This window comes from Siphateles boraxobius, unplaced genomic scaffold (assembly GCF_051911475.1).
Source record: "Siphateles boraxobius isolate OS27281-9 unplaced genomic scaffold, OSU_SipBor_1 26, whole genome shotgun sequence".
NCBI classification, from domain to species: Eukaryota; Metazoa; Chordata; class Actinopteri; order Cypriniformes; family Leuciscidae; genus Siphateles; species Siphateles boraxobius.
In genome coordinates this window covers 24,267,041-24,534,354 of record NW_027508876.1, presented here as the reverse complement: position 1 = coordinate 24,534,354, position 267,314 = coordinate 24,267,041, and the positions used below count along the sequence as shown (strand labels likewise).

General features: G+C 37.9%; 8 protein-coding genes across 13 annotated transcripts; 4 read left to right on the top strand and 4 right to left on the bottom strand.

Annotated features, from left to right (window-relative positions):
- Positions 1–42,341: 42,341 nt before the first annotated feature.
- Positions 42,342–53,890, bottom strand: LOC143752082 (uncharacterized). Its single transcript, XM_077245069.1, has 2 exons — positions 53,774–53,890; positions 42,342–45,533 (listed from the first exon to the last, which is right to left on the bottom strand). Exon 2 carries the CDS (start codon positions 43,715–43,717, stop codon positions 42,782–42,784), a length of 936 nt encoding a protein of 311 aa, XP_077101184.1. The 5' UTR covers positions 43,718–45,533; positions 53,774–53,890; the 3' UTR covers positions 42,342–42,781.
- Positions 53,802–80,182, top strand: snx7 (sorting nexin 7). Of its 2 annotated transcripts, XM_077245067.1 has the most exons (10): positions 53,802–54,117; positions 58,380–58,571; positions 58,657–58,767; positions 58,991–59,155; positions 60,287–60,485; positions 60,631–60,830; positions 61,762–61,848; positions 63,533–63,634; positions 68,845–68,997; positions 79,098–80,182. In XM_077245067.1, exons 1-10 carry the CDS (start codon positions 53,995–53,997, stop codon positions 79,173–79,175), a joined length of 1,410 nt encoding a protein of 469 aa, XP_077101182.1. In that variant the 5' UTR covers positions 53,802–53,994; the 3' UTR covers positions 79,176–80,182. The 2 variants fall into 2 exon arrangements, with proteins under 2 accessions (XP_077101182.1, XP_077101183.1); XM_077245068.1 differs by lacking the exon at positions 63,533–63,634 and having other exon boundaries at positions 53,885–54,117.
- Positions 80,183–82,920: 2,738 nt separating this feature from the next.
- LOC143752079 (uncharacterized) lies at positions 82,921–93,210 on the top strand. Its single transcript, XM_077245062.1, has 4 exons — positions 82,921–82,999; positions 85,749–85,813; positions 90,069–90,910; positions 92,525–93,210. The coding sequence occupies exons 1-4, from the start codon at positions 82,965–82,967 to the stop codon at positions 92,672–92,674; spliced, it is 1,092 nt and encodes a 363-aa protein (XP_077101177.1). The 5' UTR covers positions 82,921–82,964; the 3' UTR covers positions 92,675–93,210.
- plppr5b (phospholipid phosphatase related 5b) lies at positions 92,718–156,678 on the bottom strand. Of its 4 annotated transcripts, XM_077245064.1 has the most exons (10): positions 156,616–156,678; positions 154,342–154,413; positions 140,959–141,147; positions 131,360–131,492; positions 120,651–120,901; positions 113,823–113,999; positions 106,660–106,794; positions 95,929–95,988; positions 93,431–93,459; positions 92,720–93,071 (listed from the first exon to the last, which is right to left on the bottom strand). In XM_077245064.1, the coding sequence occupies exons 2-8, from the start codon at positions 154,390–154,392 to the stop codon at positions 95,935–95,937; spliced, it is 990 nt and encodes a 329-aa protein (XP_077101179.1). In that variant the 5' UTR covers positions 154,393–154,413; positions 156,616–156,678; the 3' UTR covers positions 92,720–93,071; positions 93,431–93,459; positions 95,929–95,934. The 4 variants fall into 4 exon arrangements, with proteins under 4 accessions (XP_077101178.1, XP_077101179.1, XP_077101181.1 ...); XM_077245063.1 differs by having other exon boundaries at positions 92,718–93,459; XM_077245066.1 differs by lacking the exons at positions 92,720–93,071; positions 93,431–93,459; positions 95,929–95,988 and adding exons at positions 96,069–96,472; positions 106,382–106,497.
- Positions 156,679–158,442: 1,764 nt separating this feature from the next.
- On the top strand, positions 158,443–179,049 carry plppr4b (phospholipid phosphatase related 4b). Its single transcript, XM_077245061.1, has 7 exons — positions 158,443–158,861; positions 163,170–163,355; positions 167,339–167,468; positions 168,658–168,853; positions 173,789–173,846; positions 175,173–175,346; positions 175,735–179,049. The coding sequence occupies exons 1-7, from the start codon at positions 158,784–158,786 to the stop codon at positions 177,166–177,168; spliced, it is 2,256 nt and encodes a 751-aa protein (XP_077101176.1). The 5' UTR covers positions 158,443–158,783; the 3' UTR covers positions 177,169–179,049.
- Positions 179,050–199,638: 20,589 nt separating this feature from the next.
- On the bottom strand, positions 199,639–224,823 carry LOC143752093 (asparagine synthetase [glutamine-hydrolyzing]-like). Of its 2 annotated transcripts, XM_077245087.1 has the most exons (12): positions 224,684–224,823; positions 215,901–216,156; positions 209,776–210,013; positions 207,508–207,693; positions 206,955–207,056; positions 206,729–206,856; positions 206,009–206,135; positions 201,285–201,391; positions 200,929–201,029; positions 200,765–200,846; positions 200,397–200,552; positions 199,639–200,310 (listed from the first exon to the last, which is right to left on the bottom strand). In XM_077245087.1, the coding sequence occupies exons 2-12, from the start codon at positions 216,147–216,149 to the stop codon at positions 200,101–200,103; spliced, it is 1,686 nt and encodes a 561-aa protein (XP_077101202.1). In that variant the 5' UTR covers positions 216,150–216,156; positions 224,684–224,823; the 3' UTR covers positions 199,639–200,100. The 2 variants fall into 2 exon arrangements, with proteins under 2 accessions (XP_077101202.1, XP_077101201.1); XM_077245086.1 differs by lacking the exon at positions 224,684–224,823 and having other exon boundaries at positions 215,901–216,183.
- Positions 224,824–235,352: 10,529 nt separating this feature from the next.
- Positions 235,353–247,285, top strand: LOC143752076 (asparagine synthetase [glutamine-hydrolyzing]-like). Its single transcript, XM_077245060.1, has 12 exons — positions 235,353–235,461; positions 238,178–238,427; positions 241,066–241,303; positions 242,046–242,231; positions 243,295–243,396; positions 243,494–243,621; positions 244,140–244,266; positions 244,799–244,905; positions 245,235–245,335; positions 245,418–245,499; positions 245,732–245,887; positions 245,974–247,285. The coding sequence occupies exons 2-12, from the start codon at positions 238,179–238,181 to the stop codon at positions 246,181–246,183; spliced, it is 1,686 nt and encodes a 561-aa protein (XP_077101175.1). The 5' UTR covers positions 235,353–235,461; position 238,178; the 3' UTR covers positions 246,184–247,285.
- A 426-nt stretch (positions 247,286–247,711) lies between these two features.
- LOC143752075 (60 kDa lysophospholipase-like) lies at positions 247,712–266,600 on the bottom strand. The gene is made up of 17 exons (XM_077245059.1): positions 266,518–266,600; positions 266,089–266,239; positions 258,375–258,504; positions 256,717–256,828; positions 256,514–256,639; positions 256,366–256,449; positions 255,697–255,823; positions 255,351–255,463; positions 254,191–254,376; positions 254,001–254,114; positions 253,757–253,876; positions 253,525–253,620; positions 251,866–252,029; positions 250,764–250,850; positions 249,802–249,901; positions 249,482–249,544; positions 247,712–248,939 (listed from the first exon to the last, which is right to left on the bottom strand). The coding sequence occupies exons 1-16, from the start codon at positions 266,542–266,544 to the stop codon at positions 249,494–249,496; spliced, it is 1,788 nt and encodes a 595-aa protein (XP_077101174.1). The 5' UTR covers positions 266,545–266,600; the 3' UTR covers positions 247,712–248,939; positions 249,482–249,493.
- Between the last annotated feature and the right edge of the window lie 714 nt (positions 266,601–267,314).

Sequence of the window (267,314 nt, the reverse complement as noted above, 5' to 3'; positions counted from 1 at the left end):
AAAAAATTCAGGATGAGTAGGTGTTCAGAAAAATATTAAATCCAAATGTGATTTTCACATTAGTGGAGTGTTTTTTCATTCATTTATTTCCTATTTATTGAAACATTCTTTAATTATTTGAGAACTGTGGTAACAAAAAGGCGACAGAATAACAAATATAGCACTGATAAAAGGGACGAGTGCAGATGGAGTGAGATCTCGCAGGGTCAGATGGAGGACAGACGTTCAGAATAACACCTCTGAGTCCAGTGAAGATCATTCCGACAGACAGCCGGATATCACAGTCAGTTGCTTATCGCAGGACCTTGAAAATACCAGGGAAAAAAACAGCCCCTCTTTCTCGTTCACCTTCAAAGTGGGTCTAATACGGCCTTAAAGAATACTTGATATTCTCCTATTGGTATTTGTAGACGGAGGTGCTGCTCACACATTCAGCCGGCGTGGAGGAAAGGTTGTGTCTTGGGACTCAATAGATTAGTAAGTCTGGGGACAAGTGCCTGCATGCCCCTGTTTAGCATATGAATGACACACCAGTGTGTGTTATTGGCTTTGGTCGTAGGAGCTAAGAAGCAGTGAGAGGGACACTGGAAAGACCATTCCAAAGCAATTGTATTTGCATTAAATATGTATCAATGAAATATCATGTTACATGAGGTAGCTGTAAACTCTATTCGGAAGGGTGATGTTCTGCTGACCCTGGACAAAAAAACAAAAATCCTCGGAGAAATAAACAGATCCAGGATGTAGAAACATGCAGGAATGAATAAGAAACATTTAGGATTCTGAACTATTTATCGTTGTTGCGGTTATATCACAATCTGTTGAATAATCTCATCTCAATATAGCGAATCTTAAAACCCCCAAGATTGGTCTTTGTATTCTAGCCTTTGAATCTACAGCTCAACAGAAAAAAGATCCATATTTTACCAGAGTGTGCACTCCGAATTCAATATGAAAAGATTAAATGGTTGCATATCGTGAAATAATGGCACATCTTGCAAGCTGATTCGTAAAAAAAAAAAAAAAAACATTCTTTACCGTGAATCAAATACATACAGTTTCCCGAATGACTTTAAACTAGTTCATTTTAGTAAATCAAAATCATAGAGCTCAAACAGTGCAGTCTGATTCATGAACACTCTCTTCAACCAATTGTTTTAGTGAATCAACAACATGTACTGTAATGAAACCAATGTAATCCATTCATGAAGAAATTACTCATTTCAACCGGTTCTTTTTAGTGAACCGTTAACGATGCTAGACAAGTGTAGTCCCATTCATGAATAAACGACTCGTATGAGTCAATTCTTTTTAGTGATTAAAAAGATACAGCACAATCTATCTAGCTATCTATCTATCTATCTATCTATCTATCTATCTATCTATCTATCTATCTCTCTCTCCTTTAGACAATTTCAATAACAGTTAGTATACCATTTTTTTTAAATGTACAGTAGGAACGTTTTTTTTTTCATTCTGTGCTTTTACATGCCACAAATAAGAATGGCAAATGCATTTGACTTCTAAATATAAACCTTCAAATCTGTTTTCAAAGACACTCCTTTAAGACTGGACAGAATTAAACAAACAACCAAGCATAAACACAATGAAATGAAACACAAGACAAAACACGAGCACTAGCGCTGCTAATGCTGATCGACAGAGAGCACACTGAGTGCTCTGTGAATTTGTACCGAGGCAAGCAGACAGTAGATGCTTTCCTGCGCTCTGCTTGAACCTAAAATGAAAGTGTTTTTTTTTTTTCCTCTCTCTTTGCTTTCGACAATGAAGCTCTCCGTGAAGATTGAACGCCCTGCGTTTACAGGAGGTGGGGACCTGAGAGCTTCACTCTGAAGGGGCCTCTCCTGGGGGTATCCAGCATTTAGAAGATCTGATTAATCATAGTGTCTCTCTCTCTCTCTCTCTCTCTCTCTCTCTCTCTCTCTCTCTCTCTCTCTTTGAGGTGATAGCTCAGGGAAAGCAGGAGGCCTGGCCCTCGTTACGTGTGCGTCCGGGGAGAGACAGCAGTTTACAGAGCTGCATGTGAGCAGGAGAGATGAATGAACGGCACGGTGAAATAATCAATTATCACTCTCTTCACCACTGGAAACAGACCACACACACTCGCTGCAAAAATTATTACTGTTTTTTTGTCTTTGTCTTTTTAGTAATATATTATATCTAATATTTAACTTGTTTTAAGGATGTTATTTCAATAAAGTAAATCCCCCAAAACAGGATAAATCAAGACTAAAATAAATTAATGAAAAATTTGTTTTCAGAAAGGATGCATTCAATTTATCAAAAGTGACAGTAAAGACATTTATAATGTTTAAAAGGATTTCTGTTTCAAATAAATGCTGTTTTCAAATAAATTTCAGTATTGATAATAGTAAGAATTTTGAGCATTAAATCAGCCTATTAGAATGCATATTAGCATATTTCTGAAGTATCATGTGACACTGAAGACTGGAGTAATGATACTGAAATATTACACTTTAAAATTGGGAAAAAAATGAATAACATTGCACAATATTACTAATTTTACTGTATTTTTGATCAAATAAATGCAGCCTTTGTGAGCATAAGATTTTAAGAGATGTTCAAAAAATCTTACCGACAAACTTTTGGGAGGAAGTAAATTTACATTACAAATTGTTTAGAATATTAGGAATTTTTTTGTTGCTTACCCACATTTTCTTGTGATAGTAATTTATTTTGATATTACCTTTAAAACAAATTTAAAAGACAAAACTATTTATTAAAGTGTAAATATCATAAACAATGTTGCATCAAGTAAATTTTTCTGGTTTTAACGATGTTTCCTAGTGAGAAAAAAAACCTATACCAAAGTGTATTTAAAATACATGTATTTCATTCTAAGTATTGGCTACTTCAAACCATTAACATATTTACTGACATAAATCACTTGTGACTTACTGATATAATTAAACTTTATTGAGAATACTTCTTTATTGCACAATGCACATTTCTTAATATTTTGCCTAAAATGTGTTTTCTCTGTCTAAATAGTGTGATCTTTAAATGCAAGATATTTAAAGTGTACCTAAATTATACTTGCAATAGTTTCACTTTAGCACAATCAAATATACTTAAGTATATCTATAGTTGCACCTCAGCACTATTTCGGGATAACTGAAGTGCATTAAGTACAAAATTAGCTGTTCCAATTTAGCAGACTTAAAGTATATCAATTAAGCATAACAAAAGTATTGCAGCTTATATTAAGCACTCAAATGTGACCCTGGACCACAAAACCAGTCAAATGGGTCCATTTTTTGAAGTTGATATTTATACGTCACCTGAAAGATGAATAAATAAGTTTTCGATTGATGTATGTTTTGTAAGGATAGGACAATATTTGGCCGAGATACAACTATTTGAAAATCTGGAATCTGAGGATGCAGAAAATTCGAAACATTCAGAAAATCGCCTTTTAAGTTTCCATTTATGTTCGCGATTGTGCTCCATTCACTCACACAAATAAATGTTTTATATATTTATGAAATGTACAAAATATCTTCATGGAACATGATCTTTACTTAATATCCCAAAAAATCAATCATTTAGACCCATACAATGTATTGTTGGCTATTGCCACAAATATACTATACCTGTGCGACTTGTGACTGGTTTTGTGGTCCAAGGTCACAATTTTTAAATGTATTTGTAACATACTAAGCATTAAATAAATGTATTTCAAATACATTTTATTATATTTATTTTTCACTAGGGTTAAGATATTTCTTTACTATAAAACAGGACAAAGTGCATACACTTCAAAAACAGACAAACGGACACCTTTGTGTCTAGTATTTAATTTCCTACTGTCAGTGAAAGCCCTTAACTGTGTTTTCTAGTATAGTCTGTGATCTTGACATCGTTTGGGATTTTACTGAACACTCTTGGAGGAATATAAGTCACCAGAGTTTGTGAAGAGAAGAGCGATAAAGGCGAGGAGATGAGAGAGAGAGAGAGAGAGAGAGAGAGAGAGAGAGAGAGAGAGAGCGATTGCACCAGAATGGGATGAGAGGTGTCCACTGAGAATTTGGAAGTGGAGGATCTCACTCTGGCGTTCAATCTGCACCAGCTCCAATACTGTGGAAATAAATTGGTTTTTAAATAGATTGCTAAGCCTCTATCAGCGAGCCACTGATGTGGGTACATTTCATAGGCGGCTATTTAAACCAACCCAAAGCCCATCCATAGTGTAACCTTATTAAAGATATCTGCAGGTTCGACTTCACTAGCTTAGCGTGCTTCACCTCCCGCCTGAAATTAAACTCTGCAACGATACACGTGATAACCGATCTCACACCTATGGAAGAATACAAAGCAGGACTGTAATTAAAGTAACAAGGCTTAGTGGCTTGTATCAGGCCTCCGGAAGAAATGGACATGCTGTGAGTCTCAACAGGCCTGAGATTATGAGGTTTAGAGCTAAAGTTGACCGTTTGAAGTGTTGTGAGGATTTTGATGGTGCGGTTGAAAGTTGCAATGTTTTGAGATTGTATAGGAACACCACCAGTCGAAAGTTTGGACACACCTACTCTTTTCGTTTGATTCGTTTCCATATTTTCGAACCACAGTAATCAAAATACTGCGATAAAAATATGTTGAGAAAAATCATTTGCTCAACCAGCTTCACAATCCTGGGACGGTTTTCATACAATATTGAAGTTCATTGGTTCATTTTTGGCTGCATTTCCTTCACTATATGGCTCACTTTATCCATTAATAGTTCATTAAAAAATAATGGTTTTGCACAGAAAGCCATGTAAAATATAAAGAGTAAAAATATAAAAATAAAATGATATATATATGATTTCTAACCAAGAAAAATTGACATCTTTGACACCCTTCAATATTTTGAAAAATGTGTTCCTGATTTTGTAAGCATATTGCATAGTAGTGCTTGAAGTAAATTGTTTTATTTTTGACAAATCAATGAAACATGGCAAATTGTGCGGAAATAATTTTTGACCAGGCTGTCATACACTGATATTATGAACACATGCACAAACAAGAGAACCAACGAAATTTTAATAGCTGATTATGTTGTAGGCTTTCTCCTTTTTTCATTTTTTTTTTCATAGTAAAATAAACCAGTAGCTGTAATTTGGCTTTTTTTTTTTTGCCAAATAATTTTATCAGATAAATACCTTGACCAACTTTAAAGTTTTGTTCTTCCCTCATATTTAAAATATATTTGATGGTTTAAGAGAACTTGTAGGGTCATTGAAAACAAATATCCCCTCCGGTCACTACTTTTGGCAACTATAAGCTAATTTCAAGCATTTAAGCATAAACCTGTAAACAAAAGGTTTTTAAAACCACAAGAATCATCAATTCAGTTAAGTGTGTCCAAAGTTTTGATTGCTGATAGCTTCCATTTCCTGTACTGAGTGCAACATATGCTAATGCAGCACATTTTCAATTGATTAATGCCACTGATCTTATTTGTGGAGAAGAGCATTATAGTCCTGAAGGAAGTCGGGGATGATAGGGCATCATGACATCATCCACAAGAAAATGAGGAACATCGCATAAAAGAGCTCACTTAAAAATGCTGAGCCTATAAAAGAAAAACATCCCTGTTGGTCAGGCCTTTGTGCTGGGTGTGAATACCAACCAACACAGCCAGGAAGGGTTAACTAATCAGTTGAATGACTATCCATTAGTCAAAGAACTATCAATTGCAAAAAGAAGGGGAAAAACACTATTTAATAATACTCCAGCATACATCATACAGTAATGTGAATAAATTCATAATTCATACCTTAAATGTTTGCAAAGCTTATATAATTTGGTTTCGATTTGAATGGACAAAGTGGAAAATATCTAGAAGACATGCTTCACTTCTTGTCAATATCTCATATCCTCTGAAATTCATTAAAGCCCCATGTAGAGATAAATTTGGTCTGTAATTTAAGGCTTTTTGCAACTAAGTGAATTCAAATGTGAATTCAGCTGATTGTACAGTTGAATAATCAGTTGGACATTGTCCTGTCACAAAAAGCAAATTAGTCGTTTTCTATTGAATGTGATGATAACCGGAAACACACTGTCTGTTTTTTGTTGTTGTTTGGAGCTACATTGTGTCTTGAAAAATAAATGTAAAGCTGTCCAATGCTACAAGCTCAGACAACAACAAATAAAGATGTTTCAATGGTGTCAATAGACCAAGCAAAAGATTCCAAGGCAATTATATATAAATAAATTTCAACATTATGACAAATGCTTTTTTAAGCATACTAAAACCATCAGTATACAGAATAAAACTAATATATTATGTATTAATATATTTATTAAGCCCAGTTTTCTGTTCATGGTTTGTTTGTTTGTTTATGCATATATATTTTTTTATAGATTTTATTTTTGTCTTGCATATTTGTTCATGACCTACATTCAAACTGATTCTTCACCTATAAGGGACAAAATATACAAAATGCATCATGATTTTACTTAAATCAAGCTTTATTTATAATATGAGGGGGAGGAACAAAGATGATGTGCAAATAAAAATAATTTCAATAAAGAGCAAATTAAGGAGCTGCAGAGGCTTAAATAGTTTCATCACGTCATAAACTCTAGACAGATGGGAGTTAAACAGCGAAATATTTACTCAACAGCATCAAATAAAATGATATAAGTACGAAATTCTGTTAATATACTCAGAACTACGAGACTGTAGGACATTTTAGTAAAAAACATATTTGAATCTTAAATACAGATAAATATTCTAATATAACAGAGTTAATCAAATGGGTTTCATGTGACCTTTTTCACAATTAACACTCCTAAGGCACTGTTTAGCATAAATTAATAAAGGTATAAATGAAATTCCATTCATTTTGAGTGTACATGCTAAAAGTAAAAACACATTCTTTTTAAGCTGCCAAAACCTGTTACGTCTAAAACTATTTTCATCTAAACGTATATTTGTATGCACCCCAAACACCTTGTGAATGATTTCAATAATGAATTGAAAAGTTGAGAAACCGACTAAAAACTGATCTGAACTACTCAGTTGTGTGGGTCCCCTAGTGGTAAACCGTTACAATATTCTTCCTCCGCACCTCTTTTCTCTCTATTCATTTAAACACATACCCGAAAGAACGATAATTACAGAGTGATCAAGGATAGAGCGGGCTGATTGTTGCCTTTAGTCTATCTGAAATGCTAATACATCACTTAAATGTGCTGAATGATAATGGAGAACAAATTAAAATGTTTGCAGATTTACAAATCGTCCACGTCAATACATCAACAGCCGGTCCAAATGCAATCTATTTGTTTTTTTGCAAAATAGATATAAGTATAAAAAGCAAAAGAATACTTTTTTATAAAGCAATCTCATGTATATTTATCAGATCTGATCGTATAAGCTTTCATAAGTCGAGTAGATCCTATTAGGTTCCCTAAATGGATTTCATGGACGTTAGAATGCAGCATCATACGCTCGCCTGATACATATTCATGATATACGCGTGCCTACATGGCAAGCCACGCCGCAGTCAATCTAAAGCCGTGGTAACTGTTTATCTGCAGTGTGTTCCTTTACAATCCGCATAAATTTAGCTGTCAGTGGCATCGTGGACATTTCATTCCATTTTTTTCTCTCTCCAGCCCTCCATATGGAAACCCTGCACGATAAATGTCATTTCAAAATCAATTTGCATTAAAAAAGGTGGAGTGAGTGCAGGCCTGAGAAAAGAATATATGGCACAAACCGAACACATTTGCAATGCATCTACAACCCCGCCCGGCACGTTACAGTATACAGCTTTCCCTTTCGGTGAAGACGCCGTAGAACTCAAATCACAACAACAACAAAAAACCCAGTTTTTCCTTTTCCGGTAGCTGAAAAGATGTTTAGTAGGAGCAGGCGGATAAATCAACAGCACAAGCATCACACACAACAGGAAATGCAGCTTCGCTGACTCAATAAATGGATGTGGGCGTGAACCTCGGCGTTAGCAAACGCATATGTGTGTGTGTGCAGGCAGGTGGGCCTTCTGGATTCAACGCTCTCTCTAGTCCATTGCAGGCGCCGCCGGTATGACTCTCCTCGACTACGCGTATTCTTAAGCAATAACAACGAGAGCCGTATTATCCACCCAAGAATACCCGTCACCGAAGAGAGTCTTTTACAGAGAGAAACAACAGAACCGCCGGCATCGTCCGCGGCCGTTCGGAAAACGCCGTTTCAAAACAATTGATTGAAGACGCTTTGTAGCGCAAGGCAAGGGCCCCTCAACGGCTCGTCTGCAAACAGAAATTAACAGTGCATTTTTGTTCAGTAAACGCCTCAGAGGAAATATGTGGTATGTGTTGTTTTTTTTGTTGTGCTATTTCCTCCCAGCAATCTGTGCTCTCACAGGGCCACTCGGGGGAAAGGTGCATTTAATGAAGGAGCGGGGGATGGGAGGTGGTGGAAGGGGGTTATGGGTAATCCACCCCCCACCCCCACCCCCCAACAGCATAAACTCACCTGGGATGCAAGGACCCAGCGGAGGTCCTCCGGGAAGCGTCCATGTCTTGACTCCCATTGCCACGGCGGGGATTCTGATGATGACGATAGTCCACTGTAGAGGGTTCACCTAAAAACACAGACCAACGGGGTTAGGATAGAGCAGGACGCTCCGGATATAAATCCTACTATGGTCCACTTCATCACATGCTGCACATCTCATCTGTCTAAATGATATAGAAACGGGGGGAAGAAATAGCCAAACAGTCCATTAGCACCGTGAGGAGAATTCTATATGGAGACACGGACTCAAATGAAGCATGGCGGCCCCCCTCGACACCCCACTTGAGGATGACGGGGGGAGGGAAAAAAGGAGGTGGGGGCTAAACTGTTTGATTAGTCTATGAGAGAAGGCTTCTTTTGAAGAAGAAAAAAAATAATTGCAACTTGTACAAATGCATCATGTTACATACAGAATTGTGCATCTTATGGCAAAAAAGGTCTGAATTAGATTATCTTTCAAATGCATTACCAATTAATGTAATTTAGTGCATTTAGCCATTTTAGCTTTTTTATTCTAATTTTAAGATATAAAGGATGTTATTTCAGCTGACAAACATACCTGTGAAATATGCCTATTTTGTTTAAAAGAATTCAATTTTCACTTTTTAACTAATTCTATTAGGATCATTAACATTTTTTTAAACAAACAGGCCAATTTATGGTATTTTTTTAATTCACTTGCAATAACATTAGTTGCCATTATTTTATATAATTAGCTCTTTTCTTAATTTCCAGAATAATATTTTGATCAATAAAACACAGTCTATCAAAATGACTCATAATTTAAAAACAAATTAACAAAATAAAACAGATTTTTCTATATAAAAAAATAATAATAATTTGTTAGATTATAAATGTTATCATATTATTATCATATTTTCCTGAATTTCCTGCAATTTTTTTTTTAAAAATTACAAAACGAAACCACTTAAAATAATAACCTACTAAATTATAGTCTGCATACCTACCCAAATATATATTTCTATTTTACACCGATCATTCACAAAACGAGAAACACACAATCAGCTCTCGTGCTGAAATCCACACGACACAGAGAGAGAAGGCAGCTCAAGAAACTGGAGGAGACGCTAACGGAGGCAGATGGAGAGGGAGAAGCTGGACTCGAGCACAAACGCAACAAAAGCCACCGTACGGACACACACCGGCAGTGTATCAGCCGGCTGCTCGCTCGCTCTCCAGACCCCCAGTCTGCAAAACCATGAGACGCACCTCACACACACACACACACACAGCCACCCTGACGCAGGGCACACTCCCCCAGTGCTATAGCCCCAGGGCTCTCGCTTTCTCTGTCCATCTCTGAAGCTACACACACACACACACACACACACACTCAGAGCAACCAGGGACTCGACCCCCGTCCAAACCCCCTCAGAACTCCAGGAGTTAATCAATGGTCTCCATGCATAGATTTTGTGCTTTTTCTTTGGTTTGTTTGTCTTTGCCAAAGTTCCTCTGGGAGCATCTTTTTTTTTCTTCTCCCTTGAATTATATATATATATATATATATATACATTGGTCCTACAGTTTTTTAATTCTACTCTCTTCATGCAAGAGCTCACTCAGTCTTTTTTATTTTAAAACAGTTATATATATTTTTAAGTTTAGCAGCAAAAAATATGACCAAATCTGTATTCTCTACCTCTCTCCACTCCTCCCTTTCTAAACAAGCGATCTGCGCTATTCCACCCTGCACTAAAAAAAAAGAAAAAAAACACTTCGAAGCTGGACCCTTCACTGATTGCAATTTAATTGAATGGAGCCCATGAATATGGTAATTTCACAAGACACTTGACACAAGCATCAGAGGGTGTAGACCACACCGGCAAAAATGTTACAAAATAAGAAAGAAAAAGACGTCACCCAATCACACTGACATAAAACAATCAATATGTTTGGAAAAAAAGAAGGAGAAGCGATGGAGTCCACATGTGGATGCGACTTACCCCGTCAAACATTGAGCATCTCGTCGTGCCGCCCGCCTAAGCGAGGTGGGATGTCTGATGGTGATAAACCCAGGACGGTACGCCGATGTTGGAGCGAGCCAGGCGGCCAGTCCTGTGGTGTGCAGGTGGACGCGGTACACGTTCACAGAGGGGACGCTTGACAAAAGGATCAAAACCCACTGCCCACTCCCGAGCCAGTTGTTGCTTTACACAGCAAATGAACTTACAGCACAAGAGCGAGTGAAGCTGAGGGAGGGAGAGACAGACGGGGAGAGAGAGAGGCAGAGGAGGAGAGAGAGTGTGTTTGGCGCGTGTGTGTGTGAGAGAGAGATGGAGAATGAGTGAGAGAGAGGAGGAGGTGGGGGAAGAAGGGGGTACGGAGTGAGCGGGCGAGCGAGGGAGAGAGAGAAATCACAGCATAACAAAACCTATAGCTACGTGGATGGCCACTCTCTCTCTTTCTCTCTCTACATGTCTCTCCACCCTCTCCGGCTCAAAGGAAGGGAGAGAATAATTAGATTTGAGCCACACATGCTTTCCAAAAGCACTGACTCGTGGATCCCAGGCACCTAATGTTGGATTAATTGAGGGAGATCTGATGTGCTACATGCACCGTGAGCCCTCGGCTCTGACTCCCCCCCGCCCCCCACCACAACACCAAAAAACTACCATCGTGATACGACTCCCTGCTCCTCTCTTCCGGCATATGGTGACTGACACGGCACTGTAGGCACAGAGAAAAGAAATAATATATTGTTTATTTAATTGTGAATACATACAGACGTTTATTAGGCTAGATTTGTGCTTCTGTCAGAGTGGAAAACAGTCAGTATCCATCTTAAAGTGTAGAAAATGCCAGTTGGAAATGAATATTTGGATTTTTGGAGGGGTTTAATGCACACTTTGAGCATGACATTTCCAATTAAAAAGGCCTACAATTGTTTGAAAGATGCTTTCTTCATATCTGAGATTATTTCCAACGGATAGATGGGAATAATCAATCCATACGACATGACTTTGATCCTACACAGATTTCTATGTAAACACTCCTTATAAATATACCTACTAATATTGCTTAAAAATAAGATTTTTTAAGATTTCCTACACATTTTTGACTAATAATATAATAAATAATCCAATTTTTTTAACTTAATATTAAGGTTGTATTGAATGAAACATGATTCATCTACTTCCATTCAACTCTATAGAAAAAGGCAACTGTGTACACACACACACACACACATACATATATATACACATACATGCATACATACACATATAGATATTTATAGAAGACCCGCAACTAGTCGCCATCACTTCCACCTCGTCCCCTTTGATAAAAAAAAATCGCTTCAATAATATCAATATGATATTCAATATTCAAGGTAAATAGCAAAAGAAAGCAGCTCTGGTAACTGGCTTTTAACAGACCAGCAGACAAAGGAATCAGACATGTTGAATTTCACGCTATTGAAAGCGGTCTACTGCCCCCTGTTGACCATTTCGTCACGGTCCAAACAGGAAGGCCTAGACAGGTGGACCATATTGCGACGACACACAGCGCAATTATTGCAGGAATAACAAATAATTCTTTATCAAGCTATAGTCGTCTAGTCAACATTAGGCATGAAACAAAGCAAATCAGTGATAAGGGAGAAATGGAGGGATGAGGGGAGGAGAGGAGCTCTTACTCAAAGAGAGGTGAGAATTCCTTACAAAAGCCCGGCTGATTCGGTTTTCAGTCCTTCAAGGCCAGATGAGCTCGGCACAAAGACGTACAGCAGATGAAGAAATCCATCCGTTGTTCTCTTACTTTTTAGCTTCCCCTCGTTCACAAAGTAGCAATTAAGATGAGAGTGTTATGAGAGGGAAGGAAGAGTCCATGTCTGCTAACACCCTTTGTTTGCCCATGCTGAAGTAATTGAAATCGACTTTCAGAAGAGAACGAGATACATTAATTGACATCTACAATAAAGAGCCGCTCTGGGCCCTGGCACTCTCTGCATGATAAACTCAGCCCCGTTTCAGGCCATAAACTAATAAACGGAAGGTAAAGACAGAGTGATCGGACGTTTCCCGTGGATTGTTTTAGAAAACGTATGTAATGACCGGCTATTAGCGTACTATTTTTCCCCCCGAGTCGCCCAGCGTGGTGGACACATTAGTTCATTAGCAGCTGTTTCACTGCTGTAAATATCCTCGGCCGGAATGTACGGGTGAAAAAAATGATTTATTTAAATTTGATGTGCTGAGTTTATTTGCCTGGTGGCTCGTGCGAGCTGAAGAGAGAGATATTCACATATCCCTGCAATAAACAACACCCCTCCCCACCTCGCCTGGCTGTATTTCAATTCAACAATTTTATAAACACACATACGCGAGCGCACGCTCTCGCGCACACGAGCACGCGGGCATCCAGCAAATAGAATTCCTTCAAACGTACGTGGGTTGAAACATACTAAAGGGATAGAGAGAGGAGAGGTGCAGGGAGCAAAGGCCAGGCGCGGAGCTCCCTGTATCCAAATGGCATTACTCACTCTGAGATGTATTATTGAAGAAAGAAGTACCGCAGGCCACGGCTGACAGACCGTGCAAAAGTAAACAAGAAAAAAAAACAGCAACATTTGACAGCTAAAACACCGTGCTTTCATTCTCACAATACCAACAACACAGAAATGTGTTCGAATAATTCGCCATATGTTTATACGTAGCCTACCTATGTGTGCATTTGGGGTGGGTGGGGGCAGTGGTATACGTAGTCTAGTTTTTTGTAGTAAGTAGCCTATACTGTGATATACCATGCAGCCCCCGCACGCCCGCCACCACCATCAATTTTCTACTGTTTAGTGTTAATCGCCATCTAACTCAGCCAGTAAAGAGCTACATTTAGCCTTAGATGTTACATGAATATGGTCCCTGAAGCACAGGTTTTATCAGCTGACAATTAAAAGACTTAAACATTATAAGCACAAATAAAAAATTACTTTTTAAAAACTTGTGTGTGATGTTCCTTTAAAATTATGTTTTAATAGATTTGATTATTATTATTTTAAAAAGTACATCTTACTGTGCAATTTCCTTCATAATTCCCTCGAGTTACTTTATTTATCTCTACAAAGTTTTATTTTGGTGGGTTGTAAATTAAAGACATTTGAGCTTCTGTGTGTTTTAATAAACTATTATTATTATTATTAGGCTTACTTGAAGTATACTCTACTGTGCAATAGTAATAGTTTTCTGTTATATTTTCTTCAAGTTATACAAAACTTTGATTTTGACAGGTTTTCATGAAGAATTTAAAGTTTGTGAGTGTGTACATGATAGGAATGAATAACGATAGTTTTTCTATCCCCCCCCCCCCCCCTCAATCACAAACCCCCCTTAAATCACTGAATATTAGGCCCCAATAATTTCATCCTCAGAGGAGATCTCAAAAAATGTCTCTATCTGTGCTCTGATTTGCCAAGACACCAAAGTCTGCAATAAAAAAAACTCTCAATATGAACTCAAACATTTCTCATCAAATCAAACCAGACTAAACTATCTGAGCTATGCTTTCCATGTTCATTTTACAACTGTAACTAGTCAACAATTATTTAACTAGTCAACTCATGTGTGCCTAAATGGAATTTTAGGAGAATCATCTGAGACAAAGTTGATACTCAAACGAAACAACTTATAAACTAGGTAGTACATTTCTTTGTTGTTATGGTGTTATCAGTGTTTCCTGTGTGGTTTGATCAGCTCTTTCTTTGGGTAACTGAACTGACAGGCCACTACTGCCATCCCTAGGAAGAAGATCTCTCTCACACACACACACACACACACACACACACACACACACACACACACACACACACACACACACACACACACACACACACACACACACACACACACACAGTGTCTAAACCTAGAATATTTCCTACCAGGGACACAGCAAGGCAGAAAGCATACATGTGAGCATTATGATGATGAGAGGGTGTGCAATATCTAAACCTGTCTAAAATTACCACTGCAAGATCATGTGACTCAATTCACATGCCAGTTACAATTATATAGAGGATGGAACATAAAATATGAGATAAGATGTGAAAGACAGAGAGCGTCTAACCTGCTGCGTTTTTTGTGGCACTATTATTTGTCATTCTAATAAAACCCAGTGAAAACTGAAACTTGAGAGAGAGAAAATGAAGTCTACAATCTTAGCTCCTCCAACAAAATCGGTTTTTAAACACTCTCTCTCCCACACACACACACACACACACACACACACACACACACACACACACACACACACACACACACACACACACACACACACACACACACACACACACACACACACACACACACACACACACACACACACACACACACACACACACAGACACACACAAAGGCAACTAGATATGTAAATTGGATGCTCTCTCATGCAAATTATTTTCTGGTTATTAAAAACCAGCAAAGGTTGTTTGGAAAATCTGCCACTCTAGTGGGTTTCACTGTTTCAGAGCCCGTTAGAGAACATTTAAAGGGATAGTTCACACAAAATAAAAAGTCTCTCATTACATTTTTTCTCTCATTATCATATATCTTGTAATATTAAACCCTTTCAATACTCTTCATTCCATGGAACAGAAAAGAAGATTTTTGGCAGGATGTTCACCAGTGAAATGTGACCAGAGGCTGTCAAGTTTCAAAAAATGACCTAAACTGTGACAGTTTTCATATGGCTTGTTTGCTACAGTATATTCCAAGTCATCTATAGTTATATGATAACTTTTATGGTGCAGTTTGTCATTTTTTAGAGCTTGACTGCAGCCACCACTCACTTTATTGTATGCAAAGGACAGTCCATTCTGCTAAACATCACCTTTTGTGATTCACAAAATAAAGTAACATTGGTTTGGTCCTCCATGATGGTGTTCCATTTTTGGGTGAACTATCCCTTTAAAGTCAATAACTCAACATCTGATTGAAACATGGGTTTTCTTGCTCTTAGAATTACACAAAGCATGGCATACAGCAGAGCATAAAATGCTTTGAAACATCCCCTTCTCTCTGTTGCTGTCACATATCAATTGTGAACAGCTCGATGTCAAGGGACTCCACCAATCTCATCATGGTCTCGGTCTGTCAATGAGGACAAAGCAAAATTATTGCTTGTCACTGGATATTTACAGAGGTTGGACAATGAAACTGAAACACCTAGTGTTAGACCACAATAATTTATTAGTCTGATGTAGGGCCTCCTTTTGCAGACTAATACAGCATCAATTCGTCTTGGGAATGACAGATACAAGTCCTTCACAGTGGCCAGAAGGATTTTGAGCCATTCCTCTTCCAGAACATTTGCCAGTTCTCTATGTGATGCTGGTGGAGGAAAACGTTTTCTGACTTGCTCCTCCACAATACCCCAAAGTGGCTCAAAAATATTTAGATCTGGTGACTGTGCTGGCCATGGAGATGTTCAATTTCACTTTCATGTTTATTAAACCAGTCTGTCACAAGTCTTGCTGTGTGTATTAGAGAATTATCACGTGGATACACATTACACAGCACTCCCTTCAGAGTACAATGTTTGGACCATTAGGTGCACATGGTCCTCCACAATGGTTTGGAAGTCCTTGGCAGTGACATGCCCATCAAGCACAGTAGGGAATGCCATGATATTGCAGCCCAAACCATCACAGATACACCCTTGTTTCACTATGGGCAGCAACAGTCTGGATGTTCAGCCTCTTTGGGGCTTCTCCACACCGTAACCAGCCCGATCTCACGGCAATTCGTGCGAATTTTACGAGGTGGCTAATTCGTACGAATTCATACGACCTCACTCGTACGAATTAGTACGATTTTTGCTAAATCGAACATATTTTACGAGTTGCCCAATTTGTTTGAATTTGTACTAATGACCTACCCTGACCCTGCCCGTAAACCTACCCATCACGTGGGTTCAGACAAATCGTACAAATTCGTACAAGTGACGTCGTACGAATTCATACAAATTAGCCACTTTTTAATCACTCGTACAAATTCGTACGAATTGGTCGTGAGATAGCGTTGCCGTAACTCTCCCGGATATGGGAAAGACATTGAAGATGGACCCATCAGAGATCAATACCTGCTTCACATGTATGGCTTCGGAGCTCCCGACCAACAGTTTTGGTGGAAACAGGAGGGTCAAGTTGTGCATTTTATTCTGTAGTGAGTTGGGCAGCTGTGGTTTTTGGATACAATCCGGGTTAGTACCTGGATATCCCTTTTAGACAGCTTCCTCTTGCGTTGACAGTTACTCCTGTTAAAAGTGGTTCATCCTATGTGGTGGTATACCGACATTACCCTCATAGGTGGAGTGTGTGTAAGGCTGGCCAAGGACTTGAGAATAGAGTTACATTTTCTCATTCAAACCACTGACTTCTGATAGAGGGAAAAGCTGTTTAAAACTGCTTGTCTAGGAACAGTTTTCTCCGTAATAATAGCATATTGGTGAAACAGATTTGGTTATTGCACTCTTGGGAGCATCAAAGGTTTCTATTTACTATATGTTTAGAAGCGTTGAGCAACAACAACAACAACTTTTATTTATAAAGCACATTTAACACAATACAAATTGATCCAAAATTCTGTACACACAGTAGTGAATAGCAGGACTACATCATGACACATTTAAAAGCAAGTGATTTGAAGATCTGAGTGCCCTAGCAGGACAGTATGGCACAATAAGATCACAAATATACCTTGGTGCACAGCCAGACAACGCCTTATAAACAAACATAAGGATCTTAAAATCAACTCTAAACTTAATGGGAAGCCAGTGAAGGGATGCAAGTTCTTGAACGCAATGGCCAATCAGACGTGTTTAAGTTAGAATCCCCTCACCATTCAAAACCCCAGCGTTTTTGCATGTAGGATGAATAAGAGATCCCCTGTGCAGTCAGCTTAATTGGTTACCGGAACTTTGTGAGATTGCAATGAATTGAGATGAGTGACAGCTTTTTAGTAGTGATTATAAAGGGAGTGCTCTTTGCACCCTTTCTAGGCGATATACAGTATAATTCATTCAGAATTTGAAGAAAACTTATGCTTTGCTGTATTATGTAAGGCAATGGTTATTTATTATTTGAACAAAAGGAGAACTAAAACGAGGATCAATATCAGCATGGCGTTTTCGAGATGCCGAGAGCTCCACGTCTGTGACAAACTTCGACTTGACAGAGACGCAGCTCTTGCATGTACTTTATTAGACAGGTGCGCAAATGTACATAAAATTAATCAATGTTGTAGTTCAACATGATGAAATGTTAGAATATGATCTTTATGTTATTATAATGTTGATCTAGGTTACTTTTAGTCTCATACAGCCAACAAACTAACGCATAGAATAACATTATAACTTTCAACACACTCTAATGCAGTTTAGTGTGATAGTGTAGACCAAGTGAAACAGCGCTGCGTTACCTCCTCACAAGTTTAATTCGTCTAATAAACTGACCTGTGTGAGTATTAATACAGCACATGCGTGTAGTTCGGTAGAATAAAATGTCCTTATTCCTTTATATCCGCGGGACTCGCGTGTGACGCTGATATTTGTCTCTCATTAGCAATCGCGTCCTGCTTCATACCACAGTCATGTTAAAAACATCAATGTATTCACTCATCCATAAACATTATTAGATCCATCAGCATGACGACAAGTTCCATAATTCCGCCGGAATTATGCATCATCAACCTACGCCTTTGTTATTGTAAGAGGTTAGCGACCCCTAGCGGCGAAAAAGTTTCATATTGTAGCTATAAGATCTAAATCCAAATTGAACAGTTTTTGTATCTAAAATGTATAGTGTTTTTGAGACACATGTATGACAATGTGTGGCCATCAGTAGTCAGTGTATTTCTGATTGAATACAGTTTTGTTTATTTGTGTTTATATAAACTTTAGACAAAATCTCCAGAATGTCTTATGAGCCGGAGTGCCTTTGAAACTACATTAACAGAACATCATACATTACAGCAGATGTGTCGAATTTTCACATTCAGCTTTTCTCATGTGGAAAGGCTTGCAGATGAGTGGGACATTTCTATGCAGCCTTCGCTCCATTACAGGATCATATCATTGGACATGTCACCCATCTAAGTGTGTGAAACCACAGCGGCACTGTGACATTTTCACAAGATGAACAGAATCGAGGCCCTGAGGTTCTCCTCAAAGGCTCTGACTGAAAACCCCTTCCTACATTTTAGCATGTGTTTACCGCAGGAAGCTGTCCCAGAAACGAAAGCCTAGTAATGCATGTACTGGCTTTGATTCATCCCAAAAAGAAGTTAATTAAATGTCGACATCCTCGTCGCTCTTTATTTTTCTGTTTTCTTTAAATTTGCCTCGTTCTTTCTGCTTGGTTTGCTGGTGGATCATTATATCTGGCACTCATTGAATGTTTACCCCTGAGTGATCCGATATTTACGTAGTTGTGAAGACTGAACGTTGCCGCGTTGCCAAATCGATGACACATTTTCAAAATGTTCTGGCGGTTTCTGCAGCAAATGACACTGAGGGAGTGGGCTGAGTGTGAGTGGAATCACACACACACACACACACACGCACACACGCGCACACACACACACACACACACACACACACAGCTCTTTTGAACACTGCCATCTGCTTTCAGCACTACAGTGGCATCAAACTCATATACATGATCAGTGTTGCAATGTTTGTACGGTGGAAACATGTCAACAATGCACCACAAATTCATAAACAGAAATAGTACTGGGGATGATTTGCATAAATCACTTCACAGTCAAATTTTGCACAAAATCAAGGACCTATAAACATCTAATGGACCAATAAATGTAGTCAGCAGATCAGCAACCAGGAGCAAATGGAGTCTAGGCAGTACAGTGTGACATTAAATGTTTGCATAGTAATAATGCATATAATGTTTGTGTGTATATATATATATATATATATATATATATATATATATATATATATGTTTATTTATTTATATAGCAACATAGGCCTACTGTATGTGCTAGCCTAGAATAAAGGAATTTGACAAAAATACTTTTGGAAAGTCAATATGTTCTGTGGTTGATGTGCAATGTTCCATCTAAAAATATTTAATATATATGTATGCTTAATACGCATGCACATGACATCACATTATGTAAATTTTTTAAGTAAATTCAATTGAAACAATTCTTACATATAAATTATATATATATATATATATATATATATATATATATATATATATATATATATATATATAATTTATATGTAAGAATTGTTTCAAGCCTATATATATATAGGCTTGTTCAAAGCTGTACTTTGGATTATTGGATTATTTTACAAATATTTTGGATAGTTATACCAACTATGGAAAATTATGTGGAATATTTGTACTTCTAAAATTGATTATTATGGTTAAAAAAGGGAAATAAGACAAGAAAAAAAAGGTCCAGGGACATGTGTGTTGATCTAATTTATCCTTAGGTTGCCTGCAACTGTAAATTCAAGGCCTCCCAGAAGAAATGTTCTTTTATTGAGTTTATGACACCAATGTAAAATAGTGTTGCCTTTTTGAAATGCACTTACTTTTGTTTTGTCTTCAGTCAGGGAGATTCTATCATCCTGATATTGGATTTTGAGGTGAATTGAGTTGGTTTTTGGGGCGGATGTGAGTGAGTTCTTAATGGAAGCTGTGAGGAAGTGCGGTGACGGTCCTTACCAGAATCCAGTCGTGACTCACTCAGACAGGGGGTGACAGAAACATGGCACCCAGGAGACTAACACACACATCACCCTCCCTTACTGGAGCACCACTGACGCATCGCCATCGCTGCCTGCCCAGACCTGCTCTCTTTCAGCTTCTCTCCAGCTTCCTCCGCTGCCTTGGAGTCGAGAGTGTTCCATCGTCTCCATATGCCGGTTGTATCTCTGTTGCTTTACTCCTGTCATTAAGGATCTGGCCTAGAAATGAGCAGCAATTAAGTTTACTCTGAAGTCACTTTCAGAGTATGTTTGTGATTGTACTGGAGACAAACTCAAAGGAAAGTTTTATTGATCAGAGACCTACTGACTATCAACTACTTCAGATGTTCCTCCTAAAGTTAGTTAAGCAAAAGGGAGTATAGAGCTAAAAATAATGAAGACATAACTCATGTTTGATGAGAAAATATTTCATAATCATTTTGAAATCTGATAACTAATAATTTCAGACTTCATTCTAAAATAAGAGCTTTTTTTGACGTTGTGATGTCTACTAAAACTAAACTAAAACAATTTAATCTCATTGTTTGAGGTGTTTAGAGATCATGAGATATTAGAGATCTTATTTTATGAGGTCTGAGATCATATAAAGATATCTAACAATAGATATTTCTTTACTATGGGTTGAAAAATGTGAGTGCATTTTAAGGCATTGTTTTTTCTGAAAGTCTAAAAAAGTAACGTAAAATTATTAGGACCTTTTTCTCAGAATCAAAAGCGGAGTAGAATTTAGCAAAAAAATGTTTTTTCAATTTACTTGTTGTCCAAGAGTAACTGAAAAAATTCTCCGGAATAAAAATCTGACAGTCATTAGAATTTCTTTCAATTAATTATAGTTGTTTAAGAGCAACAATTGAGATGTTCGAGAGATATCATTTTCTAAGGTCTTAGATCTCATATTGAAGATATCCATCAATAGATTCTTCCTTGGTGTAGGTTGGCAATTTTGAGCACATTGTTGAGATCTCTTATGAAAGTCTAAAAGGAAAGTTGTGGAATTATTAGGTTCATTTTCTCAGGGTCGCAAAATAAACAGCAGTATTAGCAAATTAATCTAATCTATTTGCTCTCATTAACCTCATTGAGAATATTAAATAAATTTCAATTGCAAAAAAAGATGATCACATTATCAGTTATATACGATTCAACAAATTTTTTAAGTAAGTTTAATGTAATTTAAATTGAAATTATTCAAGTTTATTAGACTTATAAATTTTAAGCCAGCAACCTGTTTTTAACAGTGTACACTCATCCTTTCATCACCAGTAGGGTGGATTATTGTAATGGACTCATCACTGGCCTTCCCAAAAAGACCATAAGACAGTTGCAGCTCATACAGAACGCTTCTACTATGATTCTGAGCAGAACCAGAAAATATGAACATATCACACCAGTCCTCAGGCTTAACACTAGCTCCCAGTTACATTTAGGATTGATTTTAAAGTATTATTACAGGTTTATAAATCACTCAATGGCCTAGGACCTCAATACATTGCAGATATGCTCACTGAAAATAAACCCAACAGATCACTCAGATCATTAAGATCAGAAATACCAAGGGTTCACCCTAAGCATGGTGAGTCTGCTTTTAGCTACTATGCTAGCCGCAGCTGGAACCAGCTTCCAGAAGAGATCAGATGTGCTCCTACAGTATCACACTCAAATCCAGACTCAAAACACATGTGTTTAGCTGTGCATTTACTTAATGAGCACTGTACGTCCGACTTATTACACTGTATTTTATTTTGCATCCTCCTTTTTATTTTAAACTGAACTCAAATGGCACTGAGAATTGGGTAAGAGTGAAACCTGTCCAATTTTAGGGGAAAATCGGGTCCATCGGAGACGTCCAACAGAATGCTTAGGCGCGCAAAATAACACCAAAGACACAGTTTGATCACCAGGGGAAAATCTCAGAGTAAAAATGTTTACTCAAAATCGTAAAACTGGGAGTTGTGAAAAATATAATACATCGGTGTTTTGCCAGATGAGAAGTTATCATCGTTTTACACTTTGAATTCATTTTATAACTGTATCATATATCTCTTTTAATTTCCTTTATAACTGTTTTAATTTTATTTGCTTTTATTTTGTGATTATTTTAATTCCTTTCTTTAAAGCACTTTGAATTGCCATAGTGTATGAAATGTGCTTTATAAATAAACTTGCCTTGCCTACACTCCTGTTTGCCTTAATTTTAAATTAATTGAAATTCATAAAAAAAGTAGTTTCTACAATGAAGGAGATTGGTTTAATCCACAGAAACTCAAAGTATTATGTTATCCGAACCACATAAATTTTACAGTGTAGAGTCTTTTCCCCCTCACATTGATGTCGAGAAAAAAACAACTGAAACATTGAGGAGATCTCACTTGTGATATCGCATTCCTGAGATTTGTAGGAGAATATCTGTTCATCTCAACCTGTCTTGTCTTTAATGCCGTATATCTCCTGCTTCATTCCTGTGGACTCAACACAACCAAATGGCAGATGCCTCGCAGGGCCCTCGTTGCTGTCAGTGATTGATCCCCTTGTTTTTATCCGCCGTAATTAAACATTTAGAGCCATGCACTCCCTGTTGCTCAATGTAATTTCCTCTGAATTCAGAAGTCTCGCAGCCCAAGAAATCTTTATTATTGGCAATGAACCCAGCGCGATAATGAGCCAATGGATGAAACACCCAGTTTAGCACACTCTAGTTACCATTTCTAAGGAGAGGAGGGGACCGCTCGATTTGTTCGCAGCACTACGGAGTCATTCCCGAAAGAAACAGACGTGTTTACATTAACGCAAACACTGCATGGGGAAAATAAGTGTTTGTCTGTGTATGCTTTGCTTTAAATGGACAGCTGGTTTTGTAGTAGAAAACTGCACAATAATGACCTGAGTGAAATAAAGAAGTGCAGAAAAAAATAAAGGTAACGAATAACAAATTGAGGGCCAGCTGTGTCTCAGAATGTGTATTGTTTAGGACAGTGCACGTATTGCCTCAATACGCATGTAAAGATTCAATACCTTTCCTAATATGCGTGAAAAGCACACTAATTATTTCCCAGTTTCCCCGGCTGTGCTTTGTGAGAAAGCAGGTCACGGTTTTTAGACCTATTTAGAACCCAGTCAAAACAAAAAGATAGTTTACGTCTAGTATTTACATGTTTGGTCTATCGATTTTTGTTTAAAAAGGATAATCTACCCAAAAATTTAAATTCTATCATTATTTTCTCACCCCCACACCTGTATGAGTTTCTTACTTCTGTGTAAAATTAACGTTCATAGTTACATCCATGGACCAAAGCTACAATAGGAGTCAACTGGAACCGAACCGGATCAAGACATGGAGCGAGTAAATTATGACAGAATTTTCATTTTTGGCTGTACTGTTCCTTTAAGAAAAACTTTTATGTTCACATCTGATCTTGTCAGAGAAGTAAAAATCAAGTAATTTGTTACACTGACTGAGTAACTGACTATTATACATGTTTACATGAGGCTACTGTGATAGAATTGATTACTTACCCTATTTAAAATATCTATTCTTTCAAGGACACCGATTTATTGTACTCCTAGTCAGACAAAACTTATTTCATAAATGATTTACTCAATGAACATTTGAGTTGTTCATTGTGCTTGAGCTGAGTGGATCATTACAGTACATCCACTCTACAGCTTCTAGAGTCATCAATGGCTTATAAAAACATATGTCTGCTGTAATTCCAAATGTCCACAGTTCTGTGTCGCACCCAACACTGCCCTCCCCCCATTGCTTATGCATTAATAATATTAGGGCAAATTTGATGCTTCAGTTCAGGGGAAGCATTACTCATTTAAGGAGTGCATGGCACTATCTGTCTCTATCTTTCTCAGTGTGGGGCCTAATGGCTCTGATTGAACTCCAAATTCAATTTAGACAGGATATTACTGTTACATGAGCTCTCCTCAACAATGCCATTTCCCTTGCTTACAGAGTACATTACCCAGTAAAGCTCTGCCTTTTCCTGCTAAAACAAAAACAGAAAAATGTGAGAACAAAAAGAAAACGACTCCATCTCGCAATGGCTATGATTGTCGGTTTCCAACTGTCTTTAACGCTAACGTCTTGAAATCTCATGGCAGAGTGAGCTGATTCTATTTTCATTACAGTGTCCATCTCTCAGAAAAACTGTATAACCGCACCTGTCACAAACGTGAATCGTGATTTTGTTTCTCAAATTTTTGCTCTTACATAAAACTCCTGATCGCTTCCATCAAGGTCTGACTGTCATTCTTGCAAACCACGCAGTATTGAGGTTCTTAAAAACGCAATGGCCAACTGGTGAGTTGAGCTGCACAATATAGCCAATTCATGAGTTCACATGTCCAGCTGATCCTTGAAAGTGGTAAAGGTAAACAGATTAGCAAGGGTAAAAAGATCTGGCTTGCTGTGTGTAAAGGAGGGGGTCATGCATGAGAAGTGACTCAAGCTCTGTGATGCCCCTTCTGGATTCATTCATTAAAGATAGTTCATGTAAAGTAGACGTATTAAAATAAAGGTGGAGCAAATTAAAAATTAATTAAAATAAAAGTGCTGTGATTGATGAACAAGTGCATTCTAAACATTTGTTTATTTCTTATGAAATGGCAAAAAATGTGAAATGCCTTGCATTTCTGAGGAAAGATGCAAATGAATCAATTCACTGATTCAAAAGATTTGAAGTGTCAAAATTGTAATAATATTTCAGTTACCGACTATTGGCAATAGAAATATTCAATTAAACGTACAGTAAATTAATAATAAATTTAATTGAAATAAAGGTGTTGTGAATAATATGATCAGATAAACAAGTGCCTTCCAAACTTTTATTTAATCGGAAATGGCATAAAATGTAAACAGCAGCTATTGTCAAATAGATTAAAAATATTTAAAGAACTACACAGACATGTTTTAATATAATTAATTTAGTGGAATTAATGCCTTTATTTTTTTTAATTAATTTTAATAATATTATATATATATATATATATATTTAAAATATTGAATTATTTCCACACACTACTATAGCAAAACACAGCAATAAACAGCAATAATTATCTACATATTTTTACTTTTTTGTACATTACAAATGCCTTGCATTTCTGAGGGAAGATGCAAATGAATCATTCTTTTGATTTGATTCAAAAGATTTGAATCCATGAATAATCAAATCCAATTTCTTTAATCAGTACATTGAAATGAACAGTTTGAATGAATTCCTTTGGAAAGAATCAAACATACCAACTGTAACACCATTTTACCCGTGAAGTTTAAATCAGAGAGGCTGTTAATATAGCTCAACACTCATATTAATGAGTCAAATGATGAGGAATCGCAAACAAATCTAATTACAGAAAACTCACCTAAAACGCGCATTAAAATCATCTAGATACTTGCAATGTTACAAAATTTTAGCAAAAACCATAATGAATATATTGTGAATCTTCATTTGAAGAAAGAATCTGACCTGAGTGAAAAGCTTTTGAAGTAGATTTCCAATTTCCCAAACTGTATTTGAAATCACGTGCCAACATGTACTGAATCTATTTTCATGATCCTCCTTCATCACAGATGTGAAACCTATGAGGTGAGGACAGGAATCCTAGAAATTCCATGATCATCACCTTCACAGAGAGATCAGACACCTCTGATGATCACACCACCCCGTCCTCTCTGGACATCACAGATGTGAATCCATAGGTAAATGTGTGTTTCATCGCTCCCCACAGTCGAGAATAACGGGTAATGAGGGAAGGTGATATCTTTAAGCACCGTGGGTCCCTGCGGTGCCGTGTGAATGAGGCTCTCTGAGATCGTCACGGCCCATTGTGCTGGCCGAGCCCGGCGAGTTGCTTATAGGCCAGTCCGCCACTGATTATTTTAACAAATAGCATTCCTATTCAAGTCAACAGAAAGGTTTCCAATGACAGCTCGCATGACAAAAGGTCAGGGGCAGGCTGCTTGCCGTTAATTAAGTAAAATTGGTGAATGTCAGAACTACAAAGGTCAACGTTAATCCACGGCATTGTCTCATCTCCTCAGGTTTCATCTAATGGGGGGGGGGCTCCTTGCCAGATATTAAGCAAGCTTAATTCATTCAGGACTATTTAAAGATTAATGCAGCTATGCAGGTCCAACCACACAGTCAGCACATACTCATTGAAACAGTCACATCTTACGGGCGTACCCGTTGCTGGCCAGAGACTTTAAGGTGAAGCTGCCAACCTGATCATTTAATTATCTGCACTGTTTGCATTGGTTTTGTTGAGTGTGCAATTTGACTGCAGCATAGGAATGCATTTATTGTATAGCTATTAATTATTATGGCTCATAATATATTGGCTGACATAAAAAAATTATTAATTTCAAAATCATTTAAAAATATCCTAAACTGTAATTTAGAATTTTTTTAAATTACGCTATAAGTGAAATAGGGCATTAAAGCACTGTATTTCGCCATAAAACAGATATGTTTGATATAGCATTCAAATGTTTGGGGTCAGAAAGAAGGCCACGATAAATAGATCAAAAGTTACAGTAAAGACATTTATAATGCCACAAAAGATTTCCATTTCAAATAAATGCTTTTGAATTTTCCACAAAAATATTCAAGGGATATTCACCCAAAATTTAAATTCACTCAGTATTTACTCACCCTCATGTTGTTCCAACCCCGTAAGACCTTCGTTCATCTTCGGAACACGAATTAAGATATTTTTGATCAAATCTGAGAGCTGGATCACTCCTCCATTGGCTTCCTAAGGGATTGACACTTGTTCCCTGAAAAGTTAATAAAGACGTTGTAAAAATAGTCCAAGTGACTACAGTTGGTTCAATCCTAAATTTATTAAACGACGAGAATACTTTTTGTGCGCAAACCCCCCCCGAAATGAATACGGTCATTTTAGACCCGTGTATGTAAAATTGATGTAGAAATACAAAAACTGTGTTTGTTTATAAAGTAAGAAAGGAAACATAAACATAATGATTTGTGGAAATCAAAAAACAAAGATATTTAATGAATACCTGGAATAACAAATGATAAAATACATATATTTTAAAGATTCAGCAAAGAAACACTCAGCCATGATTGAAATAACATAGGAAATGAATACGGGTCATTTAAGACCCGTGTATGTAAAATTGATGTAGAAATACAAAAACTGTGTTTGTTTATAAAGTAAGAAAGGAAACATAAACATAATGATTTGTGGAAATCAAAAACAAGATATTTAATCAATACCTGGAATAACAAATGATAAAATACATACATTTTAAAGATTCAGCAAAGAAACATTCAGCCATGACTGAAATAATAAAGGAAGTGAATACGGGTCTTTTTAGACCTATGTTGCGCATTAGAAGGGGTATCCATAGCTTGCGCATCAAAGGGTTAAAGGGATAGTTCTACTCACCCTCATGTTGTTCCAACCCCGTAAGACCTTCGTTCATCTTCGGAACACGAATTAAGATATGTTTGATGAAATCTGAGAGCTGGATCACTCCTCCATAGGCTTCTTCAGGGATTGAAACTTGCCAGCCCTGAAAAGTTATTAAAGACATCGTTAAAATAGTCCAAGTAACTACAGTGGCTCAATCTTAAGTTTATCAAGCGATGAGAATACTTTTTGTGCACAAAGAAAAACAAAAATAACAACTTTATTTCAACTATTCATTTCCTCATGTTTTTATTAAACGACGAGAATACTTTTTGTGCGCAAACCCCCCCCCCCCCCCCCCCCCCCCCAAATAACAACTTTATTACAACTATTCATTTCCTTCTCTGTGGGCCTCGAGTCAGTTCACTAGTGTAATAGTGTAAGCTTCTGTTGTTGTACGTCACACGCATCACACACATGACCAGCGTCGGCCAATAGTGAGCCTACGTGTGACGTAGCACTACGCAATCACACTACGTTAACTGACTCGAGGCCCACAGAGAAGGAAATGAATAGTTGAAATAAAGTTGTTATTTTTTTTTTTCTTTGTGCACAAAAAGTATTCTCATCGCTTGATAAACTTAAGATTGAGCCACTGTAGTTACTTGGACTATTTTAACGATGTCTTTAATAACTTTTCAGGGCTGGCAAGTTTCAATCCCTGAAGAAGCCTATGGAGGAGTGATCCAGCTCTCAGATTTCATCAAACATATCTTAATTCGTGTTCCGAAGATGAACGAAGGTCTTACGGGGTTAGAACAACATGAGGGTGAGTAGAACTATCCCTTTAACCCTTTGATGCGCAAGCTATGGATACCCCTTCTAATGCGCAACATAGGTCTAAAAAGACCCGTATTCACTTCCTTTATTATTTCAGTCATGGCTGAATGTTTCTTTGCTGAATCTTTAAAATTTATGTATTTTATCATTTGTTATTCCAGGTATTGATTAAATATCTTGTTTTTGATTTCCACAAATCATTATGTTTATGTTTCCTTTCTTACTTTATAAACAAACACAGTTTTTGTATTTCTACATCAATTTTACATACACGGGTCTTAAATGACCGTATTCATTTCCTATGTTATTTCAGGTGGCTTTGACAGTTACAGATTTTAAAATAAAAAAAGGCGGGAAAAAAAGGACCCTAAACTCTTAACACATCAAACCATTTCAGCATAATGGCTTATTCAAGACCATACGGTTCTTAATAGAAATTTTAGGCCTATTACATGTAAATTAGCTAGCATTATTCATCTTTATATATATTTATCTAGCATTATTTATCTATTATCTGTAAGGGGCATTCGGCAACTATTTCAACTTAATAAAACCCTTTAGAAATCATTTGGATGGTTTAATAACCTGTTCTGGTGAGAATGGTGACTTTCCCTGCTCCCCCCAACGTTCCTAGGTGGAAAATCAACCTTGCAACATGGGGACTAACGTCCCAGTAAGTTGGAAACAGGAAGTCTTGTGAGAAGCGAGAACGAGCGAGAAACACAAACTGCTTTATGGCAATTTCGACATAAAAACACACGCCGCCCTCAATGTGTATGATGTATTACCCACCTCGGTAGATATAGCTCCACACGATAAAGTTGGTCGGCTCCGATAATAACAAATGCACATGAGCATCGGTAGAAAGGGGGAGGAGGGTGCTGCAAGTGAGTTTTTTTACAACACTGTTGTGAAATATACGTCCCACAGCTGTAGGGGGAGCTCGTTGAGAAAACATGCGACAACAAAAGGGAAAATCAGGGAAAAAATAGCTAGAGTTGCGGAGTTCCCCTTTAAAAACCCATCTTTTTTAGTGTAGCTAACATTAGCTAGCTAGAATAGAATATGTCAACAGCTAGCTAGCTAATAGTATTGGATATGTTTATCTTTCTCACAAGTAGTTCCTCACTAGGATTTCATGGTCAAGGTAACCATAGCCTAATATTCAAATATTATGTCCAGTTATCTTTTACAAAATATCAAATATTTTCTGTGGTTAAAATAAAATAAGACTTGCATCAAATATACAAAAGCAGCTGTGTTGAGTTGTCAAATGTGTGGCTGGTGAATAGTATTATGTAATACTATAGTAATAGTATTTATGCAGTAAATATGTTCCTACTTGCAAATATGTGCAAATATTCAAAGGTTTCTATATGGGTCATTTTTGACCCATGTATGTAAAATTGATGTAGAAATATAAAAACTGTGTTTGTATATAAAGTAAGAAAGGAAACATAAATATAAATATTTAATGAATATCTGGAATAACAAATGATAAAATACATATATTTTAAAGATTCAGTAAAGAAACACTCAGCCATGTCTGAAATAACATAGGAAATGAATACGGGTCATTTTAGACCCATGTTGCGCATTAGAAGGGTTGCGATACAAAAACTATTTTTATTCAAAATAAAATAAGAAAATCAGCATATTGGAATGATTTCTGAAGGATCATGTGACACTGAAGACTGGAGTAATGATGCTGAAAATTCAGATTTACCAAATAAATTACATTTTATTGACAAAACTTTTTTACTATATATATATATATATATATATATATATGCGTGTGTGTGGTTAGTGACAATCTATACATTTAAGATAATACAATCTGACTACTTTATGATTATTTTTAAATTACATTTATCCTCTAACGTTCCCCTAACGTTAAATTACTGAAAGACATAACATAACGTAATATTTGTGCATGTTAAGTAATCATGTAATCAATAAAAATGTAACTGATTAAAGTATTTAAAAAAATAATATAATCTAATTACAAGTATATAATTTTTGGAATCTGATTACCTAATCCAGATTATATATAATCATATACCTAGCTGACTACAAACAGAAGTTAACCAACAGTTCGCTTGCCACTCTGGACACACACAAATCTCCAGCTGTGATTTTACAGTACAGTAATGATATCAAAACAGTACCTCCGGCTTCAACAGATCTAGATGTGAAACTATACGATATGTTGTTAATTAAGAGAGAGAGGTTTATTGCAGGTCGGGTCAAAAGCAGCAGTTACTGATAGTGCGCATAGCCGTGCTGTTCCAAAGACACTGTTGTGCAGCTGGAAGCAGCGCTTGCCTTTGAGGAGACCGTGCATTAACTTGTCAGGAAATCTGACAATCGTACAATGGCATCGTACCAGCTGCCAGCGAGCACTCCGCCGCTCCAAATCTAATTTCCATTACAATTAAACCCTCGCCGATGGATTGAGGATGATGTTTGCGCTGCAGGGGTCTAATACGGCCTCTCTCACAGTTTGATAATGTGGCGATCCAGGTGGCTTCATACAGGCCCCCGCCTCTCCACCAAACTGAACACACCAAAAATACAAGCGCACCGTAGGGCTTTTGGTGGTTCTACAGCCAAATGCTTTCACTTTCCCAGAAGGTGTGTCTGTGTTTGTGTTCTCCCAGAGGTTATGTGTTCATTGCGTTCATTAAAAAGCTTGAAGGAGCGACATGGCTCAGTTATCTCACCGTTGTGTATCACATAGATCCTGCTCTGGATATTACTCCTGTCCATCATATTCAGTCAAAGCATTCAGCCTGGGATTCTGTGAAGGCTGCACCGCCACACTTTTTAATGATTTAACCAAGTTGGATGCATCAATCTACTTTGTTGGTCCTAGAACAATGTTTCTTTAAACTAATCAGACTTTAGCTGTATATGTTTAGGGGCTGGAAGAACATTCCTATCAACCAATCAGATTTTAGGGATGCACAGATATAAAAATTGTTTTCAGATATTCAAACTGAATTCAAATTCAAATAAAACCAATTTTTAAAAAAATCAATCGTTTGAAATGCTACAAGTGAATAGGCACTACAACATTATAATGTTAAGTATGAGAATTTGCTAAAGTTTAACAGTGTTATTAAATTATTAGTGTTTTAAAGACAAACTAGTGACCAAAATATGATGGCAAGGGTAATCCAAATGTAAAAACAGAGGCAATCAGCATGCACAATTAAATAGCCAAAATAAATCAATAAAATAAAATAAAAATCATCCAATAACTAATAAGGTACATATTGTGCATCACTAGTTAGTTCAAAAAAGGAAAGAACTCTTTAAAAGGTTCTATAAGGGACAAATGTCTCAAATGATTGCATTTTTTCTACAGATAAAGTATGTTTACAAGCTATTTAATAAAATAAAAAGAAATTAAAACTAAATACATAAAACGTTCCCATGATGGGAACCCCAAAAGGTTCTAGGCTATGAAGCCCCTGACAGAAGGTTATAGAGGGCCTGAAGAACATTTCTATGAACCAATCAGATTTTAGCAGTAAGTTTAATGCTATAGTTTCCAACAGCATTCCTATCAACCAATTATTCCACTCCGCATCTATGACTGGATGATAGCCTGCTAATATTGTTGCAGGGCCAAAGAACCACCTCACGTCCTCCAAGCTTTTTCTGACCTCTCTGAACCTTCAAGTGGGTTTCGAAGGGCGATTTGCTCCTGATGTCTCACTAAGACAGACTGACACCACAACGTTATTTACAATCCCAGCAGGGACTCTCGGGAGAGCTGCGAAATCACTGCGCACGCCACCCTTTATGACGGAGGTTTTCGCAGTAATACGGAAAAGCATTTCTGCGCTCGCGTACTCGGCATTAAGCATGCATTATTTATGCAGGTGCCTCGATGTATTTTTAATCATTAGACAAATTGAACACAGAACAGGGTTGCTTTCATTAATATCTGTCTGCTATGTGAGTGTTTCCAGTGCTCCTGTGTGCATTTTTACCCAAACTGTAATTGCTCATTTTCAGGAAATGATTAGAGTAAAAAGGGGCCGCATTACAGCGGGAATGTGAAAAGAAAATAATTAGCAGCGCCGCACAAATCTCATTTGGAGGCATACAGGAGCCTTTTAGAGGGAGGTCACCCCATGCATTACATTGTTGATCAGCCCTGATGCTCTGCCAGGGTGACGCTGGCCAATGATCAGAAGGGCGAGGGCTTTTCCCCCTCACGGCCGCTCGTATCCCAAGCGTGGCAGCAAGATTAAGTGCAAGCCTCTTTTGGATGTGAGGAATCATCACTGCGCCCTGAATGCTCCAGCGCCCGGGCCGGCTCACCGAACACACTGGCCCGGAACAGAGAACCTGGAGGAGAGCTGATAAAACTAACAGAGCAGAAGAGGAAGAGGGTGAGGGAGACAGCGAGCGTATCGAAAAGTCCAACTTCCTGGGTCAGCTTCAATTTGTATTCATGCATTCATTTCTTTTTTTGATTTATTTCACCCGAGGCTGAGGAATCAGACTTGGTGTTAGTGGACCAAGTCCAGTATTCACTGATAGAGGGACAGAAAAAGGGGGGCAAAAAAGAGAGAGAGGGGATGATCACTGGGGCGGAATGAAATGAGTGATAGCACCTGTGATGAGTCTCAAAATATATACAGCTAAATAAGACAGACTGTAAATCTTCTGAAGAGTTTGGGGTCTCTACTATACTTAGCACTGTCTGACTGATTCACAGTAATGTGGTCTTATATTCATAAATGAACCAGTGTGATTTAAGGGTCACACTTTAGATTACGGTCCAATTCTCACTATTAAATAACTATTAACTATGACTTTTGCCTCAGTAAAATCCTAATTGCTGCTTATTAGTTGTGAGGTATTTAAGTGTAGGTAGGCCTATTGGCTAGGATAAAGGGATGTAGAATATGGTCATGCAGAATAAGGCATTAATATGTGCTTTATAAGTACTAATAAACAGCAAATATCCTAGAAATATGCATGCTAATAAGCAACTAGTTAATGCTGGGAATTGGGCCCTGAACTAAATGACCTATTTAAGCATCATTGATATACTACTAAATATGTTAATATGTTGAATTAAAAAAAAAAAAAAATTTATTTAATTTGATTGCATATTTTAATTTTAGTAACTTTTTTAGTAATTTTGTTGTTTTGCCATTTTGCTTTTTAAATATGCCTATACTTATTCATTTCAGTGTATCAGTTTTAGTTTATTTACTTACAATAATAACCCTGAAATGGACATTTACATATTATGTGGAGTGATATGGTTTACCATGTGAGAAATATGCTGTATGAATATGAAATATGCTGTTCTTTTCATATTGGTAGATATCTGCTAAACTGATCATAAACTTGATGAGTTTATGATGGAAACCAAACAATATGACATTGATACACCCATGTGAAAGAAAATCCATATATTTTCAATATCACAGTTGGTTTTACCTGACATCAATAAAGTACATCTTCTGCTTCTATGATTTTTCCCTGGGAAAAAAAGAGATCGTCCTGGTTGCGTATGCAACCCACCGTTCCCTGAAGGAGGGAACGGAGGACGTAGTCGACGCGACTGAAATGGGATCACGCTAGGGAGCCTGTCTTCTTCGAGTACTATTGAACGAGCCAATGTAAATGGCGTGCGTGATTCGCATCACACACTCCGCCCCCGCGGCGCGGGTATAAATACGGAAGTGGATGCACGCACTAGTTGCTTTTCGCTGAGGAGCCGAGAGTAACCCGGGGTCAGCGGTGGTCCAGCGGTAGTGGCAAGGGGACTACGTCCTCCGTTCCCTCCTTCAGGGAACGGTGGGTTGCATACGCAACCAGGACGTTCCCTTTCAGTCGATAACGTCGGACGTAGTCGACGCGACTGAAATGGGATCAACCATTGATCACGCCACTAACGCTGCCACCTTCCAGTGCCTAAACCAAAGCCTCCTGATGCCCCCGCAAACTTAAGGCGGGGAAGGACAGGGCTTAGGCCAGGGAAGTCACTGCTGTTCCTACAGGACCACTGGGAAAGCGTTCCCCGTACGTTGGAAGGAAGGGACGCTGCGGAAGCCACATCCAACCCAGAGGGAGGTAATGTTGAGAATACACATATGAACTGGGCGGAAACCGGGCAGTCTAACATATGGAATGTCACTGGGGTGGCTCCAGCCTAAGACGGGGGGAGACACACCGGACAGTGACGGCAGAGAGACTCTGCCGAGGGAAGACACGGGCTCACCGCAGGGAGCCGTATCGTGGAAGAATACACATATGGGGTCACCGAAGGGACCGCAACATATGGACCCAGCGTAACACAGGTTCCACACTGCTTACGAGTGGTAGGCCTAACACCAGACGTACCGCACGTCCGACGTCGGAGGGGTGTGGAGGAACTCAACAGGGTTCAATTTTAAGGGAACTCAACTGGAGTAGAAAGGCGCACGTATCCAGTCCATAGGAGGGGAATAGCGCAGCAAGCCGACACTTGAACCGGGCTCACGGTGAAACTGGCTTCATGAGAAGGGAGCCCACGGGAAGCAGCGGTTCAACCAGGTGTCGTCCAGCCCCCAACTCTAGAATCTGTTTAGCAAAGTATATCGTCAACGCCCAGGCGGAGCACTTTACACTCATCATAGAGGAGCTCAACACCTAAGTGGACATGTTGCATCTCGGATCTTTGCCGAAATGAAGGCAAGCACTAAGTGCAACTTTGCATGGAAACAGCCTTCCCTCTCTGCTGAATTCCAACAGATATTTGAAGAGCTGGTCTGAGGTCTATGACTTGCATTCTGTACACGTCCAAGCGAACGGACAGAGAAGCCAGGGCTGGATCTGCCTCCTCCAGGGCAGCGCTTGCAGGCTCACCACCTGCTCCTATTACGGGAGAGGTAGGAACCTTGGGCACAATCCGAGCCGGGGTCTCAGCTTGTGAGAGTTAGCCGGCCCAGACTCCAGGCACAATACGTTGACCGAAAGCGAGCAAGTCCCTACCCTCTAGTAGAGACCACGCGAGCAGGAGAACTGATATAACAGAATTTTTAACTCACTACCTGCAGTGGCTCAGGGGCGGTCTCTGCAGTGCAGTCGCACCAGGGACAAGGCCCAAGAGGATAAAGAGGGACACAAGGATTTACAAGACCTTGCTCCTCAGGAACCTGACGACCAGAACGTGCTTCTGCATACTTCTGCAACACGATGAGCGTCGTTTAAACACCGAGGCAACATCATTTTGAGGGTGATTTAGGAAAACAGCCTACTGCAACCCATTTTGCAGGAAAGAGAGCACTGAAGTGATCGAAAGCTTTCAGGATCTCCTCAGGAGAGAAGACGCACTCAACGACTAGGTTCCACTTCTAAAGGCGTAAGCACGCTACCCAATTCTAGGGGGTGCTCGCAGAAGTGATGGTAACTATCACATGTTCTTGTGATAGCCACCTGAACCTCCGCGTTCAGATGCAAGACCGCCCGGAATCTCCGGGGGAAGAACGCGTGTGCCATCGTGCCCCGTCCCCGAAAGAGTTTCCAGGGGAAGTCAGGAAGGCTGTTGAAGGGAACCAGGTCTAGTTGGGCCAATAAGGGGCAACTATGAAGACCTGTTCCTCTCCTGACATGGCACGTAGGTGCAAGTGACGGGCGCAAAAGACAGGAGCATTGCTCAACACAACATGTGAAGATCACTGGGCTTCAGGAGCATTTTCTGCTCAGCACTTGGGTGTGACAAGTTCACTGAGCTTCAGGAGCATTCCTGCTCAACACCTGAGTGTGATAAACTCACCGAGCTTCAGGAGCATTTCTGCTCAACACTTAAGTACGAAGAACCTCACTGAGCGACAGGAGCATTTCTGCTCAGCACTTGAGTGTGACAAGTTCACTGAACTTCAGGAGCATTCCTGCTCAACACCTGAGTGTGATAAACTCACTGAGTTTCAGGAGCATTTCTGCTCAACACTTGAGTGCGAAGAATTTCACTGAACGACAGGAGCATTTCTGCTCAGCACTTGAGTGTGACAAGTTCACTGAGCTTCAGGAGCATTACTGCTCAACACCTGAGTGTGATAAACTCACTGAGCTTCAGGAGCATTTCTGCTCAACACTTGAGTGCGAGGAACTTCACTGAGCACCAGGAGCATTTCTGCTCAGCACTGCGTGTGATGAATTCACTGAGCTACCTGTGATGGATTCACTGAGCTACAGGAGCATTGCTGCTCAACACCTGAGTGCGATGAACTTCACTGAGTTTCAGGAGCAATTCTGCTCAACATGAAGAGTGATGATTTCACTGACTTGCAGGCGCAAGGCGACCATGAGTCGCAGTCACTTTTAGAAGGCTCACTGGGGTTAAACGCATTTCTGCGGGCCCCTGGGGCAGCTGAGTCCCAGTGTTTGTCCAAGGGTAGTCCACTCGGTTTACCCAAACACTGGTGGAAAAATAAAACCGTGGGGGCAACTGAGCGGCCCCGGAATGGTCATGACCCAGCCGGACCCAGGGGATGGAGTCTCCACTTGCCCTGGCTATAACTGTCGTGAGGCTCGATGGCGGCACGATTGAGTAAGCGGGAGGAGTGGAACAAGGCGCCCTCAGAAGCGTCTGACTCCAAGGAGGAGGTGACGGGTGAGTTTGTGACATGCAGGGGAAGCTTGCGCAACGGTCGCAATGTCTAACAACTCGAGGCACGAATGCCCGTGTAGTCGGGGGTCGCCCAGGCCCCCGTTAAAACACGCCCTTTGTACATGGCCCCTCTGTTGAAGAGGGTTTGGCAGCAGACCGGGATGAACTATAGTCACACAGGGTGAGCTGCTCTGCCACGGTCACCTCGGGACTCGATCGTGAAGCTAGCGCTGAAGCGGTCACATATGGAGGGAGCCAAAGGCTGCGACTACCATATACCCCAGGAGCCTCTGAAAGTTCTTTCAGTGGGACCCTTTCTCACTTCAACACCAGCTGAACACATTCTCATTGGAGAGACATGTTGGACCGAGTACCTCTCCAAAACTAGAAAAGAGATACTCAGCCCGTGGGCGAGATTACTCTCTTCCAGTTGACCTGAAGACCCAACGGGCTCTGGAGCACTCGAGGGGAAGGACACTGTACTGATACTCCACCCTTAGACGCAACACACAGGATGGCCTGCGGTGCGGGAGGTAGAGATCTGAAGCACCTGTCTTTCAGGTCAAAGCTGCAGACCAATCTTGGGCCAAGATGGTCACGACCCACCCCCTAGTAGCACGAAGAACGAGTTTACACTGGCATTCGTACCGGCTGGAGGAGCGGCTATATCAAATCCTTCGCCAGCAGGATAAGATAAGCACGCACAAGTCAGGAGCACTGCTCAACACTCGGTGTGATGAATATCACTGAATTTTCAGGAGCACGTCTGCTCAACACCTAATGTGATGACTATCACTGACTTGAGCGGGGTAGCCGAGCCTGAGGTGGGGCAGCAAAGTAGAGAGAGTGGTGTTAGTGTGCTGTGCAACACTTACCTGTCTCCACAAGCGGCAGGGGGCGCGTGAGAAGGCGGATGACCGGGTCCTCGAACGCACCAAGCTGCCTGCTGGCGACCAAGGGGGAGCTGAGGGGTGTAAGGCTATACAGGGTCACACCCGCCAGACTGGCCCTCTTGGGACCCAGGAACAGATGAAATTGCTCTCTCTTTGAAGTGTGGGTACCGCTTGCTCCGCTTTTTTTTTTTTTTTTTTTTTTAGGGAGCCAGCGGCGGAACAGACACACACACAAACAAAGGCTCCACCCGGCCCTCACCCGGGGGGAGGGAGTGATCGTGCCACTCCAAGAGCATCTCATCCATTCCTGGGCGGCCCGCTCCGGAATGCTTTCGCTGTCGCTTGCCACCTGGCTTGGCAGCGCCTGGAGCGGGCTAGGCGTCTCAACTGCGGCCGGCTCCATGCTGAGGCCTGGGTGGAGGCTGCTGCGGAGGGCCAGCAGGAGCGGCGGCCGGAGAACGCCCACGCGACGAGCAGGCGGAAGAGCTGCCACCGGCGGCGGTTGGAAGCAGCAGCTGGCCACCGGGGCAGGATGTGCCGGATGACCTCCGTCTGCGCTTGAGCGGCAGAGAACTGTTTGATGCAGTTCTCCACCGCGTCGCCGACCAGCCCAACCTGGGAAATTGGGGAGACCAGGAACCGAACCTTGTCCGCATCCGCCATACCAACCAGGCTGAGCCAACGAAGGCGCTACTGGACCACCAAGGTGGACATCGCCAGACCGATCACGCACGCTACGACACCCGTACCCCGGAGGGTGAGGTCGGATGCAGTGCGGTGCTCACCTATGAGCGCACGGTCTGGATTACCCTCGTGCATGCCATGGGTGCCCTAGCCTGCAGCAACGCCATGGCACGCAAGAGGAAGGGGCTTGCCCATAGGCTTTGTAAGCTCTGCCCGTCGGAGCAGACGAAACTCACAGGCCTTAGGGGGGAGACGAGGATCCCCCCAAAAGGCAGCGGCCGCCGGACACAGGTGCACCTGTGTCGACAGACCGCTCCAATGGAGGGACACCTTGCAACCCTTCACCGTTCCTCCATCAAGGGTAATGAGGGGGAAAAGCTAGTCAGGCAGTTTCTGGCAGAGAAAGATGCTGTTCACCACCTGACAAGCTCTCCATGCATTTCGGGAAAGAAAGGCACTGGGGCGGCGAGCTGAGAACCAGCGCGGCCCGCCCCAAGATACCAAACTCCAGATTCCAACCGAGACTGAACGGGACACGGTGGAGGTTCCACTCGAGCCCGGCAGCCTCGGCGGCCCGTTTCAGCATAGCTGATAATTCTGGATCCGGCTCGGGCAACATTGAACTCCCGGAGGGAGACAATGCAGCCGAGTCATCATCTCTAGAAGTCAGCTCACCCTCCGATGCTGCAATCGGCGTCCTGTCCTCCAGGGGAGCCCCGAGTGAAACCGCTGGCCCACCCATTACAGATGGACCAGCAGACAACACAGGAGGCTCCAGTGGTTGCAGTGGAAGGGAGGAGTGAGGAGCCCACAGGGAATGGTTACCGGGCGGGACATCCAACACTATCCTCCGGTCACCCATCCCACACAGCACCCGAGGGTGGGGCATGGTAATGGGGACTCGCTCTCCGCGAACGAAGGCGAGTCTCGCCCTCAACACTGCGACAGTCATGTTCCCACAGTGAAAACATGAGCTGTCCACAAAAGCTGTCTCAGCGTGCTGTAAGCCAAACACGTGACACAACAGTTGTGACCATCAGAGAGAGACAGGGAACGACCGCACCCAGAAACGCACGGGCGGAATGACATCTTGAAAAAGACGCAAACGCACCCGTGTTGCTCTTTCAGAAAATAGGACCGTCACCAGTGCTGGAGCACACAGGGGAATGACCGCGGCAACACTGAACAGAGAACTGAAACAGTGAAGCACTCACTTTTCCGCCCTCTAACCAGCCATCAACACACACAAACATTTAGAAATTTGTTGCTGTTAAAACAGCAGTTGAGAGCTCAAAGCTCGCGATCACCGCTGCACTCGCGCTGTAGAACACCAGCACTGGGAGAGTCTTCCTGAAGAACACCGACACACTCGCTCGTTGTAGACAACAGCACTCTCAGAGACATCAAACGATCGGCTCCGAAGCGAAAGGCAACTAGTGCGTGCATCCACTTCCGTATTTATACCCGCGCCGCGGGGGCGGAGTGTGTGATGCGAATCACGCACGCCAATTACATTGGCTCGTTCAATAGTACTCGAAGAAGACAGGCTCCCTAGCGTGATCCCATTTCAGTCGCGTCGACTACGTCCGACGTTATCGACTGAAAGGGAACCCCATTAATATCACATCTCTTCAAGAATTTCTGAAAATTCTGAAAAGTCAAATGTGCTCAAAGTTACCAAATCAAAAGTAATTTTATTATGAACATAGAATCACAAGAATCCTCTGGACTATACATCCACATTAATGTATAATCATAGTAAACTATCAAATGATGCACCATGTACTACAAACTTGTCCATCTAATGTATGTTTTGCCTCAAAACATGTTTTAACTACATGGAAGTTGTCATATTTGTCATTCTTTTGTCCAGCTACTGCTTTACTCTCCTGAGCTGTGAAAGAGTAACCTCTGAGAAACACAACTTCTCTTAGGGTATAATTTCAAATGAGAAATCAAAAGCAGTGTCTGTTCTCCATTTAGTTATCATCACATGGTATTTGTATTTATATAGATTTACCATATTTTCAATACTAGTTGTTTATCTGCCTGTCATCTCTCTCTCTCACACACACACAGAAATTTGGAACATTACCATTTCCCTTGTCTTGCTATAAGGATAATTTCACAGTTAGCATGTTATACAACTGTTCACTGAAGTTTGGGGTCAGCGTAATATTTTTGAAAAAAGTCTCTTTATGTTCACCAAGGCTGCATTTATTTGATCAAATACAGTAATATTGGGTATTAATATTTAAAATAACTGCTTGAATGCTGAAAAGCAGGAACAAATTATATACATTTTTTCTCTCTTTATTCCTGTATGCAAAGCTGAATTTTCAGCATGTTTCAGATGGTTGCTGGTATTCATTGACTTCCATAGTAGGAAAAAAATACTCTGGAAGTCAAAGGGGCCCATCTGGTTACCAACATTCTCCAAAACATCTCATACAGAAACTCATTAAGGTTTGTAACAACTTAACGGGGAGTAAATGATGACAGAATTTTCATTTCTGGGTGAACTATCCCTTTAAAAACACACAGTTAAATAATATTTTCACACTTTTTGCATAATTTCACAAAATTAAATCTTAATTGGAAATGATGAACAGTATAAACATTGTTCGCAAATCATATATATCTTGATTTCTCTTTGTTTTCTTTACACATCCACCAATCACATGTCTAATATTTCATGTTCAGCTTGTTTTTGACTGACAAGTACAATAACCCTTAAAAAAACTTTAGGGTCAAAATAATTGTTGGTTATAATGGAAATGACACCACAACTGAGGAAGTAATTTGTGTACAAATAAATAAATAATTTTCAAACACACAAACATAAATTGGTTTCATTCTTTTTTTTTAAATCAACAGTAAATAATTAACAGTTAACAAACATAATAATAATCGAGGACAAGAGTAAAACAATGAAATCTATACGCCATTTGAAAAGCAATCCATTCCACAATCTGTTCTACAGGCATCAAGAGACTTAAATGTAAATATCATAGCCCCCGTTAGTGAAAAGTAAATGACATCATGAACAAGACTCATCATGTGGAGATTTCAGCTGCCCCACTGACCTGTGGGTAATTCACTTCGTAGAGAGGGACATTGAGTATTACTTGAGACTAAACCCAGTAGACCTGTACACGTCTCACGGGGACAGTTATTGTGGATTGAGACATGGGATGGACATAACCCCATACACACACAGGCATGATTGCATGATCTCATGTTCCATTGTACAGGCAATTAGCAGCCATTGTCTAGCTCGATTGCAAGCCGAGCCGGGGTCTGTTGCCAGGCAGATGCATTCAATGCACACAGGAATAAATAAAGACCTAAGACATTTGTTAAAGTTAAAGGGATAGTTCACACAAAAACAAAATAAATTCTGACATTATTTACTCACCCTCATGTCATTCTAAACCTGTAGAACTTTCTTCTGCAAGACACAAAAGAAGAATGTTTGAAGAATTCTTGTGTCCAACCAACATTGGACCTTATGGACTTTCATTGGAAAAAAAGGTTTACTGGAGAAATGTCCAGTCAGTGGGATTAAAAGTGAGTTTAGGTTATCCAAAACAGTTCAACGAGGATCTGGTAATGTATGGTTACATTTTATTTTACAGTTCATGTACTTACAGTATACTTGCAGTGTAGTTACCCAAGAAAGTACTGGTAAAATAAGGTAACTGGGTAAAGGTTAGGTTTAGCGATAGTTTGAGGGTTAGCACCTATAAACCCAGTTAATTTAATTGCTATAATAAGTAGTATATACATGAGGAACAGGACCGTAAAATAAAGTGCTACCCAATGTATTATCACATTGGTTGTTGTACGTATCAAGGCAGTTCAGACATGAAATGTCCAGTGAGCGGCGCTTAAAGGTTAATGCCCTATTGTCTATAAAAATAGCGTAACACATACCCTAAACCTAACCAATAGTGGCAAACATGACATAAAAACACATTTGTTGAACCAACCATCACTGCATTTCTCAAAAGCATCATTAGCTAAGGTGATTGTATATGGGCTTCTTTAATAAAAAACAAGAACAAAACAAACAAAAACTACAACGAGGGGGAAAACAAGAAGCTTTGACTTGGCTTTGACTTGGCTTTGACTTGGCTTTGACTTGGCTTTGACTTGGCTTTGACTTGGCTTTGACTTGGCTTTGACTTGGCTTTGACTTGGCTTTGACTTGGCTTTGACTTGGCTTTGGCTTGGCTTTGGCTTGGCTTTGGCTTGGGTTTGGCTTGGCTTTGACTTGGCTTTGGCTTTGACTTGGCTTTGACTTGGCTTTGGCTTTGGCTTTGGCTTTGGCTTTGACTTGGCTTTGGCTTTGACTTGGCTTTGGCTTTGACTTGGCTTTGGCTTTGACTTGGCTTTGGCTTTGACTTGGCTTTGGCTTTGGCTTTGACTTGGCTTTGGCTTTGACTTGGCTTTGGCTTTGGCTTTGACTTGGCTTTGGCTTTGACTTGGCTTTGGCTTTGGCTTGGCTTTGGCTTTGGCTTTGGCTTTGGCTTTGGCTTTGACTTGGCTTTGGCTTTGGCTTTGGCTTTGACTTGGTTTTGGCTTTGACTTGGCTTTGACTTGGCTTTGGCTTTGGCTTTGGCTTTGACTTGGCTTTGGCTTTGACTTGGCTTTGGCTTGGACTTGGCTTTGGCTTTGACTTGGCTTTGGCTTTGACTTGGCTTTGACTTGGCTTTGGCTTTGACTTGGCTTTGACTTGGCTTTGGCATTGACGTGGCTTTGGCTTTGACTTGGCTTTGGCTTTGACTTGGCTTTGGCTTTGACTTGGCTTTGGCTTTGACTTGGCTTTGGCTTTGGCTTTGGCTTTGGCTTTGGCTTTGACTTGGCTTTGGCTTTGGCTTTGGCTTTGACTTGGCTTTGGCTTTGACTTTGACTTGGCTTTGACTTGGCTTTGACTTGGCTTTGACTTGGCTTTGACTTGGCTTGACACATTAGGTACATTCAACAACTATCCAGCACAGGATTGCAAACACAGGGAGAATAAATAGGGAACGCAAATAAATCAGGTAACGAGGGAGGTCAGGTGGGGCAAATGAATCAATAATCAGGTAACAAGATGTGCGGGGCTAGACAATGACAGGAGAGCACATGGCACAAGGAAACACACATGACAAGCCATGTACTCACACAAAACCAGACATGAACACGCAGCTAATGAGAACTCATAAGCCATGTGTTCACACAAAACATGACAACATGAAAGCACACAGCTAAAGAAAAACACAAGCTGTGTGTTACACAGCACAAGACAAAACGTGACATGAAAGCACGCGGCCGATGTAAACACGAACCGCGTGCTACACAGGACCCAACAACACATGCAGACAGAAGAGCGTATGGCCCGAGCGAACTGGAAACCGCACACTCACGTGACAATCCAAACACAGGGATCCAAACACCACGTCCCTCACATGTAACATGCCATACAGACAAGAGAGCGCATGGCTCAAGCACGCTCGAAACTGCGCGCTCAGACAAGCACAAGACAACACAGGAGTGTCAGGGCTCTGTCACAAAACCAAGAAATAAACTAGACAGAAGTGACAGAACCCTGACTGATCTGCTTAGGCTTACGATGCTTTTGAGAAACGCAGCCATATTAGCTTGCTTCTAAGTCTTAAAGCTCACGGCATTGCAAGTGCAATACTGTATCAGGTGAGCTACCGAACAAGTTTACATCTGAAAAGTGCTGGTTATGTGATGCAAACCTCAAAATGTATTAGCTTACAAATCATTTTTATTTTAACAGTGTTTTGAGGTCTTAACATGGTTTTGCGCAAAACAAAAAGTCTTTACTCAATCAACAATCTGCCCATGTAGATCATATTTTGTGTGAAAAAGAATAAAAGTCATTGGTGTTTGGTTGCCCCTAGTCGTCATTTTAGTTGAAAACTGCAGTGAATTATGCATAGGTATGTTTTTTGAGTAGAGGCATGTTTTTCCAATGAGAATTGGTTGCATTATTTTTCATGCAAACAGTGTTCTGCAGAAAAAAGAAAGTCATACAGGTTTGGAACGACATGTGACTGAGTAAATGATGACCGTTATGTTAACTTCAGAATATAACTGAGGTTTTTAAAGGAACACTCTACCACACTCATTTCCATCCGAGAGCTCTGGCGTTATCAAGTGTGGTGTTATCAAGTTAATGACTTAACTAATTGCAATAAAAAGCAGTGGTGTTTAGCAGGCGAGAGGAAAACGGGTCTAATTAGAGAGCGGTGGTGGCAAAGTTCTCGGATAGTCAGTCTGGGGGAAAAGAGAGGGTCAGGCGAGACCTCTGATCATCGGTCGACTCTCAAAGAGAACGATTCCTTCATTGATCTAGTGCACTCTCTGCTACCAGCTGATATATGGAGCCTGTTCCTGTTCACTGCAAACAGCTAGTCACCACAACACACACATCAATATGAGCGCATAAGCACACACACGCTCTTCTGTACCTTGATCCACTCATACGCTCACTCCCGTCAACATGGACACACTCGCTCAGACAGGACACCCTCATGCACAAACAAATGCTCAATAATGATGTTGAATCCACTCTCATTGCTTTTTGATGAGAGTGTGTTGAAAGAGCAGGCTGCTATGATGTGGTCTAACAATCCCGTTCCCTTATTTGCATTAAGAGCAAGCAGGTAGCCCCAGTAATGGCTTTGTGGCTCTCCAGAAGATGTCTTTGAAGCCAGAGAATCGATGTGCCTCTTCAAAACTTCATATCCTTCCAGATACGACTCCTCGACCCACTCAGGCGCTACTGTGAGACCAAAGCAAAACACTCTTTTAGAAAAAAAAACGAGCGAAAGGAAAGAGGCTAGTGACACTTTTTTTTATTAAAAAAAAAACGCAGACATTTGGTCTTTCCGTTCCCTCAATGTGACTGTAGCAAACATTACTGCGGAGGGCTATTTGTGTATAACTTGCTAAATGGAAATAGAGAGGAATCATGATGCCTATTTGCATCATTCAAGCGTAAAGCCCGGCTGGCATAACAAAGATAATAAAAAAAGTAGCACAACTCAATTTTAAACACCCGAAATGAGCCTCATTTTGACAAAAACCCCAGATTTCCAAGGCTATGACAATAACGTGCCATTTTCAGAGACATGTACTGGGTTTTCCACAGTCCACTGAGGCTGAAAGGCCATTTTGAAACTTCTGCTATTAAATGTGACTGCAATGATAATTTGAAGAATGGGAGGTGATGGTTAGTCATTACGGCCGTCACTGAAGGTTCTTGAAAATGACTCCTGGCAGGTCCGGCTCCTTCCCAGATGCAGCCTGTCAAGACGCACCAAAGCAGAGGCTAAGCTGATTAAATAGGACCTTTTCCAGGGTGTTTGTTTATTTAGCGCTCGTACGGGTAAAAAAAACAACTCTTGCCGTGATGAAACCGGGCTAACGCTTAATTAGGATGTGGGTCGCATCTTTTAGCAGGCGGTGACCTGCGGGGAACGTCCTGGCAGACGTGTTGGGGTCACGCGATCGGGCCGGATTAACATAATGGAAACTACATGCCAACTTTGGGCCGTTCCAAAGGATGCTAATTATGGAGCAAAAGTTGAAATCAATACCTCGGAGAGAAAATGGCGATGCACGTATAAAAACACAGGAAAAATGCAGCCAAATTACAGTTGGCCTTTCTCAAACCCCCCCTCCCCCTCCTCATTAGGGAGCAGGCAACATTATCGCCTCAGTTTCTGCAGTTAATGCCACCCAATTCCTTCTGTTTACTGAAAAGCCTCTGCTGTGGCCTCATACCTAATGTGCTGCTTTAAATTTTAATGCTCCGAGTTCACATCGGAGGCTTCTAGGGGCCCATCAAGGCGCGAGCGAGGGAGCCAGATGCCCATCTCACCCCCAGAGGGATGTGGAAGTATTACATTAGACAGTAAATCCACACAGGCCTTGTTAATTATTTAGGAAAACAAAGTGCTGCAGTCATAGACACTCCACTGTACAGCTGAGCAATGTTTAATCTACATAATGTATCTGGAGGTGGATGAAGCCGGGAGAGCGGGGGATAAAGCGGCAGGGAGAGAGAAACATGCATCTGATAAGGAAGTGGAGAGCGTGCTAGGCTACAGTAATGGCAAGGAAAGGGAGAAATGAAGATGTGAAGCGCTAATGAGACAGCGAGGACAGCGGCTGTGAAACTGCACGCAGGAAGGTCACGAAAGACAAACACGGCGAGGACGGAACAAGCAAATGATCTTAAGCTTTGATATACTGTAGGGGAGACCGGGGCTAGTTGTCACACAGGGAAGGGTTATATCTCAGTAGCCATAAGTCAAAAGTCCTATTATACAAATGTGAATTTTCTCTAGTTTTGTCGATGTCAAACAGCTAGTTCAAAAACTTTGTAAATTAGGCACTTTTCCATACTTTAAAAAAAAATAGCTTTCGGGTAAAGACAACAAAATATAATTGTACAAATAGGTAAAATTGTACCTAATTCAAATTTTAAAAGATTTTTGTTTTTTATATAATATCATTCTAAAGTTTGGGGTATAAGTACGCTTTATTTAAAAGACATTATTACTTTTATTCATCAAGAATGCATTAAAGTATCAGTAAAGACATTTACATTTCCAATAAATGCTGTTCTTTTGAATCAAAAAAAAAAAAAAGTCCAAAATGGGCTTATGTTGAGTTTCCTCAACAGCACAACTGTTTTCAACATTGATAATAATAAGAAATTTTTCCAGAGCAGCAATTCAGCATATTAGAATGATTTCTGATGGATCATGTGACTAGATTAATGATGCTGAAAATTCAGTTTTGATCAGGAATAAACTACATTTTAAAATATATTCAAATAGTAAACAGTAATTTTTATTTTATTTTAAATTGTAATACTATTTCATAATTTTACTGTTTTTACTGTATTTTTGATCACATAAATGCAGCCTTTGTGAGCATCAGTCTTTGAAAATCATTTTAAAAACCCTACAGACTTGAACGGTGTGTATATTTTTGTACAGTTATATTTTATTGTACAAAAGCTATTACAAACAAAATGCTAAGAATTATTATTTTCTATTACAATAAATATGAAATATTATTCATATTATACATAATATATATTTAATATAGTATAATCCCAAAATTATATAATATATAAACACTCATTTAAATATAATGAAGGTTGATGTTAACCAAACATTAGGACATGGGTATTTTTCATAAATATCAGGTCTGGGCAAGTTGGCACATATGATTTAATTGTTGTCATTTTATAAGAAAGTAAAACACAGAGAAACTGGGAAAGTGGAGTTGACAAAACTTAGTTTCGCCAGAATATGACACTATCCTCAAATCCTCTACATTTTTAATCCCATTATTGTTCAAAAGCTCTGACTCCTCGCTACACTGAACAAAGACATGCAATTTCCCAAGTATTTAATGTTAACTTTTATATGATTGCAACAGAAGGACATAATAGAAAAGCAATAATTCTTACCGTTACACACTTTTTAAGTTCACAAGTGAAAGTCTTTACAGGTCTTAAGAAACATTCCCTGCATAAATTTGTGTTTGTAAATGTGATCGATTATGCATTCAGAGGGAGCAAATAGGAACAGACCGGGTACATTCTATCATTTATCATTAACTATATTGGAACCACGATGCTTATACTGGCAATGCATTTGAAGACATGATAAAGCATCTCAAAGAGATCCTGATCATCATTATGGCAGAGACACTGAAGTAATGTGGTCGTTATTGATGAAACATATTGAGCTGGGCTGGAATAGAGTGAGAGGGATAGGATGTGGAGGTGTTGGCAGTGGGATGATGATGTTGCAGCTATAACCCTAATCATTGAAATCAGATGAATGCTGTGTCTGGCTATATTTATATGCAGACTATCCTCCATCTGTTTAGAACACTTCTGTATCTCTTGACCCGAGATTCCTGTTAAATGCTAAAACAAGAGTTGATGGCAAACTGTGTGTGTGTGTGTGTGGGGGGGGGGGGTTGACCCTGCATATGTCTAAGATATTACTACAGATTTCAGTATTTAAAAAATAAATGTAGCTTAAATACCCCATTAAATAGCAAGGTTTTGTGACTTTTACTCGACATTTATAAGCATTGAGGTCATCAACATGATAGTGTTTACTAATGTTTAAATGGATACAAGCATTTTTTATGAGTCATAAAATGTATAAATTCTTTTCAAGCACTAAAACTAAAAGATGGATATACATGCATTTATGTGTGTGTGTGTTAGATAGATAGATAGATAGATAGATAGATAGATAGATAGATAGATAGATAGATAGATAGATAGATAGATAGATAGATAGATAGATAGATAGATAGATAGATAGATAGATAGATGTGTAAGGATGGATGGATGGATAGATAGATGTGTAAGAATGGATAGATAGATAGATAGATAGATAGATAGATAGATAGATAGATAGATAGATAGATAGATAGATAGATAGATAGATAGATGTGTAAGGATGGATGGATGGATAAATAGATGTGTAAGAATGATAGATAGATAGATAGATAGATAGATAGATAGATAGATAGATAGATAGATAGATAGATAGATAGATAGATAGATAGATAGATAGATAGATAGATAGATGTGAAAAATGGATGGATGGATAGATAGATAGATAGATAGATAGATAGATAGATAGATAGATAGATAGATTTCAACTTGCATGATCAGTACGGCTAACAACTAGAAAACGCATCAACATAAAATGTATGAATATACTCATAACAAAATTTCATTAGCAAACGCAAAGAACTTACTCAAAGAACAAATTACTATCACCCATGAGACTCTTTTCCAATGAGTATTGAAATAAAACGTTTTTTTTATTGTTTGAATACTCTCTTTTGAGAAGTTTGGTGCCCTTACATTAGGGGTCTCTTAAAATACTAGACTTTACATTATTAAAAATGTACATGAACAATGAATGCATTGAGAAGCGGCCACACCTTTTGCTCAGCTGTGATTTAGAATTGTGCGGGATGCATTTGCGCTGGTTTTCACCTCTGCTTATCTCCCCCTCTCAGCCCTGTATCTCGCGTGCCCCTCCTCTAATTTATCTTCTTTCTGGCTGATTGATTAGTAATGCCTTTTTTTGTTTTGTTTGTGACTGAGACTTAATTAGATTTCACAGGTTAGAGGTCTACATACTGAAAGTTCAAGATTATTGTTATTATTTTAATTAGATTGTGCCATTAAAGCGGGTTATTGTGGGACATTTCGGAGAAGGGAAGGGCAGCGCTGTGGCTCCAGCGGCAGTCATTAAGTCTGTGATGGAGTTCCGCACATGTTCGAGAGCCCTGGATATGTGTGGTTACAGCCTAACAACGTCAGAAATGAAAAGAGCTTCTGGGAGACAAAAAAAAGTGCTGTGTACATGGACATTTTTAGTGTGCTATCTATGGATCCACCTGTTGACTCAAAGAGAATTCTTGTCAATAAAATAATACTAAAAATCTCAGAAGGCTACACATTCGCAGATGACATGCACTTAAGCGCAGTGAGCTTTTTGTTGAGTGCAATTAGAAACGGCCTTCTGTCTAAAGGCCTGTCCACATCAAGGACGATAACTATGAAGATATAGTTCTGATAAATCGTTCTAAATATAAAGGAAGACAGAGGCCAAGAAGAGTCCACACCACAACTGTAACGATAATGACACAATGAAACGATATCGTTGGAATCACTTTTTCAGATGATGAATGATAAAAACATTGAGAGCCAATCATAATCCATCCTGCTTTATAGAGCTCAAGCTTTTAAAGCATCTGACAACAAAATTCAGTGTGCGCCATATGTGAATAAGCCTCAATTAAATCTGTTGATCATAAAAAGCGATCGTGTCTCTTCAGAAAATTTGGACTAAACATAAATTCATATTAATTTTATGATCTCTTTATGAACTTTTCGAAGCGTCAAACTGTCAGTTGCGTAGCTGTCAATGGAGGGACAGAAAGCTCTCAGATTTCATCAAAAAGATCTTCATTTGTGTTCCGAAGATGAACAAAAGTCTTACGATTTCGAACAACATAAGGGTGAGTAATTAATGACCGCATTGTAATTTTTTGGGTGAACTATCCCTTTAACATCACATCCTCACCAAAGAGGTCTAGAATACCTGTTGAAATGACACTGCCATTCATATCAATGCCAGTTTCACGGCACATCATGAGTTTTGAGCCATAAATGTCAAGAAAAGTGCATCATGACAACTTTGAATGCCTGATGGCACCGCAAGAACGCACACAGTTCCAAACCCTTCACTAGCAAAAATCCAGAGCGGTGACGTCAACAGCGGCATATAGGGAAAAATATAAATCCATTTAACTCTATTCCATTTATTTGCCTTCCTCAAAGACCCATTAAAAGCCTTCTTGAAATCATGCAGGTCTTTCTAATGGAGACCCAGAGAGGAAGTTGAACCTTCTAAAGGCATTTTAATAGATGAATTAAAAGACAAAGTAGTGTCCAGCTGCTTGGCCCCTAAAAAAGAAGTGCCTTATAATGAATAGCCATTATTACGACATGTACAAGTGGCTAATGAGAGCGATCATGGCGGCGCAGTTGTTGGATTGGACACCTGGTAGTTATTGAACAGCAGTCACATTTAAAATGCATTTAGAAGCCCGATTACAACCATATGAAATAAGGTATAATAGTCCTCGTCAGAATTCACGGCGTCTCAAACAGTATGTCGGGGAAAAAAAGAGAGCGAATATTGTAAAAGCGATAATAACTATTGCACCCATCTGGGGGGTAATAAATAAATAAATGTGTGCTTTGCAACTGCATCAGCCAGCAACAAGAGAGACTCTGCTGTGTGCGGATTTAATTAGAAAGCAAAGCTTTTTGACAGTAAATTGATTTTTAATTGTCTTCTTCTGCATTCACTCCAGGTGGCTCAAGTCTTCTCTATTTGATGTTTTGTGTGCTTTATGTGAAGGTTTTTTTCCTCCTGCCAAAACACAGTTTATTATGGCACACTGCAGATTAGCAAGCGGTTCTCCCAAATCAAGCCTATTCTACATCTGAGAGACATCCAGAGGGGTTTTAACAGAACTGTCGAAATTCTCTGTGGCACGGTCCCGCGAATGCACTCAGAAACAACAGCAGTAGTTTTTTTTTTTTTTTTTTTAACATGCTCTGGTCCACATCGCTAATGGGCCCAACAGGAAGGAAATGTAATTTGAAAGGAGCTGATCTATGTATGCCATTGTTGTGGGGTAATGCTGATGTAATTATTGTCTGCCGTTGATGGAGGTCGGTAGAGGAAGGATTTGGGACCATGATGCCACAAATCAGCGGAGGATTGCCAGGATGTCATTCATTCACACACAGTAACACAAAACACCATCAATATATATGGTTATGATCATTCTGCTAGGTAAACATCTCTGTGCTGTATATCTGAATCATACAGCTATATTCATAAAAGCCATGAGTAAGTCCGAATGGGTGTGGTCTGCACTGAATCTGATCTAATGGGCTTATATCTGTAGTTTTGAATCATGTTATGTAACATATTCCCTATATTCTGCCTTACAAATGACTTTCCAACGGGCTATTTATCATTTACATGAAAAACTGTTTTAATTAACAGCTTGCATTGAATATGCTCGCTGCAGCGGCTAAATAAAGATTGTTTCACAGCAACTCATGCATCATACGGTGTGATAGTGTGACACAGTTATGAAAGCCTTTGATCGTCACACATCAAAATGATAAAAAAGGGTCCTAGCTTCAGCTTTAAATCAGTTATGAAAGCAAATGATATAAAATGACAGAACGCTAATGTGATCGGGGTGGGGTTGACCTTTTCTGTGCTTAGCTTTACAGCTGTCTGGTCCAGTCATGAGTATGGCCTGCCCTTTCTACAGATATTCTAATACTTTATATGCTTTATAATGCAATCTATTCAACTTCAGGGATTCTTATGCGGAAGGGCATCAGATTCGAAAAACAGTTTTATTTTTTCCTGATGCGTGGTATAGGACAGCTCTTGATTTAGTTTCATACCAAATTAATGTAATGTAATACGTAAAGGGAGTTAAAATAATATAAAAAGCAATATCTAGTACCATTTTCACTAATAAACTCAATTCAGGAACGTAAAGCATTATAATTTATGATAATATAATGGATAAAGTCCAAAATTAAAGAAATATGATCAAGTCCTACATTCATTATATAGCATTTTATTTGATTAAATAAATTAAATAACTGACAACTAATGAGAAATTCTGTGGCAGAATATTTTTTATTAATGACAAGAGCGGTCTCATGATAAGTACTTAAATTCGATATAGCCTGACTGGCATGTTCCTAATTAGCTATTTCCTAATAAGTCTCTTATTAGACATGCCCGATTTTGTCCTATAATACAATCTCACACTGCAAAATACTTGAGTGTTTGCATAGCTACATAGATTTGTAATTGCCACTGTCATCTGAAGTCTCAATTATGAGCTTTGCCACATTGTAAAGGCCTTTAAATTGAGCAACAGTGGCATCTGTTGGTTGTAAAAGGACACAGCAGGAATTCAGTGCCAGTTTTACATCAAGTTTTCAGTTTTTTTAAGTGTTAGTTAGGCAAACCCCAAACTGACACAAAAGAATGAATAATGAATGAATATTTAAAGAAACATTCTGTCTCAATGTCTAATATATAGACATGAGAATATATATATTAAATCAATATTACTAATTTTGAATATATATTTAAATATTTACTATAGACTACACGCATTGTATATTTTGTATTTAAAGTGAAAAAAGTATTTACTGTAAATGAGTAAATGTCAGTTTACACATATTAGTAACTTTAGGTTACGAACTGTCCTCTTAAACCCATGATAATAGTTTCATACCTAAAGTGCATTTTGAATTATGCAGACGACATGTATAAACCTGCATTTTAAACTTTAAAAACAACCATCTCATGTAAATCACTATTATTTCACGGTTTACCACTGACTAACCTTTAAAGGCAGGAGTTGTTGGCTAAAAGACAACCAAAACATCACATCAAATACATACTCCTTCACGTGGGCGTCTCGCGGCGCTCAACTCTTCCTCGTCTCGCGGTTTCCGATTCTGCGCAGTGGAGCCCGATCTACTTTTGCTGAGCGTTTTGAGAGCTGTGCGGAAAAAAACTGATGAAGTCCAGAAAACTTGTAGCAAAGTAGCGATTTGAGCAACGATGAGTGATCCTGTCGTCGACAACGCCGTGCCATCGGGCAATTCTTTGGTTGCGATTCCGACAGACATCAGCGGGCAAATATTAGATCTAGATGAAGACGATGACTTGGAAGTTTTCAGTAAGGTAATTTACAATCAACTGGTTTAAACGGAGGACGATCGCACACTGTTGGATCAATCCTTTAAAACAGACTCATAACTAGAGTTAAAATCTTTTATTCTACATCATAAAGCTCGTAGAAATCTCTCTGAGGATTTCTCACTGAAATCTGGGTGTTTTTGCTGTGATCTGAAGTTTCAAAGGTCAGCGATCAGGCGCTGTCATGTCTTTTTTTTTCCACATCTGAGTTATTACTGTTGTATTTTCTGTAGATTTCGTCTCAAACTTAATTTGATTCCAGATAATTCGTTTTAAATAGCCACAACTTAACGCACAGCTCAGTACAGATACAACCTGTGTGTGTTTGACTATCGCTAAGATAACTTACTTCACTGTTTATCTATCAGTGAGTGTGTTTCTCTATCGAGTCAATGCCCGCCTAGCAGGCACTACTAACTAGAAAGAACTTCATAACAATTCCCAGCTAACAGTTAGAACATAGTAACAACAAGGCAGAACACTTAAATTAATAGTTAAACTAATATATATATATATATATATATATATATATATATATATATATATATATATATATATATCATCATCAATTACTCACCCTTATGTCTTTCCAAACCCGTAAGTCTGTCATCTTTGGGACACAAATGAAGATCTTTTTTGATGAAATCTGAGAGCTTTCTGTCCCTACCACTTTGACGCCTCAAAAGTTCATTAAGAGATCTAAAACTAATAACTTACATATTAGGTAACTGAGCGGTTTGGTCTAAATTTTTTGAATTGATGCAATCGCGATGAACAGATTGAATTTAGACCTTTATTCACATAAACATTCATCAACCCACACATCAGTTGTGGTAAACATGTTTACTTGACATGCTTCTTGTGTTATGCAGCACGTTTGAGCTTCTGCAAGCAGGTTCTGTTGAGCTTTTGTTTATGTTTGCTAATCAATGTTTATGAATAAAAGCCTATACAGTCTGTTGATCATATAAAGCGACCAAGTCTCTTCAGATTTGAACTAAACCGCTGGAAGTAAACCATACTAAAACTATGGATTAGTTTTAAGATATCTTTATGAAATTTTCGAAGGGTCAAAGTGGTAGTTGCGTATATGTCAATGGAGGGACAGAAGCTCTCCGATTTAATCAAAAAGATCTTCATTTGTATTCTGAAGATGAACGAAAGTCTTACTGGTTTGGAACTACATGAGGGTGATTAATTAATGATAGCATTTTTACATTTGGGTGAGCTATCCCTTTAACAATGCCCAGTAAGCAGTTTGAACACTTTAGCATTGTGCACTTTACCTAACAATGGCTCAGACAGCTTTAGCAAACATTTGCTTGGACTCTGTCTGTTGTCAAGGTCTGTATAACCTTAAAACTGTTTTAAATTATCCGACACAGCTTTGTCAGTCCAATATCAAAGTTAGTTTTGACAAACTTTCATTTGGACGGTACTTCCCTCAAAAGTTGTGGGTGGTGTTGTAGTTAGTATAAGCAGTGAATGGTTATGAATGGAAGTGAGGTGTTTGTAGTGTAAAGCAGAAGTGCCGTTTGTGCTGACTATGGGCCAGTTTGTTATGACATGAAACACACAGGCTTCTTTCCCAGCAGCTGTGGCTAAACGAAAGGGATTTGCATGCGTCAGTGTTTGGACCAGGAAAACATAGCAAAACAGTAGGAAAATCAGATGTTTGTCTCTCACTGTGATAAAAACCCAAACACAGCCCTCAAAGCAGGTTTAAACCAATATTATGTTCAGTTTTAATTATACACACTTAAAATGGCATCCCATTTGGGTTCTTTGTAGAACCATTAAATATTGTGCCTTTTAATGTTGTTCACTAAATACATTATATATTTTTTGGAAACTTGAATTTAAGCACAAGAGCTTTTTAAAGTTTTTAGGTAGATACATTAGTGTAAAGGATCATGTGACTGAAGACTGGAGTAATGATACTAAAAATTCAGCACAGGATTAAATTACATTTAGTAGGGGCCAAAAGTGATGTCCACCCTTGGAAAATTGAAATCTTGAAATATTATTAAAAATTGGTTAAAGATTTTGTAAGTATATTGAGTAGTTGTGCTGGGAGTCAATTATTTTCTTTGTAATAACGCAGTGAAAAGTCCACCAAATTGTGCGGACATAATTTTTGGCCAGGCTGTCAATTCAAAAACATTATGAACGCAAAAACAAAAGAGAACTTAAAAACTGAATAAGTTGAAGTCATCGTATGCTTTTTCCTGTGAGCTCTTTGTTTCTCTGTGCATTTTTTTGTTTGCTTAGTGCCGTATGGGTCACACAAGTTTGACCCATGCTTTTCTGCTTAAAGGTGAATACCCAACTTTATGTATGTTTTGTAAAATTCCCTTATCTGTCAAACATATTTTATTAGATTGTCCTGGACTTAACACAAGCAGAATGCTCTTTTATGAAGTTACTTCATTGAAGGAGATATTTAATGAGATTATGCCTGAAAAGGTTTTGAATTTTTTAACATATGTTAATTTTAAAAATTATATTGTATAATACGACTTGCTGTTTATATTTGTTTTGTTTTTTTGTATTTATATGATATTTGTATTTTTGTAATTGAATTTTTGCCATGAAAATAGCTTAGAATGCTGACATAGCATTAAATAAAATAATCTGAATCTGAATCTGTTTGCTTAGTAAAATAAAACCGTAGCTGTGGTTTGCCAAATAATTTTGTCAGATAAATACCTTAACCAAGTTAAGTGTTTTGTTGTTCCCTCATATTTAAAAAAAAACAAATATATATATATATATATATATATGTGTGTGTGTGTGTGTGTGTGTGTGTGTGTGTGTGTGTGTGTGCGTGTGTGTGTGTGTGTGTGTGTGTGTGTGTGTGTGTGTGTGTATATATATATATTATAATTTCCTCATATCTTGATGGTTTAATTGAACTTGTAGGCATTTATTGTATCCGTTTGTGTCCACAAACGGATACTTCTTCTTCCACTCGAGTCTATGGCAACCCATAGAACTGTGTTAAAAAGTTGTGGAATTTGGCACACTGATAGAGGGCAGTCTGAACATTAATCACAGCAATTTTGAAGTCTCTAACTCAATCCCTCTAACTCCTCCAATTTGCCCTCACACTTTTGAACCGTTAGGGCTAGAAACCCTTTGATTCCTTGGCTCAAAACGATTCTATTGTGAATGATGTAATTTTCCGTCATACATTTTTACCGCCATTTTTAATTTTCTGAAAAATCTACTTTTTCGAATTCCTCCTAGACCGTTGCTCTGACCGTTTTTTGTCCTTGACAAAAAAAAAATAATTCAAGTAAATTCATCAAACCGGTGTCGTTTAGCAAGATAACAAATTATGCAAACAACATGACAAAATGGACACAAGGCTTTATCTCTGCAGCACTTTAGCGAATTCTGACCAAACTTGGTGTGTGTTATGACTAGGGTTGCAAAGGGGCTAAAAAATTCGGGTACATTTCTAGAAACTTTCAAAGTTTCTGAAAAATTGCAAAAAACTTCTGGAAACTTTGCTACCTTAGTTATGACTTTGACAACCATGAACTGAGGGTACCTATATTTTATGCACAGTGTCACCTAGTGGTCACGAAATATGAAAAAAATGCTATAACTTCCGAACAGTTTTCCCAAAAATCTCTTCCAAAAAATCTTTAAAAAACTGTCACCTACAGTGACCACACCAGATCAATTTGGTGTCAGTGCCACCTAATTGGTCAAAAGTAATAAGCAATTATGTCACATTACAAGTGATTGTATTAATAGCATTTCAACCATTTTTTGCTTAAAATCATCTCCAAATGTCTTTACTTATTTTTTCAGTTGGTCTGATGCTCGCTTCATTGATTTTTAGCTCTTCGTTCTGCCTCTATGGTGCTTGGCCCCTGATTGCTGCTTCCAGCTATATTTGTAAATTGCAATCATATTTCACAATATTTCAGTTTTCACTGATCAAATAAATGCGGCCTTGGTGAACATTAAAGACATTAAAGAAAATATTACCAACCCCAAACTTTTAAACGGTGGTGTATATGTATAGTTTTTGTTTTAAATAGCTCTCAAAGGTAATTTGAAGAATACACGGGTGGACATGGTACCATAGTAATTCAGTGTTACATTTATTGCTGTAAACTACGATTTTATTTTTTTAGGACGCCAATCCACATCCAATTGGTTGAAAGCACTTGTTGTTTGCTTGATAAACACTTGTGCTGTTGATCCCTCACGTGTCCTGATGTTTTGTGTAGGGTACGACTCTCACAGAGGGCAGCTCTTTCAACGCCTCCATGCAGACCTCCCCTGCATCAATGATCAACCAGTACAAGTTTGAGGAAGAAGAGGGAGACGCTGACACCAAAGATATTTTTGTCACAGTCGATAACCCAGACAGTATCGTGACGGCTATTGAGACATACGTAACCTACCGGGTCATGACCAAGGTACGGCGGATCTGAGCACAAATTCACCTAGTCAGGTTCTGTGAATAATTCTCTCACCTTTTTCCTTCATTCTCCTTCACATCAGACCACACGGAGCGAGTTTGACGCGAGTGAGTTTGAGGTGCGAAGACGATACCAAGACTTCCTGTGGTTAAAGGGACGTCTGGAAGAGGCTCATCCCACGCTCATTGTTCATGTAGGTTAAACATTCAGGAAGAATGAACACAGTTAGAATGGAAGTCTGTGGGGAAAGGCATTTTATATTTAAATTTTTCCATCCAAATATTTTTTTTTTATGAGTGGAGGAACTTCTAATGCCTTTAAAACATAATTTCACATCCCTTTCCCATTCACCCACCCAAAAAAATATATAATGGTCCTCTATCTCATAATACAACGAATTGATTGTGTCCCATCAGCCACTGCCTGAGAAGTTTGTGATGAAAGGAATGGTGGAGAGGTTTAATGAAGATTTCATTGAGACGAGGAGGAAGGCGCTGCACAGATTTCTGAACAGAATAGCAGAACATCCAATTTTCTCCAGCACTGAGGATTTTAAGATCTTTCTCACAGCAGAATCTGGGGTAAGACTCTTTATACAGTATATATATATATATATATATATATATATATGTTTATTTCTGCACTTATTTATTGATTTTTAGGTAGTTATTTATTTACATTTTTGTTTATTCATTCATTTATATTTAGTTATTTATCTGCTTATATTTCTAAGCATTTTTTACAATTTATGCATTTTTATTTGTATTTATTAATTGATTTTATTATTGTGTAGTTTATTTTTTATCAACTTATTTATTGTTTTATACAACTACTTATACATTATTATTTTTTTGTTTATGAATTAATTATCTTTTTTTTATTTGCATATTTATCTGTTACATTTTAAATAAACATTTACTTATGCATTTATTTTCATATTTATACATTTAGGTTAATGCATTTCTTTATAAAATGTATTTTTTAATTATTATTATTATTGTAAATGTGTAATAAGTTTAATCTAGTTATAGGTTTTTTTTTTTGTAATACTTAAAGGTACAAAAGGGGTATTAAAGTTTAAGTATTAAAGAATTTCATATTTAAAGTATTAAACTTTGGTGCATAACTCATTCCAAATCATATCCAGGGACCAAAAGTAGAAACTTGGGGATTTTTTGACCCGTAAGTGATTCACCAGTAAGTGATCACCTAGCAACAACCCAGAATATCCTGGCAACCACATAGCAGTTATGTTATAATCACAATTTTTTTTTTTTTGTGTTGATATTCCACTGGAGGATTTTGCTCTTTTGCTAACGACATTGTTTTCTTCCTAATACGGACATTAAAACCTGTGTGTACACAAACACACACACACAGTCCCACACTCTACCTTACCCTGATAATCACTGACCTTCTGTGTGTTCATTATGTAATCTCAGTTTTGCATTTTAAGAGGATTATGTTGAATTCACAGAGATAATGTGACCGTGTCTGTTTAGATCTGTGAGTGACCTCTAAGATAAGTACTTTATATAGACCTCCTTTCAGTCATAATAGAGGAAGTTTTTCTGTGATGGATGTTTGATGCTTCGTAGGTTGTCGACCACATTTTCTGTCATTAGAGGCTTTTGCTGAATGAACATAGTGAAAATGGTGGTTATTTTACTGTTAACCTGCATCATACACTGTTCCACTGATCCTCTATGCAGGAGTTGACCTCTCATAAGAAACAGGGTCCAGGTTTTCTGAGCCGGATGGGGGAGACGGTGAAAGCTGTCGCTGCTTCAGTCAGAGGGGTCAGAAACCGGCCTGCGGAGTTCACTGACATGCAGGAGTACGTGGAGGCCTTCACTCAGAAGATCGGCTCGCTCGATAAAGTTAGTCAAAGAATCATCAGAGAGAAGAAAGGTTGGACTTTTGTCACATTGACACTCTTCATCTAGTCTCATCTCACATGTCCGTCTCATCTTCTTCTTACTTAATTGACTGGTAAATGTATTGAAATGGCCTTAGCTGCTATAGCTGCATGAATCGGCTGCCGCTGTTGTCACAGAGCACCTGGAGGAGCTGAAGGAGTGTGGGCCGATATACACGCTGTGGTCCCAGTCAGAGGAGGAGCTGGCCGAGCCCCTGAAGAGCATGGCAGGCTGTCTGGACCATTGCTGTAAGGAGACAGAGGAACAGGTCAAAGAGCTCAATGATCACCTGATTCCAGCTCTTCATGAGTACGTCCTCTGCACTGAGACGCTCAAGGTAGACCAGCTGACAAGATAATCCTGTTTTCTCTTTCTTGAAGGGATAGGTCTCCCCTAAATGAAAAGTCAGTCATCATTTACTCACCCTCATGTCGTTCCAAACTTATATGACATTCTTTCTTCTGCAAAACACAAACAGTTGAAAAAAATGTTGTTTTTTGTGTGTGAAATAATTTTTTTTATTTAGTTAGGATGCATTGAATTGATCAAAAGTGACAGTAAAGACATTAATAATTTTTTTTACAAAAGATTTCTATTTCTGAACATTCTATTCATCACAGTCTTGGAAAAATGTATAATTTTCCACAAAAATATTAAGCAGCTCAAAGGTTACAGCATTGATAATGATCATTTCTAGAGCAGCAAATCAGCACATTATAATGATTCTGAAGGATCATGTGACACTGAAGACTGGAGTAATGATGTTGAAAATTGAGCTTTGCATCATCACAGGGAGAAATGACATTTTTTAATGTATTAAAATGGAAAATTTGTGTTTTTACTGTATTGTTGATCAAATAAATCCATCCCCGGTGAGCATAAGAGACTTCTTTCAAAAACATTTGAAACTTTTTTTTTACTTTTTATTTTTATTTTTTATATTTGACATGAGGGTAAGTAAATGCGACAGAATTAACATTTTAGGTGAACTGTGCCTTTAAGGTTAGAATGTTATATTCATTTGTTTTGGTTAAATAAAATGTTCTGTTCCAGTTTGTTTGAGGCAAATGACCTGCTTGTTTTCCTAGTATAAAAATCATGTTTGAATTTATATGATATTGACATACACCTTGATGCAAAGCTAAGATCAATACAGCCAACAATATGTTTTTCTGATGCTTATTTCATATTTCATCCAGCCTTAAATTTTATTAAAATATATTGATCACAATTTTCATACTTCATGAGTATCGATCATGGGTTTTCAGGCGGTACTAAGGAGGCGAGACAACATCCAGGCGGATTTTGAAGCAAAGGCTGAAGCTCTTGCCATGAAGAAGGCCGACAAGGATGCGGTAAGTCTATTATTGACTCTTTCCATTCTCCACCTAATCCATTCAGCGTTCTTTGAAAATTCACGGGGATTATTTTTAATAAAACCGAGCTCTAGTCATTCAGTAGACACCACTCCTTTTTAAGCTGTAAAAGGAATTTAGAGAGATCATATAAATATCTCCGGATAGCTGTAGATGTCCCTTAAAGCCAGACTACTCTTGAAATGGGATGCTTTTAAATATTACTTATATTGCCCAAGCTAATATTGCCATATTTAAGTCTCTTTGGCTTTTTGAGTTTATTTTTGTCAATTCCATCAAATATCAGGTGCGGGACGCTTGAACGCTCTGAAAGGGCATTACTGGACAAAGAACCGATGGTGTCTAGAGAAGCTTAGCAGCATCTCGGCACTCTGGTCAATTTAATTACGTGATTTGATTGAGCGCTGTCTCTGATGACTTCTGCTGCTTACTACAAAAGGTCATTTCCAAAATAAGAAGGTATCCCCAATGCTCTGAATTTTTTTTTTATACCAAAATAACTATAAGAATATATTTGATTCACTCACTCACAGCAGGTAGAAAATGATAAACCATAAGACATATTTGAATGTCCACATTCAGCTGTGAATCATTATGTAAAATTGTATCCCAATTTAACTACGAAACAACATATAGTAGTGAGCAGTGTTGGGAAACATACTCTAAAATTGTACTTTGGTCAAGCTGCAAGCTACTAAAAAAAAGAAAAAACAAGGTTCCTAAAATATAGATGGTTACATATTTAAATGTATAAATAACTATTTTATTCTGTGACAAAATATTACATGGACAATATATACTATTTTATTTACATATTTCACTATTTTTTCGGCTAATCATTAGAGGAATTTTAAATGTGTAAACCTGAAGGGAAAAATAATATTACGACTGTTCAATAAAATAAAATAATTGTTTACTCTCATGAGTACCAATCAGCCTTAAGAAAGCTGGATGAAACAATCATTTTTTAATTAATTTATTTATTTTATCATTACATAATTGCATGCACTTTTAAGCCGTTTAAGAGGATACTATCTTTTTAAAATGTATAACGTATTATTAAATATATAATTTATTATTGCAGTAAAATTAGGTAAATTTAAAACTAAAAAGTGATGATCAGCAGCATTTAAAAGGGTCATATGTGTAATGTTTCTGGGCTGTAGAAAGCGCACTACGAAGGATATGCTGAAAAACAAGGTATTTAATAGTAAACTCAGGAGTAACATAGACGTTCACACAAACAATAACCGACCAGGGATAGAACAGAACAGGGAGTATAAATACACAATGTAAAATCAGGCTTTTTAATGTTTTTCTTTTCCTTCAGTGTGTACATTACTGTTTGTGCATGTCTGCGATCTGCAAAGTTACTAAGATTTATTATATCTAACAGAGAACTCTAATCTAGATCTGCCTAAAACGCCTCGATCGAAGTCCAGATATTGTCTACGTCACAATGTGAAATCATGTCATTGTAATGTGACAAAAATGGCGATGTAACATGGTTGTTGATGGCTCGTTGCTTGCAGAGATCTAACCAGTATTCCATTACAAATCCAATATAGCATTTCTGAATTTCCATAGTGTGATGTCATTAACAGCGTTTTGTGAATTCAAGTCCAGACTTGTTCATATTCACGTGTTCATGTGTCCAATGAAGGAATCTAAGGTGCTGAGTTTAGCATGGGACAGCTTGGTGGGACGGTCCCCAGAGGAGGTCAAACAGCAGAAACAGCAGAAACTTAAGGGCGAGATTAAGGAGGTAATATTCCCCATCAGTGCTTGGGCTTGGCCTGACTAGCTTCTTCTGGCTTTATCTGCTCGAGCATTCGTTTGACATATAGATGTGCTTCCCGAGGTGACTCACCCTGTTATGAGGGTGTGTTGTCGCCTTGTCTTTGTTTCACACATTTTTGTTAACAAGGGTAGTTTAGGTCAGCTTTACCTTTGAATGCTGTGGTGTGTGTGATGTCAACATATGCGCTGACTAACATGCTGTGGCTACTTTTAGCATAGTAGGTTTTAAGGTGTGGTGCATGTGACCTTATTTCAGTCTCGTCTAACTACTTTGTGCTAGAGATATGAATGAAACCTCAAATCACGTCTTGTTGAAGAAGAGGTGTCTTATTACTTTTCTTGGAGATCAGGACTGTTTGCTATAGACCCATGAGGCTGAGAAAACCCTCGGTTATAAATCTTGACCTAACGGGTTTGTGTTGCAGGATTATTATGGTTTTTAATAAAAAAAATGTTTTAATAAAAATGTAAAAAAAAAAAAATATATATATATATATATATATATATATATATATGCCGTCAAAGTTAATGTGTTATCTTGTATCCTTTTAAAATTTTTGACAGCATTAAATTTCTCAGGAGTCTAGCGTTATTGCAATCTTGTGGCATTTTCATATTTAATCTATCCAGTTGTGAAAGTTTTAAAGGAACACTCCACCGTTTTTTGTAATATAGCTTATTCACCGTCTCCCCTACATTAAGATAGGTGGGCAAAAGCATTTTTGTCTTAGTTTGGCAGCGCCGACGCTAGCTTAGCTTAGCATAATGAATGGAAACCTATGTTGTCAGATAGCATATTGTGAGTAAAAGTGATAAAAACAAAAAACAAAAAAAAAACTTATTTACTTCTTGTGGCCTGCGTATTCACAACGAGTACAAATAGCAATTCAGATTAAGTCTAGGCGATTTCCTAGGCAGATTTTGACTTGGGACTATATTAGGGTGAATCACAGGCGAAGCACTGCTACTTGGGTGCAGTCATATCACGCAACACCTGAAATCCCCAACTTCCATCAACATACCGGTGTGACCTGACCTGCACCGAGTATCTTCACTTTTGGATTGTTTTTAGTTTGAGAAGTTACAGCAAACATGGTAATCACCTGCATAGCAAAAGGTTGCGAGTTACGAGCAAAGGACACACACCAATGTAATGTTTCACAGAATTCCACAGAATGTGGAACTGAGAAATCGATGGCTAGCTGCTCTGGATATCTGTACTTCAGCACCTCACTACAAAATTAGCCAGTATCGTGTTTGCCAAGAGCATTTTGCACCGGAGGACTATGTTGAAAAAATGCTATATAGGACCAGAAAGACTACATAGTCTGAAGGATACGGCCGTCCCATCCATTTTAAAAGTACAGGCAGAAAAAACTAAGTTGCACATGTAAGTTGTCTTTTATTACTCTTCCTTAGGTGAATCTGTGTATTTATTCAGTTATAAGATAGATGCTGAGAAGCTGTATATAGAGTATGGTTCAAATTGCCTCATCTATTATAACCTCATGTTGAGTTCAACCTGTTTAACATGAACAACATGATTGAAAAAAAAATCTGTTGATGATAAAATCTGCTGATAACGCTGTTATCGTTACCTGTGAAAAAATTGTCTCTCATCCTCACATCCTCAGGCTGTTGAGCAATCGCAACCTCCTCCTTCTGTCTGTCTATTTCCATTGCACGCAGCTCCTCTTCTGAACACTCTGGTTCGTAGAGGTATGGTTCTGGATCTTGTCTGTCTGAGAAGTCACCCACTTCATCTTGCACAAAATTCCCCATGTCCATCGCCATTCACTATGTCTACTGTCGGAAAAATAGCCAGCTAATATTCACGCCGGTATGTTGATGGAAGTTGGGGATTTCAGGTGTTGCGTGATGTAACTGCGCCTAAGTAGCAGTGCTTCGCCTGTGATTCACCTTAAAATATAGTCCCAAGTCAATATCTGCCTAGGAAATCGCCTAGTCTTAATCAGAATTGCTATTTGTACTCATTGTGAATACGCAGGCCACAAGAAGTAAATTTTTTTTTTTGGTTGTTTTTTTTTTTAATCACTTTTACACACAACATGCTACCTGACAACATAGGATTCCATTCATTATGCTAAGCTAAGCTAGCATCGGCGCTGCCAAACTAAGACAATGTATGCACTGAGACAAAAATGCTTTTGCCCACCTATCTTAATGTAGGGGAGACGGTGAATAAGCACTATTTCAAAAAACGGTGGAGTGTTCCTTTTAAGTTTTATATTAGTTTAGTTTTATTAAAAATTAACATTTTTATCTACAAAAAAAAAAGTTAACAGTAGCTAGTGATGTGGTTTGTTAATATGGAAACTTGATTTGGTTCAGAAAGTATCCATCCAGAACACCCTAGCAGCCACATAGCAACCGCCTGGTAACCACCCAAAACTTTAGTGGCGAGTTTTGCATGGGCAAACAATGTACAAATCTCATTTTTACTGCTTCTTTCATAGTGTTTCCTAGCAGACTGCATGATGTTTTAACGGTTAGCACAAATGCTGCAGACACATTGAGCTAGGGTTCACATATCGAAGTTATGGGTTCGAATCTGTCTTGCATCACTTCCTGATCCTGTGCCCCTTACTTTCCCCATAATTTTCTGTCATCTCTTTACTTTCACTATGAATGAGTGAAAAAGGATGCGGTGATGTGCTTTCAGTCCAGTAGAGGGCACTAAAGGTCACTATAAACAGGTGGAAGTACATCATCCCATCGGAATCTCTCTTCAAAAGGTCTAAATAAATAATGCCCTTATGTAATGCAATGACATTCAGACATTTTTAAGTGTCCAAAAAATTGCATATGTAAATCAACCAAGTTTGACCAAGATGATTCATTCATTTATTTAGGAGTGGATATTAGAGAGTGTGTGTGTGTGTGTGTGTGTGTGTGTGTGTGTGTGTGTGTGTGTGTGTGTGTGTGTGTGTGTGTGTGTGTGTGTGTGTGTGTGTGTGTGTGTGTGTGTGTGTGTTTTAGTGACAGCAACATCAGATCAGCGGAACTAATGATCTGGCCTGCTTGTCAGAACGTAGACGTGGCTGTAGACAACGTCTCATCCCTAGAGAACTGCATCCATTCACCAAACACAACTGCTGTTCCACAAGACAGCCTCACATCTGATTCACACGCTACAATGGAAATGAGATGGAGCTCGAACAGATAGCCACCTCTGACCTTCATTAGCTTACCTGTCAATAAACATCTCGCTCTCTATTTCAATCTCTTTTAAATGTTCCTCTCAGTCTTGGCCCACTGATCTGACGTGCTGCCGTTCCCACAGGCCTGTCATTCCTGACATCACTAGGCATGTTTACTCTTCATCTCTCGCTCAGTTTAGACACTGGTACTGTTGAATGTCATCTGGAGGTGCTTTCACCCCTAGAGAGCTGTCGTACTAAATAGAGTACATAGAGTTGTTAATGGCCACACTGTGAGCCAATCACAAGCTGCGCAGTGACACGAAAGCAATCGTGCATTGTGCGAAGACCCTAAAAATACACAAGGTGGCTGAAAGTTTGTCAACACCATTGTCTAATTAGGGGGTTTTACTATTTAAGTTACAAAATCTACTTTTGCTGAGTTTAATTGCATTTATTGGACAATAAATCTATTAAAATTAGTGTTTTCTGTTAGAATATATTTTAAAATGCAGTTTATTCCTGTTATGGCTAAGCTGAATTTTCAGCATCATTACTCCAGGCTTCAGTGTCACATGATCCTTCATAAATCATTCTGATATGCTGATTTGATACTCAAGAAACATTTCTTTTTATTATCAATATTTTAAAAAGTTGTGCTTAATTTTAGTGGAAACCGTGATACGTTATGAAGCAGAGTAATATAAAATGGATAACTATGATAGTCTGGTTTGAAAACAAGTTAAAAGCTGTCAGATATGCTTAGCGTCATTGTTTGAACAACTCTTTTAGACTTTCGAGACAACTTGCAGTGAGCCAAGAAACATTAACTTAATTACAGTGAACGATGTAGTTGATATCAGCATGACAATATTATTCCTGCATGCTCAGCAAGTTTCTACAGTAGTTATACTCCTCAGTAATGAAAGCCTTTACAACACTGTAAAACGTCAGCAGTCTGATGGTGGAAGAGCTGCTGTAATAATATTGGTGTTGTTGACATGTTGGTTTTTACTTGTCCGTTCAGAGCTACATGACTTATCTCTAGAGTCATGGGTCAGGATTAGGTATGCGCAAAACGACATATTTTCAAAATTGGTAAGTCGGTAGGTCATCTGAGGGATTAGTTGAATAGTCTGTGCAAAGGAAATCCTTTACAAGTTTAGGGTTGTGACCACCAGACTCAATTAAATCGGTTTCTTGGCAATAAATGGTAAATGCAGCCCTTTCAATAGATTCAATACATTTTTTTTTTTTTTTTTTAATTAGAGGCTTTTATTGCAAAGAAACTATGATAGTGCTTTCAATAAAAGACAGCTGTATCTTAATATGCATATACAGGTGATTTTAAAGTGTAAAACACTGATTCTAACACACACACACATACAGTATATATGAAGACCTCCGAAGCAAAAGCCTGTAAAAGCCACCTCTGTCAAAAATTAGATAATAATATTGAGTGAATGCTCTCCGCACATAGTATACGTTCATCAAATACTTTCACTTTCAAACTCACTAAATCCCTCCCTCAGCCCTTTTAGAATTGCCTGTAGAAACCTATACATAGGAGCCTTATAAAAATGTTAATATTAAACAAAAACTTTAGACAGACTTAGAGGGTTTTGCAACTGAAGTCTTCATATATATATATATATATATATATATATATATATATATATATATATATATATATATATATATATATATATACACATATACATATACATATAATACTGTTATATTATATGTATTAAAACACACATGTATTATAATACATTTGTTATATGTGTGTGTGTGTGTGTGTGTGTGTGTGTGTGTGTGTGTGTGTGTGTGTGTGTGTGTGTGTGTGTGTGTGTGTGTGTGTGTGTGTGTGTGTGTGTGTGTGTGTGTGTGTGCGCTTCTTGTGAATGGCCTTCAATGCAGTTAAAGATGTTAGACGTAAGACGGACTAGTTAAGACACTGATACTTTAGAGGATAAGTGGACCATGCTAACCAACCAATCCTTGTGTTTAGATGAGAGATGAGCTGGATAAGATGGAGGACCGGCTGGAGTGGGCCAATAATGCACTCAAGAGCGACTGGACCCGCTGGCAGAAGGTCATGAGAACTGACCTACGATCAGCCTTCGTCGACACAGCAGAGACGAACGTCAACTACTATGAAAAGGTGAGATGTTTGATTAGTGTGTGTGTGTGTGTGTGTGTGTGTGTGTGTGTGTGTGTGTGTGTGTGTGTGTGTGTGTGGCAAGAAAAAAAAAGATAAATTATATATTAATTTATTCTCATTAATATTATTAGTACATGTCTTTTTATCAAATTTCTGTGGCCACCATTTTATAAAAGCAATAAGCCACTTGAGGTTGGTTGTTACTATTTTAAATTTGATCACACATTAAAATAGTGATTGAGAAGATTGATTGACATTATTTGAGAAGATTTTAGAACTGAGAAATAAACATTCAAAGGTGGTAAAAATACTTTGGACAAGACTTGGACAGACCACTGACAGATTTGAGAGGGTTGTATGTGGCCGTCTGCCTGTATTCATTTGCACATGATCCCTGGATCTGTGCCAGCAGAGGGTGGTAGTATCTCATTTTATCCCTGCTGACAAGTAATTGCACTCCAAGTCTATAAATGTTGACATTGCTCGCTATATTGGACGTGTGTTAGCCGGTTCACTGCTTAATTTATCTTTTTTTAAAGGTCTCTTCCTTTGCTTTTCAGTCGTAAACAAAAAATTATGACCTCAAAGTTGAAGGTATTTTGCAACATCACAACATAAGCAAAGGAAGAAAGTTGAACTGTCAAAGTTTTAGAGATGTTGTGATCTCTGGTTACCTGCTGTGACCTTAGAAGCTCTAGAGACCAACCTGTTGTTGGACAGAAACAGATGAATGCGTCTATAGCGAGAACGAATATAAAAGGGTCTCTGTTATGTCTCCAGAGAGGTTGAGGAGACATCCACCGGGATTTTTAAGATGGAAACAGATTTGAAAAAAAGCCATGTTGAAAGAACTGTCATTCTTTCCAGTGTTGAGGGAAGCTACTTTGAAAACGTAGCTTGCCAAACTATTCATTTAAAGTAGTTTTGAGTACAGACAAAAACTAGCAGGGAAACTTAAATCAAAATGGCAGTTTGCAAAAGAACAAAACCTAGACTGAAACTAATAACATGCACTACAATAGGAACAAAAACTAAACCCAATTACAGGAGAAAATCATAGAAGGTTTTGTAATTGCAGGTCTGATTTTATTGAATGAATTTCCCCAGGCCTGACCTCAATTTTTTTTTCGTTTTGTACATGACCATTAGGCTATGGAAGCTTGTTTCCACCATGGAAAAAATACTTTTTATTTCACAATTCTGACTTTTTTCTTCTCAGAATTGTGAGATATACTCAAAATTCTGAGAAGAAAAAAGTCAAACAGAATTACGAGATATAAACTCGCAATTCTAACTTTTATATCTCACAAGTCTTTATATCTTGCATTTCTGAGTTTGTCTCTCACAGTTCTGAGAATAAAAAGTCAGAATTGTGAGAAAAAGTTAGAATTCTCACATATTCTGAAAAAAAAGTTAATAAGCCATTTGTTGGGTCTCTAAAAAATAGCACCTAACAATACCATTATACCATCATATATATGTTCAAGAGTAAACATTGATATTTACAGGTAATATAGCCTACATAATATATTGTTTGCATTAAGGTAATTTTAAACTTTAAAAATTTAACTTTTACTTTACACAATAAACTTATGTAATTTTGCTTCATCATCTATTATATTGCATGAAATAAATAAATAATCAGTCAATCTCTACTGATAAGTAAAATATTTTTTAGTGAGTTTCGTATAGTACGATCCAAAAATCGTAGAAAATCTGGGATTTTTTTTCATGAATTTGAACCTGGAAATTGAATTTTAGGGCGTTTAAACACCTGAAAGTCCGCACCAAGGTCCTAACCAAAGTTCACGTTTTGATAAATTTTATACTTTCAGAAAGTTTTGGTTTGGTTTCACACTGCAATTATGCAAGCGCACTAAAGAACTTTACGTGACATACTTGCGTCCTGTCATCATCATCTACTATGTGGGCTGCATCTTGACATTGATTGGTTTGCGAATGGACGTGCGTCTGACGTCAGCGTGTTGTTAATTCGGCGGGTAACTTTGATAACATTCCATTAAAGTTTTGCTTTCTCCTGAAGCTAGTAGTAATAGGGGCTCTTCATATTGGAAGATGAACAGCTCTTTACTTAACCATAATGAGGTTAAATTAGAGCTGGGAAGACTGATTGATTTTTACTGGAATAAGGCTAAACATGAAAATTAATTTGGCACCAATTGGGAAATGTTAAAATTTGAAATTGGGAAATTTTTAAGAAAATATAGTTCTAATTTGGCCATTTCAAAACGGCTTGAAAAATTGAAAGGGGTCAGTGAAATCTCATCTATTTCCAGGATTTTACTTGAAAATTTGTCAGATAGTCAAAGAGCATATTTAAGTGAATTGCAATTTAAGTTAGATGACTTGTATAAATTAAGAGCAGAAGGTGCTTTCATTAGGTCAAGGCAAAGGTGGCTAGAATTTGGGGAAAAGATGTCATCTTATTTTTTCAAACTTGAGAAAAATAGGGCTAAAAACAATTCTATCTATCAGTTAAATATTGAGGGGTCCGTCTCAGAAAATCCAAAAGGAATTTCCCAATTTTGTTATAAATTTTATTCAAATTTGTATAGTTCTAAATTTAATGTAGCTGATTTAGACTGTAAGCACATTGATAATGTTAATTCTATTAATCAGGATGATAAGTTTCTCTGTGATTTACCAATTACTGTTGATGAGGTTAAGGTCGCAATTTCGCATCTAAAATGTAACAAGTCGCCTGGTAACGATGGGATAGCGGCTGAATTTTATAAGTCTTACTCTGAGGTTATATCCCCTTTTCTCCTTGAAGTGTATATAGAGAGCTTAAATTGTTCTGAGCTTACAACAAGTATGAAGCAAGGTGTCATTTGCTTAATACCTAAACCTAAAAAGGACACACTTTTATTAGATAACTGGAGACCCATCAGTCTCCTTAGTAATGATTATAATTGTTTGCCCTTATTTTCTCAAGTCGTTTCAAGTCGATTTTAAACTCCATCATTGATGAAAATCAGTCAGGTTTTATGGAAGGCCATCATATTTTCAATAATATTACGCTTGTCTTCGACCTTATTGATTACTCAGATCTGATTGAGGATGACAGTTTAATTCTTTTTTTGGACTTTTTCAAGGCCTTTGACACTATTGAGCATCCTTTCATTTTTTTTTTTTTTTTGGTTTCGGGCCCTATTTGTGTAATGCCATGAAAACATTGTATGCGGGAGGAAACAGCTCTGTGAAATTGGGCCATGGCACAACCCAGAGATTTCTTCTGGAAAGAGGAATTCGGCAGGGCTGTCCAGTGTCTGTATATCTTTTTCTTATAGTAGCGCAGACTTTCTGTCATCTTATTAAGGATAGTAAGCTTGAAGGAATTCTTATTGCCGGTAGAACTATCTTAATTAGTCAACTAGCTGATGACAGCCTTATTTTAAAAAAACTCCAGTCAGGTTCATCAGGCGATTAAAAGTATTCAGTTGTTTTCTAATGCCTCAGGTCTGCACCTTAATATTATAAAATGTGAAATTTTAGCCTTGAAAAGCTCCCCTCTTGTACCTATGGATGGTATCCCTGTTAAAGAAGCTGTTAAGTATTTGGGTGTTGTTGTCTCTAGGAGTGAGCAAGATAGAGTTTCTCTTAATTTTAATCCTGCTCTTGAAAAGATTAAAAGCAAATTTAATCTCTGGTTATTAAGGGACTTGTCCCTCAGAGGTAGAGTCCTTCTGTCAAAAGCGGAAGGGATTTCCAGATTAACCTACTGTATATTGCTTCATCTATACATTTAGACAATAAGACTATCAAAACTATTGATCAGATTTTGTTTAATTTGCTTTGGAAGAATCGTGTGCACTACATCCGTAAATCTGTTATTTTAAATTCACTTAAAAGTGGCGGCTTGGATTTTTTAGATTTCGATACCTTTAAATAATACCTTCAGAATTAATTGGTTAAAATTTGGTTTGAATAAACCTTCTCTGTGGGATTTTATTCCTAATTTTATTTTTGACCAACTTGGGGGCCTTTCTTTTTTACTGATGTGTGATTATAAAATTGACAAATTGCCGGTGAAACTCTCTGCCTTTCATGCTCAAGCTTTATTGGCCTGGAAGCTGATCTACAAGCACAACTTCTCTCCGCAGCGTTGTTTTATCTGGAATAACCGTTGTATTTTGTATAAACACAAAAGTATTTTTCTAAAATGTTGGTTTGGAAAGGGTATTGTTTTAGTTTGTCATTTGTTTAACTCTCAAGGATACCTTATGACGTATGATGAGTTTCTTTTGCACTTTAATTTTCCTGTGACTCCCAAGGAGTTTGCTCTTGTATTTTCTGCAATCAGTTCTGGTTTAATGTCTTTATGTAGAGGTGTCTTGTCTTTAGTTGATGTACCAGTAATTAACCCAACTGACACAGTATGTGGTAAAATTTGTTTTGTACAGTCCAAAAGCAGCAACAAGTCTATTCGTAATTTATTTTTGAAGGAGGTTGTTACCAAATGTTGCTCTATTACTTATTGGGCTAAATTTGTTAATGACGTTGATTGGGAACGTGTTTGGTTGTTACCTCATAAATTATTTGTTACAAATAAGGTCAAAGAAATCTCCTCCAGAATATTGCACAAATTCTACCATGTCAAACATTTCCTTAGTAGGTTTAGGAAAGACATTGATGTGAGTTGCTCTTTCTGCTCTCTGCACTTGGAAACAGTACCCCATATTTTCTGGCATTGTAGTCATGTGAAAAGATTATGGTATGAGGTGTCTATGTTTATTAAGGATAAAGTGCTTTTTAATTTTGTTTTGCTTTTGAAAATGTAATTTTTGGTAATTTAAAGTATGATAGCAGTGTGATTAAGGAGGCTTTTGTAATTAATTTGATAATTGTATTAGTCAAATTTTACATCCATAAGTGTAAGTTTTCTAACAAAAAGCCCCTTTTCTCTGTATTTCTTATAGAATTCAAAAATTATTTTTCTACTATTCAATCTAGTACTAATGCAAAAGCTAATAAGACTGTGCATTTGTGTACTGTCTTCAAAATCTTTGATTGATACGAGGTCTTGTCCCTTTTTTTTTTACCTTTTTTTTTTACTTTTTTTTTTTTTTACCTTTATTGTATTTTTGTATCTCCCCTGGCTTTAAAGTGTATCATGTATTGTATTGTCTTGTTTAAGCAATAAAAAAAAATAATAATAACTTTGACAACATGAATGAACAGACGTATATCGTTGCAACTGTATTGTTATTTTTATGGTATAATTACCTGCAGCAACAACTATAAACAAGGCTAGTTCATATTCGCCAAATGAACGTCCTCGTTGTGCGAACATTTTATCGTCGCCGGAAGGAAAGGAGGAGAAGACTGCAAGCAATCATGCGAGCTCTGGCACCATTAAAAACCTCGTCTCCTCCTCTCCCCATGTGCTACCACGGTTAATTTTTCCTGCCACCTTCTGTTTTTTCGGCTATGCGGGAACCACCCGAACTTCCTGTAAAAGGTCTGAAAGTCCGAACCATACAGAAATGCGTTCACACTAGAAACGAACCAAACCGTTGTTCAGTTTGATCCAGACCGAGAGACTACCTCTTTTCTTCAGACCAAATTTCATCTGTTTGGTCCGGACCGTGGTCCGGGGGAGGTTTCACACCTGTAACGTTAATTTTGATTTGGACCAAACTGAAAAGTCCGAAAGTCCGGACCAAACAAGGTAGGTGTGAAAGGGCCCTTAAATAACTTTTGCACAGACTTGAGTACTAGAGTTCCTAAAGTCATATCAAAATATCTTTTTGAATTATTATTCTGCTAATATAACTTCTTGTGTAAATGTTTAGTGATGTTTGTGTTTGTGTGTGTGTGTGTGTGTGTGTGTGTGTGTGTGTGTGTGTGTGTGTGTGTGTGTGTGTGTGTGTGTGTGTGTGTGTGTGTGTGTGTGTGTGTGTGTGTGTGTGTGTGTGTGTGTGTGTGTGTGTGTGTGTGTGTGTGTGTGTGTGTGTGTGTGTGTGTGTGTTTGATTGGAATTACTCTGTGAAGAACGAAACCGTTAATTGGGAAATAATCGCATAGTTTCTGAATCAATTTTCCAGGTCTAATCAGCGTAGTGCAGTATTGTGTATAAATATGAATTATACTTCATAAACTTTTTCTTAGTTCTCTGTTCTTTTGGGCGCTTCTGCCTTTGCCGTTCTCCCCGCTGAAGTCATTTTCTTACGACGAATGGGAACACTTCAGTCTCCGCTGAGAATAGAAAAATGCATTTTCCACCTCAGTTTGTGATCGCCTCATTTTCATTTTTCTTGTCCTCATTTGATCGAATTGTGCTGGAGGGGTCAACCAATGTTCTTTTAAAAATTACTTCACCCAGTAATGAAAATTCTGTCATCGTCCTTTTTCTTCTGTGGAACATTATATATATATACATTTTTTTATATATATATTTTTATTAATTGATTTAATAATTATAATTTTTTAATAATTTGTATATTATAATTATAATAATTAATATTAGCTTCCAGGTCTAAACAACATGACAACTGTGCATTTTTATTTATTATTTAGTTTCACATCTTGGTTTCAACCTATCATGAAGACATTTGCATTCAACCTCAGCTCTCTCTATACATTATGCTGACAATGCAAACTGATATAAGAAACACTGTAGCCCTGCACACTGATGTGGGTGGATGTTCAACATTTGCAATGCCGTACATTACAAACACAGCAGCCATGCACTGCAACATAGCATCTTCAGAGAATTGCCATGGAGACGCCATAGCAACAAGGCTGTAGCTGAAACGATGGCAAAGATGAGAGAGCTGTCATTACATGTTACATATAATTCAACCGGCACAGAGCCTTTGAAGGATTTTCAAAATGCAAAATATATTTTGTAACCAGGGTTAAAGCAACAGCTGATACAAATGACGTTTCAAAATTCACATCTCGAGCTCTTCGGCCGTGTAGCTTCTGTTGTTTGCTGTCTGATCTGCACAGTTACGTCTCATTTGTATCTGTGTTGAGGCACGTTGTAATTTAAACCATCAGTAACCGTGTTTCAGACAGAGACGTATTGCAAAGCAAACCCTTTGACTGTCTAAACTACTCGAATAGATATTGACATGCTCAATCTTTGTCAATAAACTCTTCTCTTCTCGTTCTGCTCACCTAATCAGTCTTCTGGAATGGTCATATGTATTGTGCCTTTATTATAGTTTTTACTAGTATGTGCTTATATGCAGTGCATTGACCTTTTGTCATTGATTCTGAGGCTTGTAGAACATTTTCTCAAAAGTTAGTTGTGCTTTTCTTGGTTCCGTTCTTTTTTTTTTCTCTTGCTTTTCCACAATTACTATTGAAAGCTGAAGTAATTTTTCATGACAAATGGGAAAATTGCTGGAAAATATGCATTTTCCACCTCTGAATGTAATCGCTTCATTTTTATTTTTATTCTGCTCATTTGGTTGTGCAGGAATGGTCAACTAATTTAAAGGGATAGTTCAGCCAAAAATGAAAATTCTGTCATAATTACTCAACTTCGTGTCATTCCAAACCTGGATGAATTTTTCTTCAGTGGAACACAAAATAAAAATTATATATATATATATATATATATATGTAAATTATTTATTGAACATTGGAGTATGTGTCTGTTGTTGCTGCCATTTTAAAAGCAAAAAAATCACTATTATTTGCATTCAGCGTTGTTTTATTCTTTGTTGGTCAAGGCTGGCCCACACTAAAAGATTTTTAAAATCTTATCTGATTTTTTAAAAAAGTGAGCGACCACAAATATGAAAAATCATAGATTTAACAGTTTTGTTCCTATAGTGTGTGGAAAGCCACGATGTGACCAAGCGAGAACAACACACACAATCTATAGAACCATCAAGTTAGTCGGGACTTTACTTAGGATTTTCGGGAGGGGAGAATTGGGCCAAAAATTGTCCCGATTATCTTGCAGTGTGTGGGTGCCTTCAGTTCTCTTTTCGTATATGAATGCACAGTGCAGAGTTCTCAACTTTAGCAAGCGAAGTACGACAATTCCTAGAACATGCTTTCATATCAATCTCCTGCAAGTGAATGGCACATTAAAGTCTTGAGTGATCACCCTTTTACCCAGCTGCTGAGATTCAGTGGTGCCAAGCCCGATCGCATCTGTCCCATTCAGCTTTGGCATACAGTTTTATTTTCTGTGATTTAATCAGTATCTCGAAACCAGAGTTATACAGGTGTCTGCTTCCTTAAACTAGGCCGTTTGATACTAAGACGAATATAGTGTGATAGTGTGCGTGTCCTAGTGTGATTCGGAGGGTGACTGTGGTCCAGCGCCCTCACGCATGGCCTGTCTAAAGTCATTTACCAAGGTCACGTCACGTCTGAATCCTGTGGTGATGGAGTACATTGATTAACTGCTTTTGACAGTCAGTGGGCCGCAGCCAATGCGCCTCCAGAGATTCTGCTATGAAACACGCTTGCGAGTGGCATCCGAGCGGTTTGGGTCGAGGTGTTTCGGGGCTTGGGCGACGGTTGACGAGTTCCTTTGAAGACATTTATCAAGGGCTTAGAAAGTGGCACCTAAATGGCACTCGGTATGAGTTGCGACCAAAGCTTCTGAATGAAATTGGAAACCAAATAGAAGCCACTTGTCAGGCCTCACGGTTTTCGTTGTTTTAACATCCATCTATTTCACTGCAGTTAGAGAGTTTTTACTGATATATTTACTGAGAACGTACATTGATGCATTAAGGGAAGCTCACTCACATTTCCTTTGGAAATTTTATTTCGAGTTTTTTATATATTTTTGTTATAGGGATAATCCACGGCTAGCTATGCATTAAATGATTTTAATGCACAACGTGGAGGCGAAGTGCATTAAAATTGTTTAATGCACAGCTAGCCGTGAATTATCCTGCTTATACCATGGTCATTTGCCAACATTGACAAGTTAAATCTATTATTGATGTTTGCAGCGCAATATTTGCCCGGAAGAGTAAAATTGACAGTTATTTTCATTAGTTGTCGCATTCAGCCTGCTTTAAATCAGACACAGAGATAAAGTAGTGCGTAAGATTAGTTGTTTGAATGCATTATATCATTTATTTGAATTAATTATTGAGAGATGAGAGATGCGTACCTGCATCTGTTCAGAGTATCTCTTTCTATTAACAAAGAAGCTGTGAGTTTAATTCCTTCAGAATAGCATTATAACCCCCTCATGCTGAGAAATATAATGTAGCGATTCAGTAACAAAGCTATTTTATTACTAAAAGTCGCAGAACAGCGTTAAGTTCCTGTGCTGCTGAATGTTTCTGTGTGTGCTTTCCCCAATCTGTGTGTGTGTGTGTGTGTGTGTGTGTGTGTGTGTGTGTGTGTGTGTGTGTGTGTGTGTGTGTGTGTGTGTGTGTGTGTGTGTGTGTGTGTGTGTGTGTGTGTGTGTGTGTGTGTGTGTGTGTGTGTGTGTGTGTGTACTTATATAAATTAATATAAATATTCAGTGGATATATATATAATTCTTAAATCTAATATAGATTAATATAATTTATATTAATTTGTATAATTATAGTTAATTATTAATCGTTTTATTTACATAATTTATTGAACATTGTTTCTAAAAGCAGTAAAGTCAAAGGAAAGTCTGTTCACTTGATGGCCATATTTGCAACGCCTCCGGGCAGCTTTTCGGGCATCCAAGATAGGAATTGGGAGAATCCTGAAATCTCAAAAAATGCTTGCCGAACTCACAATTACATAACATATTTCAAATCCACAGCAAAATCGGACATGTCCCATAACCCATGTTTCTTCAAAAAAAACTGTTTTAAAGCTAGATCCATCAATGCACATGTGCAGTCCTAAGTGCGAGTATCAGAACACTGACTGTTTCTATTGCAAATGCAGTGACATGATGACTATACTAATCAGTGATTGGCTCTTTTATTTAAAAGGCGGGACTTATTCCGCCATATTGCGCTTTGCACTTTCTACCATTCATAAGTAATATGAGTGCACGTCTATGGTAAAGTTTGTTGTTGTGTCTGACTTGTCTAAATCTATTTATTACACTGCTTCACATGGCTTATTGCTTTAATATAAATGTGTGTGTGTGTGTTTTCTTGCAGTGTTTGGCTGTATGGGAGTCGTTCTTGCATTCTCAAAGGAAAGAGGCCGAAGGAAATGGAAAGGTTGACTGTTCCTAATCTCCCATGGTGCTTTTAGGTATACGGGACCACACATGATGCTTTTATTTCTGCAGACACCAATAAGATTCATATTTAGAGACTGAAACACCAAACACCAAAGAAAATGACAGTCACCCTAAAAGAACATCTAACAGCTTTAGCAACTGACCCAGAGAGAACTATAATGGAAGTATGGTTTCCTCTGTCATCAGTACATTTGCTCCAAATTGATAACAGGGAAAAATCATATTGCCAAATCTTTTGTACTGAGATATATTTTTCTTTTTTGTTTATACGAGTACAACATGAGATGAGAAAAATAATGCAATTCCTGGAAAATGAAGATGCTCACATTATGTCTTTATTGCACCATCTGACCTTTCTAGTGAGAATTCTATCCTTATGATGTTTGAGATTCATATGTCTTGCCCTTTTGCAGATCAATGCAAATGCAGTTTACCTCTTATAAGAGCTGCCTTGCTGCAAAAACCATTCGATTAGTGTATGAATAAATATAAATGCACTCTGAATGGATGCATTTCTTGCATTGGACTGAATTCATCATTGTGCTATTCAGGTTTCTGAAGCTAAATCTTTATGCAAACATCATATATTGAAGATGATGCTACATTCCAGAATTGTTTACATGATATTAAAATCATAAATCAAAAGAGTTTAACTGTTGCCTTTGAATATGAAAAGAGTGTATTGTTTTAGATACTATTATTTGAATGTGGTGCACTAATATCTTTAAGTGTAATAAATTGCAGACTGGTTTAAAACTGCTTTTATAGTTCATTAGTGAAATTAATGTCTTGGAATTATATATGTATTCTTTGAACAAGTAAATTTGTTATTGAAAAGATGATTGAACAATGTTTTGTGGTGTGTGTTTTTGTTCTCTCTCAAGAGAAAGTGAGCACACAGAGCGTCATGTTGGATCCTAAACTAGGTTACAATCACAGCTTGATCACATGAAACATTAAAAAGCTCTTTATATAATAAACCCAAGATTGATCTACCTATGTCAGTTTCCTTTACTGTTTTTACAGTCCTGTGGCAAAATCCGATAAATCTCACCCATGTTTGCAGCCCGAATTCAATGTGATAGGATAAAAGGGCAGATTACTGGGAAATAATGGTAAGAAAACATGCATTTCAAAAACAAAAGACTCATACGAATAGGTTCTTTTTAATGAATCAAAATCAGCGCAACCAATTTAACCAGATTTACAAACAAATGACTCTTATGAACTGGTTCTTTTTAGTGAAAGAAATACATTATAGTGTAATTTGATTTCCAAACAAATGACTCCTATGAACTGGTTCTTTTTATGGAACAAATACATTATAGTGGAATTTGATTCACAAACAAATGACTCTTATGAACTGTATCTTTTTACTGAAACAAATACATTATAGTGGAATTTGATTCACAAACAAATTACTCTTATTAACTGGTTCTTTTTACTGAAACAAATACATTATAGTGAAATTAGTGTAATTTGATTCACTGACAAATGACACTTACCAGTTCTTTTAGTGAAACAAATACTTCATAGTGGAATTTGATTCATGAACAAATGAATCTTGTAAACCAGTAAACAATTTTTACATTGGTTGCTCTATACATTTTAAAACGAACCAGTCCATAAGAGTAGTTTGTTCTTGAATTGTGTTGTATGTTTGATTCACACAAAAAAATAAACAGTTCATAAGAGTGATTTCTTTGTGAAAAATAATTTTTGTTTCACTAAAAAGAACCATTTCTAAAGAGTCATTTGTTTGTGAATCAAATTCCTCTAATTCCACTATAATGTATTTGTTTCTCTAAAAATAACTGGTTAATAAGAGTCATTTGTTCGTGAATCAAATTCCACTATAGTGTATATATATATAATGTATAGAGCAACCAATGTAGTAGCCTATAGGCTACAATTCACAAAGAAATTACTTTTTTCAACAGGTTCTTTTTAGTAAATCAATACAGCACTACCAATGTACTATGATTCATAAACAAATTAATCATGTGAACAGATTTGATTTAATGAATCAAAAGCAGACAGCGCAACTAATTGAAGCTGCTGACCTGATGAATTTGGCCACTTTAGCTTGGCTTTACTTAAAAGTCATTAGCACCCGTGAAAGACCATTTTGAAAGATAAATAACTTATATTTTTGAAGTCCAGTCTTTGCTGTAAAGCCAGTTCTTTCATCAGATCCCTCTCCTTGGACCACTGAAGTCTGGCCATGTGGACATAAATACTCCAGAAACCTGGAATGGGAAGAGGAAAACCAAGCCCAGACTTTTCACAATCCAAGAATATTCAAACACTCTTACCAAAAGTGTTCTAAACGGATGTGCCCACTGAGTTAATCACTATATTGTCTTTGGCAGAGTCAAATACAGTATGTTAGTGTCTCCATAGCAATATTAATTTGCAATTTGGTTTGAAAGTAAGTGCACTACAAATGCAAAAGCAAATGGCGTTTATGCTGCGGCGCTTATATTTTCCCTGCCATCATCATCATCATCAGCAGCAGCTGTTCTCTGACTCCAGCAGCTGAGCCTGGCTGGCTGTAAGCAGGCCTGCTCTGGGCTTTCCTCATGGAGACTTGGAGAAGGGAAGGACATGAATGCCTGAGTGACCAGATGGATCAGACAGCCTCAGGGAAGCCCTCAGTCACCACGCTTCTCTGTTCCTTTCAGTATCCTCCAGCACAAGACTTCATTCAGTATGACCAAAGAGAAACTGCCAGAGAAAGATTTCAAATATTGCCATTTTTAAAGTTAGAAAGATTTTGGAGTTCTCATGTGCCTCAGATTGTTTCTCCTCAAATTCTTTAGAAGAAATAAAATGCATTAAATTATATCTAAGAGTAGCTATATACTTTAAAAAAAAAATCTATGATCAATAAGTTATGACAACATATGTTTTTACATTGCTTTAACTCATCAAAATACGTTAAGCAATTTCTTTTTTTGTTACAGAAGATTCAACTCATTTTTTAAGTCAGTTTATTGTAATTTAAGTTGAAATGACTTAAACATCCAAGTTGATTGATTTTTTTTTTTTTTTTGCGGTGTACTAGTTTTAGTCTGGTAAGCCTGATTTGTGAACAAATGATTCTTATGAACCGTTTCTTTTTAGTGAAACAAAAACAGTGCAATTAGTGTAGTGCAATTTACTGTATGAACAAATGACTGAACTGGTTCTTTTTAGAGAGAAAAAATGTAGTATAATTCACTAACAAACGACTCTTGTGAACAGGTTCTTTTTAGTGAATCAAAAGCATACAGCACATCCAATGTAGCCTGATTGAAGAAATGAAATGCATAACATACATTATGAGTAGCCGTATAGTATTTTTGTTAAAGCTGCAGTCCGTAACCTTTTTGGTCTTCAAAATTTACAAAATGTAATTAGCGAGTCCATCATGAATCCATTTTCCAAACCGTGTTTTTGTCTTAACCTGAATCACGGTACCTGCAATAATTAAATGTTAAATTACACAAATATACTTTATGTATTTAATCTCACTTTATTAACCAATGTCTTTGCTGCTGACCTTCGATGGTCCAATTCAACCATACTAATAACAAGCAAAAATGACTAAATAAAAATGTAGTTTGTGTTTCTCTGGAAGATCTGCTCAGCCTCATACAGTATGTCAGCTTGACCAGTTACTGAAGTGTGTCCAAGTTCCTGGTTACTGTTGCGTCTCTTGTGTGTAATTATGGCATTGGGTGTGAACATGAGCATGTCAAAGCATTCAGAAGAGACCACCAAACAAATTTGTGCCAATATGCAGCTCAAGGAAAATAAACAGAAGAAAGAAAGGTACAGTTATAGTTTGATTTGACTATAATTTTTCCAGCATTTTAAACTTCTTAATCACATAATTTGGTCTGTTTTTGATAAATACCTTTGAAGTTTGATAGATGTAGATAGATAGATAGATAGATAGATCAACATAACATACGTTGATCTATCTATCTTGATCTATCTATCTACAGTATCTATCAAATTTTGAACTTTTTTCCACAATTACCAGTTTTTATTTTTTATTCTGAAGTGGAAACAGGCTTCATTAGATGTAAACAGATAAATCTTAAAGTTTAGTTTTCCGTTCTCTCTGTTATGGAAGCCCAATAATACTTGTGACTTTATATCCTCCAGTTTTGACTTAATCTCACAATGTGAATGTATTTCTTAATTTAAACTTTATCTAATGCAGATCGACCTCTTTTAGTCTTTTACTCGGGGTTGGAAGCAGTTGAATTGGCTCTCTCAGTATCGCTGCACAATACAATCTACTAGAGAAAAAGAGTTTCCACACCATAAAAACAAGCCATTTCAGTATTGTATGCTGCACTGAGCAGGGCTGTAACGGAGAAAATTACTCTACTTTATCTCGCTTGTGCATTACGCTTTCCCAAAAAGTGTGCTTTAGAGGTGTTAGAGGTGGCTTGTGTTGTGCATCGGGCTGATATGAGGTGTCGGTAATGGAAAACAATAGCCGGGAATAATTATGGACTTCCATGACTCATTGGTCCTGGGCTATTGAGTCATTCTCCATAAGATGAGAGATTTGATGAGCTGCATTCACAGCGAATCTTTTAGCATTGTACGCTCGATTCTTTTGACTACTGACGTTGTTTGCTATAGTAAAGAGCTTCTATTGTTTTGCCTGTTTCCATCACATCAGAAGCAATTCAACACCAGCTATTATGATTAATACATCACACTAGCTGTTGTCTCTTAAAAAGTGTCCGGACAGTCCTTTCTGTGGATCAAGTTTCATTTGAGATATATCCAGCTGCAGACCCGCAGCACCACCAGTTTCAGAACCCCAGTGCCAGAACCCCAGCGCCAGAACCGGAAGTGAGGGAGGGGCGGAATTATTTACAATGACACAAGCATGGTTATTTTTGCAAGTATTTAAAAATATTAAAAATTGTTGCACCTTTTAAATAATATTTAGGGTATGTTTTTATTACACAGTGAGTCACTGCTCGTTGTATGAACTATAACTGGTATGTGACAAATAAAGAGCAAGACAGTGCTCGTGTTGTTTGAAGACGTAAGAGTGCGCGCGCGCGGCCGGGGCTCTCTCTCTCTCTGCTCGTTAAGCGCCCTGTCATGCGCAGCAGTCATTCTATTCCGCCAAAAAGCGGACGATCTGACGGGTTTTAGAAGATTTAATACAACCTGAAACTAAAAAATAGACCCGACCTCTATTTGAGACCGGACTTATATTTACCCAGACCTGCAGCCACACCAGGCTTGTAAAGAGACAATCGTCTATTTGGGACTCGGCTATTATTTGAAGTACGGTACATTTTTATGGTTTCTTTTAAAACAATGCCGGATTTTCTCTCTCTTTTTAGATTTTTGACATTATTTTACATAAAGAAAAATGCATGCTGCACATGTTCTTGTGAAATAAAGTATATTTTATATAAAATGACCATAAGTTTCAAGCTTTATTTTCACGATCAGGAAGTAACTCTCATAATACAATAAAACGGATAACTATATAGAATTATATTACACAAAATCAATGTTTTAAATGCTTATTGTACTATACCTTAATGTATCATTATAATAAGTATAAAGTATGACATTTCGTGTGTAATAATGACGTTTCGTGTCTAAGCAAATTACGCTCCAAAACGTTAGGTGGCGTTACTCGGTTTAGAACGTAAGCTCCGCCCCTCACTTCGGGTCCTGGCGCTGGTGTTAGAACGTAAGCTCCGCCCCTTACTTCCGGTTCTGGCGCTGGGGTTCTGAAACTGGTGGTGCTGCGGGTCTGCAGCTGGATACTATTGATTTTTGACTCGACTACGGTCCGGTTAGCAAATCTCTGAAATCACATTCAATTGCTAAAAGGTAACGTTTAGGAGCTTTCGTCAAGTAATAACTTTGTCTCCAATAAAAGCAGACATTAAAGGTGGGGTATGTGATTCTCTTTTTTGTCCATTTTTTCAAAATAACTGAAATGAAAATTAAGCAATTTAATCATCTGTGGAACGGGCTAGGACTCGAAAAACTCCAATCTGAGTTTTCGCTCGTGCATGATTGCGCGTCACTGTTCTTCGAATGGGTGGAGTCAGGGTCAGCGTTGGAGGAAAGAAGGTAGGACCATTTGAATTGTGTATTTTCAAAATTTGCATTTTCAAAATCACATACCCCACCTTTAATGAGATATAAACGAATGAGAATAGTATTTCTGTGATGGGTCGGTGTTAGATGAATTTGATATTATCATATAACAATAATTATAAATGTGTGAATATATATATATATATATATATACTTTGTGTGTGTGTGTGTGTGTGAGAGAGAGAGAGAGAGAGAGAGAGAGAGAGAGAGAGTGATATATATACATGAAATTTTAATTATATTTAAATAATACAAAAATATAATTTAATAATTAAATATAATAAAAATTGTCAAATGTTTATTGGTCGAATGTGATTTTTAGAAAAATTGTTCTTCAATCTTTCAAAGAACATAAAAACAATTTTAAAAGGTGTATTTGGAAAATTCAGGTCTTTTATGCATTTAATCCACAATGTTTCCACAGTAAAGGTGAGAAGAGGAATCTGTGCTGTGCTTGGGAATGTTCTGATACGGATAGCGGAATCAACGGTAAGCAATCAAACCATGTACTAAAAACAGAAACGTTTTTTTCCTTTGCCTTTTTCACAACAATTCCTGTTCACACGGCTCTGCGAAAATGACTAAAAACACTGTATTATGCATGCCAGGCCAGTAGTTGGCGATGTCACTTTTTAAAGAAACACTACTCGACACATAATACACATGTGGATGAAGTCACTCACTGTTTTCACAATTATGCCTTGTCGTTTAGACGGAGGCTGTAACGGTATCGTTTTCAAAAACTAGCACTTTGAAACCCGTTTTCAAAAGTTTGCGTTTTGAGGCCCCCAAACGCCGTTGTTGTTTAATTGAACTGCCAAAACCCATAAAAAGTTTTCAGTTTTTAGTAGAAAACGGTGTCATGTAAAAGCCCCCTTAGTCAGGGGACCTACTAAATAATGGCTTGCATCTAATTGAATCTGGTTGATAGGAGTAAAATGCTGCCAAAGAAAAATCAATACACTCTCTGAAATGGCTAATCAGAGTCTTGAATGACAGTCCCACAGAGTTCCCTTAAACATGGTTTAGTTCAAGCAGCAGGAGAGGAGATAATAGGCGATGTAGCCGTTTTTTTTCTCTGAATGTTTGCGGCCCTGTGAACCTGTGTCTAATTACACTGTTGCTTTCACCTGCTGCTATGGGAAATTCTCTGTAGGGATCTGGAGGCATCCATTATGTGCGGCGCAAACATTTGTCTGCCACAGAGTCTAGCTTTCTACCCAGCATGCCTCAAAATCACCTCGCAGTGTGTACCGAGACTGAAAAGAGCGACTTCCTGCCAATCACTCAGCGTGTAGAGGTTTCTCTACACATACAGACATGAGCCCATGCTTCATTTGGAATTTTTTTTTTTTCTGTTTAGACTGGTTATTCGTGTTTGTTTGAGCTTTTTACAATTGTTTTGAGTGGAAGGTGAGAATTGACTTGCTAAGCAGGCATGGGATTTTACAATCAGATACAAAATTAATGTAACTTCATCTGGTAACATTAAAGATGTAATCACATTCGCAATAAAAAGAGAATACTAGCAGGATTCCAATATTTTACCTATAACAAAACAACAGAACAGCTCCAACAAGAAGTAGGCGGGACTTAATTTTGTCCAATTGGGAATTGATTGGATGGCTGTGATTTGCCATTGGTCGATATCATGTGAGTGACAGGTTGTCCCGCGCTCGTGCCAGTAAACACGTCATAAAAGAAGAGAAGAGATGTCGCTGCAAGAGTTTTTTGATTAAAGATTATGAGAGCAGAATAATAATACTAATAATAAAAGTGCAAGGATGAATCATTTGTAATAAATAGTGCAATATTCCATGAAAAACAAGAATTGTACATTTTGATTTCATGGTGACTTTAGGACCATAGTATCTTACCCACAAAATTTTACGGGATTAAATCTGCTCTCTGTTCCACCTGTCGCTTATTATTTTAAATTACACAGCATTTAAATTTTTTTCTGAGCAACTTCAAGCAGCCTCGTGGCGAATGTCAACAAGAGCACCGTAAGAGTCAGGACCGCCACTGACTATTACTGTAGATGCACAAAGGACACTTCACTCACAACACCACTCTGGTATTGAGTCATATGTGCTCAAATCATATACCATTATGGTAACTGATACCATTACCAACCCAACTCACTGCAATGAACTCTTGAGGAAAAAAAGAAGCTTTTCTAGTGTTGAACTTTTTTCTTTCAAAGATAAAGAATGCCACTTTAATGGTAGCATTGGGCCTTATTTACTGATCATTTTGCACATATTGCTTATTTAAGCATGCAGAAAAGTTCCAACGCAACAGGTGCGTATGCACAGAAACCTCTTACTGTCATTGTTCATCATTGTTGGTGAATCCAGGTTATTTTAAATGAGGCCGAGTGTGTCTGCAACTAGTAATTTGCATAAAATACAGCCAGGGCATGTCCATATAAGGGCTTTCCATACAAACTCAGTTCAATTCATGATTGTGTTTTGGAGCTTATCAGTTGCAAGCTGTGTACAGGATGCAATTAATTTTTTTTGTTAATTGTTACTCAGAAATAATGAATCATTCTGTTTCACTTACCTGTAGACAAGTTATTAAAATTCTAATAATATTTCTCCAAATAAATAAATCGGCTTAAATTACTAGGCTGTGCTGGTGATTTTTGCATATGTGTGGTTTTAGTTAAAATGTTGTTTTTTCCGCAAATTAACTTATTAATAAATCATGTTTTGTGCGTGAAAACATTCTAGCTCACAAGGAAAATCAAAGCTTAGAATAGTGCAAATCTTTGATATTTTTCCAAACTCCAGAATTTGGCATCTTCTAAAAATGTTGTGAAGAACATTCATATTGCGTATTATGTGAAGGTCTCACAGGAGGAAAATATCAGCCAGATGTTGTTTACTCCAGTCTCATTAGACATACAAGTCTACGACCATAGTAGAGATTTGATTTCTTTTTATTTAAAAAAGCTATGGCATAAAACAAAGACGAAATATATAAGATTCTGCCTTATATCTTTCTTTCAAACTGAGGTTTTTGCAGTGAATGACACAGAAGCAGCATTTTTGGTTCCCCAAAAAAAACCTTTCAGTGAAAGATGTCAATAAAGATGTCCAAATGTCAATAAAGAACCTTTATTTTTAAGCACGTTAACAAGCAGCAGAACCTGATTTCACCAAGTAAAACACATTCTTGGATCAACATCTTTGTTGATCCTGAAACAACATTCCAATCAACCAATCAGATTTGAGGGACAAGTTTACAGTTTGTGTCAAGTTTAGGCTTACAACTAGGTTATAGGTGCTTCTGCATCAGTGTTATTCACTTTTTTCCCTCTTATTTTAGGGATAAGTTATGGGTAGGGTTAGATTTAGGAGTAGGTATATGGTTAAGATTACATTTGTTCTCAGATTATGGACCTCAGTAAATCTCTCCCTGCTCACCAGAAGTTAGAAGTTGAACACATTTGCATTTAAACCCTTCACCACTCACCTTCTCTGAAGCAAACGGTGAGTCATGCCGAGTCCCACAGCGTCGGAGCAGCTTTCTGAAAGATGGCCGTCGAGTGGGACATCGATCAGAGCCGGGCCACGCTGGGCTCAGACCTGACATTTAAAAACCGGACCTGTGATTAATCATCGACCTAACAGGGCTCAGACTTCACAGCATTTGTAATGTAGCCCAAGGCAGTGCGAGTGTTTAACACTGATGTTAGACATAACCATGTTAAACAATAATGTTTATATTTACCCAAATGCCTGTGAGGGTGACATTTTCTCAAGGCAGGTATGGAATTAATATGACGCAGTATAGATTCGGCCTTAAATCAGCTAATCAGGGTTTATAAGATTACTTTAAAATTACCGGCAGGAATGTTGCAGTTGGATCATCGAAATAGCCTTTCCAGTTATCCTTTTGTAGGAGCGTTTTCAACATTAGTTCAAAAAGTGGTAGTGTGTTAATTTACACCTAAATACAATTGAAGTAGCAATGAATAATAGTGATAAAGCTTTCCAGAAAAACTTATTTGGCTCTTTCATGAAGACAGAATTTTGTGACCAAACTACATTTCCCATCATTGTCTGTGGCAGCACAAGATCAAAAATAGTGCATTCAAATCCATCTGGGAAGTTCGTATTCATGAGTTGAGAAGTTGTATTCATGATGTCAGATACAATCAAATTTTTGGATTATATAATATGGTTATAGGTGACCATTTAAAATGCATTAAAACACGACATATGCCAAACGGATGGTTTGTTCAGCTGATGCAACATTGAATACATTGTTCCAAAAAAACAAACAGATTGCACACCGTCTCAGGTTGGGATGAGTAAGATTTATTTAAATTATTTTCTGTTTCAAATAATAGCTGATATTTTCTCAGGGTTTCCACAAAATATTAAGCAGCACAACTGATTTAAACATTGATAATAATAAGAAATGTTTCTTGATCAGCAAATCAGCATATTAGAATGATTTCTGAAGGATCATGTGACACTGAAGACTGGAGTAATGATGCTGGAAATTCAGCTTTGCATCACAATAATGAATTACACTATCAAAATAGAAAGTTCACTTCAAATTTTAGTAATATTTTACATTATTGCAGTTTTTACTGTATTTTTTCATTAGATTATTGGTGAGCGTAAGAGACTTCTTTCCAAAACATTTAAAGATCTGATCAACCCCAAACTTTTGAATATTTGTATATTTTTTAAACAATTTTTTTCCCCCACTTTCTTTTTAACAGATAAAAATGCATTTCATCGATACCGGGAGACTAAACAGAAGGTTAGGCACAAATGCAGTTACTTGGATGAGAAAAACTTCATTTTGTCCCCTCATTTATTTGCTCAGCCCAGGTCGTGTGTATCTGGAGCAAATGATGCATCAGATGGAGCAAACTCAAGATGGCAAGCATCACAAATCACTCGTGTCCCTGCTAAATCTGCCAACCTGAATGTGAACATTACCAGTGAGAGATCAAGTGCACCAGACCCGAGATGTGTACCCATAAATCCCAGTGTATCTAGTGATTCAAAGACCCAGAGACAGAATATTGCCAGTGAGAACTCAATGCAAGTACATATCGTAGAGTTAAGCAGGATTCTGCCAATGATAGAGTGGATTCCGGAAACGTCTCACGAGCAAATAACGGTGGAAACCAAAGCCTGGCGGTGCGACGGATTTGTCACGGCAAACCATGAGACAAGGAGTCCTGAAGCTTTTCGGAAAGAGGCATCTGGACAAAAACTTGAATGGAGCCATCGGCGCCTGGCTAAGGTGGCACACCTCGGGTCATCATTGCCCGCCGATGGCCTGCCAACCGCAGCCAGACACAGGGTGGTGATCCGGAGAGTGGCACGAGTAAGAGGTTACAGAGGGACTCAGATACAGGGCAGCCATGAGGAACGGAAGCTCGAACCGTTACCGAATCACAAAGACCTGTACAATATCTACAGTCTGTCAGCACTACAAAATCAGTATGAATGTCTCTGTAGTCCTTTCCAACCACGGTTCAGACACAGTCCAGTGGGAGACGCCGCACAGAAACAGGAAGGACAGCGGAGAGAGTTTTCTGATGCAATTGGGGTAAGATTGATGGAAGCTTGTTTCCACCATGGAATAAAAACATTTTCTTCACCAACTCTTGAGTTTATATCTCATAATTCAGACTTTTTCTCACAATTCTGAGGAAAAAAAGTCAGAATTGCAAGATGTAAATGTGCGTTCATGCCATGTTGTAATTATTGCAATTATAAGATTGCGATGTTTACTTTCTCATAGAACTCATTACAGCTTAACTGGGAATTTCCGGAGAGCTCCCACTTGTATCACGTGACCTCTTTACCACCTGACCACTGCAAATTCATTTTGTCATTGATTTGCAACTTGAAATTGCAAGGTATAAACTAAAAAAAAATTCAAAAAAAAATTCAGAACTGTGAGATATGTTATTTTTTATTCCGTGACAGAAACAAGCTTCCATACGTTGATGTTCTTAAACAATAGGATTGTTTTGGTCTAAAGGGCAAGACCATTTTGCTGCTTTTGAGATTCCCGAATTTGTTTTCCATCCACTTCTTTCTCAGACACGTCAGTTGATCAATGTCCCGACTCGAACACCTCGTCTTTAAAACACAAAGGCCAAATTTTCCAATGGTGCGAACTGAATGAAAACCAAAACAATGTGACACAATGAGACTGCTTGTTCACACTGGGAAACCTGCAGTGCAGATTGATTGTTTGAAAGATATCGACCTGTTTTGTTGTCGAAACAGAAATGAATGATTTTTTTACACAATCAGCCTCTATTTGATTCCAGGTGAATGTTGGGACATGGACTTGTAGCTATTGTTAGCTGCAAAGTATTACAGGAGCAATTTAGACTCTAAAAATGAAGCGCCTGTGTTGTGGTATTGGTTTTTGGAGGGCATGCTTAATATGAAGTAATATGGTTAAAAAAGCATCAGTACATTGCAATGCATCGGCCTGACAATGAAAACTCAATGCCTCCATTATAGAATTGAATTATGAAAAGCAATTACTATAAAAAAACTTAATTATACCCATACAGAATTGAATACTACCAACATTAGCTTAAACAGTACAGCCTAAATAGCTATTTGGAAATTGTTCATTATTTTCCATGCCTAAAAGGAAATTTAAGCAGCAGAGCTTTTTAGCATGTTTTTCTTTCTTTAGAATAACTTGCACTAACAAAACAAGTACAAAACAAATAGACGAGGATCACATATCAAGGAAGCAAATAGGATCAATTTTGATTTCATGTTGAGTTTAAATGACCTGATGAACTTCAAATAAGAACTACTGAACCATAAAGTGACCGGAGCATGCCAAATGATCCTTTATTAGTGTGATTTTCATGCCCTGCTTTTTTGTAATCGCATTAGATTTACCTTTAAAATAAGCTCTCAAAAGATAAAAAGACTTTCCTATGCCCATGTGGCGTGTTTCACGGCAGTTCGGCAATGGTTTCAGGAGAGCACTCAGATTGGAGATATAAAAAACGGGGGAATCTCAGTGCAGGAGAATGTGTTTCCCTTTGGAAATGAATCAATCCTTGTGATGTGGCGAGAGAAAGAGATGTTCCCTTTAACCCTGTTGAGTGACAGTAATAAATGGTGGCTGGTGAAAACGCTCCATCTTTTCTGAATGCTTGTTTGTCTGTTTGTTGCTCCTCAGGACATTCGGTATCAGTCAGGATGGCCGAAGAACCCCGAATCCCCTCCACCTCAACACCAAGTCACTTTCTCTCATATTTTACAGGTTCTCCAGAGCAAACCAGGCAACTTCTCAGAGGTCAGGGGCCAGAGAACCCACAAGGCTCTTTAAACGCTTCTTTGAGCGTTTAATATAAGACGCCCTTTGCTTTATTTTCCGTCCACATCACCGAAGTGCTGGCCAAAGAAAAACACCACAGGCTTTAGAATATATTTTTTTTTAGTCAAACTTTAATTTTCATCGTCTCTACAGTGTAAAAGGTCATGAATTCATGGATTCACGTTGATTTTGTGGTAAATCCATTCAAGAGTATCCAAATAAATCATTTAGGAATGATTGTCGAGGTGGGATGGGAGAAGAAAATATAGGAATCAGAAGTTAAAAAAAAAGTTTTTGAGGTTGACATTAACAACCAAAACGTCTGCATAACATATAGAACATAAAATAAATACAAACACTTAAAAAAAGATCCATTTGTATTGTACAGTAAACCAGTGTGATACTACAGCTAAAATCAAAGAATGTCAATGATAAATACAGTACAATATGTACTTACAGTATGCCATCGTACACCCACAAACCCCCAGCCACACATACATGTACAGCACAAACACAAGAAAATAAACATCTATAATCTCTAACAAAAATTACAGTCATGTGCATTTACACTGTACACACCATGTTTCTTTTTAACACTGCTGCAGGCGCTGATCGTTTTCATTTAGAATTTATGCTTTTTGTTTCTTTCTGCATTTTAAAGTGCAGCTATCCCAGACTTCTGTGTTTAGTGCTTTAAGAATAATATACCATTTATCACACCAATATATTATATATGTATATATAATAATAAAAATAAAAAATACATACCATTTGAGGGGAAGCCAAATAGGAATTTTCTAATGAGATAAGGAGAAACACATTATTGCTCTTTTAAGGATCGGTCACATCAGCAGGACAAGGGGAACCATATATTTAATCAAGAACCAAAGGAATCTTCTGGGTTACTTTATGGGCTTGTGAGATCATAATCCGGACCTGTGGATAACATATACCGCCGTTGAAAAGTTTGGGGTCTGTACGTTTTTTTTTCTTTCTTTAAAAAAAAAAAAGTATTTCATGCACACCAAGGCTGCATTTATTTGTTCAAAAAATACAGTAAAACAGTGATATTGTGATCACTTTTTATTATTATTTTTTATACATTTATATTAACTGTTATTATTTAATATTTTATTAGATATAATTTATTCCTGTGATGCAAAGCTGAATTTTCAGTATCATTACTCCAGTCTTCAGTGTCACATGATCCTTCAGAAATCATTCTAATACGCTGATTTGCTCCTCAAGAAATTATTATTACTAATGTTGAAAACAGCCACTTAATGGCTTTGTGGAAACCGTGATAAAAAAAAATCTGAAATTTTTGATGAACTGAAAGTAAAAAAAAAAAGCATTTATTTGTAACAGAAATCTTTTGTAACATTATAAATGTTTTTATTGTCACTTTTAAACAATTTAATTCATCCTTGCTGAATAAAAGTGTAAATTGTGGAGCAAGAGTCTACAAACTACACAGTAATTACTTCAGAAACACAACCAGTTCCTCAACCTAAAAAAAGTACATCCCACCTCAAAAAAGCTTCTTAGACAACTTTACTGAAAAATTTGTAGGCGTAACCAATAATGAGCTAAACATTTCTGCTTCAGCCCACATACACTAGGCCTCCATTTTAAGTGTATTACTCTAAACACATTTTCAAAAAATGAAGGACAACTTGAATTAGTGGTCATTAATGTCTACATCTAGCCTCGGTTTAATGGCGTTAATCTAAAGATAACCCAGAATATTCCTTTAAACGGCACCACGACATGACTGAAACGCAGTGCCAGAGATATGAAATATAAATTAGCACAGAACTGCATCTTTTCAAAATAAATTTACGCAAGTGACTAATTTATATCCACAACTTTACACGTGAGGTATCATGGTTTGTTTTTAAAGATCACAGGAGAAAAGGTGGCGTCTGAATCATTATTTCCTTAACATTTACAATATCGTTCATCTATGAAAGGTTTGGTGGCCATTAAAACAGTGTGAAACAAATGTCTATGCGAGTATCATTATGTCAAGCACTGGTAAATGGACCGACTCATTTTCCTAGTGAGATGGCTGATGATTGTCTTAGCAGATGATCTGTCTTTCACAGCTGGGTGATTACGGTTTGCACACAGCTTCACTGTGAATGTCCATTGGCCACTGGGTAAAGTTGAGTCTTGGCTCTAACCAATGGATCTGGAGCTGCTTTTTTAGCTGCTAGTACAGTAGGTGAGTACTTGAGTTTATCTGAGCTTTGGTATTCTTTTAATGTGAGCTTTCAACGGGTATTTGTAGCTTATTTTCTGCCTTATTTTTGTGGACACAGTGTATTTACGCATGTATGAAAGCAAAATTCTGCCTCAAGAGTAAAAAATAAAATAGGTAATTATCAGGAATAAAGTCACATTCTGAGATATAAAATCACAATTAAGAGAAATAAAGATGCAATTAGTTAAGTTGCAATTAAGAGAAATAAACTCATATTGATATATATAAAATCACAATTATGAGTAAAAGTTGCAATTGTGATGTTCAGTAGTCACAATTTGAGAAAAATGTTGTGAGATATTAAGTCGCAATTACGAGAAATAGTCACAATTGTGAAATATAATGTCGCAATTAAAAGAAATAGTCAGATATTGAAATCACAATTATGAGAAAGCTGTAGTTGTGAGATAAAGTCACAATTTGAGAAAAGTCGCAATTACGTGAAATAAAGTCACAATTATGAGATATAAAATCACAATTATAACAAATAAAGTTGCAATTGTGAGATTTAGTAATTTTTGGTAAAAAAGAGTCTAGAAATAAATTCGCAATTGTGAGATATTAAGTTGCAATTAAGAGAAATAAATTCATATAGTGAGACATAAAATAAAAATTATTAGTAAAAGTTGCAATTGTGATAATTGACACAATTTGATTTTTTTTTTTTTGAGATATAAAGTCGCAATTAAGAGAAATAGTCAACTGTGAGATATTAAAATCAGAATTATGAGATAATTAATTATTTGCCGGGCACACTCGTGCCAGTATATGGCCAGTATAAACCAGGCTTTATGGCTACTTTTATAGTCAGTAGAATGTCTGTTGAGGGACCATCAAAATAAAGTGTTAGCAGATATTAAGCAGACAGTCTACTATTACTCTGACTTTGATCTACATGTCAAGTAACTTTCATTAGAGTCAGTCAAAATAGAGTGTTACCAAAAGTTGTCACAATTCCAATAAATAGTGTCACAATTCCAAGAAATAAAGTCACAATTACCTTTTTTTACTCTGAGGCAGAAACAGGCTTCCATATGTTTTCACGCATCCAATGCAAGCTCTAAAAAGAAACAAATTCATATAGGAATAAACACTTTCTGAAATATATGCAGACAAAGAAATCACACATATCCACAAATACAAGTTAAGTCCATTTTTAATTCCACAGGTAGGTATTTGCATCAACCTGCCATAAATCCCATAAACACAGACACACACGCTCTCCATATACGTGAGCAACTGAGATATTCTGAGCTCTAGAGCTTGGTCTGCAATAAAGCCAATGGAGCCAGTCTGGGAAATGTGAAGTGTGAAGCTTCAGTCATTAGTTGCGTGATGGTAACAGTTATTAGTAGACAGGACCAAGATTTCCACACACACAAAGCAAGGGCAGAGCGATCCAAAACGACACCATAGAGAATATGACCACTGTGTTAGCGTTGAGCCGTGACTATCGGGACTGGACGGTAAACAGCGTGGATGTCCAGTGTGTCTGCCACACTGCCGACTCAAGGTCACGTGATCTCAGCGAAGGCGATGTGATTCTGTTGACAGAGTTAGACAGAAGGAAGGACGTCAGCAAAAACTTGAGGACATCAAACACATCAAATCTGCTTTGCAAGAGGACAGACTCTTTAAGATGCAAACCGTTTCCACACAAGGTTTGAGGAGACAGACATCTACACTTTTCACACAAGTGTGACTAGTAGTAGCAGCAGCAGCTGTTTGGTGCTAAGTACACTGCAAAAACAAGTCTTGTTTTCCAATAAGAATTGTTACATTTATGCTTACAAAAAGAAATTAATATTTGCCAAATGGGGTAAGAAAAATAAACTAAAATAAAAATGTTTATGTATATTAATAAACTAATTGTATAAGTTCTAAAAACTTTGGAGAAGCAATTTCACTTTTTGAAGGATGGATCATCGTAAGGATGTTCAGCCATTTTTAGTGGAAAACAAGAAAAAAATATTGAAAGAGAAGAAAAATAGAAAGTGTTCACGTTACTTAAAAAAAAAATTACACTACCGTTCAAATGTTTGGGGTCGGTAAAATATTTAAATGTTTTTGAAAGACGTTTCTTATGCTTACACAGGGCAACTTTTTGAGAAATGAGCGATTGTTGCTTGGGCACTTTCCCCTTGAAAATGGGCAATACATTTCTATCTGGATAATTTAGATCGGTCGTGGGCCGTGTGTCTCATCTGGTTGCCCATTGATGGCAACACAGCAACATTGCTCAAAAAGTTGCTCTGTGTATCATCACCTTAAGGCTGCATTTATCTGATCAAAAATAAACTTTATTTCCAGCATCATTACTCCAGCCTTCAGTGTCAAGTCATCCTTCAAAAATATTTCTAATATGCTGATTTGCTGCTCAAGATATATTTCTTGTTATTATCAATGTTGAAAAACAGTTGTGGAAACCGTGATTCGTTTTTTTCACGATTCTTTGATGAACATAACGTTCAAAAGAACAGCTACTATTTGAAATAGAAATCTTTTGTAACATTATATAATGTTTACTCTCACTTTTGATCTATTTAATTCATTCTTGCTGATTAACAATATAATGTAATGTTATATAATAATGTATAATATAATATATGTATAATAATGTTACCAGATAATAGCAGACAGTCTACTAATAGCCTACTCTAATGACTGCTAGATAACATGAAGTTGCAAAGTTTCTTATAGTTAGTAGAAATTCTAAAGTGGACCATCAAAATAAAGTGTTACCAAAAATTTTACGGACACCAAACTTTTGAATGGTAGTGTATTTTTCTTTGGCTTTATCACGCACAGAAATTTTTACTGAAGGCAAATTATGTTGATACGGCAATCGCACAAAAAATATAAACCTGGTTTTCAAGCAGACCCGTGTACGGTTCCTAGTTGTGCATCAAAATTCAGTAATCAGGTTTCACACAAACAAAAACAAACCAAAATTAAGTCCAAACCAAATGTAGTCAACCAAGTAAAAAATGTCTGATATCAGCACCTGTGTATTCCAGGTTGTAATGATAATATATACAGGCAGCTTTGCTTGGGCCAAAATATCTCTATTTATAAATATCTCTATCAGAATAGATAAATATCTCTATTCTGAATTCTTTTTTTGTTTTTACACGCCGCTGAAGTTCCTGCATGAGGCTGACCACAGGGACCAGGTAACAACAAATACTAATGTTTTAACCTTATGCTACCAGTTTGTGGGCCCAATCTGAAAGAAAATGAGTCCTGAGAACCAGAAGACAGATCGCTTCAGTCAAAACTGATGGGGCATATGACTCCAGTTTAAACTCTATTCTGAAACGCAATGTTCTGTTTCTTACATGAGTCACGCAGGTATACATATAAATAGGTGTTGAAAGGGATTCTGCTGTAGTTGTAGCTGAATTTCAGAGTGCTAACAGTGCTGAAAAACTACACATTTGTAATTTAAATAAAAAATGTATAAATAATAGAGCTGGAAATGAAGCGAGTTCATCAGAGATTCAGGAAACATGAAGAACAATCACAGAAAAGCGCTCCGCGGGTCATATCCCTGATATATACACTGTGACCACGGCAGAAAAAGCGGGGCGTATTTTCCCAAGCAAATTATTTCTAGCTTCCAGTCATATTTGCCGTGATCCCGAAGTCTCTGTGATTCGAAGAGACAAAACAGAGATGTGGATTTTCCTCGCCTTGTCCTCCCACTTTCAAAAGCATTATGGTTTCTGACAGCAATCTGTCTGGGGGATATTTCAGCAGAAAGCAAAGTGGAATTGTCTGTTTTCCATCCATCCAAGAAACCTCACGGGGCATTATTGCATCCAAACCTTATCTACATGGATCGACTGATATCACAAATAATTATTTTCAAGTGGCACCCTTGACTAAAGAAGAAGCAGAAGATTAGCATTTTTATTGGCGGAAAGTGCCCTCAATATCCTACACATTCATTCTCTGCATTTCAATAAACCATCTGTGAACCGACATTGTTCCCAAATGGTTCGTTGCAACTGAATAAGCAAACAAGAACACCATTTAATCCCTCATATTCTGCCGAGAGAAATCAAAACAGCAATCTGGGATTAAATTATTCTCTCATTTGATTATGTGCAAGATGCATCAAGAAACTTTTAAAGGCCATAGTTGCAGTTTAATTGCAGTCTCTCGGATCTCAGTGGTGGCCTGTGGCTTAATTAAAAGCTGAACACGAAGTCTGACTCTCTGCCATGGGGGATAACGGCTGCTAGGGTGCTAAATGCAGACTCAGGAATGGAGGTTTTTGAGTCTCTGAGGGCTTAGTAGTGTGTTTCCATTTCTATTCGAGGTGCGGAATTGCTAAGAGTTTTTAGGTCACAACTCAAACACCAGGTTTCCGATCAGGTTTTTAAAGGGATTTTGGAGCACCAGCTATGAAAGAAAATAAACTAGAAGCAAATATGCGTGCGAGGAATCCTTAGTAGATTAGAAAAAGCTTCAAATGACATGACTGTCAGGTATATTGCAAAAAATGTAAGTCTCGCGGTGAGTATCAATTGAATTTTCCCAGTGTACCAAAAAAAATATGTAATAAAGGCCCTTATCCTTATCCTAAAAAAATTATCTATTAAAATGATATATTTCGGATAATCAATGTGTTTTTCTTACATTTCTGAACCAAACACATTGAACACACATTCAGAATAACTTTGAGGGCTGAAAAAAAGAACCATAATTTAACTGGGAAACTGTTGAAAAGGACGTGCAAAGAGAAAATTTGGGGTTATCAAAATTGATAAATTTGGAGTTCCCTTTCAGTCGATAACGTCGGACGTAGTCGACGCGACTGAAATGGGATCACGCTAGGGAGCCTATCATCTTCGAGTACTATTGAACGAGCCAATGTAATTGGCGTGCGTGATTCGCATCACACACTCCGCCCCCGCGGCGCGGGTATAAATACGGAAGTGGATGCACGCACTAGTTGCCTTTCGCTTCGGAGCCGATCGTTTGATGTCTCTGAGAGTGCTGTTGTCTACAACGAGCGAGTGTGTCGGTGTTCTTCAGGAAGACTCTCCCAGTGCTGGTGTTCTACAGCGCGAGTGCAGCGGTGATCGCGAGCTTTGAGCTCTCAACTGCTGTTTTAACAGCAACAAATTTCTAAATGTTTGTGTGTGTTGATGGCTGGTTAGAGGGCGGAAAAGTGAGTGCTTCACTGTTTCAGTTCTCTGTTCAGTGTTGCCGCGGTCATTCCCCTGTGTGCTCCGGCACTGGTGACGGTCCTATTTTCTGAAAGAGCAACACGGGTGCGTTTGCGTCTTTTTCAAGATGTCATTCCGCCCGTGCGTTTCTGGGTGCGGTCGTTCCCTGTCTCTCTCTGATGGTCACAACTGTTGTGTCACGTGTTTGGCTTACAGCACGCTGAGACAGCTTTTGTGGACAGCTCATGTTTTCACTGTGGGAACATGACTGTCGCAGTGTTGAGGGCGAGACTCGCCTTCGTTCGCGGAGAGCGAGTCCCCATTACCATGCCCCACCCTCGGGTGCTGTGTGGGATGGGTGACCGGAGGATAGTGTTGGATGTCCCGCCCGGAAACCATTCCCTGTGGGCTCCTCACTCCTCCCTTCCACTGCAACCACTGGAGCCTCCTGTGTTGTCTGCTGGTCCATCTGTAATGGGTGGGCCAGCGGTTTCACTCGGGGCTCCCCTGGAGGACAGGACGCCGATTGCAGCATCGGAGGGTGAGCTGACTTCTAGAGATGATGACTCGGCTGCATTGTCTCCCTCCGGGAGTTCAATGTTGCCCGAGCCGGATCCAGAATTATCAGCTATGCTGAAACGGGCCGCCGAGGCTGCCGGGCTCGAGTGGAACCTCCACCGTGTCCCGTTCAGTCTCGGTTGGAATCTGGAGTTTGGTATCTTGGGGCGGGCCGCGCTGGTTCTCAGCTCGCCGCCCCAGTGCCTTTCTTTCCCGAAATGCATGGAGAGCTTGTCAGGTGGTGAACAGCATCTTTCTCTGCCAGAAACTGCCTGACTAGCTTTTCCCCCTCATTACCCTTGATGGAGGAACGGTGAAGGGTTGCGAGGTGTCCCTCCATTGGAGCGGTCTGTCGACACAGGTGCACCTGTGTCCGGCGGCCGCTGCCTTTTGGGGGGATCCTCGTCTCCCCCCTAAGGCCTGTGAGTTTCGTCTGCTCCGACGGGCAGAGCTTACAAAGCCTATGGGCAAGCCCCTTCCTCTTGCGTGCCATGGCGTTGCTGCAGGCTAGGGCACCCATGGCATGCACGAGGGTAATCCAGACCGTGCGCTCATAGGTGAGCACCGCACTGCATCCGACCTCACCCTCCGGGGTACGGGTGTCGTAGCGTGCGTGATCGGTCTGGCGATGTCCACCTTGGTGGTCCAGTAGCGCCTTCGTTGGCTCAGCCTGGTTGGTATGGCGGATGCGTACAAGGTTCGGTTCCTGGTCTCCCCAATTTCCCAGGTTGGGCTGGTCGGCGACGCGGTGGAGAACTGCATCAAACAGTTCTCTGCCGCTCAAGCGCAGACGGAGGTCATCCGGCACATCCTGCCCCGGTGGCCAGCTGCTGCTTCCAAACGCCGCCGGTGGCAGCTCCTCCGCCTGCTCGTCGCCGTGGGCGTTCTCCGGCCGCCGCTCCTGCTGGCCCTCCGCAGCAGCCTCCACCCAGGCCTCAGCATGGAGCCGGCCGCAGTTGAGACGCCCAGCCCGCTCCAGGCGCTGCCAAGCCAGGTGGCAAGCGACAGCGAAAGCATTCCGGAGCGGGCCGCCCAGGAATGGATGAGATGCTCTTGGAGTGGCACGATCACTCCCTCCCCCCGGGTGAGGGCCGGGTGGAGCCTTTGTTTGTGTGTGTGTCTGTTCCGCCGCTGGCTCCCTAAAAAAAAAAAAAAAAAAAAAGCGGAGCAAGCGGTACCCACACTTCAAAGAGAGAGCAATTTCATCTGTTCCTGGGTCCCAAGAGGGCCAGTCTGGCGGGTGTGACCCTGTATAGCCTTACACCCCTCAGCTCCCCCTTGGTCGCCAGCAGGCAGCTTGGTGCGTTCGAGGACCCGGTCATCCGCCTTCTCACGCGCCCTCTGCCGCTTGTGGAGACAGGTAAGTGTTGCACAGCACACTAACACCACTCTCTCTACTTTGCTGCCCCACCTCAGGCTCGGCTACCCCGCTCAAGTCAGTGATAGTCATCACATTAGGTGTTGAGCAGACGTGCTCCTGAAAATTCAGTGATATTCTTCACACCAAGTGTTGAGCAGTGCTCCTGACTTGTGCGTGCTTATCTTATCCTGCTGGCGAAGGATTTGATATAGCCGCTCCTCCAGCCGGTACGAAGGCCAGTTGTAAACTCGTTCTTCGTGCTACTAGGTGGTGGGTCGTGACCATCTTGGCCCAAGATTGGTCTGCAGCTTTGACCTGAAGGACACGTGGTGTCCTTCCCCTCGAGTGCTCCAGAGCCCGTTGGGTCTTCAGGTCAACTGGAAGAGAGTAATCTCGCCCACGGGCTGAGTATCTCTTTTTCAGTTTTGGAGAGGTACTCGGTCCAACACGTCTCTCCAGTGAGAATGTGTTCAGCTGGTGTTGAAGTGAGAAAGGGTCCCACTGAAAAGGTTCAGAGGCTCCTGGGGTATACGATAGCGCAGCCTAAGTTGGCTTCCTCCGTATGTGACCGCTTCAGCGCTAGCTTTACGATCGAGTCCCGAGGTGACCGTGGCAGAGCAGCTCACCCTGTGTGACTATAGTTCATCCCGGTCTGCTGCCAAACCCTCCTCAGCAGAGGGGCCATGTACAAAGGGCGTGTTTTAACGGGGGCCTGGGCGACCCCCGACTACACGGGCATTCGTGCCTCGAGTTGTTAGACATTGCGGGTGTCACAAACTCTCCCGTCACCTCCTCCTTGGAGTCAGACGCTTCTGAGGGCGCCTTGTTCCACCCTTCCCGCTTACTCAATCGTGCCGCCATCGAGCCTCACGACAGTTATAGCCAGGGCAAGTGGAGACTCCATCCCCTGGGTCCGCTGGGTCTTGACCATTCCGGGGCCGCTCAATTGCCCCCCCGGTTTTATTTTTCCGCCAGTGTTTGGCTAAACCGAGCGGACTACCCTTGGACAAACACTGGGTCCCAGCTGTCCCAGGGGCCCGCAGAATACGTTTAACCCCAGTGAGCCTTCTAAGAAGTGACGGCGACTCAGGGTCGCCTTGCGCTGCTCAAGTCAGTGAGATCATCACACTTCATGTTGAGCAGAGTTGCTCCTGAAACTCAGTGAAGTTCATCGCACTCAGGTGTTGAGCAGCAATGCTCCTGTAGCTCAGTGAGTCCATCACAGGTAGCGCAGTGAATTCATCACACGCAGTGCTGAGCAGAAATGCTCCTGGTGCTCAGTGAAGTTCCTCGCACTCAAGTGTTGAGCAGTAATGCTCCTGAAGCTCAGTGAGTTTATCACACTCAGGTGTTGAGCAGTAATGCTCCTGAAGCTCAGTGAACTTGTCACACTCAAGTGCTGAGCAGAAATGCTCCTGTCGTTCAGTGAAATTCTTCGCACTCAAGTGTTGAGCAGAAATGCTCCTGAAGCTCAGTGAGGGAATGCTCCTGAAGTTCAGTGAACTTGTCACACTCAAGTGCTGAGCAGAAATGCTCCTGTCGCTCAGTGAGGTTCTTCGTACTCAGGTGTTGAGCAGAAATGCTCCTGAAGCTCGGTGAGTTTATCACACTCAGGTGTTGAGCAGGAATGCTCCTGAAGCTCAGTGAACTTGTCACACCCAAGTGCTGAGCAGAAAATGCTCCTGAAGCCCAGTGATCTTCACATGTTGTGTTGAGCAATGCTCCTGTCTTTTGCGCCCGTCACTTGCACCTACGTGCCATGTCAGGAGAGGAACAGGTCTTCATAGTTGCCCCTTATTGGCCCAACTAGACCTGGTTCCCTTCAACAGCCTTCCTGACTTCCCCTGGAAACTCTTTCGGGGACGAGGCACGATGGCACACGCGTTCTTCCCCCGGAGATTCCGGGCGGTCTTACATCTGAACGCGGAGGTTCAGGTGGCTATCACAAGAACATGTGATAGTTACCATCACTTCTGCGAGCACCCCCTAGAATTGGGTAGCGTGCTTACGCCTTTAGAAGTGGAACCTAGTCGTTGAGTGCGTCTTCTCCCCTGAGGAGATCCTGAAAGCTTTCGATCACTTCAGTGCTCTCTTTCCTGCAAAATGGGTTGCAGTAGGCTGTTTTCCTAAATCACCCTCAATATGATGTTGCCTCGGTGTTTAAACGACGCTCATCGTGTTGCAGAAGTATGCAGAAGCACGTTCTGATCGTCAGGTTCCTGAGGAGCAAGGTCTTGTAAATCCTTGTGTCCCTCTTTATCCTCTTGGGCCTTGTCCCTGGTGCGACTGCACTGCAGAGACCGCCCCTGAGCCACTGCAGGCAGTGAGTTAAAAATTCTGTTATATCAGTTCTCCTGCTCGCATGGTCTCTACTAGAGGGTAGGGACTTGCTCGCTTTCGGTCAACGTATTGTGCCTGGCCGGCTAACTCTCACAAGCTGAGACCCCGGCTCGGATTGTGCCCAAGGTTCCTACCTCTCCCGTAATAGGAGCAGGTGGTGAGCCCGCAAGCGCTGCCCTGGAGGAGGCAGATCCAGCCCTGGCTTCTCTGTCCGTCGCTTGGACGTGTACAGAATGCAAGTCATAGACCTCAGACCAGCTCTTCAAGTATCTGTTGGAATTCAGCAGAGAGGGAAGGCTGTTTCCATGCGAAGTTGCACTTAGTGCTTGCCTTCATTTCGGTAAAGATCCGAGATGCAACATGTCTACTTAGGTGTTGAGCTCCTCTATGATGAGTGTAAAGTGCTCCGCCTGGGCGTTGACGATATACTTTGCTAAACAGATTCTAGAGTTGGGGGCTGGACGACACCTAGTTGAACCGCTGCTTCCCGTGGGCTCCCTTCTCATGAAGCCAGTTTCACCGTGAGCCCGGTTCAAGTGTCGGCTTGCTGCGCCATTCCCCTCCTATGGACTGGATACGTGCGCCTTTCTACTCCAGTTGAGTTCCCTTAAAATTGAACCCTGTTGAGTTCCTCCACACCCCTCCGACGTCGGACGTGCGGAACGTCTGGTGTTAGGCCTACCACTCGTAAGCAGTGTGGAACCTGTGTTAGGCTGGGTCCATATGTTGCGGTCCCTTCGGTGACCCCATATGTGTATTCTTCCACGATACGGCTCCCTGCGGTGAGCCCGTGTCTTCCCTCGGCAGAGTCTCTCTGCCGTCACTGTCCGGTGTGTCTCCCCCCGTCTTAGGCTGGAGCCACCCCAGTGACATTCCATATGTTAGACTGCCCGGTTTCCGCCCAGTTCATATGTGTATTCTCCACATTTCCTCCCTCGGGTTGGATGTGGCTTCCGCAGTGTCCCTTCCTTCCAACGTACGGGGAACGCTTTCCCAGTGGTCCTGTAGGAACAGCAGTGACTTCCCTGGCCTAAGCCCTGTCCTTCCCCGCCTTAAGTTTGCGGGGGCATCAGGAGGCTTTGGTTTAGGCACTGGAAGGTGGCAGCGTTAGTGGCGTGTTCAATGGTTGATCCCATTTCAGTCGCGTCGACTACGTCCGACGTTATCGACTGAAAGGGAACGTCCTGGTTGCGTATGCAACCCACCGTTCCCTGAAGGAGGGAACGGAGGACGTAGTCCCCTTGCCACTACCGCTGGACCACCGCTGACCCCGGGTTACTCTCGGCTCCTCAGCGAAAAGCAACTAGTGCGTGCATCCACTTCCGTATTTATACCCGCGTTGCGGGGGCGGAGTGTGTGATGCGAATCACGCACGCCAATTACATTGGCTCGTTCAATAGTACTCGAAGATGATAGGCTCCCTAGCGTGATCCCATTTCAGTCGCGTCGACTACGTCCTCCGTTCCCTCCTTCAGGGAACGGTGGGTTGCATACGCAACCAGGACGTTGTTTGGGGGGGGGGGGGGGGGGGGACTTAATTGTAAAAAAAAGGTTATTCATTATTTTTAAGTAATATAATTAATGAATATTTAAAAAAATATTACAATAATTAAAAATATATAATTATGGCATCATACCTTTAATATTTTATTAATATTAAAAATAAGGGTAACAGTTTAGTTTGGGGGCCAATTCTGACTATTAACTAGTTGCTTATTAGCTTGCAAATTACTAGCATATTGGCTGTTTATTAGTACTTTTTAAGCACACTTTTTATATATACACATTTAAGTTCAGAACAAGATCAGATGCAACCACAAAGATTGAACTTCAAAGGACTTGAAAACATGCAGCCGGAGATGCCAACGCTCTGGGTACACTGTAATTAGGTACAGGTAATTGTTTTGTTCATTTGAAATGAACATGATTGGGTTTTAACTGGGATTTAATGACGTGTCGTTGTACTCCAGAGGTTTGGCAGCCTGAGCTCCTCACACAGGTGCGCATACGTTTATTGCCTTGTGTTCTGCAGGTGTCTGAAGCGGCTGCTTTTGCCTGTGATCCAGCTAAAGAAACTCAGGAAACGGTCTTTCAGAGTGTGGGACTCCTCATCATCCATTCTCAGTTCTGTCACCTGAGGGACAGGAGCGCATGGATACACATCTTGTTGATACGAGTGCTCAAACTGACACAATTGGGACCCTTGAGAGCTGATTCAACACTGCACACAGGCCATGTACTGTGTGTCAGTTCATTTGACAGCATCCACAGATTTCAGCTGTGCTTTTGTCAGTACCTGTGAGGCGATGTACTTCTCCAATGGACTCTCAACCCTGGGCGAGCTGACCATTGGATTGTCACTTAGGTTGTCCTGTGGGGGATCATCATTCAGCAGATGTTTGCCTTTGAAGTTATGGACCACACACACCACCTGAAAACATAAAAAATGCAACTAAATTAACTAGGATTTTAAGTTGACTTGACTTTATTTAAAAAAAAAATATATATATATACTGTATATATATGACAGTGTAAAATAAACTTTGACTCTGGCAGGAAGTAATATAAAACACCCATAGAAGAGAGAAGCTGTGCACAGTGCCATTGTACAATGAAAGAAAGATGGAATTCTAAAATGTTATTGTAACAAGCAAAATATAAATTAGGTGAAAGTAGGGGTGAATGTTAGGAACCGTGCCGTAGTTGATTGTGATGAAGCTCTGGAATACAGCGTCAACACAATACAGCTGCACTGTCAATGGAGCAGACAGCATAAAGCACACACTTAATACAAAGCCACTGTGTAGCGCACAGCAGGGACAATCTAGTGTCACAGTGAGAAGAGAGAAGAAAGAAATAATAGTAATTTTGTTGGCAGTCATGTGAGAATCCTCGACCCATAAAGAGGAACATAGCAACTTCTCTTCCGACTCATTTAATTAGATAGATAGATAGATAGATAGATAGAAGGACAAACAGACAGACAGACACATAAGGGCTTTATAATGAAGCTTAACATAAACCCTCACTGTGTGCTTTGCTTGCACAGCTTGCTGTATAAATTTCTTTAAATGTGTATGTTGCTGAGCATCTACTTTTCCGACTTGTGTGCAAAAGCTGTTGATGATATTAATAAAAAGCTCCAACACAGCAGCCAAGGGCCAAAATTAGGTCACATATTCTGTTGGTAGTTTATATTCTGCTGTCACATATGCAGCTTCAGGATCTCCAGCTAAACAGAGCGTGTTTGAATCACTAACCCATCATGGTTTAAATGAGGCTGATATCTTGTAGAGTGGGCTCCTAACGCGACGAGAAAGCTTAGCACAAGCAATTTCAATAATTGGAGCGTGTCAGCTAATCACATGATTCTTTGTGCATTTCCTCCCAACAAAACGGCAGCTAAATGTTTTCATAAATCACGATCTTAGTCGCCGGAGAGGATCCATAGTGGCCTTGCAGCAGTGATAAACACTTCTGTCTGACCCTCAAGACCAGAGGCTTTTATGCCAGCAAGATTTTACATTTGCTTCATTTGTTCTGAAGAAGAAAAGAAATCATACAGGTTTATAATGACAGGTCTTTCTATTCACAAAGCAATATCCATAGTTGCCTAATGCCTGCTACAGACGATTTCGGCACTCCTCAATCCTATAAAATGATTACATACTTTTTTACTACATGTATGTAGACTGTACGATGATGACCACCTATTGAATCGTAGGCTACGACGCAAGTTAGTATAGAAGAAAAAACATCATCAGCATGCGCAAGTGGTAAACAAATACAGTAGAGCAAGATGAATTATGTGCACTGGAAAAAGCATTAGAAAGTGAAAGAGGAGAATATGGACACGGTCAATGCTAGGGAAAAGAGGACATCTTGGTATGCTAATTTTGCAAATGTAGCGTAGGGTAAAAGTTTTACCTTTTGGCGTAACATGTTGGTTTATCAATATCAATATATCATTTCATGTTGCATTTTTATTGGCTAGTCAGTAGACATAGGTCGTAGCAGCAAACACACTGTGAGATGATCATGCTAAATTTTTTACACTGTCGGAAAAGTATCGCAGGCTATCTTTGGTCGCAATACCGTGACAACCGCTCACTGTACGACATAGAGCCACCGTTTAGGAGCCACGACCACAGAAATCACCACGATTGGTCATCTTTCGCCTGGGACTGACCAAAATCATACAGTGCATTAGGAAGCGCTACTAAAAATGATGTGATGAATCAAATTATTCAAAGCTCACACTCAACTCTCTCCTTTCTAACATGCCACTGAATCAAAATCCTCCAATACAAAAACTGCACTGCCACAATGTTTGTTCAATGTTTGTTCGCTAACACTGCCTATTCCCAGACATATTATTAGCTGAAGTCAATCAAATAGTCATTAAAGAGCTCAGTTTGACAGTTCATTACAAGAGAAATCGCTGTGAGACCACTCAGATATACTTTTCTTTATCTTGACAGAGACTGAAATGAAGTTTGACAGGGATTATGAAATGTTTTTCAACCATTTAATTCACTCTCTGATCGTTAAAAGGGGAAATCTTTCGACAGAGAGTTTTTATGACAAAATCTTCACATGAAATGACACCAAAGCTTTACTAATGGTATATCATAGCTCTCTAAAAAGTTCCTTTGTGGCTGTGAGGTTTGTCAGACACTAAACAGTCTTTGTGGCACATAGCTTCTGGGTTTGGGATCACAGACATGCTTTCATCTATTCTTTCAGGACATTACCTTAAATCAGGCCTTATCTGCACAATGGGCTGGAGGCTGTCATAAAGAAAACACATTTGAATGCTTAAATATTAATCACAAGCAGTGGACTTTCTCATTAGCAGAGCGTGCTGAAGTGAAGACAAACATCACTACTACTATTGCTCATACTTAGATCTAGAGATTTAAATAAACTCATAACCCTAAGTATTACAAGACTACTGAACATCTTGCAACATCTGAAAAGCAACTTGTTCTGAGCATCAAAATTGTGTGCTCTACCATTCAAAAGTATGGGGTCGGTAAGATTTTTTAAAAAAATGAAGTCTCTTATGCTTACCAATAATCCCATATAAAAACCGCAATATTGTGAAATATTATAACATATTATTCCATTACTTCAGTCTTTAGTGCCACATGATCCTTCAGAAATCATTCTACTATGCTGATTTGGTGCTCAAGAAACATTTCTTCTTCTTATTAATATCAATATTAAAAACTGTTGTGCTGCTTAATATGTTTGTGTACAAACAGTGGTAATTCTTTTTCAGAATTCTTTAATGAATAGAACATTCAAAAGAATATTATTTATTTATAAAATATAACTATTCTGTAACATTATAAATGCCTTTACTGTCACTTTTAATCAATGTTATGCATCTTTGCTGAATAAAAGAATTAAAATGACTGACCCCACACTTTTGAACGGCAGTGTAAACACTAGGGATGCTCCGATCAGGATTTTTTTAGCCGATACCGATAGCCGATTTCTTGTCATGGTGATCGGCCGATACCGATCCCGATACCAATGCTTAATATACTTACGCTACGTTTACACATAGCCGGGTATTTAGAGAAACGAATATTTACGGGGTGTTCGTGTAAATGAGAGGCCAAACCGCAGGGAAATATCTGCGTTTTCCCTTAGTGTAAACGGGGCCTTAATATAAGACCAAGATAAATACAAACAAGATGGAGCAGTCTGATGCAGCCCACAAAGTTTAATTAAACATTGTCCAATAGTAAACTTTGGAGGACAACATAAACATTTAATCACCTAAAGAATTTAATCACCTAGAGAAATCTGATGTAACTTCAACCTTTTTCCAATATAAGTCTGAGCAGGACAAAAATTAAATAAATAAATAATTTAAACTCCTAAAAGAACAAATTGGAGTAGTTTGATGCTACTCATTAGAAGGGATGGGCATTTGAAGCAAAAATAATATTCGAAGATAGCTGTATTATTCGAAAATCGCATCCCTTCCCCATATGCACGCACACATAGGCCACACAAGTGAGAAAAGCGGATTGGTCTGACGTTTACATACAACATAAAAACGTAAATATACATTTCATATTTGTTTTATATAATATAATGTTCTTTTTTTTATTTCATCTATGTTGATTATAAAAGGAGCCGCATGAGATGGGTAAGATAGGATCATAAGATGCCCAATATATCAGGAGACATTTGGAGTGGTTCAGACATGATTTTGACCACTTAATTAAGTTTTGTTTTGTAGAAAGCCATTCTTTAAAGTGAATTTCGTTTTGTAAAAATTGTATCTTAATTTCGATCAATGTTTCATCAACCAATTGGCTGGATTTAATAAATAAGAAGGGAAATTATAATAGGACACGGAGGCGCCCGCGCGTTAACTGGAGCGCGTCTCATAAATGAACCTAAACCAAGCGTATAAACGACTTGCCTCACAGACCTGAGAACGTATAGAAAGCTTGAAAGTTCTACTTGGAAAAAAAAAAACGATTGTAAAAGAAATGGGGTAGCTACTTTCTGCTTGTGTAGGCTAATCCGTGAAGTGTGCATTTCTCTCTATAGGTGCGTTCACTACATGCGAAGATGGCTTCAACATCGCCAACTGTATCTTTGCAGCCAGAAAACAGTAGTTTATTAATAAACAATTCAAATGTATAATGCTGTATAAACATTACTTTTGCCGGTTCTTTGTGGCAAGCTTTATGCATGCGCTCGATATGCGGAATATGCAATATTACGATAACGCTCATTATGGATTAGTATTTTCTCCCATATATATTTAAGTAATTAAATTAATATAAATAAGCGATTAGACTAATGGCTTTAATTAACTACTACTAGTCAACTAGAAAAAAACTTTAGTCGTGCACGGGCAGCTCTGCTTATTTCACATATTTCCTAACCAGTGCGTCACTGCGGGCGATCTGTGCGAGCGGCGCTGTGTGACTGAGCGAGCGAAGCAACTCTTCAGAAAGGCGATCTCTCTGGAGGACAATGCTGCTCCACATGAGATTCCTTTGAAACATACATGGCAAATAGCTAATTTTTTTCATTGTTTCTCTACACATCATAGTAATTCCACACCGGCGATGACATGACTTCCAAATCATTTAAGTGCCCACGCATCATGTACCTTCTCACGTTTTGACGTAATCAAATTGTGATCGGTTTGTGAGATCGGCCAAGTTTAGTGAGTACCGATCGAGTCATAAAATGTGATTATCGGCCGATACCGATCTCTGGCCGATCGATCGGAGCATCCCTAGTAAACACATTTGTCGTCTCAAGACATCAGTTGTTTCTTACTTTTGTCTGGAACTTCAAAAGTACAAAGTACAGTCTTGAACAAAAATTGGTCCTTCCAGATGTACATAACATGCGGAATTTTCCACATGTGAAGTTCATTTTCATGGACTTCCTTTCAGGCTACCTTCACCTTTTTATCCCAAAATATGGCATTTTTTTCTAGACCAAACAATCCATGATTGTTCCAAGTCTTTAGAGAAACAAAATATGCACTTGGAGTTTAATTCGTTACATTTATATAGTGCTTTTCTCTGCACTCAAAGCGCTTTACATAGAAGGGGGAATCTCCTCAATCATCACCAATGTTCAGATGATGATGCGACGGCAGCCATATTGCGTCAGAACGCCCACCACACACCAGTTTAGCAACAACAACAAAAAAAGAGTCATTGTGCTAGATTGTAGTGCTCTAAAACCCATGGAATCTTTAAGGGGATGGACTCAAGAGGACACAAACACGTTAGCATTTGCTCTAAGCTCCCGTGCCCTGAGAGGAAACCTGTATCATGATGTGCTCAGTTGTGGGTGGTGGAACGAGGGTGAAATCCATCTTCCTACATTTGGCAGCTCTACACAACACAATTGGCTTTAAAGCAAAAAGAGGCCTATAGCAGAGGGTCTGCAACAGGAATGCATGTTGGCATAAGCTTAGCTGGCCCTCTATAATGTCAGTATGTGAGCGGTTCTCCTACTTAGCTTCCCACCAACCAACATTTTCCTTTCTCTATCCTTTTATCCTTGCTAAATGAGCTATATGTAATTTGCTCTGGACTTCTGCCACTCAACTCCGTGCTTGTCACTCGTGTTAGTTTACCAAAAAATTCAAATTCAGTCATCAATTACTCACCCTCTTAGTTTGCTATTTATAAAACTACTGAATGCCTTTACAAATCTTACATGAGAAGGATTCCCACATATTTTGAACAGTGAGTTTATTATGATTACTAAATTAAAAAGTATTCATAAAATGCAATTTCTAGCAGATTACTTTTTTTTGTTCACAATATGTTAGCTATATACACACACGCACACGCACACACACGCTCACACACACATATATATCAGTGTTGCTATTGTTAACTATAACAAACTATTAAACATTTTTTGTTAATTGAAATAAAGCTGAAATAAAGTAAATGATAAATATTAAAACTATTATTACGACTATTTAAATATTTAAATAAGTTTAGGTAAAAGTACTACAATTAATAAAACAAAAAAAAAGCTTAATAGAAATATTGAAAAAATAACAAAATTGTAAACATTTAAACTAAAATGAAAAATGATGTAAAACACAATTAAAATGATGAATAATTTATGGAAGCTTGTTTCCACCACAGAATCAAAACAAATAAAAGTAATTGCGACTTTTTTATCTCACAATTCTGACTTTTTTCTCGCAATTGCGAGTTTACAGAATTCAGAATTGCATGATATAAAGTCGCAACTGCGAGTTAATATCTCGCGATTCTGAGAAAAAAAGGTCAGAATTGCGAGATGGAAACCTGCAATTGTGAGAAAAAAGTTGTAAATTGTTTTATTCCATGGCGGCAACAAGCTCCCACAAAAAATACTATAATACTATATAAATAACAATATATAGGCCTGATCATTACTATTCAAGATCGTTGTCCAGTGTGTCCAATCAGATATATAAAAATAAGCGAATTTTAAGTTAATATTGAAATGTAGATTTTAACTATTTTACAGAAGCACTAGAGATAGATATATATATATATATATATATAAAATATCTCAAAATGTGCAAAAATGTGCAAATGTAAAATTGTACTTATTTTCTTGACTTCCAGGCCTGAAGATCACATTGAAATTCTTCCAGGCTTTCCATGGAACCCTAAGTATAGTGCACAAGCCTAATGGACTACATACATAACTAAGAAGCTTTTCTGTTCCCTTCCCCATTAACTCTCATTGTAAAGAAAAGTTCAGCCGGGACATTCTGCAAACACCTAATTTTTATGTGCCACAGAAGAGAGAAAATCATATAGGTCTGGAATGACACGAGGGTGAGTAAATCATGAAAATAATCATTACATTCTATGTCATTACATTATATGTTTGCAAAGAGCCTGACAGAAATACACACCAGGAAAATGAAACACCTGATGAAAAACTTACCAGAAAGGTGGCGATGGCCACACCGATGATGAACCCGGCGATGACGTCAGACCAGTGGTTTCGATACTCTGCCACCCTGTTAATACCCGTTAGGAAGGCCAGGCACATCAGGCCCAAAGACATGACTGGTTTAGCCAGACGAGTTCCTTTGGCTTTCACTGTAAATGTAATGTACATCTGAAATCAGAGAAAAACAAAGTAACACAAACTATTAAAATAATACATGATTTTGATATGCAATCATTTGTGCTTTATCTCACGCAAATCAAATAGTTTTTTGTAGCTCTACCCCTCGATTAGTAGGCATTTACTGCACATGGTCACTTTGTGTTTTTTGCTGGTTGGATAGTTAACCAATCATAAAAATATCAAATGTAAATAAATCTATTCACAGCAATCCAACCACATGACCTCAGTGATTTGAAAAGCAGATGTCAATATAAATGCATCAGGTTATTCAGGCCACATGCGTAATCCTTCCTCCTACCAAACGGAACTATGTCGGTATATGGAGACACAAATCATATTTGAGACATATGGAGCAAACACTACTATAAATTGCCATATAGGGCAAAGAGAGCCTTACACAGTGACAGAAACTGTTGTTATGGTTACTTCCTCAGGTGAATGTGACTTCTGTTTGCAACTATCTGTACTAGGTGAAAATATGTCTCTCCCCCGACTTTCCCAACAAAAATCCCGCCCCCTCTCAGAAAATACATAAAACTGACATTACTGAGCTATATGCTTTTAAAAGTAGCCTATTAAAATGGTACAATGGCATTGCACAGTTCAACGTGTTGGGAAATCGGGCATTGTGTCCCGCGTTTAAATGTTTAATTGGCATCTTTATTTCAAACAAACCAACCGACCGCGACCCGAATATCATTAAAAATATATTTGGATGACTTGTAACCGCGGGTGACCGCAGGCACCCGCTCATTTTGGATCAACCCGCACATCACTGATACACACACACACACAAAACCAAAATATCTCATGTCAGATTTTCCCCAATATAAGGGTGTGTATTAATGGTTGAGTCCTTGTCTGTGTGGCATGTCACAGTGTGTATGTTTTCTAAAGAAGGCTCACGAGGCGGTGAACAGCTATCCAATGGGCATTTAGATCAGTCAAGCAAAGAGACAGAATGACCAAAACAAGCCTATCCATCCAGAGGGAGGTTTTTTTCAGACTTTGAAAGTCATGTCATAGCAAAGTGAAAGAGAAAATGTGAATAAACGAGGGACAGTCCTGCCGACTCATTCTGGAGTATGCATGTGTTTTATCGCTGGAGGTCATAGATAATCAGCCATCACTCTTGAGGAAACACCACACAAAGACAGTAATTGTTACCTTGTGCGAGTCTGAGACAGACGGCGCTGTATGTCTCAGACTCGAAGGCTCACTCTTTCAGTGTCTCTTTCTAGTATTCAAAGGTCATGGCCACATTGTGACCTAATTTATTCCATCTGAGGAGTTGAGGTGAGCAGGCATTTTCGGTGTCCTCAAATATCAATATGCATGACTCTTTTTTTAGAGAATATAAACCAGACAGATCTGACATACTAATGAAAACCCAAATCATATATAAAATACTGTAATGCACTTCCAAAGGACGTATATGTGGCAGGGCATTCTGGAGGTTTTAAAAACAGAAATATGAAGCTCAGTTATATAGTGTTATTTAAGTCTTTTAGCATCATCTAATACTCACTTAAAGTCAATCTTTAAAAACACTAACTAATATTAATATTACTATAATGAATATTATTTATTTACAATAAAAAATGTAATCTTTAGGAAATCTCAAAATAAATATAAATTTTTCATAGTGTACATTATAATGTTGTGATGTCTAAATTCACTTTTAGCATTCAAAATGTTGGATTTTATTTATATATTTTCATTTTTAATAAAAGCAATTATTAAAAAGCATTACTCCAGCCTTCAGTCACATGATCCTTCAGAAATCTTCCTATGTGCTGACTTGCTGCTCAAGAAACATTAATAATGTTAAAAACAGTTGAAACTGCTTAACATTTTTGTGGAAATCATGTTTTTTCAGGTATCTTTAATAAACAAAGTACAAAAGAACAACATTAATTTTTTGAAACAGTAAAGACTTAATAGACTTTTTAACTTATTTTTTTTAACTAGTAAAATGGGTTGCGAGCACTGTTGCATGTTGACTTTTCACGAGTCCTACATTTTGCATGTGCGATTCAGAAGCCGGTTGTGTCCTCAGTCATCTGCCTTCAGGGCTACTGTCAAAAACCATGTAGTCTTTGTGAATGCAACAAAATGTCATCTCTCAGGTCAAGGGCAGAGCCTTCTGGACTGCCTCAAAGCTGTTTTAAAGTAAGATGTCAAAATATCAATTTTACACACTGTTGCACAGCCGTGAACTTCTTCCCCGAGAGATACTATGTGTCCTTTCTGTCGGGTCGACTGGCCATTAGCTGTGATAAACTTGCATTTACATCATCTGAAGACATAAAAAAGACATTTTTATTGTATCTGTGACAGCTATCATGTTCAGGACTGAGAACGTCACATTAAAAGAGTATTTGTTCAATGACTTTATCAAACTCTCTTAGTTTGCCCTAATAGTTTTTGGAGTAAAGTCAATCTCATCCCACGGGACTCTGACAAAGTCAAACTCACTTTTCTGACTTCATTGCCAACTCATTCTTCAAAAGTAAAAAAAAAGTGTTAATATGTATTTGCAAATCCGGTCAAATACCTTGTGAGCTAAGAGACCAATTTGATTGGCTGTTCTTTAGAACTTTATATTCATCAATTAATCAAAAAAAGGAATCAAGGTTTCCCCAAAAATATGTTTTCAGAATTGATAATAACAAGTGTTTCTTGAGCAGCAAATCAGAACATTAGATAGATTTCTGAAGGATCATGTGACACTAAAGACTGGAGTAATGATGCTGAAAATTTCACAGGAATAAATTACATTGTAAAATACTTTAAAATAATCCTTAATACTTCAATAATTCTTCACAATATTACTGTTTTACTATATTTTTTAATGAAATAAAAGCAGGCTAGGTGAGTTGAGACTTCTTCCAAAACAGTATAAAAATCTTATCGACCCCAAAATTTTGAAAGATAAGGTATATATTTTTACTTTAAATATTTGTAATCACTACTTTTCAGTGCTAAAATAAATATATTCATAAATAGCATTTAGATCCATTTTTTTTTTACATTTTACAAAACTGCATTCTACATTAACTTATCCTTTAAAACGGCTTAAAGCGGATAAATACCTACACACCACACGTCAGGAAATCTTCAATTGTGACTATTTTATCAATGCAAAACATATCAGATCAGCCTTAAAAGCAGTAGCAGTCGCATATTCACTGTGGAGTATTTCATCTAGATTATCAACTTGTTAGTCTCTAATTAATCACAATGTTAACGAGGAAGAATATAGCTAACTCTTGGCTCTGCAGAACATACAGTACAAGCTAAAACAACAGCTCTACACTTACTGCCCTACATACAAAATGTGATTGATCTGCTCATTTGATTGGAGAAGCACGTCCGTTCAGACACCCTGCAGGATGTCAAAAATTCAAAGTTCTCTGACACAGTAAAGCATACTGACATTAATCAGACTCCTCTTGTGTCTACATTAATATTCGAACCTCCCGGGACACCGTGATTCTCTCGGAGTTCTAGTCATCAGGGCTCGTCTCGACTAACAGCTGGTATAAGATATTCCCACTCCCTACGGACTGAGATTTCCTTGCGGGACTGGCGCACATCTGCAGCAGCATCACTGATGAAAAGGAGGGCTAAACCGTGCCAGATGCTCATTACTTGATTTTTGGATTCTGTTCTTCATAGTCTGCTCGTCTGCACAGGACGTCTGGTATCCTAACCAGGTCATTGTGGCTAATTAGACCATGAAGTAAAAAATGAAGGGAGGCCATAAAAGTGGTGATTAAAATGGGAATGAATAAGTAAAGCTAATATATTATCTAATTTATGGGGATGGTTAGAGCTAGATTCGCAGCCCATTTCTAAAATGATTTGCGAGATTCAGTTTTGGTGGGCATTTGCATACACAAAAGGCAAAAATCTGATTTTGATATGTTTTAAATTATTTTATAATTATAATTATTTTAACTCCTAAAAAAAAGTAAAAATTGCTATATTTTAATAAGTTACACGAGATTCAATCTGATTTTTCAGTTTAATATAAGTAAAGTTGAAATTATTTCCAAATTGATTATACTTAATCTAAGGCAACAACTAATGTTAAGTTTTTAAGTATTTTTAAAAAATCCAATTCGGGTCCAAAACTTAAATTGGATTAAAATCTATCCATTTAACTTGCTCATAGTCTGAATAGCAAAAATAGCAACAAAAAATAAATAAAAATAAAAACACAATTTGTGGTTTAAAATCTGATTGAAACCTGATTTCAACCCTAAACGGATATAAAATCTGATCTGAATGCGTTTCTGTCTGAATGGTCAGATCAGACTAGTGTAGACCAAGTAGTTTGTTTCAACAGTTGATATATAATGATATTTACAAATCACAAACACAAAACTGTTAACAAAAATTATAATATTTCAATTCGTTTTTTTTATGATACACAATCTGATTTATTTGAATGGTTCTGCACTTTATGTTCAGTATAAACAAAGCCTCATTCAAATCCAATTGAGTCACCAATTGATCCCATACAAGAAATGTCCAGACAAAATCTTTTCACACCAATCAAATTCTCATTTCCTTTCTCAATGGCAAATCTTCCTGCCGACAGATTGCTGACAGACAGGGCGACCACAGCGTTCATGGAAAAAGAGTAACCACTTTCTTCTGTTGCCTGTTACATAGAAAAAAAAACTTGCAACAAATGACTGTGTTCACGCTATAGTGCTTTCTGCCATATCTGTGCTCGATCAGGCTATGGAGAGAATCCAAATGAAGCTCCTGTGAATTTGCATCTGCATTTCAAACGCAGTCCGGCGTGGTGCCATCTCTCCTGGATGCACTCAAGATAAGCCTACTTTATGACATTCACTATAAGATGCAGAGATATACATATCAATGATTCGCGCTGGCCATTAAAAATTCAAACCCACCGAATGCAATACAATGAACAAGTGGCGCTTGCTTTAAGAAGAGACCAAATCACCTTCATATGACCGCTATATTTAAAAAAGAGCTCAAAGGCAAAAGCAGATTAACAGCTGTCACTTTATATCAAATTCATTAATGAAGGTGAGTGTGTAGAGCTGCAGAGGATGTGCTTTGATTTTGAACATCCTTCTTGAAGAACTTCAAAGCTAATGACTTTCTAAGACAGGGATAGCTGCAGGTCGGAGTAATGGGCTTACCGAAAGGTAGGGGTATCTCAAAATACATAACGCTACAGCAGAAACTAAGCCCACACCCAAACAGGCAGCTTTCGAAACCAACTGAAAAGATCTTTCGTGCCCATTACTCAGAAAGTCCAAGTGTGGGTATCTGCATGTCGAAGGACTCGCAGATGACATACAGGGTCCGTGTTACACGTTATAAACGAATATGATGTTTTTATGGAGGAAAAGTTGGACTATTTTAACTTGACGTGCTATCTTAAAATGCAAAGTTTGGAGTGGGACTCTAAAAAAACAACGTTTAACTAAAAAAGTTAATCAGCATGTGTATAGTAGTTATAAAAAGGGATACATTTAAAGACAACTTTTCAAAGAAAGATATACTACGGAAACAGTCTAACAGCTAAAGCACAGCATGTTAATTTAACCATCACTGCTAAAAATATCAAAACTAAATAAAGAATAAAAGATACATTTAAAGGCACAACTTTTTCAAGAAAGGTTTACCATGGAAACAGTTTAAAGCACAGCATGTTAAAACCATCAATGCTAAAAACTGCCATGCCAATAAGAGCATTCAACAAACCATCTGCATCATTTCTTTAAAAAAATATTCACCCAAAAATTCTGTCATTAATTAGAGTTTCGTTCATCTTCGGTACACAAATGAAGATCTTTTTGATGAAATCTGAGAGCTTTCTGTCCCCCCACTTTCAAGCCCGAGAAAGTAGTTAAGACATCATGAAAGTAATCCATGATAATCCAGGTTTAACCTCAGTTTTATGAAGCGACGTGAGTGCTTTGTTTGCACCAAAAACATAATTGACCAATTTATTTACAAAATCTTAATCCAACTCGCACAAAAATTTGTGCTTGCTCATCAACATGCATAGTACGTTATGGTGCTCTCGAGATTAATCTTTTGTAAATAAAGTGGTAAATTGTGTTTGGGTTTTTTTGCACAAACTTGCGTTGTTTCATAAAATTGAAGTTAAACCACTGGAGTCACATAGATTACTTACTGATGATGTCTTTACTATGTTTCTGGGGCTTGAAAGTGGTTGTTGCGTAGCTGTCAATGAAGGGACAGAAAGCTCTCAGATTTCATTAAAAAGATTGTGTTCAGAAGGTGAAAGAAAGTCTTATGGGTTTGGAACGGCATCAGGGTGAGTAATTAATGACAGAATTTACATTTTTGGGTGAAAAACCATATAACACTGTTATAGTGTAGGTATCAGTGTAGGTGGTACGTTATTTTCAAACGCCTTTCATTGGACATTTCATTTCTGAATCGCCACGATACAAACTACAATCAAAAAAATGAAACATTATCAGATTCACTACACTCTGTGTTTCATATAAAACTGAAAGTACTTTTAGCACCACATACTGGACATTTCACTTGCAAGTTGTAATGTTTTAACTGGCAAGTTTTTCTAGTGAGCCTAGGTTGTATTTAAGAGATACTCACAGCCATATAGAGCGCGGCGTACACGCTGAGCGCCGCCTCTTTGGAAGGGAAGGTCTTGCGGGCACGAAGGATGTCATCCTCGTTGCCGGTGCAGGCTTCCTGATGACTGATATAGCGTAGAGCTTGCTGGCAACCCAGAGCTGTGAAGTTGGGCTTACATACTGTCAGGAAATGAGGGGCCAGGTTCCCTGTTACCACCTGACCAGCATTCACGAAGATGTCTGTGGTGAAAAGGCCAAACAAGTATACACCTATGGAGATGAAACAGATACAGAGATCAATTAATACCAAAACAAGAAAACAAAAAACATATTTTTAGCGAATTTTGAGTAACTATTGTGATCGTCAGCCACTGAAAAACCAACACAACTTCCTACATTGATATTAAAATTCACTGCCTTGATTTCACATTAAAAGTATAAAATCCCTTAAAGAGAATCCATCAAGGAGGGGCTTAAAATACGAATTTGACAAACATGACCTGGAAATTGGTTCAATTATTCAGCGGTTGTGCCTGGCCTGTTTATGTAGGCTCGGTTAGCACAGGGTGTACCTGAAACAAAATTTCCTACGAACGCACATTAAGGGGACGGATATGCCTAAGGCGAGATAATCTCCACAGTGGCACACATTTAGCGGCTGAGCTGTGAGGAGGCATTAGAGAAGCTAATTTCCTGAGTTGATGAGATAATAACCTATCTTCTTAACTGAACAGAGTCTTTCTCTTCGGTGCTCTGTAAATCAAACTATAATACCTCAATGAAGAGAGCTCAAAAACTCACAATGCCTATGTGATGTGATTTACTTCATTGAATTAAACATTTTTCAATATATATTTATATTTACTAAAAATAGCAATATGTAAAGTAACTCACTGAATCTGAGTGGTATATATATATACAGGTGCTGGTCATATAATTAGAATATCATCAAAAAGTTGATTTCAAGAATTCAACTTAACAGGTGAAACTAATATATTATATAGACTCATTACATGCAAACTGAGATATTTCAAGCCTTTATTTGTTATAATTTTGATGATTATGGCTTACAGCTTGTGAAACCCACAAAATCAAAATCCCAGAAAATTAGATTATTACATGAAATCACACAGTAATTACACAGGAATACCATGGTCATTGAACCAGGTTTTGGTTCTTTTGGCAGTGTGGGCAGGTGCAAATCCTGCTGGAAAATGAAGGAAGTGCTCTGAAAATGTCCTGGTAGACGGCTGTGTTGACTCTGGATTTAATAAAGCACAGTGGACCAAAGTCCTCTTTTCTGATGAGAGCAAATTTTGCATCTCATTTGGAAACCAAGATCCCAGAGTCTGGAAGAAGAATGGAGAGGCACACAATCCAAGATGCTTGAAGTCCAGTGTGAAGTTTCCACAGTCTGTGTTGGTTTGGGGAGCCATGTCAGCGGGTGGTGTTGGTCCACTGTGCTGTCCACTCAACGCAGCCGTCTACCAGGACATTTTCAGGGCACTTCATGCTGACTTCATTTTCCAGCAGGATTTGCACCTGCCCACACTGCCAAAATAACCAAAAAACAAAATAGTTTTTGCTTTGTGAATCCGACTACACTAGTTATGCTGTATGATACTGCATGCAGCCTGCGAAGACAAATCAACAGAAAGATGCATTTTCTTGCATCATTCTCCGATTCAAGCACCTTCATCTGATCAAATTCAATTAGTTCTGCAAACTTCCTGGAAATATGGATTGGAGATCGTTGAATATTAATCATGAATATTATGTTTACCTAGACCAACATTGACATGCCCTCACTGTCAAAAATCTAAACAAAACTATGCAAGGTAAAAGAAAATGAGCCTACATTGAATATAGGCAACATTTTTGTTGTTCACCCCTTTATGATCCTGAAGCAAAATGAGAACCACTGAGCTTGAGAAACCCGAACTCATGATGGACACATCACAAATTAATCTTCTCCCTTTATACCCTTCTTTTCTGAGGTCTTTTACAATTGTAGATATTTTACGAATGAACTGGAAGTAAGCATTGTTCCTGAAAGAGCTTCATTTTTTCTCCTTCACTCCTAAATGTCATGTTCTTCTTGATTAGAACATCTTTTCAGCTCGACAGAATGACAGGTTTGACAAGGCTATTATAATGGCCATTGAAAGACTTGTATCAACAATAAGACATTTTCATAACTGTTGCCAGACGTATTCAGACAACATTAACAAAGCACTATTTAGCATGTTTCCATGCATAAATACTGTCGCTCACAGGAACGCCTTGTGAAGTTTTAATTGACACATAGCAAAACAAGTTTGCTCAGACGATTTGGAGAGAAAATATGGTCTTATTTTACTAAGAGAGGTGATAATGCCAGCTGAGGTTCACATAAAATTTTCATCTTATTAGGTCACTGGCTGGCATCACATCAATCTCTAAACTGCGTTCTGTCTGCAAACGAACTGGGGATAAAAATGGCTTATTCACACTTCCTTTCACATGGACATTTCAACAACTGCGTGGACACCAAAGGAACATATTGCTGTCTGTGAAACTTGGAGCATTCGTTGATATCCGCTCTGATTCAGTGAATTCATTCCGATTCAACTGATTCAAACTTCTGCCCATGAGTGTTTCTTTTTTGCTCCAAATTTACATGGTCTACCCTGCTACATAAATGGCATTAGGTTTATTTTTCTAAAATGATGCATTATCCAGCAAATAAAAAAATACAAGGACATGAAATATTGATTCAAGATAAAATTATGTATAATCATAAAGCTTAAGCTAACAAAAAAACCTGTTAATTACAATGCACAAAACAATCAATCTAGAAACAATCTTATTTTTCTACAAAATACAACAAGAAAGTCAATTTAGCAATTTATAATCTAAACTCTCAAGTGTACATAAAAGGTTTTACATTTAGAAGCTCCATATGTTTTATGTATCAGAGTCCATTCCATCATAAAACAATACATGTGTGCCAAAATTACAATTTAATAACTATTGAGTATAATAATCTTCCTATTATTATACATACACACATATACATATACATATACATATAATATATATATATATATATATATATATATATATATATATATATATATATATATATATATATATATATATATATATATATATACATACACCATTTAGTATGTAGAAATAGCACTTTTTTAGCCTATGGCTAGAAAATAAACAAAACATTAATTTTAATTAAATGAGCTGAAATTAAAACAAAAGATTTCACCCAATTATGTCTGTTTAAAAAAAAGAAATTGTTTTACTCTGGTACCTTCATAATGATAAATTCAGCTTGGTTTTAAATTGTTATAGCATTTCATTGATATAACTTGGAGGAACAGGCGTTTTATTGGCACAAACACACGACTTTGAAGTGTTTTCTGATTTCATTCATGATCTTTTTTATATCAAGAGTCAAATTGAACCAAGAGTTCTTCTCAGGCAGAGAGATTGAGAAATATTACTGAGAAAGCCTGTCTGAACTAACTCAGAGTGCACCATGACCCACAGCCATTTTCTAAATTTAATCTCTCTCAAAGAACATCGCAGCGTGAGTCATTATGCAAATAACACAAGCCAGTGACTCCAGGTCACGAAGCAACTGGTCTCATTGGATGCTTTTCTGTTGAGATGCACCGTCAAACCTCAAACAAAAAGGAAGAAACTTCATTTTTCATTTCAAGCAGCCTCCACTGCCTGGAAACACACGACATCTTCGAGGTGCTTTATCTTTTGAGTAACAAACTCAAGAGATAAAGTACAGGTTTACAAGGGATCACTCAAAAAAATTAAACTGTAAAACAGATACTCATACCCAAGAACTATAAAGAATTTGCCTAGTAAAATAATAGATTATTTGTCCTTTATACTTTTATTACATAGTAACATTTTGTATAAGCAAAGGAACTCTATGTGCTATATTGTGAATATATTTACAGTACATACACTATGGTTCAAAAGTTTTGGGTCGGTAAGATTGCTTCTTTTTTTTTTAAAGAAGTTTCTTATGCATTGCATTTATTTGATCAAAAACAGTAAAAACAATTTCAAATAACTATTTTATATTTTAATGTTTAGAAATTTAAAACTGAATTTTCAGCATTATTACTCCAGTCTTCAGTGTCATTATTCAAACACTGTATGCTGATTTGCTGCTTAAGAAACTTTATTGTTATTATCCATGTTGTTGACCTAAACCAGTTTTGCTGCCGTGATCAATTTTTTCATGATTCTTTGATGAATACAAAGTTTGAAAAATAAATCTTTTTAACATTATGAATGTCTTTGCTGTCACTTTTGATCAATTTAATGTATCCATGTGGAATAAAAGCATTAAATTCTTTCAAAACAAAAAAAATCTTACTGATACAAAACTTCTGACCACAACAAGAAGCTCAAAGATACATCCAATTTCCTTCGGGCCACATTGACTTCTGCTGAACATTGACAGATGCTGTCAGTAAAGTAAATGTGACCTTCTCAGCACTTTAGGAGGCTTAGGAAGAATTCTGCTTATCTGATTTGTCTTTAAGACCGCTAATGCCGTCAGATGTCCAACAAGCAGCTTGGATGACTAGGAACTGGAAACTGTGAAACTATGACTAAAGTACTGTATATTCTGCCGGCAAGTGAGAGCGTCTGCAGTGAATAGAACCATTTAATGCAGAAATTAATAGTAGATGGAAGTGGGGATCAGGCTAATAATCCATGACATTGCTGTTTCTTTATCTCACAAAAACACTGAACCATTAGAGGGAGAAAATGATTGAAAAGGGGGACAAAATGAAACCGAGAATGAAAGAGTGAGCAAGAGTGAGCAAGAGAGAGAGAGAGAGAGAGAGAGAGAGAGAGAGAGATCACAGATTATGTCTGGTCTTAATTTGTTAAACTGCATTAAGTACATGTGATGTGGTTGAAGAGGCTTTACCATCATGATGCTGTAGGGCACGTGAGGTAACATAAACAGCAAAAAAAAAAAAAAAACACCTATAAATCATATAGATGTACAGACTGTGTTTCCAGTTGTAATGCACTGAAATTAGGGCTGGGCGATATGGAGCAAAAAATATATCTCGATATATTTTGCTAGATCTCGATATACGATATATATCTCGATATCTTTACAGGAAAAATAACCCCAAAAAAAATACTACTGCAAAAACAAATATGCCAAATACCACAGTCTTTTTTTTATTGAAGTGCAAAGAGGTAGGCAGTTCATGTAGGAATAAAGTACTTCTGCGACATACAAAAATAATAATTTAACTGTGAAATAAAGGAAGAAAAAATACATATTGCCTTCTTTTCATTCAAAAATGAAACAACTCAACTCAAGGTAGGCAGTGCATATAGGAACAAAGTGCTTCTGCCTGCCTAATGTGTTTTCTCTCTAAATTCATGCTCACATTCTGTATTTTAATATAATATAATATAATATAATATAATATAGCCGTCGCCGAATGTCCAATAAAGCTGTTCACATTTCCTATATTATTTTTGTCAGACAATAGAACAAGTAGCTATGATATAGTGAATGACTACATTTTTTTATATGTGTAAAATTAACTGAATTGAGAGAGTTTGGGAACTGGGTGAAAGCAATGTGATAGTGAGTATTACAAGTAATAAGCAAAAGAAAGGAAATTAAAATGGTCAAACAAAACTTTAAATATAAAACAAAAGAGAAGCAGATAAGTGACAAGTCCGTGGAAAAACAAAAAAACTGGCGCGCGCTCAACACATGAATGTGCTGCTGCTCGTCTCAGCCATTCACTGAACAAGGTAGACGCAGTTAGAGAGAGTGACGGAAGGGAGAAAGCAAGAGCTTGCGCTCGCAGAACAGTACTAGTGGCAACATCTGGAGGTTACTGAGGTTTGTCTAAAAAGTCGCTAGATTTGTCACTAGTCGCTTTTTTGAAAAAAAATTTCGCTAAAGGGGTCTGAAAAGTCGCTAAAATAGTGGAAAAGGTGCTAAGTTGGCAACACTGCACACGAGGGGAGGGGGAACAAAAACAAGGAGGCGGGGGCGAGCACAGCACAGAGAAGGCAAACAAGCAAAGTGGCGAAATCAGAATTAAATATGAACAATATCGATATATACGATATGTCAAAATCCATATCGTGTTTAAAAAAATATCTCGATATATTTTAAATATCGAGATATCGCCCACCCCTAACTGAAATTCTTTTTTTTACAGAAACACTGAAACCAAAATCTGCCCCTATTATGCTAATAAAGGTCCCAATTTTGTTTTGGAGGTCTCCTACAATAGGTTTACATGCATCCAAGGTAAAAAAAAACGTGTTCTCATTATATAAATTGCAGGATCACATCATTTCTCACACTGTCTGGAATGGTTAGATCAAGGATCAGGTCTCTTTAAAGCCCTTATTTCTGAGAGCCTTCTCTGCTCTGATTGGTCAGATGGCCCAGTCTGTTATGATTGGTCTAGCACATGTCGAAAACAAAAAATCCATTAACATATCTGAATTTCAGCTCCAGAGGGTTTCTCAGCACTTGATAGAGTGATACAAACAGAAACGATGGCATCAGTTTTACCGTATCAATAACTGCCCGAGTCCACATCCTTTGCAAAGTGGATTTCTAGATGTTTTCTCGACATGTAGACCTTTTACATTTACAAACAGCTATATTACACAGAACATGAAATTAATATCTGAAAAAACATAATAGGGGCACTTTAAAGTTTTCATTTAAACTTAAAATCTAATTAAATTTGTGTAATTGGGTAACTGAACTCAGTTTGTTATTCATGGTGTCATAATAAATATAAAGAGGGGATAAATTAAATCAGATGTAGTTAAGTTCTTCAGCAACGAGCAGCCTTGTTTTTAGCCAAACATGAAAACTTTTTTTTTTTTACATTAACAGTTTTACATATTGCTTCCTCTTTAGCAACCTTTTTGGTCATGGTGAAATGCTTCCACACTGCTGACATGTTTACCTGTTGTAGCTTATCCACACTGACTGCACAGAATAAATGCTGACATGCTCATCAAAGAAAGCAAAATCGGAGAAGCACTAATTAAACATCACTTTAAGGCCGCGCTTAATTTGTAAATGAATAATCAAAAACAGCAATTTCAAGGCACTGTGACTGACACTGAACATACAACTTTAGTTTTCCCGGGACATACAATGACTTCACAAAATGGTGATGGCACAACTATAAGAGAATTATTCATATAAAAAAAAGCATCATTATTAGGTTTCTACACTGCCCTAAGAACATATATACTTTTTAGCTACGTTGAGTCCAAATATTGTTCAGTTGATCAGTGATATTCTTTCTCACCTGTGACATCGTACATCTGATACTGACTGACTCGTTGCTAATGTCTCCCACTATCCTGATTAGTATTAGCAATTATATCTTCGGGATCTCTTTTAAAACACCATCAGATTTAATCGTGAATATGGAAAATTAAAATATGCTTGACTGTCTTTTTAACATTTTGGCGATATTAACTTATCTTTATTAGAATAATTTATATACACTCTCTCCAAACTTTACGCTTTACTTAATCACAAAACAATAAGCCGTAAGCACCAACCAATGATAGTGATTTTGAAATTAAGAAAGCTAATTGGTCAACAATATATATGTTGAAGACCAATAGCAAAACTTACCCTCCAAATACATTTGCATAAACCCGCTCTGCCTCTCACATTCACACACTGTCGCCATGTAATATACATGTTAATTCTGGATCATTTAAAAACAAATGCCGGAACGCAAAAATCCCACATCTGACATTTTTCGGAACAGGATCCAGCTTAAATTAAGCACTGCTTTAAAGGAGCATTTCACCCATTTCAACATTAATCTTTATTGAAATTGGGTCATATATGTAGTCGAAATATAAAAGAAATTTTGAATTTGGTGCCTTCTTGACTGAGAAAAGACAATGCTAAAATAACTTTAGGGCGCATTTGTATGTAAGAACACAACTCCCACAATGCACCACATTGCACAGCTCCACAAGCCACTCCCACTAATCCAGAACAGCGCAAACATCAAAGAAATCACTCTTCCGTCTACAAGGCTAGCTGCCACCAGAGTTTGAAATTCATTTAACACAAAACTTCTAGTTAGTTGGCAAACTCATTAGTGAATAACTCCTCGTTTGTATTTCTTTCTAATATGCATGATACCGGGATGTTCAGTCAGAACATATGCGGTGCGAAACTAGGATGGTTCACATCACAACACAAACGTCCGTGTCCTCGTCTGATTCAGAGATTTCGTCCAGGAGAAATTGCCAGCGTTAAAATTCTCTGCAGCAGACGGACTCTATCTCTGTGTCCGTAGCGCACAGCGACAGCACAGGCACCAGCAGTCCGCCCCAGCTCGAGCCAGATCGGGCTCCTCGTCCGCAACAGGCAGGTCTTCTGCCTCGGCTGCAGAAGCCCCAGCAGCCGCCTCCTGTTCCTCCATCACTGCTCTTCATTATATTGCGGCTCGTAAAGATAGCCACGAACATCGGATTCGAGCAGCAGATTTTCAAAATCCTCTACTTCCATTTCATGTTTAGTTTCTTCCGTCATTGTCGTAACTTCCTATCTCCACAGCGCTTGTTAGGTTAGCTTCTAAACAAGATGGCGGATATTGATTTCTGTACCTGCAAGTGAAGTCCCACCCACTAATCTGTAATAGGTCTGTAGCGTGAGTGGGACCCACCAAATGGATAAATGATGAGCTAGTGTTTGTAGTCTTAACCCTTATACAAAGAAATGGGACTTCCTGCTTTTTATGACGCAAAATGACGATTTTTGCGTCATAAAAAGAAGGAAGTGGAACTATAACATCCTTATTTCTCCCATCTCAGGGGAAAATAAGGGAATAAACCGTGACCATTCAAAAATATGACTGGGTTTCTAAAGATACAAAGCCTAATGCAAATGGGTGAAGTGTCCCTTTAAAGATAATAAAGTCCTTCACACACCTTCCTTCACACGTTCTATCCTTAAATACAAGGGTTTTTGGCACTAGTGCACTAAACGTTGGTTGAAACAACCTCTCTGTTACATGTATGTCCTGTGTTTCCCCCTTCCTAGTGTTTTTGGTTCAGTCCAGTGTCCTAGTTTTCCCGCTCCTAGTTAGTGTTCAGTTACTCCACCTGTTAATTAGTAATTATCAGTTAATTTGTTCCAGCTGTGTCTTGTTTCCCTTGTCTGTCCAGTGTATTTAAGCCTTGTGTTTCAGTCTATTCCTTGTCTGTTGTTGTTGCTACTTGTGTGGTTGTTCTATTCGTGCCCTCGGTGTATCCTGTCAGTTAATTTCTAGTTTGATTAAATAAAGACTGCTGCAATTGTGATCCAGCTTCCGTGCCTGCTTCAACCAGCCCGTGACAGAACGACAGACCAAACTATGGATTTTGCAGCAGTGGAGATCCTCCTATCTCAGAAAGATCAGTCCCCTGAGGACCACACACATTACGATGACACCAGCCTCTGTGGGTTCTTCCGGGCAGGTCTCAACGCTGAACGCTCAACGGAGATGGGCCTCGGGGGAACTTCGCGGAGTATGTAGAGTGGGTGTTTTGGCATAATGGGTCGCCATTCACCGTTGGGCTCTGCAACACCCACGAAGAGGAAACCACCCTTCCTGAGTCAGTTCACATCTCGCCCGTCCAGCCTGAGAATCTTCTCGTCAGGCCAACCACCGGATCGGTCTATTGCCGTCCAGGACTGGTTTCCAGCGTGGCCGATCCCCCGCTGAGGTTAGCACGTGCTGCCAAGAGGGCCATAGTCCCAGAGTCTCGTCGCGCCGAGACCGTCCAGCCAGAGTCTCGTCCCGCCGAGATCGCCCAGCCAGAGTCTCGTCCCGCCGAGACCGCCCAGCCAGAGACTGTTCACGTCAATTCTGCCCAGCCAGAGACTGTTATCATGATTGTTCCTATGCCTGTCCCGGTCTCAGTCCCTATCTTAAGGCCTGTCCCAGAGCCTGTCCCTGAGTCTGTCACTCCTCCAAATAAAATGGGGGGGGTGTGGGTCCCCGGCCGTTGGGGACAGGTCTGAGCCCCATGGGAAGGCCTGGCCGCCCGAAGGGTCATCTCCACCGTGGCCGCCCGAAGGGTCATCTCCACCGTGGCCGTCTGCACAGCCTGCTCAGCCCTGGAGGCTTCCTACTCCAGATAGTCCACGCCCTCATCAGCTTCCAGGGCGCCCACCCCTATTGATGTTATACGGCGTGAGGACGCGCCTTGCAGGAGGGGGGGCTTCTGTTACATGTATGTCCTGTGTTTCCCCTTCCTATTGTTTTTGGTTCAGTCCTGTGTCCTAGTTTTCCGGCTCCTAGTAAGTGTTCATTTACTCCACCTGTTAATTAGTAATTATCAGTTCATTTGTTCCAGCGGTGTCTCGTTTCCCCTGTCTGTCCTGTGTATTTAAGCCCTGTGTTTCCGTCTGTTCTTTGTCTGTCGTTGTCGCTACTTGAGTGATTGTTCTGTCCGTGCCCTCTGTGCATCCTGTCAGTTCATTTCTAGTTTGATTAAATTGTGACCCAGCTTCCGTGCCTGCTTCAACCAGCCCGTGACACTCTCTCTGTTAAGAGGGAAAAACCACTTGCACGTAATTCCAATGGTTTAACTGTAAATTGAATGCCAGGGATGAAAGCACAACGTTCCATAAAAAGATCCATAAAATAAAGTGGAATAGCAGTGACATACCAAGGAAACGGAAAGTCCTCCGCACTAATGGGTTGAGGTAACAGCAGTCCCCATTCACGATGGTCTTCTCTCGACTGTCAAGATCTTTTGATGTATACTCTATCAAGAACAACACAGCTTCTGTCACGGTGATCTGAAACAGAGCAGAACATCAGAAAACGTTAAACAATGTCTAATAAATTTAGCTATATAGCTGTTTTTACATGTTCTGAAGAAAATGTGAGTGGTGCATATTAGTGCAAAACTTGCACTATAAGCCATGTTGCTTTGGAGGTCTGGGTGGTTGCTAAGGCATTGCTAGATGGTTTTAACTCAAGTAAATTAGTTAATCAAAACTTTTTATTTCATCAGGTCTGGAATGGAGTACAGAACCCAAGAAGCTATTGTACTAGTGTGTTGAAAGCTACAACCTAAAAACAAATTTTCAGTTGCCAATGGAAATGGTAGGAAACAGAACAAACAATCGAGAGAAAAAAGTTTAAAAACGACAGCAAGACAGAAACAAGAAATTGATTCTCTGGCTGCATTGTTAAAGCCTGCTGGTCCTGCCTCTGCAAATGACTCATAATAATAATAATAATAATAAATGTGTTGCGTTTTATTGTGCTGATGATCATTATGAGAACAGACAGTATGTCTATCCCATAAATCCAAATAAGAGTTTGTTCTGCCCTTATTTGCATGCATTCATTAGTAGATGATGTGTTGCAATATTGTTGTAGACAGAAGCCTTGCTGTGACTAGAGGCCTTTTCACGCAGTATACTTCATCTACATGATTGAACATATGGCAAAATGTTTTTACATTGCTTTAACTCACCAAAATAATTTAAGCAATTTTTAACTTTTATTTTACATTATACAAGTTTCAATTTATGCTTTAACTCACCAAAATAATTTAAGCAATTTTTAACTTTTATTTTACATTATACAAGTTTCAATTTATTTTTTAATGTCAGTTTAATGTAATTTAAGTTGAAATGACTTAAACATCCAAGTTGATTGTACTTAAAAATGTAATGCAGCAACTTTTGTAGAGCATGGTCAGTTGGATTGATATTATTACTAAATGTTCTCCATTGACTATGTGACCCTTTTTACACCATTAGAAGAGATTAACTATTAATATTAATATTTTGATGAAAAACTATGAAAACTTAGTAAAAAGTTGTTAAAAGCAACATATTTGAAATAGAATTTTACTTTATTAATAGACTGCGTGTTCCTGGTCTTATTGTGAATGATTCATCAGAATTTTTGCAATTTTTCATCAAAATGTAATAACTTGTTCTGCCTCTGAAATGACTTTCCTTTTCCGCTGATGTCACCAAGCCCTCTCATTTTTAGCCCCTCCCCTTCAACTTCCTGTCACATAAGACACCTTGCACAATCCAATGAATTCCTAATGGATAGCTTCAAGTCGTGCGGCCTGGCCAAGATTATTTTCTAGTTGAAAAACCTGTTACATTCAGAAAAACCTCACATTATATCATTAAAATCTGTTACTAACTTCGATTTTGTGCTAATTAAATTGTGAAAAACTGTTTTAATGTCATCTTTAAAAATGGATTTTAGGATCTATAAATATTTTAGGTGCTTAAAGAGAACTTGATCTGCAATAAAAGTTAACTATTGAGAAAAGTCTTTCTCTTCTGTTCATGAGCACAGGGATCCGAGTTTGACTGAGGTAAAGAGACCAGGATTCGGACTCACATGAGGAGCTCTTCCCGATCTGTCAGAGTGATTTAAGAGCTTGTCCAGCTCCTTGAGGGTTTGCTTTTGGGGCTTATACATGCAAGTAGGATCTTCTACTTCCAAAAGCAGAGGGACTTAATCTTATATTCTCAAACCGCATAAACCACCGCATCAAAATTTGGCTAGAGAAGCGTAAGAGCTCGATGGCCCCTTTGCCGCCCTCCTTACTTCAAAACAGTAGCACAACCGCTCAAGGCTTTACACACATACACAGCAGAATCTAGGTTATGAGCATCCAACATATACTTCTATATATTTAATGCAACAAATTTAGACCCTGACATGGCAATTTCTAAGTGAAAAATGATTTTGATTACTTGAACAATTACTTGATTTTATCCATTAGGCATTTACTGGGTTGTGAAAAGAAAATTCTCCATATCACAGATAGTTAGAGGGCTAAAAAATAAAGAGGGCTTGGTGATGTCAGCTGAAAAGGAAAGCAATTTATTCGATCGTAATGATAGATTACAAAGACGTTGGAATAATGTGCACTGTATATTGATATTATTTCTTGTTGACATTAAAGTTGAAGAACGCTGTTTTCATACCTCTGGTGTCACCAAACAGAACAGAAAAAATAAAGACAAGAATAGACTGTTTAGAACAGGTTTCCTTAAACATGCCCCCTGTCGTCCATTTGTAAAACAAATAGATAGCCCCACCCTGACCTCATACCATTGGTTGAGCCTGTTGCAATGCCAAGCTGATCAGGATACTTGTGTTTCTTGCTTGTTTAAGTCTACGACAGTGACTCCTAGTAACTACAACACAGCATGACTGACTGAATAACAGCAGGAGGTATAAAAGTAGGTTAACTAAATGAGGTGTAAACAATGTTTATACAGTCAGCTGTTATAGGGTTAGTTCACCCCAAAATGAAAAAAATTGACATCAAATACTCACTCTCTTGTCGTACCAAGCACGTAAGACTTTTGTCCATCTTTGAAACACAAATGAATATATTTTTAATTTAATCAGAGATTTCGTTCTCTCCACTGACAGTCCATGCAACTGCCACTTTGACGCTTCAAAAAATTCATAGAGATCGTAAAACGAATCCATAGATTCGATTGCTTTATATGATGAAGAGATTAAATGTAGGCTTATATTCACATGTAAATATTGATCAGTGAACATAAACAGAAGCTCAATCATACATCCTTGATGCACGAGAACAAACCTCATTGGTTCTTGCCGAAGCTGAAAAGTGCAGTGTAACACACGAGAATGAACCTCATTGGTTCTCGCATGTCAAGCGAACATGTTTGAAAATGTGAATAAAAGCCTAAATTCTATCTGTTCATCATATAAAGCGATCGAGTCTCTCCTGAAAATCTGGACTAAACTGCTCAATTCATATGGATTAGTTCTACAATCTCTTTGTGAACTTTTTGAAGCGTCAAAAGTGTCAGTTGCATAGGCTGTCAATGGAGGGACAGAAAACTCTCAGATTTAATCAAAAAGATCGTCATTTGTGTTCCGAAGATGAATGAAAGTCTTACGGGTTTGGAATGACATGAGAGTGAGTAAATAGTGACAGTAATTTGGGGTAAACAAACCCCTTAAGGTCTGGATTGCATCCTTACAAAAATTTTTCACTGATTAAAACATGTTAATAATTTGAAACCGATAAATGCACCAAACAATAAAAAAATATTACAGTACAGATGAACTCGAGCTGTAAAATAACAGTTTTAAAACAACATATTCACATGTTTCTGCATAACGGTGCTCCAATAAACGACACAAAACAATCATGACGTGTAGCCCAACCCTAAGGCCCAAAAGTGGACATGTAAACTCGACCATTTCCAACCAAATGGGCAAAAATCCATCATGGCTCACTTTCTGTTGTCAGAGCGTCTTTTCAATCTGTTCTGTAGAACGGAGAGAAATCAAGAGGTGTATTGAATAAGAAGAATATACTATTGCTGTGAAAAATAAGAAAACTCCACAGGGTCACAACCTCCTCATTTTCCTGATTACATTTTTAAAATCACACTTTTATATCAAAAACCCGAGCAGGACGAGGCCGAGGGCCGTGGGAGAGAGGCGCGAGGACGGTGACGTGATTGCTGATGAGCGACACCTGCGCGACGCACCGGTCTCGTATCTCTCACGGAGGAGCGGAAGCCTAAAAGGAGGAGCGACGACGGTGAAGGACGAGAGGGGTCAGGCCTGGATTTATGTTGTGTTTTGTTATATGTGACAGCAGTCGTCCGTGAGGGGCTGCTGTCTTTTACTTTCGTTTTGTATTTGTTTCATTTACTGTATTAAAGTCAATTAATGTTTGCCGGTTCCCGCCGCCTTCTTCCCATAACATCGAACATTGCTACACCCTGAAATCACAAACATTACTGGGATGTAACAAGGCAAGTGTCATAAAGATTATAAATACATAAAGACCACAGAGACAAAAAGATAAGACATTTAAACACAACCAAACCTGAACAATTGAGTATGTTTGGAATAATCTCTGAAAACTGGGGATCAAGATTTTTTTTTGTGTGAAATCTTCCTAGAAAGAGAGAGAAAAAACAATACTAACAAACACAAACCAGTACTAACAAGCATTTTCCTCATCTTCATGTGGAAGCCCAATTCACTCAATTCGACTCATAATTATTACTTATAATTTCGGAAATGGGCTTCCATACCTTCAAGTTTCTCCTGAACAAGATTTCAAAACAGATTTGGTAAAATGTAACTCAATAATCATAAATATATTAGCTCAGTAAAAGAAGACTTTTTGTACCCATCTATTAAATTCTACAACAAAGTGTCATTAGTTAAAACAACAATACATCTTCATTACCAAGATGGCTGCCAAGTGACTTGCCTTAAAGGGCCTTTGTTTTTGGTCAGTACCGACAGAGACTCCACACACATTATTTGAGCACTGCATAATACTAACAGATTTTGAAACCACACTTGCTCATTTTTGTAATCTTAAGTGCTGTACTTACAGATAACCTCTCTGTGCCAGACAAAATATACTCATTGAATGCTATGACAGCTCTAACTGGGAATGGTCAAGAAGAAAATCCAGCAGTTAAGCATGTTTATATGAGTTGTGAAGTAATTTACTGTATTTTGACAATCTAACGATTACATAAATGGCACCTGAATCCATACACATTTATATAACACCCCACAACTGCTAAATGGATGTAGTTAAATATGTTTTTGAAAGCATAATGGTGGATTTGCCATACAATTGTGTTGTCAATACTAGAAACTGGTTGTTGAATTGTCCCTGGTGGCAGTCACAACTCAATTGTGAACTCTACTTTGACAAAAAAGTGTATACTAAGACATAAAAGAAGTAGTTCTGGGGACGAACATAAATGGAAAGCCTCAACATCATTCAAAGAATATGATGATCCATCACATCTGACTGCATATCAGAAGCAGCCCGTTGTCATTTTCAGTATCTATGCTCTTCAGATTTTTCATCCATTATAGAAAATAAAGACCAATGCAACAGGTTCAAAGTAAGAGAGATCAAAAACAACACATGCTACACTCAAATAAATTAATGTCCTTCAATTTGAAATGTAGATATTCTCTTTATCACATCAATAATTTCATTAAGCTGTAAAAACCTAATTGGAACCTCTATTTCTAAAAGTGAGTCAAGTGAAATATGAGCATGCTTATATTAGCTTGTTAGTTATAGTTATTAGTCATGTAGTAATTGCCTTCTCCTAAGTGACTTGCAGCAAATCTTTATTACAGGGACATCCCCCTGGAGCAATCTGGGTTAAGTGATTTGCTTAAGGGCACAATATTAGGGGACGTCTGAATGAGTGTGCATGAGAGTATGTGTTACATTATAAGACATGTTTACAAGTGCACTTGCAAATCATGAGTTAAAAACACACTGACACATTGCATCTTAATCTTGCCATGACTACTGGTCTGACTTTTTACTATCAGGTGAATCTGCAAAAGTCATCATGAAAATGTTTGGGTAAACCGATTACATTCAAACGTTGTCTATTTTAATCTCTGACGAAGAATGGGCTTTGTTATGGTTTAGCACATTTGGCAGTGATCTTCAAATTCTATTCCTTATCAGAAGATTGATCAGTATTAAATACGATTTTTTATTGTAATCCGTTTTAAATAAAGATGTGATGGGAATACTAGTGTGACTTATCCAAACGTCTGACTGTCTACAGGGGATATCACACAATCGCATTCAAGTCCTGCAGCGAACTTATTATGTTGATGGATTTTTTTGTATAATTTTGCTTTTGTAAGACTTAAAGACTTTTCCCCCATAACCCACACCTTAACGAATCAATGTCATTTTTGCCAATATCAGCTCAGAGCAATATCTCTGTCTGAAACTCATATCTTTACCGCAAGCCTTTCAGACTACAAATCACAGTGTGGTGGTTTCACTGCGGAGATAGAGTTCATCTCTCTTTACGACAGCTTTGGCTGGGGTCACAGTGTTGCGACGTAGCGGCTGGATTGTAATTTTGTCTGTCTAGAACAACATGAGCCAATATCTGTCTGCGCCACTCTTCTCAAAAAGGTGTTTGGGGAAAATATAACAACCTTGCTGCCATGTAGCGACACTTATAACCTGTCAGCACTGTGAATGAAAAATGCATCTATTAGAGTCTCCAGAAAGGAATCACTAAAAATAAGTAGCCTAGTCTTTAGTTTAGATTTTCTTCTTTCCTTCCCTCTTTTTACCCCTCACCTTTTTCTGCATTTAAACTATTGAAACCAATCTAGTGTCATGCTGTATACTTTTGATTATTAGCATCAAGTATTGTCCACATTACAGCTTATACAATTTTTTTTTTTTAAATCAGTGGCTTAGTAAATATCACAGTAATAATTAACTTTATTAACTTGATAAAATCTCTGAATATCATTTACTTGATGGGATAACAGACCGGTCGATTAAACATGAATTACTTAAAAAAAATTTAGTTTTTACTCCCAATATGTTTGTTATATGAGTTTTAATGTAGGAAATGTTGTATAGCCTACATGTTAAAACAGTATAAAATATGCTGTATTGCTGTAGGCTACTCATCGACAATAAAGGCCAATGTCATGTATAATGTTACCTGTGGTTGTGTGGAGTATTTTACAAAGGTTTACAGGAAATTAAAAGTTAATATTACTCATTAATAAAAACAGTTAATATTACTCATAAATATATATTTTTAATGTTTTCCTCAATTATTTCTACTCAATTTTATTTGTTAATGTACCAAATGCTGTTACTCAGATGTACTTAATTTTTTTACTTGTTGATGATATCATTGCGTTAAAATTTAATGAATATTTTTAAGGTTAAAAATGTTTCACCAAAAAAATCGAGTAAATCATAGTAAAAGTTTTTAGTGTAAATATAAATAATAACTCAACAACAAAAACCTTGGTGAGTAAATAAGACATGACTCAAAATGCAATTATCTAGATAATCCAAATGTCTTAGGGGCAAAAATATAAAATAACAATAAAATAAATAAATACATAAAATACTATCAGAAACATAATTCACAACAACATTGTTATTGGGTAATTTCCAGATCTCACCACCCACATTCTCTATTAGTAAAACTATTAATAATAACAATATCAACAACAACATTTCCATCCCTCAAGGATAAAATTTATTTTCTTGAAACTCAGAAAACTTCCAAAAAAAATAGCAGTCTGTAAATTTGCACACCCAAATTATAAATAAAAAAAATACCATCTTAAAAACAGCCAGTCAAATTGAAGCATGCCATTTGAAGAAAGTTTTTCCAATGTTTGTGTCCATTATGCATATAGACGGTATTTGAACAGTTTCTGGTCAGTCTATGGCACACAACCTGGGGCTGAGACTTTACACAACACTGTTTTCGAATAAAAACAGAATTTTTTATGCGTTTTGCCTGCTCATTTACACAACAACAGCGTTTCGGGGGCCTGAAAATGAAAGCTTTTGAAAATGGGTTTCAAAGTGCACATTTTTGAAAATGATACTGTTATCGTCTCCATGTAAACTATAAAAATAATGCACATTTAAACAGGTGACTCTCAATCTATAGGCGCTTAGTGTTTCTTTACAAATTGACAGCGCCAACTACTGGCCTAGTATAAATATAAAGTGTTTTATTCATTTTCGTGGAGCCTGTACATTTGTCTGTACACAAACTTTTCAAAAACGCAAAGCAAAAACATGTGCTTTTTTAGTACATCGTGTCATGTAAACATACCCTAAGGAGAGAGGTCGTGCAAGCAAATAACAAATGAAGCATCATTCTTGTCCACTAAATGTGATCAACCCTAAAAAAAGAGTAAAAACAAATTGTGCATGACATTCTCTTGTATATTTAGTACAAACTAAGAAAAAAATAATTGAGAAATAGAATAAAATAAAAAATCATGGGGTCCAAAAACATGTAATCCTAAAATAAAATAAAAATGAACCAAATGAGAACACATCCTTTTATCTGCTGCCATTCATCTGTTAAACACATTAGGTGAATGCAGAACCACACTATGAGCTGACAGAGAAGCAAAGGTCCAGCGTGGCAGCACTTCAGATTGAGTCACTGCCAGTGATAAAATTATGTGGGTTGGTGAACATTAAATTACAGACAGAGAGATGTGAGATGTCTATACTCACAGTTTGCTTTTTTACTCATGAAAAAACCTGCAGTTTTCAATAAACAAGAGTTATTTAACATTGACGTAGTTGTGAGTGAATAGACAAGCTAATGATGGCGTTCAGTACTGGGGCAGTGCCTGGTGTGATCTCTAACATCAAAGGCTTTGATATGAGGAGAGAGGGAGGGGGTTATGATATGCAGGCTTAATTTATGCATGCATAGATAATGAAATCTCATTATGCTGATTTACCAAGATGGAACACATGCAGTAAACATAATTTGGATCTGCTGGTTAATTATACAATCCTGCATGCATGAAAATAACTGTTTTGTGCAATGCATAAAAATGATCCTTTAAATTACAAACAAACATACAAAAATCAGAAGAGCTGGAAAGGCAGTTATGACTTACATAAAGTCTTATCTTAACGACTCATGGTGTGCATTATTTCTATACCCCAGACAGTGTTGCCAGAATCACACTACTGATGCACATATTACAAAAGTGTTTTTATTAAACCTTTTTATCCCATCGCACTTATTATCAATGCACAAATCGATCTCTAATCATATTCCATGCAGTTATTTACTAATCGAGTAAAAAGATTTTGATCTCCCAATTCATTTAATAATCAATAAATGCAACAACAAAAAAACACACACAAATGACAAACAATATCAAATCCCTAAAATCAATATCAATAAATAAATAAGTGATCACATTAATTTAGTCTGATAGGCTTTCATGAAATTATTAATTTATTAATAACTACAAATCACCTGAAATGCCTTAGAGAAAACCAAATATGAAAATCACTAACAAATCATAACCTCAAAGTCTAAAGAAAATCAATACCAGTATTTTTACCAATCAGACTGATGTGCTTACAATCGATCAACTTATCAAGAAAGTCCATGTAAAATCACTTAATCTAATCTGTCTTGATGCATTCATTCATTAATCAATAAATGCAAATGCACATAAAAACACTTATAAATGATAATCAACGTCAACTGATCACTTATCAATCAATAACACAAATCAATCCACCACAGTTGTCATTTAGCAATACCAAGCCAGCTTTTATGCTACAGTATAACTCATTCATTGATAGAGCACTTATCAATGATAATTAATATCAAAAGAATTATCAATAGCACTTATCAATCAATGTATTGACTGGAATAACAACTGTCTTCAGTGACTCACCAGTAATGTGGGGACTCCAGTGACCACCGCGTACAGCAGGGCGGGCGGGATGGCGCTCGTGTCCTCGGGTCCGAGGTAGGGTTTCGTGTACGCGGTCTCGTAGCAGAAGAATCCCTGCACGTGCACGTTGAACGTGTCTGTGTACTCGAAGTAATACGCCAGCATAACCGTGCCCGCCATGATCACCAGCTGGAAATAAAGCATGGTCGTCAGAGAGTGGGGCAGGAACATTTACCAACAATCCAGTGGAGAACCTCCAAACATCTGAGCTCCCGTTATAGTTCCCGCATCTCGCCGGGTTCTGACGCTCCGAGCGCACGCGAGGTTGGCACACGAAGACGCACTCGCTCGCATGGCACTGCGCTCGTGCCGGAATGAGAGAGCGAGAAAGAGGAGAGCGCGATAAAGTGCCACCGCGCGCTCCTCACTCAAAGCAGCTGATGTTGAAGAGACACGTCGTCAGGCGCCGTGCCCACGCCTCATCATCATCATCATCATCATCATCCGCTTAAAGAGAGGCGCTATTCCGTCAGTCACTAAATGTCACCTCTGCTCCTTTAAACCCCGACGAACAGCAACATAACTGCAAAATATACTAATTCACAGACGTACAATGCAAGAAAATCAAGTGATTATTTAAAGTTAATAAAAATTTGACCAATCATAAAATAACACACACACTAACACAAAACGCTAATGTTTAAAACAAACTCTAAACAAACTTGATGATTCGCGCAATTGCGCGCGCGTGTGTATGTATTGGGGAAAGTTACTTTTAAAACTAATGCATTACAATATTGCCTTACTCCCTGAAAAAGTAACTATTTACATTGCCGTACTTTTTCTTTACTTTTTCTCACCTGGGCTGGGCTTGCTTGTTTGTTTGATTTTTAACATATTGTTGGCAACTGTAAAGTCCCTTTCACACCAAAAGTTAAAAGACTAAGCCTCAGGTGGAAAGTATTCCATCCTTACTCCTGATTTATCTTAACATGGGGACAAGAGAGGTGTCAGTAAAATGTTTAAACAAATTAACTTGGATTACGTTTTTGAAAAAGTAACTCCAATCTGTTGTAAATCTAAAAGAAATGCGTTACTTTACTTGAAAAAAACTGATCTTAACTTATATATATATATAAAAATCAGATTTTCTGGGTCTAAAATGAAATGTAAAGCTACTAACTACTAAGATTTGGTTGCAAATCTGTTCTCTTTCCAAAGTAGGACTGTTTTATTGTTGAATAACAGCATAAAGAATAACATAAAATCAAAGACCACACAAGCTGCAGAACTATTCTGGATTTTCTTTAAGTTGATCTGAAACAATTTCATCTTTTTTCAGTTATTATTACATTTCTTTTTTTAATAATACACCTTATATATTAAAACAGCTGTGATAAAGTATCACATGGATTATTTTTCCCTTTGACAAAAACATTAATAAAACTCCATCGAGACATTGTGAGGAATCATCTGCCCTGCTGGAAACCCCTCAGATTTCCACATTAACCTTGCAGAGAATCAATTACAGCGCTAGCATATGTTTGACTGTGTGATGGGGTAGAGCTGTACATCTGTTGAAAACTCTAGGAAAACTAATCATGATAATTGGGCCGTTATTTACATTACTGTGACAGTTAGGCTGTGTTTCCACTGAGAAGAAACATGGCAGGTTTCCATGATGGGAGAGGAGAGATCCTCAGATGGTAGGTTAAAAAAAAGGGGGGGGGGGGGGGGGTGCAGTGATTCTATAGACCTTATGCACCAGAGAAATAAGGGCGCCGCCATCTTTAGAATATTGTCTTTGAACTTCCGTTTTTGCAGTCGCTCTGTATATTTCTGTAGCATTGCTGTCCAGGAGTAACTAGGTTTTGAATTGGATTTACTTAATGTAAAGTTATCGAAAGATATAATGAGGATTGTAATGTTTAAAGCAGATGTCTTAAAAAATGTCAAAAGGCCGGGAAGATTTTAAAACGAGCCGTTCATTCATAAATACGCAAGATCACTGTGAAAATACAGACCGGAAGACAAAAGACACCGAGCGCAGCGCTGAAAAGGGGCGGGGCTACATAAGGTCTATAGAAGAACCATTTTTGGTTCACTAAAGAACCTTTCACTGAACAGTTCTTAAAAAAACTTTTTTTCCTTTGTGTGAAGCACATTTTAAAAATCCAAATAACATTTTCTACTATAAAGAACCTTTTGTGTAATATAAGATTCCACTGATGATAAAGGTTCTTCATGGAACTATATGCTAATAAAGAGTGTGATCTAATGATATTGTGCTTTAATTTTTACCATGTTTTATCATATACTAGTAATTTACTACTCTACATTAATATTGTGTTGTTTGTTTCCAAAGATTTTCTTTAGCACTTGAGATCAGAAATTATTGATGATCTTGGAGATCTTGTTACAACTATGAGCATGTTCTGTATATGATGTGTCACTGAACATGAAAAGCTTATTCTTGATTTTTACAGTTCAGAAACACCCTAAGGAACCAACTGACCTAGATTGTTTCCAAACCGACAGACCAATAAATCAGAGTCCTAATAAAGACATCACTACATACTGGCATATAAAGAAGACAATATTACAAAGTAATGTCACAAATTACAGTGATATTCATAAATCCCTTAAAAGCAGACACTGCACATTCTATCATCGCTTTTATAAACATCTCCTACAATACTAAAAGACTAACGACGGCAAGCAACTTCAAAGCAATTTGTGCACTTTATTTTTTAAGCTTCATGAGAAATTCATGGACTGTCTTCAGCATAAGAAGAAGGCAAGGGATTGTCTTTTCTTTTTTCAAAATATTTGTCAGGCTGAGTAATTTATTGAAATAAATGGCACTCAATGAGAGGAGCAATACAAATACAACATCTGTGCAATACACGCAAGCATATCACCATGACTCGGTTTCATTTCCACTGCAGAATACAAGTAAGGGGTCTATAAATTATGTTACTATTCTTTTGTTCACCCTCAAGCTGTCCCAAAACTTACATTCTTTTGTGGAACACACAAGTAGTTGTTTAGCATATCTCCGTAATTGCAATGAATGTGAATGGTGACCAAGTGTCAATATGATTCGATAGCGTGCTGCAGTTGGGTTCCGGATGTAAAAACATTCATTTTCTCCATAAGAAAACTGATTTTGAATGACAACTTTAAAGACAGTTTAAAGACCTTTAAAGACAGACCTACTGTGAGCTAGGTTTTTTTTGGCAAAATATTTTTATTATTTTTTTAAATAATCATGTTTAATAGTGAAATTCCTGGTGGAAAAACTACATTACCCATGATGCTGTACAGAAAATTACACCAATCAGAGAGTCGAAAAAAGCAACATGTTCCAAAATAGCTCTTTAGCCCCGCCCACTCCCAGGAAGCACTGCAAATGATGTAATCAAGATGATCTCCGTGTTCTCAAAATACTGTACTAAAATGTGTGTGTGTGTGTGTATATATATATACACACATTTTGCAATAAAATTTATATATATTGTTTTTATACATACACTCACCTAAAAGATTATTAGGAACACCATACTAATACTGTGTTTGACCCCCTTTCGCCTTCAGAATTGACTTAATTCTACGTGGCATTGATTCAAAAAGGTGCTGAAAGCATTCTTTAGAAATGTTGGCCCATATTGATAGGATAGCATCTTGCAGTTGATGGAGATTTGTGGGATGCACATCCAGGGCACGAAGCTCCCGTTCCACCACATCCCAAAGATGTTCTATTGGGTTGAGATCTGGTGACTGTGGGGGCCATTTTGGCCATTTGGTCAGAAACAATGCTCAGGTAGGCCGTTAAGTGGGGCCTAAAGTGTGCCAAGAAAACATCTCCCACACCATTACACCACCACCACCAGACTGCACAGTGGTAACAAGGCATGATGAATCCATGTTCTCATTCTGTTTATGCCAAATTCTGACTCTACCATCTGAATGTCTCAACAGAAATCGAGACTCATCAGACCAGGCAACATTTTTGCAGTCTTCAACTGTCCAATTTTGGTGAGCTCTTGCAATTTTTAGCCTCTTCTTCCTATTTGTAGTGGAGATGAGTGGTACCCGGTGGGGTCTTTTGCTGTTGTAGCCCATCCGCCTAAAGGTTGTGCGTGTTGTGGCTTCACAAATGCTTTGCTGCATACCTCGGTTGTAACGAGTGATTATTTCAGTCAAAGTTGCTCTTCTATCAGCTTGAATCAGTCGACCATTCTCCTCTGACCTCTAGCATCAACAAGGCATTTTCGCCCACAGGAATGCCGCATACTGGATGTTTTTCGTTTTTCGCACCATTCTTTGTAAACCCTAGAAATGGTTGTGCGTGAAAATCCCAGTAACTGACCAGATTGTGAAATACTCAGACCGGCCTTCTGGCACCAACAACCATGCCACGCTCAAAATTGCTTAAATCACCTTTCTTTGTATGTCCATTCTGACATTCAGTTTGGAGTTCAGGAGATTGTCTTGACCAGGACCACACCCCTAAATGCATTGAAGCTGCCATGTGATTAATGCAATTATCCAATCAACCAATGAGAAATTGAACAGGTGTTCCTAATAATCCTTTAGGTGAGTGTATAATCAATGTTCATAAAAGAGTATTTTTAAATTTCTCCATCATTTTAAATCCGATTATGCTTTTCGCAATGCTTCATGAGACAGTAGTTCTTTTCCTCACTAAAACAGTTAAGTAAAATCTTTACCTTTGTCTTTGTGTCCAATTTTCAAAAAATTTATAGGCTTCAATTTAAAGTTTGTAGTGTTGTGATTAGGGTGACCACCCGTCCCGCGTAGCGCGTGCGCGCACAGCGTTTGAAGCCCAATTCATGCGTCCCGCAAATTGAGACCGTGTCACGCATAATCAATGCTTGCTCAAAAAAAAAGTCGGTCGCTCTATATCCTCGAGCCCCAGGCACCCAAACGAACATTACTTGACAGTTCAGCACGCTACTGTTGCCACACCCACGTGACCTCAGTTGAATTGCTGACTAGGTTGTTGTCAACTTTTTCATTGTTGTCATGACAGCGCAGTGACTTCTCGTTCCGTGAACCTCTGGAGTTGTGAGTTAAGAATTTTTTTTAAACTGTTCCTGTGGTGTTGAGCAACTACAATAGGTTGTTTGCAGTCACGTGAATGTGTTGACGCGCGAAATTCAGATGGAGGGCAGGAAGTGAAGAACGCAATGGACGTGATGGAGGAATGTCCACCCTGTACTACTTTAGACGCTATTACAAGAGAAATATATAAACAAAAAATCTAAACATATGTTGGACGTGATCCATACGTTATGAAGAGGACCGATTTTCAACTGAATTGAAAGATTTGCCTGCCATTGAGGCGGTAGATATCAGCAACTACCTCGTCTCACAGACATACTTTGACTTTACAAAGTTCAAAAACTGGTACGTTACACAAACAGACACATAAGCTGTATTAACCCAGCTTTGACGAAGTGATCACTGACACACACGGGCATTTTCCCATTCGGCTCCTCCCGACCGGCAATTTTTCCGATGTTTTTCTGTCAATTTCTTGTATTTTCCCCCGTTATGAACAACAAATTTTGGCACACGATAAAAACTCCTCGAGGTTTGATCGATTTGAGCAACCATAAACGACGCAAAACATAGGCATTTTGAGTTTGTTATAGTAAGTCCTAAATATAGAAAATCACTTCCTGCCCTCCATCTGTATGTATCGCTATGGCAACGCAATGACGTGACGTCATGTGAAAACAAGCTATTCCTGTTAATCCTATAATTTTATATCATTATTTATTTAAGGTGAATAAATTGTAATGAAAAAATAAATAAAATTAAATAGCTAAAGTAAATCGTAAGTGGAAGTGCATCTGTCAATTCACTGAATGTTCAAAATATTATGAATCTTTATTTAGAAAAAAATACACATTGGTTGGCCTATTCATGAGCATACATCAGCAATTACACATGTTTAGGGGAATAGGGCATTATTAATATACCATGTAAGGTGGTATGTGCTAGAAATGGGTAAACCACTATCAGTGAGTCTGTCCGTGGGGTGGGGGCACCGCTGTGCCAGGCAGTGTCCCACATTGTCCCTCAGAAACATACCCCTTGTCCCACCTTGGGCTTATTAGCAGGTGGTCACCCTAGTTGTGATTCACCTTGTTCGTGGCTTACAACTCTTTAACAAATACTTTTTTTTAAATCCCTATGGGAAAAATGAATGAAAAAAAAAAAAAACACTTCCGGAACAAGCGCCGCTGAAAAAGGGGACGGGGCACTGTTGCACTCTATATGATTTATGCACTATAAGTCTTAGGAAGTCTTTCAATAAGGAAAATTATGAAATTTAAGTCTCATAATCCTCTCCGCTGCCGCAGGCCACCTTTCATTTTCATTGTATGGAAAAGAGCAGAGTCCTGGTGGTCTACTAAAGAAAGAAAGTCATGTGGGTGAGAAAATGATGAGGGAATTTTCATTTCTGTCTGAATCTCTTTAAAAAACATCAGAAATCTGTGTTGGTGGGCTGCAGTGTCATCTTCAATATGAGAGTGGCTTTAGATGAGATGGTATTCTGGAATAAAAGCTCATATACTATTGGATTCTTCTATAAAGGGCTTATTGTAAACTAACTAAACTTATTGCCAGCAAGAGCAGTTAGTTGGTGTTTGAGGACCACCATACTTCAACAAAATGAAATGGTTCAACTACAAGACTGAATGTTTGATTAACATCAATTAGAATAGTCTCCCTGAAACATCAAATGTCTAAAATGGTATGCATGTATGTATAAAAAATAAATATATACTATATTTCATTATGAAAATGTATTTCATTTAACTGTCAAAATAATAAATGGGCAGAAACAACCATATTTGCATTGAAGTTACCCAAGCCATATCTAGGGATCAAAAAACCAAAGAGATGATGTGAATTGGTTATTACTCAACCTAAAACACCCTAGCAACCATATAGCAATACCCTGGAAACCCCATAGCAACACCATGGCAACCACTCTACTTTTGGACATACTCCTATATTTGCATTTTAGAAGTGACCAAAGTCATATCTATATGAACCAGAATACCAAAGAAATGAATAACACCTTAGGCATCACCAAGAAACCACATACATGTAGCAGCGCCTTTGAAAACACCTCCCTAGTTTGGACATGGTCATATTTTATTCAGTAAAAAAAAAAAAAAAAAAGCCATTTCCAGGGACCATGAATACCAAAGAGACTAAAGTGATAGGCTACCTAGCAACCACCTAGAACACCTTAGCAACCACCCACAACATCCTAGCAACGCCCCGGCAACACACACAACACCCTTGTTTATAGACATGCTCAGATTTTAGTATATAAATTGAGTTTTCCACGTTTTTAAGAGTCTAGGCTAAAAAAAACAAATAATAAGTCTTCTAGCTTATTAAAAATCTGACCTGTTGTCTTGCATGTCCTGCTGGATGAGTCTTCCATCATAACAGTGAGCATAAGTGAAGATATGAGAAGGTCTGTTTTTTTGGGCCTCTAGAAGGACATAACTAAGCTCAGCATCAAAGCCATATAATAGCCTATAGAATGATTTAGGCGAGTATAAAGAATAAAAACCCTTTCTCTCCCTCTAATAGTTTGCCGTTGCTTGGTTAGGGGCTGTTCTATCACTTATTCATACAGCTCATGATTCTTTTAAATGACTCTGTGGCTTTAAGACAGACGCTTCACGGAGCACTTTAATCATCCACTTTTTCCATATAAAGGCGTAGGTGTAATGAAGCATTAAACTCAAGATTAATGCAGATCATTCAGGAAATAAGGAAGAGAGGACACAGAGGCAAGGCTTTTCTAATGTGCACCTCTCTCTGTCTCTCTCTCTTTCTCTTTCTCTCTCTCTCATATATATATACTGAATATATATCTACCAGCAGTTATTACCTTTAAAGCATTAACTTGCTTTTATGAATGTCACAGAGAATAAAACAGCCAAGTCTCATTACCTGAAACGGAGAACATCCTTGAATAAATTTGCCTCCTCTTTTGTTAAGTAGGAAATTTTATGAGGCCACAACCCTTTTGAATATGACAAAGATATATTTTATAGAGAGGAAATGTAATGTGGCCTTTGAATTAATAGAACATTTGTTATGTTAACAGATTATTTAGCATATATTTTATGTGTGTTAAAGTTACCATGAAAACTGAATCGACAATTCTTTTTGCTTTTAGGAATATTGGAGTAGCCCTATTTATAATAAAGAATTTATCTGTGCACATCAATTTGTTTTTTAATTCATGGGCCCTCATCTTTAATAAAAATAATCACTTCTATTCTCTGACGACGATTTTACTGGCATGACGGCGGGGAAACCTGTCACTCAAATGATATCGACCAATTTTAAACCACAACCATCCAATCAATTCCCGATGGACAAAATCAAGTTCCACCCTAAACGTTTTCTTGTTCAAGAAGCCGTTTCACTCGGATATACGTCACAATAGGGGAGAAAAGACTATTTCATGCTGACTTTAATGTCTCCTGGGAGTCTGCTAATATAACATATGTAGTCCAACTCTAGAAACTGCTATTTTCCAGCATTTTATGGAATCAGACTTTTAGTTTTTAAAGAAATGCCACATCAAACATTATGTTTGAATAATTTCTCATATGCCATGTTTGTTAATTTTGAACAAAATCTAAGCAAACAAGTAATTAGGCTGTGTGGTGAAGTTTGGCAAAATTTGATCAGTGCTTCCACCTCCAAACATTCGTTTAATCTATGGTTCCGAGATTCAGAAGTATGTCCTTGGAAGACCAATATTACACATAAGCCTATCTTTATCTTCCATCTAGTCATTAATTAAACCATTTCAAGAATCTCACATTTTGACGGAAGTGTCACTCTTAGACAAATACATAAGGGATAAAGTACAGCCAGCCAGACACTTATTATTGCAAATTAAACCCAGACACTATATCAGGAAAAAAGTGTGATCTTGAATCAAGGGTTTATTTTGAAATAATGAATAGCTGACTGTACGTTACGCTGCATGGTTTAAACCTGAAAGTGAGAAGTATAATGTATGGTTGTTACAAATAAAATGTCCAGTATGATGATCTCTTACGGTTACAAAAGCAATGTTTTGAATGCCAGTAGTGCATCATTAGTGTATTGGGGATCACTTGATCGAGGAGAAATTATAATCTGTCCACGCTATAGACATAATAAAAGGACTGTTCAGTTGACTATCCTTTACTTGAGAAATGAAATATGAAAGCCTGCTCTTGCCTCAAAGATGCCATAATACTGCAGAAATGAAGTGCCACCCAGTGGCCACTAGAAAAAGAACAACAACTTTGCCACCAAATACAACAAAGCTTAGACGGAAAGATAAAAAGGACTGATATATGAAAAACAAATCAATGTTAAAGCAAAATAATGACATTATGTAACAATTATTTAACACATAAACCAAAATTATTATTTATATATATATATATATATATATATATATATATATATATATCAAATAAAAATATTAATAATGTTAATAATGTAATATAACATAATTCTTAAAAAAATAATTTCTCATATTTAAAACATTTATTTAAAAATAATTTCTCAAGCCACCTAGCAACCACATGACAACAAAAAAAACACAGTTTTAGACATACTCAGATTCTCATAAAAATATAATATAATAATTAGCAACCATACCAACTTCCCAGAACACCCTAAAAACTGTTTTTAAATATAATGTTATAATATAATTATTTATTTTAAGAAATTTCTCAAGCCACCTATTAACCATCTAGAACACCTTAGCAACCACCCAAAACACCCTAGTTTTGGATATTTTCTTCAGGAAATATAATATAATACATAATAAAACATACATATATATAATACAACAATAGCCTATATAATATAATATAATATAATGTGTATATATAAGAGTAGCTTTTATTAACTCCTTTAACTTATGAATAACTTGTAGCTCAGCTCAAGTTATTTAGAATCTGTTCCTACATTGCAAAAACACAATTATGCAGAAAATCTGCATTCTTCTTGAAGAAAGTGCCACTCAAAACAGAAATGCTGTCAAGCACGCTTCCTTCTTAGGATCGATATTTCAAAACGAAGCCCTCTGTGAACCTCATCACCGGACAGATCTCAACAAGGCATTTCGGACCACTTGCAAATATTTGCAGACAGCCGCGCCGCTGATAGCAGTGGCACAGCAAACAGCCGTTTCATTCCTGAAGCCCTGTGCCAGCTTCAGCCCTTCAGATTAATGAGGACGCCCCACAGGGAGCGATGACCAAGCATTTCATTACAGGCTAACAACAAAAGCTAATTCAGCACAGCCCCTCATAACTGTGATCCCTTCGGACAGCAGTAAACACTGCCGCTTCGTGGAGGGAATTCACTTTTTTGCTTTGCTGAACCACGCATGAAATTCTCAAGAGCAGAGACAAGCTTAGTGAGCGAAAAGTGTCTTTGCAAAACTCTGCCATCCCAGACGTAATTAAAAATTGATCAGGGTCTGTTGAGATTAATATAGATTTGGCTGTAAGAATTAATCTGCAAACAAGCTTAAAACAAGCCGTTACAAGGACAGATGTTTTCTAACAAAAGCTCTTTTACACAATTTAAACTGGCCATATTAAGTAAATTAAAGGAAAGTATTTTTTCATTTTTTATATACTTTGGTATAAATAAGTATGCAAATATAATAAATATAAATAACATCATATAATTATACAGTAGACTACTCTCCAAAAGTTTGGGGTTGGTAAGAATTTTTTTTGTACAGTTTCATTTTTAAATCAAAAATACAGTACAAAACAGTACTTATTACAATTTGAAATACCTGTATTCTATTTTAATATACATTTTAAAATGTAATTTGTTCCTGCGATGGAAAAAAATGAATTTTCAGCATCATTACTCCAGTCTTCAGTATCACATGATCCTTTAGAAATATTTTTAATATGCTGATTTGATGCTCAACAGTTGTGCTACTTGTGTAACATTTTTTTCAGGATTAATTGATGAATAAAAAGTTAATAAGAACAGCATTTATTTGAAATAGAAAACGTTTATATTATTATAAATGTCTTTCCTGTTAATTGTGAGCATTCTAATGCATCCTTTCTGAATACAAGTATTAATCGTATTAACTGACCCCAAACTTCTAAACGGTAGTGTATAATGTTTTTTAATGTAGTGTTGCTTTTTTTCATCTCTCACTATCCACCAAATTTCTCTCCATCTTCAGGCCACAGTTTAAACCATGCCATTTGCAATGGTTTGCTATAAATATAGAGCGAGAAATACATTAAGACACTAAGAGTAAATCAGTCTTTCATGAGAAATCTGCTGCTGGTTTGTGTTGGAGTTTATTTGCATTATGGGTAAAGTGAGGCTTGATTGACTGCTGTGAGTCAGGCTAGACTGAATATGTTTCTTTCTTTCCTTTTATTTATTTTCTTTTTACATCAGTGGCACTTTTACATGGATGGACTCTCACTCTACACAAGAGATGCTCTAGGCTGCCTCAAACCATCTCTGAATTTCCCCAATATTTGTGATACGTTTAATATTATGAAAATTCAGCAGGGCAGATTCTTATACAAGCTGTCAGGTGGAGTGACATCTGAAAGCATAGTACATTATCCAATATGCATTAAGTAACAATGCATCAGTTTCCCTGAATAACAATCTTCATGGATATATGCAGGGGAATATGTGACTTACATAAATGCATTAAATAAAGAGCCACTTGATTTCCCTGAATTTCCCTGCATGATGGCCGAATATATAGTATTTTTAGCAATACATCAGTGAATAACTGTGCTAAGAAGAGTTTCTGTGCCTTTAGGTGTGAGGGAAGATGCTATATCTCTGGGTGTTAATGCATTGATGTATACCTCTGTGGAGGCATAGGATCTCAGTGAATGTTAGTCTGGCCCACACACACACATCAGTACTGCAGTGGAAAGTTAAACACCTCCTACAGTAACACCCACCTCTGCAGCTGAGCGCTACTGTGTGGGCAACTCTCTTCCTCAGCTCAATCCAGAGAGTTGCTGATGTGCATCTGTGATTTACTGTCAGACAAAATGTTCAAAAACTGTACCATTAGCTTGTCACTCAGGGAGGTATTAGTAACTTAAAGTGATAGTTCAGCCAAAAATGAAAATTCTGTCATCATTTACTCACCCTCAAGTTGTTCCAGAACCTGTAGGAGTTTCTTTCTTCAGCTGAACACAAAAGAAGATATTTTGAAGAATTTCGGTAACCAAACAGTTGATGAGCCCACATTGACTTCCATAGTACAGAAAAACAATATATGGAAGTCAATATTTTGGCCCATTAACTGTCTGGTTACCCATAATCTTCAAAATATGTTCTTATTTTTGGGTGAACTGTCCCTTTAAGCTACTAATATGCAACCTTAAAGTACTAAAATTCCTCCAGGCAGCTATTTTGGGCATCCAAGACCATGTCCTATCCATTTAAATAGGGGAATCCTGAAATCTCACAAACTGATTGACAACCTCACAATTAAATAACATATTTCAAATCAGCAACAAAATCTGACATGAGCTGTCCCATTAATGTTGTTACTTACAGTATGCTCAAATACACCTTATTCTTAATGCACGGCGTTGAGGCTTCTGGTCTCATCCGCTTCTATTTATTTTAGCTGTACAAAAACTGTCCGTTATGGTGCTTGATATTGCAGACTGTACTTATATTATTTAATTGTATTAGTGTAATCATAAACACACGGGTTTTTAAATCAAATTATTTTAGCATTTACAGCATTTTGTCATTCTTCCTGTTATTTACATTTATCGGCAAATGAATCAGAATTGCCCACACAATCACAGAAAATAGCTTATGCGTTTTCAAAATAAGGTGAATAGCATTGAAATAACTTGTTTTTCAGGCTAGACCAGCCAATGCACATGTGCAGTCCTAAGCATGCATCCCAGAACACTGTTTCTATAGTAACCGGAGATTCACCATGACGTTACTGATCAGCGATTGGCTTTTTTATTTAAAAGGCGGGACTTATTCTGCCAATTCCAATGGCTAACTTTGAGAGAACCTTGCCAGTATGTTAGCCAAAGCTGTGAGAACATTCCCTGTTAGATGGGATAATGCTTCCCCTCAAAAAGAGTCAATAGCCAAATGTTTTATTAACCAAAATGTCTCTGAAGAATTGAATTCACATGTAAGAAAAGGTGTACACAATGGCCCAGCTGTTGCTCTTCAATTGTTTATCGTGTGTATAGGCTTCAAGATCACAGAGTTACTCGGTCATTATTATGCAGGTTGTGTATTTGTGTTTCTTACCTCAACAGTGAGATATTTGTAGAATTCCTTGCGAATTCTTAAATCAGTCATTTTTTCTGTTAACTTGGATGTCTGAAAGAAAGATAAGCGAGTTCAATGAGGGAAATATAAGCAGGAGAAACCACTGGGTGGCACTAGTGATTCTCCTTTGATGGTTGCACCTGTTTTGTTCAGAAGTGTTTTCTCAAAGTATATCGCATCCTTTTTCTAACATCTTTAAACAAATTTGAGAAAACCCATAAGAGTTCACAAACTTAAATAAGACTTTATGCTTTCTGAAAGTTTATAAAAGCACTTTTTTATTTTGCAAGCTGTATCCACCCAAGGTCACCATTTCAAGAAATTGATGTTTAAAAAGTGTCCTTGAGCTGGTGGAAAGTGCGATATAAAATAGAATAAATAAGAGAACCAATGAAGTGACATGCATACATAATTTTTTGGCATTACGTGCTTTCAAATACCATACCAAAAGCATGTGAAAGATTTCTGGATCTAATATTTTGTCTTTTTAATTTGTTCAATATTATAATCTTCTTTGAAATCAAAATATAGGCCTAGGTTCTTTTCAAATTCAATCTTGTTCATGTCCAGCTGCTTAAAGCATTACATCTGGTCTAGAGTGAACATTCAGTCTCATTTGTCTTGGTTAAGCATGAATTCTTAAATGCAGAAATTTGGTTTAGTTTATCAGAAATCCCCCCTCAACTCTTCATCATGTTCCTCAAACCATTTCTAAAGAATGTATGCAGTGCATTATCCTTACTGAAAGAGTTCACTTCCACCAGGGAACACCATTGTCATGAAGTACATGAACTACATAACTACATGAACCGCTGGACCCAGGGTTTCCCAGCAGAACATTGCCCAGAGCATCACACTCCCTCCACCGGCTTGTCATCGTCCCACAGTGTATCCTGGTGACATCACTTCCCCAGGTAAATGGGGCATATGTACACGGCCGTCCACATTAGGTAAGAGAAAACTTGACTCATCAGACCAGGTGACCTTCTTCCACTGCTCCATGTTTCAGTTCAAAGCTTGCGTACCCATTGTAGACACTTTCGACGGTGGACGGGGGTAATCATAGACACATAGGATTATGGATTATGCTACGCAGCAGAGTGCTGTGAACTGTGTGTTGTGACGCATTCCTCCAATAACAAACACTAAAAAAGCCACAGTAGACCTTCTGTTGACTCGGACCATACATGACAGCTTCCGTTGCCCTTGTGCATCGATGAGCCATGGGTCTCGAACAACCAGTCGTCGGTTTGTGGTTTGTACCAGCTTGCACCACTGTTCTCAACCCAGTCGTCTTGCCATATTAAATTTGTCCGTTGTCAAAGTCACTCAGATCTTTATTCCTGCCTATTTCTTCTGCATCCAAAACCTTGATTATGAGAACTGGTTGTTTGCTTAGCATCTAATCTACCCAGACCTTAATATGTGGCCTTGTTAGGAGATGATCAACGAAATTCGACTTCACCTGTGACTAGTTATAATGTTTTGGCTCATCAGTAGCCTAATACCTCATTTAACTAATAGACAATAGCTATGTGATTATACGGAGGGTGGCTAAGACATATTTGGACAAATGAGACAAAAAATAAAAATGTTTGAATGTCTTTGCATTATATAACAATATCAAACCAAGTGGCATTTATTTTAAATAAGGATAGCACAAGCACAATTTTCAAAAAAACACTTCACAAACAAAAGATGTTTTCATAGAACATCACTGTTCTTAAAAATGAAAACACAAATATTTGGACACTTCTAGGTTGTGAAACATTAGAAGAAAATGTGCATAGTTAATGTGAAAAACTAAACCTGTTGTTTCTCTACTAGGGCTCCTGTGTAAACTTAAGAAGAACTAAAAATCACCTTCACACCAAATGATTAATAGTAAGTAAAAATGGTTAGGGAATGTGAAGTTAGTTGTAATAAAAACGTTTGCATAATTTGTTTGAAGGTGCAGTTTAGGCCTATTTATATTTTGTTACCTAATGCAATTGAATTCAGACAGTTTTAAGTGTGGCTATTAGTACTTTTGGGGGCCCTGTATTCCATGCACCATCATCTGGACGGTTGTTCTCGCTGCATATTGTATCCAGCTGTGCATAGTATGCACAATAAATAGTGTTAGTATAAACAATTAAAATTCATAGAGATTTTATACTGTACAAAAGACAAACATAAACTTCTTTAACAACTTTAAGTCAAAATAGCAAAGGAAAAACCATTATAATTTTGTTTGAAAATACAGTATCATACCTTTGCCTGTTTGACTTTATAACGGCATCAGGACCCTACTGGAGCTGTAGGAGGGAAATATTTAGTATTCTCTGCTGCTCGCCGCTCACATTTGTTTGTTTTACTAAACTTTCGAAAGTAAAACTCGTATCTGCTGTTAAATAAATGAGAATTACCTCCGTCTTAACGTTAGTTCTGCGCACACGCTTCTTCAGTTTCTTAGGCGCTTCAGGACAATGATCACTCCTACTGTCCACTTTACCTCATCTCTGTTAGCAGGACATGTACACCTGTAGAGTTTTGTTTCTTTACGTGACATAACGCTGTTGTAAGATTAATGTCATTGGAATTAGAATACAAGAGACCGTTTTCGTTTTTGTGGCGAAATAAACCTCCATCATCGTGATCGGGGTTCCATTATTGGTACACTGTGCACGCGTACCTCCATTAGTGACGTCAGTTTAAAGTAGTAGCCGTTTTTTCGACGAAATAATGTGTGTTTATTATTTACTTGTTCTTTGTCTACTGTTTATAATTATATTGTTGTTGTTAAATTCTGTTTTGATGTGTGTATTTGTTTTTTCGAAAAACGCATTTCGATTAAATTAAACACATGAATCGCAGTCACAGAACGATGTGCTGCAATAAAACCGCACGACCCAAGTTGTCTCTAGCATGAGAGTTATTGAATAATTGGACGCATATAGTTTCAAGCAGTGATGTTTTGCCGCACAAATTTATATGTAATGGTTGTACTTTTTTTGTACGTGTAAATATTAGAAATTCTCGGGAGCATAAAAAAGCTTCGTCCTGACCTATTTTTTTTTTTTTTTTTACAGTCTATGGTCCTGGTCCTGACACTGACAGAAAGCGAGTGGCCGATTAACTTTATTGATCTTGCGCGCATGCGTCAACCACAGTAGTTAACAGGTAAAATCAACTTAAGAGTTCAGAATAATATGACAAATTCTATTTTACAATCATAGTTGACTCAATTAAATGTAACATTTAATTTTGACTATCTAGCTTTTGGTGATAAGGAAAATTTGCTCATATTGTTATTTCATGGCTCATCATGAGACTTAATAGACTTCTCAGTCAGGTTTCAAAGTATCAATTTTGTCTAGATGGTTCTGCCATATAGGAAATAAAACAAATAAATAGCCTAAAAACAGAGAGATTGTCTTAGTTCATTTTCATCTAAAAGCCTCATTTGTTCTCCATTTAATCTCATTGCTGTCTAAACATTTGAGATTTTTTTTAGGCTTTTAAGAGATTGATTCTCCAGGTCATAGGTCAACCATTTGTAGCCTAACAGCTGCAGAGAAAAGAACATTGTTAACTAGAATAATCAGTGTTTGTTGGGCCAGTGTGAACTAGCCTTTAGGCTACAACATCATTTTATATTCTAGGCTAATCAAAGTGACTTAAATTGACTATAGCCAGCATTTAGCTGCAGTGTCAGGCTACTTGTCTTTCTCTATTTTAAACTATCCTTATAGACATGAATAACGTTTTATATACTAACTGTTTTGTATTGCTTTGCTCATGCATTGCATTATATTGTACTGGATCCCATTGAACTGCTTTCTATGGTATTACATTATGTTGTCCCCCCCAAATCACCAGCACCAGACACACACGCGCGCGCACACACACACACAAAATGAAAGCATGACATTTCTTTAATGTGAAATGACTTTCTATTGCAATGTTATAGATGTTGTTAGTGTGCATATGTACAACCTTCTTGTGGCATTTAATAATAATAATAAAAAAAACCTTTAATTCAACCCGTTGGCTATTCTACAAGAACACGTTGAACGGTTACCGTCTATTCGTGACATTATTAATAATAATGCGAATGACTGGAGGAATGTAGCCTACAGCTTGTGCGCATGCGCCTTAGGACGAAAGCCCCTCATCCGAAAAATCTGATGTCATCTTGCCGGCAATATTTTCCCTCTCTGTCTGTATTTTCAATTGCAATCATATTCCACCCCAGTACAAATAGCGTGTGTAATTGGTGAAGGGTGTAGTAGACTGTGTGTGTCGTTTGTTTCTGTTTGCACCCACATCATGCATCTCCATGGAGCAGCAGCAGCTGATCTAGACGGCTTGTTTTGTTGAATGAAGGTGGACGCTTAGGACACAACAGGTTATTAGCGTTTTTAAAGGAGATAAAAACGATGTCTGCGAGAGAAAGACTGAAAGAGAAGATGATAAAAGAGAGCGTGACACTGCTGCCATGCTTTTATTTCGTGGAGGTAAGTGACTATCTGTTTACATTTGCACGTTTGATTTGACTGGTGACAACTTAGGATATCAGAATAAGCTGACAATTCCATCAGGATAAATATTTAGCCTATATGGTACAGTCTGAATCGATAAAAGTAAAATGTAAATAAGCAATATTGATAAATTAAACCTGAGGAGATTGTATTGCCCATTATGCTTTTTCATAGATCATGAATGGACTTCTCATTCAGGTTTCAAAGTATCAACTTCATGACAGATGTTTCTGCTAAATTTCGTAGGAGAAATAAAACAAATGTTTTAGTTCATATTGTAATTATCCAAAAGAAGAAAAAAAAACTATTTGTTATTCATTGAATGTCATTGCTGTAGGAGAAACAATCAAGCTTTTTAGACGTTTTTTACTTTATAAGCTTTATTCATTACGAAAATTATGTATTTTTTGTTGCTAGTGTTGACAAAGTAACAAATTAAATAATAATAAATAAAATAAAATATATATTTGATATACAATTTTAAATATTTTAAATAATATATTGAATTTAAAAATTGAGTCATTTATTTTAGAAGTGTCTTTATCTTCATAGCTGTTTGTAATTTATCTGAATCTTTGACTGTTTCTGGCTTTTTGAAAGTCACAGTTGAAACATCAAACTCAATGCTGAGGATTTTTTTCTAATGGCCCGATTGGGCCAGTGGTTCAAATTTTTAGTTGGCCTGCCAACATTTTCACTGGCCCCACCACAAAAAGTAAGACATAAATAAAATAGGTCTAGTTATTGTCGTCATTGTTTTTTTCTTTGTCCTTTATTGCTTGATTGACATTAAAACAAAGAAAGGTTTATTAGGCTGCTGTCACTTTAAGAGCTGCACGGATCCAATATACGTTACAACTTTTTATGTTCACTAGAACAGACATTTTTTACATAATTTTGTGTGAAAATGCCTGTTCAAGTGCAAGAAGACGGGAAAGAGAGCTTAATTCAGCATTCATACACTGTCTGAGAAGCGGGTTTTAGGCGGGCGCTTCGGATGTGTGCGCACACAAAACTCCTCACACTATTGAATTGATTCTTCTTCCGTGTCTTGCACTTGAATATTTAAATTGTCAAGGATTAAAAACACATGCAAGCTGACAGTTGCATCAACAGTCCTGAGCAATGTTTACGCTGGTCTCGGGCCATCGGGCAGTCCTTATTGCCGAGCCCTGCAGTATTCACTTTTGATTGCATTTAATAAGCACAGTGTTCAAACAAAAATGTATCATACATCATGAAGGGGTTAGTGGAATATATGTAGGTCAGTGTGACATAAACAATTGAGGCAGTGCAGCTTTCACACCGCACATGCATACACAAAACACGTGATCTAGTACTTAAGAGGAAGATCTAAGCGTGCACTCATACATTATGCAGGGTTCTGCTGAATTGGACATTTTCATTCATTTATTCATTCCTCCATTTGCTGTTTTTCTGTGAGGTTTGCAAAAGTCTTTGTAAATACCAAGGTCTAGGAGATCAGGATTATCATATTTGAAGGTTTTAAGCAGAAACACCTGGATTTTGTGCTTGTCAAGATCTCATTGAAGTTTCCTCAGGTCACAGAAACCTCCCTGACCCAAGCTCCTCAGCAATACTCTTATCGGTATTGTAACCGGTCCTTCACCAAGTGGACACCATCTGTACCTGCTGTGATGGTGCTTGTCCCACATGGATCTGAAAATAGCCTCTAAGAAACACTATCCTCCCCAATTATAGCAATCAATTATTAAGATATCAGTTTCACCTCTTCTTTTCATTTGGGATCATCTTAAAACAAACATGAAATGCATTCACAACCCATTATACTTCCTTAACATGATGCATTTCTTATTGGAAATGGATTTTCAAATGTGAAGGATTTTATTTGATAAATTTTTTGCTTATATATACTGTATATACTGTATCTGTAATCACCTTAATTATTCCACATATGAGCAAGTATGTTTTCAAAATCGCACAGTATATTTTATGGCAGATTGTTTTGTCGTATTTAACATGGTAAGCCAGTTATTAAAAGCCCTTCATTAAATTTCTTTACAGTAGAGTGATCGAGGTCAGTTTGCGGGCATTTGATATGCAGATGGTTACAGCAAGCAGCTGCCGTTCTGTGCTGATTCTGCAGAGTTGCGGTGTGGCCGGCCGATACCACTGACCCATATTTTCTACCAAAGCACTGGCACTTGGGACAAACCGTAAGAGATTTACAGTCCAGCCGACCATAAACATGAACGTCAAAGAGAATCATGACACACGATATGGCACCCATCAAAAGCCTACTTCTTAAATTACAGTAGATTTTAAGTTTTACATACCAGATAATTGTTCTTATACTGAGCCTTCTCCCGTCAGAGGACATTGCGCATTTCGAAAGGAGGGGCTTCATAGAGACAGAGACCAAATGGAGCGTTACTGACAGACTGGGAAGATTGGTGCTGCAACAATGTAAAATATGTGAAAAATTTATTGTTGAACATTCAAGCATGAAAACCTATTCTAGTAGAGTCCAAAAACGATACTCGGTTACTAACGTAACCTCGGTTCTCTCTAGAGAGGGAAAGTAATGAAGCGAAAAGTGATGTGAATCTCCTCTGCCCTGTCAGAGCGCTGAGGTTTTACATTACGCGCTCCGCCTCCTTCAGGCGTTCGGAACAACTTTTCGTTTCGTTTGGTGGGCGCGCCAAGGGTCTCGCCTCCTCGAAACAGAGCCTGTCCAGATGGATAGTAGACGCTATAGCGGCAGCTTACGCGTCAAAAGGTCTGCAATGCCCTCTGGGCATCAGGGCTCATTCCACGAGAGGCGTGGCCTCTTCGTGGGCATGGTCCAGTGGAATTTCTATCCATGACATATGTGTAGCGGCGGGCTGGGGCTCCCCGTCTACCTTTGTCAGGTTTTATAACCTAGAAGTTCCTGCCTTGCAGGCTAAACTGTTGTCAGTCTGAAAGAGAGGTGTATTCTGCCCAGATCTCCTGCTCAGATCACTTTCACATGACTCAGCTCTCCTGGTTGAGCTGCACTAAGTAGGGTATGTGCCATGTGCCTATACAGACCGGCGCGCTGCTCTGTATTCCCTATGTGTGCTTATGTACAAGTGATGGCCCGCGTGGCTGGCCACCTTATTTTTTCCACTTATGGGGTTCCCCTCAAGCTCGGGGTGTCATGTGGATGCTTGGCGCGCACGGCGTTGACAAAGTGTTCCCGTAGCGTAAGCTAAACTTACGCAATACGAGAGAACCTCTCGTAAGAGAACGATACTCGGTTACTAACGTAACCTCGGTTCTCTCTAGAGAGGGAACAAGTATTGCGTAACCGGCCGTGCTCACGCCACGAGCGACTTCGCTTCAGTCGACGAAAAACCAGGGAATTCAGTCTACAGCCCCTATTTTTATACGCTAAGCCACGCCTATCTGGCGGGCTGTGACGCTATAAAGGCGCGGGCGCCCTTCATTGGGCGTGACGTCACGCCGGGCTCACTGGTAGGCTGCAGCAGTTGCCCGCAGGGCAGCCAATGAGCACGCGAGATTGCCTGCTCTAGGTCTGCTAGCTGCTGCACTGCGTTGAAAAGGTATACAAAATTAAGGATAATTTTTTGGCTTCAGTATCTCGAGAAGATTAATCTTTCCCATAGCGTAAGCTAAACTTACACTATACGAGAGAACCTCTCGTAAGAGAACAAAATCGACACTTTGAAAGGGTCATTTGGCATTTCATTGCATTAAGATTTAACATACACAAACCAACAAACTTAATTTGATGAATATTTATCAGTTATACATTACATAAATTAAACAGGTCATATTTATGCACTTATATGCACTCAAACATGGCATAGTTTATTATAACTTGTCTTGTATTATAACTATATCATTGTAAAAAACAATTCAATTTATTTAAAAAGTATGAACATGGTTAAAATATGGCTAAATGTGGAGTGTAAGCTTACCAATTCACCCCCAGTACCAATCAAATCATATTTTCACCATGTGAGTTCCTAATTTAAAAAGAGCTTTCTCTATAATGTTAGTGTGACTCCATATAGTTTTACTGCAATTCTGTGAATGTCACCATTGGTCTGTTTTATTACTGACCTGAACTCATTAAATGGCTTTCATATACCTAGGATATTATTTATTTTGTAAGTACTCCCCTATGGGTTTATTTAGCAATAATGTCAGGCAGACAGTATGTACATTTCTATAGCGACATGTTATGTTGTGGACAATGTAATACCTTGAAAATGTTTGTTGAAGAGTTATGTGATGTTTTCTCGTCTCTAACAGCTTCCTCTCCTGGTCTCATCTATGGTCAGTGTGTATTTCCTGGAGTGGACGGACATTTTCAAACCGGTCCGCTGGGGTTTCAGCTGCCACGACCGCAGTCTGAGTCTGCCTTATATCGAACCCACGCATGAGGTTATTCCCTTCCTCATGCTCCTCAGCCTCGCTTTCGCAGCTCCTGCTATTACGGTCAGTCTAACCCTGTAGTTAGCTACACACACACACACACACACACACATGCATGTACTGCAAGATGCACTCATGCTTCTGGATACTGTACATTGTATGATGTCAGAGATAGGACATGTTTCCTTCATATAGGTAAAAATGTGTCTTGATTTGTGTGTATTCAGGCACTTTGTGTTTCAGCCAAGCTGAACATGACTGGAACAACATTCTATTCAAACAATCTTAGCACTAATGCTAGTCTCGCAGTGCCAGAGCTATTGGCTATCGGCATAGAGTCTAGTCTACTCTGCATCTTATTCTAGCCAAGAAACGCTCACATAGACAGAATAACATAAAGCACACAAGCAGCTTGTATTCAGTGGACTAATTTTTAGTTACTGTATGCACTTTTCTATTCATTTTATTTGTATTAAATGTATTAATAATAAGAATAAATGTTTCTTGAGCAGCAATTCAGCACATTAGTGTCACTTTCATGTTTAGTTTCCGTCTAGTTAATTTTCGTCTTTGCCTAATTTGCCTTATGACCAGACCAGTACACATTATACGATTTTGGTCTGTCCTAGACAAAAGATGATCAATCGTGGTGATTTCTGAGGTCGTGGCTCCTAAACGATGGTTCTACGTCGTACAGTGAGAGAGGTTCAAAGACGGCTGTTGTCACAGTGTTTCGACCAAAGATAGCCTGCTATCATTTTCTGAGTGTCAGAAGTTTAGCATGATCATCTCAGTGTCTGCTGTTACAACCTACGTTTACTGACTAGCCAATAAAAATGCAACATGAAATGGCGTATTGATCAATGCGACACGACACTAAAACTTCAAAATCCTTACCTCAAGCTCCATTTGCAAAATTAGCATGGCAAGTTGGCCTTTTTTCCCTAGCATTGACCATATTCTTCCATGTACCAAGTTTTATTCTTCAATACTAACTTGCATCGTAGCTTACGATTCAATAGGTGTCAACATCGTACAGTCTACATAATGTCGTACCCAAGTTTATTAGATCCATGTCGTACAGTGCGATCTGTTATTATCTTAATATTGTACTGTCTGTAGCAGGCATTAGTTCTAGTTCATTTATTAGTTTTCAATAGTCCTGATTAGTTCACTCCTGTTCCCTGTTCCTTTGATCTTTCTTGGTTTATGCTGCACAGCCAAACCATGACAGTTGATTTCTGAAGGATCATGCGAAACTGAAGACTACCGTAATGATGCTGAAAATTCAGCTTTGCCATCACAGGAATAAATTGCATTTTGCAGAATCACTGATCAGGATTTCAGATTATCACAGACAGACAACTAAGCTAAAGGCGGAAAATACAGCTATGCTCATAAATATGTATTTGGCGTGCTGCTAAATGCGTCAAAAACTTTGAATATCTTTTCCAAACTAAACTGAAAACTCAATGACTGTAAAGTTGTTCCAGGACCAACTAGGATGTGGATGCAGGAGCATGTCCTACTTGAGTAAATGTATAGTTTGCCTGTGGTCTATTATCACAGCTGACACACACCAACTGGCCTCCCCTTCAGAGCCTTATCTGACACAGTACAGAAAAGAAAGCTTGTGCATGAATAGCTCAGATCACAATGAGGTTTTCCTCACGCTACTCCTTGAGCAATGAGCTGTCAGATAGCATCTTTCTCTCCTCGACTCTATGACACCTTCAGTACATCAGTACATGCCAGAACGTCTGCCAGCCCTCTGAGGATGCCCTAATGACACAGTGAATTTGCTGTTCTCTTCTTCTAGCTTGCAAGGAGTCCTCCGGTTAACTGCTAGTATTAGAGGAGATGAGTGCAGTTTCGCAGCAGGCTTTACTGTGGATTTTTTGGTAGTTTGGTTGTTCACTCGTACTGAAAATCAGATTATTTCACACTCAAATTCATGCTGAGTTTTTGGGGCAGATTGCTGTTGTTTCGGAAATGCATGATGGTTAGTTTCACAAACGCTAATGGGCACTTGGCGCTAATGAGTTGGTTGTGGTTCTCATCTCTCTGATCCTCTGAATAATCATTATAATAAGTCCTCACATTTATATAGCGCTTTTCTGAGTACTCAAAGTGCTTTACATGGAAGGGGGAATCTCCTCAACCACCACCAATGTTCAGCATCCACCTGGATGATGCGACGGCAGCCATATTGCGCCAGAACGCCCACCACACACCAGCTTACTGGTGGAGAGGAGACAGTGATGAAGCCAAATCTGAATTTATTTGAAGATGATAGTTACTCTAGTTAGTGGCAAATTAAACAATTCTACATAGACTGAGATCATCTTCACACTTGGTAAATTTTCTAAATACACCGCAGGCATTTTTTTTATATTAAGGTCAAACATTTTTTTACATTTCATAAGATGATTTTTTATCTTCAGGCAAAAACATAATTAGATTGAATATATCAAATTAACATGATTCAAAAGCAATCACACATTATACAAAAATCTCCAGTAAAATAACATCTAAATATGCCCAGAAGGTAATTGTATTTCTCAGACAGGGGTTTATATAAACTTTGTCTCAGATTTTACTTTTAGACTTCCTTAGGAGAAATAAAAACGCACACATTAGTTGACATTCAACAACAGTATAGAGCTATAATATTAATGCGGATTAATAATCTAGCCTTGGGAGACTTTAATGAAAAATGTTCATACTGAAACCTCTGACATTCTTTAGCAGACTTTGAAAATATGAGCACGGTTTGAGACTTTGTTCTCTTTTGAAAGTACAGAGAAGACATGTGAAATGAATGGATTTTTTTCAGGACAAAAACTGTTGCTAAAAAGTGATTTTTCATTCCTACTGAACAGGAAAGAGAAACAGAAAGCACTGACTGAACGACTAAAATGACTAGCATTACAAAGACACCCAATGTACTTTTCGCTACAGCATGTGGCCACCATGCTAGCTATTTTAGGTAATTAAATAATTTAGTTTGAGTAGCAAGCATAGAGAGCTCTGATCACATTTTCATCTTTTCTCAACAAGCTTTGCTGCATAAAAATGCATAGCAAAGTGTGTCTAAAAACTCATTTTAGCGGTCCAAAAATGACCCATTCCATCCTTTCCTTGGCGCATTCTGGGTCTAAAATCTGTTTACCTACATAGGCCTGATTTAGCATCAGGCAGGAAGTGACTGCAGGCATTGAGATGTCCTGTTGTTTCTCCAGGTGTCATGACACGATATCAGTGTCTGAGAGCCGAGTTGGTCAGATGGGATGGGACGGTGGGATCTGCATGCTTCCTGGGATTCGATTCAGGTCATGGTGTGGCACATGGACAAGCCAATGTTTAGATCGTATACTTAGCACCTCCCCCACTAGGCTGGAGCGTAGAGCACAGCAGATATCACTCCCATGATCCCACTGGGATTTAAACTCCTCAACTGGCGACATACGCAATATAGAATAGAAGATTGCTAGCTATTGAGTATGTACAGCCTATATTGAGCAAAAGATTTTTTTTTTTTATAAAATCAATTATATATAAATACACATTTAACAATGTATTATATTGTATAAATATATAGTACTGTATATAGTTCACTCCAGCACTTTACAGCCCTAATGTTTGTGCAGAAGTCAGTGGGTGCGTGATTTTCAGAAGACAGGGAGGTGAAACGACGGGGACAGATCTGGAGCAGATTACGGATGGATGTGCCTTTGATGCACAGTGACAGCCCTCCTTAAGATGGGCATTAATACATAAGTGTGCAATGATCAAAACGGCAACCCATGAGAGAGCTGATTGCATTATGGCTCATCAAAATTGTGCATTTAAAAGTAGACAAGGACATTATGGCTGTTCTGTTTAGAGGCACCTATTTAGAGGCTTCTGGATTTGGTGTCATGGTAAAAAGAACCCCCTGAAGAGTTAGTATGAGACCGTTGAATGCAATCTGAGAGGAGAGATATCCACCGTTCTGAACATTTGATCCACTCCCACCTCTGTCCTGGTGTGTTGCATGTCCACAGATCATGATCGGAGAGGGGATTCTGTTCTGCTGTCTGTCGCGAGCGCAGTGCGGAGGTGGAGCTGAAGCCGATATCAATGCGTCCGGCTGCAACTTTAACTCTTTCGTCCGGCGAGGTGTCAGGTTTGTGGGTAGGTCACATTTCTAGCAGATAATATTCTTTCAATCCTGATTAGTCTTTATTCTGTTAAAGGACCACATGGAATGTTACATTTTTGTGGCTGGAATTCTCTGGAATGAATTAAAAAAATGTTTTCTTCTGCTGAGCTCAAAAGAAGAAATTCTGAACAATGTTCACGCGGCTACCTGTTACGCTTTAATTCCACACAAAAAAAAACATATGTATCTCTCAGAACATGCATCTTAATATTCCTTGCAATAAAATGACAAAATATCAGTGGACATATCGGTATCGACTGATAAGACTTTTTAATGTTATTGTTATCAGAAGAATAAGCCGATTAATTATCGCCAAATGATCATGGGATCCCACATTATTTCTACTTGTCTAACTTGTTGATAAACGTGAAGGCTCCACACAAAACAGATTGATATGTAAGGGATAAATGTACATCCGGCCGGTTGTTATGTCGGTCTTGCATCAGCCTGAAGGGGGTTTATTCTGAGATAAAAACCGGCTCGATGTACATTATCCCGCTTATTACACGACTACTTGCCACATAAGTAAATAATTAAGCACGAAATATTGATCTGAGTTGAAATATTTTATTAGGTCTATAAAACTCAAAGCTTCCGCAGCGAGAGCAGGCGCTAGCTCGGCAAGTTCAAACTAGACCGACATTTAAGAGATACGGTATCCAGTCATACCACTTATTACACAGCATTTCGCCACATAAATAATTATGGAGATAAGAGATATTGATTTCAGATTAAACTGTTTTAAAATCGTACCTGTTTGTATCTAATAATCCAACAGTGTACAAAACAATAGACACAAAATGGCAGCTCCTGCGTTAGTATGAAACAAGAGAGAGCGAGTGCACGAAACTGGATGGCATAATTAAATAACTGCACAGAAAATATTGACCAAATGCAAAACTTCCACGAAAAAAAATAGTTCCTAGCAAGCGTATAGCTCTACTGACTTTAGTAACTCGGATGAGCCTGCGTTATCTGCTTTCAGCGGTTGATATCTGGGAATAATATGCCGCTGGATGGCACAATTGACCAAATCAGAATCAAGGATTCCCCAGAGCTGTGTAATAAATAAAATTATCCAGTATACTTATCAACTTAAAGTTAACAATAAATATCAGTAATAATCAGATATCGGTGCATTAAAGTTCTTTTTCTTTTCAGGTGTTCACGTGTTTGGCTTATGTGCCACTGCTTTAATTACCGACATCATCCAGTTGTCGACGGGTTACCCCGCCCCTTACTTCCTGACTGTCTGCAAGCCCAACTACACTTACCTCAATACCTCCTGTGAAGAAAGTTTCTTCATCCTGGAGGACATCTGCTCAGGATCTGACGCTGCTGTCATCAACGCCGGCAGGTACAGCTCTGATTCTTGGCAAACGGGGATAGATATCTGTTGGATTAACAGTGCCACAATCATGTGAAACAGATTATCTTAACACCCGCTGCGCTGATACAGACAAGTTGATAAAAAATCTTTAAGTACTAGTCAAGTGTGGATTCTTGACACACAGGAATTCATACGAACGATACAAGCACAAGAGCCCATTCAGATCAAAGCCAAGCGTCACAGCAATTTATGAATAGGGGCTGTAGATTATCGGAACAGCTTTTGATGTACTTTTTAATAAGGTTGGTTTTCAAAGGAACGGATGAGACTGGTGGGGACCATCTCTCTACTAGTGTAGATTCGCTAAATAATGAAGTACTAAAGTGGCTTGTGAATTTCTGAGCATATGTATGCTGACAAATACAAAGATATTGTTTACCCCATTTATAACTCCCCCTCTGTCTGAATTAAATTCGCTGATGTGTCAATTCTGGAACCCTTTATCCGACTTGGATGTGCTGTAGACCCGCAAAAATAATCTGATGTCTCAGGTTTTGAAAGTGTAAATAATATGGAGGTTAATTGCATCCTTTCCCCAGACTTTGCCAAAGATACATAGTATATGCAGTCAAATCAGTTTGTTGTTTCCTGCTTATGTGAACTGTGCTACTGTGAATGTTTATTTATCCTCTAAACAGTCAGAGAAGATGCAGACACACCATTAGGTTCAACAGATTCAGTGCACCATGGGAGTCTCCCAAAGAGCCAATAGCCATGGGCATAAACAGCGTCTCTATAACATTCACATTAGTAATTACTAATCGCACAGACAGAATCTATCTATCGGTCTATTTAATTAATTTTAATTTAACACTATTAACGCATCATCCAGGTTTTTTTCCCCTTCATGCTTTTGCTTGAGTTACATTATATGATCACGCTCTTATTCAAGCAAATTATTTTAAACGCTGTCGGTGAATCTCCTGTCTGTGTGACACACACACACAGTGTGCAACAGAATTGGGGATTTAAGTTTTTCGGATCAAAAACCTGTGATGTTCATCTGTTCTATTTTGGACCAGGTTGTTAAAGACAAGAAGTCTACTATTTGGTCGCATAGCTCTACTTTTAGTGAGGATTTTGCTTCTCATTTTGATGAGGCTTGTAAGCTGGTCTCTCTTGACTGTCCCTCAAATAACTTAGATGCTGAACAGCAACTTATTTTATTTAACTCTACCTGAACTGACATTTTAGACTCTATTGCTCCATTTTGGCTGCATGGCTAAATAATTATACAGGGGCTCTGAGATGAGTATGTCACGTAGAATGAAAGTGAAAAAAAAAGATAAGTTGCATGTGTCTTTAGAGATATTATGTACATCATTAACAAAATATCAAAGAGCTGTGAAGGAGGCTAAATCAAAGTATTTCTCTGACATCTTAGCTAGAAATTATCAAAGACCCAAGATTCTTTTTTCTACAATTAACTCAGTTATAAATCATTCTATTGATCTGCACTTTGATGAACCAGCCACTGCTTGTGAACACTTTTCAAGGTGCTTTACAAACAAGATACGTGACATTACAGATTATTGTCCCCATAAACTACGATGGGCCTCCATCTTTTAATGCCTTTGAAACTATCTCTATAAACACTCTTCATGAACTGGTTACAAAGTTAAAACTAACCACATCTGTAACTGACATTATTCCAGCGCGGCTACTTTTTCAGGTTTTTGATGTCACTGGGCCTTGTATCCTATCAATAATAAATAAGAGTCTTTCTATACGATTTGTTCCAGATTATTTAAAGCATGCTTTTGTTAAACCTGTTGAAAAAAATTAAACCTTGATGTGACAGTTTTCTTTTAAGTCAATTTCCAATTTACCTTTTATCTAAAAAAATCCTTGAGAAGGTAGTTTCTGTCCAATTATTAAAACATTTTTTAGAGTCAAATGTAGTCTTTGAATCTTTTCAGTCTGGTTTTCAGAAACATCACAGTACAGAATCTGCTCTTTTAAAAGTGTCAAATGATATTTACTCTGAGAATTACTTTGAGTGCGGCATTTGATATGGTCAATCATGACATTCTTATTTCTCATCTTGAACATTGTGTGGGTATTAAAGGTCATGCATTGAACTGGTTCAAATCTTATTTGAACAATAGAACTTTTTCTGTCTATATAGATGGGTGTTTATCCTCCAAATCACGTTTGTCTTGCGGGGTTCCCCAAGGATCTATTCTTGCACCCATTTTGTTTTCTTTATATATGCTCCCTTTGGGCTCAATTTTTAGAAAACAAAGAGTATTATTCCAGTGTAATGCAGACGACACTCAAATATATGTGCCCATTATGACAATGCTGGTCTACGTGCTTTAACTGCTTGTTTGTCATACATTAAGGCATGGATGTCCAATGATTTTTAAAATCTTAATGAGAGTAAGACTGAGGCAATTGTGTTTGGACCATTAGCTGTCTCTGGCAGCTTAAATCAAGTGTTGGCTTATGTAAAGCCATCGGTTAAAAACTTGGGTGTTGTCTTTGACTCTGCCCTGTCATTTGATAAGCAGGTAAATGAAGTAGTAAATTTGTGCTTTTTCCAGCTAAGACTACTAGCTAATGTTAAAAACGTTTTAACCCCTGCTGAGTTTGAGAGACTAATACATGCATTTATATCTTCTCATCTAGACTATTGCAATTTAATTTATATAGGCATTAGTCAATCATATATGAACCGTTTGCAAATAGTCCAAAATGCAGATGCTAGACTCCTCACTGGCACACGTAAATATGAGCACATTATTGCTCTCTCTGCATTAGTTGCTGGAGTGTTTTAGAATAGAGTTTAAGATTTTACTCTTTGTTTTTAAGGTCTTAAATGGGCCGGCACCTTCTTATTTATCTGAACTTGTGACTGTTAACATATCTGCTAGATGTTTAAGGTCATCAAATCAGAATCTGTTGAAGGTTCCCAGATCACGGTTAAAAAGAATGGGAGACTGGGCTTTTGCCATAGTCGGCCCCAAATTGTGGAATAACCTACCGTTATCTATCAGGGTAATCGCTACAGAACCTTTGTTTAAAGCAAAACTTACCTTTTAGAGAAGGCTTATAATATGAGTGTCTTTCTGAGCTTGTTTCTCTGTATTTTATTGTTTGGCGTTTTTATATTACTTTTCCAATTTTTGTACAGCACAATGGTCAGTGACTGCTATTTTATTGTGATATATAAATAAATAAAATAAAATAAACACAAACTCGTGCGCACAGAAAGCCGTAGAAAGCACTTGAACGGACAAAACACAAAATTATGCCAAATGCCCTTTTTGTCGAGTATCCTCGCAAGCACAGTCTCAAATGAGTTAAATGAAGTCTTAAATGAACGTAAAGAGTTGTGAGAAAATGGGATGCGTGTCAGATCCATGTGATGTGCGTCAGGTCTTTCAGTGACCGCAGCCTAATAAACCTGCTGCTGTCTGTCATTAATGACTCACCCTCATGTCGCTCCAAGCCCGTAAGACCTCCGTTCATCTTCAGAACACAGTTTAAGATATTTTAGATTTAGTCCGAGAGCTTTCTGTATTGTCTTCCGGTTCAGTTGGGGATCCGCGTTCAGTGACGCTGCTGACGTGTGTCTGGTGCGCCCGAGCTTCGTTTACAGTCTGAGGGAGACGCACGCTGGAAACAAAACAATCTTCACAAACATGTCTAAGGATTTCCACACAGAGGAAGACTTGCATTTTTTTGCCCAGCCATATTTATTTGAACCCGAATACACGGACGCACCAGATACACGTCAGCAGCGTCTTACGTCATCAGCGTCACTGCGGTCTCGTGAACGCCGATCCCCAACAGAACCGGAAGATAATACAATGCTGAATAAAATCATAGTTTTTGTTATTTTTGGATCAAAATGTATTTCTGATGCTTCAAAACATTGTAACTAACCCACTGATGTCACATGGACTACTTTGATGATGTCTTTATTTCCTTTCTGGACAAGGACAGTATACCGTACATAGATTTTCAATGGAGGGACAGAAAGCTCTCGGCACTAAATCTAAAATATCAGAATATAAAACTGTGTTCTGAAGATGAACGGATGTTCATCTTACGGGCTTGGAGCGACATGAGGGTGAGTCATTAATGACATAATTTTCATTTTTGGGTGAACTAACCCTTTAAGGAAAATCAAAGAACAAAAGAAAAAGAGAAAATCACTCACTGCACTTTACTGAATAACTTTTGTAGCTTTTTCACGGATTAATCTATGTGTAATTTATAATATATCAAGTGAAGACTGTGAAGTGTTTGATAACTTTATTCAGTTTCTCTATTTATCCTACCTGTATAATCTTAAAGCACTGTTTACAAGGTTACATGAGTCAAAAACAACAAAAACAATAACTTTTTGTGCATTTTGACAGGGCAAGTAAAAATCTGAACTAGTCTGACTGGGCCAATAGAAAAACTTGAGCCCCGATATATTGAATCGCAGGTGAATGTGGCATTTATTACAATGGGTTTATGTGAAGATTGTTTTAAGTTCACTTATATTAAAAGTTGTTATATTTTTTAAAGCCTAATAAATTTTAAAATTGATAGCTTTTTTTAATTACACTGTAATGCTAAATGTCTATAACGCTCAAATTAAGGGGAAAAAATCTATTTCATAGAGACATCAGGTAGCAGTATTGGTATATAGAGCACCAATTACATAATGAGAAGAGAACTGTAGTTAGATTTTCACAAATTTAATTTGGGTAAGAGGCCCAAGTCATATCTATGGTCTATAATAGCAATGCACTTAAAATCAATCAAGCGCCCTAGCAACTGCATAGCAATACACTAAAACCACCTCTAACGCATGGGTAGGAATGTTTCAAATGTGTCTGCTGTATTCTTGTTTCAAACTCTTTTGATCCCAGAACTGATCGGAATTGCTTTCATTTATTTTAGAAAATCCTTCCCGTCACAGCATGCAACACTGGCATCCTTTGCTGCCGTGTATGTCTCGGTGAGTAAAAGTCAGTCATTTAGAAGTATTCAGGCACTTTCAATTCACTGTGCTGCTAGAGAATAACAAATAAAAAAGCTGCACTCATGTCACCTTCTGTGAAAAACTGAACCTGATGTGTGGATAAAAGGACTACAGCTCTCTACTATAATTTGTGCTGCAACATCCAGATGCCTTCGTGCAGTTTAGAGGACCTTGTCAAAGTAGCAAAATGGAGTGTTGACCCCTTTGAGTCGTGTGTTTTTATGTGTTTGTATGTAATTGTTCAATCGAGGGTAGGAATACAACAATTTGTGTCTTAACATGCTCAACAAAATGCTGTTAAATAGCAAAAATCTAAATCTAATTTTTATCTGCTCTTGAAAAAAAACAAAAAAACAACATGAACCCTCTGCACATTATATGTTGACAGAATGCCAATAAAGGCATTTACATTTGCATAAAAAATATATTGGCTAATTTAGATGTCAAAGAATGTGTTTACAACATGCAAAATCCTATCCCAAATTTATAAATATGTTTGGCCATGTAAATAGTGTTCTATAGTCAGTTAAAGGTCATAAAGGTTTTTTTGCCCATTACTCTGCATGCAAACTCCTTTACTGGTGTTCTGGCAGGTCATTCAATGTGCTATTCAATTATTTAATATCTCTTTTTAAGTTTTAAGATCAAAACCAGAGAAAAACATTATTATTTCAAAGTGTGGTTTTCAATCCATATAGCTCTCTCAAGCTCAAGGTCATTTGATTCATTACATAAAACAAAGAATCACCTGTTATTTATATTGAGCAGTTTCGCTTAAACCCTTATGAATTTCCCTGACAAGAGCACAGTTTAAGCTGTTTAAATGAACTTACACATTGTGGTCTTAAATGGATAGTTCACCCAAAAATGAAAATTCGGAACAACTTGAGGTTAAGTAGATGACAGAATTTGTATTTTTGGGTGAACTATCCATTTAAGTACAGTCAGTCTATTAATATTGAGTCAGTGCATGCTGACTCGTTTCTCTGGGAATTGTACCAACCAATTCACAATTCTAGGGTCTTCCCAGTCACAAAATACTCGAATGATTAAAATGCGCTTCATTGGTATAGCGATAATATCCTCTATGATACACTCAAATCAGCTGTTTCATGTTCCCTGTGGTTAATTCATTTTTTACTTAAGTGTTTGAAGATTATTATAATTATCAAAGTGTCTTTGAACATTTTCAATGAAAAGCGTATGGTTCTGTCTCCTGATTACCTGACCACTACCTGATTCTGCTTCAGCTTGGAAACATCACAGCAAATCTGTGATCTTGATCATCTCTTTCTTGTGCAGATGTACTTCAACAGCACGTTGACGGACTCATCCAAACTGCTGAAGCCTCTTCTGGTCTTCTCCTTTATTATCAGTGCCATCATATGTGGCCTAACCCGCATTATTCAGCACAAGAACCACGCCATTGACGTTTACTTGGGATTCCTGCTTGGAGGGGGCATCGCTGTTTACCTAGTGAGATGAATACAGGCATTTTATTATATATCTCATAGCATTTTGTGTTGCATAACACAACATTAAAACATAAAAACCACGATTTAGCCAACTAGGACTTGTTCCTGGATCAGATCTGTGTTGGTTTTGGAACAACATTCCCATCAAACAATCATTAGCCAAGCTCTATACTGTAGCTCTTTCTTTTCCCCTAAAATGAGTAGGAATCAGATTTGTTTAATTCTCCAAACTCCAGCCTGAGCCTAACCATAAACAGCATAACACCATAACATCAAAGTTGTTCCAGGACCAAAAAGGATGTTGATCCAGCAATATGTCCCACTTGGCAAACCCTTATTGTTAAGTATGTTGGGAAATTCCAATGAAATATTGTGTTTTGTCTTTCCAGGGTTTGTTTGCTGTAGGGAACTTTCAACCGAGCAAGGAAAAAATGACAAGTCAGTTTCACATTCGGGATTCTCATCAAACTATGGCTGACCTTTGCCATCAAGGTCACCACCTCCCTGCCAAGAGCTGCAGTGGCAGTGACGGTCTCTCAACTTCATGCTCCGAGGGCATCCTGCACCGCAATGCGCAATACCACCAGGCAGGACCTCCAAGCAGCCTGAAAAAAACTAGCAGAGATGTGGAGGTCATCAATACTCGCAGCCCTCCACACAAGGAGAACATGGTGACCTTCAACACCTTGCCCAGAGTGCATACGCCCGCCATGGACGAGTCTGCCTTCCGGAACGCCACCATCCACACATCCTCGGTAGATTCAAGTCGATCCAAACAGCTGCTGTTGCAATGGAAGAGTAAGAATGAGAACCATAAACATTCACTGCATGCCATGGAAGCTGGACGAGGACAGTCTCCTCCAAACAGCATGGATGTCCGCTGCAATTCTGAACCCTCAGCTGTGGGGATCAACAGTGAACATCAGGGACCTGGAACCCCATATCTAAAAATGGCCACTGGAAGTACAACACTTCCAAGCAACCCCAGCGGAATTGCTGGCGGTGCTCGGATATCCATCCAGTCTCGACCTGGTTCCTCGCAGTTGGTCCACATCCCAGAGGAGACACAGGAGAATGTGGGCGCCTTGCCAAACAACTCCCGTGACAAATGGCTGAAAAGCATGGAGAGGACTGTGGAGAAGGGCGGTGAGGTACCGGTGGTTAGGACTAACTCTAATGGCCAGCCACGCATCATGCAAGTAATTGCGATGTCCAAGCAGCAAGGTCTCCTGCAGGGAAGCTCTCCCAGTTCTGAGAGCAGCAGCCACACCAGCTCCACAGCACCACTCCAGCGCTACAAGAGCCTGACTGAGGAGTCTGGAGGTCAAGGCAGCACTGGAGCCATCATTCGGGTGGAAGCCCATCCGGAGAACGGCCGACCCCTGGTGCATGCGCACTCCACGGATGGAAGTGGCTCCTGGACGTGGAAGTCCCAAAGCAGCTTAAGACAGTCATTTGAGCTTAACGACTTGAATCGGGACTCGGAGAGCTCTGAATCCGTGAGAGATGGGAACAATTCTACAGACAAAAAGAGCTCTACCGACAGAAAAAAGAATAACTCTAATGCTCCTAAAGTCGTCGCTGTGCCAACTGTCCCAACTGTCCCTATTGTATCTACAGCAGGCAGTAACCACCATTCCATCCAGACCATTTCCACCATCCGGGTCACTCCCATGGAAATGAATGAATCTGGTCCAGGGAGCCATGACTCCAGCTTGCGTAGAAAAACCAGGATCCTCATCCCTGAAAGAGGAAACAGTCCAGATAACACCAGGAACATTTTTTACAAGGGAACATCCCCCACCCCTGTTTTTAAAGAGTAGTCTGTCATTATCTTGACAAAACAAACAAATGAAGAAACCAGAAGAGGTTGGGTGTTTTTACGTAGACACATTTGCTATGTTTTACACAGTTATGCATGAGATGATTCACTGACTTATATATATACTTATAAATGAAAGAAAAGCACAAAATCCAGGTTTTGGTTGTAATTCTGTTTACTTTTGTGGTAATAACATTGTAAACATATGACAGTATATCACATGGAAATGGTCTTACCTTTTATGACACACTGTGAAGATGAAACGGTCACTGTGCCAGCTTTGAACTGCAACACTGCATTCAAGTATTTAACATCACAGATATCTTAAAAGATTTTTCATATAGTCATACTATACATAATTCACTTATTCATACAATGATAACTATGCTAGCTGAAACTCTTATTTTTGTATTCTGTAAATAACTTTTAAACTTGGTGCTGCCCAATTCTAAGAACATTATGTAAAAATTTTGACAAATTAGAAAAAACAGATCTTGAAATAGAAAAAAATACTGTTTTCCAATCTGTGCAGTGCACACCTATGAAAACTGTCATTTGAACTTTCTAATGACCATAAGTGCTTAGAATATTCTTTGTAGCAAATGATAGTCATAAAATGACATGCACTTCACGTTTACTACTTGCAATACAAATACTTTACATACTCTATGTATCTGTAGGAATGTGTACATAAAAAGTACGTTCATTTGCATTTCAATAGACACATAAAAGGCTTACGTTTTAGAATTGGTCCATACAAGGATAGTGTATGTAACCGTGTGAATCCAAACATAAAAATGAACTGATAAAAAAGAACTACAATTTAGTACAAATACCAAGGAATACTAATTAGATTAATTGCTTCCAACTAATGTCTATCTTCCACTCATTTCTCAATTGTATATTTGCATAACAGAATTAACTGTACTTTTTTCCAAAAGATAATTTTGATTGTATGTCAGTTATTTTAAGGTTAGCTGCATTAGTAGCAAGACAATATTCCACAATGATTACCTAACTGTAGTTATACCACTGTGAGCTTTTTAGGCCAAACAGTCATATTAAATGTTTTATACACTTGAGTAGCCCACTAAGAAAAAAAAATGGCTTTACTGTTCACAAAGTGGTTTGCAATGAGCAAATGAGCTCATTAAATCTAATGTCATCTTAGCTGTTAAAAACTACAGCAGAGACATTTAATTCCATGTTAATTGACTGTGTATCTTTTTATAAACTGTAAATTCATGTGCCAAATGGTATTTTAAAGAGAAGATTCTGTTTTGAAAAATTTCTATAGAAGTCTGTATTCTTATAAACCACAAAACACTTTCAGCACAGCTGTAGCCAATGCATGGTAGTTTGATATTTCACTTTTTTTTTTTTTGGTTTCCTTTTTGTAAATTATGCATATGTGTAGCAGCTGCAAGTGTGATTATTTATACTGAATATAAACTACTTGTTGACAATCTTTATAGATAAAGTTACTTTAAATCACACCAGAATACACTGTATGTTATATCTAATTTGTCAAGAGATTGTTTGGATACCTGTTAATGTGCGCTAATGATTTTAGAAATGCATTAAGCATGCTGGTAGCAGTGTGTGTGTTTTCCGAGAAACATTTGACTCTGTAGCACTCTGTGTAACTATCATCGACACAGTGACGTGAGATTCAGTTTGGATAGGAATGAATCCACTCGAACGTGTTACAGTGATGTTACGTGTTAATGTTGTGGCGAACTGACAGAAAAATAATGTCAAACTCTGTTAATACACAAACAGTTATTTCTAACGTAACATGGTTCTGTTTCCCTCCAGTAACATGGTAGATGAATAAAAACTGTGCTGTATCAGTGTTTGAATAAACATTTGCCATTTAAAACTGCTGATTCTCTTCAATCATGAATTGGCTCCACATTTGCAATGGCACTTTCCACAAATGGTGTACAAAAAAAGTGAACAAAAAGATTAACCTTCATTTAGTTTGACTAAAAGGTCAAACTAAATATTACATGAGGTGTTTTATTTTCTATTTATTTTATTTGAGGTATGCCATTATTTTATTATTGTATGTCTGAATATAATTTAAAACCCAATTTGTGTTTTATGCCAAAATTATGACATTGTTTATGACACTTAATTGCTGGATACAGTAAAAAACATCAAGACTACTGAAGTAGGACAGGACAAAGTCTTAAATGGCAAATTTTGAATAGGACATCAATTTGTACCTTATTCTTGGAAAGTGCCCAATACTTTGTTTCTTAATCATATACTGCCATAAACATTAATAATGATCAGTCAGTGAAGAACAGTCAACAGACATACACGAATATGTATGTATTGTGTTTGGAAAGAAGTAAAATTTTCAAACGCAAAATTAAGGCATAGCAACTTTAAATTGCTGTCTTTTGTCCATCCTTGAAAATACACTCTGTCAGAAAATTAGCGCGGTCAGATAACTCGCATCCTTTCCCCTACACCAGGGATGGGCAACTCCGGTCCTCGAGGGCCACTGTCCTGCCGAGTTTAGCTCCAACCCTGACAAAAACTATTTTTTAGTAATACTGAAAACGATGATTAGCTTGTTCAGGTGTTTTTAATTAGGGTTGGAGCTAAACTCTGCAGGACAGTGGCCCTCGAGGACCGGAGTTGCCCATCCCTGCCCTACACCATGCTACGTCGATTCCATTAAGCAAACCAAAGCTGGCATGCAACGCTTTATCCATGGCTAGCATTTAATGAGTATGTTTTAAAAGAAATATTAATTTCACACTGGATCAAGAACATTCGACACCACACAAACACACACAAAGCTGACTTAGTGATGTGGAAACGCTGGTCTCGTCGAGACTGCCATGTGTAATTATCATCGTACAGTAAAAAAGTAGGTCAGTGAATTGACCTAAATTGAATGTGAGCGCTGCCAGATACAACTCGTCTCTTATGAACCATTGAAGTAAACCAAAGGAAAATAAAACTATATAAATAACAACGGCAGCTCTGTCACACAGAAACCCTTTAAATTTTCTAGTCCACTGTCCTGCAGAGTTTAACTCCAACCCCAATTAAACACACCTGAACCCAATAATCAAGGTCTTACTAAGTAGAAACTTCCAGGTAGATGTGTTGAGGAAGGCTAGAGCTAAACTCTGCAGGACAGTGGCCCTCCAGGGCTGAGTTTGGACACCCCTGGTCTAGACCAAGCATTAGTGAAGTAGTAGGCTACTTGTGGTTTTCAGTTCTGAGTTCAACATCACAACAGACACCACAACAAACAGAATCGCTGATATGTAATATACTTACAGACCCATTATTTTAGCTTAAAAGATTCCCTAGTGTGAACATGTTTTACTTCAGTCTCTACAGTCTCCATATGTAAAAGGACCCTATTTTTTTGTAGCAACCATAATTTAAGTGTACAGGTAGTATATAGCTAGTAACCAGAAAAACTGGATAGCCTTTCATTATTGTGGTTCAATCAATGTAACTGTAAAACAAACAAATAAAACATAGCTACAACTGCTATAGTTGTAATAAAAAGGCATTAAATCCCCTCATTACCCTAATAGGTTATTTCATATAAATGCCAAAACACCGGGCTTAGTTAGTGATATGATAAGGGAAATCCATAACACGTTTATTTTCATGCTAACTTACTTAAATACAGACAAGCTTCTTCAAAAGCAGCCAATATCCTTGGCTAAAATACAAGTCTGTACTAGTGTTAAGTTAACATGGGAGTGTTAACCAAAAACCTATTAGGCTAACATGCTAATGCTAACGTTGTGGGTTCCCAATGAAATTACAGCTTCTGAATGCAAGCAACTATTGCCTTTGAATTATTTGGCATTCCTTGTGTCTGAAAGATGAGGAATTTTGTTTTGGATATGTATTGTTGAATAATGTATTAGATATCCATTGATGATTAACGTGAGATGGTTGACATTCAAACTATACAAAAACAGTGGGATAAAATATGCATAACTGATACAGTAGATGGAAATAAGAATGATTGTTCAGGTGATGGCAAAACTTGAGCTAACCTAACAGTGTTTGAAAGAACACATATAAAATCAGAGGGCATGAAATTCATAAATAGAGATAGCTAAAGTGGTATCATGGATTTTTAACACCTTTGCTTACATGTGCACTTTTTTTACAAATCAAAGCTCACACAAATTTGAAGCAATTAAAAAACATTATAACTGGTTATCTGTGCATACACAACTATGATATAATATAAAGTATTATTTATAAATAAATAAGATAAAATCAATATAAAAGTATCACTTATAGATAAAATATAATATTATTTAAACAGAAATAATATAAATAAATATAAGGCAAATATCAGAATGAGTAACAGACTTGCAGATTTAGCCTAAATTAAGGTATCATTTAGTAGGGGACATGATCGAATGTCTAAAATACCTGCAGAAAGCTAGCAGTTAGCCATTAGCACTCACTTTCTTCTCAATGGCAACTGGTCGGTGCAGAACATCGAGAAGATTTGTAACCTGCCATCTGTGCTCATGAATTATATGTTTGTACACAACAGCATTTTTTTCAGTCATTTTAAATGGAAAACTTAGATCAATATTCTTCAAAATTTCTCATGAATGACATGATGGTGCTAAATAATGAAAGAGTTTTCATATATTGGTGAATTACTCTTGTTAGGTCAATTGTGAAAGTCACATGGCAACTTGATGTCCTTGTAGAAAGCTGCAACCTTCCAATGCCATTAGAAATTGAAATGCTAATGAATGCCCTTTAAGTGCAGCAGTGACCTTAATGGAACAACCATTTGTCAGCACCACAGTTTATTTATATATCACTGATTTCATATTTAACTCACAGCATATGAGCACTGAAAGGTCAAAACTTCAAGTCATGTTGTATAGGATATGGGCAACAATGACACAGGATAAATAAATAAATAAAAATAAAACAAAGCCCTGATTGTAAGAGCAAGAAAAGCATTGGGGGCTCAGGCCAGTCACTTACACATGATTACTTCACACTTTGGGTGATAAATGACCTGTAGGTATTTACTGTATGGATCAGTACACAATGTAAAATGCAATTGATTCCAGCATTAAAGATGTTCCCAATATTTGCTGAAGTTTATGTCAAACAGCTTTTACTAATGGACCGTTGCAACTGTCTAGCAACATTCAGATTTGAGGCCTACAATATCTGGCAGAAAACAAGTTATTTTTAAGACGAAGTCATTAGCGAAACTTCACAGGCAAAGAAGGTCCACCGCCAAATGCTTACTCAGAGGTCACTCAGAGGGCATCATCCTGGAATTTTCAGTGTGAACACACACACTATTTATACTACAAAATGGCATAGAGTAGTGCACAAGTATGCAAATTGGGATGCACCTTCAGCTTAAAATGGTAATGGAATAATTTTATTTTTTGGCAGGCTGAGAGAAAAACAAATTTTTACTGGCATATTGCTATGATAACAAGAGGAAAGGGTATAGTAAATTTAACATACAGCCAAACTACTACACAACATATGGCATGATGATTTCAAAAAGAAAGTCAGTGATGTCTCAAATTCTGGGCCCAGTGCACATTGTGACGAGTCGTGTCTCTGGTTCAAACAACAACAACAAAAAAGCTTGAATGGAAGTAAAAAGGCTTAAATACATAAAATACAATACTTAAAAACATTTGCATTTTCTTCATCCCTAAAGGCCATGTGCAATTCTCACTCTAGTTAATGGACTAGAGTTAGTGTGCAGGATAGTGAATATGTCTTCTTATTTTCATCCTCAGGGAAGTAAACTGCATTATGAGCTGCATTCTCCACAACAAACAAATTCAGCTTTAGAGAGGTAAAGGAACTTGTTCCATTCATTTCATGGAGTGTAAGCTCTTCAGATGGCCTTCACCTTTACCTGCTCACATTAAAAACATCTCTGGATCTCTTATGCATACCACAGTTCCTTACTGAACTGAAAACACTTGTGGCATATTTCGAATTTATAGCATAAGACATATTCAAAAACATTTTGTGATTTAGAAAAAAATAAAGATAGATAATAAAGTATAATGTTAAAATAATTACTACTAATTCAATTAAAATCAATTTAAATTAATATTAAAATCAGTATAAAGTACATTACAATCAGATATTGTATACAATATAATCTTTAATTTTATGTTTTACAATTATTATTTTAATAATACATACTTTGTATCTGTACATTTTGATCAGATGTAGTTCTAACATTATAAATTAAATTATTGTAAACAAAATTAATTATTTTATTATATTATTTTAAAATATTTATATAATGTATATATTTTTTTTAATTATTATTTAACTAAGATATACTTTGTGCATGTATTTGTGTCCAGTATTTGATCACTGAATATTAATTCTGATTCTCTCAGTTCTGACAAGTGTGCACTGTAAAAATCATATGATCAATAATTTATGACATGTTTTACATTACTTTAACTCATCAAAATAAGTTAAGCAATTTCAACTTTTTTTATAAGTTATACAAGATTCAACTAATTTTTCAAGTCAGTTTAACGTAATTTAAGTTGAAATGACTTAAACGTCCAAGTTGATGTGACTGTTTTTTCAAACTTTAACCAAGGGCTGCTGGCAGATTCATGAGATTTGTGCTGAGGATCATGTCATCCTAAACACCCCTGAATTTTTCATGAACGGCCCTGATGTGCCACAGGCAAGCTTGAATTTTATTAATAAAATGCTCACTGGCTTGATGCAGAGGAGGCGGCGACAGGGACATCGTTCAGTTTTGTAATGTATAAGCCATTGGAAATGAGTCAAGTAAAGAGTCAAATTGACTTTGACTTTGAGTAAAAAAAAAACTCTGTATGTTTTGCAAAAAAGAAATAAATAAAAGTTAAAAAAAATTAAAGAAAAATTTAAAAGTAGACTTTAAGCTATAAGCACGTCCCAGCCGGGTTCGTCACTTATTGGGGTCACCTGGAAACATTCCCGTTGTGTTCTATTTTCAGTGCGTTTCTGTATTTGTTTGTGTTGGGAGTATTTGGAGCAACCATGAGTTGTAAAACTGATGAAGATGTTTTCTTAATTTGCGGATGTTTTTCTATTTGCATGTGTTTTCTTCAGTTCCAGTTTGTTGAGCTCTCTCGGCCACCGTACATTTTCCTACATAATGTATTAAGCTATTTTTCAGTGAATCAAAATATTTAATGAGATTTTTATCTTTGAGGTACATTCACATTTTGATTTAAAATAATCAAATAATTTGATTTGAAATAATTTGATAATTAATATTTTTACTGCAGAACTGGCAAGCATTGTGGAAGAAAATACTGCAAAGTGAGTCTATTCTGATCTACATTAAACAATAATAAAATGTTTCTCAAAAAGACACCATTGTCATTTAAAATAATTTTTAGGACCAAGAAAGGACCTTGTTCAGATGTACTGTTGTTTTGTACAGTATACATAATCACTGCAGACCACAAACTGGATCATGTATGGTGAGATATGAAATGTTAATTATTTCTGTGAGTGATATTTTGCCAGTTTTACCTTCACTGCCATTGAATCAAACAGTAACTCAGTGGGTCATTATTGTTGTCATGACAGCAAACTTCCAGAAGAGCCTTTATGATCCTGGAAGACATAAATAAAACAGCATGAAAGCAGCTTGTGGAAGATTGGATGATGCCGGTTTTTTTTTTTGAGTGGAATATCTGTAATATCAAAAATTAGAACATGTTAAATATTCAAATCGATAAGATTCTTTTGTGTTATTTCAGTTCTAACAAAAGCTTAGCCTATATGTCAGAAACATTAGTAAATCCTGACCTGCATTTGTATTTGGTTGATTATGGATGGATTTTGTTGTACCTAGTCAACATTTTTGCTGCTTTCATGCAACCTTGAACTGACTTTGAATTTAATTAATTATGCAATTAAGTATAATTATGCAAAAATATGTGTTTTTTTGTTGTTGCTTTATTTCAATAAACTCCACAAGACCTGTCTATCCTTCTGCTCATCTATGGATAGATTTGCTTTCAGAGCAGAAACCGAAGGTTTTAGGTGTGATTCTCATGGGAGGTAAAAGCTGAAGTGCCAACTAGCCTCTCCCTATGGAGGATCCCTATACCACTCTACAGATAAAGCGTTGTGGAATTTTTTGGTTCGCGTACCCGAAGTGATAAGATAAAATAAAATTCTGCATCAAAATTTATAGACAAGACAAGTAGTTTGTTTAGGCATGGTTTGTAAGAATTACAAACCTGCGCACATATAATCAAACGCACATAACTATAGAATCAATTCTTAATGCGCATGTGAATGCCATCAGCGTCTATCACAGGTTCACGTTTAAAGTCTGTTTAGAGAGAACAGTGTCGTCTTAGCGGCCCCTAATTTAATAACAAATGATCATTTAGACGGAAGTGAATCAATCAAAACTAACTTTTGACTGGAAAAAACATTTTTCAAGAACCACTAAAACTAAACCAATCTCTGTTACCTTAAATTATATGTTTATCTCTGTAAAGCTGCTTTGAAACAATCTACATTGTTAAAAGCGCTATATAAATGAGAATGACTTGACTTAAAGCTGTTTGTTAGCAGCCTACAATCGAATCTTTAGAAACAGATGCATTTTTCACCCTAATCTCTGTGGGTGTTCTGCGATATCTGAAGAGCTGAGATATGGACTTGTACAATGAAGAAGGAATGTTTCGATGTTTACTCTAGCGGTTCTGAAGAGAACATGCCCTTCCGAGTGAGTGAATTGACCCTTCGCAGAGACCCGCCCCCCTGTTACTGTCGCTATGTCCGACAAGCTACGCCGCTCTCATGCACACACCATGTTCTCACGCAGTGAAAAATACATCGCGGATGAGAGAGGAGACTGACAATACGCTGACAGACAGGACCATAGACATAATAAATACATACACGCTCTATTGGCTGCAGAAGCGTACGTCAACGGCGCCGCCATATTGCGGAGGGCAACTTTCTCATACTTCTCATAGCGAGAATTGAGAAAAATGCCTGTTTTGTGTGCTGCTTGGGGCTGGACAAATCGCCACACAATTGAAAACAGGTCTCGAGGAATTATCTTTCACAAGCAAGACTGAACATTTGTTTGTGGTTGTATTTGGTCATGATATAATTAGTAATAGTAACATCCAGAGGAGAAAAGCCGCGAAATTTAAAAATACTACTGTTATTGTGTCACGAAATGTAGTTTTAATAGTATTTCAGTCGACAATGTAGTTGTTTAAAGCTCAAATATGTGGTTTATTTATAACTGTAACTGTAGCCCCGTTCACACCGCCAGCGACTTTGTCGCTGTCGCTAGGCTCTGTACTGTGATGTCGCTTGTGGGCGTTCGTAGTGCTGTCGCTCTAATGTTATTGGTAGACTGCACATCTGGCCATATCTATACAAAATACCATCACAAGTGATATATACAACTATACAATTTTAATTTGACTAGAAATTAGGCTAAAAAGAAACAGTATATGCTGTTGGGAGAGTGTTTTTATATTACCATAGCAGTGTTCAGTGGATTAAATAATTTACTAGATTAACGATCGATCAATCAACAAATTAAACTCACTCATACTGTCATAAATTACTAAAACGTCATTCGTATTTGACAAATAATAAATTTTCTTGTCCCTAATAGTCAAAACAATGCAGGGGAAACTGTAAAATGAACTGCAGCAGTACTAAACTTACATCATAAAATTAGACAACTCGAACTATAAATGTATGAATTAAACTCACTGAGATGTCGACAGTTTCTTTTCCATGCATCATTTTATTATATCCATATATGTGGTTACAGTTAAATCATATTAAACAGTGTAATCATCCTCGAACTCTTCTGTCTTGCCTGCACTCGAGACGGTGACGTGAGCTCCACTGAAAAGGCTTCTTTCCTACTGGTTGTCGCTCACGAAAATCGCTTCTCATTTGCATAAAGTTGAAATTTCTCAACTTTTGTCAATTGTCTCTTGTCGCTTGACACGCCCACATTCTGTCGCCTATGGCAAGCCGTTTTAGCTTAAATTGTACACAGCCTTACTCGTCGTAATTACGTTTTTACTAGTAAGAATTCAATTAGAGAGCTCTACAATTCAATTCTTACTAGTAACAATTACAATTAGAGAGCTCTCTAATTCAATTCTTACTAGTAACAATTACGATTAGAGAGCTCTCTAATTCGATTTTTACTAGTAAGAATGTAATTGCAGAGCTCTCTAATTAAATTTTTACTAGTAAGAATGCAATTGCAGAGCTCTCTATTTGAATTAAAGAGCTCTGCAATTACATTCTTACTAGTAGGAATTCAATTAGAGAGCTCTACAATTCAATTCTTACTAGTAACAATTACAATTAGAGAGCTCTCTAATTCAATTATTACTAGTAAGAATTACAATTGCAGAGCTCTCTAATTCAATTCTTACTAGTAACAATTACAATTAGAGAGCTCTTTAATGCAATTATTACTAGTAAAAACTCATATTCATTAGATGCAAAACGGATTACACCCATTTCCTACTTTTCAAAATAAAAGTCATATTAGGCGTGGTTAGAAGTTTTATACATACATACATATAGGCCTTTGCATTCATATATATATATATATATATATATATATATATATATATATATATATATATATATATATATTGCATTCGGATTGCATTCGGATAAGACTGTAACTAGGGTGACCAGACGTCACAAAAAATTTGGGACAAACCCGAAATCTATGCTGTTGCCCAGTCCGGCCCTAATTATCCCGCACATTATATTGGATAAGCAGTGGCGTAACTTTGCTTTGAAAAGTGGTGGGGACACCGCACAACTCGTTTTGCTATTTGTTTATTTAATTAATAACCGAATTTACTAGGGGACTGAGTTCACTCTTAAAAATAAAGGTTCCAAAATAGGGGTCATAGAAGAACCATTTTGGTTCCCAAAAAACCTTTTAGTGAATCGTTCTAAAAAAAAAACATTTTTTGAGATGATTTGGCCGATCATTCCACCTAGTGTCAGTTCAGAAATTCAAAAGTAAATTTTTTATTAACTTTTAGAAAGGTTTGTGTAAGATAAATAATCCTTCTGTTAAATTTAATGTAATGGTTCTTTATCTGCATCATTGACTCCATGAATAACCATTTTGTTCAACAAAAGTTTATTTATAGTGGAAAAAGGTTCTTTAGATTATTAATATGTTCAAAAAATGGTTCTTTTTAGAACGATTCACTAAAAGGTTTTTTGGGAACCAAAATGGTTCGTCTATGACCCCTATTTTGGAATCTTTATTTTTAAGAGTGTTCAGAGTTGGAAATACACTTAATTTTCACTTTGATGTAGGCCTACACACATGCATGTATCACATTCACAAATATGTCTATAAGCAAAACGTAACATTCACAACACATCTTTGGTACCATTAGCCTAATAAATATATCAAAATACGTAAGATCAATATATACGCCAGATGAATAAACATGAGGCACGATTATCATAATGAGATGGCACTGAATAGTGAGCTCTCTTTTCCAATTATTACTAGTAAGAATTACAATTAGAGAGCTCTACAATTGAATTGTTACTAGTAAGAATTACAATTAGAGAGCTCTCTAATTGTAATTCTTACTAGTAACAATTCAATTGTAGAGCTCTCTAATTGAATTAAAGAGCTCTGCAATCGCATTCTTACTAGTAAGAATTGAATTAGAGACCTCTCTAATGCAATTGTTACTAGTAAGAATTACAATTAGAGAGCTCTCTAATCCAATTCTTACTAGTAACAACTCAATTGCAGAGCTCTTTAATTAAATTAGAGAGCTCTCTAATTGAATTGTTACTAGTAAGAATGCAATTGCAGAGCTCTCTAATTGAATTGTTACTAGTAAGAATGCAATTGCAGAGCTCTCTAATTTAATTACAGAGCTCTGCAATTATACATATCTTTAATTTGTTTTTTTACTAGTAAGAATTGAATTAGAGAGCTCTCTAATCGAATTGTTACTAGTAAGAATGCAATTACAGAGCTCTCTAATCGAATTGTTACTAGTAAGAATACAATTACAGAGCTCTCTAATTGTAATTCTTACTAGTAACAATTCAATTATAGAGCTCTGTAATTAAAAATGAATGGAAGTCAATGGAGACATATGACTAGTAAAAATTAATTTGTAGAGCTCTCTAATTGTAATTGTTACTAGTAAGAATTGAATTAGAGAGCTCTCCAATTGTATTTTTACTAGTAAGAATTGAATTAGAGAGCTCTCTAATTGTAATTGTTACTAGTAAGAATTGAATTAGAGAGCTCTCCAATTGTATTTTTACTAGTAAGAATTGAATTAGAGAGCTCTCTAATTGTAATTGTTACTAGTAAGAATTGAATTGTAGAGCTCTCCAATTGAATTCTTACTAGTAAAAATGTAATTACGACGAGTAAGGCTGGGTACAATTTAAGCTAAAACGGCTTGCCATAGTCGCCAACGGTCAATGTCGCTCGTGTCGCCGGATGTCGCCAGCGTATCATTGAAATGAATGGGATCATGTCGCTTTGTCGCTGCGTGTCGCTGGTGGTGTGAACGGGGCTTTACCCCGTCTGGAACAGCCTTACCTCGGCTAGTGCTTCTGAAGTTTGCCGCTGGCTCTAATGTCTCTAGTCTAATTAATTATATCTTCACAATTCTTATCCAAGAATAAAAAGCCAGATAGCCTACATGACAAGCCGGAGCTTTGACAATTCCTTATTTAAAAAAATGTTTTATAAATCTGTCTAACTATCGAGATTTTAAATAAATAGAGACACCAAGTATACGTTTATGAAATTAAAATAAAAAATTACATTTATCAACTGATTTCAGTGGTTTGTATACAAACCACTGAAATCAGTTGATAAATGTAATTTTCTTTTTTGTTTTTATCCAGAAAAAACCGCAGCTCACCGTTTACTTGCATTTGATTACAGTGCAGTCTTGCCCTCCGCAAAATGGCGGACGCGTTGACGTATCGCATGCGTTCCAAAGCGGCCAATAGGGCGTCTATGTATTTATTATGTCTATGGACAGGACAGACCAGTTTACTTTTCGGTTACTTTTGATATTAAACATATTAAACAAAGTCTCACCTTTCAAATTTGGTCATCTTTAAAAATAAATTTAAACAATAAATACCGTTTTGTGGCTTTTAATGTGTCGTGACAGATCGCTGTAGAGCCTCAGTTAAAGCTGCTCGTGAACCGATCATCTCTTCCTTCTAGTTCATTTATAGCATCAAATACACATGAATGAACATAAGAAGGAATGTTGTTTTAACCGTGGAAAGGCGTCAGTATATTCAGTTTTTCAAGTTCAAATCCTCCCACGTTAATCTACTAACTCTCCTGACTGCTTTGTCGGACAAAATGGCGGATGGCGAAGTATGATTGGTCAGATCACCTGTCAATCAAGCTCCCTGCGAAGGGTCAATTCGGACCTTAAGTGTGTCGGAAGGGCTGCCGCTCTCGCATGGTCTGTGTTTGCTGTTTAAGAGTAATTTAAGTTGCAAACTCGAAAAACTGGCAGCTCCTGTAGTAAGATATTATGCTGTAGCCACATTGGACCAGCAGTTTGGAAAATGGATGGATGATTCAGCTGCTGGCGCCATCTTCTGGCAGGTCGAGAGAATTCATTCGGCATGACCGTCAAAGTGCATTATGGGTATTCTCTAGCTTTTGAGCATACATCGGTTGTACACTCGTTACTGCAGCGCATTGTGGGATTGAATGAGCGCACTAGATAATGTCCACTATGGTTTCGGACACCACTACAAATGGCTGTCCCTTCAAATGCCCTTGATGCCCTATTTAAAGGTGCTCTAAGCAATGTCACATGGTTTTTAGTCCAAAACATTTTTTGTCACATACAGCAAACATCTCCTCACTATCCGCTAGCTGCCTGTCCCCTGAACACACTGTAAAAAAACACGGTCTCTGCAGACACCCCAGGCTACACAAACGGCAACAAAAACAAACTGGGCTAACCCGCACCACGAAACATAACAAACTGTTCCAGCCAATAACTGACAAGAAGGCTTTGGGGGGTTAGTGCGTGGATGAGGAGGAGGGAGGGTTTAGCTAGCCTCCGTATTGTTTGACAATAAGTTCAACAAGAAGTGACGTCACCTGACATCGCTTAGACAGAGCACCTTTAAGGGCATAGAGGGTGATTTCGGACACAGCTTTGATCTCAATTAAGTCACAAACTGTGTATTCTCAGACGCCCATCTATGAGCCCATGTAACAACTGTGTGAGAAATAAAAGAGTAACATCAGAACAATAAAAAATGAATCTGGGAAAGGATGGCTCACCTGGGACTATTAAAGGAAGTTGAATCCTCACACTAGCATAAAAGAAGTGTGTTTTCCCCCCCAAGATTATCAGCATCAGTTACATTTTTTTTCTGTCACACTTGCAGTTTAGATCTAGGAAACTGTTAAGCCCCAGACTCATCTTTACACCTTTACACCAACTCACATATACTGTATACACACAGACACATCATAAAGAGTTGGCCTCATTTCTGACAAATGACATATGGCGCTTTTTCACACGCGGCGTCGCACGATTAGCAGTGCGATGAGCCGTGAAGCTAATTGCCACAATGGTGTTCTCTCTCACGGACTGTGCTGACATTTAGCAAGCGAGGCCAGACATACATTGCCATCCAGTTTATGAGGATGAAAGTGGATTCTGATTAAAAGTAGCATACTAGCTTGAACAATCGTTCTGTCACAGGTTATTAACTACAAACATTTATTATTCAAGCATTAAATCTGCAAGTGTTTTGTTTCATAAAAATAACAACGACAACAAAAATATATATATGGCACCACAACCTTCACAAGGCTGTCGAAGGCAGATATATCCATTTTAAAACTTTTAAGGAAAAAAATAAACATAGGCCTACTACAATTAAACGTTTTGGGGTCAGTAAGAATTTTTTAAAAGAAATTAATACTTTTTTTCCAAGAAGGCCATTGCCTGAAATAAAATGAATATATATATATATATATATATATATATATATATATATATATATATATAAGTATGCATTCAATTGATCAAAAGTGACAGTAAATCAATCAAAATGTTACAAAATATTTATATTCCAAATAAATGTTGTTCTATTCATCAAAGAATCCTGAAAAACATGTATCACGGTTTCCACAAAAATATTTAACAGCACAACTGCTTTCAACATTGATAATAATGAAAACATACAGCAAATCCCCATATTAAAATGATATCTGAAGGATCATGTGACACTAAAGACTAGAGTAATTATGTTGTAATAAATAAATGAATCATTTTTGTTGACAACTAACTGGACAGTGGATCTGTAGTTCCCAGTATGCTTTGCATGTGACTGGATTAGGAGTTATTTTATGTTTTTCAGTAAAGAAAAAGACTTTGTTAATGTTTAAAGTTAATTTACATTGGAGATATAGAAAAGTTTGTTTTATGTTTTTGAGTTTTGTGGGTACCTTTGTGCAGAAGAGTGCTTATTGTGCTTTATGCTGTGTGCGGATACGTGAAAACAGTTTGTTGCTTCACTCAAAGAGCAAAAACTGTGCAAACTGCCAGTGCTGAGACCAGTCTCTTCTACTTGCTCATTATATACGTTGTACATAGTAACAAACAAAATTGTCTTTAGCATACTAACATGTGCTGCTGTTTGTTCTTTGGCCAGAGGAAAACCTCAACATTCTGTCACCTGATGGAGTTTGGGTTCCTTGCCACTGTCGCCTCTGGGTTGCTTAGTTGGGGACACTGAATATTCAACAATATTATTGATTTGACTGCACTGACACTATTGGATGAGAACTGAACTGAGCTGGACAGTGACCACTGTTTTTCTGCAGAACTGCTTTATAGATGAAATTAACTACTTTAATAATTGATGATCTTTCAAATGGAATCAACACTGAACTAACTTCAGCTGAACAATGACACTATTTTCTTTTAGAGCTGCTGTACAGCAGAAATGAACTGTTTGCATAATTAAATAATTTTCCTGTTATCACTGTAAAGCTGCTTTGAAATAATCTGTATTGTATAAAGCCATATTTAAATAAAGGTGACGACTTGTTAGTTAGTATATGACACAGGAACTGTCATGAGTCGAGCTCCTTCCCTTTTCTTTCTCTCTTACGCCCTCTTCTGGTTTTTTTCCCTCTTTACATCTTTTCCCTCTCCTCGCTCAGCTGCTCTTCATCTCATCTCATTAATTGCTCATTCCTGTTCTCTCTTCCTTCTGATTTCTCGCCCTATTTCTTCTCCCACTTTTCCTTTGTTCCCTGTCGGAGTATTTACAGAAGTTTGTTACATACCTGATGTTTCTCTGTCGTTCTCTAATCCTGTCGTGTCTACTGTGGTATGTGCCGTCTCCTGATTTATTACCTGAGCATTATCTGCTTGCCCTATCTCTGGCTGTCGGGTCCGACTAATGTCTAACGCTGCCCATCAGCAACCCGGACTCTTCCCTGCATCCTCCAGGGGATTTCCTGAGCCTTGTGTGCAGACGCTCCTCAGTTGTCCTTCAACTCATCTTTCTGTTTGAACTGTTTTTGCCTGTCGGCTCCTGTTTTCTGATTATTGCCAAGCGGCTCCCCTGAGTTATTAAAAGAGACATTTGATCTGCCTTTGCGTTTGGGTTCTCTCTCTCTCTCTCAACATGACAGGAACTTCAATTTATTAAGTTGGTTTAACAATGCATCATTTGTTTAAATAAACATGTTTTATTCTTGCTGTGCCAACCTAAACTAATTGCATGGAAAAGATTTTCTTAATTTAATTAAGTTCACTGAACAAGCTATTTTTACTTTTGTACTTTTTCTTTTTTCCTCTACCTTCATTAGTCTATTTTTACTCTTGCTGTGTGTCTGGTTAGGGGACAGCCAGGAGACTCCTAACCAGTTCAGATGGGACATCAGGTCCTACTGCTGCTGCATGGTTGAACAGGTGCTGGGTCTCCCATGGGAAGGAAAAAAATCGGAAAGATAAGAAAAAGTGAATTAGAGGTGAGAGAGATTGATTCAAACAAATAGCAAAATTCACTGCAAAAGAATTCGTTTAGAATATGTGCATGTATTTCAGGGAATACATTAAAATTGTACAAAATTCAAACTTGAATATGTTGAAGAATTATTTATGAATATGAATTTAATTAGGATTATAACATCCCCCTCAAAAATATTTTTAATTATTGATTTGTTAATAAATGTTGCTGTCTGATAATAAAAACAATTAGTTTGCTGCACTGAGAACTATAACCTTACCTTGAAAGTTATTTCATAATTTTTCTTAAAAGGATATAACTCATATTGCAAATGTCTGTGAAAATGTAAAACTGTTGAAAACTACACTATAACAACATCGATAGAACACTTGGATTTAAAGTTACTTGGATATTATTAATATAAGAATAGAGAAGTTCTGATTGCTGGCCACATGATTTCACACAGGAGGAATGCTACCCTCATATCAGACTGGAGCTATGGACTGGAGAATGCTATAGAACCCCTTTCACTTCCCTATACAAACCATTGATCCAGACATTACATGCACATTACATGTTTATAGCTCCAAATCCCACCACACACAGAGTAAATCCAGCACAGGTGGGATTTTGTTTAGGTTATTTACTGATGATGAGATACATGTATTTACATGCACATGTAATACATGTATTTAGGCATGCACTGATATGAAATGGTTTAAGTAAATTGTTAGGCTAATAGTTTCAGCTAGAAACTTTTGGAAACAAACAAAGCAGATCAAAAGTTAAAATATAAGTGAAAACCACGACATAAATGCGGGAAAGGGGGATAAAAATGTAGAATGTAACGTTAGTAGTAGCTTAAAATTATTTAAATAAAGCCAGCTGTAGCCTAATTGTAAAAATGCACGAACATATGGATATCTATTTTATATAAGCAATATTAACATAATTATTATTACTGCAATTCATATTATAGACATTAAATATAAACACACACCTCTTAATGAAGTATACTGGCAGAAAGGTTATTTGACAGAATAATCGAGTAAAAAAGCTTCGCACAAAATATCAATAATAATTTGATCACTCTCAAAACATTGGGCACACCAAAGATACTCACAAAGTAGAAAGACTTTTCGTGATTTAATAGATAGTTTCTGTTGAACGTGAGTGTTTTTGAACAAACTGTGGTCACTGCGCATTGCATTCTGGGCACGCTGTAGCCTCCGAGCACCCAACAATCACCGCGGCATGCAAGGTGACAGTTGAGACACTTTTTGCGATTTGATTTTTCACACAAAAATAGATACTGAAAAGAAGTGAATTTCCACATGACATTTCATTAGCTTGTAGACTCATAGACATACCATAATTTACTGTAACGTTACTGCATATGTATGCAGTTTATTGCTGGATCAATATTGCTAAATTTTTGTGGTTATGATTATTTAGAGCTTATCTTTCTTTTAAAAGGTTACTTTTATTTTTTTAGTTGATCGTCGACCGTTGTTGTGACTTGTGGGCACTGGAACGGCAAGATTGTGAGCATTGAGGGTTTTTCAATAGGCCTACATAGATTTAGTTAATTTTGTTCTATTAAAACTCGTGAATAAATGCAATTGATAAAACTGTTGTTTAAATATGCGCTTTAAAATAAGCTTGTGATTGTGAACAACTTTGAGTAAATCAACTTTTTTTAAAAGACGTTCACTCGTCGCCACTTGGTGGCTTAAAGGGATAGTTCACTCAAAAATAAAAATACAGTGTCACATCTGTCTGTCTGTCTATCTATCTATATCATCCTGTTGTTTTATGCAGAGGTGGACAGTAACAAAGTACATTTACTTGAGTAACTTACTGTACTTAAGTACACTTTTTGAGTATCTGTACTTGAGTATTATTTTTTTCTGGAAACTTTACTTTAACTTCACTACATTTGAAAGACAAATATCGTACTTTTTACTCGACAACTTTTCTGTCAAGGTCGTTGAGTAGAAAGTAGTAATGTCAGTCGGGGTGATTTTTGTTGGAAATGAAAGTCGGGTTGATGTTACAGGTAATGATTGTTCGGTCGACGGGTGGGTTACATGCTGTCTTTCATATGTCACACAGGCACACTAGCACAAACACGCAAAGTCTCCCTCTCTGCCGTGCGTGCTACACGGTTTGGAGCACAGTATTTGTGATGTGACTAATTTGTGGGCATCAGGGAGCCGCTATCAATATGCGAGAGACTCCCGGTTCCGGGAGTCTCTCGCATATTGATTGCGGCCCGACTTTCATTTCCAACCCGAAAGTCCTACCCAACTTTCATTTCCCACAAAAATCCCCCCCTGACTGACATTACTACTTTCTACTCAACGCAAATTAGACTTGGGATGTATGTACTAAAAACCAAAAAACTTTAAATAGGGCACTATTTGAGTGAACAGCCATTGGGTGTCCGAAACCATTGTGGACGTTATTGAGTGCCCTTATTCAATCTCACATTCAATCCTACTACTGGAACTTTGTTCTAGAAATAAATTTGATATTGATTTGAGGGTAGGTAGGCATAGATTCAGAGGCATAAGTTACTGTAAGTATTACATACAACAATGCAACAATAATAAAACAATACATTGACATTTACGTTCACCCAAAAATTAAAATTCTGTCAGTAATTAATTACTCACCCTCATGTTGTTCCAACCGCGTAAGACCTTCGTTCATCTTCGGAACACGAATTAAGATATTTTTGATTAAATCTGAGAGCTGGATCACTCCTCCATTGGCTTCTAAGGGATTGAAACTTGTTCCCCGAAAAGTTATTAAAGACGTCGTTAAAAAAGTCCAAGTGACTACTGTGGCTCAATCTTAAGTTTATCAAACGACGAGAATACTTTTTTGTGCGCAATAAAACAACAAAAATAACAACTTTATTTCATCTATTCATTTCCTTCTCTGTGGGCCTCGAGTCAGTTCACTAGTGTAATAGCGTAAGCTTCTGTTGTTGTACGACACACGCATCACAAACATGACCAGCGTCGGCCAATAGTAAGCCTACGTGTGACGTAGCACTACGCAATCACACTACGTTAACTGACTCGAGGCCCACAGAGAAGGAAATGAATAGTTAAAATAAAGTCGTTATTTTTGTTTGTTTTTGTGCACAAAAAGTATTCTGAAGTAAGGAATTTGTGTACTTTGTCCACCTCTGGTTTTGTCATTCAAAAAAGAGTTTATTGATCTCTCTTCCTCTTTTCCCCCTCTCCTCTATTGGAAAGTGAAAGAGAGACTATCTATGTCCAACAAACATTGACTGCTTCAAAGATGTCAAGCTGGCATTCGGGGGTTCAGCCAAATTGAATCCTTGACATCACAACTGCATCTGGAACTGACAGATGCTGACATGTTCAAATGGATGTATTTTTCTTTTACATGGTTTGATTTCCTCTCTGATGTCAGACTGTGTGTAGGCAGCTTGGCTCCATATTGTAATAGCTCAGGACAGCGTTCTGGTGACAGATCCGCCCTGGATTTGCGTTTATTAGAGTGCCAGCGGGAATGTAGCAGGCTGCAGTAATGTCCCACATTTCTGTTCACCCTGCAAGCAGTCCCCTTGGTGTGCGTTTCCTGGTAAACCCTAAATGTCCCCACAAAGGTGGCAATATCTAGTCCCCATGAGGATTACAGCGCATTTGACATTGCAGGTTTCATAAGACAGTGACAGTCATTTTGTCAAGTAATGCATCAGGTAAATGGCACTGAATAGAATAAACTTCTTATGTACACATTTTTTTCCCCCCAAAGATTTTTTTTGTGTGTGAAAGAAATTAATGGCTTTATTCAGCAAGGAGACATTAATTCAATCAATTTACTGCACGCTTATTTCTCTAGTACATAATGTCCCTCCAAACTCTTTGGATCTACACGATTTACATAAATGACATTGATTCAAATGGCAAATTTCACCAAAAAGCAGCTATTTGCAGGTTTAATTATTTCAAATTTCAGATTTTAAAGCCTACCATTTGAGGCTTGAACTGTGCATGTCCTGTTGCTGCTATGAACAAGATTTTGCTCATTTGATATTGTGATTGTAGTTTGATATTAAAAATTCTTTAAATTCCTTTTTGCATCATTGGTCTAATCGTGTATTTACAGTGGGTGCAAGGAATACTCAATCATCGAAGTACCGTTTCACACCACGCATACTGAAAGAAGTCAAAACACACGTCAAGATAGACTAAAGCAAAGTTTTATCCATACCATGACCAGATCTTACAAACGGATAACAGCACGCATCAGGGTCTCAATGTAGCTGATAAATCTTTCATTATGCAGTGCAGGAAGTGGAAGATGCTTACATACATTTCATTAATGTAATCCAAAATTCATTTTCTACCAGATTACAGGGTTGGTGCATCAAATAAAACAAACCTTAAATCAAATGTTAAAAAGAGCAACACCAACTCCCCATAAAGCTAAATGGTTAATCTTGCTTAAACCAGTGTCTGGTGCTTAACTTTGAGAGACTTACAATAACAGCCATGCTGCTCTTTAGGAATACATTTTAAAAGATAAAGAATATATATATATATATATATATATATATATATATATATATATATATCCCCATTCAATGGAAGTCAATGGTCACCAAAACAGTTTGGTTACCAACAATCGTAAATTTCATCTGTGTTTTGCAATAGAAATGCATTCAGGTTTTGAACAAAGGTTAGTAAATAAATATACCTCTTTTTTTGTGGACCATCCCTTTAATTTCACTTGTTAAAAGCAGTTTAACTAGCCAACCAATTGCTAATCTGTCAAATAGCTAACTCTACACATACACTCAAAGGGACAGTCCCACTGAAGGAACATAAGTGCTTAGCTCAAGTGCAAAATGGAAGTAGTTCAAGGCCTGTAATACAGCTGTGCAACGATTAATCGCATCCAAAATAAATGTTTGTTTACATGCGTGTACTGTGTATAAATATTTTGTATATTTATAAATATGCACATGCATGTATATATTTAAGAAATTTTTTATTTAGATATAAAATATTTATTATATATAATAAAGTTATATATAAATGTATGTACACATGCAAATATTTCTTAAATATATACATGCGTGTATTTATATATGCAAAATAATTATACACTGTACACACAATGTAAATTTTTAATTTTTATGCGATAAATTAATGCACAACGCTTAGCAAACCAACAACTTTTCCAGCCCAGGGGTGCATTTCCAAAATTGTCAACTGTTTTCAATTTCGATTGAGCTCTATTGGTAACGACAGAAATTGTGACCATGATTGGCTTTGGGAAATGCACCCCTGATCTTAAAATCTTATGGATCCCCTTCAAGCTTCACAATCTTTATACAAAACTTGTTGACAATGTTGGCTAATGTCAAGTTCTGATGTTTTAATGCAGTAACAAAAAAAAAAGTATTTATAGGTTTCTGTAAAATTTTTAATGTCCTAACCAACAAGCTATACCTCGCTTCAGTTCCCAAATCTTTTTAGATTCGGTTTAATAAAATAAAGCTTAATGAAGAAATAATTTTTTTTTTTTTTTTTTTTAATTAAAGGATGAGAATGGCACTAGGTATATTTTATATAAATACACTGAATTTCAGCAAGGCAAGTTGAAGGCTTGACGAGTGGACAGGGCTTAATTTTGCAGGACTGCACTTTTGCAAATTCAGCTCTCTTTAGAAAAGACTAGACAAAACACCCAAAGAAAACTTAAATTTAGCTAATTTAACAGAGGAAGGTAGCATCATAAACTTTGAACCAGCTCCATGACACAGATGTGTGTGCAGTGAAGAATGTAATCTTTAGCCAGGGTCTGAAGAATGATGCGATTACTCGTCTTTATCAGGCTTGTAGATGGACAGGGTTCTGGCTGACGGGTCGGTGGCCTTGATCCAGCGGGGCATCCAGTAATGTGGCGTCCAGTCGCTGCGGCCGGGGTACTTCTTCTCAAACACCTGCCTTATGTAGAAGCCTTCTTTGGTTTTGGGGGGGTTGAAAGGGAACAGCTTTTCAGCCTTCTCCAACTGAGAGTCGTTCACCTGAAGGAGAGACGATAGATTAAAGGATACACACCGTGTACTGTGCACATCCATGACATCATAGTCTGTGTGTACATGTGTATTACCTCAGACTCGATGTGCTCCTGCAGGCTTGCATACCAGGATTTCTTCAAGGATGTCATACCATCACTGAAGGCCTCTTTCCTTCTCCAGAGAATCTCATCTGGGATAAGATTCATCCCTTTAAACGATTCCCTCAGGAGATGCTTCTCCACACCATTCTGCTCCAATCAAACAAGTTTAGTCGGATTACAAAAAACACTTTAAAGAAATATCAATAAATTAAGCATCACTTATTGTTATTGCTCATATTTGGGCTCTCTGTTTTTGCATTACACTTCAGACCAGGCACTGTAACTGATGTGGGAACAGACACATTTTAGACTGACATGAGGAAGGATAAGTCACTGGATTGGGAGGTGTCAGGACTCACCTTCGGTGCTCTCATCTCTGCAGGCAGAGAGAGGTAGTATGCAGTGAATCTGTGGTCCAGGAAAGGCACTCTCAGCTCCAGTCTAGTGAAAAAGGTTTGACGTCACAAACAGTGGAAATCAAGGAACTGTGAAGGGAAGAGAAGGAAGGGGTATTTTGTCTTACCCGTGTGCAGCTGTGGTTCTGTCCGCTCTCAGCACATCAAACAGATAAAGCTCTTTCAGCAGACGTACACTTTCCTCAGCGCCCGCTTTAGGGGACGGCGCCTAATTCAAATCAGGTCACAAATTCAGCTGAAATCTTAAGATACAGCTAATAATGCATGAGAAGACACTAATGTCTCACATAGTGACCATAGTGAAGTCCCTCTTAAAATGTCTGAATGTCATTAAATTACATTATAAAACTACAGAAATTGCTACATCGTTTCTCAGAATCAGTTTTATTTGAGCATTTTTAAGAGTAGCTTTTTTATACATTTGGAGTTGACAGTAAATGTAAACTTAGAACATGACATGTACCTTATGAAAGTAGATGTATCCTTGTGTCAGCTCATCAGAACCTTCACCTGAGAAAATCACAACGCTGTCTGTCTTCTCACGTATGTACTTTGATATCAGGAACATACCTGCATAAAAATAAAAAAAACTGAATACGAATTTCTGAAAAGCACTGTTGCCACCTAGTGGCTATAAGCTGAGCTAGGAAATTGCAAAATATATATATTTTATCATACAGATAAAACATTCAAAAGAGTAATAAATCATTAGAAATTTTATTTGGGTGTGCACTCGAAATAATAAAAATGTCAAACTTTTGTAAAATAATGAAAACAAACAGGATGCTCTTTCTGGCATCTCGGCCTCAGCGTGTCAAAATAAACCGAAACTCAGTGTATACTTGCCTCACTGACATGAGAAATGCATCTATAGAAAGCTTGAAATTAACCAATTCAAAGGGAAAACAAATATTCTCAGATTATGTAATCCATCCGAAAACACATCAATAAATTATTAAATTGTCCAGACAGTAACCTTGCTGTTTTTTATAACACATTCATAATCGGTGTGCTACGGCAAGCATGACTGAGATTGCTGATTACAACATTATATATAGGCAATAAAAGGATCCTTATTGATTTATACAATATATAATATTATATATCATTATGGTTTAATTCATTTAAAGATGCACTAATGTAAATTCTAGCGGATAAACAAAACTGCATCTTGTGGAAGAACATTGTAGTCAGAGCAACTTCTCTCCGTTTATGTTTATGATGAATCACGCAGGTACAGGGCTACAATAGTCCAAATATAAACATTTATTATTCAGGATAAGACAAAAACACGGTTTGAAAAATGGATTCACGATGTACATTTTGTACATTTAACTAATGTTACATAGTGCAGCTTTAAATATGCGATCAGTCAACTAATTGCTTAAATGCACTACTAGTCGACTTGAGGGAAAAAAAAAAAATCATTACTCGTGCGTAGCCCTAGTTCCTTCTACTCCTAATCATGGGTTTCAGTCACGTGACTTTTTTGTTGTGGCCGCCATCTTTAGGACCTTTGCGTTAAATTGCGTAACCTCTCCCTGGTGATCGGAAAGATGTCGCACACTAAAATAGCACACCTCACTACAGATGAAAAGCAACAGTATTTAAATAAAATAGATACTTTAGGTATAAATCCGTATTTACTGTTAAACGAACGGCTGACTCCACTAAAGTCTACCTGTTAAGTCTACCTGTTAAAATTTACGCTGTTAAAATGGGTTTGCGTTAACGCCATTAATAACGCTTTTAACTGACAGCACTATTTTTTTTTTATTTTTTTTTTACTCAAATTAAATATACATGGTATCTGATGTTTCACTTCATAGAGGTCAATCCATTGACAAATGCTGTCAGGCATGGGAAATCCCCTGAACCACTGAAAGGATATTGAAACAGATTTTTTTTCCCACTAATATATATGATTGACCTGAAGAATGAAAGTTGTATTATATACTTATCATATACTTAATATCATGCTCATAGCCATGACAAATAGCTCTATATCTCAGATGGGCTGCAGCGTTGATTTAGCGTGAAACAATTGTATTTTTTCAACAACAAAAATCACAATATTTTGAATTTGGGATGCACCGATACCACTTTTTGCAGAACGAGATACCGATACCGTAACCGATCCCTGATTTTTCACTGAAAAATCAAGCACTTTAAGCACCTTGTACTAGGGGTGCACCGAAATTTCAGCCGCCGAAAATGTTCGGCCGAAAATGGCATTATCGGTTTCGGGCCGAAAAAAAAAAAAAAACAGCCGAAAACGTAAGCCGAAAATAAATGTCACCCGCCCCTCCCATCCGTGCGCAAGCGCTTAGGTTTCACTCACGGTCAAGCTGTTATCACGCGTCTGCCTATCAAAGATAGGGATGTCTCCCGAATATTGATAGCGGCTCCCTGATGCCCGCAAATTAGTTCAAATCTCCCGGAAGAGCGAGGGAGCAAGAGAGAGAGCGAGCGAGTGCTCCAAACAGTGTAGCGCGCGCACGCCAGACAGGGAGAGAGCGAGAGACCTTGCGTGTCTGTGCTAGTGTGCCACAGAAAATTGGACTGGCGGTCTTACATGCGCTTTATGTGTATAGCAGTTACATTAAAATTTGCGTAGCACTGCACAACTGTGTTTCCTAAGGCTACATAGGCTTACATGTTTACAGTTTGAGTTTGGATTAAGTTCTAGTGCTGTTTTTGCACTGTTTTGCACAGCAATTTAAAAAGTAAAAATTTTTTTACATGCAGCAACAGAATAGAGGCCCACTGCCATTCTGTGATTTTGTGTGCAGTTATTCAGATAATTGTGGATCTTTTTGCACAACTGTTAAACTTTTATTTGATGGAACATAAAACTTAAAGGTGCAGTGTGTGACTTTTAGCGACATCTAGCGGTTCGGTTGCGAGTTTACACTAAGCGTTAAGCCTTGTTTATACTGGACTCTGCGGCAAAAATAACGTGATTGTAACAGCGCGCGCGCCTCCGCATCCCCTAGACACCATTTACTACACACAATAGGCTTTTTTTCTCTGATTTTGGAAACTCGATCGACTTCAAATGCTTCCAAGATCGACGGGTTGGTGATTCCTGTAACTGTTTTACGGTCAATGACAAGAGTACTAATCAGCTGTCTCATAAATGTAACCAGCACATTTATCCCCACATAGCAAAGCCATAACACAGCGAGGGAGAAGAATTATGTTACATGAAACCATCCAACTACATATTTTACAACACTGACAAGGGAAAAGTCATTACTCACGGTGTTTATGGCTAGCTTCTAGCTTTCTGCGGCTTCTCTTTCAAGGAAGTGACGAAACACGCTCTGTAACGCTGTTTGTTCGCTGTCGGCTACGGTAGAAACAAGACGTCACAATATGTCGACCTTCATAGAAGGGGATTCCCGCGGCTATGTAGATATAAATGCCTCATTCTAAAGTAATAAACACATTACGGTTTATCAAGTAAGTTCTTTATACACCACTGAACACATAGTTATGGATGTCATATTGCATTTCTGTTAATAGATACTAAATTTTTAAACATTGCACCTTTAAAGAATAATATTATGTGGTATTATTATTTATATTTACTGTTAAAAATATTTTAGGTTTTGTGTATGTATATATATATATATATATATATATATATATATATATATATATATATATATATATATATATATATATATATATAGTTTTTAAAAGAAGCCATTTTCGGCTTCAGTTTTGGTTTTTGGCCAATTGCATCCTAAATTTTCGGTATCGGCCCAGAATTTTAATTTCGGTGCATCACTACCTTGTACGAACCCTGCAAATTTTATGTTTAAATCTACCTCGTCCACAATCCCTATCCATACACCGGCGAAGCTCTCAAGGCAGGGGTGTAATTTACGGGTGGGACATGTCCCCATCACTTTTTGCTAGAGTCGATATTGTCCCCACCACTTTTGAAACATTTAGCGGCACGGATGTACCAATACAAATAAATAAAACATCTCCAGTTAACTTGCAGAGAATTCATTTCATTCGTTTGTTAAATAATTGGTGATCTAGCACGTTGAAATGTGTTGTTTTTGAATTTAAGTGATCAAAGTGGTCGTTGACTCTGCGATCAGTGGTGCAGATCAAGTGTTCTCTTGTGTCTCGCGCACAACGCACAGTCTGCACACGGACGCACGCTTTAATCCGTTTCGGAGACTCTCTAATCATTCCAGTGGAATCACAAAATAAAATGCACACAAATGTGTCCCTGATTGATATACAACCACTGATAGACATAATCGGTTTTAATAAAGGAAGAAAAACGATACGAGTGCGGATTAGAACCCAGAACCTCTGGCACGCTTGGCAAAAGTTCTGCCACTAAATACACAGATCCGACTGTCTACATATGGTCCATTCTCAGTACTAACAACATATATTAGATCTTAATAAATGACTAATTAAACCCAATGTACTATTTAAATCGATTTGCAGGACAGCGATTTAGCATTGTATTAAATGCCCCCATGAAGAAAATGTTCTTGATAACAGGAAGGGTAAGTAAGTGGCACTCTGTTAATCAAGCGATATTAACGTTACAGGAGTAATTGCTGAACATAAAAGCATCGCTGAACTAAATTGCTAATAATGTCGCTAAAACACATCTCTTGTATTATCAGTGACGTTTGGACACCTTTATTTTCAATTCTCATTTATTTGTATAGCGCTTTTCACAATATTTCAAAGCAGCGTTACAGAAAATGCATGCGTGTCCAAGTTATGCATTTCAGAAATTTATACAAATCATGCAGTAGCTAATAATCTATTCAATTAAACAATTTATTAAGGCAGAAACAGTGAGCAGTAGTTTAGCATACTGAAGCAGGTAACAACATAATTCAGCCTAAAGTATAACTAAGGTTACTAATGTAAATAGATAGTGGTCTAGAATAAGGTTATGTGTTCCAATTTTAAACTACATGTTTTAATTTAGCTAGCTAACCTGTAATTTGCCAATTTTACTTTCATTTAAATTTCCAGGTCAACGTTAATTTCTCAACATTTCTTTGTGATTTGCTGTTATCACAGTTTACAGCACAGCAGATAGACGGCATGTTGCAATTCGGTCCTACAAATGGCGGCCGCACCACGTGTGACGTCACATGAAATCTATGAATAATTGGGCTGAACTCCTGTACTCACCAACAGAGGCACGCACAGTGGTGATGTCAAAACTCTCCAAGTGAAAGATAACTTCCTCCACCGCGCGGATACCCTCCTCAGGCGTGAAGTTCACCTCATGGTGTTCGCTGCCAATGTAGGCTGCCACCTGCCACACAACACCAGTTAAAACCAGCGTGATCTGCTACTAAATACTCACCCACATATGGCATTTGATTCAACTGATTTTTAAACTGGAACAAAACAATCCAAAAAAATTATCCTCTTTTGCCTCTAATAAAAATGAGATCATTGATGTGCAACCGGTTCATATCTGTTACTGGAAGCATCCACCATTTCTTGAGCTTTCCTTCAAATCTGAGGTGTGAAACATCAGTAATAAAACTTTGGGTTTGAGTCCACTTTAAAGTACAGGCATAAAGCCATTGCAAAGATTAAAAAGGTAAAAGTAAAAGGTTAATGCTTTTACTTTTGCTCTTAAAGTGCACCAGATTGAAAACGTATACAATTTTCTTCAGAAACTAAATTTTTCCCTGTAGTATCCAAGAATGGTATTAAATCTTCAATATTTCTAAGGTATTTTATCGAGGTTAGATATTCCACAATCATGACAACACTAGCATCTAATGCTTTTAAGTCAACACAAAGTGCATAGAAATGCACTATCCATAGAAAGTGCAACATATGTTCAGGCTATTAAAGGCATAAAGTGCATATATGCTGATTATACAGCGTCAATACCTTGCGGGCAGCAAGAAGATCTGGGCTGTCGTCTGCACCAATGGCAAATGTCTGAACGGGATACTGAAGCTCTTCTTCTTTGGCCAGTTTCACGAGAGTCGCGGCAACCAGACTGGAATCGAGACCACCTGGAAATAAAACCATCATGGATAGGGTGAATGTAATAACAAATTCAGAGTAATAAAAACCCACTTAAAGCAAATAACAGAAAGAGCAGCACAGGCACCTGAGAGGAGGCAGCCGATTCTTCTGTGAGCCATCAAGCGTTTCTTTACAGCATTTTCAAACAGGATCCTAATGTTGCTTTTCACCGTCTCCAATTCAAAGCCTGATGACAAGGGAGAAAAAAGTATTTATTTTTAGTTTTCATTGATTGCAAGCAGACGTGCAGTGCTCTTTGAAAGTTTGATTGGGTTCTCTTTTGAGTTCTCGTTTCCACCAAGCGATATGGTTCAGTTCAGTACGATTTGGGATGGTAAAAAAAAAAAAAAAAAAAAAAAGTGGTACAAGTACAGAATTTGTGCGATTCACAACTTTTGGCAATGGAACTGGAAATAATTGCAGACCATACTGTAATACTGTCTACTTTTAGGAGTTGTGGACAATTTTGGGTCATATATACTACAATGATTGGAAAGTTCTAGAAATGTTTTTCCCATTCATCAGTTTCATAGACATTTAAATGCAAAGAAAACAAGGCGACAACACTGTTGTGTGTGCCTACCCTGAAACACAGAATTTAATAGTCCAGATTGCTAGTATATTTATATCACATCTACCTGTGGCGAGGCCCTGAAGGTTGTTATAGGAGGCATGTTTAGGTTCATCTGTGCAGCAGTGGAAGCGATCCTTCTTAACAGACTTCACTTTTCCAGTGAGCTTCAAGTCAAACTCCTCAAAGGTTCCTGGGGGGAATGGGGTGATTTTTGCAGGGGTAGTCATGGAGTGTGTGATCTCCGTCAAACCTGTTAGGATTAAAATCACAGTGAAAATGCGATGCTGTTCAAATCATTAAGCAATAAATGTGTGCTCAAAGTATTGCACCAGGAGATATGAATGAAACTAAACGAAAATGTAATTACATAGAAGCATGGCAAACCAGGTTTTTCTTTTTGGTAGGGCTGCACAATTTGGCCCAAAATTGTTTGATTTTATATCAGTATTACTATGATTATCAAAATAAAAATACTACAAGTTATTTTTTTCAATACCTCTGTGAAATTACAATGCTAATATTTATGTCAGTCTTAATGGTTTAAAGTCTGAAAATAAAGAAATTAAGCATTTATTGTGGCAGGAAATGGCAGGGAGACCAACCCTTAACTGCCACCCGCCTTTTTGAGAATAGACATAAAAACACTATCCAAACTTAAACTGTTGTAATTCAATAATGCTTTGGAATATAGTTAAATGTTTTGAAGTGCTTTCAAACTGTAAAACAAGAACAAACTTAAGTATGAAAAAGTTATGGAACTTTAAATGTACTGTAAATCAAGAGTACTGTACTTTACATTTTATATAAAATATATACATTTTAACTCTAAAATTACTTTCAAATTGGGAACACAACTTGGTTAGACATATGGCTTTGATTTAAAGTTGATAAAATCTCATAGGAACTTTAATTTGTGATTAGGCGATGTACCAAAAATAGACACCGGGTGTTGAATTTTTTTTTTTTAAATGACTACATGTTCTGCTGTAACAAAATACATTTCTGTTCAAATATCACTCATATCACAAACTTCTGACAACAGTTTGCCAAATATGGAACCTTGAGGCCTTTTTAAAGATACAGTGAATTGAGAGGGGATTCAGACACTAGATTATGAGCGGCAGGCATGTAAAAGAACAGTGCCGTGCTTCACTCTGAATCATGCATTCATCTATTAATTTAAATCGGTATTGCGATTTAATAGTCACACTTATCTGTATCGGGATTAGGCGTGGGAATCTCTAGGCACCTCGCGATTCGATTCAGCAGGCTGCGATGCTAAAAAGATTATCGATGCATCTTTTTTGTGTGCGACTACTTGGTACTTTTAAAGCAAAGTATTTACAATGACTACCATTTTTTTTTACTTCCAATATCTTATTAATAAAACAAATGGATGTGATTTGGCAAGTCAACTGTAAGGTTACATTTGCCAGCAAATGTCCCAACATTGCAAACAACCAACAGGAAAGGAAATGTGTGCATGTACTTGCAGCATTCATAGTCAATGAATACAAACTTCAGCATATTCTGAATCTCTAACATAAAATAATAGACTTCTACCCAACATCCTCCTGTTATGTGCAATGAGCAATATAATCCTTCAGGCAAAAAAAATAAACACCTTGCTGTAGCAAAATCACAAACAGCTTTCATACAAAAATATAGAATTCTGTACCAGCAACTTTCATACAAAAATAATGCTTGTGGACTTGCTTGTGCAATTAAATAATTAGTAACATAATAAAGCTGCTCTTTTATACAAATAAATAATAAGAGTCTAAGACTTATGACTTGAAATTGTTACTGAATACCAAAATCAAATACAGCTTATGCAAAAAAAATAAAATAAATGAACATCTGCAGAGAGCACAGTCAAAATGTAACTTTGTGACTGGCATTGCACTGATGCATACTGCAGACCTACGTAGAACAGATCAGTTTACAGCATATTGATGTGAAAACAAAACAGAAAACAGCCCTTATATAAAAATAGAAAAAAGGCCACAATGGAATTATGCCAATTTTCCATAAAATTCGCGCTTAGCCATCATGCGTCTGTTATGCGCACGCCACAGAATGTCCGGGCACAGCACTTCCAGCGCTTCAGAGTTTCACCTTTTGCGTTCCGTCAATATTACGTTACTATAAAAAAACTTTTAGAAAATCGACTTTTGACATTTGTGAATCGATTCAGAATCGTCCACGTCCGCATCGCGATGCATCTAAGAATCGATTTTCCCTCCATCCCTAATCAAGATTACGGTTTTAGTTAAATTGATCGTGCAGTGCAGCCCTACCAGGAGATATGACTTGGTTTTATTTATTATACCTTTGGCCTCAGAACTGACAGCTAGAAAGCCATCGTCGGTGAGCAGTTTGAACAGTGGCCTCACACCGTAGGTATCCCTGCCTAAGAAAACCTTTCTGTTAGCAGTGTCCAACAGGATGAATGCGAACACGCCATCTAGCATAGCTGCCATCTCCTTGATTCCAAAGCGATCGTACAGGTGCAGAAGGATCTCTCCATCTACTTTGGTCTGATACTCAAACTCAAAGTGCTCCTTCAGCTATAAGGAAAAAGACAGATCATTAGATGTTAAGTGAAACCACCTACGATCACATGACTCAATCATACAAAGGCCTTAATGATGTCATGACATGAGAAATCAAATTTTCCTTGATCTTTTGGCATATATGGGGTATTTGTATCATTAATATATCCTGCAAGTTCCATAACTTAAAACATCCTTGTCATCAATAAAAAAATCATTAATAATCACGCTGTAAAAATACTTTGTTTGAATCCAAGGTGGCATGTGACGTCAAGGGGCAGTGAGGGCACAATATTTTTAATATGACTGCTTCTATACCAAGACAACCCCTACATTTACATCATTGCATTGTACCCGCCCTCTGGTCAATGAGAAGCCTAGTTGTAGATAATATTGTGATAAGATTGTGATAAGATTGTGTTAAGATTGTGTTAAGATTGTGTTAAGATTGTGTTAAGATTGTGTTAAGATGTGATAAGATGTGATAAGATGTGATAAGATGTGATAAGATGTGATAAGATGTGATAAGATGTGATAAGATGTGATAAGCTTAATCTCGTTGTCAGTCGACCATCTTGATGACACTGATAAATGTACGCAGCAATATACTGTATAATGAATGTTCCTGGGAGATCCGTAGTTGCGCATGATGTGGAAGCGTGCAAAAGTTACAGAAATGTACAAAAAGTACCCTGGCCTTGAATGGAAAGGTAAGGAAAATAATACTAAATCAAAATTAAATAACCAAGACTAGTTTGACCATGTGATTTTCTCAGGAGATGTTTTGAGCATTTTACTTCAGACACAGGATTATCAGCAAACTGCCAAGAGAACTGCTAGCTGGCTACTCAAAATAAACTAGTAATATATTCAGTCAGCATATTTGTATTTGATCTGTGTGAATTACAGAAATATAAGATTTGCTAGACCTACTTTTAGCTACCACTGTTTTGAATCGAGCAACAGCAAGCAGATGGTTTTGAACAATGGCTGGATATGTACTTGCTCAATTTATTTTAGATAATTTTCAACCCAAAAAAGCTACGGTCTGCAGCTTTAATAATAGGCAGTTTGTAATGAGGCAACCACTGGAGCCAGAAATTAAAACTACATACTTGGTTGCCAATCTGGCAGCTTTGAAGTGTTTATCTTGAGTCCTGGTTAGACTGTGTGTGTGTGTGGCGTGTGTGTGGCGTGTGTGTGGCGTGTGTGTGGCGTGTGTGTGGCGTGTGTGTGGCGTGTGTGTGGCGTGTGTGTGGCGTGTGTGTGGCGTGTGTGTGGCGTGTGTGTGGCGTGTGTGTGGCGTGTGTGTGGCGTGTGTGTGGCGTGTGTGTGGCGTGTGTGTGGCGTGTGTGTGGCGTGTGTGTGTGGTGGTAGTAAAGAGAATGGGAGAATGAAGTTTGTGAGAGGTGGACCTGGTCACCACAGACCCAAATCTCAGCTGTTGCTACTGTCATATGCTGCACTGTCTCTTCATGTGGCACATTATGTTTGGCACATTGTATGGGTCACTATATCATAACAAGGTAATACAACGTGTAATCAAGTGATGACTGATTAACAGTAATGTAAATGCTAAATGTCCTAATACCTGTTGATACTACAACAATGCAAAGTATATGCTCTTAACCTTGCAGTTTTTCACATATCGTATAATACTCAATTTCTCCATTTCTTTGCACAAAACTCTCCAGAAAGTGCCATTTAATGGTTTATTTTCAAAAAAAGTGTATATATATATATATATATTAGTGGTGGGCATAGATTAATTTTTTTAATTTAGAGTAATCTCACTGTAATCTTGGAATTAATCTAGATTAAAATGGCTCATTTAGATTCTGCCGAAGGCATTCAGAATGTGTGCTACCCAAATAATGACTAAAAGTAAGTCTTTAATAGGGCTGCAGCTATCGATTCTTTTTGTAATCGATTAATCTAGATATTTCTTTTGTGTGTTTTATTAACAGAATGGTTATATTAAACTTGTGTCTATTTCAGTTAAAGCTGTTATAAGTTATATAGTATGCAAGTTATAAAGCTATCTCATATTTGAATTTTCCTTTAAGATGTTATAATATAACCACTCTAAGCATATTTGTGTATTCTGGTAGTTTAACGCTGAAGAAGAGCTGTAACGTGACTTGTTGAACACGCAGTAAAAGCTGACGCACTTTTTGTTCGGTGCGTTTTAACTGAAAAATGAGTACTCCGAATCTTTATTAAAAACCAACAGGCTGGGGACTTACATTTTTTGTTGTTGTCTGTAACTATTTGCCAGACGTGAAATACAAACAAGGTCTCGCAAAGACTGCAATACAATATTTGTTCCTCCATCACGTCGCGGTGTGTACAGTGAATGCATGCTGAAATTATTGTTGCGTGGCTACATAAAAGTTTAAGCATACGTGATGCATTGCTGCAATTGGTCTGACTGGCGTGTGTGTGTGTGTGTGTGTGAAGGGGTTCTTTTTTTAGGCTATACTCTCTTGCAATGGAACGTGATAGTTACGTTTACTACTTAATGTCATCAAAGCTTAAAATCATATCTAGTCAAACCGCATCACGACATCGCTACAAATACAGAATGGGATTAAAATCAGCGAACATCAATAGGCTTAGACTACGTTACCTTGTTTCAGCGAGTTAAGTGTATTAAGTGAATTAAGTGTGTAATGATCCCACACTTTAGACAATTTCTGCCGTTGATTTACATATTTATTCTCCGCCATCGCGCCAACTAAATTCAAAATATATGCTTCCTGAACAGGTCCGTGTGAATAAACGGTCCGTGTGAAACAATCAAATCCCTGCGCCGCGCGTATATTGCGCGTCATAGGAATTTAACGAGGCTTCGAGGCAGAGTTTTTGCCTCGAGGAATTTTTGTAATCGAGTAACTCGAGGAATCGTTTCAGCCCTAGTCTTTAAAAGGGTTTCTCAAGCCAGGTGGTGCATTAAACCAGGGGCTCATCTCCTGTTTCCAAAATGCATCACAAACTGCTTGAGAAAGCTGTTCTACTATGATAATTGGTGATGAAAATAAATCATGTTCAATCAGATGTAGTGCGTTTACTAACTGATAGAGCTGTGCTGACGGGCTTGCCTCGGTTGCACTCAAACATAGTAGTTTGACGACAACTCTTCCCCCGCGCTACATCAGTGCTTGGCCCGGCATCTACCGTATTAGCTAAGGGATGCTTTGCATTTAGGTGGTACTTGAGACTGACAGCTGAATGTGTGGAACGCTTTTCAGAGAAGATAACAGGGATTAAAGTGAAAAATTCTTCTGACTGAAATTTTTTTCAGGCCAAGTCATATTCCTTGAACTTTATTTATATAGTCGAGACCAATAGCGTTTTAAGGGGAGATGTTTTAAACCGCTTTAATATTGCCAGTTTGCGTATTTTAAAAGCTATTTTAATCTATGAAAAAATTAGCTTGACAAATAATCAACCCTCTACATAACTTTTCAGTGCATGTTTTTATTTATCTTATAAGACCAAACAATGCTAAACTATATTAATATATAGTTTGCTCCATGGCAAATCGTTTTGGCTGAGGGCAAAGTGAAGTTTCATAACTTTATATATTTAGGCTATTTAACTTTAACTTTGTAGCCTATTAGAGAGCTGACTTATGTTTGACTGAATTGTTTGATTTATTTCTCATTGCATAGCTTCTTATAGCCTACCTATTAGGCTACTTATACTTTTATACTGGATATTATTGATCATTAAAACTGACATTTAACAAAAAGAGACAGGGTTGTGTAATGTTAAAATATTCTAAAATATATAAAATGTTCTTTATATATATTTTACTATGCATTCTCTTTACTGCATGTGTACACGCATAATAAAATAAAACGATACAACCCTGTCTCTGTTTGTTAAATGTCAGTTTTAATGATTAATAATGTTTCATATTTTTAAAATGAAAACAAAAATAAGCAGGGTTGTGTTTTATATTTCGTGTTGTTAGAAATATATGCAGTGAAGATATCAATGTGCATTGCCTGAACCACATTTGTGTGGCCATTAATAGGTTTGTTTATGATAATATGTTCATTTATAAATGAAAAGAGGTGTTTTATATACATTTCATTTTATTGTTGATGAAAAGAGGCACAGTTGTATTTTATACCATATTTCGTTTTATTGTTGTCTAAAATATACATAAAGAGATAACCGGAGTAGCCAGAGTGTGCTGAGTGACGCGATCAAGAACGCAGCTGTTCCATTTTCAGAATAACCGGACTCGCGTCCTCGGGAGTTCGTTCTCCCGAGTCGAACTTGGCAAGTCCGAAGTTTGCGTAGGCCTACTTGGTATTGAGAAACGGCCAATATTGACCCGCGTTCTGTTTTCTATCATGCGCCAGTGCACGTTTACGATGATGTTATATGCACGCAAACGCACCAGGGTTGGATAGAATCAAGTTGAGTGTGAAACCAGATCAACGCTGCGGGGGGTGCCGGGAACAAACGCGCTCAGATTCGGACCGCAGCAAACCAGCTGTAGCCTGACATACACTTATCCAAAAAGATTAACTGAGTGAACACGGAGCATTTTTCCGTGAGCGGGAATTGAAAACCCAGACTGCCCCATAAGCGAAGTGATTACAGAATGTTAGAGTGGAGAGAGGATGTGCTTTCGCTCCAATCCAGGCTTTATCACATCCCCATCAGAAGGGTGAATACACCTCGTCTTTCCTTAATTTAAGACCTATTCAAACTAAAATTAAGACATTTATCACACTATTTGAGAAATGAAAGCCTATTTACGGCCTTAAAATTATGTGAATTATGTGAATTTAGGACATTAAGGAACATAAGGACAGACGGGAACCCTGCAATTGACGGAAATCCGTCATAGACTCTGTAATTAACGGAAATCCGTCGTAGCGACGGAGAACTTTAATCCCTGAGATAATGTAACTTATTTTAGCACAATTCACACCCAGCGGTATTTCAGGAAAACAAAATCTCCGAATGCTCCACATGAAACTTTGGTCTTCCGAACTTTTAACAGTGTCGATTTATTTTGGTTAATATGTGTGAGGGAGAGAGAGCAAGACAGCACTTAGTGTGGAGATGAAGTCTTGTTTACACTTTCGCCTGGCTCCGAAGTGAGAGAGTGCGCGCGCGCGACCAGGTCTCTCTCTCTCTCTCTGCTCGTTCTTTCAGTTTGTGCCCTGTCACAAGTGCAGCAGTTCATCTACATTACTCACCGATCAAATAAGACTCTGGCCGGACAAAAATTCGCTTTGGCGGGCGCTAAAAAAAATTCAATGCAGGAAAAACCTTATTGTAAACAGGAAACAGCATAATTTGTCTCGTTTAGTAAAATAAAGCCAAGCTTTAGATCGTCTTTTCTACTGCATGTTTACCACCTCTGCTCAAATCGCTGTGACATCATGAATGACGTATAGGACGTCGCGCTATGGTGCCTAATAAAGGACAAAAGGGAAAGTTGTGAGTTCACGGTCTGTATATTATGGCTGGGACTCAGAGCAGGAGCATCGTTAAGAGGAATCGTTAACGTCGAGGGCATACAATATCGATGGTTCGTAAAACTTAGAACCGGTTTTCGAGTGGAACCGGTTTTCAATTCCCATCCCTACCCCCTACAGTGCAATTCGGCTAGGTATACATCAGCGCTAAAATATCAAGGTGAAAGTCATCATAGTTTGCGTAGTATAGACCCAGCTCCCAAACCAGCTTTGAGAATAGATTAACGGCAATATTTTTTTATCACCTGATAAGAGTCTCACGTTATCGCAGCAAGTTAACGCCGATAACAGCCCACAACTAATATATATATATATACACACACAAAAATGGACAAACACGAAATTATCACTGAAAGTTGTTCACACAAAAATATAATTTTAGCACAGCTACTTACTGTGATGTGGTTGTAGATTTCACCGTTGTAACACAACCAGAGGTAGGGAAACTTCTTGATACGCAGAGGCTGCATGCCATACAGCTGGTCCACAATAGCAAGGCGGTGAAACCCAAAGCAGCAGTTGGTGAATCCATTGACATTCTCGAAGCGGAAAGCATCTGGACCACGATGGGCGATCTTCATGGCATTGGTGCACTGAGCCGAGAGGCACTCATCACTACCAAACAAGGCCCATATACCACACATTCTGAACCTGGAAAAAACAATGCAAAAAAAGGTCATTCAAATTAGAAGGGAGCAAAAGTAATCATGTCCAAATGTTTTAACAGACCTACTTAAATCTGACTTCAAGTGCATGACAGTTTGAAATTTTTTCCAGACTTCAGATGGCACCAATGCCACATGACTGAGCTGCATGCCATCAAAGTACAGAGAGCATGATTAGATAGAACCCAGTTGGCTCACTTTGCGCAGATTCACTTCTCTTTTTTTCTTTTCTTTTTAATTAACAGAAGAAAATATACAACAGTACACAGAAGGGTACAGGGAAAAAAGCGAAAATGTAAATAATCATTCATTAATTAATCAAATTATCCAAATAAAGTGCTGAGTGCTACTGACTTTTTGATTTCCTGGAGAAAGTGAATGAAATTTGGCATACTGAATGCAGAAATAGATTTGAATAAAGTGTGTGTGTGTGTGTGTGTGGGGTGGGGGGGTAGTTTACAGCTATCAAACTCACAATCTTCATGAACATGAAGAGAAGCGTTAGGATAATATGCGTCAAACCTGAAAATTCTTTCAAACAGGCGTTTTTGGGAAACTTAACTTGCTTCGAATTTAATGAAACTCAACACAGACCAGCATTAATGATAGTTAGACACTGGCAAAAGCTCAGAATGGTCGTGGAAGAGGCGCTCTATAGCGCCACCTTTTGACAAAGGGGGGGGGGGGGTTAGTATCTCCTACAGTCAACAAACTCAATACATATATTGTTCTCATCAAGCCGGACAACTTCCTAATTTACAGTAATTAACAACGACCAACTTAACTAAGATTGTTACGATTTAAGAATTAAGATTGCATTGACCAAACTCCTCAAAACGTTTTACATACGGAGAACAAGTCATTGTGAGGAAACATGCTTAGTTTCATGAATTTTTGAAGCTCTGGGGTGTAACAGCAAATAATATATATATATATATATATATATATATATATATATATATATATATATATATATATATATATATATATATATTTTTTTTTTTTTTAAGATTACTTGATATTTTAGCTGACCGATAATGGATGTAATACTAAAGTTGTCCAGTAGATAGAGTCAACGGATAAGGCCTAATCCTCTTTGCCCAGTCTCTAGCAGTTAGAATTCCAAATCACTACATAGAATACATTTATATACAGGTCCTTCTCAAAAAATTAGCCTATTGTGATAAAGTTAATTATTTTCCATAATGTAATGATAAAAATTAAACTTTCATATATTTTCGATTCATTGCACACCAACTGAAATATTTCAGGTCTTTTATTGTTTTAATACTGATGATTTTGGCATACAGCTCATGAAAACCCAAAATTCCTATCTCAAAAAATTAGCATATCATGAAAAGGGTCTCTAAACAAGCTATTAACCTAATCATCTGAATCAACTAATTAACTCTAAACACCTGCAAAAGATTCCTGAGGCTTTTTAAAACTCCCAGCCTGTTTCATTACTCAAAACCGCAATCATGGGTAAGACTGCTGACCTGACTGCTGTCCAGAAGGCCATCATTGACACCCTCAAGCAAGAGGGCAAGACACAGAAAGAAATTTCTGAACAAATAGGCTGTTCCCAGAGTGCTGTATCAAGGCACCTCAGTGGGAAGTCTGTGGGAAGGAAAGAGTGTGGCAAAAAACGCTGCACAACGAGAAGGTGACCAGGACCCTGAGGAAGATTGTGGAGAAGGACCGATTCCAGACCTTGGGGGACCTGCGGAAGCAGTGGACTGACTCTGGAATAGAAACATCCAGAGCCACCGTGCACAGGCGTGTGCAGGAAATGGGCTACAGGGGCCGCATTCCCCAGGTCAAGCCACTTTTGAACCAGAAACAGCGGCAGAAGCGCCTGACCTGGGCTACAGAGAAGAAGCACTGGGCTGTTGCTCAGTGGTCCAAAGTACTTTTTTCGGATGAAAGCAAATTGTGCATGTCATTCGGAAATCAAGGTGCCAGAGTCTGGAGGAAGACTGAGAAGGAAATGCCAAAATGCCTGAAGTCCAGTGTCAAGTACCCACAGTCAGTGATGGTCTGGGGTGCCATGTTGTCAGCTGCTGGTGTTGGTCCACTGTTACCCCTTTTCCACCAACAAGAACCAGGTGCTGGTTCAGAGCTAGAGCTAGTGCCGGTTCGGAGTTGGTTCGACTGACGAGCTTTCAAAGAACCGGTTTGCCTTTCCACAGGCTAGAGAGCCATCACAGAGCCAGATCTTACGTCACTGTATACATCTCATGTTGCCCAGCAACGCTAGCACGGCACACTAGGGTTGGGCGTTATTTCGGTAATATCGTATACCGCGGGGTCTTAAAATAGCAACGGTATCAGTTTCAATACCGTCATTACCGGCACTTATATATAATAAATAAATATAATTCATTCAATGCCTAAAAATGCTTATGTAGTTGTCATCAAGTGACAGTGTGGAGGAGAGAGAGAGGGAGAAGGGAGAGGCGGTAAATACTGACTAGGCAATTTGTAAATGTTGCAATAAAAAAGGTGACCGCGAGAGATGGAAACACCTCTAACCTAATGTCGCATCTCCGAAACAACCACCCACTCACTGCTGCGAGGATGCATTTTGCCTCGAGTTCATTAAATAAGCACATTCGTTTATATTTGTTAAAATATTATAATGTTATTTTTTTTTTACGTTGATAATGAAAACTGAACAGCACGAGTAAGATGGGATGCATCGGGAGTCAGACATTGACCACTTAATTAAGTTTCATTTTGTAATAGGCCTTTCTTTAAAGTGAATTTCATTTTGTATAAATTGTATCCTAATTTTAATAATATTTTTTTTTATCAACCAATAATAAATAAGAATCAAATATAGCAGACAACATAATCATGACATGATCGTGCGCTGGCGCGCCGCGGTCACTTGCATTGAAATCTCATCATAAATTAACCGAAACTCAGTGTATGTCTCACAGACATGACAGATATCTAAATAAAGCTTGAAATTTCATTAAACGAAACAATTCAAAACGAAAAGAAATAGGCCACTCGACGATTATTTAATCCATGATGTGCATTTCTCTCTATGAGCGTTCATATGGAAATGGCGATCATCAAATTAAACGAAACTATTCAAAACGAAAAGAAATAGGCTAGCCTACTCTCTGATTATGTAATCCATGATGTGCATTTCTCTCTATCGTTCACTATGGAGATGGCTATTCGTCAATTTCTTTAAACGAAACAATTCAAAAGGAAAAGAAATATAGGCAGCATACTCTCTGATTAATCCAGGATGTGCATTTCTCTCTATACGCGCGTTAACCACGGAGATATCAATCGTCAATTTCTTTAAACGAAACAATTCAAAACGAAAAGAAAAAGGCTAGCCTATACCTTCTGATTATGTAATCCATGATTTGCATTTCTCTCTATATATGCGCGTCCACTAGGAGATGGCGATCGTCAACTTAATCTTTGCAGCACTGACAGAAAAGTTGTATTAATAAAAATCAATGGACGCGTGTCACCGGATTTACAAATGCACTTGTTGCTTGTTAATTTAATTTAAATGAATTAATAAAATGAATACAATTGTCATAATTAAAATAATTAAATATTAATTGTCCCATTTTTGCTCATTTATAAATGGTATTTATATCTACCACCCCCTCAGCACCTGGGTTAAACAATTATTTGGCGCCAACATATTATATGAATAGTCTTACGTATTAAAAATAGTCGAGTCTAAATAGGGCTAAGGCTCATATTACATTTAATGCCGTCAACAGGGATCAGACACAACGTGCACGGGTTGGCCTTGATTTTTTTTGTGTGTTTTTTATGCCCGATCTGGTATTCAGTATCTGAACGGTGTAGACACAAGCCAACAGTTTGGTGACGCTGTCTGAGCCTTATGTCATAATTTTTAATTAGTCACGGTAATACCGTATACCCCGGTAAAATAGGGAGGAGGTTTGACGGTATCAAAATTTGGATACCGCCCAAGCCTACGGCACACACAAACACACCAGGCTTCTTCGAGGTGGTTCGGCACTGTGAATCTCGAACTGCGAGAGCGATCCAAAAGCAGAAGGAGTCGTATGCTCTCCAAACACTCCCGCAGCTCCGATCAGTCCATGCCGCTCCGATGCATCTCGAACAAGCCTTCTATCAACAATGGCGGTCGTTGTGTTACTATTTATGCTCATGGCTTTGCAAACCTACATCGGTATCCAAACACTGCGAATCCAGCACGTTCGTGCAGCTCGCCGTAACTTGCATTAACGGAGATTACAATCGAGCTGCTATTAGCACGATTAGCTGCTATTTAAAAAATGGCGGTCACAAGTTTCTGTTTGTCTTGTTGGTCATGGTAACCCGGCCCCCAGCCGCTGACGTAAGCGGTTCTTACTTCTAGACCAGCAATGATTTGGTGCTACTTAAGAACCAATTTTACTGGTTCGGAGCTGGTGCTTTGGTGGTCAAAAAACAAAGAACCGATTTGAAACTAGGCTCTGGCTCCGAACCAGCACCAGCTCTGCCTTGGTGGAAAAGGGGTATGTGTTTAATCAAGGGCAGGGTCAATGCAGCTAGCTATCAGGAGATTTGGGAGCACTTCATGCTTCCATCTGCTGAAAATCTTTATGGAGATGAAGATTTCATTTTTCAGCACGACCTGGCACCTGCTCACAGTGCCAAAACCACTGGTTAATGGTTTACTGACCATGGTATTACTGTGCTCAATTGGCCTCCCAACTCTCCTGACCTGAACCCCATAGAGAATCTGTGGGATATTGTGAATAGAAAGTTGAGAGACGCAAGACCCAACACTCTGGGTGAGCTTAAGGCCGCTATCGAAGCATCCTGGGCCTCCATAACACCTCAGCAGTGCCACAGGCTGATTGCCTCCATGCCACGCCGCATTGAAGCAGTCATTTCTGAAAAAGGATTCCCGACCAAGTATTGAGTGCATAACTGAACATAATTATTTGAAGGTTGACTTTTTTTGTATTAAAAACACATTTTATTGCTCGGATGAAATATGCTAATTTTTTGAGATAGGAATGAGCTGTATGCCAAAATCCTCAGTATTAAAACAATAAAAGACCTTAAATATTTCAGTTGGTGTGCAATGAATTAAAATATATGAAAGTTAAATTTTTATCATTACATTATGGAAAATAATGAACTATCACAATATGCTATTTTTTTTAGAAGGACCTGTAGGTAGAGATTTTTCCTGATAATTTCTCCTGTGTACGTATAAATATGAAATCCACAAAATTATTAGTGAATGAAACTTTGTTTTGAATAAGATTGAGGTCATTATAACATGCAATATTATCATCTTCCAGACACTTCCCTCTGCTTTAGGTCCCTGACCTAAGGGGGGGGGTCGTAATTTATTCACAGAGCTATAGTCAAGGAAATATAAAATCCCTGAAACATAACACTTTATAAAAAATAAATAAAATCATGTTCTAGAGGTTTAAACTGCTGGGGTCTAATTGAACCTTTTTCGTGATATTACTTCTTGGCCAGGTTACATTTCTCCGTGTCGTAAACAACAGGGCGAGGCTTCTAAAATTTGGGATGTGATATTTAAAGGTGCTATATGTAGCTTTTCTTCTAAAAAGAATCCTTTTTTATTGCCTGTGTGTGAAGGGGTTGTAATCACACATTACAATGATCCACTTGTCAGGTTTTGCTATTACCTCTGAAGGCCAGTATTCCTATTTCTATGTGAAGGCTCCGGGTTGGATTACCGCGAAATCCATCGGATGTGACGTGCATGCGCGCTCCCGAGCCTCTCTCCTTTATATATACAGTCTATGCGACGGCACTGCAGCTAACTTCATGGAGTCTGATACCAAAAAACAACCTGCCTCCAGCACAACACAGACTCCAACACAAACTCCACATAAATATAAAAAACAGTTTCATCTGCTGAAGCTCGTCAGGCCAAACGTGAATCGGATCAACTTCGGACGAAAACACGGATCAACATCGGCAGAGCATTTGAATTATGGAGAGAACTCCGCTTTGTTTTAGGAATAGGTATACATTTAGTTATAAAAGACCCGGAATTGGTTTTCATCCCTATTGTGATGCTTTCTCCGGTGTGTTGAAAGTCTCAGTGTGGCCTGTACCATGAGTGCTGGCTCTTGAGTTCGAGCACACGCACTCTTGTAAAAATTGGTTGCAATCTGAAACATCACCGCTAGAGGCCATTAAAAACAACACATAGTCCATTTAATGACACTCGTTTTCAGCTGCCACGTTTATCAACGTACAATCAGTCATATGTGATTGATGAAACATTTGTATGCTGCCAATCCCATCATGTGAACCCTGTCTCAAGATTATAGGCTTGTTCGACTTGAACCAGCGTTGCACAGACCGATCGGTTGATGACATCAAAGTACCGCGAGAGCGATTAGAGAGCAGACGGCTCCTTATGCTTTTGAATCGCTCTCGCGGTACTTTGATGTCATCAACCGATCGGTCTGTGCAGCGCCAGTTCAAGTCGAACAAGCCTTATTTCTGTGCTTGGATCGGTGTTTTTTCTACGTTAGATTGGTAAATGAGGGAGGCCCAGTGTCATTTGGTTCTGAAGTTAGCACCACTTGTACATGATTGACAGCGCAAGACCTGGACAGACACATCAGTAATTCAAGTCTGTCATTTTACAAATATTATAAAAACACTGAGCGACAATGATTTTCAGTTTAGTGGTAGTTTCAAATGTAATGTTTAGGAGTAACACTGCAGACACAAAAATAAATTAACCCTCTATGGTGTTTCGTCATTTATAAACGATGCAGAAAAAATACAATAATCTTCAATTGAAACAAATTGCATTTTAGCATTATCATATGATAGCCAATAAAAATTTAATCTGTGTCATGTGCTTGACATTTGGCAACAAGGATGTGAAGGAGACATGAACACATTTTAGGTCACATGCTATCAAGGCTCCTTTGTAAGTTCATTTTTGATTAGGAAATTCAATTAAAGAAAATTGAACATCCAGATGTGTTTTCTAAAGTTTTTGGTCATTTTAAATGCATTTTTTGTAAATTCAATGAATTAAATACCAAATAAATCTGTGTGTTATGCTTAAATGACAGTTCTTTTAGGGGATAGATCTTTTTTCTACATAGCTATACTATTGTTCATTACTGGCAGTGGCAGGCAGTATAATAGGCCTTTGAGAGTCAGGCATTTTGGTACATTACTCTATGCCAATTTGGAACATGTGATCCATCCACATAACTACACCCAGAGGTCAGGAAAGATGCCATTGCCTATTGGCCTCACTACACTGACAAGCAGGGATGCTTCAAAAATGATGACTAAACAGCCCAAGACCGAGTTGCGTGTGGAAGAGTAGGCTACACTGATTAATTTTTATTTTTTTAAACAGACTTGTTGATTTTCACTTGTGCCACAATCATGGTTTTGGACTTCCAAGAAAGACGGAAAAATGTTAAAGATTGTTTTAATGTTTTTTGAAATGCAAAGACATGGTTTCAATATTTTCCAGCCAGCAAAGTTACATCTGAACTTGTCAAGTTTTTGACATTTTCACATGCAAGTACCAAATGAAATATGGTAGCACAAGATGAAATAGAATGTTAATAACACTTTTTAATGTTTTTTGAAACCCTAAGACCTTTACACAACTTTTTAGAAAGTGAAAATGCATTTAAATGTGAGAAGTTTCAGACAATTTGCAAAAAAAATTGAGTTGCATGTGTGTATAGAGTCAACATGAAACAGAAGTTGCCATTGTGATAAAACGTAGACCCCAGTACATGTGTTTAAATATAGGCTTATGTTAGGTTAACTTTATTAAACAGACGCTGTATAAAGCAGAAGCCTACATAAATGATTGAATGAAAAATGTCTCTGAAACATATTAGACAAATACTGCATTTATGTCACTTCAGCTGTGATGAAGTATGCAAACGTTGCACGAGCATCACTGCCTCGTTTTTCAGCTCCTCCCTGATCGGTTACAGTCGATGTCGAACACCTGATGACGAGTAGTTTTGAGGGGGATGGGAGGTTAACGTTTTTTTATTAAAGATAACGAGGGCACGTGAATTTATAAAAAAAAATGAAGTGCATGTAAAAATTATTTATAATAAATACTACAATATTCCACAAAAAATAAGAATTGTCCATTTTGATTTCATAGTGACTTTAATATTGACATCTAAAACGTGACCTCGTGGCCGGCTTGAACAGGAAACCTGTGTGTAATGGTCGTGTAGACCAGCATAATATTCTCAATAGGAAGCAACCTTACTCAATTGTTTGACTGATTTAAGGTTAATTTATGTTTAAGCTGTTCGTTTATCGCATATAATCTACATTGGTTAAATGTATTCGACAGGAAAGTTGAAAAACGGCTGTGGTTTAACATTTAAAGCAATCTCTGCATACCAACTCCCATATAATCACTTCTATACATTTTAAAAACTCATATCGTGAGATAACTTCGTAACAAATCAATCAGATAAGACGTGTACTACCTTTAACAGATGCTTAATTTGGGTGTATCTCGGATTAGGTGTGTGAAGCACCCGGTCTTCTTCAGTGACAATCGGCTGATGAAACACACGTGCTACATTTCTGCATGAGATATTTGTTCAAGGTTCCGCCCCAAAAAGTCACTTTTGCTGCTGATTGGTCGAATGTGAAGTTGTCATGACGTTGTCTAGGTCATGTGACTGCAGGGCGGTCTCTAATAGGGTGCCTAGGGCGGTCTACTATGCTAAATCCAGTAGCTAGCTATGCTATTACAGTGTCAGCTTTTATGCCTGAGAGTTTAAAGAAAACCACAAACACATGCAATTTATTTTAGGTTTTTCAAACACTTTCTCTTTCTCCCCTCCAAAGAGGGACCTAAAAAGCTTGAGGTGTGTTCGGCTGGATGTAACCTATGGATGTAACTCATGATGTAACCGATCGGCGAGAGTTGCAGGGCATGCGGGGAGGAGCAGAGAACTGAAGACGTGAAGTTTTTTTTTTAAATTTTTTATTTATGTATTATTATTATTATTATTATTAATGCTTAACACAATACACAAATAATAACAGATAAGAGAATACAAAAACAACACCTAAAAAGAAAAAAAGAAAACAACAATGGGGGAATAATATAAAATTAAACATATTGATACATTATAATAATTACATGACACTGAAAAAAGGAAAAGAATTACAAACAGATAATGTTTTTAAGGCTTTTTTGTTCTCAGACAACTTAATTGAAAAAATATATTTTTCAAGTTCTTTAACAAATATAAGAAAGAGAGGTTTGGCATTTAGATGTTTAGTTTTATGAATGTGGAATTTTGCTAGTAATAAGATCATATTAATTACATAAGAATGACTTTTTTTAGATTTATCGTAATCAACAAAGCCTAGGACCACATCCTTCCAATACAACACACATTCTTTATAGATTTCAGACCTAATAAATCCTAAAACATCTTGCCAAAACATTTTCGCAAATGGACAATACCAAAAAATATGAACTACAGTTTGGTCAGAGTAGTCACAGAAAGAGCAACTGGAGGAAATATCCTTTTTGAACTTTTTTAGATGATTTGCAGGGTAGCATTTATGAATTATTTTAAAAGAAATCTCTTTTACTTGGTTAAAAAAAGAGATTACATTACAAATTACATTACTCCAATAAGCAGTTACAGGCGCTAAAGTAAAACTGTCTTACTGAAATAGTGAACGGACTGATCTATTATTGTTTTTATTGGGAGAAGCGAAGCACAATTTGCCAACAGGAGTATTGACCAAAGTCAGAGAAACTGGAAGAAGAGGCTGAGTTCCTCTCAATAAAGCAAGAGCACCTGATGGGATTGAACCCATAACTATTGAAAATTCTTTGGGAGAAACAGGAAATTGAAAATGATCTAGAAATTCTTTATATGAAAACAACAGCCCTTGAGAATTGATTAATTGACTGACTAACAAGATATCTTTATCAAACCAATTCTGACAAAATATAGATTTATTTTGTATAAAATATTACAGTTATTCCAAATAAAATATTTATGAGGTGAAAAGTTGTGCTTAAATATCAAAGACCAATAATTTTTCAGTTTTGTAGTTACATAACAGAAGAAAATCCAGACCACCAAATTGAGAAAAAAACATAATTAGGAATAAAGTTCCATAAAGACACTGGGTTTCTTTTTAAACTGTTTTATCCAATTCATTTTAAAGGTATAATTTAAAGTACTAAAATCCAAAATAGTAAGACCACCATTTTCACTAATATTCATTACAACAGCTTTTCTAATATAATGAATTGAGTTTTTCCACAAAAACTTAAAGAGTATCTGATCAATCATTTTACCGGGTTTTGACTCCAAATGAACAGATTGAGCAGCATAGATAAGCCTTGAGAGGCCTTCAGCCTTCGTAAGAAGTACCCTACCTCTCAGAGAGAGATCTCTTTGTAGCCACTGGTTAAATCTCTTCTGAATTTTATCCGTAAGGGGTTGAAAATCAAAAATGCATCTTTTTTTTTTTGTCCTTCACTATATAAACTCCTAAATAACAAACCTTTTCTTTCACAGGAATACCGTGAATAAAGGAGTCATTGCAGTTTTTTATGGCCAAAAGCTCACATTTTTGAACATTTAAATGCAATCCTGAGGCTTTGGAAAAAAACTCAACACCACTTATTGCCAAAGGGATCTGCTTAGCATCCCTAAGAAAGAGGGTCGTGTCATCAGCAAGCTGACTGATGATCACCTCTCTTTCAGCTATAGCTACTCCTTTCAGATTGCTGGTTTTTATTTGGTCACAGAGAAGCTGAGCAGCGAGAAGAAAAGGGTAAGGTGAAATGGGGCATCCCTGCCTTATTCCCCTTGAAATTTCAAAAACGGTGGGTTGCGCCATGATTTAGGATAACAGAACTACTGCCATTTGTGTCTGACGTAAAGTAACGTTTTAGACTATAATGTTTTTACATTGATTTATCTGTCACCCGAAAAAGAGTTCTTCACTGTCATTTATGCAATACCATCTGGCATAAAAATGCTGATGAGATGCTCCCTTTCTTATGCTAAAGTTAAACCAGTTCTTCCCTCTTTATTCATTGGAGATATTAATTTTAAAAGTGCTCATTGTACTAACAAATATATAAGACCTAAGAATTAACCTAAGAAATAAGTTAGATCACATTTTAAATAAGAATACTGTAAAATATCTTAGAACAGCTTATTTAAGTTTTCCTATTCCTCCTAAAGCATAAGAAACACACTTCAAAATCTTAAATGAGATTTATCCTTCTAAAAAACTCTTAAATCAAAAAATGTATATAGATATTGTCCCCTGTTCTTTCTGTAATAGCCATTCTGAAGAAACTGACCATATTTTCTTTACATGCAATTTTTCCAAAATCTTCTGGATATCAGCGCAGGACTGGTTGATAGAAAAGGAGGTGGTTGTTGATGGTTTTGCTTTTACTTTACAACATATTTTATTTGGAATTCCCAAAGACTGCTGTGTTCATTTTTATTTGATTAATAACATTGTAATAATGGCAAAATATTTAATTCACAAATGTAGATTTTTTAAATCCCTCCCACTACTTGTTGTGTTCAAAAATGATTTAAAGTGTTTTTCTAGAGCCCTTGAGAGAATGAGAGGTGGGAGTGCATGAAGCTGCTTGATCTTTTGATTTCACATGATTTGGTGTGATATTGCCCCTTCATTTTAATTTTAACTTTATTTATTTTTATTTATTTAAACTTAATTAACTTCATGTAAGATTTGATTTCAAATTTGTATTTATGTTCTTTGTCTCTTTAAGTAATTTTTTGGTTAAATTGTGTTCAGCCTTTCAGTCTTTTCTGTTAAGCACTGTAGAATTAATACATTTGCCTTGGTTGTTGTATGTATAATTTTGTATTCAATAATTTAAAAAAATAAAAATACTTTCAGAGATAATTCCTTCTTATTAAAAAAAATACTTTCTTCGTCTTCTTCTTGGTTTTTAACGGTGGCTGGCAACCAGCGAATTAGGTGGATGACCGCCACCTTCCGCTCCGGAGTGTGGAAGTGGAACAGATTATATTCTATGTTTCATCCCTTTCTTCCTAATACAATCAAAGAATGCTTTACTATTTATTTCACTTGACCATTTTATTAAACCCTTAAAATGTTATCCTTGAATACCATTTTTCTTCGTTTCTCCTATCATATTGTTCCTTTCTTTTTTATAACGTTACTTGATGAATCGCGTGAGGTATTGTTTCTTCAATATGACATTGTTTACATAACCCATTTGGATGTTTCCCTATTATTTTAAGTGTGCTATTTAAATTAGAATGCCCTAACATTATTCTATTATAAATAACATCTTCTTTCCTTGATTTACATATATATTCTCTTATATTAATTGAGCTATAGCCTAAAGAAGTCTACCCTTTTTCCATTGTCCCACTTTACTTGCCATTCTTCTATCGCTTTATTCCAGATTAAAGCCTTAATTTCTGACTTGCTTAATGGAACTTGTATATTGTTTCTCTTAGGGCTGGGGATATATCCCCGATTTTTTCACAAAAAAATCCGATTTACGATTTAAATCGATTTTTTTCTCTCCCTACTTAAAATCAGTCTGCAGATGACAAAGAAATTGTTCGAAACAAGTTTTAACTTTATTTTGTTTTAATATTCCCTTCTGGGATTTGATTTCGATTAAAGTACAATCAGAAACAACAAGCCAAAAAGACAAGAGGACAGGCCCTGTCTTTGAAAACAATGAAAATGTAACATAAAATAAAATGGGTGGATTGGGATTGGGGGGATGTGTAAAAAAAAAAAAAAACTTGCATCACAATAAGTGTATTGTGATTGTCAAATTATTTGGAAACTAAACATAATTTATTAAGTTTATGCTACTGTTTTTATTATTGCTTAACACAAATTTCACAATTTCAATTCAATTCTTGTGATTTGATTCTGATCTTGATTCAATATAAATTCCTTTGGATAAATAGGTACAGTAGATACGTTAATGATTGACTCAGACATGTTCGATTTGACCCTATAAGCCCCGCGCTCTCTAGTTACTGTTACTACGCCTGTCAAGCTTTCGCGCCTGGCACGTTGTAGGCTACAGAAAGAATGTTGTGACAGTTGGTCGGTGGGGTTTTTGTCCCGCCCCTCCTCCACTGTGATTGGAAAAAGTATACGTTTACGGCTGTGTAAAAAGTGACAGTGATGAGCGCTGTTTTACCCAAAGTTGAACATTTTTCAACAAAAAATGCTGAAAAGGGGAGGAGCCTAATACAAAAATACAGTTTCTATGGTAACGCAACATCCAATTTCAAAATGGTTTTCACAATATGAATTCTGAGTTTGTAAGCTTTCAAATGATAACTTTGTGATAACTTTGTGATAAATTTGTGATAACTACTAAAATATGTGTTGTAATAATAATAATTAAAATTAAAAATATATATATAATATATATTATACTTTTTAGAGGACATTTTACTTTACTTTTTTAAATATTATTTCATCTTTTTTTATTGACAAATACTAGATTATGTTTTATTATGAACTTTTAGCATTAAAAACCAGAGTTTCAATTATTAAAAGTGTGTGCGTCGACTTTTTGTGACAAAGGTCAGAAACTCCTGTTATGACATAGATTTTTTGAGGCGCACTCTTGTCATAAATTCATATATTACTGTTCCTAGATAATTTGTAATGAAATACAGCTCTAAATGGCTATTTAGGAGTCTTAGACCTTTCCAACGATATATAGTTTGTCATGATTAAATTAGGATTTAATAGTAATATTGAAGTAAAGTTAGGCGTCCCGCTAGCAAATAACTAGACGCTCAGCGCCTCCTTACGGTCATAGCGTTTAAAAAACGCGGCGCTCCCATTGAAAACAATTGAAAAAATTAGCCAGACGCTTGAAAAAACGCTTTGGAGGACACACTCCACACGGCCTAACACTGGGAGAGCCGCGATCGGATTGGGTTAAAGTTACTCAGTCAGGTAAAGTAAATTAGTAGGCTGTCGATTAACAAAATGCTGAAATATATTTTAAAGAATGTCAGTGACCGTCTTGTCTTTGATCGTCTTATTTTACGTTAAAACAAATGCATTATGAACAAAGAACCTTCATTATTTCCAACTTCCAAGCAATAGGTGTTCTTGTTAATCCTGTCGACATTGAACGTTAAAGTTAGTTGTGAATGGGGTCTCCCACACTGCTTGATCCACGCCCATCATTTCTCCCCTCGGCTTTTAGATTTTCTGGAAGGAAAAAAATTCCACTCCCCCGTCCAAACTTTTAGGATACGGGGCATCAGATTTTGCACAATCCATACGCACAATGCTTCGGCATGTTTCCCTCGCTCGAAAGCTTGCCAGACCTCCCGTGCCTAGTTACGGTTGCTAAGACACGACTGGCCAGTGGCGGTTTTCGGGCGTGACTTAGCGAAGGGTCAATTTGGCTTGTTCGTTAGCAAGGGGCTAATCCATCAGCCGGAAACTGAAGCCTCGCGGGAGCCGCCATTGTAGCAGAACTTCACCTGCTGTTCACCATTCATTTTGGCGTCACTTTGACAGTGAATAACTTTACATCTGAGGCGTCCAAAGACTTCATTTGTCCATTATTTATTTCTAAAGAAACACGACAATGTATAAAAGGCTCCATTACTTTGTATCTTACGTTATGGCCCCGTAGAAGCCGTTAGGCTAACGATTGCGCCATAACCATGCGACTTTCTGTCGCACAATATAGACATTACCGTATAGACAGGAGGAGAAGCTCGCAGGCAATCTTTTACTGTCTATGAGGCAACCGGGCGGACATAGAGGCATAAAGTCAAGGGAGAAGCCCATAGATAGTCCATAAAACAACGGTACAAAATATTTCAACAACGTTTTTGAGGAATTAGGTGATTCAGATTTGGCACAGCTACTAGAAGATTTACAACTGTCAGACTGTCGTCAAGCTCAGTTTGAGCCTGCGCAGTCGCTCAGCCATCAGACAGGAAGTGCAATAATCGGGCTTCAGTCTTCTCCGTTGAAATCAATGGGGTCGCTGTGTCCATTTCTTTTACTGTCTATGTTCATTAGACGCTGGCTTCTTCTTCAGCTCCGACTTCGCGTGCAGCCGAGCACGAGCGCAAACCCTCACAACACCCACCCCCTATCAGTAATTGGTCGGAACACTATTTATTTTGGTTTTGGGTGGTTGGGGAACCCAATTGTTTTTGTGTGCAGATCTCAGAGCCGAGGCTGCCTACTAGAGATGTGCGGATGGGCTATTATTTCATCCGAAACCGCATCACAAGACTCATCATCCGTCCGCCATCCATCCGCACCAACGTTTTTGACCAATTTTCCCGCCCGCCATCTGCTGATACAAGGCGCTGCTGATGACAGTCGCGAGACTAGAAACCGCCCGCCACCCGCCCGAATTTAATTAAAAGATTTTTTTTTGTTTCGTCATCCGCCCGATCCGCGGTTTTTCTGCGGAGTCCGCGGCTATAACCGCCAACCGCGCATCTCTACTGCCTACAGAGACGCCTTTTTTTGATGGCCTGCTTATGGGGCGGGCAGCTAGCGGATCGTTAAAGATTAGATGAATGTGATCATTTATATTTGGGCCTGAAATCGCTGATACAACCTTTAAGTGAGTGGTTCTAGCGTGTCAAACTTTTTTTCCCCTTTTTTTCTTAAAAAAACCCCAAAACCTATTATTATAGATTTGCTTTAACTGATATGTGCCTTGCTTGATACTTGTTTATTTGCATTTATGAATGTCATTGTATTTTGCTCATTATGTGAAATAGAGAAAGAAAACATGCACTACGCTGAATAGTCATGACCAAGTGATTGTCATGGGAACTTTGCATATTCAACCAATCAGCAGCGATTCCCGTTCTCAGGAGTCACCAAGGTCAAATATATGCAGAAATGTAGCATGTGTGTTTTATCAGCCGAGCCTGTACTTCTCACACCTCCCTTAGTATACTGATACTGTAGATGTGTTTTCATACTGTTTACATTCACTAAAGACATTACCGACTATGTTCATGTTCTCACAGCGCATTGTTAGAATTCATAAAAATGTTACCGGCCAATTGGTGAATCATGTTGAGAGGACCATGCTGCTTTACACTACAAACAGTTTAAAACCTGCCGTGAGAGGACAGGTTTTACTAGTCAGTTGACTTTGTCGAACACACAGGCTGATGCAATTAATTCACTGCGAAACATATTAATGCCACTCATCAATAGCAAAACTGAATGCAAGTTATATTATTGTTGTGTCTGCAATGCTACTCCTAAAAGCTGCTTTTCATGTTACCACTCTACTGACAAATTAACAGAAAATAATTGTCAAAGCTCAACTGTATTTTTATAATATTGAAAAATATTTATTCAAACAACTAACATTGAACGGAATTTTGTGGTGTGTCTATCTACAGCACTGTCAATCATTTCCATCATTACTGAAATTTGGTATTCCAATTCCTCCATGAGAATTGTACGAAAGCCTGTCCTCGGAACTAAGTTATTTGTGGCACGGACTGATTACACAGGAAGACAGTCTTGGAGAATGTTGATCTCTGCACGCATATCTATGTTTGTATAATGCGTTTATGCCTCAATGTAAGTACATATACATATGTATGTTTATTGTATGTATGTGATTGATGTCCTGTGATCGTTCCGCGGTTAACATCGGCGAGTTTAGAGTGTCGTAGCGGCCGTTATTTGCCGCGAGAGAAATGCGCTAATCAGTATCAGCATCGGCAGTATTCTAAACTGCATAACCAATGTGTTTACATTAGTAATGTACCATTGTACAATTTATCATGGCTATTCGTGTTGATAAAGTTGGTATTACTGTTAAAGCTCCAGTAGGTAGCTTTTGTAAACAAATATTTGTTAAAACTCTCATTATGTCCTGAAAGTAGAATATGAGACAGATAATCTGTGAAAAAAATCAAGCTCCTCTGGCTCCTCCCTGTGGTCCTACTGCCATTTGCAGAAATACACCGCTCCCGGTCAGAAACAACCAATCAGAGCCAGGAGGAATGTCTTAGCAGTGTCAATCACGCTCGTGTACGCGCTGATCACACCTCTCTTGCACAGTGCGAGCGCGTACCGTCGTTCGTGACTCTCCTGTTCGAACTCATTCAACGAACGAAATGACTCGAAAAAAGATTTGTTCATTTTGAACGAGTCTTTTTCGGAGTCATTTCGTTCATTCAACGAACGAAATGACTCGAAAAAAGATTTGTTCGTTTGGATGAACGAGTTCGAACAGGATCACGAACGTGCATCACAGAACAGAGCAAGGCGAGCATTTGTGCTTATAAAACGTAAAGTTTTTTATTTATTTTTGAAATGACCGATCGTTTCACTAGATAAGATCCTTATTCATAGTCTGGTATCGTTTAAAACCCTTTGAAGCTGCGCTGAAACTGTCATTTGGTCCTCGAAACGTTTGTGTCCTATTGAAGTCCATTATATGGAGAAAAAGCCTGGAATGTTTTCATCAAAAACCTTAATTTCTTTTCGACTGAAGAAAGAAAGACATGGACATCTTGGATGACATGGGGGTGAGTAAATTATCAGCAAAAGTTTTTTTTTAAAGTGAACTAATCCTTTAACGTTATCTTAGCTATAACTTATAGAATGAGTGCAACCTTATAAAGTTACATGTATTGCAAAATACATAATGATTTGAGGACCAAGTTTGTAGTCAAAGTATGGGCAGGCCATAGTCAATGTAAAGCATATTGTTGATGTTTCGTCCCTATTAGTGAATGTTCCATAACTGTTTATAATCTGCCGTCATCGGTGGTCCTGTTTACTAGCCTGCGCGTTCACGGCAGGCTCCGCTGTGGGGGAGGAGCTGTGGAGGGAGGGCTGTAGCGTAGCAGAGAGCAAGGGGGTTGGACCTGTAAGTTGTGCTTGTTCAAATTTTCAGGCTAAGTCAACATTTTCTCAAAACTCCCTACTGCAGCTTTAAGGAGGCAGACTTGAATGTTAATCATTGTTATTGCATTTGTTGATTATAATGCCAGTGTGTAAATAATTCTCAGAATGTGATTGTAATTATATTTCTTTATTGTTCCTTTAGACCATTAATACAGACATCATTGACAAGAAGTTAATATTAAATGATGTACATTTTAGACACCATATTACCAACGAAAATAGTTGAAAACTAAGCCACAGCACTGAGAAGAAAAACACACCGTGGTGTTTCCTTACTGAATGAATCAGCTTTTTGAACAATCAGTTGAATGAATCTCAATGACTCACTCATTAACAGTGACTTACTGCCTCCTACTGGCGGTTTTAATTTCACATTTAAAGTATCTTTTCATGTTTTAAATAATTTCAAATATAAATATTTAACATTTTATTTTTAAAACGTCATAATATTATTTATGTCTGTGTAAAACATCTAAATGCTACTTAAACCCTAATTTATCTTTGGGGTCTATGAGCGCAATCGACTTTTCCGTAGTAAATAAAACACGGTTCCCGTCATCTCAGTTTCATAAAATTGTGTCACTTTTTCTACATTATCTATCTATACACACAATATACACTATACACTGGGCTTGATTCGGTTATTCTTTAAGGTATGTAAAAAAAATTCCATTGTATTTTGGTGGCTTGATAAATGAAAAAGCTAACTAAATTGACCAAAAAATTCTTCAAAACCATACATTTTTTGTAAATAAGTTGTTTACACAAAACAACTTATTTACAAAAAAATTTATGGTTTTGAAGATTTTTTGGTAAATTTAGTCACCTTTTTCATTAAACCAGAAAGAAACTTTCAGAAGAAGGATAATGGAACGGTCTCCGTGCTACACTAATAATAGTAGTAAGGCTTTCCTCGGTGTACACGTGTCCTTGCAAGTACAATTTTGCCTGTATTAATGGTGTCCCCTTCAAAAATTGCTCTTGAGAATTGTTATGTTTATTGTCCCCCCCAACATTTTGATGAAATTTTCGCCCCTGAGCAAGTCTAATGCTTCCAGGAACCACAAACTATGCTGAACAGTCATTACGTCATGGCAACGTTGCGAGATCGACCAATCACAGCAGCGCCTGTGTTTCTTGGGCGGCACTGACTGACTGAGGTCAAATATAGGCAATGCTGAAATGCAGCAGCAGGTGTTTTATTTCGTCAGACGAGTTTCCCTCACTGGAGAAGAACAGGTTCTTCTCACAGACTCACAACTCTTCCGAGATACACCAAATCAAGCATATTTTACAGGTAATACACGTTGTGATTGATTTATTGAGAATTGATTACACGGTTTAATATGCTAAAAATGTGATTATAATATGTTGCCATTCTCCAGCTTGGTACATTTTTGTAATGTTAAACCACAGCTTTACCTGTCATACCTGTAACAGATTATTTAAAATAACAATACAATTATAAATTATATGAATAATAAAGGAGAATAGCCTAGGCTATATAGGTTTTCTCACAACTCTGACGGTTTGTTTCCACAACTGCAAGTTGTATCCTCACAATTGCCAGATCCAACTTAATTCATTGATTTAAGTGATGTCAGAGAAATGATGTCAGAATTGCGCGACTGTGAGAAAACGTTGTAATTGTGAGGAAAAAGCCAGTATTGCGAGATTATATCACGCAATTCCGACTTCTTTTCATACTTCCACCTCGCATGAGTTATTAAAAGGCGAATGAAGATACTCACCCTTATACGTTTTTAGACACTTTATTTATTTGTTTATTTGCATTTATGAATGCCATTGTTGATGCATATTTTGCTCATGTAAAATACTTTTTTTTTAAAGTAATCACACACTACCACTTTTTTTATTTTTTTAACACAAGAAACACAGAATGACAATGATAGGACATGCCAGGGAGCAAGAAACTATAGCTATATCTTTTGAAAAGATTCACAGTTTTTATAGCTTTCTTATTAGAAAAGTCGGATATCATATACATATACAGTTTTAAATCAGGCGAGAAACAAAATAAGATTGAGTAAATAATAAAAAAAACCTCTCACTCTCTTTCTCAATGCACACACTGAATAGTCATGGCATCTTTGCACATTCAACCAACTGGTACATAGCATACTAGTGAGATGATTATGTTGATTACACTACAAAACCGTTTTACTGTTTGTATACAGTTCAATCTTAAGAGGACAGGTTTTACTAGCTCAGTTGGTATTCTCACAATTTGTACATTTTCACATGTACACAGTAGCCTTTCCTGTCAAACCTATGAATTATGTAAGGAAGCTTGTTTCCGCCACGAAATAAAACTTAATTTTTTATCTCGCAGTTCTGACTTTATAACATGGAATTGTGAGTTTATCATGCAATTCTGTGAAAAAAGTCTGAATTGTTAGGTGTAAATTCGCAGTTACTTTAGATGTTACAATACCAAAACTCTAGTAGTTGGTGCTGTTACCATAAAAAGTACACAATACTCAACACTTAAGTCATTACAACAGTAAACAAACCAAAATAATAGTCAGGGCATGAATTTCATTTTGGAAAATGCAAACACTGTTTTGAGCTTTTACCATTATGTTCAATCGTGTGTCTATCACAATCGTGTCAATTTGGCAGTTTGTTTCAAGGTCCTGCCCAGTTGAGAGATCGCCCAATCATGGAGGGATACAAATATTAATTGAAAATCCAACGTCCAATAGGCAATACGATTTTTCTTCTGACAACTTTACCCTGACAGCTTGTTGGAATACTGTTGGAATGCTTGTTGCATTTTGTCCACTATAGTGGACATTATGTTTCAGTGAATATCTCTGAAACCGTATGTCACTGTTTCAAGTTTTTGTTTTTTTCAAACGTGTGGTGTTTTCAACATGACAACTCCATCTCCTTGGTCATTAAATATGACTGGCACTGCCTGAATGATAAAATTTAGCACAAATTTGAATCAATATCTCAGGAAATTGTTACGATACAGGACATCTATTTCAAATGTCCTCTGTGGACATCATGGCTTAGTCAATCAGTCAAGTGAATAGGGAAATAAATGATATATCAATATTCCTATGAAATATTAGATGAATCTAATGTAAACGATTTACCACTCCTATTATTACACTTCTTTTTTGTTACATGTTGCCCCAAGAACACATTAAAATGCAAATTAGATACATTGTATAGAATGGGACTACCCATTTAAGGCCATTTTACACATATAGCTATTGCATAAAGTAAAATATCAAATCATTCTGTTGTATCTTTCATAACAGTTAAGAATCATCTTTATACAATGGTTAAAGAAAATCCTGAAACCTACAAATTGATTGGTGAATAAAAAAAAAACAATCCATTCTTTTTGTCTATAAATGTCTTTTCATGAAATTTAATTTTTTTTGAACAACTGAGTCCTGATGACCACTACAGTTGACATAAGCATAACATATGAATAAAATATTATTTCCAAATGCTTTTTTTCCCATTTGTTCTTGTGCTCCGAACAATGTAATGACAATAATAAGAATTAAAAAAAATCACAAAACTTCTCAGGAGAATAAAGCGCTGGACAAAATTGCGTGTGAGCCTCATATTCTCACCTTTATCGTATTATATGAGCCATAAAAGCCTGATGTATCAAATATGACAGAAAACATAAAACTAAATGCAAACTTAAAAGTGGAATTCATTTATTTTCTGTCATAAGCGCTGTCAGAAACAGAAAATAGTGCAATCTCCTTTGTCCTTTGTGTTTCTGTTGAAACCAATGTATTACTGCTGTTCCATAAGTACCTTCTGAATTTGCATTTTAATTCAGTCTGTCTTGTTTACATCAGAGTGCGAGTGTCTCTTTGACGAATTTTTGTGTACCGTTTCAATAGTAATTTTGTGTGTTTTTGTATTCAACAGTTTTGAATTCTTGTGTTAAAATGTTAGGATAGCATTTCTAATTTGACTTAATTCAAGTTTTAAATTTTTTCATTTTTTCCCATCAGAATGTGTGGTATATGGGCCTTGTTTGGTAGTGATGAGTGCCTCTCGGCTCAGTGCACCAATGCCATGAAGATCGCCCATCGTGGTCCAGATGCTTTCCGCTTCGAGAATGTCAATGGATTCACCAACTGCTGCTTTGGGTTTCACCGCCTTGCTATTGTGGACCAGCTGTATGGCATGCAGCCTCTGCGTATCAAGAAGTTTCCCTACCTCTGGTTGTGTTACAACGGTGAAATCTACAACCACATCAGGGTAAGTAACATTCTTGACCTATTTCACTTTCACTTTATTTCACAAAAAAGCACAATTTCAAATTATATTATTATATATATTATGTAATATATATTACGATTGTCATTAAAATTTTCTTCCACTAACAAAAGCTATTTTTTACTTTGGACTGATCTTCCTCCTTCTCCCCCTCCTTTGTCTGCCCTAAAAGTGTATGGGTTTCAGAGAACATAAATCATAGAGACCCCCAAATTGGCAGGATGAACCCAAATTTGTGTAATGCTACTCAGGCACACAGACATACCCGTTCTACAGTAGGTGGCGCTATAAGGCAATTTGTGTTTTGAATCATAACTTTATAACCCTAAGGACTAGAAACAAAATAAGTTTTTCTTCCCTTCTTTTTTTTTTATCAAAACATTGCAAAGTTATAAGATGAAGTGCCCCTATTATGCTACAGACCCCTGGTGGCTAGTCTAAGACACAACCGTCTGCACATGCGTGTGTGTGTGTGTGGCCTGGTAAACCCTACCTTATGGGGACAAAATGTCCTCATAAGGATGGCAATATCTGAAATCCTTGTTCGTGTGGGGACATTTTTTGGTGTCAACAGCTTGTAAATCATACTAAGTGATGTTTTTTGAAAATGTAAAAATGCAGAAAGTTTTCTGTGATGGGTAGGTTTAGGGGTAGGGTTAGTGTAAGGGAATAGAATATACAGTTTGTACAGTATAAAAATCATTATGTCTATGGAAAGTCCCCGTAAAACATGGAAACACTACGTGTGTGTGTGTGTGTGTGTGTGTGTGTGTGTGTGTGTGTGTGTGTGTGTGTGTGTGTGTGTGTGTGTGTGTGTGCGCAATAGTGTTTTAAGATTTTCACGGTATGATAAGTTTCAGTAAGTTTCACGATATACAGTATTAAACAATATATAATAATATATAAATTGTCTATACTAATAATAAATATAGCTGCAAGCAGCAATTATCGGGGCCAAGCAAGAAGCCAGCATCAGACCATCAGTAAAATATAGCGTTTTATATATACTTTATTGTAGTTAGTGGCAATTTCATGTTTTGTTCAGTTACAGCGCCACCAAGAGGTGCAATCCTATCAGTTTTCCCTTAGAGTGTGCCCATACATAGGTGTGTAAAATTTGGTGAAAATATCTCAATTCGTTTTGGAGTTAAAGACATGTATATGAATGAGCACATGAAAAATGACCCACATCAAACTTTGATTGCATTTTTTTTTTACACTTACAAGCACAATTGTCAACTTGTTTCCAAATTTCCTACCATGGTTTCGTCTCAGTTGGACTAAGAGTTTCAAATATATTCGCAAAAGTTGTTTTAACGCTAAATTACAAGCGTTTTTTTCATGAGGCCTTTATATATCGCTTTTCATATGTACTACTGTACACCCAAAGCACTTTACAATCATGTCGGGGTCTCTCCTCAACCACCACCAGTGTGCAGCATCCACTTGGATGATGCGGAACCAGCTAGAGTACAACGCTCACAACACACCAGCTATAGGTGGAGAGAGGAGTTTAGGAGGCCATGATTGGCAAGGGCCATTGGAGGGAATGTGGCCAGGACACCGGGGTTACACCCCTATTCTTTACGAGAAGTGCCATGGGATTTTTAATGACCACAGAGAGTCAGGACCTCGGTTTAACGTCTCGTTCGAAGGATGGTGCTCTTTGACAGTATAGTGTCCCCATCTCTATGCTGGGGTGTTAGTACCCACTCAGACCACAGGGTGAGCACCCCCTGCTGGCCTCACTAACACCTCTTCACCTTGTGGTTTTTTTTCTTTAAAAAACCACAAGGCAAAACCCATCATGTTTGGTATCGCTGGACTCAGCAAGGATTCAGGAATCTAAGGAGAGGATGCTCATGAAAATAAGTCAACCACAACCAAAGTTGTAAGCATGTAAATATCTGAAACTTCTCAGACTCCTTCAGGGCATCATGTCGATGACCCATACTGAGTTTTGTTATGATACTAAATGAAAACATGGACAAATACCTCAAATAATGTTTAAATAAATTATTATTATTATGAGAAGTACATACAATATATACAACCGTGATATATTTCCGACTGTAATAATTGTTTTATTTCAACATTCCTTTATTTGTATGGAGAGATAGTATTCTCTAATATGGGTGAACATGTTCGATTGTTTCCTCCTTTTACAGCCACTTTGCGTCTATTTTTTTTTTTGTTGCAAATTGGCTATCTGTCTTCAAGGACAACAATGCGTCTATTTCTTCGATATCTAAAGTGTTCCCATATTTTTTTTCGGTGGGGGATAGAGATTAGTGGTAACAGCCTCTGTTTCTAACATTTTCTCTGCTGTATATGTGTGGGTGGAGTCAAGAGTTAAAGAGTGAGCAATCAAGTGGAAAGAAGTTGCGTACGCGCTGGTGGGACTCTCCATCTGTTTTTTTCTTCCCAAATACCTTTGATGTGCAAGATATAATCGTACACGTTCATACCGCCATATGTACCGTTCATGTAGTATACCGGTACAATAGTGTGCACTTGTGCACTAGTGTTTATTGTGCCAGTATGACTCTCCACCTCACATCATCTCTCCAATTCCTTCATGGTTTAACATGAATCTAATGATCTGTCTTTTTCCTTATAGCTGAAGGAGCACTTTGAGTTTGAGTATCAGACCAAAGTGGATGGAGAGATCCTTCTGCACCTGTACGATCGCTTTGGAATCGAGAAGATGCCAACTCTGCTAGATGGCGTGTTCGCATTCATCCTGTTGGACACTGCTAACAAAAAGGTTTTCTTAGGCAGGGATACCTACGGTGTGAGACCACTGTTCAAACTGCTCACCGACGATGGCTTTCTAGCTGTCAGTTCTGAGGCCAAAGGTATAATGAATAATGTAAAGCACCTTCTCTGGTGGGTCTGCACGAATAATTGAAACTAAATGAAATCCTACTAATGCCGAGTTCACACTGCATGATTTTAGCCCCGATTTTAACTCGCTGACAGTGATTTTGCAAAACGCCAACAAATGCCCGAAATCGGAGGCAAATCGTTACTCGTTCATGCGAGTGACAATCACGCAGTGTGCATTATCAAAGACCTCTGTCTATTTGGACCCAAGAAATGGAGGAAAGTTTATTTTTCTAATTGCTTAAAATGAACGACTTCAGGTCGATCAGAAAACCTTTAGTCGAGAGCAGCCCTAATGTATGTGCTGCACGTTTCAGAGTGAAGCACGACACAGTTCTTTTACGCACCTGCAGCTCATCATCTTGTGTTTTCAGTGTCTCAGAGTGGCTTGGTTCACAGTAAATGCTGCTCCACTCAAACTCATCTCTGCATCTGCTCTGAGTTTGGGAACACAACATGTGGCAACCATCTTCCCAAACTTGTGATTAGAAGTGCTTATAATCCAAAAGAGAAGGCTCCCTGAGGTTTTCTGCCAAAATAAAATATTCATGGTTTACTTATTATTATTGTTAATATTTATTTATTTTCTCATTTAATCACATTTTCATTTAAAATCGTGCAGCCCTATCTCCTGATGCAATACCTTGATCACACCTTTATTCCAGAATTTAATTTTAACAACATCACAATTTCACTGTGATTAAATCCAAACAGGTTTGACAGAGATCACACACTCCATGACCACCCCTGCAAAGATCACCCCCTTCCCCCCAGGACACTTTGAGGAGTTTGACTTGAAGCTCACTGGAAAAGTGAAGTCTGTTCAGATGGGTCGCTTCCACTGCTGCACAGATGAACCTAAACATGCCTCCTATAACAACCTTCAGGGCCTTGGCACAGGTAGATGTCATACCGTGACGTAAAAGTAGTCCAGATTACTTGTGCATTTCTATTCCACATGTTCTGAAGCCATTTTATAGCTTGGTGTGACACTGAAATTGAGTTATTCACATGTTGGACAAATAATTTAGTCCACTTCTGGATCAATAGATTAATTTGAAAAAATCCAATTAAAAACCCATTCTTGAATCAAACGTCTCATACACACAAAATTTCATTCACACAAAGGTCCACAGTCTGATTTCTGCTTTTTTATTTATTTAACCCTTTTGAACCTGAAGCTAAAAAAAGGTAGTTTTCACATATATATATTTTTTGATAGTAACATTTTTTTTCAGAAAAAAAATGACGTTCAATAAATTTGTTATTGACCATTAATGTGTGTGCCGAGTTTGTAAACAGAATTTAAATGGTCAAAAAAAATACGTTTTAAGATTTTAATTAGAATTTTTTTTTTCTAATACTATCTATCTACTATCTAATACTATCACTTTTTAATAGAATCTAATACACGTGGACATACACACGCACGCATACGCTCCCATACATACACACTCTTGACACATGCACACACCACATGCGAAAGTCTCACTCACCCTCTTTCCAAGTATCATCAAAAATCATCCCAATCGTCTCTTGTGTTGTATACTCCTCCTTTGCCATGTTTTTTTTTCCTTATTTTTTTCTTCTTCTGCAATTCAAAACTCCCTAACCTGCCACACTCTGTTTCTCCGTTCAAATCCTTCCCTCCCGCTTTCCCAAAAAGCTGCTGTCATTGGCTGATGGAAATGACTGTAATGAGCCATATGTTGCCTAAAAGCGCATATTGTCTACTGTCAGGATTTATTATTTTGTTGGTGCTAACAGTTGAAGAATTACGGTAACGTGAATACAGCTTGGTTTGTGTCGGCGCCAACACAACCAGTTTAATAGAGTTAAATATCTATGGAACAGATGAATGTAAGAGTTACTTCCAGAACCTCCCTGTAATATACATCTGCTTAAACCACCACTGTGCCATCAATCAAAACTATAGAGAAATGAATTTCTCCCTTGTCATCAGGCTTTGAATTGGAGACGGTGAAAAGCAACATTAGGATCCTGTTTGAAAATGCTGTAAAGAAACGCTTGATGGCTCACAGAAGAATCGGCTGCCTCCTCTCAGGTGCCTGTGCTGCTCTTTCTGTTATTTGCTTTAAGTGGGTTTTGTTACTCTGACTTTTTTATTACATTCACCCTATCCATGATGGTTTTATTTCCAGGTGGTCTCGATTCCAGTCTGGTTGCCGCGACACTCGTGAAACTGGCCAAAGAAGAAGAGCTTCAGTATCCCGTTCAGACATTTGCCATTGGTGCAGACGACAGCCCAGATCTTCTTGCTGCCCGCAAGGTATTGACTCAATATTCAGCATATATGCACTTTACACCTAGATATCCTAAATATGCATGGTGCTTTCTATGAATACAGTGCACGGCACGCTATGTTTTTAAAGCATTGGAGCAGGTCTATTCAAATTACGGATCAAAACAATGGAACGGTTCACACAAGTGCTCTGGGATGTTTATGAGCATTATATCTCCTTATATTTTTATCTAGGGCCAAATGCGCTTCATTCAAGCTCTTTTCATTTCGTGTGCATTGTTTCCCTTGTGCTGATGATGCTGAAGCAACACATTAGGAGCTGCAGATGAAGTGGTTATTTTATATACTGCTCATAAATTTAGTATGACTTTCTGAGGTTGACGATCAGTTTTCTGAAGGTTAAAGCACCTATATTGACTGACAATTTGTTAAAAAAGATAGATGGAAATTAAGTTTTTTTTTTTTTTTTAAGCTTCAGGCCTTGTGTAAGTGCCATGAGTATTTAGTAGCAGATCACGCTGGTTTTAACTGGTGTTGTGTGGCAGGTGGCAGCCTACATTGGCAGCGAACACCATGAGGTGAACTTCACGCCTGAGGAGGGTATCCGCGCGGTGGACGAAGTTATCTTTCACTTGGAGAGTTATGACATCACCACTGTGCGTGCCTCTGTTGGTGAGTACAGGATTTCAGACCAATTATGAGTAGAGAAAAAATCCTATTGATGGATGGGGTATTTTAGGGGTTTTGCCTCATTCGACATGAGGTCGGCTGTTGGAATATCCTTGAAGTTGAAGCTTCTGACGTCTGACGATTCTTATACTCCTAATTCTTATACCTTATATCTCTGATTAGAAGATTCTGAAGTTGGAGCAGATCATCTTCAAAATGGAGGGTGCTAAACTTGCGGTCCTTGTGTGGTTAGGGGGTGTCAGCATGTTTTTTTTTGCGGGGTTATCACTGCTCTCCTTGCTATTTTCCATGCTAGGCTGCATGGATGGTCAGGGAGTTCTTGCCTGGAACAGAACCATGTAAACATTTATTTTGTATAAACTTCAATACTTTGGGATCTGAACAAAGCACACCATGCTTATGAGCAATAGTAACAGGCCAGCCATGCTTTCCTTAGCAATATGAATTTACAATGTCAGCTAATAGCCCGTAGGTGGCAGCAGTGCTTTGCAGAAATGTTTTTGTTTCTACCCAGGTATGTTCCTGATATCAAAGTACATAAGTGAGAAGACAGACAGCGTTGTGATTTTTTCAGGTGAAGGTTCTGATGAGCTGACACAAGGATACATCTACTTTCATAAGGTACATGTCATTATATGCTCAGTTTACATTTACAGCCACTTCAAATGTATAAAAGCGCACTTGAAAAGGTATAAATGTCACTAAATTATATCAAATATAATCAAATTTTCTTTATTGATAGCTGGTGAAAATGTATACAAAAAATGTGCGGAAAAGTGAAGCTAGTTCAAAAAAAAAAAAAGAAAAAGGTGTAGCATAGTTTAGCATGTCTAGCATGACCAAATAGTTTTTCCAGTGGTCACAATGTGAGATATTAGTGTCTTCTCAAGCATTATTAGCTGTATCTGAAGTCTTGATTTCAGCTGAATTTGTGACCTGATTTGAATTAGGCGCCGTCCCCTAAAGCGGGCGCTGAGGAAAGTGTACGTCTGCTGAAAGAGCTTTATCTGTTTGATGTGCTGAGAGCGGACAGAACCACAGCTGCACACGGGTAAGATAAAATACCCCTTCCTTCTCTTCCCTTCACAGTTACTTGATTTCCACTGTTTGTGACGTCAAACCTTTTTCACTAGACTGGAGCTGAGAGTGCCTTTCCTGGACCACAGATTCACTGCATACTACCTCTCTCTGCCTGCAGAGATGAGAGCACCGAAGGTGAGTCCTGACACCTCCCAATTCAGTGATTTATCCTTCCTCATGTCAGTCTAAAATGTGTCTGTTCCCACATCAGTTACGGTGCCTGGTCTGAGGTGTAATGCAAAAACCAAAACCCCAAATATGAGCAATAATGATAGTGATGCTTAATTTATTGGTATACTTTTGTTTTTCCAAATATCATATTAGTGGTTTTTGTATGCCGACTAAATAACTTGTTTGATTGGAGCAGAATGGTGTGGAGAAGCATCTCCTGAGGGAATCGTTTAAAGGGATGAATCTTATCCCAGATGAGATTCTCTGGAGAAGGAAAGAGGCCTTCAGTGATGGTATGACATCCTTGAAGAAATCCTGGTATGCAAGCCTGCAGGAGCACATCGAGTCTGAGGTAATACACATGTACACACAGACTATGATGTCATGGATGTGCACAGTACACGGTGTGTATCCTTTAATCTATCGTCTCTCCTTCAGGTGAACGACTCTCAGTTGGAGAAGGCTGAAAAGCTGTTCCCTTTCAACCCCCCCAAAACCAAAGAAGGCTTCTACATAAGGCAGGTGTTTGAGAAGAAGTACCCCGGCCGCAGCGACTGGACGCCACATTACTGGATGCCCCGCTGGATCAAGGCCACCGACCCGTCAGCCAGAACCCTGTCCATCTACAAGCCTGATAAAGACGAGTAATCGCATCATTCTTCAGACCCTGGCTAAAGATTACATTCTTCACTGCACACACATCTGTCTCATGGAGCTGGTTCAAAGTTTATGATGCTAACATCCTCTGTTACATGAGCTAAATTCATTTTTAGGTGGTTTGATTATTTTTTTCTAAAGAGAACTGAGTTTTTAATACTGCAGGTCAGTTCTTCACAGAAGTATCTTTTAGAAATGAAGCCCTGTCCACTGCCTTTCTTAAGTTCAGTGTATTTATATAAAATATATGAGTGCCATTTTATTAAACAGAATCTAAAAAGATTTGGGAACCAAAGCGAGGTATAGCTTGTTGGTTAAAGGACTGCACTACACTATAAATATTATTTTTGTTACTGCTTTAAAACTCAGAACTTAACGTTAGCCAACATTGTCAACAATAGAGTTTTATACAAAGATTCAGAAAGCTTGAAGGGGATCCATAAGATTTTAAGATCAGGGGTGCATTTCCCAAAGCCAATCATGGTCACAATTTTTGTCGTTACCAATAGAGCTCATTGGAACTTGCAAACAAAGTTGACTAACCATAATTTGGGGAAATGCACCCCAGGGCTGGAAAAGTTGTTGGTTTGATTCTTACAGGCCATGAACTACTTCCATTTTTCACTTGAGCTAAGCACTTACTCATGTTCCTTCAGTGGGACTGTCCCTTTGAGTCTTTGTGTATGTGTAGAATTAGTTATTTGAACAATTAGTAATTGGTTGGCTAGTTAAACTGCTTTTAACCAGTAAAACTAAAGGGATGATCCCCCGCCCCCCCCAAAAAAGAAGTGCATTTCTCAAAGTTAAATGCCTCACACTGGTTAAAGTAAGATTAACTATTTAGCCTTATGGGGACTTAGTTTTTTTCCCTCTTTTAAAAAAATGTTTTTATTTGGTGCATCAACACTATAATCTTGCAAAAATAATAATAATTTTGGATTTGATTAATGAGATGGATGTGTATAAAGCATCTTCAGCCCTCCTGCACTGACTAGTCAAAGACTTTTCAGTTACTTTTTAGTCCTTAATGTGCGCATAAGTTATGGATTTGAAAGATCTGGTCATGGTGTTAATAAAACTTTTCTTCAACATATCTTGGTGTGTTTTAATTAATATCAGTAAATTAAATAATATATAAATAAGCTATAAGTACATAAATATACAAAGAAAGTAGATCTCAAGGTCCAGAGTTAAGGACCCCTGATGTAGATGATATAGTTCAAATAATGTAGATAACTTTAATAACATAAAACAAAAAGCAGTATTCCAACATAGATTTTCCCCTACGCACCTGACTTAAGTTTTGCCCAGATGTCCCAGACACCAAAAAGTTTTATAGTCTTCTTAGCGTATTTCAATACCTGCTGTTCTAGTTAGACGTCTCATCCTTTTTTTTTTTAATGGTAGCACTCGGGAATAAGATCAAGAGTGCTTCACTACAACACTATCACTTGTGAATAGAAGTAAGATCTCTAGTGTCTAGTCTGCTGCGCAGCAAAAAACAAACAGACTCCAGCAATTGCCTTTGAATATGCTTTAATCGGCCGGGAGTTCTCGTAACAATCGCAGAGAATCTCAGCTTCATCAAGAATACAACAGTTTATAAAGGATAGAAACACAGAACACAGCTAAATAAAATGACATACTACTCATAATCATCGTGTAATTTTTCTCGCATTTGATTAATTCAGTTTGTGCAAAACAGCATCCCACCCACACCCTCTGTTACTGGCAAAGCAAATTTAGATGTTAGAATAATCAAAATCAACAAAATCATGTGGTTGGTGGTTCATTTTTAGTTCATTGTTGAATACTCAATATATCATGGGACTATTAGATTTAAAATAACTGTAGCCAGGATATCTTCAGTTTCTGAAACAACAACCTTGCTAAAAAAGACTTCTGATATATTATTCTTTTTTAAATGTTAAATGTTAGCCCTGTAAAGAAAAAGAAATGTTAGTTCATGATTAGTTTTTAAAATTCCTACTTCGAGGTATAACGCGGCGGTGCATGGACAACACCAGACAAAGAACTGAGGGGCTTTTATACTCGATAAGGTACTGAATACAAACAGGTAATCTAATCAATAAGTAACCAAGAAGACAAAGTGGTGGGAAAAAGAGAACAAAAGGAAATCTAACATAACTAAGGCAGGTAAAACAGGAACTAAAACACAATGAAAATGAAACCAGTACAGAGCATAACAGTGACAACAAGTGTTTAGAAAATTGGTATTTTTACGAGAATTTTTAAAACGGATTTAAACTTTTCCAGGTTAAAAAAATAAGGAACCGATTTTGCTGAAGGATAAAAGTGCATAAAGAAATACAACTGACCTTTCACTGGATTAAAATTAATTAGTTATTTTACTTTTCAAGAACATTTTTAATGTAATTCAACATTTTTGACACTTTTTTTTAAACCATATCTCACTAAATACTGTGCATAAAGACTCATTAGCTTCACTGCCATTACTATTGTAAATGCTATAAAAATACATTCACACTAAGTAGACGACACTAATAGGTGACACTGATATTACTGCTGCTCTCATACAACAAAAACAATATCTCACATTTAAGCAGAATGTGACAGACAGAAAAATGTGCATCATTTAGATAAAAGCTTCTGCTAATTGAATAAATGTGAATGTAATCATCAGATGATAATGGCAGAAAGTGACAACTAGCAAGACGGCCTCCTCAGGATCTTGTTGGCAAAGTAAGCTCGATAAACTCGCCATTCTAGAGAACAGACAGAACAAACAACAATATAAGCACGTTTCTGAAGTTTTAAATCAATGTAGGTGCGTCCCAATTCGCGTACTTATACACTATTCTAGAATTTTTTAAGAAGGCTAGAAATAGTGTAAGTAGTGCGTCCACACAGAAAATTCCAAAAAGAAAAAGTGCACTTTAAATACCCGGATGATGCATTAAATTAACGGAAAACCTGAAGTGTGGAAGGTTGGACACTTCATGCACTGTTGCAACTTTAAATACGTAGTGTAGCAGGTGGGTCTACCAGACTCAGATGTTGAATGTCAAAATAACCTTATAAAATTCATACACTACATGGATGAGTACGTAGTGCATAAGTACATAGTGTGTAGCAGGGGTGGATTAAGGTCTACACAGGGCCCTAGGATCAGGGATTTCTAGAGGCCTCCCACCCCCGAAATATATACAATATGCCGGAAATCGAGCAAGCAAAACCTGGTATTAAGATGCGTTTTCGGAGAAAGTGCATCTAAATGCACGCGTGTTATTGTAAGCATATTTCATACCTGTGATTGGCCCTAAGCAGCCTCTAGGAAGGTAGCAACCTCCTTCTGTTCAAAGGCTCTTGCCTGAAGGTGAGAGAGGTCAATTCATGAATGATTACAGGAAGCATGACATTATCAACACATCTTAACATATATATTTGCCGACACAGAAGACAAATACGCATAAACAAGTCATTTTGGAAGCGCTTTTTCCAAAGCAACGTACAAATGAGGAACATGTGCCTCATATCCACTCATACAGGTTTTTAAATGGCAAGTCACTGCAGGCACTGGTTGTTGGGTTATGTACTATTCCACACTGCACATCCCCATTAACTCACCACTTCAGTAGGCGTCTTTTTATCATAACCGGGCATGGCCATATCAACCCCAGCTAACTTCCAAATCTTCAATCCCTCCAAGTCACCACTCGCAGCAAGACTGTAAAACACACACCAGAATATCTACATGAGTCATCATGAACCCTGAAGCTACTATTATTATTCCAGCTATATATATATATATATATATATATATATATATATATATAGCTGGAATAATAATAGTACACTACATGTGCACTAATATTATATATATATATATATATATATATATAATATTAGTAAAATTCAGTTCGGGCATGTTTAATACATTGATCTGTTCAAGCGGAGACCTCAACCTCATGTCAGCAAGACGGCAGCTTTAAATTGACACTCCTGATCTGTTCTAAATGTGGAGGTGATATGAGTGCAGTTTAATCTTGTTTCATAAAACATTTCTGACTCTAAATTCTGACCAGATGAACCATGTTCAAATTCATTGAATTTAGTTAACAGAATCAACTGACACTGCTTGTTGACTGTTTAGTAGGCTACCAGTACTACATTCCATAAAGTAAGCATTTTTATAAATTTTTATGTTATTATTACTAATACAATTATAGTTGTATAGATCTTTGGTGACATTCAGTATGAAGACTGATGTAGCTGAAGTTCTGCCATGCCACAAGAAACAAGATGATGCCATGCTTAGATCCAAATTCCAATAATACTGTATCTTTGCTGTGTCAATGCAATGAAAGTCCCTGAATGACTGGTTAGACCAGAATAAATACTAGAGAAAGGGTGAGAAGAAGTGTGTGTGTGTGTGCGTGTGCGTATGAGTGTGAGTGTGAGTGTGAGTGTGAGTGTGTGTGTGTGTGTGTGTGTGCGTGTGTGTGTGCGTATGAGTGTGCGTGTGTGTGTGTGCGTGTGCGTGTGTGCGTGTGCGTGTGCGTGTGAGTGTGAGTGAGAGAGAGAGAGACCGGCACAGCTCTGTTCCAGTATCCCGCAATTCATCTGGGGAGAGGTGAGCTCCACACTTCCTCAGCATCTCCACAACATCCTTATGCCTACAGACAGAGAAAAGTGACATGTCTTAAAGGGATAGTTGTGCAAATGAAAATTTAAATGAAAATGATGATTTACTCAACATCACTGGCCTTTATTAAACCCCTGGAGCCGTGTGGATTACTTTTATGATGGATGACGCAGATCTGACATGCATCCCATTTTCTCATAACACTTTACAATCATTTAAGACTTTATTTAACTTGTTTAAGACAGTGCTTACAAGGATGCTCAACAAAATGGGCATTTTGGCAGAGTTTTGTTTGTTTTGTGGTGCGGTGTCTGGGCGCAGAAGTTGTGTGTCACACAGACCAGAGATTCACCGCACGAGTTCTCTTTTGTGTCTAGTCACATTAGAATGTTTTAAAAGCATTTTTGTGAATTAGAGCTTCATCATATGTACCGGATGTGTGCATTTGGTCTGAATGTAATGATAGAATATCCGACCTGCCTGTCAATGTATGTATTTATGTACTTTCTACTGCCAATACATACACAACACTCAGCTGTGAGCAAGTAAGTCATGCTGCTTCTGTACAATATAGCGTACATGAATAGCAGATCTATACAGGTGGAGCTGGGGAATTTGGAGGGTTTTTGAAAAGCGTGCTGCACTGCTAAGGCAAATGGAAAATGTATCATTTTACACTGTAATGCACCTACGAACAATGTTTAAAACATGCAAGAAAAGAATTGCATGGATGGTATCAAATGGCTCTATGAATTAGGTGGACAAACTAAAACAGTAATAACGTATAACCGCGACCTCTAGATGACTTTAAAAACCTTAGTGGTGTCAGTTTGTGTAAAGGGAAGAAATATGTTTGATGATATAAGACCTGTTATACAACATGCCCACACACATCTGCACACCCGCACATTAGTTGTGGTGAAAACAGAGAAAAAACTTTAAGGTACAGGAAATCATTCAGTTATATACACATTTATAAGCTTCCTAATGCATATAATGCAAATAGATATCAAGCTAAACCATCCGACCTTACTAGCCTGTCTTACCTGAGGTGAATGGCATTGCGAAGTGGTGTATCACCAAAGCGATCTTTGACATAGACTGTGGCCCCTTTACTCAGCAGATACTGCACCACTTTCAGATGTCCCTCACATGCGGCGATGTGAAGGGGAGTTCGGCCATCATAATCCGCCAAGCTCAAGTCAGTGCCCTGTAAACAACAACAACAACAAAAAAAGAAAGCATCATTTCTTATGTCTCTTTTCCCCCTATGCTATTTGGTACTATAAAGTATTTTTACTTCATTACTGTACTTAAGTATAATTTTAAAGTATCTGTTCTTCACTTTGGGAAACTAACTTTTTCCTCATAAAAACATGCCATTCCTCACTATTTTGAACAGAAGAAATCATCACCAGCTCAGTGACACAATAGCAGTGTCCAATTTGTTAACTAGTTAATTGTTTTCAGTTAACCTGTTAAATCAGTTCGCAAATCGCAATGAACGATTCATTTGTGAACTGGACTGCATCTGATATCTTCTGTTCACGGATTCTAATGATCTGATCAGAGTCTCCGGTTAACAATTCACTGCATTCACTGCAGTCTGACTCATGAGCCAAGAATGGGAGATCCTCTGAACTTGCACGTCACTGATAATGCAAAGAGTAATTAATGCTAATGTTTAAGATTTATTATTGTAATAAAAGAAAATCATAGACCAGGACTGCCAGTTGTTTGTATACTAAATCTGCTGTAAAAGAGTGAGCCATTTAAGCACATTATATGAAAAGCTTGAATGTGTGCATGTTTATATTTGTGTATACCATCTGAATGGGGTAGGTTTTAGATAAAAACTTAACATAATGCTAAAATAACACAAATTAATGCCCATGCATCCTCCCCTTTGCCATAACAGTAGATGTTAATGATGTGAACTAGTATGTTTGCATTGCGTTCTTAAAATGTTAACGCATTTTGCCCTATCTGACGTCTGTTTATATTTGTCAAAACACATTTAGTTTGTTTTTCTAATTTTATATATACTATATGGCCTATTTGGTTATTTTCATATGTTTACACAATTGAATTATCAGTAATAGTTATCAGTGTATGACAAGTTTTGATAATAAAATAAACATTTTAAGCAGTACGATGGCGCATATACAATTGCTAAATAAATAAACATTCGTTCAGTCAGTAGTTTTTACTTTAAATACTTAAGAACCTTAAAAATTTAGTACTTTTGCACCTTTACTCTAATAAATTTGAAAATGAAAACTTAATACTTTTACTGGAGTAGTGTTTTAATAGGGTATCATACTTTTACTCCAATACTTGATTTATGTACTGCCAGGTTATAAGATGTTGAGTTGATAAGGCCTTAAAAGAGCTATTTGGATTTCACTTTGAAGGGATATTCTGCTGGTATGGCAGATGGTCCAACCTGACTGACCGTTTATGCTGTAAGTACATTTGAAGATTCAGCTTGTGTGGAAGTGTCTTTAAAGGCAATTCACAATGCATCGACATGCTGACCAACGGCAACAGACACTTGCTTTTTTCAGATCAGTGTGTTGCTGTCTGTGGGTACACCGACTGGATATACCAAATTAGCATTTGTTGGGTCGTGAAATGCACAAAGATTTACAAATGCAAGTCATTGCAAAGGCACTTGCTGGTACAGCAAACATCCAAATGCTTACCATTTCTCTTATGGCCTCTAAAGCCTCAGTATCTCCATTCTTAGCAGCAGCACAGGCCAGAGCGGGCATTAGCGCATTTCGTATGGCTTCAAGCTCCTAAGGACATCAATAATATTATAGTGGATTACAACAGTTAATCACAACTTCTTCTGGTCCTGAATATGCTTGTTCATTATGGGGCTATACAAACTCAACCAGAATAACATAGAAGCAAAAGGTCTGGCCTACTCACCTCTTTACAGCCAATGCTGAGGGACCTGGCGATGACCTGAATAAAGCGACTGTCGCTAAGAGAGAGCTTTGCACCCTCCAGGTCAGCTACCATCTCACCACGCAGGTTGCGACTCAGCATCTTATGAACAAATAACATGTTTTAAATCCATAAAGTAACATTACTAACAGTGTACTGTGCAAACTGTCCTGGGAGATGCAAAATTGTCACTTTCTGTTTTATACTTTCATAGTCATTATTTTACCTTCCTCTTCTCTTCTTTACTGATGTCTTGTTTTGCCAGCACATAGGAGAGCTTTGAAAGAGCAGCTTCTGGAGTCATATCAAACCCAGCAACCACACCCGCCTTACTCAGAGCCTGAGAGGGAATATGAAAGAAGTACACACTCCTGGAGTAAACCCACATGAAGCCTTTCGCAAGCAAACTCCCATACCTGGCCAGTGGCGTATGATATTGTGACTGTGCCCCTGAGGCACTGAGTGCAGTTGACAATGATGAGTCCTCTCTCAGTCGCTTTACGGATCTCATCCAGCAAGTCTGGGCGGTTATCAGGGGCGTTACCACTGCCGTAGGTCTCCAAAATGACACCCTCCATGGGAGCCGTCAAAAAGGCCTTGACCTGATGTGAAAATAGACTTCATTTGAACATCTGAAAACTTGCATGTCGATATTAATTTATTATTTAACATTCACAAGCCATTTTATTTCCATAATGTAATGTTAATCTGAGTGTAACAGAAAACTGAACAATAAAATAGGGATTGGCATACCCCAACGGTTTACCTTTTTCAAATCTAACATTATTTACAACTATGGCCATAATCTTATATTATTATTATTATTTAAAAATAAAACTAATGTTAACCAGCATATGATTACTTATTTTTTATGCAAAAATAAATTAAATAATTAATTAATATCTCTTCCATGATGACCATGTTTTCATGTAATTATTCTTAATAACATACTTTGACCTTTTTGGCAAGGAAAATAATTGATATACACAGTGCTTAACAAATGTATTAGATCACCACCCAATGTAAGGTTTGTGCTGCAGCTGCCCTAAACTAACAGTATTGGTGTTCATATAATATATTGGTGTGTATATACACACTATATAGCTAGACTTGGCTAAGCAATAATGAGAATGAGAAAAACACAAATGTTGGCATTATGACTAAATGAACATTAAGAGGCGTAAAAAAACAACAACCAAGAAGCATGTGTTCATAAAAACCAAGATCATAATAAAGGAAGAAAAAAAAAGCATGGCAAACGAGCAAGACTAATGTAGTAAATACCTGCTCCTTCCCCCACACTGCTCTTAATAGAGGTGGTGTAAATGCTAATGCTAATTGCTGGCTTTTTTAAGAAAAGCTCTGTCTCATCACATACAGAACAAATAACAGTAAATCAACAGCAACTGACCTAATAATTCACTACAGCAAATCTACGAAGTGTTCAAAGCAGAACTTCTGCATGTGAGTTAAACTTACATCATCAGTAATAGATTTCAATTTACTACAAATGTTTTGTCACTCAACATTAAAGATGTATGACCAAAATCTGTGGCATATTACCACACAGCCTTACTGTATCAGTAGTAATCCCTGGGAAGAGTCGCAGGAGACCCACATTTTGGTTCATTTGTGTGTTGACGGTGAATTTGGCAGTTATGCTTGATCGCCACACAGTGTCCCAGTTAACTGAACAACAAAAAATATTCATTTTTACATCAGAATACAGACATTAGTGCAATTACATCAGTAATGAAGAAGTTGACATGAAATTGCAAGCAGTGGCAACAGTGTCTTGTGACACAGTTTGTTAAGCTACTTGAAATCTACTACAGATTGCAAGATACATTTACTGTATATATGTATATTAGCCTAATATTTCGGACTTTTGCAGCCATAAATGTTGGAAGAACTGGAATTACCGTTGATGTCAACTTCAAAATTGGCTAATGGCGGAAGATTTGGTGAGGCAAATGCTTCAAAGCTTCCAGAGTCCACCTTGGTGACACGATTGCCTCTGTACAGCTTATGGTGAAAATAGAGGCAAACCTGTGTAGAAATAAAGAGATAAAAGGTTATTTTCTTGTCCCTTGCTCATTTCAAACAGTTTTCAATAATTGTATGTGACTATGTCCCTTTACTGTGTGTCAGCCTTCACTGGAACACGTTATCATGGACCATCAAAACATGTACTGAATTATTTGACAGGTGGTGTAAAGATTCAGTGCTACTAGCGGAAGATTTTTGTGCGTGGTGGAGGGCAGACGTGACTAATCAAAAATGTAATTCGTTGTCGATGATTTTCATTATTGATTTGCCTATTATTGATTTGTTTTAATTAGTTGTTATTTATTAGTTAGTAGTCAGCTCTAGTTCACACTCTCATTCACACCTACACACAATTTTAGCTTCTCCAATTCACCACGCTGCATGTTTTTAGATTGTGGGGAAACCAGAGCACTGGAAACAATGGGAGAACTACATGCAAACTCATAACATTTATTTTATATTCAATAACACTTTACGAACACTCATACTTCTTTTGCAATGGATATAAAAGCATCTCTTAAATTAAAAGAAATATCTCTCACCTCGGGAATGACAAACTGTCCTGCAATCAACAGCGCCCCCAAGAGGTTGTCCCTCCCATCACTCCTCATCTCAAAGATGGGCACCTGCCACACATAAAATGGTTAGTTAAAGGAATAGTACATTTAAAATATCTTTAAAACGTGTTACCTGTGAGCCAGTGAGGACGACAGGCTTTCCCAGATTCTCACACATGAATGATAAGGCAGAGACGGTGTAAGCCATTGTGTCAGTGCCATGCAGAACAACAAAGCCATCATAATCCTCATAGTATTTCTGTGAACGAGACAAACATTTCTGAGCACTGACTGTCTAAAGTGGAAGAAAAAAAAAAAAGATGGTTAAAAAGGCACCTCAATGTCTTTTCCAATAGTGCTCCAGTCATTTGGAGTCATGTTGCTGGAGTCAAGCAGGGGAGAGTACTCTAAAAACGTATACACAATCCTCTTGTCCAGTTTGGATCGTCTGAGGTAAGCATAAGAAAAATGAGGCTCGATTTAAGTCAACATACATGTACCATAATGACAACAAGCTTCAAAAACCAATCAATATTTCATTTAGTAGCATTAAACAAAAAAAATGAAAAAAGAAAGCTGCAAGCAGCGATAAAAGGGCTCTTGCACCCAGGGCCACCACCACCCGGTGGCCTTAGGAAAACAGTGAACAGTGGGTCATATGCTTTTAAGGGGTAAATAAATATATGAATAATAAGTCATTTTGATGTGGCACACTTCCTGTTGTCAGCACGTGGCGCTTTGACTATAACTGAATTTTTCCATGTAGATGTCTTCAGGCCAAGACTCTTATCAAACATGAAGTTTGAGACAGATCAGATATTGTATGCCTGAGTTACACCAACTTCCTGTTTCTTGCCATTAATAGCAAGCTTTAGCACTTTGCAAAGTGTTGTATGATTTAACGGTTTCTAGCAGGCACTTGATTGCATCTTGAAATGTGTTTCTGGGAGTGCATTGCAGTGTAAAGCATGGAATTTCCTGTTGCCAGCAGCTGGCGCTGTGACGGTAACTGAATATTGCCATGTAGATGTCTTCAGGCAAGGACTCTTATCAAACGTGCCAAAGTGTGGGGCAGATCTACCACTGTTACACTTAAATATACTTAAAATGATAATTTTATATACTAAAAAGTGGGAAAATTCAGTCCCAAGCAGTATTAAAATAGTACACTTACAAGTATACTAATAGTAGCCTACATAGATATTAGTATACTTACTACATAAAGTATACTTAAAAACACACTTAAGTAATCAAATTAACTTTCTTTTTCGTAAGGGATATAAGCTCACAAAAAAAAAGTCAAAATTGCGAGAGATAAACTTGTCATGTCTCACTTAGAGTCATCTCTGCATATTAACCAAGGAGAAAGCATTTTAGTGGTTCTCAACTGGTGGGACAACACCCAAAAATGTATCACAAGACTTTTCTGAAAGGATCAAAGAAAGTACGGAAAAAAAATAATGAAAGTCTATACACAATACATAAATGCTTAGTTAGGATGCCAGATTAAATAAACTTATCAACTTTAAAGTTCTTACAATATCTTTTGTTCTTGACATGCAAAGGTTTATTGTGTTGTGGCTAATACTCATACAAAATAGTGTTGTTTTTTGCCTTGTGCACTGCACATCCGCTGTTCTTTATAGCATTTACACAATTTTCAGCAAATTGTCAGTGCTTAGTAGCAACGTTTGGATATTGTCGTCAGCCTGGAACAGCCTGAAGGTACAATATTTTAGAAAACAGCATAATCATACTTCCTGGAACAGCCTTTGCATTGGGATGCCTTCAAACGCTGCCATGTTTTGCACAAGTCAGGCTAATAATACAAATAAATTACACTTTACAATCAGGTAATATGAAGTCGTGGTTGGTAACTTGTGATTTTTTTTTTTTTTACTTTACTTGTGCATGAGTGGTATCACCAAATAGTTTACCATAACACTCTGCGTTCCTGATCAGCCACCTCCTTACATGTTTGCATGGGAACTTACGGCGACACCAGTGTTTTATCCTCAGACTTGTAGTATTCGTACAGCTTTGTCCGTTGTGCGTAAGGCTCATCATGCAGAATGGGGAGTGTGCGTAGAGTTTTAACAAGAGCATTTGGTTCTGGAGACAGAACTGCAAATATAAAAGAAAAGCATCTAAGAAAGTTGCATCTGACAACAAATTCACATAGGTCTATGTACAACAGTAAGTGCTGCATGATTGAAAACCCCTGGCACAGTTGCTGCTTCATGTTTTATCTGTTTAATTCAGCATTTTGTGAGTGCTTCGAAGAAGCTGTACCAAACGACTAGCGTAAGTGTGATCTATGGCCGCATAGCCTACTCCTTTCCCACCGTTGACAAGATTTTCCTGTCATTTATGACACAATGCTTCCTCGCCATTTTCTAGTTTTTCCAGAAATCTCTGTTTACACTGCTATACGGTATAGGACGCACTGTTACGAAGAAAACTGAATAGAAATGAAGAAACTGATCCACACAATAGGGGGAGCTGTAATGAAAGTGTTTGCTGTCAAAGTTACACCAGCACACGAAACGTACATGCTAACCTACTCACGAAATGATATTTGTTTTGTGTCTGTTTTTAATTTGTTTGTTTATTTAACAGGGACAATACATTAGGCATTTTTACACATAGACAACCGATGCCGTGAACATAGGGCATATAGCGTAAAGCTATTTTGCGGCCCGCGTATGGGGTTAGATTTCGGTCACAATTCTGCACACACAAGATCACATTTTGAGCATGCAAAAGGGCATTTTACACGCGGGTGAACTGAGTTTTGCTGAGAAATGTTCGTCTCGCAGATAAGAAAATATTTTGAGCGAACAAAAATAAATTTTGCATTTAAAATAAGTATTTGGATGTGCGCAGTAGCAGTGGCGCCACCAGGGGGTGGGTGGCCGTGGCCACCCCTGGCCGACTCCTGGCCACCCCACTGGCCACCCCAATGACCAGTATAAATTTTAGTAGCATCAGTTATGCATTTCATAAATAAGTCAAAAATATTCTTTAGTAAAAGAAGACGGGGAATTATGTGTCGTGACGTGCTTTTTAAGTGCCAAATGGTTACAGTATACTGTTACAGCAGCTTTTCGATGTGTCTTTGCCAAGTTTTGACAAGCAGGGATGCAAACAGCGCGCTTTTCGGCGCCTCCCGCTTTTTTCACGTCAGTTTGGGTGACAAAGTCATCTGAAGTCATTCCACGGATTAATGTGAGGGACAGAAGTCTACTTACATCATTAAAGTATACGGAAACTCGTTTTCCCTCCTCTGCGGCTGTCAATCATTCTCCATTCATATTCAAACAGCGCGCGCGCCTCTTGGATGCACGGTAAAACTCTCTCCAATATGATATATTCACATTATAATGCATGATCTGTAGATAAAAGGCTGTAGATTTGCATAAAATTACTTTATTTTGGTGGAGTTTGTTGCTGCTGTTTTTAAACGACTCACTACCGTGTGCTTGTTGGACTATGAATTGGCATCAAACGCACAATAACTGGAATTTAAAACTTTGAAACAAAGGAACAAATCGCACTAGGATTTGTGCGCTCGACATTTCTTCGCTTTCAGACGTGAACTTTTAAATGCGTACTTATGCAGCGCAGCGCTGAAGTAATGTAGCCTACTATTATTATAAAGTGTTACCCATCATTTCTGCCCCCGCGAATCCCGCGATGCGCATACACGCTGTGTGCGCGCTGTTTTTTCATGTTATCATGGGTTTGCGCACTGGAATATTATTAAAAGCCAATATATTTCGTTATAGCTAGCCTGCTCAATACATTTAAAATAAGCATAATTTAATAGTATATTATTTCTTTGTAGTGTAGGGTATATAAGCAACCCTAACCCTTCTTGACATTAATAGCCTATATAAATATAAAATTGCGAAATGTATGATTGCCTGATTGTATTTTATAAGATAACTAATAGTAATTTGTTTTTATTAACATATTTAGATTTTATAAAATCACTGTGCAGATTTTTTCAAGAATTACTTTTTGATGCTAATTTATACACTCATTAAGTTTATAAAAAATTCATAATACATGTATGTAATATTTAAAGGTGTTAACTGTAATCTTACACTGCAAAATAATAACTTAAAAAGGATTAAATTCAGCACAATTATGTAAGTATCTGGAAATTTGCCATGGGGCGAGGGCCCTTATATATATCATATCTATATAATATATATCATTATATATAATATAATATATATTAGTAGGGCCCTACTGATATCATTAGTAACATTAAATATAACACAATAAACCAAAGTATATCAGGAGGAGTTTCCTTAAGTCTTTCTGATAGTTTTCTACAGGCCGGTTTACTACAACAGTAGAATAAAATTCTGAAATTATGGTTTATAGTTTTGGTGTGCCACCCCAAGATTTTAAGTGGCCCCATCTGGCCACCCCTATGAAAAATTTCTGGAGGCGCCTCTGCGCAGTAGTTCTCTTTCGCATGTGCAAATTATTTGAGCAGACAGCTCGCTTGCTCAACACAACCCAGCGTTACAATATGCCATACTTCCAGCCAATCAAAGATGAGGCTGCTAAATTCTGATTGGCTGGCTTTGACAACCAATCACAAGACTCCCTGCACCGACTGTGGAAGAAGTCGGGGCTGGAGATGAGAGGAGCAAGAAAGCGAAAATTTGCACATGCGAAAGAAAACGTCTGCACACATCCAAAATACTTATTTTAAATGCAAAATTAAACATACCCACGGCCCTGGTTAGGAATTAACATAAAATCAAAACATCCCCCCCAAAACACCCACAATCATCACAAGAAACAAAGCAAATACAAATACACACATGTATACCTATGTATATGTTGTACCCAAACAAATCAACAATGGCATATTGACATACCTAAACACATCAACTTTACAAACAACTTCATAAAAATAATGTAACTAATCTAAAAAGACTTAATGTTCACATCGCTGTATAGATTTCAGCCATTGTTTCAGCTTTGTAGAGAAAACTGCAGAGTTCTGGTTGCAACTTTAGATCTACAGGCATGGTGTTCCATAGATGTGTGTAGCCTACCTTTCACTGAAAAGGATGATTGACCCACAGTAGTTCTGCATCTCCGAACTCTAAAATTCTCTGGTCTTTACCCCATCACTGTATTTTTCTATCAACTGACAGATTATATCAGGGGCAAGGCCACACTTAAATACTGTTTTTATAAATGATATAAAAAACGATCCTTCTCGTAGGATCGGTATATTTATTTAGAGGTTTTTGCTGACAGAGGTAGGTTATGGTATAGCGGTTTCTGCCAAAGAACCGTGTTTCTGAATGGGCTGAGGCGCTAGACTGTGGCCGGAGAGCATTTGCTCAATATTATTATCTAATTTTTGACAAAGGTGGCGTTTAGCGACTTTTGCATCTAAACTCTGTCTCAGTATCGAAAGTGCCGATATCCATAAATAGGCCTAACATTGGAAAGTTTTATCATAATTGACAGCATGTTATTATATAAACAAATCATTATTTTGAGTCATATTTTAAACAACCAACAAGAACTTTAAATGCATATAACCGAGTGCAGAGAGCATGTTTCAGCCGCGTACCTCGCAGTTTTCCTTATCCCTCCACCACCCCATCTCCTCACTCATAGCTGACTATCAGGTTGTGCCTTATTTCACCAGGTCAGCCAGAGCTCTACACTATAAAACCATTCAATTCTGCCCATGCACAATAACACAGCTTCAGGAAGCTCACAAACTTCACTCTTTATCTTTAATAAAATCTTATCTGGGTCCAAAGAACGATACGCTCCAAAGGAGTGTAGGCTACTTTCAATTTGTTAGTGTGAGCTAGTGTTTAGAGTGTTGTGATAAATATTAGGTTAGATTCTTTATAACTTTATTCTTAATGCAGAGTGTAATCAATGATATAAAGTTTGCATCTAATTGTAAGTTGAAATAGTAGGCTAATCTCTCTTTCCCTGCCAACAATTTCAAAAAAATAAAATAAAATATACCAAATATATCAAAAGAATGAACAGAGTTTTCCTTTTTCACGAGTTCACACTCACAAATGATAAAATTCTGTAAATTAAAAGCATAAAATGTTCGTATTTGGCATGCTGTCCAAGGTAGAGATGCGCGGATGGGCTATTATTTCATCCGCAATCGCATCACAAAACTCATCATCCGTCCGCCATCCATCTGCACCAACGTTTTTGACCAATTTTCAAAACCGCACCCGCCCGCCATCCCCTGATACAAGGCGCTGCTGATGACAGCCGCGAGACTAGAAACCGCCCGCCACCCGCCCGGATTTAATTAAAATATTTTTTTTCGTCACGTCATCCGCCCGATCCGCGGTTTATCTGCAGAGTCCGCGGCTATAACCGCCAACCGCGCATCTGTAGTCCAAGGGGAGAGTTTCGAGCTGGGAATTTGGCCTGAACCCCACTATAGGGAATAGAACAGGAAAATAATGTTGTAATAATATCGTTAAATATAAAATTAAATTTGCCCAACTTAGCAAGCCAAAAGCCAATGGCGACAAAGCAAGGCAAAGAAAGGCGACAGTGGCAAAGGAACTAAAACTCCATCAGGTGACAGAATGGAGAAAAAAACCTTGGGAGAACCCCGGCTCAGTCAAATATATGTCTCTGCAGACAGTAATAGGAGTTACCAGATCAGTGGGCAAGGCCATAAACAGAGGGCGTTTTCGACCGCGTTACCTGATTTGACCAGGTCACAGTGAGGGTAGGGTTTAGGGGCGGGGTCAGGTGAAAGGCATCATTTTAATTGCATGATTTATAAACACCCACCAGTTTGCAAACACCCACTAATTGAGAAACACTCAGTTTTGTTCTGCAGAGACCCCATACTCGGCTCAGTCAGGGGGGCAGTTCTCCTCTGAAATCCCCACTGATCCCCATCCAACCTTCATCATCCTATTTTATGATAACTCCCTTTTCTATTTTTCAGGAACCACAGGATTCACGACCGGTAGTTATACTTTCCGTTACCATTTTTGGGGGTGGTCTAGCGGCCCCGTCATGGTGGATCCATTATCCACCTACGTTTGGGGGTTGGCTGCGCCCCTGCCTTCGTCTTCAGGCAGGAAATGGAGATATGCAGATCCGCTACCCTCGGATTATGAACTACGGACGGGGACTACGCCAAAGACCTTTAAAAAGAATTGCTCGCTGGTCTGTCAATAAATTAATGCTTTGTTAGCCTATATCATTCTATCTCCCGAGTCTTTCTGGTAAATGCTTCCCATGCCGCATACATCCCATTGAAACAGTCCTGCTTATATGAACATAAATTATGTAAAACTTTAACATTATACATCAAGTTTATTTAATGATCTTCGTTTTTGCTTTTCGTCAGCTTTTTTCAAAGTGATTGTTATTTTTATTCAGTTTTTGCCATAACTGACACAAAAACAAGATGTGTTGTGGCAACGTCAAATGGTCAACATGTGAACGTGCGTAGTAGGCCTAGCCTACGGTGATTGACTGGAACTCACTGAGGTCTGAAGTGGGACATTTCATTTGGGATAGGCTATTCCCACTTCCAACCTCTAGAACTCAGCATTAGAATCACTGGATTAAAACATTTAGTGCATCACATGATCAACCGCTAAATTTAAATAGCACGTTGACTGGCACTGAGCTACAGACATGCTCAGCACTTGTATCACAGCTATTCAGTGTTTTCAACCACATACAGTAAAGTATATTTTAGGTTTCAGACATTTATACATGCGTACAATAATTTTATTTTTATTTTTTATCTAGCCTATAACGTAATCTGCACTTAATTTCGATATATGCATATTCCTACCCGAAAATGAGATACTATAGCCTAAATGACATTTTCAAATTGCTTTAAAAAAACAAAAAACATCAGTGTTGTTTTAGAAAGGTCAGAAACAATAATGATTACACTACTGTCTGTCTGCACACGACAGCAAATCTCCGTGCAACTGTGGTTACAGTATTGTTATATGGGCCAATTCAAACCGGCCAATGGACCAGTCCACTAGTGTCTGCCATATAGAGTCAAGTGCGCATCATTGATCATTGTTCTCGCGAAAATATCAAAATATGAGTTCTGCAATTTAAAACATAATTTATAGAAGGATTATTATGCTGCTAGCACTCATCGCAGCCTAAACCCAAATTCAAATAGCCACATTTTTGTTTAACTTCTACTCATTATATTTTTGAGGGATCAACTCCATTAATGAGAATAGGATATTTATAGGCATGAAAATGGTAAACAGAGTTTAAAATCTTTTTTTAACTTCATTATTCCGCTCACAAAACGGACGTGTGCGGCGCTGAACACAAATAGGCTATAATAAGCCCATAAAGAATGTAATACGCTATCTCCTTAAACAAAATGATGATAACAATATTACATAGCCTAATATTTTTTTGCGCGATCTAGGCTACCAGAATAAATAATGTAAAATCGCCTAAATTGTTTATAAGACAATTCATTTAATATAAGTGATTATTCGTGTTAGCTTTTTTATTTTAAGTTGATTATTAGCAAATTGAAAATACCTGTTTGTATTTTACTTTGGGTTATGATATGCAATTAAAAGTATGTCTGCAGCACAGCACAAGAAAAAACTTGCTACTGCACTGACATTAGCTAAATATTTCGCATTTTTGTAACATAAACATCACTGTATTAGGCAGCCTATATATGCAGTTATCCACAACCTAACCATAAGCTCTTCTGCATAATAACGATAAAAAATTAAACACAACAGAAACTCGTTTAAACGCCAAACCTATGAACGTTAAACATGAACAGATGTTTCACTTCACTCAAAAAATACATAAAATAACACAGTCACCTCCAAATGGTGTCTCCAAATAAAACCGCGTAATTGAAGTAATTCTTTTAAAATTAGGCAGCCGCTTGAATCCTTAATTTTATCAGTTTTAATGGTTCCTCAATTGAAGTCTCAAAGCTCCTTAAGATTCCTTTAAAACATAGGAAAATGTAGGCCTTTCTCTTGCATGGTCTTATTAGTGAACTGTTCGCAGTATTTTTTATAGGCTATTTGTAACACCGAACCACAATTTCTTTAGCCTAATAAAATAGGCCTATACACACTATTCGAATTAACAAATTAAATTACGAAATTACGTTTTTAAAAAAAAGTGGCTATTAAACGCATCTTCTGTAGGCTGATTTGGAATAGGCTACTCAAACAGTCGCATGAAAAGATAAATAGGCCTATGGGAAACAGCCTCATGGAATAGCCTATATGTAAGGATGTTGCTTTCTTTTTTATAGACCTGTGGTTTCATTTTAATATTTTAACGAACAGTTGTTATGCTGGTAAGTCAATGTGGTATGCTGGTAAGTGCAACTTTTTAAAAAATAATTAATTAATTTAATTTCTACTGATTAGCCTAAACAAGTAGCTAATTCGGAAACATAGTGCTCATTTAGTTTTAGATATGCATCATCAGAATATACCATTTTATTTAGGCCTAATTCAAATAATTTACATTAGCAAAAATCAATAATAGCAAAAAAGACAATGATTTTGTAGATAAAGTCTAGCTTTTTTGGTCGCAATTGTATGTGTGCAATATATCTAAATCTTCATAATTTATGAAAAACGGTGCTAATTAGTTGTCTGTATGAACCCTCGTGCAGTCAGGTGTGAAACTTACCTCCGTCATGCAAGATCATTCCTATGGTTCCTCCGGTGTTTATGACCAGGACCCTCGTCTCGATATCGGTACTCAGATCAGGAGAGCCCGAACTGTCGCAGACTCTCCTGCGACCCTTTCCCAGGGCGCTTCGGCAGAGAGACTTCTGCGACTGAAACACATCAGATTGATTTAACCTGTTACTCAGCAATGTCATGCTTGCTAAAGCCCAAAACTAACCAAAAAATTATTTGAGAGACAGCGCGTTTATTGTATACGCTACTCGCACCTAACGTGCAAAGGCTAAAATTACTTATAGGTTCTTCTACACTTTTATCAACACAACAAACCGTATCACTAGGCTATATCAGAACATGTGAGTTTTACAACGAGTAGTAAAAGAAACCTTTGTCTTATCAAATCTGGTAAAAAAAAAAAAAAAAATCTTACCAGGAAATTCAAATCCATGTCTTTCATTTTTAAAATTTTTTGGTAAGTCTATGTGAAATTCACATAGGATGACTGTTGAAGATGCTCGTGCTATTTACAATTTACTCTTTTATTTGCTGCAGACATGAAGTGAAACTTTGTTTAAGCCAATGAGGGCGCTGGACCACTGTCACGTGACTGCGGAATAAATTGATTAGGCTAGATTTTTTTTTCAGCGAATTGCGCAAGGTCAAATTACTTCGTAACTGCTGTTGCAATAACAATACTTATTGATTTCTTTATTTTCGTTTTCCTTTCCTTCTATCGTTCTATTAAAAGTTGCTCAGATAACCCAGGCTGAGTTAGACATTTAATAATATCTCACATTATTAATAAACACAAATGCTGAGCTGTGATCACACTAAAATATTAGCCTAAATGAAATTAAATCAAACATAAATTAAACATATCTTAAAGAGTTCTGATTTGTTGGAATGGCAGAATTCATATTCAGGATGCTCTTCACAACTGGAATAAGCAGTGAGCATGTCAAATAATAGCTAGCAAGCACTTAATCAACTCCCAATCATGAATTATATTTATAAATAGGCCTAGTAGTAGGCCAACTACTACTACTACTAGTAGTAATAGTAGTAATCTATGCTTACACACACACACACACACACACACACACACACACACACACACACACACACACACACACACACACACACACACACACACACACACACACACACACACACACACACACACACACACACACACACACACACACACACACACACACACACACAGTA

Bases quoted from the DNA above. Each gene is read 5' to 3' on its own strand.
- LOC143752082 (XM_077245069.1), bottom strand. From the start codon at position 43,717: ATGTACCTAATGTGTCAAGCCAAGTCAAAGCCAAGTCAAAGCCAAGTC.
- snx7 (XM_077245067.1), top strand. From the start codon at position 53,995: ATGAGTGATCCTGTCGTCGACAACGCCGTGCCATCGGGCAATTCTTTG. The intron at 60,486-60,630 runs GTTGGACTTTTG...CTGTTGTCACAG, and splicing joins AATCATCAGAGAGAAGAAAG to AGCACCTGGAGGAGCTGAAG. The intron at 63,635-68,844 runs GTAATATTCCCC...CCTTGTGTTTAG, and splicing joins TTAAGGGCGAGATTAAGGAG to ATGAGAGATGAGCTGGATAA.
- LOC143752079 (XM_077245062.1), top strand. From the start codon at position 82,965: ATGCAGCTCAAGGAAAATAAACAGAAGAAAGAAAG. The intron at 85,814-90,068 runs GTAAGCAATCAA...TCTTTTTAACAG, and splicing joins TACGGATAGCGGAATCAACG to ATAAAAATGCATTTCATCGA. The intron at 90,911-92,524 runs GTAAGATTGATG...GTTGCTCCTCAG, and splicing joins AGTTTTCTGATGCAATTGGG to GACATTCGGTATCAGTCAGG.
- plppr5b (XM_077245066.1), bottom strand. From the start codon at position 154,392: ATGACTGATTTAAGAATTCGCAAGGAATTCTACAAATATCTCACTGTT. The intron at 141,148-154,341 runs GTAAGAAACACA...CTTTATTTCCAG, and splicing joins ACAAATATCTCACTGTTGAG to CTGGTGATCATGGCGGGCAC. The intron at 106,795-113,822 runs GTAAGTTTTTCA...TTATGTTTTCAG, and splicing joins TGGCCATCGCCACCTTTCTG to GTGGTGTGTGTGGTCCATAA.
- plppr4b (XM_077245061.1), top strand. From the start codon at position 158,784: ATGTCTGCGAGAGAAAGACTGAAAGAGAAGATGATAAAAGAGAGCGTG. The intron at 163,356-167,338 runs GTCAGTCTAACC...GCATGTCCACAG, and splicing joins TCGCAGCTCCTGCTATTACG to ATCATGATCGGAGAGGGGAT. The intron at 173,847-175,172 runs GTGAGTAAAAGT...TTTCTTGTGCAG, and splicing joins TTGCTGCCGTGTATGTCTCG to ATGTACTTCAACAGCACGTT.
- LOC143752093 (XM_077245087.1), bottom strand. From the start codon at position 216,149: ATGTGTGGTATATGGGCCTTGTTTGGTAGTGATGAGTGCCTCTCGGCT. The intron at 207,057-207,507 runs GTAGATGTGATA...CCTTGTCATCAG, and splicing joins CCTTCAGGGCCTCGCCACAG to GCTTTGAATTGGAGACGGTG. The intron at 200,311-200,396 runs GTAATACACATG...TCTCTCCTTCAG, and splicing joins AGGAGCACATCGAGTCTGAG to GTGAACGACTCTCAGTTGGA.
- LOC143752076 (XM_077245060.1), top strand. From the start codon at position 238,179: ATGTGTGGTATATGGGCCTTGTTTGGTAGTGATGAGTGCCTCTCGGCT. The intron at 242,232-243,294 runs GTAGATGTCATA...CCTTGTCATCAG, and splicing joins CCTTCAGGGCCTTGGCACAG to GCTTTGAATTGGAGACGGTG. The intron at 245,336-245,417 runs GTAAGATAAAAT...CTTTTTCACTAG, and splicing joins AGAACCACAGCTGCACACGG to ACTGGAGCTGAGAGTGCCTT.
- LOC143752075 (XM_077245059.1), bottom strand. From the start codon at position 266,544: ATGAAAGACATGGATTTGAATTTCCTG. The intron at 253,877-254,000 runs GTAAAATAATGA...TTTGTTCATAAG, and splicing joins GTAAAGAAGAGAAGAGGAAG to ATGCTGAGTCGCAACCTGCG. The intron at 249,902-250,763 runs GTCTCTCTCTCT...TGTGTTTTACAG, and splicing joins ACTGGAACAGAGCTGTGCCG to TCTTGCTGCGAGTGGTGACT.